This window comes from Passer montanus, unplaced genomic scaffold (genome assembly GCF_014805655.1).
Source record: "Passer montanus isolate IOZ18808 unplaced genomic scaffold, ASM1480565v1 scaffold25, whole genome shotgun sequence".
Taxonomy (NCBI): domain Eukaryota; kingdom Metazoa; phylum Chordata; class Aves; order Passeriformes; family Passeridae; genus Passer; species Passer montanus.
The window spans coordinates 10,303,424-10,587,548 of record NW_024367149.1 but is presented as its reverse complement, the minus strand read 5'-3'; the positions used below and the strand labels follow the sequence as shown (position 1 = coordinate 10,587,548).

Sequence of the window (284,125 nt, the reverse complement as noted above, 5' to 3'; positions counted from 1 at the left end):
ATGCTCAGGGCTCTTGCAGACTTTGGTTTCTGGAGGGTCTTAATAAACTCCACAGAAATGGACCCCCTGGCAAGGATTTCCTGCAGTAACACTCCAGTATTCCCCATCAGGGTTGTCAGGGGAGACCACACTGGGGCCTTTCAGTGCTGAAAGCGGCTTAGAAAAAATGAGAGTGACTTTTTACACAGGCAGACAGGGATAGGGAGAATGGCTTCGAACCAAAAGAGGAGAAATTCAGATTAGATATTAATAAATTCTCCCTGTGAGGGTGGGCAGGCCCTGTGGGCTGTGGCTGCCCCTGGATCCCTGGCAGTGCCCAAGGCCAGGCTGGACACTGGGGCTGGAGCACCTGGGACAGTGGGAAGGTGTCAGGCTTGAAACAGGATGAGCTTTAAGGTCTTTCCCTGCAAAAGCACTCTGGGATTCTCTGATTAGCTAGATGATAGGTGGTCTGCATGTTTGCAAATACTTGACTGGAATTGTCCTTCTGCCTTGGGAAATCCAGTGAGGAAGAGCTGGCTGTGTTCTGTGAAGGAGACACCTACTGTTGCTTCCCTGGAGCTGCCAGGAGGAGTGGAGAAGGCTTTTCCTGGAGCAGCATGAAGTTTGCCCTGAAGGTGGCTGTGTGTGCAGCCTGCCAGCAAGCAGGGCTGTGGGGGAGCACAGCTTCATCCTCCTCAGCTCTTCCCCTTTCCTGCTGCACAGATTTCAGACCTTTTCATGTGCAGCTGGCAGCACTGGCACTCCTTTGGTGGTTGAGATCAGCTGTAGCAGTGCCAGCCCCTGCAGGCCAGGGCCATCAGCTCTTGTGTCTTCTGGTGCCACACGAGGTCACAGCAGGTTCTGCTCCTCCAGCAGCACTGAGGTTGCTTGGGATAATGGGGTTGGGTAACCTGGGCTTTACCTGAGCTTGTCCAGCTCCTCCAGTGTGCACGTTTCACCCCATGGGTGAAATTGTGTGGCAATTTCAGGTGATTGATGCTTTGCCCAGGTAACACAGCAACAGCCCTTGGTATTTTGTTTGTCCTTGTCTGTGGGGGTCCCAGTTGTTGGTTTCTCTGGGTCTGGATTGAAGGCTCTCCAGACAGTAGTTCATGTTGTGACTCAAGTATTTATTATTTCTTATCAGTTAAACAGTCTCACTGCTGTGAGTTCTGCAGCTTTTCATTTCGTTAGAAGGCACAAAATGGCCAACAATCTCTTGTTACAAGGTCTTTTAAGACTAAACTATCCAATTAAGAACTGACACCTGGATTATTTCCCCTTTTAACCCAATAACTGATCCCACAGAGCTGCAATGTGGATTGTTCTGCCCAATTACAAAATGCCACCCAAACCCGTGACAAAGGAGGAAAACAAAGAATGAAGAAGAAACCCAGGACAACACCCTGTGCCCTCCATCCTGCTTCCATCCACAACATACTAAAAATCCCAAACCCTGAATTTCTCACCAAGTGATCCACCTACACTGCTCTCTATAATCTATTTCACACTTTTTTGGGTTCTGGTCTATCTTGAAGTCCAGGAAACTTTCTCCATGAATGGGGGTCAAAGTCAGAGCTCCCTTGGGGGTCAGGGCACCCCAGAGCAGACACAGAAATATTCCTGGTGCCCTGGACTTCCACACTTGTCCCCATCCAAGCCTTTGGAGCGATGCTGGAGCATGGAGCAGGACAGGGGAATGATTAAACCATTGACAGCAAGAGCCTTGAGAGGAGTCTGTTCACACATGGGGACATCTTTTAGGTTCATTTTCCTTTTGGTGCATTTATTCATCCTTCTTTCCTCCTCCTCCTCCTCTTTCATCACTTCTTCCCCCACAAATATCTGAAGCCTAAAATAATGTTCTTGCCTTTTATCTGCCAATAGTCTGACACCAAGTAGTTCCTCTCCATGGCCATGAATTTATGTTTGGCCTCTTCACTCAGGTGCTAGACAGTATTTCTGGCTGCACAGATGGTGAGTCTAACACAGGCCTCTGGCTTTGACTCTTATGTTTGTTTACATCTTCATGCTACAATAGTAACCCAAAGAGACAAACTGGAAAATTGGGAAGTGCAGCCTTGGGCCTAATCCTGGAATGTGTGAAGGGCTTGGAAGCCCCCAGGGTGCAGGGAGAACACTGCCTGCCTTTCTGGGTTGGCTGATTTGGAGCTGGCATGGCCCCTTCCTTCATCTCCTGTCCCACACATCCCAGTGCTCCTGTTGGACAAGGGCAATTGGAGATGTGAAATGCCAGGGATGGGGGGAGCTGCTGTGTTTTGGGCTGTGACAGCCTCACGCCCTGGGTCCTGCATGTCCCCGCGAGCTCTGCATGTTTATACATTAACTTGTATGAGGCTTCTCCTCATTTTTCTGTAATTCTGTTTGTCAGGATGAGTGGAGTGGAAAGGCTGGAAGGGATGAGGGGTAGGTTCCTGTGTGTTCAATAATCACAGGTAAATGAGTTTGTGCAGATTAAAACCCAACACTGCACAAGCAGCTCACTTCTGTAAGATCCCTCAGCTTTGGAGCTGCCGGGTCAGAAAGAGGAATAAAAGTAACTCTTAAAATGTTAGGGCTCAAAAACAGGGTCAGCTAAGCAGCTTTTTGTCATGCCATGGGCTTCCTTACCCTCTGGGAGGAGCAGCAGGGATGGAGCTGTGCCCTGGCCATGGCAGGGTGTGAGGGGATGTTCTCCCAGCCCCTCTGGACACCCCCTGCTTCTGCAGCTTCTGCCCAGGATCTCGTTACTCATTTTGGCACTTTTATCTTCATTTGCAAGGAGTTCTCCAGTGCTTTGGTTCTGAGGTTTGTCAGGGGAAGGGGTGATGTGGCACAGAGCAGTGCTGGGAGCTGGCAACCCTTGGGAACAAACAGGCACTGGAGCAATTCCTTGAGGAAAAGCTGTCACCACCCTCTGAAGGTCATAAGCTGGATCGTCACGTGGGGCACCATTAGTGTTGATTTTTTGGGGTTTTTTTTTGGTTTTTGGTTTTTGGGGGGTTGGTTTGGTTTTTTTTTTTTTTTGGTTTTTTTTTTGGTTGAGGTTGGGATTAAATTGTGAGATGATAAATTTTGCTTGGATTCAGATGTTTATTAGTTTTTATTTATATTATAGTCTCACAAAGTGTGGGTTCTATAGTACTTTTCTTTAACAAGGCAAAAATGGAGCTTTTTTTCCTATAACGTTTTTTAAGGATAAACTGTTTAATTAAGAAATTATACTTAAATTATTTTTATTTTTAATCTAATAATAAACCACTCGTGACTGGCAAGGCAGTTTTTAAATTTAATTACACAATACTACTTAAACTGATGAAGAAGGTGAAGAAGGACTAGCATTTGCTCAAAAACTTTTATCTTGTTTTATATGTATAATTATATTCTATAATTTTAAACTCTTAAGTTTTCTACTATGTGATATGACACACTTTTATGTAAACTATACACTTATAATTTTAGTTCTGGTGTTTAATTTTAGAAGGTTTTTTTATAGTGTTAGGTTAACTGTAGTGTTCTCTTGGGGGTTAGTGTTTGTTAGTACAGAAAGTTTAAAATTTTTAGTAAGCAGGGTTCCCACATCACCCCTCAGTGACATTTGTCAGGGGTCTGGTGCCAAGGGGAGCTGCTGTGCCTGTTTGTGAAGAGCAGGGCGAGGTGGTGACATCTCAGCTGTGTGTGGCAGGAGCAGTCACAGGTTCTGCTCATGCAAGTGTTGCAGTGATGAAAACAGTGAAAATGTCTGGTTTGTCTTTTCAAAACTTCTCCAAAATCTCCAAAATCACGGACTTGGAGTCCATTTCAAGAGCTCAGGATGAGCAGGGGGGAAAGGTTATGGGATTAAAGAATGATCATCATCTTCCTGTGAAAGGTGTCCCTGCCCACGGCAGAGCTGGTCTTTGGGGTCCCTTCCCACCCTTCTCTGATTCTTCTCATATTTCTTTACACAGAAATTAATTTATTTCACCTAAATTGCAGAATCAAACACCACATTTCCAGCCATCACATATTTTTTTGGTGAACCAGATTCTTACCTGGCAAGAAGTCACCTGGTCCACCTCCCTGACTTCTTGGATCACGCTGGTTTCCAAGGTTTTGCTTTGTAAGAAAATTGCAGTGTTCATTGAGGTTGGTTGTGTGAACCAGATTCTTACCTGGCAAGAAGTCACCTGGTCCGCCTCCCTGACTTCTTGGAGTCACGCTGGTTTCCAAGGTTTTGCCTTGTAAGAAAATTTCAGTATTCATTGAGGTTGGTTGGGGTAGGGAGGTTCTTTCAGTACCCTCTGTGTTAGCTGAGTCTTTTCCCTTGAATAAAAAGCTGATTAATTTCAGAACTTGTTGGCAACAGTTTGAAAACTGGAATTTGGGATTTGAATAGCAGTATTTCTGAGAAGCACATTTAAAACTGAAGTACCAAGTGTTCTTTGTAAAGTCATCTCCAACACAAGCTACAAGATAGTTCCTTGTCCCACAGAAATCATCTGGATGGCAGGAAAGGGGAAGTTAGTGGAGAAAACTGCTGAATTTGGATGTGCTTTTGTGACTCTTGTTAAAACACTCAGCCTCACTGGCATGTGCCAGGGAATTCTAGGAAATCTCTCAGTTGCTGTAGAGACAGCTTCCTCAAAACTTGTTTTTAGTGTTTCATTTTCTTAATGTCTATGTTTATGTATAGCCTCATAGCATAATGATCTCATATCAGAATATTTATATGTATTTATGTAATGGGATATGTAAAAATACAAGTTATGCAATGTGAGTATGTATCCAGTTTATGCAAAGTTTCTTCTGATGTATCTAAAAAAAGCTCAGGGTGGTGAGATCAGCACTGCCAGTGAAATCTACTGTTTTCCTGCACGTTTTCAGTCGTTCTGTGTGCTTCAGGTAAAGGCTCTGTGCCCAATAAAGATGATTTTTAAGCATCCATTTTATTGAGGGCAGTGTCCCTTCCTGGCATGGGCAGAGTCATCGTGGCACTAAAGGCTCTAATACCAGGGAGGAGAGGTGGTTAAACTTGTACCTGTGGTAGGTGAACATTGTGTTTTGTGTTCCTCAGAGAGGTGGTTTAATTCAAAATAATGTCAGTCCTCAGAGCTGTGTGGCTGCCTGAGTTCCTGGTAAATCAGGCCTTGCTCTGGGTTCTGCCTGGGGCAGGAAGGGTTCCTGCATCTTGGATCAGGATCAAGGTTCCCTTTGTGATCGCAGCCTGGTAAAAACAAATCCAGGCTCAGATAGGTGGGAAATGAAGTCCTGAGTTTGCTTTTGTTGTATTTCTTGAAAATAGATGTCACCTTTTCTGGCTGTAGTTGTGCTTTTTAGGTGGTGATGGTACAGACCAGAGAAATATGCAGAGGGAAATCAGATAAAAGATAAGACAGGAGAAGCAGCTCTGTGATGTGCGTTAACACCACTGAGGTTAACACCACCGGGGTTAATCACCTGATGTTGCATCAAATCCTGCACAGGGCAGAAGAACTGGTTTAAAAAAGAGCAGAAAAGGCGCCTGTGATTTTCCTGCTATCCTTCACCTCGGTGTAAGCCCCGCGGTGCTTTGTGTGTTCCCAGGTGCCTCTCACAGAAGCTGTGGACCCCGTGGACCTGGAGGAGTATCTCAGTGCCCACCCTCTGGCCGTGGAGTCGGGGCCCCTGCGGGACCTGCTGGAGTTCCCCCGCGATGACATCGAGGTGGTTTACACCCCCCGCGAGTGCCGCACGCTCGTGTCGGCCGTGCCCGAGGAGAGGTGGGACACGAGGTGACCTGGTGCTGCTCCAGGGAGTGAAATGTGTGTGTCAGAAATCCTCGTCATCCCTGTGATCTTTGGTGTTCATTCCTTTAACAGCGAGATGGACCCTCACGTGCGGGACTGTGTCAGGAGTTACACGGAGGACTGGGCCATCGTGAACAGAAAGTGAGTGAGAGACCCTCTGGTGCTTGTCACCTTAAGTTCATGTTTAAATTTTGGCCAAGTGCTATAAGGAGGCTCAAAAATACTGTCCTGGCTGCTGATTTCGTGTGCTCTGGGTTTTTGTTGCCTGCTCCAGCTGAGCTGATGCTTTGTGTTTGGAAAATTGGATCTGGGACCCAAAAGCCCTTGGGGCGGTTTGGAAAATCTGGTCCATTTCAGTCCATGGTTCCTCCTTTACCATGGTAGAGCAATTAGGGAATGTGGACAAGTAAAATTACTTTCAGCATTTGTTTCTTCCTTTGTTCCATCTGGTTTTAGTTCTTTTTAGAGACAAGTTGTATTAATTTTGCAGTGATTTATGAGGAGTCACCACCGTCTGATAGACAAGGTGCCCTCTGCAACTTCCTTTGATTCCTAGAGAGACTTGGGGAAAGTACATCATTCAGACAAGTAATTGTTAATATTTGAACCATCACAACATTTACCTAATGAGTTAACAGTTCAGAGGATGGGCATGCATTGATTATTCCATGCAAATTAGCAGGAAGGGTTCTGAGAGGCTTCAGTTGGAGCAGGGACTCTCTTGGATGATTGGAAGTCTGATGGCTTCAGGAGCTGTCAGGGAGTGAGTGATCCATGTGATGTGCATCACCTACAAATGACTTGGCTGCAGCTCCAGCTCTGCCCTTGTGGCAGTTGCTACAATTCACTGGTTTAATGTTGTCCTGAGAGCCACTTCAGGGGATGCTCAGGCTGTGCTTGGCACTGCTAACGTGACCTAATAAAAAAGTGTTTTGTAATCCCATACAAAAAAAAAACAAACCACAAAACAAAAAACCACCCAGAAAGGAACCCAAGAGGGAGGGAGATGTTTTATTAACTCCCAGCCTTGGCAGCAAAGTCTTGGATACACCTGGGCAGTGTGACCCAGCCAGCCACCCACTCCTGGCTTCTCAGTGACTTTCATGGGAACCTGGAATTCCTGGCCGTGATTCCTGCTCTGATGGATGAGCTTTATGTGGTGGGATTTTGTCTTCTGAGAGTCATAGCTTGGATAAAATCATGGCAGTGCACTGGGTGGAAATGGAAGAGTTACTGCTGGAGCAGGGGAAGAACCCAAAAGCTCAGCTGGGAAGGACTGAATTGTTTTTCAAGTAAGGGTGCCAACGATTTCCTCTTAATCCATCCCACTGGATGGTTCCAAGTCCTCTGGCTAGCTCCAGGGGCACAAACCCCAGCTCTTGAAGAACTGCTGAATTGACTTGTGACATTCCATTCTTTTCTTCCCCACCCCAGGGGAAATAATCTTTATGTCCATCTCTGCCTCCAGTTTTTTGCAACCAAAATGTTTTTGAGGCAGGGAGATCCACCTGCTCAGTAATTCCTTTAATGATATTGGAAAAGGTGAATAAGTTCACTGGCCTGAAAAAAAACCTCTGGCATATTCTGATTTCAAGCTTATGGCATAATTTCTGTGTGCTAGACCGAGGAAGTCAGGTGTGAAGTAGAGATAATTTGGACTTGTTGGTGGAGCTGTGATGGAAATGCAGACATCCAGGTGAGGATTGTACAGATCCTATTGTTCAGCTCTTAGGAATTACAGCCTAGCAAGGAAAATGCATTCCTCTTTTTTTTCTCTTCCCCTCCATTATTAGCTGCTAGCATTTCCATGGTTTTCCCATGTCTGGAGCATCCCTCTGTGGTAACTTTAGTGCCAGGGCATGGTAAGAACAATTAATTCTAGCTGTGATCCCAGGAACTGACTTGGAGTGAGTATTGCAGGGAGGCCATGGCTCTACCCATGTGTTTGTGTATAAATACAGACGTGGTGCCATTTGGCACCCAAAAATTTGTTAGTCAAAGAGATCTGCTCCTGTCAGCACAGCAGGCAGACTGTTGTTCACTTGTAGGAGCTCTCACACTCTGGAAGGCTCTGAGGGACCCACTTTCCTTGCATAGATGCTATGTAAAGACACTTGTTTTAGTCTGGGTTGGAAAATTGTTATCCAGAGGTGCTCAGGATTTTCCTGAGTTGCTGTTTTGGTTTTCCAGTTAATCATTTTATCTGCTCCAAGTCAGTTCCTGCTCCAGCAGAACCACTGGCCTTCAGCCCTCGTGTTCCCGGCCTGTTTTTAGCTTGGCATCACAATGGCACATTTTACAGTGACTTTAATTGGCCCTTGATAATCCTCCTTTTGACATCACCCAGAGTGGCTTTATAGATGAACAGAGTCACATTGTAGTGCTGGAATAGTGGCTGTTGGATGATGCCCCAGCTCCAGTGGAGCTGACTGGAAATTGTGTGTGCAGAGAGCAGCTCCTGCCTCGGGAGCACCCACGCTGACAATGCTGGGTTTGTTCCCAGTGCTGCTTCTGGGGTCGGGGTCAAAAGGGCTGCTGAGAACGTGTTTGAAATCCCCTGTTTGCAGATACCACAAGCTGGGGACCGGGTTCAACCCCAACACCTTGGACAAACAGAAGGAGAGGCAAAAAGGGCTCCCCAAACAGGTCTTCGAGTCCGACGAATCTCCTGATGGCAACAGCTACCAGGATGAACAAGTAATGTGCCTTTAAAACCTCACTACATAAAACCTAATTTATGGCCCTGCTTTAAAAGCGCAGTCCTTTTCCCATTAGAAGTTGCTTTTAATTTGTTGGCTCCCAGGACGACCTCAAGCGCCGCTCAATGTCGATCGACGACACGCCGCGGGGCAGCTGGGCCTGCAGCATCTTCGACCTGAAGAACTCCCTGCCCGATGCCCTGCTCCCCAACCTGCTGGACAGGACCCCAAACGAGGAGATCGACCACCACAACGAGGACCAGAGGAAGTCCAGCAGGCACAAGGAGCTTTTTGCACTACACCCAGCACCAGATGAGGTATTTTTGCATGCGTGTGGGTGAGGCTAAAAAAGTGAAGGGTATGAAGTGAAAGCTGCCAGTCTATGAGAAATTCTGTCCAAGGCGCCACATATTAGGTTCTGTTTTGTTGGGCTAGGGTTTTATGAGCCCTCAAAAGGGAACTTAATACACCCAAGGATATCTTTGGAGGCGAAGAATGAGCAGGATGGCTTCTGCTGCAGTGTTTGAAACAAAAAGGTTTAATAAAAGGCAAAATAACAAACAGAAAATCCAAGCCAGGTACAGAGGTTTGTTCCTTCTAGAAAACACATTCACAAAAGCCTCGTGGTTCTTTTGTTCTCTCCTTTTCTACCTTATGGCCCAGGCAGGACTTTTTGGCTTCTATCCAATTAGGTGACTCCAAAGTTTTAGTGAAGTCTCTGGGGCCCTGTAAGGTGGCTTTTCGCCTGATCATTAGGAGAAACTTCTGAGCTTCTTTCCTTTTTTGGGGGACAAAAGCTAGTTTGCCACTCTGTCATTAGGAGGCATTCTCCTACACTCCTACAAGTCTGCCTTAATCTTAAAGGGTGTAAGATCACCTGTGTTTAACTTGCATGAGAGCTGCTGCTATTTTGTGTTTTTCAGCATGTTGTCTTGCCCATAGATATTCCTTTCTGAAGATTGGGTTTCCCTTCTGGTTATGCAATCTCCAGTAATGTAGAAACATTAAAGGGATTTAATTTAGCATATTTATGGCTGCTGGTGAATGCATCGTGCTGGGAAGCCTCAGATTAAATTGGTGCTGTGTCTTAGAAGAAAAAAAGTGATGGATGTGTTTGCCTCCTGGTTCTGCTGGTGGTTTGTACAGGAATTGTCTCTAATTCCAGGAGGAGCCCATAGAGAGACTCAGTGTCCCTGAAGTACCCAAAGAACACTTTGGCCAAAGACTCCTGGTGAAGTGTCTGTCCCTGAAGTAAGTACCACTCCAACAGACAGAAATTCAGAATTCAAATCTGCTGCTGTATCCACGTGCCTCTGTGTCATGGTTTTCCCAAAAAACTCACTTCCTTATCAAACCAGGACACTCTGGGATAACTCCACTGCCTTTTTCATTGCCCTGGAAGGGTCACTGCATTGTTTAGTCATAGGCTTCCAGGTTCATTTTGTAAAGCTTGAATTGCACAGTTGTACCTTCAAGACTTCCTGCAGATGATGAGACAGGAAATATCCTCCTCCCTTGGCTTTTCTCCCTGTGGCTTTCCAGCTCTACCTGTTCCATGTCCCTGGCACGTGACATGAGGCTTCACCACGCTCCCCCAGGGCTCTCAAGCTGGCCACTCACTGGTGTTCCCCTCCCTAAGGAGGAAATTTGAGATTAAATTTAAAGATTAAAAATGCTCGAGCCTTAAAAACATAAAGACAGCCAAAGATTTGCCAAAGTTTAGGCTCAACAACCTTGACTGTGTCCCTTTAAGAGTGAAGACTTTATATACTTAGTAAGCATTAACTGGAGGAATAGAAACCTGTTAAACAAGTTTAATGAAGTGGAGCTCCTGAATATAGGGTTACCTGCAGCTGGTTCATTGCCTATAACTCTTCTCTAATAACACAAGGTAAAATTTTACTGTTATTCCCTTGGAGAAATAAAGTACAAAACTGATTTTCCACACTGCTGTATTCATCTTCTGTGTCCTCAGTTAGGTCAACCCTTCTTATTAGAGAGCTCCAGTTGCTGCTCATAACTGAGATATATGTGTGGGACATTTCTCCTGCTCGTAGAGTACTCCAGGACCTAATATAGCCATAGAGATGAACTGATTTTGCAGCCTTTTATGAACTGGAACAACATAATATGCAGTAGCACTGCAGCTTTCCCTCCAAAGGAGGGTGTCTTTAGCATAAATAAGTTAGATGCTGGAAATTAATGTTTTCTGCTCTTTAAGCATCTCTTGCTGACTGCAGATTTATAGGAGATCTGCCCAGCTCCATGTTTGCTTTGTGTACCTGGGAATCTCTGAGCTCTGCTCGGGGATGTGATCCAAGATTGTGCCATCTCAGTGGCACAAACAAGGACATCTTCCCCAGGGAGCAGGCTCAGATGTCCTAAGCAGGGTTATTTCCAGGTTAATCTCAGCTTTGTTGCAAAACTGGAGAGAAAACACCTGTTTGGTGGTGTTGGAAGGAGGAGTTCCAGGCTGAAGCTGAGAGCTCTCTGCAAGGGCTGGGTGTGGAGGGGACATGGATTTTGTGGGGAAGCTGTGCAGGGCAGAATGGCATTTCAGCCCCTGCTCACTGTGTGCAGGGACAGGTTTTGCATGTTTTTAAATTCCTGTAGGTGCCCAGGTGTTCTGACAATAAGTTCAGCTCTGTTTGGTGGGCCATGTTCTTGTTGGGAGTGTTGGAATTTGCATAAACACTGGATAACAGTCACTGTGAAGAGCTGGCACCTTTCTGAGGGGTTTTTTTTGTACTTTCTGACAACATTTAATTGTTGAAATTGCCAAAATAGGTGTCCCTGCTGTCCAGAGGCAGGAGCCCTCTGGCCAGGGATGCTGAGAGGAGCAGTTGCCATTTATCTGGGGAAACTCAGGGAATTGGCTTCTCCAGGGCATCAGGAGAGCTGAGTGCTCCAGTTACCCCAAATTACAACTCTGCCCCTTTGAGGAGGCTTCTGGGCTGCTTTGCTTGGCTTTCAGTGAGGTAAAATGGCTTTTGGAAGGTCCAGGGAGCACTGAGGTGGTCCTGGTGGGAGGGAGCAGGACAGGAGTGGGGTGGAAATTGGGAAAGGAGATCCCTGTGGAGCAGGAGCTGCCCTCCCCATCACCCAGGGAGGATTTGGGGACAGGGTTGGTTATTCCCTCTGACAAAATGCAAGTCAACTGATTCTGTGTTTCCTTCTTTCAAGATTTGAAATAGAAATTGAGCCCATTTTTGCAAGTTTGGCTTTGTATGATGTTAAAGAAAAGAAGAAGGTAGGTTTTTAATTACTTGAGTGTGTCATTTCCACTGAAATTCAAACGCAAAAAATGGAGGAATTAATTCTGGTGGCAAAGCTTTAAGAGGACAGTGACATAGAGGTTGGAAGAATGATGAAGGCATTTCATGAACCGTCTTGTGTGGTCTTCTTTGTAAAACAGTTGAGGTATAAAAATTTCCTAAAAATATTATCTCGTACATCATCTAATACTTTTCTAAAAATATTATCTAATATGTGAGTGCCTGAAATCAGAATATATATATATATAGATATATATACACACACACATATATATATATGCATATATATATATAGAAAATAAAAAATATCTATGTGTATATATATATATATATTTAAAAAAATATATATGTAGTCCAGTTTTGGCTTTCAAAAGTCTCTTCCCCAGAGGGAACTTAGGTAACTGAAACCTTTTATTTAGGTTAGGATTTTATGACTTTCTTAATCTCTTTTTGGTGATTCAGCATGGCATGGGTCCAACAACACTTCAATAATGCACAGAAAGTCATGCGTGCTGAAATTGCTACAATCAAAACAAAACTGAGGAGTCTCTTCAAGATCTAAGTTATAGGAAATGGAAAATACATTTATTCACCTATTTATGTTCTGTATTTAATATTTAAAGAGTCTCTTAGTTTTCCTTGTTCAAGATATTAGCAGTAGTGGAGAGAAAAATGTTAAAAATATGCATTTTGACATTTATCTCTTTAAGACTTGAATTTAATGCATTGAGATTTAAGTTATGTAGATGAGAGTATGTGGAATATTATGTGAACTTTGTTTAATATTTAAATCACATTTCATAAGCCAATTTTATCATCTCATTACTCCTTTTTTTGGCTCTAACATAGTAAGTTCTTTAGTGACCTCTGGTGTTGGTAGCCTGCTCACATCTTTTTTGGCTCTGAAGCTTTGCAGTCAAGGATTTGCTGGTTCAGGGCAGAAGGCTCAGTGTCTGTCTTTCAGGGGGTGTTAGTTTGACTTTTTCTGTTTTTTTAAAAATATTTTGGTGTTTTCAGTTCAGCTAACAATGGTAATTCCTAATCCTGTGATGGAGCTGCACACCTGAGAGGAAATTTTATTTGTGTTGTTTCCTCCATTTCCTTTCTCACTGTCCTGCCTTGGTTTTTTATCAAAAAGGCTTTTTAAATTTCTTTTTATACATGGTTTGACACAAGGAGTTTTAACATGTATTTGAAAACAATTTAAAATTGTTAATGAAGAGTTTACCAAAAAAAAGTTATAACTAACGCTTGCAACTACCCAATTTCTCCCTTAGATTTCAGAGAATTTCTACTTTGATTTAAACTCTGAGCAGATGAAGGGAATGCTTCGGCCTCATGTGCCCCCTGCTGCCATTTCCACCCTGGCCAGATCTGCCATCTTCTCTATCACCTACCCATCCCAAGATGTCTTTCTAGTAATAAAGGTAAGAAATGCCAGGGAAATTGAAATTATTGTGGTTTTTATTTAAAGTAAAACAGAAATTTTGTTCTCAGAAGTGTAAACAGTGCTGCTTTATTTCAAGTATTCTCACTTCAGTTCCTTTGTAACAACCAGTTCAGTGCACTGAAGCTGGGGAGAGCACAAAGGTTTCTTGATGATATAAATCAGTTTTCTGGGGCTTGACCTTGGTTTTCATATAAAGCAATGTGCTGACTCCTTAAAATGACAGATAAGTCAGTGATTTAAAAATATCTATTGATCTGGATCTCATTTCAAGAAGGATACACGCCCCTCAGCCAGATTTTCAGATGTATTTAGGGCAGAAATTGCCAAGAGAGTGAGATCCATAACTGAAATAAAATGCAGCATTGGTCCCTCCTGGGTTAAAGTAGACAAAAATAAAAGTTATTCTCTGTTCTCTCCTTTGGTTTCAGTGAATGCACAAATGTTGCTCGCTCAGGTGGGTGTTTGAGCCAAGATTTTTGGCTGGACTTTGGGTAAAAAATCATCCTGTGGTCAGAAGGGGAGTTCAGGACAGATTTGCAGTTCACAGGCAGTGTGAGGGGTCTGCAGAAATGCTTCTCACACAAGGACTCACCAGGCTGCAGCTCTTGTGGAAGAGTTTTCTCCTTCCTGGTGCTTGTTCAGTTTATTAATCCTTGTTCAGTTTATTAATATATGTCCTTAAAATGGTTCCTTTTCCCTTCTCAGCTGGAAAAAGTTTTACAGCAGGGAGATATTGGGGAGTGTGCAGAGCCTTACATGATTTTTAAAGAATCTGATGCAGCAAAGGTAAGGATTTCTTTGGTGTTTTGATAAAAAATTAAATGTATTTTCTTTTGCCTTGGATGGTTGATACTGTTCCTGTCTTTAAAAGGATCCATTTTTAATTAGGAATTAATCCCATTCTAAAGGCCAAAAAAGAGCCAAAGACCTTTGAGTCTTGATGCCTTTTTGGGGTGGACTAGTTAAAGGTCAGCAGATGCTGTGGCTGCCAGGGGAGATTTGTGGTTCCCATCAAACTCAGTCCTCTGTGATTCCCTGTCCCAAAGGGTCAAGGGAAGGCAGTCTTGGATGGGAATTTGCAGTAAAAAATGCAACTTTTCCACTGCTTTTGCAGCTTTAACCCCATCACTTCTGCCTGGTTCTAGAACCTCCAAAATGGTTCCTAATTTGGGGTGCAGGTGGGTTGGGCCAGGTGGAGATCAGAGGGTGATAATGAGGGCTGGGTGAAGGGCAGAGCAGAGGTTCCAGCCCTTCCTGTGGTCTCAGCCTCTCCATTTCCCAAAAATTTGGGTGATTTGTTCCTTTTAATCAACCTCTTAATAAATTATTTCCTCCCCAAAGCTCTAAAAATTCCTCTTTAACATGCAGAGCTATGGAAAAATCCTCTTTTATTCCCCTTTTTCCTTGACAAAATGAGTATGATAGTACTTATTTGAGGAGTGTTTTGAGTTTCCCACACAACTCCAGATGATCTGAGCACCTCCTGCATAAAATCACAATAGGAAAGGCCCTTTCAGCCTCCACAGGGGCAAATTCAGATTTTCTTGAAGGAACAGTGGGCAGATGAGCTCACTGGGGTTTGCCAGGCTATTCAGGAGGATAAAGAACATAAAAGACTGTTTTGACTGTCCTCTGGTGGCCTCTTTTGGGAAGCAGGAGTTGCATTTTCCCAACACTTGCTGCTCCTCCTCTGGAAGTGCTACAGAAACACAAATCATTGGGAGCTGGAAAAGACACCATCATTCCTCAGTGATTTTGCTGAATGAACCTTTGACCCTGTTCCTCTCCTTTTAACCTCCTGGACTGAATATTTTCTTCACAGAACAAGGAGAAGTTGGAAAAACTGAAGGGCCAGGCAGAGCAGTTTTGCCAAAGACTGGGGAAGTACCGGATGCCTTTTGCCTGGACAGCCATTCACCTCATGAACATTGTGAGCAGTGCTGGCAGCTTGGAAAGAGACTCCACAGAAGTTGAAGTTGGCACAGGAGGTACAGGACTTGGCATCTGCAGGAGGGAACGTGGGCAAATCCAGAGGTTTTGGTTCATATCCTGTAGCTGCTGTTGCTCCTTTTATTGCTTTCCTCCCCCTACCCTGATGGTCTGGGGTCATGGTTGAACTAAACATGAAAAGTCCATGATAACAAATGGATTTATCTTTCAAGGATTTTACTAGCAAACCATCTGTTATATTATTTAAAACCAGGCTTGTGAGACTGAGGGAGCATTACAGGCTGATGAACATTTTCCAAAGGAGTGGATTAATCTTTGCGAGCCACATAGCTCATCCGAAACTGCTCTTCAGCATCCCCAAAACTGCCAGCTTCATCATCTTTCAGAGCAAGGGAAATACATAAATCTCAGCATGATAAAGACTTCTATAACAGCAGGAAGGCACTGGGGTGAGGTGGCTGGGAGGGGAGCAGGAGTCAGCTGTGCTCCACAGCCTCCCAATGCCTGGAGTGGGAGCATCACCCCCTCTCTGTCACCTATGGCATCATTCCCTCCTGCTCTAAGGGAAGGAGTTCTTCCTTCCCCAGGAATCCTGCTTGGGACCAAAGCAGGCTCTTGGACTGTAGTTTTTCTGCTTTATTTTTAATTCCTTCTCACTGCTGTGTCTTGCAGAACGTAAAGGGTCGTGGTCGGAGCGGCGGAATTCCAGCATCGTCGGGAGGAGATCCCTGGAGAGGACCACGAGTGGGGACGAGGCCTGCAACCTGAGCAGCTTCAGGCCAGCCACGCTGACAGTGACCAACTTCTTCAAACAGGTCTGGCAGGGCAAGGGCTCACCCAGGAGTTATTTCTTGGACAGAAGGATTGGGTGGTGTGAGGTCACTGCGTGATTAATTTGGGATTAATTTGGGATTAATTTGATTTCTGCTCCCCAGTCGCAGGGAGACTTGGAGCAGCATTCAGTTTATGTCATTTATCAATTACCATGGAATAACAGACTGGTTTGGGTTGGAAGGGAGATTAAAGCCCATCCAGTGCCATCCCTGCCATGGCAGGGGCACCTCCCACTGTCCCAGGTGCTCCAGCCTGGCCTTGGGCACTGCCAGGGATCCAGGGGCAGCCACAGCTGCTCTGGGCACCTGTGCCAGGGCCTGCCCACCCTCCCAGGGAACATTTTCTCCCTAATATCAAATCTAAACCTTCTCTAAGTTATATATTACATAATATTTATATAGTATATTAATTCTGCTAGAGGTGAATGCAATTCCTCAGAGTGATTTAAGGTTGACATCAGATCCCTGGACACATCCAGGGATCCCTGAGGAGAACAAAGCATTCTGCTTGTGGTGCTGCTTTGCTGAGTGGCAGCTCCTCCTCACCAGAGCTTGGGATTTTCCTGAGCCGTGGAACACATGAATAAAGGGAACAAATTTTTTAGTTAAGCTTAGCAAAAAGTAATGAGCTGAAAATTTTCTAAAATTTGCCTAATGTCACATCTAGTTAAAGAAAAACTGGTCTCTAAGTTAGTAATGATTTACAAACGCATGTATTTATTTACTTTGTTGAGGTTATTTTTACTTTGAAGCAGCTCATTTTATTTAATTGGTTCTTTAAAAACTGCCAAACATTAATTTAAGATTTTAAATTTCATATTATTTATTATCTTCCTTTTCTCCTGTTCAGTATATTTAATTGAACACTACCCAGTATTTTTCTTATTCCATTCGCTTCTTTTTTTTTTCTTTTTTATAGTGTGATTTCTTACCTTTAAAATCAGGTGTCTTCTGCTTTTGGGTGGCAGAGTCCCATTTTCTGAAATACTTCCAAAATTGGCAAAACTCTGAGCTGTTAGAATGGGCATGAGGAAGACTGACAACAGACTCCTTGCCCTTCCTACTTTTCCTGGAAAATAAGTCTGTTCTGGGCTCATCCCAAAGGAAGGGCAGAGGAGAAGGAATGAGGATCACCTCCTGAATGACAGATTCTTTTTCTAACTATTACACTTGCTAAAAAATGGGTATTTTTGGGAAACCTTTTAGCAGCCATTTCCAGTTTGGAAAAAGATAATATTGATGGGGAGAGAAAAGGCTTTCAATTAAAAGTTCCTGCAGCTGTCAGGGTGATTAATAAGGGACGAAGGCAGGGGAAGGGATGGAGAAGTGAAGTGTAATTTAACGCGTTAATGGTAACACCTTGTCCTGGGAAGGGCCAGTTGGCTGTCAGAGGGAAGAGCCTGTGGGGTGAGAGGCTTTGTTCGCTCTGGCAGCCCTGGAGGGGAGTTTGGGTAAGCAAATGTTGCACCCTGAGCAGGAGGGGGATCGCCTGAGCGATGAGGACCTGTACAAGTTCCTGGCTGACATGAGACGTCCCTCGTCGGTGCTGCGCAGGCTCAGGCCCATCACAGGTACCAGCTGTCATTGTCTCTGCTTTCTGATGAGGGCATGGCACCACCACGGGGCTGGGAACCATTTACTGCCCACACAAACATCAGCCTCACAGGCTGGGAGGTTTTAAAGGAGCAAGCTGTTGGCCATAGCTCAAAGTAGTCACAAGTTCTTTGTTACAAGGCAATAAATAAGTTTCTAATCCAATGGCCACAAGGTGTATTTTGCTTTTCTAACCTATCACCTTTACTCACTTCTACTGCACTGAAGTACTTACTCCTACTTTTACCCAGTGGGCTACTATCTGTACACACAGATGCTTCTATTATAACTTCTCAACTCTTTGCTTTCTCTGTACAACCACACCCCTGCATTATAAACCCTTCACCATCTTATCAATACAGTTTCTTACTTAAGGCACATTCTTTCCTACAACTATAGAAACGTAAGTCCATGAATTTTCCATTTAATGTCTGTGTGTTGTAGCTTCACATCAATCCAAGCTTCTCCCAAGGCTGCAAGGACACAGAATCAAGCTGTGTCAAGGGAAATATAGGCTGGATATCAGGAAAAAGTTTTTTACAGAAAGGGTGATAAAGTTCTGGAATGGTTTGTCTGGGGAGGTGGTGGAGTCACCATCCCTGGATGTGTTTAAAAACTGACTGGATGTGGCACTGGGTGCCAGGGTTTAGCACAACTGTGCTTTTAAAAATTAATTTCCATTTATTAATGAATAAAACCCTTTTCTTCTTGCAGCTCAGTTGAAGATAGACATATCTCCAGCTCCAGAGAACCCCCACTACTGTCTAACCCCAGAGCTGCTGCAGGTCAAGCTTTACCCAGACAGCAGAGTCAGACCCACCAGAGAAATCCTGGAGTTCCCTGCCAGGGATGTCTACGTTCCAAACACCACATACAGGTCAGAGTTTGGAAATTCATTTCACTTTCCAGGGCCTGGGACTGGCAAGTGTAGAAATTCCTCCCTTATCAGCAGACTTGTTGCAAAATTTGGTTGATGGGCAGAGGTGCTGTGCCAGAGGCATGGGAAGGGCTCAGGCTGACACAGCAGGCAAGGCTCAGCTGGGGAGGGACAGACAGGTTTGCATCAAACTTGGCTGTGAATAAGAACACAGGAGAGGTTTCTCCATTTCTCCATTGTGTTAAATTATTTTCAGTTTTATGTAGGTTTTTTTCCTTTGCTAAAGTCACTATTCTCCTATTGGTTTATGTCACTTTCAATGACTTTTTTTTCTTTAAAGCAAGGGTTAGAAATATTGAAAATGCATAATCTCTTTGTTCATATTTCCATTTTGGTTTCCAGGCAATTTCTTTGTTTACAATACTTGACAAAAAATCCTCTGAATCGCTGAAAATTAGGAAATTTTTCTAAATATCTTGGGAAACAATAATCTTTCTATAACACAATCCAGGCTGGGACCAGATTTCTTTACATTATGTACCATTATTAATTTAAAGCTTTTTCACAGTATCTTTGAAGACATTACATGGCTGGGTGGAATTGTCTTCATCGGCTGAGTAATTTCACCAACTTAGCAAATCCTTTATTTAAATTTAGATACAAAACAGGTTTTTATAAATCAAAGCTTGCAAGAAGGGTTTAGTCGAGTTCCATATCCTGTATTTTGAAAAGTCTCAGCCATTTATTTGTTTGTCTATTTATTTATTGGACAGGTAATTTAACATTACAGTAAACCAGTACAAATAAGCAACACTGCATGATCTCATCTCTGTTACAAACCCATGAGAAGGAAAAGGATTTTTTTGCAGCATTTCTGTAATTGACACATTCTGTTCATGGGGTTTCACTCTGACAAATGGCAACCAAAACCATTTCCTGTGCTGAGATAAAAAACCCGCACTGTACAAGGGTTGGGGAAGATAAACAAGTCAATATGACTCAGGGAACTGCAGGACTGGGGTTTTGTCAGTCTGCACTTCCAGGCCCAGCCCAAGGCTGTCACTCCGTGTTCTGCAGCTGAAGTTCAACATGTGAGTGTCCCCAGGAGCTGGACCAGCCCTGTCCCATGGGTTGTGCCTGCTGGGTTTGTGGGGTGGCACCCTTGACCCCATTGGAGCAGCTGTTCCCTAAGTGAAAAGTGTTTTGGTGTGTGCTCACTTGGTTGTTTGTTTAATTCCTTAGCTGGTTGGACTGAAAGGTCACAAAGGCTTGGCTCTGATTCATTTCAGGTGAGGAGAGCAGATCTCTTCCTCCTTTCAGTGAAGTTTGGCTCCTCACTTGCAGTGAGCAGCCCCAGCTGTGCAGGTGCCCTGTGGGATCTGTGGGATCCCGAGGAGCAGGATCTGCTCTGCCCCCTGTGTGTGACACACCTGCAGAGCTCCACAGAGCACGGATTTGCCTCAGCTGCACTCCTGGGAAAACTGTCTGGAAATACCCAGTGCCCTAAAACGAGGAATTACCCATCTTTAATTTGCTCCTAAAACATTCCACAACAAAAACATGAACCAAACATTCAGTTAGTTACTTCAAGAAACAAAATTTCTTTTTGTTCCCCCTAAATGTTTTCCATAGGGTTTTGCCAGCCCTTTGTTACCAGAAAACACTTTTTGTTTTCCCTACTACACAACCCAGAAGGGAATGCACAGCCTGAAAACCCATTCCCCCAAACAATATTATCCAATATGTGACAGGTTGGCTTCTAGGCATTAGAATTGCCCTGTGGGGAAGGAAAAGCTCCACAAAAAGTTGCAGCATGTTGACATTGGGGCTTGAAGGAATGACAATACTCACCAGACATTTTGTAAGACCATCTCAGATGCCTCAGGTTTATGTTTTGGAGAAATTCCATGCAGGGCATGGATTGGGACATGGCATCTGTTGGTAAACACAGCATCAAGTCCTTTGGTGTGGTGAAGTTCATTGTGCTTGTTCTGAGTTAAAATGCAGCAGGTTGAGCACTCAGTCAAAGCTTTTCAAGTCTGTTGGGTGGATCATTATTTTGGTTGACTTGAGCAGGTAGTATCTTCCTTTCTTAGGCTTCCAGTACAAACCTTTTCCTCTGTCCAGCCTTCCCCTGGACCTTGGCGTGACGTAGTTCCCGTTCAGGTTGGTTTCCTCACACTCACTGTGCCACCAGCCTCCTGAGGAGAAACGTGGCCATGTCAGTCTGTGGCAGAGCAAACAGCTCCTCCTTGCAACACAGAGCTGCTTTAGACCCTAAATTCCAGCTAAACTGGCATCTACCCAGGATTCCCAAATCACTGATTTGTTTGGGTTGGGAAAGTCCTCTAAAGTCACAGAGTGCAGCCATTCCCCAGCACTGCCAAGGCCACCACTGACCCATGTCCCCAAAGGCCACACCTGTCTGGATTTTAAATCCCTCCAGGGATGGGGACTCCACCACCCTGGCAGCTGTGCCAGGGCTGGAGAACCTTTTCCATGAAGAAACTTTCCCTCTAATCAATTTAAGTCTCCTCTGGTGTCACTTGGGGCCGTTCCCTCTGCTCCTGTCCCTGTTCCCTGGAGCACAGCCCTGTCCCCTCCTGGCAGGAGCTGTGCAGAGCCACAAGGGCCCCTGAGCCTCCTTTGCTCCAGGCTCAGCCCCTTCCCAGCTCCCTCAGCTGCTCCAGACCCTTCTCAGCCCCATTCCCTTCCCTGCACATGCTCCAGCCCCTCAATATCCTTGTCCTGAGGGGCCCTTCCCTGGACATCAGATGCCCCTCTTGGCATTCTTTCAGGCATCCATAATTTTCAAGAATGTCTAGGATGATGTACAAAGTGTTTGATGCATGGAGCAGGTGGCTGGAGGACAATTTTGTATCCTGTGCTTTAATCATTTAATTGCTCCTTCAGTTGTTTGCTTTCTGCTATAAACTGGCAAACATAAAAGCTTTGTAAATCAGAGATTTACAAAGAGTTTAAGGGTTCTTAATTAAGAACCCTTTAACCAAATTATCTCCAAGGAGAAATGGCCTCAGCCTTGTATCTCTTGCTCTTTTGAGAGTGATTATATTGTGTATATATGACAAGCAGCTAAAATCTGCCTTTGAATGGAAACTCACTCATTATTAGCTTTTGGGTTGTAGCCTAAATGGAGTTAGAAGTCAGTTTGTCTTTAAATTTTTTGCAAAAAGGGATCAAACAACCCAGCCCGGGGCTGTCACACCAGGCCAGGCATCAGAGGAGGAACAGCCCTTTGCTTCAGAGTTTGGAATCTCATCCTGGGGTTATTTCAGCCTGTGCTGCCTGTTCTGTTTCTGGTGTTGGTTGTTTGCACAGGAGGGCAGGATTAGGTGGGATATTGGGAAGAAATTCTTCCCTGTGAGTGTGGTGAGGGGCTGGCAGAGGTTGTCTGGAGAGACTGTGATTCCCCATCCCTGGATGTGTCCAAGGCCAGGCTGGATGGGGCTTGGAGCAACCTGGGATAGTGGAAAATGTCAGGGTTGAAACAGAATTCACAGAATCACTCAAGATCACTCCCCTGAGACTCCTTTTCTCCCGGGGAGCACCCCAGGATGAGCTCTGAGCTCCCAGCCCTGCCCTCCAGGGTGCAGTGCGGGTGGGGCAGAGCAGCTGCCGTGCCCTGGGCCGTACCTGGGTGGCTCTGGGGACAGCTGGAGCTGCTGGCCGTGTCCCCGGTGGAGAAGCGCAGCTGGGCGTGCTCGGGCAGCGCGTTGGGAATGCTCCCCGACATCCTGGACAGCTGCAGGGTGAAGTTGGTGCTGGGGCCCCCCAGGCTGAAGCTGTACTCGATGTGCCTCCTGTTCCCTCTCCAGTCCTGCAGCTCGATCCGCAGCAGGTAATTCCCCTGCTGGGTGATGGAGTAGATCTTCTTCAGGCCCAGCCAGAATTCCTCTGCAAACGTGGAGGGAAGAGATGGTTTTAGGGATAGCCTGCAGGTAGTGTGTGTGAAAATACAGTATTTAAAAGGCTTTATTAATTGCTTTAATTAAATCAGTGATTTGAGTCTTGGGGACTGTTGATCTTTGCAGAGGTCTGCTGCTACATTCTTTTTGTTTACCTCTGCTTAATTGCACACTGATGATCAATAAAAGCAAGAGTTCTAAATGAACTGGAGCTTCCCCCTTTAAGTTTCCCACCTCGTGTGGAACTCTGAGAGGGAGCTGGAGACATTTAAGAGGTGTGTAATTGGAATGTGTGACAAATGAAGCCAGTGACATACATAAAACCTAATGGCAATTGTTGCATTTTGGGAGGAAAGAGCTGCAGAACCAAATTGGGGTTTCAACACCCTCCTGTACAAAGGGAATTTTTCTTTTGCTGGAATCTCTGATCATTAGTTTAATTGGTTTCATATATTATATTCATTAAGTAGCTTATTATCAGTGCAGGTAATTGCCACATGTACAAAGTGGGGCTGAATGTGAGTGCCAGGCACACAGCTGGCATTTAAAGCCATAGAGCACAAGATGCTTGAAGAAAATACTCCCTAATTTCCAGGTTAGGAGCTGTAACCTGGTTTATTTTATCACCTCAGAAGGTGCAGCAGAGCACGGAGGAGGACATAGCTGAGGAAAATACTCCCTAATTTCCAGGTTAGGAGCTGTAACCTGGTTTATTTTATCACCTCAGAGCACTGAGGAGGACATAGCTGAAAGCAGTGAAATTCTCTGTAAGACCCAACACTGCAAACATTTGGCTGCATCTTGGTGCAGTATTTGGGAACTGGGAGACCAATCAAGGAGCCACTAAAGCATCCAGCAGGATCAGATAAACTTCACAGCTGGAAGTCTGCCTCAGCTGGGAGCTCCTGTCCCAAAGCTGAGGAACAGCAGCTCTTTATTATAAAAGATGTGGAAATAAGTAAATATTGCTGCTCACCTTGGCAAGGTTTAGATCTGTGCTATGGTTAGAAAGTCAGACTGTTTCCCAAACAAGAGGTCACTCATCTCATACAAGAAAAACAAGAAGAAGATTCTGGATGAGGAGGCTGTTGGGCAGCACTTGGTGCTACAAATTCTTTGGAGTTGATGATTAACAGGGGAACGTGGGTGTTTCCTCACCCTATCCAGCCATGGAGGGGATTGGCCACGCTGGAGAAGCCTGAGGTGTTTGCTCTGGGGAGCACACGCAGCCTTGGGCTCTCCTGAGGCTGGAAAAATTGATGTGGTTTTAGGGGTAACAGGATTGCAGGAAGGCAGAGAAAGTAGTGACAGCAACTTTGTGAGGGTCTGCCTTTGTGTGTATTTGAAATGCTTTGGGAGATGCTTTTATAAGGAGAGAAATCGTGATGAAGTAGTGTTTAAAGCATTCTGACCTTGATTCAGTTTCTAAACATACATTTGAAGGGATGTCTTTGAGAATTTCACGAGTTATGTGTTCTAGTAAGCACTTCCTGCTATTTCCAATAAATCAGTCAGCTGCTATTTGCAGGTTTAGTCTGCTTTTCTTTCCATAAGAAGATTCAGCTTCTCAAATCAATTGATACACATAAAAAAAGGAATATTTACCATTGAGGTCACCAAAACCATTTGTGTAGGCATCCCAAGTTTGGTTGAAATCCAGCGATCCATCTACTCTCTTCTGGATAACAGTCCAGGATGTGCCTGTGAAAAGGGGAAATAAGTCACAGCTTGGCCTTGGCCTCATTCCCTGTCCCTGAGTGTGCTTTGGGCTGCTCTCATTTTGGGGTAGAATGAGTTAATTGAGGTCTTGATGAAGGGAATTCAAATGAGCCCAACTGGAGAGAGCCCAGGACCCTTCAAGTGTCCTTGGCCACACAAGGGTGGCTCCTCTCACAGAATTATTCTGTTGGGCTGCCTTAACTGGGTTTCACTTGTTTATGAGGGCTGAGAGACAGAGAAATTGATAAAGAGGAGATAAGAGGAGCCCCAGACATTGGCTCAGAGTGCTGATAGTGGCTGGCTGCTGGCACAGCTCCGGGGCAGGGCCGAGGTGCTGGGGCTGTGTCCAGGCTGCAGCTCCAGGGGGGTCTTCCCTGAGCCCAGGTCATGACACCCTCACTTCAGCTGCTCCAGCAAATGTCAGCAAAGGAGCTTTGTGCAGAGGGCAGCCCTGGGAGTTGTGTTTGCACATCCAGACACGTGAGGTGGCCCCACATGTTCCCCAGCTCTCTGAGGCATGGGAAGGGATGTGGGGCAGGCACAGAGCAGCTCTGGGGGGTGCAGAGGAACCAGGGAAGGAGGGAACGGGCTAAGCTGTGGGTGATTCCGCTGACAAAAGGAACAAATTTGGGTTCCTTAGGAAGGTGACATGGCACTTGTGTTCCTAGCTGCTGAGCCATCCAAATATGGCACAGGAATCCTGTCCCAGGACTCACTTCTCAAGGTGTTTGGCTCAGTCTAAAGTACAGCCTGTTAAAGAACAAAATTTTACTTTTGTAAAAGCAAATTGTTTGCTTTTCTTTGGGAAATGCATTCATGGTTGCCCTGTAATGGGTTTTATAATGACCATTTTCATTGCCTAGCTAAAGGGGTTTGGAATTTGGGTATCCTTAATTTATGTCACACGACTGAATGTCCTTTCCTCAGTATAAACAAGAGGGGAGTAAAGGATGAGAGCAGTGATAAGGTATTTCAGGATATGGGAAACCTGATTTAGAGCAGACAGGCCACTAAGAGAAGTCAAGAGGATACATAGATCATAAGTTTTGGTGTGCTTTGGGAGAAGACAAAGTTGTTTGCTTAGAGGAAGATATTTCTGTGAAAATTAGACTGTTGCTGGCACAACGCTTACCAAATTTCATTTCACAGTAGACATTGAAAGCTTCTGAGCCATTGGGCTGAATGGTGTAGACCCCACTGGCCTGCACCCCGCTGTGGTAGAGGGCAGTGCAGTCAGCAGCAGCAGCACCTGGGGAGCAAACAGCCTGTTAGAAATCCTGCTTGGGCTGTGCTGAGCTGAGGGCAGAGAAAAAAATGGGAATGGTCATACTGGTAATTCCATTTTGCAATAAACATCATGGCACGGGCAGACTGCTTTGGGCATAGTAGTGCAGCTGCCAAGGTGTGCATAGGTTGTATTTTTTAAGTTAGGCAGGGTTTTAGTTTGGAGCATTTTGGAAAGTTTCTAAGGCCTAAGACTAGACTCTGGCAAATGGGCTTTCCTACCCCTTGTAAAGATCCTAGTAAATACCATGCTCACTGCAACACTTCATCAGTGCTTTCAACTTCAAAGAAAGGACTCCTAAATGTTATAATTAGCCAGTGTGAAGGAAATGAGTTCTCTGTTCAGGTTCCACAAGATAGGCATGGGTGAAAGCATGGTCACAGCATGTTTACAAGAGGGGAATGGATCCTGTTACTGGGTTTTTGGACATTGTTCCTGTGTGTCACCCCAGAGACAAGTACAGCTGGAGTGGGGCTAAATAGATAATGACATTTTTTCCAAAGAAGGAAATCTAATTCCTTCCCACAGCCCAGTGTATAACATGAAAAAATTCTCCTTTTAGTCGTTGGCTCCTACAAAGCAATCCAGGGCTGTCCCAGGGGGTGGTGGGAAGGCAGCACATGCTGTGGTCACATCTCAGGGATGGGGTCTCACCATCAGCTCTGTATGTCCCAGCCGTGGGCCTGTGCACAGCAGAGGGGATGGGCTCTGCTTCCTGCTGCTCCCCCAGGAAGGAATTCTCCAGCAGCTCCAGCAGCTCGATGTGGTTTAGCTGGAAGAGCCATAATTACACTGTTAACTTCCCAAGGCTCTGGAATGATGAGTTTCATGGACCAAGACAATGTCATGCAGAGAATAATTTTTCTGGAGAGTGTAGCCCTGTGGAATACCCAATTTACCACATAAAAATAACTGCAGCTCCACGTGGGTGGATTTCAGGTGTGGGATTGCTGTGCCACTGCTCTGACAGGGGGAATTCATGAGGGGGGGAAATGACCCCTTCTCTTGTGGTGCACCTTAATGGGCAAACAGATTTAACTTATTTAATAATAATTTTTAATGGGCAAACAGGTTAGCTTATTTCCTCAGGTGACATAACTTAGACAAATAATACCAACAGCTGAGGAGGACAGAACCCACAGTTCCTTAGGCTGAAATGCATTTTCCTCTCAGAACAAATTAAACCTGATCGTGCTGGTTGTGCTGTATTACAGTGATACATGTTGGACTTCCACTCTGGAAGTGGATTTTGGAAATTAAGAAGGAGGTAGAGAGCAATGAGACTTCCAGACCAAGGGAAGAGCAATAACGTGATAGATAATAAGAGGAAAAAAAACAACCCAAATGAGCAGTCAGAAATGCAGCAGCCTGGTGTTGAGAGACAAGGTCTCAAAGCTGCACTGCAGCCTCTCCCAAAACAGGTAGCTCAGAATGGTCCCCACCTTCCTCTGCACCCCAAACTCAACAAGGGGAGCCTGCCCCCAGGGTGGGAGCCTCAGCTCCCTCAGTGTCAGGAGAGATGGAAGGATGAGCAGGGGTGGTTCCTGTACCTTGTCCTCCAGCTCCAGGATCTGGTTGTGCTGCCTGTCCAGCTGCACGTGCTGGTCCTCCACGATTCTCAGCAGCTGCTTGATGTCGTTGTCCTGCTGCTCCACAAAGGCCTGGGCACAGGGAGGGGAGGATGGAGGAGGGTTAGGAGCAGCAGAAGACCTTCTGCAGTGGTGCTGCCTCTGTAACTCTTGTCCTGGGGCCAGTTTTGAGAGGCACAAACCACTGAACGTTCCCTTCCTTTTCCAGAAAATCCTAGAATATCCCTAGCTGCAAGGGGCCCACTAGGATCATCAAAGTCCATCTCCAAGGGTTTACCTACTTTGCCTCTAAATTGAAACATTTCTTTGCTTCTGGAGCAAACACCCATTTTTTGGAGATAAACTACTGGCAGCTTTATAGACTCTTTTTAAATGGCTGTTTTCCTTCCCTTTTCACATCCAGAACAATTATGTTCTGTGGAATCGGCCCTTGATTCAAACTAGATATATGGCACTGATCAAAAAAGGGAAAAATTCCCAGCATTTAGAGTATCAGCTTGGGATTTCAGAGATCAGGATTCATCTTTTTGCTTTGACACAAACATCCAGTATTTTCCCATACAAAATGCTTAGCCTTTTTATACTTATGCAAAATACAGTTGATATTTCCTTTTCTATAGAAAGCCTTATAACCACCTAACTGCTTGCATGATTAGCATATTAATTTTATTAATACCTGTAGGGTTCTTTGGTTCTGGAGGTCCTACAGGTGCTATACATGCACCTCTCAAAGGTTTAAGCTCCTTTTTTCTACACTGAGCAGGCAGTGTAGAAAATTCCTACTGGATTGATTTGGGATAAGTTGGTGATGTCCAAACCCATGGGCTTGAGAATCTTATAATTTTCCTGATTGCAAAACTCTTTTATCATTATGATGACAAAATTCCTTACAATCGATTTGCAAATCAATACTGAAAATAATACAGAGCTTTATAATTTCACAATTTTTTCACTGATTTCTCTGGAGAATTTTACTGCAAAATTAACATTGTGTCAGAGTAAGAGAGTGATTTTTTTAAGGTTATTACAGTGATTTCTTTCTCAAGAAATCAGACTAGTACTCCAGTGAGGAGCAAGGGGAAGCATGAGCTTCTGTTGCACAATTACTGATGATGGCATTGCAGTGTATTTTGGCTCAGTGTGTCAGGGCCTTTCACAAGTCACTTACTTTGAGTGAAGAAATTTCTTTTGTCTCTTGCACCGAAGGCTGGAAAATGGCCAGTTTGGTGACCTTGTCCTCCAGTCCCCACACTTGCTCCTGCAGCTGGATTTTGTTTTGGATGAGGTCTTCAATCTTCAGGTTCATCTCCTGGGAGAGGTTCTTTATCTCCTCGTTGTTGATTTGCAGCCTGGCCGTGGTTTGCCGGAGCTGTTCTTCTTCCTCCTTGATTTCGCTGGTTTGCAGGGAGAGCTCGTAAAAGGACCTGTCAAAAATGTAGAGTTTCTGAAAGATGTCATTCATCTGCCCCTTGGTCTTGTGCACAAAGTCTTTGAGGCCGTGCCCCAGCTGGAGGAGCCCATTGGCCAAGATTCGGACATCGTCCAACATCGCAAATCTCGATTTCGTTTCGGGAGATCCGGCCGAACCCACGGAGAAAAAATCCTTGTCAGCTGCAGCTGGGAGAGCCAGGGGGGCCAGGAATAGTAAAACTGGAATGATCTTCATGTTTGCTGCTCTTGGCTCTCTTTGCTCAGGATGCAGAGGCTTTCCCCAGTGACAGCTCGTGCTCTGTGGCTGTTCTGGGTTGCAGAACTTGATCTATTTATACTCCTCTTCATTTTAGGAGAGGCAGAGCAGCGGGTTGATCATTAAGCTGTGTGTGTTTGAACGAGTGTAACCCCTCCTGAATGTAGGTTGGTACCTGGGAAGATAAAATTGAGAGACGGGCACGTTGCTGATTAAACTGGTTCTGAACTTTTCCATCTGCCAGGCCTTCTGGTGTAAGATGTTATTGATGACACGGTGTTTTTCACACAGCTCTTTTTAATAGGTTAATTGTGGGTCATAATCTTGGTGAGGGCTTAAATTGCTCCTTGTTTGTGTTGTTTGGTTCCCTTTAGTGCCTCAGGAGTGTGAAAGGATTTTACCATGTTTAAGAGTGCTGGATGTTCAGGTTGTGAAGCTCCTTGATGAGCTGTGGAAGGGCAAAATATTCCCAGATGATTCACACAACTTGATTTTCATCTCAGGCCGTTTTCTGATGTAACTCATTGTGCTGCAGTGGATTTACTTGTCATCGAGCCCAGATTAAGTGAGAAAGAGGGAATTAGGTCCAGAGATTGCCTGGATGTGATTCTGCTGTGTTAAGGTTTGTGCAGTAATTTACACCATATAAAACTTATTTTTTAAGAGCTGCTTTGCAGAGGTGGGTGAGATAAATAATAACTCACTTGCATTTCTCACCTTAGCATTCTTTTTGCTGTTTAAGATTCACACTGCATACAGAAAGGCTGCAAGTGCTCTGAAATAAATGCCCAGTTCTGCAGTGGGTCTCTGCATGGAAACATGGGGTTTTTGGTAGTGTGAGTCAAAGGTATTTCTCTTTCTGGACTCATTCATAGCAATCCAAGAAATCAAAATCAAACATTGCGCAATGTGCTTTGGAGAGTTTTCAGGTTTTTGCTAAATTCTTGTATGTTTAGAAATTCTTCCCCTGGACTTTTTGTTGTGTTGTTGATGTACATGTGCACATATGATATGAAGCATCCATAGAAAAAAATGTTTAAAAAATGAAATTTTTACCACATATGTTGAATTTTTTGTGTGCTCAGGGGTTGGTAATACACAGATAACCTTCCCATCCACAAATAAGTACTGTGAAAGTATTTTAGATCTCACATTAATTGCTGGGGAATATTTTGTGGCAGTCTGGTTGGGATGAGAGTTACTGGGAGTACCTGGAGTATGGAAAAAGAGCAGAAGCAGGGAGATGATCAGGCCCAGCTCCGGGCAGAATAGGGATTCCTTCAAAAAAACAATTTTGAATTGTTTCTCTGGCATCTGACACAGGGATTTTGGGCTGCAAAACTTGAAGAACTGGTTATAAAATTGAAAAAAAAAACAAACCCAAAACAAATGTATAGACATTCTTCAGTCCACTTCACAGTACTTAAGTGGCTCTGGTTTTATGTGGTTTCAAATGAATCATTTTCTTTTTTAACTATTTAATGCAAGAAAACTTTCTGGTTTATTTTGAATTCTTCCTAACCCCATCACCTCCCAAAAATCTTTCTTCTTGTCTTAGTCTTCAGAAAAATATAGGGAGTTACTGAAGAAATAGCAATTACCAAACAACTGGGATCAGACATTCTGCCAGGTTTCTACAGCTTATGTCCCATGTGCTGCCTGTGCTGCTCAGGCAGACACTACCTGTGGGAAAGGTTTGTTTTCCAAAGGGAAAAGGCAGCCAAAGGCCTGATGTCAAATATTAATGAAGCACTAATTAGCTGCCAAGCACGTCTCCATATTAATGCCAAGGCCATGAAGTCAGGCAGTGCTAAACTCACTACAGAGCACCCCTAGATGTCACAACAGTCCCAGAGTCCAGAAGAAAAGTGGGACACAGAAAAGCAGAGAGGAGGAAAGCTTCTGGCATGACTAAACCATAAAATTCAAGAGCTTTGGAAACCCTGAGAGGGAATCCTGCCTCTGAGAGTTGTCAGGAAAAGATGTATGGAACAAACATGATCCTGAAGATCTTTCATGCACCTGGGTGACCCTGATTATATGGGCTTTAAATGTTTTTTATAGTAGGAATAAAGCAAAGGGAAAGGTCTCTGGGTTTTACTGAAAAGGGAAATTTTCATAATAAGAAAATTCATTCATAGAATTTTGATTGTAAGAGTTAGGAGCAGCTCTTAATGTTTTAATACCTTTGTGAAGGATTTTGCAAAATGGCTGCAATGATATTATATAAATATTTAGAGGAGTGCCTGGTGCCATTATTTCCATGGCTTGGGAAGCCTTTGCTCTTTAGCAATTTATTTCATGGAAGTAGAAGTACTTTTGAGATCTGTTTGAGATAATAGGATAAGCATTGCATATATTTGGCGTGGCATTTTAATAAAAGCTCCAAACACAAGCCCTTTAAAACTCCTGCCTGAAACTTTGATTGATCAAAATCAAGACATTTATAATGTTCCTGTCATTTTTTCAGCCATCAGTCCCTTTCCATGGCTGTGTTTAGACAGGAAGATGTGAGGTTTTTAATGATGTGGGGTAGAAGAGAGGCTGGGAGAGCTGGGGATGGAGAAGAGAAGGCTTTAGGAAGAACTTAGAGCTCCTTCCAGTGCCTAAAGGGGCTCCAGGAGAGGGACTTGGGACAATGGGCTGGAGGTGATGGTTTTAACCTGAAAGAGAGTGGGTCTATATGAGATTAGATACTGGGAATAAATTAATTTCTGTGTGGGTGGTGAGGCCCTGACACAGTTTGTCCAGAGCAGCTGTGGCTGCCCCATCCCAGGAAGTGTCCAAGGACAGGTGGGACAGGATTTGGAGCAGTTTGGGACAGTGGAACGTGCCCCTGGACATGGCAGGGGGTGGAATGATGTGATCTTTACATCCCTTCCAGCCCAAACCAGGGTTCCAACCTGACTTGACCAGTGCTAAGGTCAAGCAGGATTTTTCCATTTGGGATCACATTCTGATTTGCCAGCTGGGCATTTTTTCCCCTTTTTCTATGTAAGTTTTTCACAAAGGGAAGATGCCTGTAATGGGAGGCTGCCTGAACAGGGGGAACATCCCCTGTCCCCCGTTGCAGTGGGATCTGTGCATCTCAAATCCCATAAGAGCTTCTTCCCAGTGAAATGCCCTTTAATGAGGGCTTGAAAAGCAGTGGAGAGGGAACAACCTTCCCCCTATCCTCAGCATAAATCAATCCTTTGCATAAGCCTGCCTTTAATATAGGGATCCTGTAGCCTGGCTTCACAAATACCTTAAATCTTTCTCTTAAGCACTAATAATACTTAATAAAACTTTTATGAGCAAGGTACATTTTAGAGTAAATTTTCATATCCATTTTCATTTTAAAAGAACATCAAGCAGCAAATGTATTCATGGCAGAACAAAGTAATTTAGGAGAGTCACAAAAATGGCCCTGGCCCCCTCTGAAATAGTAGGAGAGCGTTGATTTGGCAAAGTGACCAGTGGGGATGGGATTCCAAAACTTAATTCACCATGAAGGACTTGAGAGGGAAGAAATTCCCACTTGCCTGCTAAGCTTATTCCTCTGCCTGCAGGGGTGAAGCAGAGCCTGGTTCATGAGGCTGCCCCAAATGTCCCTGGAGCTGGACTGCTCCTGGGGAATTCCTTAGGATCAGCATTGGCTGTGGCTGTGTAGGTGGGACTGTTTGGGGAGCAGATGGAATTGCCATCAGAACCAAGGCCTTGGGTGGGATTCATTGGCCAAAATCTTGTCATTAGTGCCATTTCAGGCAGCCAAGGGCAGCCTCCCTCTGCAGCTGCTGCTCCAGGAGTGTGTCCCACCAGTGCAGGTGTTTTGGAAGCTCCTGGCATCTAAAAGGCACCAGGTACCTTCCCTGAGTTACTGCCCTCCTGAGAATCCAAAAAAGACTCTTTTTGATACCAACCTCCTGCTGCCAGCACTCGACAGCAGCTGTTTTATTACACCTTAAAAGTTGTCCTGCTGTGCTCCTCACTTCACTTCTGAGCCCATCTGGCATCTGTTGTCTCTGTGGGATAAGGAACAGTTGGAAACCACTCACAAATTGTGTTCAGACCCACGGAACAGTTCCCAGAGGGAAGGGAACCTCTTTTTCCTCTTGCCTCACAAGCCAGGCTGTTAGTTCTGCAGTGTTTGGGCAGAATTCAGCGTGCCAGTCCTTCATCCCTGGGAGCTGGAGGCAGCTCTTGAAGCCCTCCCTGAGCTCCCATGGAACCATCCCTGCTGGATCCCCTGGCTGGAGCTGCAGGAGCCAGGCTGGCCAAGGAGGATGGTGCTGGTGTGCTGGGCAGGGCTGTGTGGGAGGTGGAATGGGGATTTCCAGGCTGGCTTTTTAAAATATGTGTAACAATTCATACATTTAGACTTGTTTGGCAGCAAAAGAACATTCATTTCCTCTAAATAACTGAGTGTTGAGGTGGAACAGTCTGTGAGGGATGTTGCTTTTTTTTTTTTGTCTTTACAAGAACATCAAGGAGCTTTGTGTAGATCTAAATTACTTGCGCAAAGGACAGGTAGGGGTTTGTAGTGGACAGTTTTGCTGATGAAGTGTGAATCCAACTTTCACCTTGTTGGCAAGGGCCCAGCAGGGCTCGGAGGACAGAAAATACTGCAGAATTTTACATCTCTCATGGCTATTAAAGTAATCAGAGACTTGGAGAATGGGACTGGAAGGGGTTTCCAGGATGTGTCCCCTGCCCAGCGAAGGTTGAGGTTGTTTTTAAACCCAGCTGGAGAGTGTCTGCCTCACCTGTCCTGAGAAACCACCAGAAAATGGAGGTTTCACACCCTCCAAGGCAATTTGTTCTACTGCTTAAACTCTCCTTACAGCCAGAAAATTTTCCCTTGTGCCTCACCTAAATCTCCTGTGCTGCAATTTCCTCCCATTATGTCCTGCCACATTCCCTGTGGATGTGATGAGCACTGTATTACTTCAAATTTTGAAACAGTTCTTTAGCTACCTGGGAGTGTTGTCATTACCTGAAGCTACATGTATCCATTTAGTTTAATCCATTCTCAGAGCAGAAATGTAACCTGAAGTTATCCTGATGTCAGGAGATTTAAAAAAGAAAAGAAAAAAAAAGGGACAGGCCACAAGAAGGAAGGTGTTTAACAGAAACCAGCTGCTCTATGTTGAGCAAATAAAGTATATAAAGTAGAAGTAAATAAAGGTTTTCTTTCCACTTGAACTTCTCAGATTGTAGAATCATTGGGAAATTTTTAGATGGAGTTTCCAAGTACCCTTCCAAACAAGAACTGTTTCGAAATATGATGAGAGTTTAAGAATGTGTCTTGATGTCTGAAATAAGGGGTCAGTCATTACCAAAGACAAATTGTTTGTCTGGGTGTGCACTGCATCTGAGAGAAGAGAAAATGTCAACCCCTTCACTGTGATCCTTTCCACAGAGGTTTAAATAACAGCGTTAATGAAGGTGTGACCCCTCTCATCACCTGCTGCCTTTGTCTCTTGCAGGAACCTCCTTTACGTGTATCCACAGAGCCTTAACTTCGCCAACCGCCAGGGATCTGCCAGGAATATCACAGTGAAAGTGCAGTTCATGTATGGAGAGGATCCCAGCAATGCCATGCCGGTGAGGGGGGCTCCGTGGGAAGGGCAGAGCACTGCTGGCAGGCAGGAAACCCCTGCCTGAAAACCTCACTGAAATGCATTTCAAAAGAACGAGTACAGAGGAATAGAAAATGGTATTTCAGAGCAAAGAGTGCATTTGTGTAGAGTTTGTGAGGTAACAGTAGATCAGCAGGAATTTTAACGTGTGATTATTGATTGTAAGGGTGGCGAGGCCCTGGCAGAGGTTGTCCAGAGAGATTCTCCATCCTTGGAAGTGTCCAAGGCCAGGTTGGATGGGGCTTGGAGCAACCTGGGCTAGTGGAAGCTGTCCCTGTCTCATTCCTGAGATGGGATTTAAATTCCCATCCAACCCAACCCATTCTGGGATTCTGTGTTTGCAGCAGACACTGCTCATGGTTGGAATAGAAGCTTTGTTTCCATGACAAGAATGAAAGGTGACAGCTTTGCTCAGGGCCAGCAGTGATCCCCACTCAGAGAGGATCTGTGCAGGGGTGGTTCCAGGGCAGTTCTTCTGCCATGTCTGTGTCCATGTGTCACTGGAGTTGTTGAAATTGTGCCTTTTCAGTGACTGAGTGAAGTGCTGCTTGTAAGTGAAGGGGCAGGGAGCAAGCTGGAACGGGTGCACAATAAGTGGAGCTCTAAATGTTTCCGCAGGATTATGGAACAAATTCTTGGCACAGTTTTAAAGCAGTTCTGTGTTTCTTTTCCCCTTTTTGCAGGTCATCTTTGGCAAATCCAGCTGTCCTGAGTTTTCCAAGGAAGCGTACACAGCCGTGGTGTATCACAACAGGTAAAACACAGTGTGGAAGTGCAGTTACTCACCAGTGACTGATGTTAATTATTTAACAATCAGTGTCTGGACAGCACTCACAGTGACTGCAGTGCCAGTTGATGCTGTCCTTAGAGTTTTGTGACAACTGGGAGACGGAGTCTTTGTTTGCTGTGGTACAGATCAACTTTGTGTGATCCTGAGCACGTAGCCCAGCTCAGCAGATGCTCCAAGTACAGCTCCAGTCAGCAGTCATGAAGATTTACGTTCCAAACTCACAGGAGCAGGTGCCCCTGTTGTTTTCTTGGAGCCTTTTAGACATTAGGTGCAGATTGGAGCTACTTGGTCCTGAAAATAATTCCCTTGCAGCTGGGGTGAGTGGTGCTGAATCCAGCAGGAACGTTTTCCTGGCTTTGCAGCTGTGCCAGGGAGAGATGTTCCAGGGAGAGATGTTCCTGGGGAGATTCCTGTCCTGCAGGTTGGGCTTGTGGCAGTGTCCACATTGAGACAGGAGTTTATTGCTCATATGGTTCAGAGTGCCTGTGTGAGGAGAGGGCTGCTGCCCATTTTTTTGTGGATTATAAGTTTTCCCAGTCCTTTGTGATCAGAAAGTGAGCTTTAATCCTTTGGGATAGCCCATACACTCCCTTCCCTGCAGATCCTTTAACTCAAAGGGTTCACTCAAGCACAAGGTAGCAAACCACTGTGGGTGACTCAGCTGAGGCTCTGCTCTCTGCACAGATCTCCTGATTTTCACGAGGAAATCAAGATTAAGCTTCCAGCCACTTTGACAGACCACCACCACCTGCTTTTTACTTTCTACCACGTCAGTTGCCAGCAAAAACAAAACACACCCCTGGAGACTCCAGTCGGCTACACCGTGAGTGTCTTTCCATCCTTGCATTTTTCAGCACAGGATTCATTCAAATGCACTCGCTGGCTCTTTGTTTAGCATCCCTGTGAACTCACATCCCGTTGCAGACCTTGGGAAATTGGCAAAAGCTCAAAGAAAGCCTGAAGAAATGTGTGTGTTGTTGTTTTCTTCTCTTTGCAGTGGATCCCCATGCTGCAGAATGGCCGGTTAAAGACGGGTCAGTTCTGTCTCCCTGTGTCCCTGGAAAAGCCACCACAGGCTTATTCAGTGCTTTCTCCAGAGGTGAGCTGAGCCTGCCTGCTGAAAACCAGCAGAATACATGTGAGAAAAAATGAGAGGATGTATGTGTACACATCTCTGTGTGTGCATTTATTTATTTCTTAAAAACTGTTAAATTTAGACAGAGTTTTAGTGTTTGTGTGCAGCTATGTGTGTGTGATCTGACCAAAATGAATGAATTTGTAATTAGCAGAGCCTAAGTTCTGCTCTCTGTCACATCCTCTCTCATTCTTCCTCAACCTGCAGGTTCCTCTCCCTGGGATGAAGTGGGTGGACAACCACAAAGGGGTTTTCAATGTGGAAGTTGTTGCTGTGTCATCCCTCCACACTCAGGTGGGTGTCAAGAGCAGTCACTGGAATAAAATAATCTTCTGACAGTTGAAACACTGTCAGAGTTGATGCTGTGAAGGGTGTAACAATCCCTTGTAGTGAAATTACAATCTCATTTTCAGTTCTGAGCCAGCACACCTGTTTTTCCACATTCTGCTGTGAGTATATTTGAGAAGTTCTGCTTAAAAAGATGAGTGGTTTGGCCTTAATTCACAGGGGGGTGAATGGCCAACAGTGCTGTCAGCCTGTTGTGTTTGATACAACAGCTCTGACACAGCCCAGGCAAATAATGTTTTCTTGTTCTTGTTTTCTTTTTCTTGTTTTCTTGTTTTTTTGTTCTTGTTTTCTTGTTCTTCTCTTTCCCCTCCTCCTCTTTTGCTTCCTCCCTGTATTTTCCCTCTGTCTGCCTTTGATCTGAAAATAAAGATGACACTCATTTTGTTTAATCATTTCAGCTTTTGTTTTATTAATTCCCACTGTGTCATTTTGATGGGGTGTGTGTATTTGTGCTGTAAGTAGTAATGTGATTTTTGTCTGGTTTGTCTAAGAATACACAGTCTGTGGGTCTTCTAGTTTTGCCTTGGTAACTTTGAAAGTAGAATTAGAATTAAATATGGACAGATCTCTCAAAGATGTTCAGTTTCTGTTAATTTTGTGAGATTAAATGGCCAGATAGAAAAATGAGGGTGAGAACCCATCCATGAGACACAAATCCATAGAAAATGAAGATATTTTGGGGATTCTTGCTGATTATTGGCTTTTTGCTTGTTGTAGGACCCTTACCTTGACAAGTTCTTTGCACTTGTCCATGCTCTGGATGAGCACATGTTCCCTGTGCGAATAGGAGACATGAGAATTATGGAGAACAACTTGGAAAATGAACTGAAGAGCAGCATTTCAGCTTTAAATTCCTCTCAACTGGAGCCGGTAGTGCGATTTCTTCATCTCCTGCTTGACAAACTGATCCTTCTGGTAGTAAGACCTCCTGTCATTGCAGGCCAAATAGGTATTTTATTTAAGTTTTATAGAGAATTACATAGCTGAAAGTTTGACACTTCCAATTTTATCATATTTATGTAGAAGTAAAAAAGTCCATTTTTATGCTGTATTTTAGTGCCACTAATATACCAAGTGTCTCCCAAATAAAACATGCTGGCATCCAGATCTGGGGTGATATACACAGGAGCAATATTTAATATTTAATGGAAGGCTTCTAAGAAGAACTGGGAATTTGGTGTCCAAATTGAGCCACGAGAAAAGGAATCTGATTTTCCTGAATGTTCAGCATGTTATTAGCACTGGAGCTTGTTGAGGTGTCTCCATCCTGACAGAAAGTAGGGGTTTCAACCTTACTGGTCACCTTGGAAAATCTGGAAGTAGGAAAATACAGATGCTGCATGTTCCTGTTGTGGATCTGATACTGCCAGCATGAATAATCCCTTCTTTTGCTCCCTGTGAAGGGCTAAGCTCTGGCAGTACAAAAAAACTCAAGTTTAAGTCAGGATTAGATCCTTAATATTTAAAATAGCAGTTTTTGCTGGTTTTTTTTAATAGGAAACCTGAGTTTGGACATGGTGGAATATAAGGATCTAAGACTGCTTCAAAAATATTTTTGAAAGTATTTTCTTAGTTGTATAAATTATTTATTTAAACTTTATGGGAAAGAATTTAGCTGCATTTTTATTTTATATTTTAATGTTCTTTCACTCTTTGAGTGTTCTGTATTGGTTTAGTTGGTTTGTATGGAATATTATGGACATTAGTGACTGGATTTATTTAAAATAAGATTTTCATTCTCTAGCTACTATCTTCTTCATCCTTAATTTTTCTAGAATATCTCCTTCAGTCTGTGTGTAGTTTTTTGTGCTCATTTTCAGAGCAGGTTTTTTCCCTCAACAGAATGAAATTGTTCATTTGATACAGTTTGTATTTTGGCTAAGACTTAAATAGAGGAAATAATTAACTGAGAAAAGCATGATAAATATCCAAAGGGTATTATTCATCAATTAAACAAGGACTTGCTCTTGTTACCATTGCACTTGATGACCACAGTTGGGCTGGTTCCAGAAACGGAGCCTAAATGAATTAAATTTATTATTAATAAAAGTGGCAGCTGATCACTGGACCAGCTGACCTGCTCTCAGGCTGGTTCAAACACCAGGCTCAGCTTGGGATGAGAAATGCTGCTAGGCTCTGAGAAGCTCCACCATTTACCCTGTAGCAGGTGGATGAACAGCACATTTAGGATTTCCCCTGGTCCTGCTGCAGTCTAAACCAAACTCGTCCCTTTTTGCTTTCAGTGAACCTGGGCCAAGCATCTTTTGAGGCGATGGCATCGATCATAAACAGACTTCACAAGAACCTGGATGGCAACCAGGACCAGCATGGCAGGAACAGCCTGCTTGCTTCCTATATTTATTATGTTTTTCGCCTGCCCAACACCTACCCCAACTCACCATCACCAGGTAGCTCTTCTGTTTTTCATTTTATTTCAAGTTGGGTAAATGAAAGCAGAACCACTTGCTGGCAGGTGCTTCTGAGTACCAACTGTGTGGCTGCTTCCCTGCAGGGCTGTTATTAATTTGCCAGTGTAACCACTTAAAAGATGAGTTTAATTACTGTTAGTTGTGTCAGATTCAATTATTTGATTATTTTAAATAAGTGTCACTGCTGAAGGATCGTGAATTATGGGGAAAAAATGGATTTTAGGGTTTTTTCTATGAGACAGCTGTGATGCACTCCTGGACTGTCATGTTTCCCAGTCTCCTTCACAAGAACTTTTATACTTTAATCCATTTCCAGCAGAAAGTTTAAACACTGGCTGGATAGAATAGATATCCAAAGGGTATTATCCATCAATTAAACAAAGACTTGCAGTTGATGACAGAAGTTAGGCTGATTCCAGAAACAGAGCCTAAATTCATTGAATATATTATTTATATAATATTTTTACATATTTTAATGCATGTGTATATATATACACATATGTACATACATACATATATATATATACATATGTATATATAACATGTTTTTATTTTTATGTATACATATAAAATATAGACATATTTAAAGCCGGAGTGCAAAATACTAGAAACCACATGTCTGGGTGCAGGAGAGAAATAAATTAGTGCCAGCTGAGAGTGAGGGATGGGAAAGAGATGGTGTGAGTGACAGCCATGGAAAACCAGCTTTTGGAAGGAACATCCATGCACAGAGTGGGGAAGCTCTGAGAGCTGTTGGGAAGGTTTTGTACCTAAAACTGTGCCCACCTTGAGTGTGAGATCTGGAAAACATCCTGTTAGCTAAAGACAAGCCCGCAGGGAGCCTTGTGCTTCCCTGTGGATAACACAGCTTTTTGTTCCCGTGCTGGAGTGACTGGGCAGGCCTGGGTGTCCTGAGGGGCTCTGGGTGATGGAGGATGGCCAGAGTGACCAGGCAGGTGAAGCCTGGGTGTCCTGAGGGGCTCTCGGTGATGGATGGCCAGGCAGGGCTGGTTGTCCTGAGGGTGGGGAATGGCCAGACTGACCGGGCAGGGCTGGCTGTCCTGAGGGGCTCTGGGTGATAAAGGATGGCCAGAGTGACTGGGCAGGGCTGGCTGTCCTGAGGGTGAGGGGTGGCTGGACTGACCGGGCAGGAGAGGCCTGGGTGTCCTGAAGGGCTCTGGGTGATGGAGGATGGCCAGAGTGACCAGGACCAGGTTGTCCTGAGGGGATGGCTGGACTGACTGGGCAGGGCTGGCTCGCCTGGGGGGGTCTGACTGAGGGGTGACCACACTGACCGGGCAGGACTGGGTGTCCTGAGGGTGAGGGATGGCCACACTGACCCACAGCAATGGCCAGGTCGGCCGTGCGCCCCGCCAGCCTCAACCTGAACCGCTCGCGCAGCCTCAGCAACAGCAACCCCGACATCTCCGGCACCCCCACCTCGCCCGACGACGAGGTGCGCTCCATCATCGGCACCAAGGTACGTCTGTCCTGCCCTTCCTGCCCTGCCAGGGACCCCTCAGAGCCCCAGCACCTCCCGGTCCTTGCTGAGTACCAGGGAAGGGCTTGGGGGTTGTCCCAGCCCCTCCTCAGCCCTTTCCTGGCTGTTGCTGGTGGCACCACAGGAGCACCACTCCTTGGAAATGTCTCTGACTTTTGGAGCCATCCTGGAGTGCTGCTTCCACAAGTGTGGGGGCTGAGGGCAGGAGTTCTTCTGGATTTGTCTCCTCCTCACTTTTTGCACGGCCAGCAGCCAAATCCTGAACCTAGCTCTATTGTGTCTCCCCAAACCTTGCACCCTCTTACCCCACTCTTCCCTCCCAACCCCAAACTCCCTCCTTTCCTCTGCATTCAGCTGCTCAGGTTTCTCTACTCCTCGTGTCCAGAGCGGGTGTCTTGCACACAGCAGGAACATTCCTGCTCCCTGCGTGGCCCAGAGAGGATTTGGGATGCCTGGTGAGAGGCAGAGTCTGGCCAGCTGAGCACAGGGGCACTGACTCCCACATGACTGCCCAGCCCAGAAAGTGACATTCCAGTGTAGGTGCAGAGCATCCAGCATGGTTGTGCTCTGGCTCTTGAGGAAAGAGTAAATTCAGTAAATTTCAGTAAATCCATCTCCTCTGCTGACTTCTAACTGCACAGAACCACCACAGTCCCAATCTGAGCCCTTCATTTTATGCCTAAAATAGGTGGGATGAGCCAGGACAAAGCAGTGTTGGTAATTCCCTCCCTTGAGAGGGGTGCCCGAGCTGCTTTGGGGTTTCCTCTTTTCTTTATTTAAAATATTCTTCAAACTGTGATAACTTCATCGGGTTGAGACTCTTTCCCACCATGACCTTTCACTCTTCCAGCACAGGTGAATTCCTGAGCCCTTTCAGGGAGGCTGATTCATTTCCTTTTGAAGTTTAGGGAGCAAGGTTGTTACCACAGCCACCACCCTGACCAGATAGGCTTGATATGGCTGATGCTGGGTTTTATAAGAGCAAGAAAAACACAATTTGAGGAAGAGGTTCCAATTTTAAATGAATAGCAACATCATTTGCTGACCAAATAAGAGGCTGAAGAATTGTGGGTAGGCAAATAATTATTTCTTACATCAAAGTCTGGACTTAGAAGTCTTGAAATATTTTAAAGACCACTTCAGTATCTTGCTAATTAAACAAGCCTGACCTTTTGTGAAATGCCACAGGCACTGATGTGCATATGGAATTTACCCAGGCTATCAGAAGTTTAACGTGTGCTGGCTTGGTGAATAATGTCACAGTACAAAATGAAGAGAGATTTTCTTCCAGAGGTGTACTCCAGGCGTTAAAGGAAAACCTGTTCCGTGGATAATTGTTGAGGGAAAAGTTTCCTTTAGGGAAGTCTGAGCATCAGGAATTAACCTCAACCTGGCTATATACAGACTTTTGGTTGAGTATAATTATTTCTGTTTCTTAATATCAGTAGACAAAAATAATACACTTCTTGAGATGCTGACACGAGTAAAAGGCTGCAAAAATCCCTGTTGTTTCTCCAAGTAATGGCTTAAGGAATATTCCCAGATAGATTCTAATTTGAGGTTCCCAATCACAGGACGTTTTCTGCCTTAAAACAACTCAGATTTTGTTGTTTGAGGGAGGTCTTCAAAGTCCAGTCTTGTGTTATTTTTTTATTCTAATGTAAGGTATTTGGAGGTGTGGTATAAATGCTTTAAGTCTCCCTTGTCACCTTCTTACTTCATTTTGAAAACTCTTTACAGGATATGGAAGATTTCTGTTTATTGTCACAGTAGAGGAGGTCTTAGGTCTGTCACTTGTTTTGCCATCATTTGTGAATTGAAGCCATGTAAATTTTATTCCCTACTAGAGAAAATTTATTAAATGTCTAAAAAGACATATTTAAAGTGATCCTGCAATGCTGGAGATGTGTTGGGAAAAACCCAGAAAACATTGTGGGGTTTCATTGCTCTGCCAGTGGATTTTCACAGATGGGGGTTATGTTCCTGCACAGATCCAGCTGCAGGTTAAACCCCAGGGGCAGCACAGAATTTAACAACAGCTTTGTGAACTTTGGAGTGACTCTGCCAAGCAATAAGAAGCTCTCGTACTCTTTTGTTTTCTGAAGAGGAAAGAACCCTTCCCTTTCCAGATTGTTACAAAATGATTTTTGCTTTTGCAAACACAGTGTGTGTTTAATTGTTATCCTCAGAACCAGAATGACAAGATTAGGAAACCCTGAGAGAGAAATGTGAGGGGGATAAAGGCATTTTCAAAATTAGTCCTGATTTTACAAAACAAGAGCTTAGTTCAGCATTCTGCAAAGCCCTTTCGACTTTAAATCACTGTGAGCAAAATAAAGCATGTTTATGGGGCTGAGCAGGGCACAGGGCTTTGATTTATTCCTGCCAAAAAGTAATTGAGATTAAAACACTCTCCTTATGTGTTCAGTATTTTTTTTATTGGACATCTTAAGCAAAATTACAGCACTGCTGAGCTCTGCCTGGAGGAGCTCAGTGGATTAATGGTTTGAATCCCAGGTTACAGCTCTCACGCCAGGTTCAACCTTGAGGTGGATTTTAGTTTGCTGGGAGAAATAGATGGTTTGGCTTGGTGGACTTTGCAGCTGATGCTGATCATGGGGATGAAATGGGCTGCACCTTTGCTTTGTGTATTGGGAAAAAGCCCTAAGTTGGCACAGAAATGGGGATGGAAGGTCTCATTCAGGTGAGAGTTGTCAAAATCTATGTGTGGTATTTATAAGGACTTGTGTCTGTCAGAGCTCCTTCCTGGGACCCAGGGAAATCCACTCCATCCCCTGAATGTTCCTGATTTGGGAGCAGCCTGGGTGACAGCACAAGTTTGAATTTTTCCTTCTTGAGTGTCTCAAGGAGAAGAGAGCAGACAGAGGAAGGATCCACAGTGATTTTGCCAGAGTGATCCATTGCAGTAGGATTTGGAGTACAGGCTAGACTGAGCTTTTGAAAAGCAGGATGGTTTTTCAGATGTTTTGCTTGGAAAACAGGTTGGTTCCAGAAAAGGTATGTGCTCTTTCCTCCCTTTGCCACAGTGCCCAGGGGAAATGCCCGAGTGTCCATGTGAAATCCTGTCCACAGGTTATTCTGCCAGCAGTGCTGGACTTTTTTTCCATAGGCAGGGAACCCTGTGAGGATTGACAGTCAGCCTCTTCAGTTTCTCAGCATTTCTGTAAGAATTGTAGAGCTTATGAACTCCGGGCTACCCTGAAGTGCTGGAAGCCTCAGAGAGCATCCTCACATCTCACCACCAGTTTTCCTCTGTCACAGTGTAAATCTCACCTGGCTCCACGGGAATGGGTTTAAACTAAGCAAAGGACAAGTAGGATTTTTCAGGAGGAGGAGAGTTTTTGAGTGTCAAGCATTCCAGACAGGACACACCAGACCAGAGCTGTTGACAGGATTAATGTTCTGTATGTATGTGAGATATAAAATTATCCTCTGGACTCGGTGTCTCGACAGGCACCTGAGAACTCAGGTTCTAAGTGCTGATGTGTTTGCAGTGTACCCACTTTGATTGCTTGTAAGGACTGAACTTTGGCTACTGTATGGCATGCAACATGTAATATTTCTTTCCTTTCCCAACTGCTTTCTGTCACATGCCCAGGGCTTGGACCGCTCCAATTCCTGGGTAAACACTGGTGGTCCAAAAGCAGCCCCATGGGGATCCAACCCCAGCCCAAGTGCAGAGTCAACACAGGTGGTGTCTTCGGTTGAGGTTTTTCTGCCTTTGTTTTCCCTGATGTTTTCCTGTAGAATATCTTCCTTTCAGTGCATTTTCCAGTTTTGGTGGTTTCTTTTTTTTTCTGTAATTGTTTATTTGAAAACTTTTCAGTTTGATTTTATGAATTCTCATCCCTCCCCCACCCACCACACTGCATGAAAAACCTCCGATCGCGTGAACGTGTCCCCTCCTTTCATTTCAGTGGTTGCTGGTCTGTGAAATGTAAATGCTGTGACTGCTTTTGTTTTCTTTTTTTTCTCTTTCTCTCACACTAGTTTCAGCTTCAGGTGGAGCACATTTCTAAGTGGGAACATTAATCACAGCTTCATAGTTTTGTCCATGTTTGCCATTCCTTTCGATGTCGTGAACCATTTTCCATTCTCATCAAGCATTTAGTACTCATCGTCCAGTAATCCTTCATGACTTGTTTGAGTGGAGTATTGTGAACCCAAATTGATTGCCACATATGAAATTCTCTCTTAAAACATGTCAATTTGAATGCTGGAGGCAGTGATTTGCCAGGGCCAATTGTCTTGTTCTGTGTTGCAAAGTATGAAAACTTTACAGCAGCTTCAGTCAGGAAGAGTTTATTTAGCCCCCGTTGCCTGCTGCTCTCCACTGCATGGATGCCTTGAACGTACCTCTCAACTGCTCCTCCTTCCCAGTTTATCAGCCTTCCCAAAATATTTAGTCCAAGTTCACTTGATCTTATGGCAAATCATTTCCATCAGAAGCAGAACTTGAGTGATTTTCCCCCTGCCCTTGGCAGCAGCAGCGTGGCCGTGGGTACATCCCCCCACGCTTGGCCTCTGGTAGATTGAGAGGTATGGGCTGAAATTCCAAATATGACCTGTGCATGTTGATAAAATGCAACGATGGAAAAGTTTCATGCTTTGCAGCATTGTCTGTGCATCAGAACATGCAGTTCTTTGAATAACCTGTATGTCTTAAAACCAATCAGAATTGCTGTCATTTAGACCCAATCTGTAAATGCCTAAGAGATTGAGAATGCTTAAAAAGCTGTAAAAACCCTACAGTTGGAAGAGTATTTTTGTAAACGTTCATTGTCCTTGAGCTGCAAAACCCATCCACGGCAAACTTTAATGTCCTGTCATCATTCATTCATCTCCACTCCGTAGGCTACGGATCGAAGTTGTAATCGTATGTCTTCGCACACTGAGACGTCAAGTTTCTTACAAACATTAACAGGACGATTACCAACCAAAAAGGTAGATTTCAGTGGAGACAATTGATATTGTGGGGCAGGGAGGTCAAGTCATTCTGAAAACGTGATGCAATTTATTCTTTTATTTATAGCCTGATTATTTTTTTTCCTCCCCGAGGTCATTATGAACTGCTGGTGCTTAACACCTCTGAATATCCAGGCTGTAGGGAATGTGAAGTATTTGGAGTTGAATTGGGAAGAATTAAATGATCAGGAGTTGCTTGTCTGATTTAATGGCCATAGTGTTTGGGGCCAGTTTATTACTGGCTTTCAAAAAATATGAATAGCACTGTCTAGACACGTAAATGATGCATTTTGTGTGCAAAATGAAAATGTGTTGGATGGCTCGGTGTGCTGAGCTCACTTATCCAGGTGTTAATCCAGAGAGACTCCAGAAAGGGAATGGGAATCACTTTGAAAGTGAACTCCCTTACAGGAAATGAGAACCTTGTAAACAATGTCAGAAAGGCAAAATGCCAGAGCTTTTGTGTAAAGAAAATGTGGCCACTGGCACTGTCAGTCTGTGGGTTGGTCTTTTCTGAGAAAAGAAATCCAAGAGCTGTTTGAGCCCCATGTTTCTTTCTTACTGCTTTAAGTCCTTTCTCACAGTAAATATACATCTTTGTACAAATCATTTTATATGTCCACTTTTTACTCCTTTTTCCTGCGAAAATCAGACCAGGCAGAAAGGTAGACTTTTTAAACTAAACTAATTTGAGCACCAACCTTTTTTTAAATTATTATTTCTTGGGGGTGGGCGGAAAATTCTTTTGACACTTGAGATTCAATCCTGGAGCGAGATGCTGTTGAACGTTTCTCACATCACATGTCATAACCTCATCCCTCATTGTTAGCTGGGGATTTCTTTATGGGATGCCACCACTGCTGTCATGTCCTCAGTTATTTAGTTTGCTTAACTCATTGTTTGCCATACTTGCCACGGACCGTGCTGCCATTTCTCATGGGGGCTGTGTTGGGAGCTGCTCTGGAGGCCTGGGCTGACTCTGGCTTTGACTCTGTAGCTTTTCCACGAGGAGCTGGCCCTGCAGTGGGTTGTGTGCAGCGGGAGCGTGCGCGAGGCGGCCCTGCAGCAGGCCTGGTTCTTCTTCGAGCTGATGGTGAGCAAACACCTCCCTGATGTCTCCCAGCCCCTGCTCTCAAGCAGAACCAGCGACAGCTGCAAGTGGCTCTGCTGTAATTTATATCCCCATAGGTGAAGAGCATGGTGCATCATCTGTATTTTGCTGACAAACTGGATGCGCCGAGGAAGAATCGTTTCCCGGAGCGCTTCATGGATGACGTGTCTGCACTGGTCAGCACAATCGCTGGTGATATAGTCTCCCGCTTCCAGAAGGTGATGGCAAACAATTACACTGAGCCCAGCTCAGCCACCAGCCCTCCTGCCTCTTGTTTGCTTGAAAACACACAGGGTTCTTCATCTGCTTTCTGGTTTTCTCTTCCTTCTCTCCAGGACACGGAGATGGTGGAGCGGCTCAACACCAGTCTCGCATTTTTCCTCAATGATTTGTTGTCCATCATGGACAGAGGATTTGTTTTTGCTCTTATTAAGACCTGCTACAAACAGGTGAATGCAGATAAACATTGTGGCTTAACTGAGCCGTGGCAGAGCCTGTTAGATTTCTCTGGACAGACAGCAAAACACGGACACAGAATTCCGCTGTTCAGGTCTTCTTAGAGCAGGGCCTTCTCAGAGGTGATTTAGGGTTTACGCCTCTCTAATTACACTCTTAACTGTTAATTAGGAGGCACTCCCTGGAGTGAATGGACAGGCAGCAGAGAGGGAGAATTATTCCCTCTGCTCACCATATTCAGAGTAATTGAATCAAAAATTAGTGGGAGGTTCTGTGAGGGAGCTCAGACTGTCGTGGTCTCTTAAGGACACGGTGACCCTGGATGATCATATTGATCACTGAGCTCCTCTTCCATCCTTTGGGGCATGCAGGGTGTCCTTCCCCACAAGGAGGGCAGCTCTTTTGCAGTGTGACAGGGAAATCACCCTGAACCACAAAGTTTTGTTTGACTACAAACATCCATTCTGACACTGTGTACAGAGGAGATAACAAGGGATCAGTGAGAAGTGGGACTAAGCTTAGACTCATTTTCCCTGTAGAGTCTAAAACATTCTCTGTAAGGGGCAGAAGAACAGCAAGAGCATTTAAGATTTTAAGCTGCCTGCTGTATATTACATCTATTATGTGTAATTGATTATATTTTTATATATAAAAGATATATGTATAAAAACCAACCTGCATCTTGGAGCTGTTAGTGCGTCACACAGTGGTTCTCATAACTCCCTGCTGAAATCAATGGGATGTGGGAATTACAGAAACAAAGAATGGTTTGGGTTGGAAAGGACCTTAAAGATCATCTTGTTCCAATCCCCCATTGGGTGAAGCCCACAGTTCTTCATTTGGTTATTTAAATAGTACTGGTGTATAGATCTTGTATTGAGAGACATGTCTGGGATGTGTGTGGCTCCTGCACATTCACAGAACTGAATTTCTGGCACAAAAAAAAGTGCTGTGGACGTGGGTGTGACCATTTAATGGCACCAAGCTCTCCAGTTCTTGCTTTGGGAGTGATTTTGGGGAGCAGAGATGGGCAGGGGGGCTCACCTTGCAGTTACACTCTCTTTTGGTGCTGACTGCAGTGCTGTGGGCTGGATTTTCCAGGTGTCTGCAAAGGTGTATTCCTTAACAAATCCAAGCAACCTGGCCTCTCTGAAGCTGGACTTCCTGCGCATCATTTGCAGCCACGAGCACTATGTCACCTTGAATTTACCCTGCAGCTTGCTCACACCACCTGCATCTCCATCACCATCCGTGTCTTCAGCCACTTCCCAGGTACTGAGAAATTTGGGAAATACAAGTTGAGCTCGGAGCTGAAAATTAAATCCTCTGAGGGCAGTTGTATCACTGTACCTTCAGTCCCTCTCGCTAGTATTTTTTGAAGTGTTTAGTTAGAAATCAGTTTTTCCTGCCACAGAGGTTCTGATTTCTTTTGAGCTTTTATTATTGAGGAAAGAGTGCCCGTATCCCTCTCCTGGTAGTGACCACACACTGTCCTTAGGGACCTGGTCCCCTCTTGTATTGGACAGACACAAATAAGCTGTAAAGGAAAATACTTTGTCCAGTGTTACCCTATTCTGGCAACACAAGTGACTTCTGAGTTCCTGCAGCTTAGTCCTGGCCTGCTCAGAAAAGTAATTTGAACTAGTGTGTCATTCAAGTGGATTAATTAGTTCCAAAATCACATAAACTAAATCAAATTAAAGCTTTCTTCAGCTTGGATAAGAGCATCCTTGAGTTAAAAGTTTAACCAATCCACTTTTAAAGGTTATTTGGTTTAACTTTCCTAACAGGGGAAGACAGTAACAACAAACAGAATTAATGGAAGTGTTATTGAGCTGGGATGGAATTTAAGTGTAGATGTGCCTTGATCCAAACGAAAAAGGCATGAGGTTGTCTTTAATTCTGAAAACTGCTTTTTATGTATTTCCTAAGCTTTGACTCTGTTCATGATGCAGCTTCTGAAACTTGATTTTTTTCAGAGTTCTGGGTTCTCCACAAATGTCCAAGACCAGAAGATTGCAAATATGTTTGAGTTGTCTGTGCCTTTCCGCCAGCAGCATTACCTGGCCGGGCTGGTGCTCACAGAACTGGCTGTCATTCTAGATCCTGATGCAGAAGGGTAAATCTTCACAAAGTTTTGTTTTTCAAAGAGCCTTTTGTAATTCCAGGCAAATGGTGGATGCAAAGAAAGTCCTGGCATGGCCAGAATTTACATGAATTAGTAAGCTATGATAAGGAAACAGTGATTTAAGAATCTTCTTTCTTCTTGCCCCTTCTGTTTCTTCCTTATCCCAGACTCTGTAAACCTGATTTCAGTCTCATTTTTCCAGCTGAGAAGAGGTTCCTGCTGGAGCCCCCAGATGCCACAGGGGCACTGCTGGAGCTCTGAAAGGAAAATAGCTTTTCTCAAATGTAACAGGAAAATAATTTCCAACATTTAGGAAGCCTCTCTTGCTGGTGGTTTTAAATGTTACAATATATTTTGCCTGTGGGTCTCCCAGCTCTTTTTAACTGTAAATTATGCATTGATGAGGCCTCTGTGGGTTACACAAATAGACAAATAGAGTCAAGCATGCAGAGTTTGTCAGTGACTCGCCTGGCTTGTGCAGCAAATAATTTTCTGCTCTGGTCCTGACATCCAGTCTGTTCCTTGTGTTATTTAGGGCTGTTTTCTGCCTTGCCTCTTTAAAATGGGTTGCAATGGAAATTATTGATTGCTTCCACAGTCCTGAGTTCCCTCACAGACATTTTTCTCAAGGTGGACTCAGAAATATCAGTCGAGTCGACAAATGCTGATGATTCATGGTTAATTCTACCCCTTTGCCAAGAGGTCTCTGGAGTTAAACATTCATTCTGTTTCCTCTTGGAGAAGAAAGTGATGCCATAAATGGAATATTTTCCTGTATATATACATAATACACTGCAGTCCCATTTGTTTGGCCTGAAATGGAAAAAGCAGCAAATCTTTACCAATATGTGCTGTCTGCAGAAATTCTTTTTGTGCCAGAGGAGCATCCTGCTCACTGGTTAGAAATCAGGCCCTGTCTCTGAGTGTGTCTGTCCTTGTTCTTCACAAACTTTCTGTTCTCTACCTGCATACCAAGCCCTTAAGCCTGGCCCAGGATGGTAATCTCTGCACAGAGGAGCTTGCTGGTGTCCCCTGGGGAGACAACTCCTCTCTCAAACCTTGTCAAGCCAGAATAAGGCCCCTGGTACCAGTTCTGGAGATGCATTTTGATCCAAGCTCCTGAATTTGGGGCAGATGTATACCTGTAAAACATTTACTTTTTACTGTTTTTCAGAAAAAAAAAGGAGTTTCAGTTTTGTTGACTTCTCAGGTTCAAACCCTCCGCATTTCTCCTTGTAGATCTATCAGATAAAGTATACCAAGTGTGTTCAGATCTGCTCTTCCCTTGCTGTGAAGACTTTTAACAGTCATACATGATCACCAGAAGAGAGTTCACACTTGTCTTCCATAAAATATTGTGGCCACCACTGGGGAGAAAGCTGAGAATTGTTCCCAGTTCATTATCCTGCAGCAGGAGTGGAAAGGGCTGTTCATCTAGTTGCTTATTGTGTCAGAGACCTGCTTTAGGCCTTGATAGGTGATCCAGAGCCTTAAATGTGTTCTGTCCTCGCTCTTTTGCTCCATTAGCAGGATATGTTTAGTTTTAGGTCATTTTATAGGAACTCTTTGGATTGAGTTGGACAGAAAAGGAGTCAGCTCCCTGGTGCCTGGAGGTGTGTGTTGGATGCATCCCTCAGTGTGACAGGGTACAGAGTGACAGAGTACAGAGCAGCCCTGCAGAGCACCTGCAGCCTGAAAAACGGGACAAACAAAGTGTACAGGGGAAGGGATCCAGCTGAACGTGACAGTCCCAGCAGCTGGGCCCTGCACAGTTGTCTCTGCAAACACTGCAGGGGTGCTTTGGCCATCACACACAATGCCCACGCTGCCCATCTTGGCTGAGGGTGCAGGCCAGAAGTGAGAAAATCAGAACTGAGCCCTCAGAGTTCAGTGCCAGAGTCGGTTTTGCAAAAGTGTGGGTGTGTGTTGACAGAAATCCAGGCCAGGGCTGAGATAAGGGAGGGGAGGGAGGCGAGATCGATTCGCTGCCTTATCAGGCAGGAAGAGCAGGGGGCTGCATTTCTTCCTCTCCTTCAGGGATTGATCCACCACAGCGCCCACCCAGCTCTGGGAAAGTGACAAAGAAATCTGAGGATCCCTTGGTTAGAATTACACAGCCTTGCTTGGATGTTTTCCCCATCTGCAGTTTTATGGCCTGTGGAATAGTTTCCCTTGAATTTTTAAAAACACGATTTAGGTGCCACTCCTTCAAAATAATACAAAGACTTTTCTTTATCCTTAATCTGAAGGAACCAGTCACTTAAATAAGCATTTCCTTCCTAGTTGTTAAGGCTCTGACTAATTACACAAGAAAGCAATTGTAGGATCTCATTATGGCTTGATTAAAAGCCACAGGGAGGACCTGCAGCTCCAGTAGCTGATGTCCTCCCAAGCTGTACTGCTGCCTTATAGTCAACTTCAAACCCCCAAAAATCCAGTCAAAGCCTCTTTTTTTAACCAGAACTCACCTCTACTTTTCAGGTAAAATGGATACTGCCTGAAATTCAGCACTTGTTTTAATACCTCAGGTCTGAACATTGCAGCTTATGTTTTGCTACTGCCTAATGTCTGAGCTTCCTTGGCTGCTTCATGCATGGGGTAAAGTGTCTTCTTGGCTGGTTTGCCTACAGAAGCAAATAGCTGCAGAGAGAACCTGCTATTTGCTCTGGGAGAGTTTTGCCTCTGCGTGGTGGCTGAGGGGATTGGAAGGAGCAGAGTCCTTTAGAGATTCAGGGGAGATTTTGTGTTTTCAAGGAGGGTCACATGTGGTGCTGTACAGAAGGGCTCTGCCAGTGTTTGCATCTGAATAATGACAGAAGCCATTTTGGCTATTTTTCCTTCTATCCCTTCATGTCTTTGCCACTTTTTATTCTGAATTTTGGATCTGCAGTCTCCTGTTTTGGTTCAGTAATTGCATGGGGCAGGGTGGGAGGCTGAAGCAGAAACTTCCTGATCATTTGATTAAAGCAATGTTCTGGTTTAGGAGGGTTTATCTCTCTGTAAATGGTGTTAAAAAGAAACAAAAAAAGAACACAATGAATAGTTTTACTGAACCCACTGTCCTCTCAAGTTTCTCTCCCTGTTTTCCATATTCTCTAAGTTTTTCTAAGAGATTTTATTAGATTCAATGCTTCAGCATAGCAGTGGCTGGGACTTCAGGGGTTTTTAATGGAATATATGAGAGTGTTCACATTATACTGGGTGTGCATTCCATGAGATATTTTTGCCCATTTTACAAGGCACAGTGAAAAATCAGCCAACCATCTGTAAAATCCATGGGACATCAAAAAACCCATGCAGCAGCAGTTCGCGTGAAGTTAAAAATAAAAAACGGGATTTTTTTTTTTCCTTTTTGAAGCCCCTTAGTTACAAAAGAGAGTTTGCTTTGAAGATATTAACTAATGTGCATGACCCAACTGTCTTTTAACAGATTATTTGGATTGCATAAGAAGGTCATCAACATGGTACACAACCTGCTGTCCAGCCACGACTCGGACCCGCGGTACGCTGACCCCCAGGTAAAGGCCCGGGTGGCAATGCTGTATCTACCTCTGATTGGCGTGATCATGGAAACTGTGCCTCAGCTCTATGACTTCACAGGTATTTGATATTCTCTGCCTTGGCTGTCTGCTCGCCACACTTGGGTGTTTGGGTTCTGAAATTGAGTTATGAATGCCTTTGCTGTCGGATGAAGTTGTTTCTGAATTGTGATTTGATATTTTTTCGTGTTTGTTTTCACTTGTAAAATGTGCCTTCAGTTCCTGTTAGCACTCAAAAGTTGCATTTGCCCACTTATTGGCATGAAATTAAAAAAAAAAAGCAGTGCATTTTAGTTTACATCCCACTGGCTGATGTAAATGCAGAGCCAGCTTCCGTCTGTCTCTGACCTGCTTAAAAAGTCACCCCTCACACTGTACCAGAGCTCCTAAATCCAAAGGATAAGCAGAGTTCCTAAATCCAAAGGATAAGCAGAGTTCCTAAATCCAAAGGATAAGCAGAGTTCCTAAATCCAAAGGATAAGCAGAGTTCCTAATTCCAAAGGATCAGCAGAGTTCCTCTTCCTGCTATCATGTGCTCCATCAGGAGTTCATTTTCAGGGTGCTTTGCAAAGTGTCCCAAAGAGCAGCAGAAGTTATTTCCAATCAGGGCAGGGAGTCCAGTCAGGAATAGTTTGGAATTTAGAGTTCTCGTCTACATCCTCTGAGTTTCATGACACAATAAAGCTGCAAGAAGGGATTTGGAGTATTCAAAGGGAAAAAGGTCTGTTGTTAGGAGGGTTTCAGGTACTGAGGTTGTGTAGGTTGAATTTGGGAATTGCTTTCTTCGCTTTCATGCCCTCAAATCATTGTCCTGTTCTTTGCAGGACCCCTGGAGTGGGATGATTTTCAGTTTTCATTCCCAGTTCAGTGGGACTAGCACTGTGGTTGGAGTCTGGGGGGTGAAGCCTTGATTTGGGGCTTGACTAAAGTCCTGTATTTCTCTGCAGAGAGCCACAACCAGCGGGGGAGGCCGAGCTGTGTTGCCGTGGACGATTACGAGAGTGAGGGTGGCAGCATGATCAGCCAGACAGTGGCCATGGCCATTGCAGGGACTTCTGTCCCCCAGCTCACCAGGCCCAGCAGTTTCCTACTCCCTTCTTCGGTACAAGTCTATCTCTCCTCATTTCCTGACCCTCAGTCTGTGTCAACCAGCAAATATTCAGCAGGTTCTGTGGGGACCCGCATCAGTTTGTAGCTGGGTGTGCAGAGGGGCAACAAGGGGGACAAAGCACGTTTGCATGTTGCTGTGTGTGTTTCAGAGGGGCGTAAGAAAATGCCAGGGAGGGATAGGAATCAACAAACCTCAGAAAGCAGAAGAGTTCTCTTTCCTGAAAAAGAAACAATCTTATAAAAGCTCTGTGAAGTGCAGTAGTTACTATGAGCTTTAAGCTGTAAGACCAGATTCTACCCCAGGTAAATCCCACCTAGCTGAAGACAAGGGGGGCCATTTTCCCTGTTCTCTGCACAGAGAAGGAATCCTGATTCTGGCAGCAGGCAGACCCTCCCTCTTCTGACTTGCCATTACTCCAGGACCACAACCCCACCCCATTTTGCTGGTGGGATTTAGGTGCACTCTCAGTGAGACATTGATAGATGCATGAGATAACATGCAGCCCCTCTGCCTAACCCCTGAGCTGCTGAGGTTATTACAGTTATCTCAATGGCAAAACCTCATTCTGTGGTGATTGGGTTGTGAAGCCCTGTCCTGACCTGTGTTTCAGAGTGGCAGGCAGCACTCCACCTTCTCCACAGAGTCCAGCCGCAGCCTCCTCATCTGCCTGCTGTGGGTGCTGAAGAACGCGGACGAGAGCGTCCTGCAGAAGTGGTTCACTGACCTGTCAGTGCTGCAGCTCAACCGCCTGCTGGACCTGCTCTACCTCTGTGTCTCCTGCTTTGAGTACAAGGTACTGCCAAGCTGGAACCCCCTGGAGTCCCTCCTGGGCCCTGCCGAGGACCTTTACGCTCCCACCCTTTACACGACTGCAGAAAGGCATTTCCTGCTCTCTCCAAAGTATTTCCTGTATTCACAATCCCAAGGCCAGGCTTTTCCCATGTTTACTTCCCAGCCATGTGAGTGTCTGTGCCTTGTTCCACCTCTCAAGCAGTTTGTGCTGCTTGCCCCTCATCTGGGAACTGCTGCAGTGCCACTTTGAAAAGAGAGTTTTCTGTAGCAATGCTGGAACTTGAGTGTTTTATCTACCTACCAACTTAATCTGTATTCCTTTCTTTCTGCATGTCTTTAGATATTTTCAGTTAACTCTTAGCAAATATCCCAAATTGAAACAATCTTCCCTCATGGTTTTGTTTGGAACTTGCAGGGCAAGAAAGTGTTTGAAAGAATGAACAGTCTGACATTTAAGAAGTCAAAAGACATGAGAGCCAAACTTGAAGAAGCAATTTTGGGCAGCATAGGGGCAAGGCAGGAAATGGTCCGAAGAAGCAGAGGACAGCTGGGTAAGTAAAGGAGTCCTCTGTGCCACCCGTTTTTTCCAAAAGCTGCTCCTCCCATCCCCAACAATTATTTGCACCCATCTGTGGTGTGGGATATAAGAGGCCCCTAGGAAAACTTTGCAGCATCCTTGCCTGGGTCTGCAAAATCTCTACACCTTTCCTAAATTGCAGGCACTTCATTTGCTACTTGATTGCCTTTTTTAGTGAGATCACATCTCATTTATGGGGTGTTCTTGCCTTAGTTTTTTCCAGTGTAGCATCTTCTAGAGTGTCCTGGGAAACAAACTGCCTGATCTTGCTCTGACAGCTCTGAAAATGCCTGGGCATTTCTGCTGACTTAAGGAGACTTAAAATAGCTGTAGTTGGGCTAACAGGCACCTTCTGATGATTCCTACTTTTTGTAAAACCCAGTAATTTTTATGAACACCCAAAATTCAAAGGGTGACCCAGGGGACAAGAATCAGAGCTGTGTTTTTGTCTCCTGCTCTGCCACATGAGCCTGTCCTTGTGGGCTGAGGTGGATGAGTAGTTTAGAGCCATAATTAAGGAATCACTTCAGAGCTGGGAACCTTTATTTTTTTCCTAATGTGGTCAGATTACTTTCATTACTTGAAATTCCCCTGCCCTCCCAGCAATGAGAATAAAAGATTGTGAGCTGGGAAAGGGGGGTCTTGGCACCACCTTGAGAACATTCCTGGGTGCCAGTCGAGGACAGCAGTGTTGGAATGCTGAGGGCTGGCACACTCATGCTCCATGTGCAGTCCAAGGAAAGGACTCCTCTCAGCAGTGAGTGTCTCAGCTGCCTCTCTGTGTCTCGTGCCACTCAGCAGTGACAGAATTAGGCTGTGTAAACATCCTGGGTGAGTGCCACAGAGCCTCCAGCTCTAGAAAATCATCTTTGTTGCCACCTGCCACTTGTGAGCAGATCTGGAGCTGCTGCTGGTGCAGCTGAAGTGAGCATCAGCTGAGTGCTGTTGTTTTGTGTTTCCCTGCAGAGAGGAGCCCTTCTGGGAGTGCCTTTGGAAGTCAAGAGAATCTGAGGTGGAGAAAGGATATGACTCACTGGCGGCAGAACACCGAGAAGCTTGACAAGTAACTCTGCCTTATCCTTCTGCTCTACCCCTGTGCCAGGCCTGTGAGAGCAGGGTCCCCCTCCCCACAGAAGGTCACTGCCAGCAGCCACTCAGCCCTTGTGCCAGCAGGTTTGAGCCCTCAGATGCATTGGCATATGGCTGGCATTGCAAAAAAAAAGCAAATAGCTTTTACTCCAACACTGCCCTCCCAACTCTTTGCCTTTCCGCTGTCCCTTGCTTCCTTAGACTTCCAAATCAGATTTAAAGAGATTTATATAATCCATTACTGTCTTAAAACCCTGCCCTAAGCTGTAATTTAGAGGGAAGATCCATTAAGAGTTTCCACAGATAGCATTTATATCTCATGTCATATTTCCTTTATTCCATAAAAGCATTCTGGAGTTCTCAAAGCTCGCTTTCCTTTCCTGTCCTAATCCATCACTTTGATTGTTTTTCCACATGTGCTGTGCTTTTAGAAGCCACAAACCAGCCAGGTACTGTAGCATTGGTGTGCAGTTCTTACAAATTGCTATTTTGTACATCTGCAGACTCAATCATCACAGCCTTGTTTGTGATGCTTGGCAGAACTTCTCAGTGTGTGTGTGCAACTGACTGGAATGAGCTCTTTTGGCTTATTACACCCATTTCCTTGAAAATTCCCTCTCTTGGTGTGGTCTAATCCAGAGGGCTCAGGAGTTGTGTTTGAGCTTTGCTGTGCACGTTTTCTGTCTCCTCAAATTGCAACCTGCAGTCTCCATCCTCCCAGCAAAAGAATTGTTCCTTATCCTAGGGAAGCAACCTCAGCCCAAGTGAAGCTCTGAAGAAACTGAGGAATGGGATCCTCAGAGCCCACATGGAGATCAGGCCAAATTTTATCCTTGCAGACATTGACTCTTCCTGGAGTAGAAAGCAATTTTTCACAGCCTTTACTTGCTTTGTCCCACACAGAAATGTAACTTCTCTTTATGACAAGTAGTGGCTTTTTGTCCGAGGCTCCAGTCCTGTTGTGTCATTGGGAAAGCCAAGTGACCAGGGTATTTCACCCTGCTGGTGAAGTGATGTAGATATAAATTCCAGAGTCACACCAGCTCAGAATTTGGCCTGAAAGACTCAGCAGTTCACTGCCAAACTGGGTCTGAGTCCTGTCCTTCCCAGAGGGACCTCAAGTACACATTTAACATCTGTGATGGTCAAAGGATGGTGTCTCGCCTCACAAATTGAGCTGCTTAGATAAAACTCTCTAGAGCTGCTTTCTAACCCCTGCTTGCTGTGACTGGCTCTGCTGTGTCGTGTGTGTGTAGGTAGAGCCTGGCCCTTTGAAACCCCTTAAACAAGACTTTTCACTCCAAGAGCTCTGCACCGCTGTCTTTTTATGCAGATGGTATTATTTTAATATGGGATCAGGTCCCAAAACTTCCTGTCCTGGAGACGTTGGGGGTGTGAGCCAGCTCCCAGAGGATGTGGAACGTGGCAGGGAAGGGCTGCTGCAGTACAGCTCCAGGAGCCAAAGCGTTTCTCCCTCTTTCTGTCTGTTTTTCTGGGATTTTGGTCACCCTCCTGCTGGGGTTTGGCCTGGCAGGAGTCTGTCAGAGATGGCACCTGTGGCAGGGCAGGCCGGGGTTGAGCTCTGAGTACAGCCCTGGATCTGTGCCCAGTGCAGCTGGTGCCACTGGAAGGGGCTGGTTGTGCTGAATTCCTGGAGCCACAGGTGTGAGTGGGTGTCTGGACTCTGCAAGGCTTTCCAGGAAAGCGAGTGCCTGGCATGGAACAGCAAAACCTTGTCCTTCAGCTGAGAGAGGAAGTTGTGCTTCAAGGATTAAACACAGTGTAGCTTGGAGAGATAAGATTGCAGCCTGGCAGGCTGCGGTGTGCTGCTCCCAGTGGGAGTGCAGGTTCCCAGCTCGTGTAGCACCACCGTGTGTCCACAGCATAAAGCCACATGTCCTGTTCCTGGTTGTGCTGTCGCATGCCTCACGATGCTGCTGAGCCAGTTTGGAATTGGACTGGGCTTCTAAACTGTTGTTGTGTTCCTGGGAGAGTAGTGAAGTGTCAGAGAGCAGTGTGAGCTCTCCCAGCATGATGAACGTGAAGCCTCTGTAAGTCTGTACTTGTAAAAAACTGAGTTTTCCTTCCTGTCCTCTCAGGGGGTGCATTGAAATATCTTTGTGGTGTTGTCCAGTGATAAATATACAAACTGTAACTGGGAGTTTCCTGCTAGTGAGAGAACATTTTTGACTGGAAAATATGTGGGTCTGTTCCTTAATCAGGAAGTAATTTTGCTTCTCTGTTTTCTCTGATCAGGTCAAGGGCAGAGATAGAACACGAAGCACTCATCGATGGGAATCTTGCAACAGAAGCCAACCTGATAATTTTGGATACTCTAGAGATAGTTGTACAGGTGAGGCTGATAAGAAAATGGAGATGCAATGGCTTTGCAGTCACCTGGCCAGGCAGCACTTTGTTAAACAAAACTGCCTCAGTGCTGGGAGAACTGTTCAGCTGCAGCAGGAAGGGGGTGACGCCTCTCCCAGATCCCAGCCTGGAACCATCTGGTTTTACATTGCAATACCTTCCTTCAGTCTCGAAATTGAGAATTTGAAGATTCTCCTTTCCTTGTAGTATAAGAAATAGTTATTCAGGAATGAACTGTAAAAATCCCCAAATCCTGCCCTATCCCAAATACTTCCTCCAGTTCTTCCCAAGCCTGCCACAAATCACTGGGTTCCAGGTCAGTCTCCTGGACCTGTACTCACTTTGTCCCCTCATTTCTGGACAGATGAACCTGGGCACAGACTGGGAGCAGGCAGCACCATGCTTCCCAAATCCACCTCTGATCTGCAGAGAGACCCAGGAATCCCAAGGATTGTACTTGTGCCTGAATAACCCAGCTAGAGCCCAGCTATGGGATTTTCTTCTAGCAGAACAATGTCCCTAAAAGTCAGAGCCTCACTGGGGACAAAGAATCCCCAATTCCACCTGCTTTATCCATGGTTCAGGTGTTCCTTACCTGGGGGTCGCCTCAGAACGGGGCTGTTTGGCAGGCCCAGCTAAGTGAGTAATTTCCCCATGCAAAGGGCTTTTGGTCAGAGCTATTTGCTCTCTTTCACATGGACAGGCACACAGGAGGTTCATTTTTCTCATGGAATCTTGGTTTCCCATTTTCTCGTGGAATCTTGGTTTCCATTTTTCTCATGGAATCTTGGTGTCCCATTTTTCTCATGGAGTCTTGGTTTCCTTTTTCCTCATGGAGTCTTGTTTTCCCTTTTCCTCATGGAGTCTTGGTTTCCCTTTTCCTCATGGAGTCTTGGTTTCCCTTTGCAGACCGTGTCCGTGACGGAGTCCAAGGAGAGCATCCTCGGCGGGGTGCTCAAGGTGCTGCTGCACAGCATGGCCTGCAACCAAAGTGCCCTTTACCTCCAGCACTGCTTTGCCACACAGAGAGCTTTGGTCTCAAAGGTGAATCCCCTGTGGGGACAGAAATCCACCCTGAGCAGCACTGAGGGAGGAAGGCACTGTTTCTTCCTTTGTATGGGGTCACTTCCCCAAGCAATTATTATTTTGGGCAGTATGAATTTTCAGGCAGCGTAGCCTGGCCTGGTTTTCATGGGCAGTACCTGCATTTCTGCATTTTGGGCTTGGCTGCACCAGAAAGTGCAGCTCACACCGTTTCTTCCTTTGTATGGGGTCACTTCCCCAAGCAATTATTATTTTGGGCAGTATGAATTTTCAGGCAGCATAGCCTGGCCTTGTTTTCATGGGCATTTCATTTCACTTGCATTTCTGCATTTTGGGATTGGCTGCCCCAAAAGGTGCAGCTCACACACCATGGATGGGATGTGAGTTCCTGCTGGCTGCCACTGAGTAGGAAGAGGCAGTGGGGAGCTCAAGGCACAGGTGGGGTTTAAGCTGGACAAATCTCACTTTAATTTGTTTCCCAGTTTCTGTAGGTGTGCGGGGAGAAGCTCAAAGTTTTAAGCCTGAGATTTTGGGAGTGATGTAAATCAGTGTGAGGGTGTAGATGTAGGAGCAAGCTGGAGGGGAAGGTAAAATGGGTTCCCTTCCAGTGCTGCCAGTTTTGCCTTACTGTAAAGTGATTGAAGGGAACATCATTCCCCTCAAAAGAGAGGGGTTGGGCTCCCTCTCATTGCAGTGCACCCTCACTGCTGCCTCTTTGTCTGGGTGCTCATTCCTGCCTGTCCAAGCACCGATTCCTCCCCTGCTGTTTTCCAGTTCCCTGAGCTGCTGTTTGAGGAGGAGACAGAGCAGTGTGCAGACTTGTGCCTGAGGCTCCTGAGGCACTGCAGCAGCAGCATTGGCCCCATCAGGTCCCACGCCAGTGCCTCCCTGTACCTCCTGATGAGGCAGAACTTCGAGATTGGCAACGTGAGTCCTGCTGCTCTCACTGGGTTATTGCAGATAACAGGGCTGGGGCTGCTGGCTGGGGTGCAGTCCCCCACAGAACTGGGGACACCCTGGTTCTGGGCCAGGGGCTGTGATTGACAGCAGAGATAATGGGGTTCCAGTTTTTAGGCTTGGCCAAACCAAAGCCAGCCGGGATCAAGGATGTTTCATGAGAGCATCATCCTGTTCAGGGTGTGTGAGGGGAGACCATGTGCAAACAGACAACATGAATATTTTTGCAGGAGAACCTTTATCTGGAGCTAAATAATCATCAGATGATGAAGTTTGGCAGCACCAGGTTTATTCTAATCACTGCTCTGAGACAGCCTTTCTTGCAAAACTTCAGTTTTATTTTCTCTGTCGGGTCAGGGGGAGGGTGCCATGACCAAAGCACTGTCTCCACGCTGCTGAAATACCATAACAACATCTCTGTTGCAGAACTTTGCCAGAGTGAAGATGCAGGTGACCATGTCCCTCTCATCCCTGGTGGGAACATCCCAGAATTTCAATGAAGAATTTCTGCGGCGATCCCTTAAGACTATTCTGACATATGCTGAAGAAGATCTGGAACTTAGGGAGACAACATTTCCTGACCAGGTAAAAGACATAAACCACAATATGTAATCCATTAACAGGCTGTGCCTAAACCTCCATCTAGAACTGGAATTTGCAGGCACTCCCTGGAAAGGGTTTGGGGTTTGGTTTTTTTAATCATCTAATCACATAAAACTCAGGTCTTTGATTAGTTCTGACAAGATGCAAACACACAAAGATTGAGAGTGACTGTGTTCCTCACATAACAATGTGTAGCTCAATTCCCGTTGCCAGTTCTTTACAACAGCTTATTTTTCACAGGTCCAGGATTTAGTGTTCAACCTCCATATGATCCTGTCAGACACAGTTAAAATGAAGGAGCACCAGGAAGATCCAGAGATGCTGATTGACCTGATGTACAGGTAGAGTTGGCACTGTAGGGACAGGAGATGCCAGTGCTCCATGTGGGTTAGGGCACAGATGCTGCACATTTGGGCACTTACAGGACTTGATTGTGGAGCAGTTTTGGGTCTCACTGCTCACAGACCAATCTATGCCTGTCTGCTGTGTTTGAATGTGGTGCTGAGAGGTTTTGTTTGGCATTTAGGCAGCTTATCTTGGATAAAAGTAGTTTTCATTCCCCAGCCATCCCTGGAAATCTCATCTTCCACCTGAGAAGGGAACTCTCCCTGCTTGCTTCAGGGAAAGCTTGGGGGTCTTCCAGCACCTGCTTGCCCAAAAGGCTTTTTGGTGGTACATGCAATGGTGTCCATATGCAAAAGATATTCCAGAGCCAAGTTAAGCTCCCAAGTGCCAAATTTTATGGTGCTGTCTGCACAAATAGCCCTGAGGGCTTTTAGTGGTCAGCAGAGGTTTGGTTGTAGGGAGCCAGGCAGGTGTGCTCTGACTGTGCCACACCTTTGGATTGCCACCAGTCTCAGGTGAAACATGGGCTTTGGTCAGGAGCTTCAGCATCACCCACTGCTCACCCACCACTAAATGGCTCAAAAATCTGTAGTTCAGGGTGATTTCCCATCTCTACAGCTTCTTGTCTCAGGGATTTCCAGACAGCACCAAGGGGGTTTGGTGTTTAAGCAGAAGTGACTAAATACAGTGTGGAAAAGCCATGCTGAAGGGCTGTGCTGGTTCAGAAGGAAAGGGCGTGGAAGCACAGAGGTTTTCTCTCCCTTTAGGATTGCCAAGGGCTACCAGAATTCCCCTGACCTGCGGCTGACGTGGCTGCAGAACATGGCAGGGAAGCATTCCGAGAGGAGCAACCACGCCGAGTCTGCCCAGTGCCTGGTGCACTCTGCAGCCCTGGTGGCCGAGTACCTGAGCATGCTGGAGGACAGGAAATACCTCCCTGTGGGCTGTGTGACATTCCAGGTGGGCATCATCCTCCCTAAGGGGTTTCTGGGCTTTGCTGCTGAGCTGTAAAACGTTTCCATGTGCTGGGAGTTCTGTGCCTTCGTCCTCAAGCTGTGCTCGCTGTTTGTTGCATGAATGAGATGCTGCTCTGTGAGAAGAGAAATGTGTATTTTATACAGATGCTCTACAAAAATAGAAGCATTTTATATATACACTACAAATATGGCAATATTTTACATATATACTCTACAAAAATAGATATATTTTTGTATGCACTACAAAAATGGCAATATTTTACATATATACTCTATAAAAATAGAAAGCCATATTTTACGTATATAGTCCACAAAAATAGAAAGCTATATTTTATATATATATACTTAACAAAAATAGAATGCCACCTCTACAGAAATTCCAGGATTTGACTGCAAATCAGCTGCCTTTCAATGTACTGAAAGTGTTGAGTGTTGTTTGAATTGAGTAAATGTATTTTTATCTCTTGTATCTCCCCAGAACATATCTTCCAATGTTTTGGAAGAGTCAGCAGTTTCTGATGATGTTGTGTCCCCAGATGAAGAAGGAATCTGTTCTGGGAAGTATTTTACAGAAGCTGGTCTGGTGGGATTGCTGGAACAGGCTGCAGCATCTTTCTCTATGGTAGAAGACTTTCATTTCTTTACCTCTCTTCTCCAGCAACCTCACACTGCTGGGCAGTAGGAAGGAAAATGTTTTCTCTCTGAGTGTATAATTCTATTGTAAATGCTTAATTTGCACAGAACAATTGGAGTTTTAATTAAGACAGCCTGGTTTGCCCTCTGCAGTAAACCGAGGAAAAGGAATGAATTAATTCCCAAGACACAACATGAAGTGTCATTCATTGGGCTTATAAGCACAAGTAGCAATAAATCCTGAGCAAAAACCTGGAATTCCTGCTCAGCCCCTCTGTGCAGTGGCTGCCCACGATGGGCTGGACCCACTCCATGAGAGAGATCCTGGGGATCTTCCCAAGTCCATCTCTCCTGGGGTGCCAGAAGTGGATGCAGAAGTCACCCAGGCTGAAGATGTACTGAACAGAAAAAGCTGAAATGTGCATTTGAGCTTTTCCATATTTAGGATCCTGTTTAGACTGTTTTGCTCTTGTGCCTGTGTCCATCCAAAATATCCCAGGATTGGTTATGTTAATGATCCTAATTACTGGCAGCATGATGTAATGTACCAGGCTCTTGATTTCAGGGGTAACTGAGGATTTTACTCCATTTATCTCTGGGTACATTTCAAGAAATGATGTGATTATCCCACAGCCACCTTTTCATTTTGCAGTTTTATCATTTAAATGCTGTGTGTGTAATTCTGGCTGTTGAATTGATGGAGCAATCTGATGGGCCTTATTTTTGTAGGCTGGCATGTATGAAGCAGTTAATGAGGTTTACAAAGTCCTTATTCCTATTCATGAAGCCAACAGAGATGCCAAGAAGTTGTCTACTATTCATGGTAAACTGCAGGAAGCATTCAGCAAGATTGTTCACCAGGTAATGGTTTGAATTTTCAGCTGCAGGGTGAATTGTGAAGAAACTTCAAATGCTCAGTGCAAGGAAAATGAAAAACCATTATTCTCAGATTCCAGGAGAATTGTTAAATGATGATCCACAGTAAATACAAGGATCATTAACAGGTTTTTTTCTGGAGTTTAATATGAGAGAGCATCACAAACCAAGATTTGTTGTAACTTCAAAACTATCCAAGACTTAAAAATCCCAGGTTACCCTTTGAGATGTTCTTTTAAACTGTGTTTTGCATGCTGGGAAAATCACTGTACCTTGCCTTTAGCCTGGTAGGTAACATCCAGAAGTGCTGGGGGGTTTATTTGTTTGTTCATGTGGTGGTTAAAGAATTGAAGGAACCTTTCCAAACTTGGATGGTGCAAAAGCCGCCAGGTTAATTAAGGGTTGTGAGGGGCCTGGCTGTGCTGGGCCAGAGGAGGCTGCTTTGGATGCATGATGACTTAGAACCATTGAAACCATTGCAGGCTTATTGCTGGTCATGTTTTGGCCTTTGAAACTCTTTTTTTTTTGGTTTCTGTGACATGCCCTTTTTACTTTTTATCACACAGAGTACTGGCTGGGAGGTAGGTAACTCCATCTTAGTTAGCAAAGAACACTAATTGAGTTTCCAGATGACTCACGCCAACGCTTGCCCACATGTGCTAGTTGTGGGTGTTTCTGTTGCTGTCTGCTGTTTAAAACAATTCATTAACCAAAGAAATCCCAATAAACCATGGTTGTAGAAGGAATTTCTTCATAAGCAGCTGTAGGTAGTGCATGGATGCTGACGTGTTCCACTAATGAGGTTCTTTGGTGAATGAGCCACTGTATCATCACTAGTTTGTTTTTATAATTTGTTTATATTTCTTTCCATCAGCATTGACACAGAAAATCATCCCTCCATACCATATTTTCACCCCACCCACAGGGGTCGATTTAAGCACCAATGCTCAGAGGTACCAAACACAAACCTGGTTTGCTGCAGGTGCACCTTTGATCTCAGGGGAGAAACTGCTTCCTTTTGTTCTCAATCAATTTATGTAGGGGTTTATCTGACAGTAAAAGGGCTCAGGTGTGTTAACTGGGGCCAGTTTTGCTGCCTGGGTTTTTGAGGAGGCTGTGTGCTCACAGTTCTGCAACACACACCACGAGAACCACGCTTTTGGGTTAAAAATGGACAAAGAAATTGATTCATCTGCAGGGCCACTTTGACTCCAGCCCTAGTCCAGTTGGCACAGTGGGTGCATGAGCATGAAGAAGTCTCAGAAAGCACTAAAAAGCTCTGTGAATATGGTATTCTTTGTTTAGGCTTCATCTTTCCAGTTTATTTTTGCTTTTCTATGGATCAGGCAGCTCATTTTGGGCCACCTCCCTCCAGGTTTCCACCACACATTTACTGAACCGAGGCTGAGACAAAAAAACCTTTGGTGTTGTGGGACATAATTAAGGCTGGTGATGTCTGAATGTCAGTTTCAATTCCAGCCTGGCAAAAAATGGAAATTGAGCAGCTTAAAATAAACCCTGACACTTGAGGGCTGGCCCTGGAAGTCATCCCCTTGTCCCCATGGAAGGTCCAGGCAGACACAGCCCAACAGAAAACCTGTGCTAGGTGTGGAAATGATGTTAATGTGTTCAAGCCAACAAGGCCTGTGAGCATCTGTTTTATTATTCTGCCCCTAAATCGACCCCTGGAGAGACTCCTGCCATTGGTTATGATTCTAACACCACTTGGTCATGTTTTACTGCATGGTAAAAGACACCGTGGGTTCAGCTCTCCTCTGTCATTGTGCTCCTTCATTGCCACACTTTTTCTGACCTTTGTGCTTTGTAGCTTTCAGGTTTGTTGCATGTTTTGCCCTTTTTTCCCCTCCCCTTATTTTAAATATTTTAATGGATGCCTGCTCCCATTTTTTTTAATTTTAAAATTTATTTGCTGCCAATTTGCTGCTTGTTTGTTTTATGGAATTTCCCTAATTAAATACTTTCTGTTTTCTCCTCTATCGCCCTGGTTGCTGACCCTCCTCCCCACTCTTACTATTGTCTGTTGTGGTAAGTTCCTACTTGTGGAATTTTTTTTCCCTTTCTCTGCCCCTTTTCCCCCACCTCCCCTTTTTGGTTTTGGTTTGGTTTTTCTTTTTTGTTTTACACTGTGGAACCCCCAATTTCATTTTAGCAAAGAGCTATGCCAACAGCAGCACCCCCCTCATGGCACAAGGAATGTGGTGTTGCCAACTACAATCATTGCAGTGTCCTGGGTCTGGCACCAGAGCATTCCTGAGCTCTCCTTAAACACACCAGCTGATGGGCTTTGTGTGCTTATTCATGGAATAAATGTTGAATTCATTCTGTTTGTTTGCTTTTTAGTTAGGAAAATTAAGTAAAAATCTTTTCATGCTGTGCCACAAGAATTCAAAAACTTTTTAAAGCTGTGTATGAGGAGGTTGCCAGTGGATAACAAGGCTCCAGGAGCTGATTCTTTCCCAAAAAATCAATATTGGAAGACTCGTAGTAGTTGGCAACACTGCAGAGGACCTTGGGTTAAAATTGAGCAGGAAAATAACAGTGCTGAGTTTGGTAAAGATGAGTTGGATTCTGCACTTTGAAGGAGTTGCTTTTGTTCCTGCACCCTTCAGGCAGCTGCTGCTGTCCTGGTGGAGGAAGCAATGATCCCTCTTGCACCTGATTTATCCTTTTTTCCCCCCAAATCTTGTTGGCAAAGCTTTTTGTGTGCGTGCAAGAGATAACCCCAAAACTTTGTTCCCAGCAATTTGGAAAGGTATTTACCATGCATAATAACAAATCATGAACCTTCATAAGTCATGGTGGCTGTTACCTGCTCTGCCAGTTGTGTGATGGCTATTCAGTGTTCACCTTCATTCTCTTCTCCTCCCCAAAATCCTATTATTTTTTGATAAAATAATAGGAGATACAATGCTTTTAATAATTCCTTCCTCATATCTGCATTTTTAGCTCTTGCCAGAAACAAGACCACAGAGCATTAAATTGTTTGTTCAGTTTTCCCTGCTGTGGCTGGGAAGTGGTTTGGTGTTGGCTGAGTTTGAGATCCCAGTACAGAGCCATCCCCTCTCCCTGGTGCCAGGCATGGAGCTGATCCCAGGGAAGTGGCAGCTCCTGAATATCTCTGGGAGGCCTGGAGTGGTCTGCAAGTGTTTCCCCCAAAGGGGTTTGCTCCCATTCCCTTGCCTCCAGGCACAGATTTCCAGCATGAATCACATCAGGGGCTGACAGTGCTCCTCACTGCTGCCTCTGGGATCCCTTTAACTGGGATTCAGCATCTGGATTTACCAGAGAGAGCCAGAGCAGCATGGGGATGAGCTGGGAGCTGACCTCACACAGGGACAGGGAATCTCACCAGACTTCCCTGGAGATCTGCCACTCCTGGAGCTCTCCAGTGCCCCAAAACTCTTATTTTATGCATTTAGTAAATGCCAGCAGGACTCCTCAGTGATTTTTTACTCATCAACAGACAGCATTCTCTTCCTCCTTTATCATTTTTACCCTGCCTGTAACAAGGGGCTGCAGGTGTCCATGGCAAAAATTCACTGTAGAGATTTGGTTCTGCAAATGCTGGAAACCCCTGGCCCAGGAGGAAGGAAAAAACTCATTAATTAGAAATCAGTGTGTCCTCAACCTCCCAGTGCCAGGGTTGGGGCAGGATCCCACAAACTTGCCCATGGAGCATGGCCAAGCCTTGTGCTGGCCCTGGGGAGCTGATCCGTGTGGCAGACATGGAGCCATGGAATGGTTTGGGTTGGAAAGGACCTTAAAGAGATCAGGTTCCAACCCCACCTCCCCCCAGGTGCTGCCTTGGGAAGGACTTTGAGAAAGGAGCCCTGGAGTCAGGGCCTTCTGTCTGTGACAGGTGGAAGCTGGAAATGCTGAGTGTTGAGGGATTTTAGTGTGGATAATGTTACCCAAAACTGAAAAGGTAGTGATGAGGAAAAAAGGATTCAGTAGCTCAATCCTGCATTAATCCAGAGGGATGGGCACTGGACAAAGACAGGGAGTGCAGGGAAATGGCAACATCCAGTGAAACAGCAGCAGCTCTGCAGCTGGAGTTCCACCCTGGGAGGGCTGCTGGGATCCTGTGGTGTGCTGAAAGCCCTGGAGAAGAGCTGCAGCAGCATTCCCAGAGGGACAGGCTCTAGAGCAGGGTCCAGGGAGCCTGGGCACAGCCAGCTGTTGCTTTTTTGGGATGAGGGCTGCTACTCACCCCAGGTGCTTCAGGAGGGCAGAGTCAGCTCTGAAGTGGAAGTTTTTGGCCCTCAGGCACCTCCAGGGGGATGCTCCAGTTTCCTCCAGCCAGGGGAAAGCAGTGGAGTTTTTGTAGTCTGGAGTTTGCCTGAAGGGTTTTCTTTAATTTTAGTTTGGCTTATTTATCCTCTTTGCCTTCCGTAGATCGTGTTCACCATCACCACAAGAGATCAGTTTTGCCATAGCAAAATACTAAAATAAAACCTGGCAGCCAGGACACCTGTAAGGGCTGTTTGAAGCCAAAACCTAACCCAGCTCAGGGACACTGAGTGTCCTTTACTGCATCACACTTTGTCACGAGAGTAAAGGTGAACATTTTGGAGTTTCTTGCTGAAAGGCATCCCTGGTTTGTGCATGCAGCGTGAGTTCTTTAACACAAGCAAGGTGTGTTTAATTTTTAAAGCATTTTTCTTCTCTCTCTCTCTCTCTTAATCAGATTTTCTCCGTTGCCTTTCCAGCAAAAAGTCTTTCTTGTTTCTCTCCTTTTGTTGCGTTTCGGGGCCAAATTCACCACTGGCTCCCCTGGAAGCAGGTACATGGCACAGGATTGCATCTGCTTTCACCAGGAGTGACTTTGGCCCTCTCTCCTAGACAGTTCCTAGAGAGTGTAACACCTCCCAGCTGGAATGCTGGTTCAAGAGCACTTGTGTGTGTGTGTGAGTGAGTGAACTGGACATTGACTTGGGCCCAACCCTGCAATTCCTGGAGGGTGGGTTTGGGGTGATTCCAGGGTGTCTGACCCCTGCAGGGTCTCTGCACAGGCTTTGGAGAGCCTCAGATAATGATCCCAACAAAGGGATTTGCCTTTGGCAGCCTCTCAGAGATATCTGATGCTTCTTAAGCTGAAAGAGAATAGATATAGGTGGATATTGGGAAGGAATTGTTCCCTGTGAGGGTGATGAGTCTCAAGTTCCCAGAGAAGCTGGGGCTGCCCCTGGATCCCTGGAAATGTCCCAGGCCGGGTTGGACAGGGCTTGGAGCACCCTGGGACAGTGGGATATGTCCCTGCCATGGCAGGGGTGGCATTGGATGGGCTTTGAGGTCCCTTCCAACCCAAACCATTCCAGAATTCCATGATGGCACCTCCAGGCTCCTCCTGGGTTGGGAGAAGTCATTGCAGGGTTGGGCTGATGGTCGTAACTGATCCATAGAATTCCATGTTAGTTTATAATTCCATTGTGGTGTTTGCTGCTAAATGCATCCATGCTGAGTTCCAGGTGTGTTTTTTTTCTTTCCCTTCTTTCTTTCTAATTTTTTTCTCTTGTTTTTAAATTTCTTTTCATTTTTGCATAAATTCAGGAGCCTGCCTGCAGCCGTGCTTGGGGGTGTGCGTGTCTCCACCCTGAAATAACCTCTTGTTTCTCCATCCCTAGGATGGAAAGAGGATGTTTGGCACCTACTTCCGAGTTGGTTTTTATGGAACTAAATTTGGAGACCTGGATGAGCAAGAGTTTGTTTACAAGGAGCCTGCAATAACCAAGTTGGCTGAAATCTCCCATCGGCTGGAGGTGAGAGGGTTTCACTGGAAGTTTGACTTCATCATCAGTTGTTTCACAGGAGCAGCCCCTGTTTGGGTGTCTGAGAGCTGGGGCTGGTGTCCCCTGCCCTCCTGCAGGTGCCAGCTCTGTGGAAGGAGAGAGGAATTCCCTGATCAGAGGCTCTCCCTGAAAATTTGTGATGTTCCCATTATCTTTCTCCTCCAGTAGGATCTTCCCAAGGCAGAGACTGAGTCTTTGCTAGTCTCTTCTTTATCTTCTTGTTTCTCCAAGATGTTCTTGTGGTCCATAAATTCTGCATTCCAGATGTCCAGCCTCAACAGTCCATCTCAGGCTTTGTTCACTGAAGCACAGCAGAGTTGGTTTATCAAAACTTACAGCTTCATTAATTTCCCCAGGCTGTGCTCCCACAAAAGTAGGTTATGACAACGTTGCTAAATGCTGGCTAAGAGTAATTTAGGAATATCACAGTATTTATAATTAATATATATATAGGTTTTGATTAAAACAGTTAATTTAAATGTTAATTAAAATCATTAAATAAAATTTAAACATTCTATCATTTCCAACACCAGTGGATCCCAAAGTTACCGTTTTAGTTGCACACCAACACAAAACAAACCCAATGCCTCGTTCAGAACCAGGCACTGCTGGAAGGCTCTCCTGCTTTCCAGGGTTTGTTTTTTCCCATTGCTCCTGGAAAGTGACTGTTGGAATTCTCCTGGGTTCAGCAGGTCACATTCTGTCAAAGGCTTCTGGAGCTTCACCTCCCCTGGATGTGCCTCTGCCCCCAGCCCCCATCATGCATTTGATGTTTTTTTCCTTTCTCCTTGGTTGTAGGGATTTTATGGAGAACGGTTTGGGGAAGATGTGCTGGAAGTGATCAAGGACTCAAACCCTGTGGACAAATGTAAACTTGATCCCAACAAGGTAAGGGCACAAAGTGCAGGTTTGGAGATAGAACAGGTCCTGAATGGGTGAAATTACAGTGGGACAATTTCTGCCCTGAATTTCACCACATGGACAACAAAATCCATGTGCTGAGCATGTTGTGGCTGCTTGGGAGGAGAGTTTGGGAAAATAATTCCAGCAAGGGATGCAGAATTGGCCATTCCCTTCCCTGGCCTGGCAGTGGTGGGTGGGAAGGGAGGAGGTGAAAGGACAGAGGCTGTGCTGGCCTTGCTCTGCTGGGTGCAAGGAAGGAGGGGCTGTGCCATTCCCTGGCTTTTGTGCAGCTGCAGCATTTTGTCACCTTTGTGCCACGTCCTTCAAGAGTAGCAGAAAGAGCAGGAGCAGGCCTGGGAAACAGCAGAAAGAGCAGGAGCAGGACTGTGGCACAGGGCAGGGCAAGGAAGGGTTTAGATTGGATATTGGGGAGAAATTCATTGTGGAGTGCCCAGAGAAGCTGTGGCTGCCCCTGGATCCCTGGAAGTGCCCAAGGCCAGGTTGGAGCACCCTGCTTTAGGGGAAGGTGTCCTGCCTGTGGGAGGGGTGGGCTGGATGGGCTTTAAGCTCCCTCCCACACGAAGCATTGCATGATTCCATGATGTGAAAGGCATGGGAAGGGAAGGACAGTGAGCTGTGCTTTACCCAGCCCCCAAACCAGCAGCAGCACCTCGGTCCCTCCGGTGTGAGCGGGATTTTTGAAGGCAAAGCCCAGCCCTGGTTTTGCAGTGGTGTTGGGGGGACAGCACAGCTGAGAGCCCATTCCCTGCTGCAGGCCTACATCCAGATCACCTACGTGGAGCCCTACTTCGACACGTACGAGATGAAGGACAGGATCACCTACTTTGACAAGAACTACAACCTGCGGCGCTTCATGTACTGCACGCCCTTCACGCTGGACGGCCGCGCCCACGGCGACCTGCACGAGCAGTTCAAGCGCAAGACCATCCTCACCACCTCCCACGCCTTCCCCTACATCAAAACCAGGATCAACGTCATCCACAAGGAGGAGGTGAGGCTGCAGCTGGGTGGGAAATGGTGCCTGGTGGTGCAGGAGGCACTTTGTCCCATTCCAGCTTGCCTTAGGAGCTTGGGACTTCTCCCTGGTGCCATTGGAGCCAAACTGAGCCCAGACTGATTTGGGGATGTGCCTGCCCCACCAGCTCCAGACCTGTAGGGGCACTCTGCAGGTTGAGCTGTGTTGGTGTTGGAGCAGCCTGGTCCAGGGAAGGTGTCCTGCCCATGGTGGAGGTGGAATGGGATGAGCTTTAAGGTCCCTTCCCACACAGCCATTCCGTGATTCGGTGACAATGGAGGTTTGGGAATTTTCCAGGGGTGGGCAGGATCAGATGTGGTCACTGGGACGCTGTGAGCAGTGACCCAAAGGGGCACGAGGGAAACATCTCACACAGCTCTGGGGTGCCCAGAAACACATCTAAAAACCAAACCTTTTCTTGGTGTCACTAAACCAAGGTGATGCATTTCTGAGGTCCTGTTGGTGTCCTCCACCCCTTAGTGGTGCCACCCTGTGGATTTCTTTTTTTTTTTTGGTAAGGCTGGGATTAAATGTATGAGATGGTATTTTTTATGTTTGGATTTAGTTGTTTATTCGTTTTTAATTTATATTATAATTTTATAAATTGTGAGTTTTATAGTATTTTAAAAAATTTAAAATGGAGTTCTATTTTTTAATAAAGTTTTTAAAGGATAAATTGTTTCAATAAGAAATTATATTTAAATTATTTTTATTTTAAATTTAATAATTAATTATTTGTGGTTTGTAATGTGGATTTTTTCTTTAAATAATATTATTTAAATTTATGAAGAAGATTAAGAAGCAGATTTAGTTTTTGTTTTATATATATTATTTATATATATAACAAAATTTTCTATGTATTGTTTTCTATATATTATTATATTTTAAATCTTAAAGTTTTTTATTATGTGAAATTATATACTTTTGTCTAAATTATATATTTATGTATAATTAGTTATTATTATTGGTTTTATAGTTTTATTATTTAGTTTTGGAAGCTTTTTTTATGGTGTTAGGTTAAATGCAGTGTTCCCTTGGGGGTTAGTGCCTGTCAGCACACAAAGTCTGAAGTTCTCAGTAACCAGGGTTCCAGCACCACCCCACTGAGACCTGGGTGTTCCTCAAGGCCTGTGCCTGGTTGCCAAGCTCAGCCTTAACAAAAATCCTGTTCTGGCTCCTTGCTCAGATCATTTTGACGCCCATCGAGGTCGCCATCGAGGACATGCAGAAGAAAACCCAGGAATTGGCTTTTGCCACCCACCAGGACCCTGCAGACCCCAAGATGCTGCAGATGGTGCTGCAGGGATCAGTAGGTACCACAGTGAACCAGGTGAGCATCACTGTCCCAGCTGCTCTCTGGGGCTGCACAGCCTTGGGCCTTGTTTCTCAATTCCCCTGGAGTTTTTTCCCTGTTCAGTCTGTGGGATGTGTTTAAGGTCATTTAGGGAAGGTCTAGGCCAGCTGTGATTTTGCTATTTGAGTAAGAGTCTTGAAAATGTGGAAAGAAACTGGAAAAAACATCCCTCCCTCAGTTACTGCTCCTTCCTGGCACTTGCAGTTGTTTCTGCCTGCTCCTCTTCCCTAAACTTTCCCTTTGTTAGCCAGGCTCTGCAGGATTGTGTCCTGCTGTGGATTTTCAACAAAATGGAAAGCAGTGGAGATAAACTGAGGAAAAGCTGAAAGAGCCTGAGTAAAGCACAGTGCACAAGCTGGAAAAAAATCAGCTGGAGTTCTGAGTGCTGGGTTGAGTTTGCAGTGCTGGCAAACACTCCCTGGCTTCCATCTGCATTGTTTAAACTTTGCCTCAGTTGTGAGCTGATCAAACTTGGTCAGGAGTCCTTATAAAGGAAAACAAATGGAGAATCTGTGCAGTTTCTCACACTGTTTTCCAAAAGCAGAGTTTTAAATAAAACAAAGCAAGGCTTAAAGGCGACTCAGTTGTCACTGAGGTTGGTGATTTACACCAGATTTCCCAGCTGTAGCTCTTCAGGATGCTTTGTGTAAGGAAATGTTGTGTTCTGTGCATGTTTTCTATGGGGCTGAGCTTTCTGCAGTGGTTGGATATGACAGACAGTTCCCAGAAACTCACTGTGCCCCTTCTTCTCCTAAAGGGACCATTAGAAGTTGCACAAGTTTTCTTGTCTGAAATCCCCAACGATCCAAAGCTCTTCAGACACCACAACAAACTCCGCCTGTGCTTCAAGGACTTCACCAAAAGGTATGGCAAGAGTCCCCAGGGCACCTGCCAGCTGCAGTGGCTGCTGCCACCCCAGCAGGGCCACGTGCAGTGACCCAGAGCTGTCCTGGTGTCCTTCACCTGCCCAGGTTCCACGTGCAGCTCCTTCCTCGCCTGCCCAGCCCTTCCCTGTTGCTGCTCCCTGGCTTCATGGCCCGTGCTGTTATCAGGGAGGAATTGATCCCAGCTCAGTGTCCCAGAAATCACAACAGGCCAGAGCTCCCAGCCTGGCAGGGTCAGGAGAAGCTGCTGGACTGGCCAGGAGATGAAATTTCCTTCTGAAGTGTATTTCTCCAAGCAGAGTGGAGGGATGCTGGCACAATTCCCTGGAGAAATGTGCTGGCTGCTCTACTTTCCTTGAGTCATGCAAACTGCAGGCTCAGTCCAGCATCTTCTACAGCACCAAGAAATTTTAAAAACCACCAAAGTAATTGAAATGAAAAAGCTGTGAGCAAATAGATCCAGTGGAAGCGTAGCTTTCCCTTGTGAAATAAATGGTTTTGCTGAAAACAACTGATACAGTTGTTTTCCTACCCTTTATTTAAATTACATTTTTGCAAGCAGAAAAGTTCTTGATGAACATCCCAGGCTGCTCTTTATTAATCTCTCCTGATTTATCCATCTTTAAATCCTCTGGGACTGCAAGTGGCTCTGTGGAAATTAGCCTTTCATTTCTCTTCAGAGAGGATAAATGTAACTGGAGGGTAAATGACAATAAAAAAGGAGTTGTCACTCTGGAAACTGGAGATGTGACATCCTCTCCTTGCCCCCTGGACACGAGGTGGTTCAGCTGAGCCTTGATGACCAAAAGGCAGGACAAAGGCTATTCCCTGTGATCCCAGAGGGCCAGAGTGGCTGCTTTTGGACTGTTGGATGAGCACACCTGTGGCAAGGGGCTCCTCCTGCGTGCCCAGCTCTCAGAGGGTTTGTGTTGCAGGTGTGAGGATGCCCTGAGGAAGAACAAGAGCCTGATCGGGCCGGACCAGAAGGAATATCAGCGGGAGCTGGAGCGCAACTACCACCGGCTCAAGGAGGCTCTGCAGCCCCTCATCAACAGGAAGATCCCACAGCTCTACAAGGCAGTGCTGCCTGTCACGTGCCACAGGTGCATATTTGGGGTTCCTCTTGGGGCACAGGGTGTGAAACAGGGCTCTGAGCTTCCCGGGATCCTGCGCCATCTGTTTGTTTTCGATCCTGGCTGTCCTGGCTGAGCCTGTCCCTTTTCCCTTCTGTCCCTCCTGAGAGCACGTTCCCTTCCCAGCAGCTGTGGTAGGTGGTGTTTGCAACTTTCCTTTTGTTCCTCAGCTAGGACAGTCGGTTTTTGGTTTGTTTCCATCCTGCATCCCATTCCTTTTAGATGCAAAACCACCCTCAGCATGGCAGGACTTTATTCCCAACGAAAATGGGATCAGGTGCTCCACTGGGGGGAAATTGTTGGTGCTGGAAGACCAGGAAGCTGGAGATTGGGTTTGTGTGAGACAGGACATAAAAATCCCAGTGGGAATCACAGACGGGTTTGGGTTGGAAAGATCTTAAATACATCCAGTCCCACCCCCTGCCATGGGCACCTTCTGCCAGAGCAGGCTGCTCCTACCTGGTCTGGAAAAATTCCAGGGTGACCAAGACCTCCACGTCAGGTCATGGATGAGCAGGGGGATTTGGGGTACAGCCACTTTCCAGCCAGGCTGTGGCTCCCAGATCAGGGCCAGGAGTGGTTCCCAGCAGCAATCTGGGACCCCTGTGGAGTTCCCTGGCAGCAGGGCAAGGCTGGATGTTCCTGGAGCTGAACTCAGGGGGTTTCTGGCTGCAGGAAGGTCCCTTCCCTCCCTGCCCAGCTTTGGAATGCTGGAGCTCTCCCCAGCTCTGTGTCCCAGCTGTTCCCTGGCAAATTTTCCTGGCTGGCATGGTGGGAATAGCAGAGCTTCCCTCCCCACCCAGCCAGGAACACTGCAAATGCTTTTGGTGTGGTAATTATTATCTGATCAGATAATCAGCCTAATACAGGTATGACATTAAATACCCTGAAAATCACTGAACATCCTGAGTTGGAAGGATCCCACAAGGATCACTGAGTCCAACTCCAAGTATTCCTGGCAAATTCCACTTCAGGGATGTGTTTGAAAGATTTAAATAAGGTTTCAGTTGTGCAGGTGTTTGTGCTGCTTCTCTGTGTACACAGGAATTAAACTTTCTGTCAGTGTTTTGGATGATCCCAGGTCCAAACCCAAACCCAATTCCTTGGAAAAGCAACGAGTTTTAATGCCAGTGGACTTCTAATTTTTGTTGTAACCAGCTCTAGAAAATACTGGAAATCAGTTCAGAGTCATTCATCTGGTGAGGCTTCTTATTTCACCATGGAAAATCTGAGCTCATCATTGTATTTTCTCTCCCTCAGAGACTCCTTCAGCAGGATGAGCCTTCGCAAAATGGAAATCTAAACGAGTTAAAACCAAAATAAAAAAAAAAAGCACTTAAAAAATTAAGGTTTTGAAAAGAAAAAGAGCCTTGTTATCAGCGCTGGGAATCAAAGAAGTTTTATTGTGAAATAAAACTTGGACTTCATCCTGGACATCCCACACACCTCTTCCTCCATCAAAGTGTTCAGTGGCCAAAAAAATCATTCTGAATTGTCAAATGTAGACTTCTCAATGTTTGAAAAGAAAAAAACCATCATGGCAGTGGTATCCAGAGTATTGGTGATGAGCTGTAAACTTACCTGTTTTTTAAGGCATTTTTATGACTCAAAGGTACACTAAAAGCATTTACCTTTATTTATAGCATTACCTAATGTTAAATTTATTTTACTTTTAGTTCCTATATTTAATTTATATTAGGACCATACGCAAATGCATTTTGGAAGTTTTTAATGTAGTGATGATGCTGATGGTTATTTTGATGGTACTATTAAATATGTGAATGTTTACACTTTAATTCCCTGTGCATTGGACTTCAGGGCTCAGCATCCTTGGGGAAAAAGTTCAGAGCAAGGTAAGTCCTGGTAACATTAATTAACAGAGTGCTGATTGTTTATTATCCCTGTTCTTTTGCTGCAAACAAAACAAAACAAACACCTCCTTCAGTCCATCAGGGGAAAGTTTCAGCTTCACTTCTGTGTGTTCCTGGGCATCTCCACCAGCTGGGAGGTCCCAGCATCTCCTCACCCCTGGAATTAGCAGTGTCCATGGAACTGAACTCATTTTGTGTCCATTCTTTAATTTATAACCTCATTTCACAGGGCAGAAGAACCTAAAATGGTATCACAGTTTAAAAGGGTACAAAGCATTCTTTGCATTGCTGTTTATGTGAAGAAAGATGTTTTATAGAGCAGATATTTTGGGGTCTAACACTGCACTTTGAGGAAACATCAGATTTGGAGCTGAGTCCACAATTCCTAAATCTTGTCTTTAATATTTTTCCTCTCTGTGGTGAACAAAGTCCCCTGGAAGAGGTGGTGTGTGATTAAACACATTTATTCTCTCTCCATAAATACCTAAGTATGCATTAAAAAAACCAGATATACACACAAAATCTGAATTTGATAAACATACTCTTTATATATATATATATCAAAAAATAGAAGGAAAATGGGTTTCTACATGAAGTGCCCCCTTCTGCAGCAGCACTGAAGGTTTAGGGTGGGGAGGGTCTTTTTTTCCCTTCCTGATACTTATTTTAGGTTATTGGAGACTTCTCCCATGCTCTGTTACCCAGCAGCTGCACAGTTGGTGCTTTGTGTGCCAGGCTCTGCAGGGTTCCCTGGAACAGAATAATCCTGAATTGGTTCTGTGTCACACCTGGGTGGAATTCCCTGCAGAAGGAGAATTCCAACCTTTTCATGGATATTCCAAGGCTCTTGCATAGCCCAGGGCTGCTGACAAGGCCTTTGAGGTGCTGCAGGAGTCAGGGAATCTCAGAATGGAAAATATTAAGGAAGGAGGGAAGGGCTTTGGAAGAGATTTACAGGAAGAAGCATTAAAAATATTTACACAGTGCAAACAAATCCCAGGAGCCATGAAAGGATGAAACTTTAATTTACAGCAGTCCTGCTCCAGGACAGGAGTTACAAGCAACAAGTTCAGGGGGGTGGCAAGTGGTGCTTGGATGAATATCCCAAAAATCCACCCCCAGTCCCTCTCCTGTGCCAGAGGAGGGGTTTTCATTCAGCATCTTCCAGCTGAGGCTGTTTTCTCTTCAGCTGCCACAAAAGAATCTCCTCCCAAGCTGTACTGGGATGATGGAAGGCAGCTGGGTCTTCCTGACATCCTGTTTTGGTGTAAATAATGGTATTTTGTTTCCTTGGAACATTCCTGATGCTGCAGTTGAATGAAAAAGATAAAGTCTTGCGCCAGGTGTGGAAAAATAAACTTTCATTTGCAGGCTGAAATTCAGCAAAGCCTAAAAAATTGCATTCTGTAATGGGATTGGGCTGCCCTTGCAAGGTAAGATTACTGATATTTTTGTAATGTAGCTTTTTCTTGGTTTAGACTCTGAAATTATTTATTATTATGGTGCTATGCTTTGGAAAAGGGAAAGTGTATTTTGTCCTTGCAGATTTTCTATGCAAAATCAAGGCCTGTACAACAGTCAGAGGTCAAACCTAACATGGAAAATGCACTAAAAGAGATTTTTCCTGACTTACCTCCATGTTTATACAACAGTATAATAAAAGACAGTGAAAATTAAGTACTGCAGAATTAACTAGGCAGAGGTTTTTAGGGGTTTTTCTGTAAATAAATTAATTTGTAGTGGAAAAAGGTGAAATACATCCAGGGCATACTCAAAGCCTGCGGTGACACTTGATGTCATTCCATCCATCCTGGGACAGACTGAACAATCCCCCTTTTCTGAGTCATATTTGTTAGGATTTTACTTATCAGTTTATAGGAGTCACCTTCAATTCTCTGACAGACAATTTGGGATTTTCATCTCTAGTGTTTAGTACAAATGTTTTTGGTTTTGCAATGTTTCCCCTTAAACTCACAATTGTAGTCAAAAAGTACCTTCAAATTAGGAGGTACTGCCCAAGAACCCTAAAACCCACAGCATGTATTCTAGAAGCACTTTAATTCTGTAAGCTAATTTCCAGCCTTTTTGTAGCTGTTCCCAAAGCCCTTTCCCTCTCTGCTTTCCCCTCTCCAAACACAACAGGCTGATCTGCTTGTCTCAGATGTGGATCATAACTTTTTTATTTATATGTACATTCTTAACAAAGCATCAAACCCAAATGCTTTCCTTTTCCCCCACGTTTCAGTGAGCTCCAGGTACAAATGAACTTCAGTTAGAAGGTCAGCACTAAGTTCCCAACCACCCCAAACAGAGATGCAGATTTGAGGGCTTCACTCTTCAAAGTACAAAATTATTTTAATTACACTACACTCTGCCCCTGGTTTGAAGTATTAATCACACCTATTTACACTTTGCTCATTAACACCTATGTACCAAGATGCAAATTAGACCAGTCAAACACTTCCATGAATTCAGTTCCCTCCAATGCTCTGGACAAGGTTCCCAGACCCTTTTTCTTGTGCTTCAAGTTGGAAGGAGCAGGAAAGAACTGGAGCAGGAGAATAAACCACGTCCATTACCCAAAGACTAAATATGAAGTGTTACTTCCCAAGTTACAAAAATACACAACTTCTGATGAAATTTGCTAGTTAATATACATTTACTCCAGGGTATGAATACAAATAACTTTTATTAAAAAAAAAACAAACAAAACAAAAAAACCAAACAAACCAAAAAAACAAAACCAACAGAAAAAATAAAAAGGAAAAAACTGGAAAAAAATGGGCAAAAAAGGAAAAAAAAGAAAAACAACAGAAAAAAAAAAAGGAAAAAATTGGGGAAAAAATGGGCAAAAAAGGAAAAAAAAAAGCTAATAATACAACAGGCATGTCTGAGACCTAGAGCTGCATTAAAACCACTACTGGGTGCTGTAGGCATCGTTTAGAATCTATACAAACTGGTATTTCTAAAAGGTCAGAGCACTATTCTGCAGCAGAAAAGTTACGGTGTGAGTCAAGTCCTATGTCATGTTTTGTTAATTCAAGTCGAGCCACTTGACACTGAAGGAAAAAAAAGACCAGAAAGATGAAGAATCAGTAGCTTCAAAAAACAAACAGCCGTTGCTTCCAGGTAGTTTGGATGCAAATCAGAGCCAGAGGTGTACGCAAATCCCAAATATTTACAGTCCAAGTACAGCATCACTCTACAATTTTCTTATAAAACAGTAGATAAGGAGTCGATGTAGATGACGATGTGGGAGAAAGAGAATTCAGAAAGTCCTTTTCCTCTGTGACCTTCACTTCGGAATCATCGAAGAGCAGCCACTTGCCCTCGTACTCCTTGAGGCTCTGGAGCACGCAGAGAGCTTTGTTCTCCAGTCCGTTGGCTCCCAGCGCCGGGGGCTCGCCCTGCTCCGCCCTGGGCTCGGCGCGGGGCTCACTGCGGGGCTCGGGAGCCACGCTCACGAGCTTCTCGGGGTTGGGCTGTTTGCTGGCACACAGCTCACAGTCAGCCTTGCTCTTCTGCCCCCCGAGCAGCCCCACGGCCTCCATGTTCTTCTTGCTGAGCACCTTGCCCGGCGGCGCGGCGCCGTTGAGCCTGAAGGAGACCTCGCCGTCGTCGTAGTCCTCGGCCACGGCCCGCGCCTCCTCCTCGGTCAGCGGCTCCGGCTTGAGCGCGCCGTAGGCGGGAAGGAAGTTGCCCCTGTCCAGCTCGGGGAGGAAGTTGCCCCCGTCCAGCTCCAGGCTCTGCAGGTCTGTGACCTTCACCGAGGCCGTGTAGTGGCCGCTGCTGATGGTGATGCCGCTGTGCATGACCACGGCGAAGAGCCCGTAGGTGTCGTTGGTGGGCCGCGTGCTCCACTCCTCCAGGGACAGCCTGAGCGGCGTCAGCAGCGGCGTGTTGATCTTGGACAGGCCCCCGTAGCAGTCAAACCTGCCAAAGGACACACAGCTTACACCTCGTGCCACAGCACCGCCCAAAAACCGCTTCCGGTGGCCCAGAGGTGCAGCCATACCCTTTCTTCAAAGATATGGATGGTGGGAACTGCTCCCTGCTGCCCTGGCCCAGCATCCCAAGCACCCCCAGTCAGGAAAGGCATTTTTATGAGTGTAATGTTAAATCTTACAGCCCAGAAACTGAAAATTTGAACTATTTCTGAGATCCCATTTTTCTAAAGGTAATTTTTAAATAGTGATGATAAAGGTTCAGCTGATTGTTATCACTCCTGCTCCTATTTCTGCACAAACACCCCCTTCTCTCTCTCACCATCCTGTTCAAAAACAAACCAAAAACCTCTTCAACAGCCAAGGCTGAATCAAGCAGGGTTGGGTTTGTTTTTTTCTCCTCCTGAAAGAGTCATTTACTAAATAAAGCATTACTTATTTTACTTTCAAGCAGCTTTAATATCACTCAGATTGTGACTAATTTTCCTCAGCTCCCCTCAGTGCACTGTAGCTGTGGTGCTCACCTGAGATTTTCACTAGCTGTCCTTTGGCATTCTAATTTTTTAAACAATTCTGTAGCTAATTTGCTTTGGAAAAACCTCTAGTGTTCCATAAATATTCAGTATTTTGTTCACAGTACACAAATTTACCAGGAGGGGAAAAATTCCTATCATTATAAGGATCTTCTACAGGGTTTGAAGAGAAAGTCAGTGTTGGGATTTCATTGTGCATCAGCCTCCTTGAATGATTCTGCTCTTGATGACTTACACATTGCATCAGCCCAGATCAATTAATCCCTTTATTTAACAATAGGTTGTGATGTCCTAATAAATTCCAGGGATGACTCAGTCTTACTCAACTGTGAGGGTGTTGCAGGGAAAAATACTGGGGAGTACAGACAAGCCCTGTAAAACTGAGGTTTCCAAGAGCTCACTGCTCTTATCATAGGAAAAAATAACTTAAATCCAAGGAAACTGCAGCCATGGCACATCTGCAGTTATGATTATTGTTTTCCTGGATTTAATTTTGGTTGTGCTTCACTCCTGTTCAGAGCCATGAACCCTGAGACACAGAAATAAACAGTGACATACACAATCCTCAGTCACTTCAGACCTCTCTCACCATACACTTTTCACTCCAGCAAAAGGAACACAGAAGAGCACAGAATTAGAAAAAATAAACCTTCTGAATATCTCTATTTCTGGTTGCTGATAATAGGGATTTTCAGAAGAGAGTCCAGAAACACAGAACTGCTGGCTGATACACTGGATTACAAATCCAGTTCCACTCAAGCACACTGGGACAATCATATTCACAGAAAACAGGAAAAAGCAGGCTCTACCTTTCTTCTCAATGACATCCAGCATCAGAAAGATTTGGAGAGGAGGAAATAAGAGAGGAAATCTTTTCCTATTAGCTTTTTGTTCTTCTTAATGATAAGAATCTGAAGACAGAAAAATTGCATGCCAAGTACTCTGCCTGCTCTGACTGATGCACTTCAAACACATCAAACCTGATTTTTGCAGCCACATCTTTTGAGACCATAAATTAGTGACATTTTACCCACTGCACTGAATTTCACAAGACAAAAAGCTGATTTTCTCACAGATTGTTACATTTCTATAGTGGAAATGCTTAATTACATGTTACCAGTTAACAAATTCCTCCTAAACAGCTTCACAGCCTGCTCACACATGGCCTGGCATATTTCCCCACACACACACTTGCCAAAGAGAATGACTCCTCCCCAGACAAGGAGATTTTCACACTGGCTGCTTTATTTTAAAACAAAACACTTTGCAAAGCAGCATCTAGAAAAGATGAATAAAATCCCTATTAACTGCAAATATTTACAGTACTCTTCACTTCTCATTTATTTATAACTCAGTCACCAGAGAACTCAGTAGAGCACAACTGAGCAGACAAGATTCCCAAGTTTTTGTGGGAGATAAAAGTTGTCTGAAGATTCTTATCTTAAAAAAAAATTTTTAAAGCCAGTAGAAGAATTTGTTACTACTTTTAGCAGGGTTTTGCCTGCCCAAGAGAAAACATCCAACCCAAAAATCAAGAAACTCTTCTGAAGAGTTTCAGCTTCATCACAGGTTTCTGTGTCAGGTTTTCCACTCTGACTTCCTTCATCTCTGACTGGCAGCCCTTGGCAGAAAATTTATGGAATGACTGAGAGGACAGATGAGGAAAACCACAAGAGCCTGGATTCACTCTGACCTGGAAATTGGTCTGAGTGTTTTGGAGCAAGGTCCTGAAGCTGGCCAGGACAGAAGAGGTGAGTGAGGCAGGACAGGATTGAGTAACTGCAGGTCCTTCCTCACGGAAACAAGAAAATAGGAAATACAGGAGCAAATGGAAGATAATTTTCATGTTTCCCACTCAACTGCAATGATTTTTAAGTGTGCAGCTCTAAGTCAGTATATACAAATCAGTATTTAAGTAAGTATTGTGGAGAGCAATGAAAAGACAATTTTGTGTGTTATGATTCTGGACTTGTATGGAAAGACAGTGCAGAGACAGAGGAAATTTCCTTTCTGCTTTGTCAGAAACCTGGATATTCCTGTACAGTGCTGTAGGGATGGATTTTTCTTTGTTTCCTCTCATCCCAAAGAAAATCCCTAAATTCTTAAGTATAAAAAATAAATTACACTCCCACAACTTCTTTCAAAATATAAGGATTGCTACAATTACAGTACCAAACTGATCATTCTGTAATTTAATATCAATAATGCTGATACTATTGTGTTTTTAAAGTAATTGTTTTTGGTTTTTTTTAATATTAGCTCTTTAAAATGTTTATCTGATTTTTTTTCCCCCAAAATTTCAGTGTTCACATTCAGGTTGAGACCAAAGTCTGTTTACAGGAATTGGTCAGTTCTGGGGTAATGACTGTTGGCTCTTTAAAGTGTGTTAACTCCTGATTATTTTTTTTCCCCCACTCACATTCATCTTTTTAGTACTCACATTCAGGCAGAGACAATATCAGACCATAAAATGCAGATTTGTTCTCATTACTTGTTCTGGTAAAGCACTTAAAGCTGCCTCTGAACTCAGTTTATTTACTTTAAACTTAAATATCCCCGTAAATAAGGGGATATTTAAAGTAAAGAATGTTTTAAGAAATATCAGGTTGTTCTAAGAGTACAGCTAAAAAATTTTTTGTTAAAGGAGTCTCCTAAAGTCAATTTTCCTGGAAGTAATTTCTGCCACTACCTGGAACAACTCAAAGCCTTTATGGCATTGGGGGCTTCATCCCAGCAATTTAATTCCAATCTGGGAATCTTCTGGAAACACGCTAAAGCATTTCCAGCTCTTGGGATAAGACTTCCCTGGCTGCAGGACCCTGTTGGTAAGACAGGCAATGCATACTCACTCCAGGCCACTGGCAGCAAAGCACTTCAAGTGAATTGTGATCACTTCGGGCATTTTATCGAACAGGAGGCTGCGCTCGGCTTCCGTGTAGTGGTGGCAGTTCTCACAGAAGTACTTGTCCTCTCCCACAATCCTCTCCACTGAGGCAAACTGGGAAATTGCCCATTTCAGAGTCTTCATTTCTGTTTTTGGCTCTGGAGAAACTAGAAAAGAAATCACCGCATTCATGGATATGCCAATATTTACATTTCCAACGCATCCTGCCAGAAGAGCAACAGAACAAAATATGTGAAGCTCAGACCACTGCAAACCTGCAGCACTGCAAAGAACACTCAGTATGTGTGAAATATGTGATGTACTCCAGTCTTTGGAGCATTTCAGGAAGGGATGAAAACATCACTTAATGGATGTCATTGCTCAAAATTAGGATTTTCCCAAAGCTCCTTTCAGATCACACAATTTTGTTGCCATGTCTGGAAATGGAGAGCTTGTATGAAACCAGAATTACACTTATTAAGGCAAACCCCCAAAATAACCAGAAAGTTCCCTCTCACTTCTTGCATTTTGCCTCCCCTGCCACCCTCACACTGCTGACAGGATCACCCGCTGCTGGCAGCACTTCACATACGAACACCACCCCACACATTTTCCTTTGAATCCTTCAGCAAAATGGGGAGCAAAAGCAGGAAAAGCTGCTCCTAATTAAGTCAGTGGCATCTAAAATTAATTCCTTTAAAATTCTCAATTTCAAGATGTGTTTTTGGCACACTTCCTTTTGAAAATAGCTAAAAAACTGCATATAGATCAATAAAATTTGTGAAAGAGACCACATGACTAACATTTACAAACATAATACAAATGTTATTAAAATAACAATCTAAAATACTACATTTTTTTTGAGTAACTAAGAAAAAAAGCTGGATTCTCGTTTCTTTTATTTCTAAGAAAAAATGTAAATATTTCTTACAAAAAGAAAAAGCAAAATTTCTTATCCAGGAAGAAAAAAGAAGACTCAAAGGAAATACCTACTCAAAAGCAGGAAAACAGGTGCCTAAGTGACAGATCGTAGGCAGTCCATGCTATGTGTTAAGATCTGGAACAATTTGAATATTATCTGGATCTGCCAACATTATCAGCACCGTGTTTCCAAAGTCTAAAGTTAATCAGGACAGGAGATAACAGCCTCTAATTTTAGCCAGCACAAACAGGAGCCGTGTTCCTTCCTAACTGCAGCACTGTCCTTCCCCACGGCTGGCTGAGGCAGGGACACACCTCACACCCCTTTTTTGGGGGGAATTACTTACTTTCGGAACTCTCTTCACTTTTAGAAAGTTCATCTTCTTGCACTGGGACACTGATGTCCTGAAAATCCTCCCTCCTTTCCGTGAAGCACTCGCACTCCAAGCACCTCGTCCTCAGCACTAACTGGCCCTGGAAGAGTTTCTCCACCAGCTCGAAGACAGCCAGCTCTGTACCTGGAGAGAGCACATGGCACATCCCTGAGCAAGGGCACTTCATCCCGAGACCCTTCAGCACCTGGTTATCTCACCAAATCACTGCCACACCACGGCCTTTAGGGAGCTCAGACAGGAATTAAAAAGAAAACAAATCACATGCAGTTTTGATGGTATCATCTGCTTGTAAGGAAATAAGGACCCTCTGCTTCTTGGGCCTCAAACTTTAATTTCTGTTCTAAGATTGGGTTCTTGTTTTGTACTTGAAGTGTGACAGTGTCACATGCTCTGACTCCTTAGCACGGGCTGCTGACCTCCTCAAGGAGCACCACACCGTGGGTTTGCCTGGTTTCTGTTCATTCTCAGTCCTCTCCTCCTTCCTAAATTTATTGGCCAGTTGTGGCCAAATCTGCAGAAGAAATGCAGAACTCAAAAAGACTCTTCATTCCTTCAATTTTTTATAAAAAATTGGTGGTGCAAAAGTCCAAATTAGTAAGTACTGGATTCATACTGAGGCCTTTCCCTCAATATGTATCTTGCTCGTTTCATTGACATAAACAAAATCCAGACCTGCCAGCCAATTAGCATTTCTAATAGGTATCTATTAGATCTAAATAGATTAGATCTTTAATACATCCTGAGTCCATCCTGGTTCATGGGAAGGTTGGGAATATGGAAAGATTAGGGAACTGGAAGGGAAAAAGAGGATACTGTTTGTAAAACCATAGCTACTGGGGCTTGGTTCTGTTTGCTCCTACCAGAAATATCCCTTTACACCTCAAATCATTTTGCTCTTTCAAAAATTAGTGGTAAATACAAACCTGGTAATATTCAGCTTTTTTTTATACATATTGTACAATGATTACAGAACGTTTAGAGAAATGCCTCAAGATCTAAGCTAAACAGGTCAAGTTCTAAAAGAAAAAAATTACAAACACGTATAAAAATAAATTCTCTTTCCTAAAAATCATCTTCAATTCCTGAAAAATCTAATTTTGTGTTTAGAGCTCTGCAGGCTGTGCAGTCTGAAGGCTGACTTCCCACGCATTGTACTTTCTTAATCCTACTAATTTTAAGCCCATCCACTTGTGCACCAACCTTCCTTTTTTGGTTCTTTTTCAGTTCCTTTTCCATGATGGCTTTCCACGGGAGACGCTGGTTCATGATATTCTTCTTTACTGTCACCATTTTCACACTTGACAGCTGACTCTTCGAACTCACAGTCATATTCTTTCCCTGGCTCTTTGGATCCCAAGTTTGTAGTTAACTTTCCTAGACTGTAAAATTTGGACAGAATACTGGGCTGTTTGCAGGAAGATTTTAACCAGTTTAACCTAAGGCGCGACTTTTTCTGCGTGGGCTTGGCGCTCTCGCTCTCCCCGGAACACCTGGCAATGGCATCCGTTTGGTTTTCCATCTTTTCTGCCGTGGCTTTCCTCTTGGACCTGGTTTGTCTTTGATTTTCTTCTGCTGCAATTTGCTCTTTTGATACTTTGGATTTTTTCTTGGCGTTGCCGCCCTCGGCGTCGCTTTTCCTTTTCCCGTTTCCCTTGAGCAGCTTCTCCTTGGCCGCGTCCCCGCCGAGGCTGCCCAGGCTGGGATCCTCCTCCTCCGCAGGGCTCACAGACCCATTGCTCTCAGAGCTTTGGTTGGGTTTTTCCTCCAGTTTAGCTGCAGGCTCTTCCACAGGCAGTTTGTTCAGCTCTTCCTTCTTCAGCAGCTGGCAGGTTTCCTGGATGTTCCCCAGGATGCACTGCAGGACCTCCTGGGCATCGTGCTGCAGGTACCCCTCGTACATGGGGTTCAGCTCTCTGGGCAAAGAAAGGAGAAAAAATGAGGGCCTGGCAGCCTTTGATAACTGAGGAATGTGATTTGAGACTGCAATCAGGGATTCAGAAGCCATGGAGGATCATGTCCTCTCTGTCACAGAGGTGGGGGAAGCTCTGCCTCAAGGATTTGCACACCCCAGCAGTGGAGCTCCTCAGCTCCAAGGGAATCCTTCCCATCCCTGGAAGTGGCCAAGGCCAGGCTGGACAGGGCTTGGAGCAACCTGGGATTGTGGCAAGCGTCCCTGCCCATGGCAGGGGTGGGACTGGACCAGCTTTAAGGTCCCTTCCAACCCAAACCTCTGTAATTTAATAACACTTCTCTACCTAAGCACTGTTTTAAACCCCTACAGTCTTACAATTTATTTTCAAATTTCCAACACCATGATGCCAACAATAAGCACAAAAATCTTGCTGCCTGTAAGGCCACCCCGAATTTAAGGCCATCTACCTTGCACCAGCCTCTAAGGCTGGGCAATGTCACAGCCTGGAAAAGCCAGGACAGAATTCTGCCAGCACTTAAGGGGATTTGTACCTGAGGGTGTTGAGCAGCCTCCGGGGCTGAGTGGCCAATTCATCCGTGTACTTCTCTGGGTTTAGGAGAAAACTGGCCTGAAGCTGCTCAACTGAGAGGATCAAGGAGTGCAAACTGCAGATGAGCTCGTAACTTGCCAGGGGATCTTCTTTACAGCTTCCCTGCAAAGACAATGTGAAAGGAATAAAAACACTTGCAACAGGTACATCGGTCACAAATTAACATTTGTCTCTGCTCCCCTCCCTTGGTTTTCTGTATTTGGCTGATTTTTTTGTCTGCTATGGGAGCAGGTGGGTTTCAGACACTATTTTGGTTTTTTTTCAAGTAGGAAACAAATGTAAAAGCCCAATTAACCATTGGTTTAAAATCCCAAACCATCCTTGCCCAAACTCCCATTTCCACCAGCTCCAGGCACTGTTTCATAATTATCTTTGTGCCAGAGCATGGTCAGGTATCTTCCCCAAATTTCTTCTGTTAGACTTTAAAACTTGTGCTAAAGTTCAGAACAACTCAAATACATCTTCACCTGAAGTAACAGATCAGAAAACAATGCTGAAAAGCTCCAGAAATCAGTTAAATTTTCCCTGTATTCAGGACAGCCTCGCTTGCAAGGTTACAAATAAAGAACATGTGGGGATTTGTTACCTTTTCTGCCTTTTGCTCTCCTTCATCCTTTGAAGATTCTCTCTTCTTTGAAATAATGTTATATAAATGTTTTACTCCAGTTTTAAAACCAGGACAAAAATATAATACCTGCAAGCAACAGTTGAAAACACAAGAATAAGTGAGTAAGAAGCTATTCCACACATAAATGCACATCTATAACCCACACAGCTCTGCACCTCCCCAGGCACACAAAGATCCAGGATTTTTCACAGCAGGGAGCAGCCCTGAGTATGGAAAGTGAAGAATTTCCCAATCAGGACAACCACAGGGCACACATTTCCTGCAGCAGCACCTTCATTTCCCGGCTGTACTGAGATGCCCTTTGCAGGCAGAATAAACTGATTTCAGCCACTCGTGCTGGACCAAAGCCTCCCCTCTGGAGCCCCTGGACGTGGCCTCACCTGCAGGACACTGTTCAGGTAGCAGGTGTTGCCCAGGTTGTTCAGGCCCACAAAAGGCAGCATGTTGTCTTTTTTCTCACAGCTGACAAGGGAGGGGGGCTGAGCTGCAGGAACCACCTGGTCACTGGGAAACAGAGAAAGGGGTAAGGGACACTCTGGAAAAAGCACTCCTTCCTCTCTCCCCAGCTCAGGGAATTCAGCACTGAGAAATGCAGATCTAAGCCCTGCACAAGTGTGTCTGAATTCACTCTGAGTCCTCAGCAACCCACCCAGAACCACACAGGAGGAAATCCTGCTCTAAGCTCCACCACATCAAATAGCAGGAGACTGATTTAAGGGAGCAAAACTTTCATATTTAGATACTTTTGTATGCTCTTTCTTCTTTCATAAGGCAGAAAATATGTGCCTAGAATGTATTTTTACATTGTCCCCTGCTCCAGTCACATCATTTCTGGATCCAAAGCCAAAGCATAAAATCAGAAAAAAAATCTAAAAAAAGAAACCAATAAACCTGACACTCTGTACAGTGATTATCATTATTATTAATCACTGCTAAAAGTTATGAACACACTGTAATGACACAACAGAACCAAATTTTAAAGTCTCCAACTATTTCTAACTGACCACAATTTTCTTTTTCCCACTTAAATCCCCTCCCCAATGAAATCCAGAAATTCCCAATCCAGTGAAACAGATTTGCTCAGGGCCCGAAAAGCCCCAGTGAATGACAGGCAACCCCACAACTAAACATCCTACTTATTTCCAGTAAAGCTAACCTTGCAGAAAATTAAATTTTAACATAAATAATTCAGTGACACAATAACTACTTATATTAACTTGAAGCAAAGCAACTTTTTCGACTGATCCCAAAGTTTGTGCCAACTAAACACCAGAAGAAAAAAACCTAAAATATCAAAAGAGCGAATTGCAGCAGAAAAAAAAAAAAAAGAAAAAAAACACAAAAAAACCACCAAAAAACACCAAAAAACACCAAAACTTGTTTGCTTAAAAAAAGTTATTAGAAGTTGGTCACAGTGATTAAACAGGTTTTAAAAACTAACTTCAGCACGCGACCCCGAAGTTTGTGCCGACTGAACATCCCCGGTGCGGCAAAACCAGAAGCTGGTTTCTGTTTTTTAGCACAGAAATGGGTTACGGCAGCGAGCCCGCTCAGCCCCACGGAGCCGCCCCGGCGGTTAATTTAACGTAAGAACGCGTTAATTTAATTGAAGCGCACGTTAATTGCACGGAGCGCGTTCTGTGTGCGGGGAGGCGAAAGCGAAAGGAGCGGGGGAGGAAGGCAGGATGGAAGGAAGGCAGGCAGGATGGACCAAGGGAAGGATGGAAGGAAGGATCAGGGGAAGGAAGGATGGGAGGATGGAGCGCCTCGCAACTTCTCCCGCGCGGCACTCACATCTCGGCGCCGCGGAACTCCGCGCCCTTCGGCTCATTTTCCTGCGCCTCGATGAAATCCAGCACTCGCTTCGCCTCCTTCTTCTGAAAGAGCTTCAGCGACAGCCGGTTCTTCTTGGAGGGGCTGGCCCTGGCGCTGTCGCCGGGCAGCACGCCGGGCATGGCTCCTGCGGGGCGCGGCCGGGGCGCTCACACCTGGCGCGCACACACACACACACGCGCACACCAGGCGCCATTTACTCCCCGAGGGGGCCGAGCGCGGCCCCGCCGCCCCCCGCCCCGGGCTCGGGCCGCCCCCCCGCGCCCCCCGCATGTTCCCCGCGGCCGGCGGGGCCCGGGCCCGCGGTGCGGCCGCTCCCCCTCACTCACCGCTACATGCCGGCCCCGCTCCCGCTCGCCGTTGCCATGGAGACCGCGGGGACACCCTCACACAACTTGGCGCGTTTTTTTCCGCGCGCCGGCGAGGACCCCCCCCGCCCCGCGCGCGCGCCCCGCCTCGCGCCGCAACCCCCCCCTTCCACGCCCCGCCGGAGGCCGCCCCGAGAGAACGCCGGGAAACACAGCGCGCCCCGGCGGGGCGGGACGGCGGGTAAAAGGCATGGCGAGCGGCGGCGGGGCGTCTGCCGGGAGGCGGCGGACAGAGCGGCGGAGGCCGGGCGCCGGAGCTATGCCGCCGGCGGCCCCGCAAGGCCGCCGCCGCATCAGGCAGCGCGGTGGGCAGCCCGCTGTGGGTCCTGCCTGGGCGCGCGCGGGCGCTGGTAACGGCCCGGCCAAAGGGCTCGAGTTCGGGCTGTACCATTTGCGTGGGGAGAGCCCTCTACCACCCCCGCCGGCGGGAGGGGGATTGGTCCCGCTGTGACCACGCCCCGCGTGCGGCTCGGCCAATCAGAGGCGGCGGCTCCGTTCCCCACCCCCCCCCGCCGTGAGGGCCCGGCGCGGCCGCGGAGCCTTCCCGCGCTTTTCCATAAAAACCGAACATTCCAGCGGGAATTGCCGCCGCAGCCCCGCCCAGAGGCCGCGCCGGCACACCCCGCAGCGAACTGGCCTTATCACTGGGGCTCTTAGGGCTGTTTAGGGGTCCGGAATGAGGGAAAATGCTGGGAATGTCCGCGTTCTGCTCTTTGAACTGCCCCCTCCAGGCTGCACATAAAGGACGCACATTGCTTACACATAAAGGTTTTCTACCAGGGAGGTTTATTCACGTAAGGTATTTTGTAGGTTTAATTACATAAGTGACTCTGGGCAATACCCAGATCTGAGTTTTGGGGTGAATTACCCCAAATTTGAGCACTCAAAAGCTGAAGTTCCCCAGGACCAGCTGCTGCTGCCTCCCCCGACTGTGACACTCCTGTTATGCACCAAAGCAAACTGAACTCCACAAAAATCACCTTTCTTTTTTTTTTCATTTTTTTTTTTTTCAGTTTTTCAATATTTTTCAGATTTTTTTTTTTTTTTTTTTTGCTGCTGCATAAATTAATTATTACAGCAGGTCGATATCCCTAAATACTTCTATGAATTATGGAAGGAATTGTGTGTATTCCAATAGTCACGGCCATGCTCCTGCACAGGTTTTGGTTTCTCTTGCAGGTAGAATTTCCCCGTGTGCCTGCAATGCAGGGCTCAGATTCCCGAGGTGGATATAATGATTTATTTCCTTTCCCTGTGGGATCCCCAGAGCTCAGGAGCTGCTGGGATCCTGCGTTCCCACAGAGCATGGATGGCTGGATTTCCCCCGCAGCTCTGCCTGTGAACTTTAGCTCCACTCAACAAACACTGCCCGGGGTCCCTGCAGTTAATAGACACTCAGCACTACAGAGGCTCTTTTGTGTGAGAGCGGAGCCTTATCCAGGTGGGTGGTGCCCCAGAGGTCCTGGAAGTGCTCGGCTGATTAATAAAGTGATTAATTAAGCCAGTGTAACGCTGCTGGGGATGCCTTGTGCAGGCTGCTCTGGAGCAGAGCTCCAGAACAAAGCAGGGATTGATTCCAAGGATCTCCTCCATGGATCCACCTCGGGCAGCAGCAGAGCCCAGCCAGGGCTGCCCCCAGGATGAACCCAAATGGCCCCAAAATGCACGAGCGCTGCCGGGGTCTCTCCCTGGGCTCAGCTCTGCTCCATGTGCACATTGCAGTGCAGTGTCCAATCCCACTGCAGCCCCTGCAGTCCCACCCTGCTTGTTTTTCTCTCTGCAGCCCACGGGCTTTGTGCTCCTGGGCTGGGATTGGGATCATTTGTCCTTGGTGCCCAGCTGGAGCAGGAATTGTTTTGTGTCCCTGCTCTGTGCAGAGCTCCCCATCCCCTCGTGTGAAGCCCAGCCCCACACACTAAAGCAGCTCAGAGTCTGGAAATAGAAAACCCAAAACCTGAGGCATTGCCTGAGGAGTCGCTTCAGTGGCAGCTGGAAGGTGCTGGGCAGTCAAACCCAGGGCTGTAAAGGGAAAATCTGGGAGTGTTTGGGCCTTGTGGCTGGATTCCAGGCTGGAATGCCCTCGGAGGGCAGGGCTGCTGTGACACAGAGGTGCCGTGCCCTGGCTGCTCACCTCAGCTCAGGTCTGCCCTGCCCAGGCCTGCTGGGCACTCTGCTGCAGCAAACAGGGGGGAAGGCTGTTTATACCCAAGGGTTACAGACTGAGTCTAAACCCACGTTAGGTAATTCCTCATTTCATGTGCCAGCTGAACTCCAGGGTGCTCGTGCCTAGGAATGCCATCAGTGATGTCAGAAGGTCGAGATTTGGGGGTAAAGTCAGGCTGGGGACATTGCCAGGCTCAAGGTTTGGCTTTTTGGGGCAGCAGCTGAGGGAAGGAGGGAAAGGAGATGTTTGCAGAGCAAATGTGGGGGACTGGAAATGCACACAGCATTCCCCATGGTGGTGATGGGGCTTTGGTCTGTGTGTTACCTTTTTTTTTTTTTTTTGGCTAATGAAGCAGCAGCTCAGTTTCTATAGGTATAATCATTATTTTAGTGCACAAATGCATCTGCCACACAAGCAGTATGTAAGTGAGCCCAACACCTCTCAAAATACTCACTCAGCACTCGTTTGGAACAGCTTTACCTGCTCTTCCCACAGTGTGGGGACAATTCCCAAGTTCTCCCTTTAAAGAGGTCTGTGCTGAGCTGTTGTGCAGCCCAGCAGGGCTCAGGGTCTGGTCTGCTTCCTGGATTTTTTAAAATTAAAATGAAAACTTCCTGTTTTACTTTTTCTGCTGGTAATTTCATCTGATTACATATAACCCTCGGCCTGCTGTAAATAATTTCTCTCCCTTAATATACTCACAAATTGCTCCCTAATTCCCCATGATCATTATTTTGACCAAACCATGCATATGTCATTTTTAATTTCCACTCTAAATTAGTTCTCTCTGGCTGTGAGAGACAAAGCCAATATAATTGTGAGACATTCTGAGTGATATTTAAGCTTCCCCTCTGCCACCTGGATGGAAAACTGGGGTGAAATCTTAGCTGCAGGTCTGCCACTTGATTGATTTTTTTTAATTAGGCAACACAGTCACACTTCTGCCTCTCCTTTCTTCCCTCTCACCTTTCACTGTCGAGTTCATCAGCTGTAATCCCAGTCCAGGTTGTTGTTGTACCCAAAAGCTTGGGGCACAGGGAGGAATCCAGGCAGTGCCAGCCCCTGGATGCCCAGGGCAGCCTGCTTTGCTGATTCATTACAAAATGCACCTGAAGCCTTGATTTATTTTCGGGCAGCAGGAGCTGCCCTGCTTGGGAAGAAGCTTCACCCACCAGCCTGACATGGAGCTGTGCTGCCTCAGAGACACCCACACAGCTCCATCTCAAAGCTCCATCCTGCAGCTCCTTCCCACCCAGGAAAAACCCTCAGCTCCCTCAAGTCTCCTCTTCACCAGCCTCTCACCCTCTCAGGTTTTTATGCCCTCTCTTAAAATATGGCTCCCTGTCAGTGCTTAATGTGGGGAAATTTTTCCAGCAGGAAAAGGTTGTGTTTAATTGTAAGGAAATGGGGATTATTTTTTTCTGTATCTCTCCAAACCCACAGTTACACCTAATTAAATATTTATGGCAGCTTAGCACGCTCCATAAAGGAACTGTTGTCTAGAAGGCTCTGGAGCTTCACTCCATACAGTAAAGGAGTGTTTCAGGCACAGGCCAAAGAAGGAGCAGGTGCAGGAGGCAGTGATTCCTTACGTAGGGCCCAATGTGCAAAATCAAATTATGTCCAATACTATGGACTTCACAGCCACGTGTTACAAAAATAGCTGTGCTGGGAGACCAGAAATCTTCACAGGCACAGCCAAAAATAACTACATGAAATGCCTGGAAGGAGCAGATTCCCCAGAGATGGGATTTCTGGAGTCCTGGAGGCAGCCTCCAGTACACAGCACGATTCCTAGCAGGGGAAAACCTCCCAACCTTTAGCTGTTGCTGCATCATATAAATCAATTTCCAGAGCCTGCAGCCATATCAGTGATAGGTCTATAAATCTGTCAGGGCCCTGGTATTGTTAGAATTATTCTGTGAATTTTGGTGCAAATTGTGTGCAGACAATGTGCTCTTTCAGCAGGCTTGGATCACACGGGGACCTCGGGGTGGGAAGTTCTGCAGCCCACACTGGGTAAAACCCATTTCATTGCTGAGGAACAGGACTGTTGGTCAAATTCCCCACACAGAAAAGGTAAGAAAGGGTTCAGACTAATAAGAATACTGGCTATAAAAAGTCAGGACAGGACTGGCTTCAGGCACAAGGAAGAGAAATGAATATTTAGGGATTTTATTGTTTGGTGATCCCCACGGTTCATGCAGACTCTGTGCCCTTTCACAGCCAGAAACAGGAACAAATTGTCTGCCTTGCTTTACTCCACAGGAAAGGAAATCTGACTCTTCCCACAGCAAGCAGCCTGGGAATGTCTCAAACCCTGAATTATCCCTGCTTGACGAGCTACATCTGCTTCCAGAGCATCTCCAACCATTTCATAACCCTTCCTTTCACCTCGGTGCTGCTGCTGCTGCCTCGGGCACGTGGGAACAACTTGGCCACTGCAGAACTGCAGTCCCTGTGAGAGCAGCACCTCTGCAGGGCTGTGCCTGGCTCTGGCACCCAAACAGGATGAGTTTGGGCAATGTCAGACAGGGGGTGAGGCAGCAACAGAGCCACTGTCTCCTGTCAGGGGCGAGATCCTGGTTTGGGCCACAGAGCAACTCATTCCCACCTGGGGACTCACAGCAGCTTCAGCCTCTGCCAAGGAAAGCCTGGCCCAAAACCTTGACCTCTGTGGCCAGCTGTTTTCTGGCATCCATAAAGATACAGATTTTAGGGGAGGCAGGAAAGAATAAATCAGACATTGCTACAGTTCTGTAAACTCCACTGAAAGCCTGCATGGAGCTCCTTTAATTTCAGCTGCAGAAGGCAAATGTCAGCTTGGAGTCCTCAGCCACAAGCCATGAGCTTGTCTAAGCACAAACCATAACAAGTTCCTCCATGTGGGAGTGTTTATAAGTTTGGAGGTCAAGGTATTTAGCCACTGATAGCGCAGCCTTGGCTCTGGTTTATCTCCCTCCTAGGACAAAACACAGTTGGATGTGATCTGTGAACTTCCTAGAGCTACATATGCATGCATGATATCTCAGAAAACAGCAATAATTGCATCCATAATGTAGAGATAAAGTAGATTAATTAGTTCATAACGATATAAACGTGTGGTTCTGAAAATTTGCCAAGGGCAAGAGGGTTCTGTGGCCAGGTCTGAAACAGAACATTTCTCCTCAGATCTCTCTGAAAGCAAAGCTGCAGAAAAAAAAGGGGATGTTCTGCATGTGGTGCTGTGGCATCCTGAGGGCGTTTTCCCCAGTTTTTGCCTGGCTGTGCATATTTTCTTCCACAGCTCACAGCCTGCTCCTCTGTTTGATATAAATACAGATAAAAACTGCTTCTCTGGTAGCAGAAGCAGTTTGCTACTAGGGGCTGGGGTTCACATCAGAAGGCAGGTGCTACATTGCAAACCATATCCAAAATAAATTGCACACAAAATTCCTCCCCATCTCTGCTCTCAGGTCGGAATAACATCACACAGAGCTGTAACTGACTCCTGGAAGCAGAGGAAGGAAGAAGCCCGACCTGCACATGCTTGCACCATCTGCTGGCAGCATCTCCACTGACAGACATTCCTAGAAGGGATTCTGGAATTCCTCATCCACACCTAGCGACACGAGGCCACTGTTATAAAGGTTTAAGATTCAGGTGAATGTTGGAGCCCTGGGTGCTGAGAATTTCAGAGTTTCTGTGCTGGCAGGCACTGAGCCCCAGGAGAGCACTGCATTGACCTGAGGCTGTGGAGAAGGATTCCAGAATGGAACGACAGAACTGGGATTGTGGGTGTGCAGTTTCAATAGAAGTGTGTGATAGCACATGGTGGAAAATTTAGAATTTAAGGATTTAGAATATAGTAATAGATATAAAGCAAGATAGAGGTTTTGCTGGCTGGTCCTTCTTCTCCTGCTTCTCCATGGGTTTGGGTGGTTTTGTGTAATTGGGTAAAAAAGTCCCCATTGTGGGCATGGGTGGTTGGTTATTGGGTAAAAAGTAAAAATAATTCAGGTGTCATTTCTTAATTGGCCATTTTATCCTTAAAAGGCCGTGTAGAGATGGAGATGGGGCTCCATTTGTAGTTTGTTAGAGTGAAGGGCTGTGGGACTCAGGGTTTGTGAGGCTGTGACAGAGATAAGAACTAACAAACATCTGAGTCCCAACAAGAAATTCCATCTTGTGCATTTAATCCCCACCTGGGCAGGAGAAAAAAAAAGCAAAAGAATCAACAGGTGAGTACTTGTTTTTCTCCATAGCAGAGCCATTTCTGCCAGGTTTTAAGGAATTTCACAGCACAGTGACCCCAACACAGCCACCTCAAGTGGGGAACTGCAGAGCCTGTGCTGGCCTCATCCAGAACTGTGCCAGGTCCTGTGCCCACCACAGAGCCATCCCCTTGTGAATTTCTGAACTCCCTGCTGGAATCCCAGCTGAAGAACGGGATCCTGTCAGATTCCTTGTCTATCCCAAAGACTGGATATATATACAAATTAAACAGCTCTTTGTTGCAGCCACAAACATCACCATGTGAGTGAATGAATGGCTCCAGTGAAAGCAAAACTGATGAAAGCATTTGTGCTGTTGAGGTGTGCAGGGGTAGATCAGTTCCTCCTTCTGCCCCCCACCTTACAAGAAGAGGCTGTAAGTGGGTCACAGGAGCAAGGTGTCCAGGAAAACCAGCTTCTCCTGCAGTCTGTGGAGTTCACAGCACCAAGAACATCACTAGATGCTCTTGCTTGGCTTTTAAAGGGAATTGGCAGTTTTCTACAGGTAACATCTTCATCCCTGAGAAGCCAACAGGTCACATTTGACCCTTCAGCCTGGAGGTTGAACTGGAGGGAACTCTAAGGCTTCTCCAGGTGCAGCTCCTGGGGAGGATTACTGAGAAGCTGGCCCCTGAGTCACCAGGCACTAAACCACTGCTGGAGGGCAGGAACTCCAGCCTGGTGACTCAGTGTAATCAGACCGTGGAGCAGGGGGACAAGTGACACATGAGTAAAAATCCAGGAAACCACAGCTAAAGAGAGAACCACTTTACAAGGGACAACTGAGCCAAGAAATTCCCTTTGAGTAGATTTGCAGTCTGTCAATGGATGTGTGAATTGCAGCTGGGCTGTGCCAGGGCCACCTGAGCTATGAGCAACAGCATTTCTTGTTCATTGCAGAATCCCAGACTGGTTTGGGTTGGAAGGGACCTTAAAGCTCATCCCATTGCACTCCTTGCCATGGGCAGGGACAGCTCCCACTATTGCAGGCTCCTCCAAGCCCTGTCCAGCCTGGCCTTGGGCACTTCCAGGGATCCAGGGGCAGCCACAACTTCCCTAGGCAACCCAAATACTTGCAAGGACATAGCAATTTCTTTTGGGGAACACAACTACAGCAAATTTATTTGCCAGGCAAGCCCACGTGGTTTGATGTGAACATCACAAGGGCGATCTGTGTGCCATAAGCAAATGAAGTCTTTTCCATATCACTTTGGGGATCACAGGATGTGGCACAGGGCTGAATGAGCAGCAGGTTGGTTCCTGGAGGCTGTTTCTCCTCCTAGACACAGAGGTTGTATCTACACTCCACAATTTTTCCTGTCTGCATCCAGCTGGCTGGGATGTGTAGGGAAGCACTGGGTTTGGGGTGTGAAAGGGGATGCATAGTCAACTTTCATGATAATCATGACTTGATCCATAAAACCCTCCCAAATGGAACTGCTTTGTTGGGTTGATATTTTATTCCTGCAGCACCCAGATACTGGCAGAAGCATTTTGCCCCGTTCATGCTGCCAGCCAAAAGTGGAAGGCCACAGGCCTGGCAGGTGGATGGGGCAGGCTTGTGGCATTCCCATACAAGGCAGCTCTGTGAGCACAGCAGAAGCTTGCAGAGAATCTACAAAAATGGATGTTGGTACAAACGTGACATTCTATAGAACAGTAGTGATTCTGTACTGCCTTTCCAAAGGGGCTTCATCACATCAGCCCCTGCCCTGGCACAGAGAATCTACAAAAATGGATGTTGGTACAAACGTGACATTCTATAGAACAGTAGTGATTCTGTACTTTCCAAAGGGGCTCCATCACATCAGCCCCTGCCCTGGCAGTGCAGGCTCTGGACACAACATCAACTCTGTTTTCCTCCTTGCACAGGGCAGGAGCCTCTCCCTGCTCCTGTCTGGCTGCCCTTGGCAGCTGCAGGGCCTCCAGGAGGGTCTAATCCCACCCCTGTAGGGTGGGATTTTCTTCCCCAGGGAGTCCCTTCCCCATCCAAACCACCATCCACCCTCCGAGGCACTAGAGCCAGCCAGCAAAGCCCAGTGCCTCTCTTAAAAAACACACATAAAAGCTAAATCAGGTGGTGAGAGGCTGTAGGAAACCACATTCTTCTTGTTGTTCTTTTCCCCTCTCGTATTGACCTTTGAAAAGGAGCCCTTGGGCGGATCTGGCGCACAGCGCTCCGGGCTGACCTCCCGCCGTGGAATTTCACCTAGTAATTTCTGTGGCACACAGAAATCCTTGGAGGGGCTGGTCTGGCTTCAGAAGTAAATCTAAGTGCCTGTGGCTTGACAAATAAACAATCTGAAAGCGCTTAATGACTCACAACCTCGCCTAAGAATAGCTGAACTCTGCAAGATGGAAACTCAGCGCGGGGAACGCGGCCCCCGACGCTGCCCGAGCGGGGAGCTGGAGGACACAGAGGGAGATGATGGGCAGGGAGAGGCTGTGGCTGCATTCCTGTGTCCCCTCCCAGCTCCTGGCAAGCGGCATCTCGGAGGATTCTTGGATATTCGTGTGTATCAGGCACGTTGGAGCGCTCCCCAAATTCACCTAATCCTCTTCAAAACAAATCATTGGGTTTCGTTTGTGCAGACAGCAAAGTTCTCCTTGTTTATCCCGGATTGTTTGAAAGCACCGTTTATTCTCTGCAGTTAAAGAGGGTCACACAAGAATTCCACATCTCTGTATACATTTCCAAGCACCTACAGCTCATGGAAAAATCTCTTTTTCCTCCAGCTATTGAGCAAGCAGAACTTCAGTGACTGAAAAGGGGAAATGGGTTTGGCTGTTTCCTCAAGAATGGGGTTTTGGTAGTTGGTGCTTTTCTGAGGCACACTTACAGAAATGTGTGCTGTGAGCTGCCACCACAGCTTCTTACCCACACACACACACCTTTGAGCACTTTAATCTAACCCCAGGGAAAAAAGAACAGAAACAAGCTCAGCTGAATATCTGCAACCACAAGAGCTTCCTGTTGGTACCCAAAGTTCCTGCTGCAAAAATCTCGTTGTTGTCAGTGGGGCTCAGGGATCATCATGGCTTTGGCATGAGCACTAGGGATGGGTAATGGATGAGGTGCAGCAGGAGCAGCAGCAGAGGTGCTGTGTCTCCAAGGTCACAGCTGCACATCAAAGTTGGGTTGTTGATCAGGATCAAGAGAAGAAAATTATGTCAGAATCACCCCCCACACCCACCAGCAAAAATAAAAAAAAAAAAAAAAATCCCAGTACTGTGATCCCTCTCTTTTAGGCACTGCCAGACTACCCCGAGCAGCAGGAGCAGGGGCTGTCCTGGGAAGCCTGAAGGATCCCACTCTTTCTTTCCCCTTAGTTCTCTGATCTGTTGTTTGACTCCTCAGGAAATGTGTTCCTCCCACTCAGCACCTGAGCCCCTCACATGGAAATGAGGGCAGAGCCCTGGTCACTCCTGAACTGGATAATGGGATATTTTATTCCTCCCTGTTTACCAGGAGCCTGGGCACTGCCAGGAGGACTCTGGAATTGCTGGGTGGTTGAGCAGCAGCCAGAGCCCAACCCTCAGATCTGCCCCTGTGACGTTCCCAGTCAGAGTTTAAAGGTCTTTGGGTTCCACTGGAGGGAAGGGGGGATCCCAGTGGGCCACATCCATCCCCACTGGATGCTGAGTTCCTGGCCCAGATGGAGACCATGTGCTGCCCCAGCATCCCTGGAGCTGCTGCTCTCCCACGCTCTGAACAGCTGGAGCAGGGCTGGGATTTGCCCCTGTGTCTCAAAGACAAGGAAAATCAAAAGCTTTACCTAGTGCTGAAGGAATTATTTGGCATCACTAAACTGATTTCTGCCTGTCCTCACTTGGTGCAGCTGGACGAGCACATGGGGTTGGGCACATGGGGAAGCTCAAAGCCTAAACCCCAAATTTCCTTTTCTTAGCACTTTCCATGTGATTGCACTGAGGAACAAGGGCCCGAAGTGAACCGGGCGGGGCTGAAGGGCCGAGCCAGAGAACAGCTGGTGCAAAAACATTTCAACTTCTGCATCCCGAGCCCATCCCCGCAGATTTCCCTTCCTTCCCACCGCTCTGGATCCGCATCTGTGCAAACAGGATGAGCTACAAAAGTATAAATAAAGCGCTCAATACAGCGGGCACGAGGGAAACTTTAATACAACCATCCCGAGCGGCAGCGTTCCGGCCTCCCGCAGCCGCTGTCCCGCCCGCAGCCCCTTCGGGCCGCCCCCGGCCCGGCTGCCCGGGGGAGGGCACCGGGTCCCGCCCCGCCCCGGGCCCGCCCTGGCTCCTCGCGGAGCGGAGAGCGGAGCGCCGCGCTGGCTCTGCCCGCAGGTACGGCCGGGGCTGGGCACCGGGGCTGGGGCAGGCACTGGGCACCCGGGGAGCTCCGCACCGGGGCTGGGCACCAGCGTGCTTTGGTTCGGGTTGTGTGCCCGGGGTGCTGTGGGTCGGGCTCGGTGCCCGGGGTGCTGTGGGTCGGGCTCGGTGCCCGGGGGTATCGAGGGAAGCGCTGGGGCATGCTCGGGGTGAGCTGGGAGTGCCTCCGGGGTGTGCTGGAGGATGTTCAGAGGGATGTTTGGGAAGTGCTCAGGGATGCTCCAGGGTGCTCAGGGAGTGTGTGGGAGCGCTTTGGAGGCTGCTCAGGGGGTTTTCTTTGGGTCTGCTCCAGGGGTGCTCCTGGGTTTGCTCCAGGGATGCTCTGAGACTGCTCGAGGGGTGCTCCAAGCGTGCTCCGGGGGTGCCCCAAGGGTGCTCCTGGGTTTGCTCCAGGGATGCTTTGAGACTGCTCGCGGGGTGCTCCTGGGTCTGCTCCGGGGGTGCTCCGGGGGTGCTCTGGGACTGCTCCGGGACTGCTCGGGAGGTGCTCCGGGGATGCTCCGGGGGTGCTCGGGGCTCTTGGCCCCTGGCGTGAGCATCAGCCGTGGCTCACCCGGGTCGGGAGCGTTTCCAGAGCACGCCTGGCTCCGGGATGGGGGCACTGAGCCTGGCTGGGCAGCTGGGAGAGGGCAGGAAAGCTCTGAGCCCTGCTGGGACCCCCAGAGGTCCCAGGCCCTGGGCATTGCGGTGGAAGTCCCCAGAGCTGTGTTTAGCCTCAAAGCCGATCCATAAAACCCTGCCTAGCCTGGCCGGGATGCTCCGGGTGTGATGTTCACCGTGCAGGGCTGGAAGTGGGTCTGGGCTCTGCAGGGATATCTCATTCTCCTCACAGCTCTGGGATGTGACACCAGCAGGAAGGGCTTCCCTTGTCCACCCCAGATATGAAATATAACAGCTGTGTTGCCCAAATGAAATTGGTGAAGACCCAAAAACATTGCTCATGTAGGGTAAGGGTAGCAACAACAGCAATGTGAAAAAAATCAGCTTTTGCCTTTGGATGTGTTTTGCAGTCTTCCAGGTGGTTTGTGTTTGATTTTGGATGGGCTAAATGGGAAAAGCTGATCTCTTAAATGATACCTGAGATGGCAAAGGAGGAGGGGAAACCTGTAACCTCACGTTAATCATTGGTTATTTGTTGCTTTGCTTGTAATATTAAAAAAATAAATATATCTGCTGAAATGACAGCCTGATGAGCAGGGACCTGGCTGGGGAATCTGTGGTTGAGGAGGGATCAGGGAATGGATTCATTAAAACAGCCCTGGAGCTGGAAGATGAGGTGTCAGGGAGCCTGTTGCTGCTGTGGGCTGTGTCAGACTCCTGGTGCAGTTTCCTGGGAGTAAGAAAACCATGGTCACGTACTGCTCCTCTCCAGAAAGTCCTGTTGTGAGCAGGTTTTACCTCCCAGGTATCATCCCCCATGCAGAGCTGGGTCTGTCCCACTCCCACATATTTCTTTGCCATCAGGCAGGAATATGATATTGCTTCCCATCAGAGAACCTCTGGCATGGGAACTTTTGGGAGGGAGAGGTTTGCTCTCAAAGCATTCCTTGAATCAGGAGCGGTGTTGAGATCCTGGGACACGGCTGCTGGGTGAACACAGGCTCATTCACCAGCTCGGTGCCAGTTCAGGTCCCTCCCTTGGTGGTTTTACAGCTGCCAAATATTTTAAAAGTCGCATTTTCATCGCTGTGTGTTGCAGCCTAACTCTTGGGTCTTTTTAAGGAAGTTTTGGGAGCAGCCACATGAGCGTGGCCCCATTGATGAGGGGAAAAAGGTCAATATGGAAAGTTATTGTATTTTTCATTTGGTGCCCCACTTGACAGGGGTTCTGTGACTCTGCCTGGCTCCAGAGCAGTGGGATGCAGATTTTGGTCAACAAAACCCTGAGCCCAACTCCAGGGGTGTGAAGGAGCCCATTGCTCAGGGCAGAAATCCTCACAGTGGCAATGCCAGGGGGGATCAGTGGGGAGGAACTGGCTGCAGGGAGCTTCAATCCTCTTTATTTTAAACCTCAAGGGAATTCTTGTTTTGGGAAGCCTCGAGTCCTGCCCATCCCAGGGTTTAAACAGAACTTGAAAAAGAAGGTGGTGTCATTATTAAGAAAATACCAAATGTCCACCCAAATGGACAATTTGAGGGAGTCAGAAATGTGAAATATGGTGAAAAACCTACCCAGACACGGAGGTCTCCATCTTCAAAGTGAGAATATCCCAATTCATCTTTGCAGCCAGTTCCTCTGCCCATCAGGGTTGAATGTGGTGTAAGTGAGAAAGCTGAAACTGCACCAGCAATATGTGGTGTAGGGCTGAGGCTTGGTCAAAAACCTGGAGGAAAATCCCCATTTCCTAAGTGGGTGAGAGATGGGAAGTGCTGCTCCGGGGCTCCCAGCTCCCATTATCCACACAGGAATCACCAGCAGAGGAGGAAGGTGGCACATCCTCCCTCTCTGCAGCCCCAGTCAATGAGGAGAGTGGTTTCAGGTGTCCTGAAAAAGAAATGTTCCTGTGTGAAGAGGTTTTTGAACTTGTCAGGAGTGTGATCAATGCGAGTCTCGTTGGCTGGGGTCAGAAATCGATGGGAGATGGCTCCGTGTCTCCCTGGGGGATTGTGGTGCTTGCCCAGGGAGGAGGAGAGAAATGCAGACAGTAGGGTTTTCCTAAAAGCACCTAAAATTTCCCACTTTGCCCACGTGGGAGTTATTCAGTATCAGTGGCAGCAAAGCTTGACTTGTCCCAAGGTCAGGGAAACCAGCAGCTTGGAAGAGACCAGAAGCCATAGCAGGGAATCATTGCTTTCCCTCAAAACTTGTGGGATTGAGGCAAAGAGAGTAAACATTAGAAACGAGCCACCTCAGATTTTTGTCTGCCTTCTGACTGTGGAGCACTTTTGTTTCGGGGCTTTGGGAGAGAAGACTTTAGGGAAAACGCCACAGTTTTCAAGGCACGGGATAAAATCACAAGAATCGACCAAGGCTTTTGTGAGTCTGTGGCTGGAATGAGCTGAAGGTCAGTCAGAAAAGAGGTTATCAGAGGAGGGGGTGAATGTGATCGTTTTCCCCTCCTGGTAAGCCAGAAAAGAGGGAGAGAGTTTGGATATCTGATACCTCCAGGTCTGACCCGTCTCTAATGGAAATGCTGGCAGGAAGCTCATAACATTTATTAGACAGCAACGAGCAGCTTTAATAAAATCAGAATCCGCACAGCTTTATTACAGACACTGGGAAGGAGAGGGGCCTGAAATGGCTGTTTAAGTACCAAGGGTTGCACACCCGGGGGCTGCTGAAAGAGATCCCCTCCTTTATGGTTTGGTGCTGGGTTCATTATTCAGCTTCCTTGTGAAGGCTCTGGTTCAACCCCCGGGGAGGCCCCACACGCCTCCAGGATGTTTTCCATGTGCACAGCCCCCAGCTCCAGCCCCAGCCGCTCCTCCTCTGCTGCTTTTTGTGCAGGGAGGGTGGGAGGCCAGCCTGGACCTCTCCATCATCAGCCACGAGCTGATGGGTTGCAGAGAGAGCTCGTCCCTCTCCAGCACTCCCAAATTGCTTCCAGCTCCCAGCTCTGCTCTGGAGGTGCCCCGGGCAGGGAGCAGCAGAGGGAGGTTCCTCCTGGGGTGCAGAAAGGTCCTGTTGTCATCAGCCATGTGCTGAAACCTGCTCTCAGGATGAAGGCTCTTCCCATAAGTAACAGGTTTTGCATCCTAAATCCAGTCCTGCTCTGCCTCAGCACGTGTGGTGTGGCTGCAGGCTGGGATACATCCAGCTTGGGAACGTTCCCTCCTGGGTGCTCTTGGGTTTGTGGCAGTGGCTCAGGCATTCTCTGGTCTCCCCACTTTAATTCTGGGTCTGCTCAGCTGCCTTCTGCCCCCTCAAGCTGTGGTTCCAAGGGATGCTGTGGGGCACAGGACCAGTGGCAGTGGTGATTTTGTGATGCCAGACACACGTGGGAAGGTGGCTGGTGTCATCCAGCAGCAACCCTGTTTGCTCTCACTTTGGGAAACCTCATGACAACTCCTTGCAGTGCAAACCAGAACTTTAAACTGCTTTTATTTAGCTAGGTATTTATTTAATCCCGCAAAGTTTTCAAACCCCTTTTTCTTTCTCCTGGAGGGAAACTCCTTCCTGCAGCTGTGCCAGTGGGCAGAGGATCACAGCAGAGATCCCACCCGTGTGCATGTCCCCAGCAGACTGGAAGTGGGTTATTTTTCTTCCTTTGCAGTGAAAACAGAATTAAAAAATCCCTACAACAAATATTCCCCGAGAGGCCATTTTTATTCCTGGTATGTCCATTTGCAGCCGGGTTGTTGTGCAATCCAGACCGCCTGGATGGAGCAGGTTTGGGTGTAACCCTTTGGGTGCCGAGGGCCAGCTCTGTCTGTGGGGCACCCTGAGGTGATGCTGCCTCTCTGCTCAGCCCTGTGAGGCACATCTGGAGTGCTGTGGGCTCCTCAGGACGAGAGGGACATGGAGCTCCTGGGGTGGAGGCTGTGGAGATGAGGAAGGGCCTGGAGGCTCAGAGAGCTGGACCTGCTCAGTCTCAAGAAGAGATGACTGAGGAGGGACCCCATCCATGGGTATAAGTGTCCAAAGGGAGGTGTCAGATGGACAAGGATGGACCAGGCTCTGCTCAGCGGTGCCCAGCAATTCCAAAGGGAGGTGTCAGATGGACCAGGCTCTGCTCAGCAGTGCCCAGCAAAGGCACAGGAGGAATGGGCAGAAAATGATGCCCAGGAATTTCCACCTGGATGTGAGGCATGGACAGTGACCGAGCCCTCGGCAGATTGTCCAGAGAGGCTGTGGAGTCTCCCTCACTGGAGATATTCCAGATCTGTCTGGACATATTCCTGAGTAGGATGCTCTGGGATGACCCTGCTGGAGCGGGGAGGTGGCCCTGGATGATCTCAGTTGTCCCTTCCAACCTGAATGGATCCGTGGTGGAGAGGAGCGGGGCTGAAGCGCAAAGCTGCCATCCCCCAGGGATTCCCTGTGGGAAGGGGAGGGCAGCAGCCCTGCCAGCACCCAGGGAGGCAGCAGTGGTGGCCAGAGGGGTGGATGGGATGGCTCTGGAGCTGCCTCAGAGCCGTCTGGTTCCTCTCACCCACGGCAGCAGAGCAAACCCCGCCGGCAGCTGCGGTGCCTGATGTGAAGCAGCAGCAGCTCCAGGCCGTGACCTCAGTTCTCGTGCTTGGGGGACAGCCTTGGTGAGCCCCTTCCCCACCTCCCACCCTGCACAACCCCCTTGGGCAAAGCTATCAGAGGCTGGGTGTAAATCCATCAAGCGCCAGCCCGTAATTAATTAATTTGTGTGTTTTGACTCCTTCCCTTTGTAGCTCCCGATTAAAAGCTTATTTAAGGGGTCGCAGACTTCTTCAGTTCCAGAGGGATTAAATGTGGGAACAACTGTAGGTCGTATGTGGGTAATTGCAATGAGGAAATGCTCCAAATTAAAGCTTCCTGCTAGGTCTGTCCAGTGGGAAAACCGAACAATTCTTTCAGAACAACTTTAAAATCAGAAATACATACATGTATAGAAATATATGTACAGAAATACGTGTTATTTTTCCTGTTGTGCTGCTTTGCCTGGAGAACACAAGTGGCAGAGTGTGCTCAGAAGAGACACACGAGCGTAGCTAAAGCAGAGGAATTCAGCAGAAAAAGGAGCCAGCGTGCTCTGGAGTTGGTTTTGAACCTCAGGCTCAGCAATTGCTTGTGAAAGCAGAAAGCCACGGAGCCGAGCGTGGTGTGGGACGGAGCCGCGTGGGAAAGGGCCTTTGGGAAAGGCAGCCTTTGGGAAAGGCGGCTCTGGGATGATTTTTCATTCCTCGGGTAGGAAGTTTAACCCATCCGTGCCTCGGGGAGGGCTGGCAGAGGGACAAATGCTGGTTCTCTCTGCGTCCCGATACTCTGCTTCCTGCGAAGGCAGAACTTGTCTGCTTTTCCTCAAAGTTAATGTGTTAAAGTCCCGTTTGGGGGTTGCAGGGAGCTGGAGCAGCGCCAGCAGCTCTGCTCTCACACAAGATGTGGTTTTCCTCCCCAGCGTGAGGCTGGGGTCGTGCTGCTCCTTGGGCCATGGGAAAGGTGCTGGCGCTGCTCTGCGAGGGGAGTCCCTGGTGAGAGCCCCCAGCAGAGCCCCCGGCTCCCCGGGGACGCCTCCACTTCCCAGGATTTTCTTTCCCAGCCCTGGAAGAGTTTTGCAGCCCTGAAGCCCTCGGCCTTTGGAAGCTTGAGGCTGCTGCAAGTTCAGTGCAGAGAGTGAGGGATTTGTCCCTGCTGCCAGCCTGGAGGGGCAGCAATCCAGGATGCCCGAGGGGAATGCCAATGCAGGAGCTCAGGACAGGCACTCTGCCCATCTCCGAGCCACCCTGCCCAAAATCACAGAATCCCAGCTGGTTTGGGTTGGGAAGGACCTTAAAGCTCGTTCAGTTCCACCCCTTGCCATGGGCAGGGACACTTCCCACTATCCCAGAGTGCTCCAAGCCCCATCCAACTTGGCTTTGGCCACTTCCAGGGATCCAGGGGCAGGCACAGCTTCTCCAGGCAGCCCGCTCCAGTGTCTGCTGTGCCAGCTGCCCGCTGCCAGCTGGAAGTCCGGATGGATAACCCCAGAGCCGAGGGCTGGAGAGTTTGATACGGAGAGTGCCACTGTCCCCCCGGGAATCCCGGGACAGCCCCTGCCCATCCCGTCCGGCATCTCCCGGCGGGCTGCGGGTGGATGGGCACGGGACAAGGGGCTGTGCCCGCTCCACGCGTGGGAACGCGGCTCTGCCGGAGGATTTGGGGACACTGAGCCCTTCCGCAGCTTCCCGAGCGGCGGCAGCCGGCTGCGTTTCCTCGGGAGAGCGCTGGTGGAATTGCTAATGCTCCAGCCCGAGGTGCAGCATGCGGAGGGCTGCAGCTGCAGCATCAGGTACAGCAGCAACGCCGCCGTTAATTATTGACTCTCTCTTCAATTATCAGCCCTGATAAGGCAGCACCCCCCTCGACAGCCCGGGCAGCGCTTGGTGCTCCGTGTTTTCTGGGAAAAAAGAACTGTTCCGTGGAAAAGTAACTCGTTTTGTGCACCGGGATTGAACTGTCCTCGCAAAGGTCATCCGAGAGCCGTGGGCTGCTCTGCTGGAAAATCAATCCCTCTTTTGTGCTTCTTGGTTTGAACTTGTATTTGCTTTCTGAGCAAGGTCACAGCTCAGCTGACCAAGTTGGTGGCTGCTGGAGCAGGCTGGGCTCCAGCCACGCCGCGGCCGCTGCTCCGAGCCCTGCGCTGGGAGAAGATGCTTTGGAGGGAGGCAAGAGCTGCTGCTGCTGCCCGGGGGGTTTGTGGGTGCCAGCGTGAGCAGGTAACCTGACAAAACGCTTTGCTAACCAGTTTTTCCTTTCATCACAAAGTGCTGGAGCTGCTGCTGCAGTGCAGGAGGGCAGACAGGCAGAGCTCAGATCATGCTGTGTTACAGCTAACAAGACTGTGCTAAATGCTGGTGGGTTATCTTGTTATTTATAGGCTCAGGGTTAACTATTTCCCAGTTAAAATAACTAGCAAGACACTCTGGGAGAATGGATTTTGTGGGTATTGGTGGTACGTGGTTGAGTTGATTTGTTATTTAAATGTTTGGGGGTGTCATGGTGCTCTCCTTTCTGCTGGCTGGGGTGGATGGGGGAGCTGCTCACATTGCCTGGCAAGTGGGATGGAGTGAAAGAGGGGTTAAATGTGAGTGTAAAGAGCCAGTGCTTGAGTCCAGGCTGGTTAAAAAGACAGTGCATTGTCCCTGCAAACGGGCTGCCCCCGGGAATAAAGCCACTTCACTCTGTTGCCTTCTCACATATTTGGCTTCTCCGTTTCCATTTCTGTATGTATTTATTCCTGCCTTGAGAAAAACTTTCTAATTCCAATCTGGATTAATCCTCCCTGTTCAGCAAAGGTAAGAATCAGCAATGCATGGGGAGAAAAAGAAATGTTCTTCAATTTTATTTAATAGAGAAAACTCAGCAAGTATAGAACCTGGCAGAGGGTCAGGCTAACAGGTTTTAGCAGGATGCAGAGGCACCTAAAACTGTTACCCTGCCTCAAATGATGGACCCTGGCTGTAGGGGTCTGCTACTTCTGGCAGATTACTTCATATTTTAATCTCATTTTTCTTAGGGACAGGCATGGGAGAGCAGCTGTGGGGTCCAAAGAGGCACATGTTTGGCTCTAAGCCATCTTCTCCATGCCTGAGCTGCCCCGGAGGGGACAGGAGAACATCAGCAAGCTGGTTGGGAACATTCAGCATCCTTTTACGAGGCGATTTTGAAGTAGATTGGTCAAAGGAGAGCAGTCGTAGTATCAATTTGGGCTGCAGAGTTGGGACCCAGCCAGCTCATAAATGATCCAAATGTAATTATCTAGATATTAAAGCCCTTCCTATTCACTGGCTTTCCCCCCCACTTTCTGAATAAATGACCTAGAAGAGTGGAGTGTAGCTGGTCAGGCTGGAATTGGCTACAGTCGGAAAATTAAGGGAAAGAAACAACATTTGAGAAAGAGGTTGGTGTTTGTTTTGGCACGTGCTGTTCACTGGCAGGAGGAGACAGAAGGAGTTGTCCTTTGTAGAAAGAGTGTGGTTGATTGGAGAGCACTTGAGGAGCTTTCCAGGAGCTCACAAGGTGCTGGGTGGGCATCAACGTGACCCTGCTGGAGCTTTGGAGAGCTTGGATGTTCTCCTTGGGCTGGGACCTTACTGACTTCTCATCAAGGCTCTGCATTGACCATAAACATGCCCACGTGATTGACAAGTGATGGTTTCTATAAAAGGTTTTGATCTTTCAAAGTATTTGTCATAGAATCATAGAATGGCTTGGATTGGAAGGGACCTTGAAGATCATCTCATTCCATGGGCAGGGACACCTTCCACCATCCCAGGCTGCTCAGAGCCCTGTCCAAGCTGGCCTTGGACACTTCCAGGGATGTGGCAATGTCCTGTGGTAACAATACAGCAGGATTTGACTCCATTTTTTAGCTGGTCTTTGGTAAAGGTCAGCTGGAGCCCCTTCCTGGGGAGCTCTGGAACTGTGGTCAGGCGCTAAAGCCCTCGCCGAGGCAAAGCTCTGCACGCAGAAAATGAGTTCAGACTCTGGTGTTTTGGTCCATGAGATGGGTGTGAGCTGGGGCTGGCTCAGCACAGGCTGTGCTCTGCTTGGTCCTGCCCTGAGAACATTGCACAGCTCAGGGATGCACTGGAGGAGCAGGGATGGACTTCCAAGCAGCCTCTGGCCAGGAACCAAACTAGATACTGTAAGGAGAATCATAAACAAACAACCTACTGTTCAGGAAACTCCCACGTCATCCTCTGTAGCAGAAATTAAAACCAGACCTTCTCACTTGGAGCGTTGTTGTTCTTCTCACACGAGCCAGGGAGCCTCCACTGTGATGTCCAACCTCCTTCACCCTTCCCTGCTCCTCCCTGTGCCTTCCTAAAGGATCCAGAGGTGAGAAGTTTCACCCAGGACCTTTCTTGGTCGTTCCCAGCCTTAATTTCTCATGCTCCAGGAGGGTCTCATCCATGCCCACGTGATGGGAAGGAGCTGGAAATGTGTTACAATTTCTGGCAACACAGCGCAGAAATGATGTGAAGATCTCAGTGTTGGCTGTGGTAGATCTCCACCTGAAGTTGTTCCCCGAGCCAAAAGCAATTTGTCTGTGGTTCAGTGCAATTTGGTGAAGGTTCTTTTTAACAGCAGGGACGTGCTCTGAAGTAATGGCTGTCATTTGAATGAGATTCAACATAAATTTTGAATCTTTGCTTGTTATGGATTTTAAAAAAAGGCAAGCCAGTCATTTCTGTGTAGTTTATATCCCTGTTGTCAGGGAGCTTTTATCATGCTGGATACCTCAGCTCACAGGAGTCAGTGGAGAGTCCCTGTGCCATCGATCCCAAGTCATCCCAAATGTCTGTCTGTCCTCGCTGGCAGTCAAGCCCTCTGTAATGCAGGGAGTGTTTTACAAGGACCAGCTCCCCGGGATGTGTCTGTCAAGCACAAGCTGTTGCCTCTGGAAAAGGAGCTATTGATTTTAGCAGCTTCAAAGCCCTTGGACACCACTGGGCTGCAGAAGATGGGAAGTGGGAGGGGGGTGGCCTTTGAAGGCTTGTAAGGTTTTAAGGAGAGATGAAGTTCACATGGCTAAGTGTGTTATTTTATTAAATTAGAAGTATCCATTTCTTTTTTTTAAGGGTGAAGCGACTCCTCAGCCCTTGTCAGAAGATGCTTAAGTGACAGCCCAGTTAGACCCCCGCCATGGAGAAGACAGAAGGTATGGAGCCTCCAGGATGGTTTTTTTTTTTCATTTATTCCTTGAAAAAAACCCAACCAAGCCTGGAGTAATTTCCTTACAGAAATGCTGTAAATAACCTGTTCTCTGTAGATGTGGGGCCAAGAGGTGAAAAATGCATCGCTCATTATCACGCTGATTTCTTAGAAACCACAGCAAAGCAGGTCCCAGCTCTAGATCAGCACATATTTGCCCTCCCATGCTCTGTGACAGATCCCTGCTCCCACCCTGCAGCTGTGCTCCTGTGCCCTGGGATGACCCCAGTGGTGTCTTCCCTCTGTCCTTCCTCTGACTTCCACATGCTGCTTCCCACCCAGGCAGCACCTCAGCAACTCGTTTGCTCAGAGGTGCAGAGCAGCCCAAACCTCTGTGGTTTCAGGGACTTGGTGCATAAAGGGAAGTGCAGAAATTTAACTATTACCCCTCAAGGTGGAAATCTGGGGGCTGTGAATGTTTGCAGGCTGGAGATGGCCGTGTTAAAGCGGGAGGCTCTGCGGGAGAGCTGTTTGCCTGTGCTGGCTGGGTGGGCCAACACAGTGACACCCATTTAGTGGTGATTTGCCTCAATTAGGAGCTGTGCTGGGAGCTGAGCCGGTCACCTTGGGATGTGTGCTCTGCATGGCTGCAGCTCTGAGCAGCAGCCTCTGCCCACATCTGTCATTTTCAAGGAATAATTTGTGACCTGGTGGTTGCAGGTGAAGCGAAGCAATGATTTTCCTGCCTTGTGTGCACTGCTTATGCCACTGAAAAGTTCGAACCAAACCAAAAGCCTTGAAGAATGTCATTGTCACAGACTGATCCCACGCTCTGTTATTGAGCTGGATTTATTATCCACCAGGCAGCTCTCTGTACCTACACAGACACGTAGCTCTGCCTGCAAAACCTGCTGTTTGCTTAATTGCCAATTAGAGCCATGATTTCAGGAAATTTTTGGCTTCCTTAGTGCAACAATTACCTGATGCGCCAGATCAGAGCTTGGTGCGTGTCACTGTGTGTCTGCACAGCTTCACCACGATAATGAGCTGCAGCCCCTGCCTGCCCAAAACTGAGATGAAAGGAGAAAAACATCTCCCCCCTGCTCTAAACATTTTTTTTTTCTAAAATTCGATCATTTATTCTTTTTTTGGGGGGGGTGTTCCAGCAGATGGCCAGCCACCCAAACCCGACGGGGACAGGGAGCAGCCCCGCAGCCTCCCCTACTCCCTGGAGACACCCTACGGCTTCCACCTGGACCTGGACTTCCTGAAGTACGTGGACGACATCGAGAAAGGCCACACCATCAGGAGGGTGCACATCCACCGCAGGGCCAAGCAGCCCAAATTCAGCACCCTGCCCCGAAACTTCAGCCTGCCCGAGAACGGCTCCCGCGCCTGCTCCGGCGCCGCTCCCAGCAAGAGCTGGACCTCCACCTGCTCCTTCCCTCAGCGAAAGGCGTCCCTGGGGGAAGAGCCGCCCCGGGCCCTGCTGCCGGCCGAGGCGGCTGCCGAGGAGCCGAGCTACCGGAGGAAGGCGCTGCTGTTGGAGACGCGGCGGCAGGCGGAGCTGGGCGCGCTGAGGGCGAGGCCGCAGCTGCTGCGAGCCTCCAGCATGCCCGAGGCGCTGCCCCCCGGCCAGAGCCCCCCGCCGCTCCGCAGCCCTCCGCAGCACGGGCACGGCTCCGAAAGCGCCTCCCTTCCCGGCTCGGACAGCCTCAGCCCGCCGCGGGAGATGGAGCCCCGCGGGGCCGTGCCGGGGCTGGGCCCGCCGCAGCCCGCCTGGCAGAGCCAGCAGCTGCAGGTGGTGGTGGAGAGCCGCGCTGAGGAGGGCGATGCCGCCGATGGCTCCGGCGTGGCCCTGCGGCTGGCAGAGGAGAACGGGAACGCTGCGGAAAGGGGGCTAAGCGTGAGTGAGGTGGATGTGAACGTGCTGAAGGAAGGTGAGGAGAGGAATGTCCGAGACAGCGGTGTTCCCCAGGCTCCTGACCATGGAGAGCCCGGCGGGGTCACGGCGCTGAAGCAGCAGGTCGCTGACCTGGAGGAGCAGCTGGCCAGGAAGAAAGAGGAGCTCGAGCAGGTCAGGGCAGTGCTGGAGCAGCAGGATCATGAGATCCAGGAGAAGGAGAAAAGCATTAAGCTGCTGGCCAGCTCCAGAGCTCAGCTGGAAGAGCAGCTGTGGCAGGAGAAGTCCAGAGAGGCTGAGCTGCGGAGGCGGCGCGGCAGCGGGGCCTTGCAGCGCCTGGACGCCGCGGTGAACACCGAGCTCTCCCAGGGGACAGCGCCCAGGCAGGCCCAGGACAAAGGCATCAACGTCAATATCCCGCTCTCCACCAGATCCGTCGGCTGCGGCTCCCACCGGGAAGAGAACAGCAGCGCGCAGGCCGTGGAGGCGTGCAGGGAGCCAGGGCTGGCAGGTGCTCGAGCACAGGGACGTTCTGGTGAGGCCAGCATGGAGGCTGGGCCTCCTGCCCCGGGCTTCACCCCGCTGCAGATCCACGAGCACCCCGGCGACGACAACCAGAACCACCAGGACTCCCCTGGGCCAAACGCAGCCCAAAGCAAGGCGGGCTTTGGAGAAGATAACCCTCGGGAAGGGCTGCAAGAGGAAGGTGCCCCTGGCCACGAGGACCTGCCGGCTGTTGACCCCATCGGCCAATATGTAAAAAAGATCCAGGAGCTCCTGCAGGAGCAGTGGCTGTGCTTGGAGCACGGGTACCCCGAGCTGGCCAGCGCTATCAAGCAGCCGGCCTCCAAGCTCAGCTCCATCCAGAACCAATTAGTTAATTCCCTAAACTCCCTGCTCTCTGCCTACTCCTCGCAAGGGCCCGTGGATAAGGAGAATTCCAACACGCACTATCAACAGTTGGGTAAATAATATTGGCATAGGCTTCGATGTGTCCGGGCCAAATCTTTTCCCATTTATTCCAGCGTGGAGCAGGGGGATGTGGTGGAACGGTTGTTGTCAGTCAGATCAGGAATAGTCTCGACAAAGCATGATGAGAAAGGCAAATGTCTGCACTGCACAAGTTATGGATCTGACGTGGGAAAAAGCAAACAAAATGATGTAGGAGCTCATAAAGCAGTGGCTCATTTATATGCAGGATCAGCTTCCAAAAGCTGCCACACTGGTGGCTGTTCCATCAAATAAACATTCTTTTTATTCGGATTGGACATCTCAGTTTGCAAGAATATGAGACTGGTGCTCATCTGGGGTAAATCAATTTGGAGTTCTCCAGAACCCAAACCAGTCAAACTAACTGAGCAACCAGGCTGGGAAAAGACTGTCCCCACTCACAGACCTTCATCTAAAATAATTTTAGCTTATATGAAGATGGGAATCCAATGCCTGTTCTCTGGGGGAGGGAAGGGACTTGCAAATAGATGAGTGACTTATTCCTTAATATATATACACTATTCAAATTCCAATGGAAAAACTCATCCATGTAGTGTTATAGCAGATTTATATAGGAATTTTCCAATACATTGCTAGTGGGGAAAAACACCCCAAAAACCGAAACAGTATTACAAAAGTAAAATCTACTTATATTCATAGGACAAATACATAATTTCCAGTCACTTCCTTTATATTCCCAGTCACCTGGAGATGTTTGAGACATTATTAAAGGTGGCAGGGCAGGTTCAGGTTGTGGCCAGCTGCATCTGTAATTTTGCAAGACATCAAAAGACTGATGAAGTAAGGTGCTTACAATTATGATTTGTAGCTTGTTGCTAGAGGTTGGGAATAATTATTGCTAATTATGGCACATCTGCTTAATTAATCTATTATTTTGTATTTTGGTAGAAAACTCTCCAACCACAAGTCTTAAATCCATCATGAAAAAGAAAGGTTATGGTTTCCATGCAGGAGGCAATGGGACCAAAAAGAATCTCCAGTTTGTTGGGGTAAATGGTGGGTAAGCATCCATTCAGAAGACAAAAACTGCCTTTTAACGTGGAATGTCCTCTGTATGGCTGGAGAAGTCATTCTTTCTCCCCCTCTTTTCCCCTCCTGATTAAAAGGCCAGTTGAAGTAGAGCCTCTTTTCTCCCTTCTTTAACCCAGCACTGATAACCCGTGAGTAACCCTCTTGGGGAAGGGCTGTGGCGTGCTCAGAGCAGAGGGCACACGCTGGGCACTGACACTCTCTGCACACCCTTCTCCTGGGGCTTCTTCCAAAACCCAGCTGGGGATATTCCATGGGAAGACTCCCTGGGAAGATTCCCACTGACCTTGGTGGGTTTTGGAGGAGGCCAGCCCTGCCTGGGTCAGCACGCTGCCACTAACCTGCCCCCACGCTCCAGCAAAGCCAACAGCACTTGGTTCAGGGGCTGGGAAGACACTTTTTTGGTAAATAAGGGATTACCTTGGGGTGAAGGAGACTTTGGGTTGTGCTCCCCATTCCAGGTGTGTCCACTATCCAACACTCCTTGGCCTGTGAGCTAGGCAGAGGCAGCACCTCCTGCTGAGGTGGACGTGTGCTGGCATGAAGAGTGCAGGACACGTGTCACTGTCCCTGGGCTGGGCAGACAGCTGGGTGTGCCAGCCTGGGTGCTGCTTTCTGCTCACATCCTGCTCCCCTGGCTTCCCAGCTGCTGGGTTCTGCCAAATGGGTACAACTTGTAGGGACTGGAGGAGTCGTGGTTACTTTGAGGAAAGTTCTGGGGTCCCCATCAGAGTGAACGTTTTCTGTTTTGTGGAAGACATTATTAATATTAATGCTTTTAGAGAACCAGAGGAGAGATCTCCATCAGGGCTGCTGGAATGGTGGATTCAGCCCAAAAGACTTCAGCCCACAAGCTGTGCAGACACAGCTTTTGTCTCGTGCTCCTCGAGGCTGCTGATGCCACCAGTCCCTCCTTGCCACAGGGGCCATGCTGCTGTCACCCTGCCACCGTGCCAGCAGCTGCCAGCAGGGAGGCAGCTCCCAGCCCCTGCCCGGGCTGTGTGTGATGGACATCCCTCCAAACCCTGAAGTAACCTTGCCTGCTGCTCATTAACTGCTTCTGTCACACGCCTGCTGCTTAAGGAGCCAAACAAAGACTAACCCCGACTTCGGCCGTGGCTCAGACCTTTTAACTTGCTGCTTGTCACTCTGGGCTTCACCCAAGGCCCATTGGGGGCAATGAGCCTTGGTCAGGCCCCGTGGCTGCGGCTGGGGAAGGAGGGAGTAACCTCTGGTGTCCTCAAATAGCTACGAGACAACGTCAAGTGAAGAAGACACCAGCTGTGAGGACAGCGCGTCGGATGGTGACACCGAGACCGAGGCCGAGGGCAGAGCCGGGGACACGGAGCCCGAGCAGGCTGGAAGGGAAAGCAGAGGGGCTTCCTCAGGGGAGAAGCGTGAGGATGATGATGATGGTGATGAGCAGGAGGCATCAGCAGGAGCAGCACCCTGCTCTCAGCACCAGGCTCACAGGTAACCAGGACACAGTGATGACCAAGCCACAGTGGTCACAGGACACGGTGCTGCAGGGCTGGGTCAGGGCTTCTGGTGACCTCTGCAGGAAAGGGAAAAGGCTTTAAAGAGCTAAATATTTTCTGAGTTGCTACGGAATCTAATGGGGATTGATTCAAGCCCTACACTGAGTCATGTCTGGTGAGTTAGCTCATTTCTTCCCTCTCATGGAAAGTTTTTTGGTAAAATTCTTTGCAGGTTCAGGAATAAGATTCCCCCCCCCCCACCTTAAGGATTTTTGTAATAGATGAGATTGACCACATAAATCTGTGGCTCTGGGCTTAAACCTCTGCTTAAGTGCTTAGCTTTGTACCTAAAATCTTTGTCAAGTCAATGGGACAACTTGTGTCCAATAATTTAAACACTTAAATGTGTTGAACATATTCCAACCTAATCTCTCTGTGTTCTCCTACTTGGTTCAGTATCTCTTGCAAGTCCATGGTGGATTTACAGAAGTCTTTTCCCTTCAGATGCAAACCCTCTGAAGATTTCCTTGCTGCCTGCCAGCTCCTCAGTGAACACCTCCCAGAAATCAGGAGCAGAAGCAACAAGCATCTGGTACAGATATTTCCCACTCCCGTTTCAGACACGGTTCATGCTCTCTGTTCACTTTAATGGATGAGATTATCCCTGTGGCACATTGCAGGCTGTGCTCTGGACAGCTTTGTGGGGAGAGGGGGTGAGGTGACATCTGAGTCAGTTTTACACGGCCAAAAAGAAAGGAAGGGGGGTGGTGGTGGGGAAAGGAAGATGAAGGCTTTGTCTGGTTACTCATCCAAGTCACCACAGGAAATTCCTTTCCCCCTCAAGTTGTAGCAGCAATCACAAAGCCACAAGCTGAGTGCTGGCTGGGTGGGGCCAGGAGCTGGGGCAGCCGCTGCTCCGCAGGGACAGTGACAGTGACAGTGACCCGTTGGTGTTTGCAGCAGCACGTCCTCGGCTCCATCTCCCAGGAGTGGTTCCAGGTGTCCAGCCACAAGGCTTCCAGGCCGGAGGTGGTGGCAGCGTACCTGGAGGCGCTGGGGGACATCCAGCCCCAGCTCCTGGAGACCGTGGTGAACCTGCCTGACAGGAATGGCAACACAGCTCTCCACTACAGCGTGTCCCACTCCAACTTCCAGGTTGCAAAGCTCCTGCTGGACACGGGTAGGAATGGTCACTCTGCTCAGCCAGGGGTTCTGCTGGGCTGGGGTGGCAATGGCTCTTGCCGTGGGGTTGTGGTCCCATGAGGGGTGGCTGCACAGGGAATGGGGGGACATGGACAGTCCCAGACATGGCAAACCCTGAAGGAGGTGCAGGGTCCTCCCAGGAGCTGAAGGAGGTGGGACAGAGGTGGGGCTGAGGGCCAACAGCCACCTACCTGCAAGGGCCCCATCCAGGAGACACCCATGGAGGCAAGGTCCATCCAGGAGAAAAACGGGCCCCAAGATCCATCCAAAGTACCAGGATAGGGCTGCGGTCCATCCAGGAGACCTGGCTGACCTCAACACCAGCATCCTCCCCCATAGCTCAGCTCTGGGCCCATGGATGTAGCCGGGGGTCCCAGCTGGGGCTCCTCAGGGACATGAAGGCTCATTAGTGCCCTCACACATTTGGGGCCTTTGCAGCCTGACTTTGGGATGGCTCAGGGTTGCTGGATCCAAAGGGATGTCCCTCATGGCCGCAGTCCAGGTGGCTCCCCAGCTTCTTGCAGCAGCCAAAGCCACATCATGGCTTGGGGCAGGAGGATCAGACCCCTGAGAGCGTAAGAAACCCCCAGCACTGCAGAAAAACTCCCATGTTAAACTATTGAACTTCCAGCTTGTGTTGCAATGAAAGAACAAAAATCTCAGCTGAGCTAGTACAGGGCAAAAATGTGCTCGTGCTCCGAGAGAACAGAGGCACTTTGGCCTTTTGTCATGGGCTGGACAATCCATGAAATGTTTGGGAAATGGCAGATTACCATACACATCTATAACCCGATTGTTGCCGCAGAGGCGCGGGGAGGGAAGGGTTTGAGGCAGCTGCTTCCTCAGGGCCAGGCTGGACCCGAGCCCTCACCCTCAGACACGGCTCATTCCTCGTGGAGGAGCTGGAAATGGGCTCTTTGAAGTGAAAAATGAGTGAAACGGGGCCAGGATGTTTTCCAAACCCGTTGGGTGATGGGCGTCTCTCTGCTGCTCCCTTGCCACGGGAGCCAAAGCAAACAGCCCACAGCTCCAACCAGCATGTGCTTGAGGCATTAATTATCCCCCTTTAATTTCTATTTGTTGTGGTCTTCAAAGTTAATTGAGTTGACCTCAACAGTTGTAATTAACTGTAGCACCAGGGGCCGTTTAATGCTGCGAGCCCGGATATTCAAAACAGATAAATCCCCGTCCTGTATCATTATGGAATCGCTCCTTTTCCTGGAAATATAAGATGCCACACGTTGTATGACTCCCTCTTTCCTTTCTGCTCCCTCTGGGTGATCCACCACGGGCTGGATCCACCCCCTGCAGGCAAGTGCTGCCTGGACCTGCAGAACCGTGCTGGCTACACGGCCGTGATGCTGACGCCGCTGGCGGCCCCCGAAACCCGCCAGGACATGGAGGTGGTGATGAGGCTGCTGAAGGAGGGGGATGTCAACCTGAGAGCTGCCCAGGTGTGTGACAGCAACCAGCTGGGGCACTAATTCGGGTTCTTTATCTTCTGTGGCAGTGCCAGGCTGGGGCTCGGCAGCAGGTGTGGGGTGGGAGCTGCTGCTTCCCAAATGTTCCCAAAGAAACCTCAGCTGAGTTGCAGTGTGGCCACCCAGCAGCTCCCTGGGAAGGGGTGTGACAGCTGGGGCAAATGGAGAAACCAAAAAAAGGCTGGACATTTTTCAAACGAGTGTTTCTGAGGTAAAAATCAGAAGTGCTGCCAGGGAGGAGCAGCAAGGGGTGAACCCCAGGGCGTGGGAGCTACATCAGAGTCACACATTTTGGTTCAGGGATGAGAGTGCCCTCACCCATCTCTGCTCCCAAACTGCTGTGAAAGTTAGTCCAGAGCTGAATAAACTGCCCAGGAGGATTTGGGGAACCCATGTTTGGGGGCAGCTGGGCAGTTTGCAAGGACCTTCCACAAGTGAGCAGGTGCCTCTCACAACACCCACTGAGGAGCCCCAGGGTAATTTAATAACATGCAATAGGTGATAATGACATGCAATAGGATGCAATATTAATATGATTTATTATCATGTATGTACGGTGCAATAATAATAGACAGTGTTGTAATTTGTGGTTATGGGATGTGGGTTAGTGGTGGGCTTGGCAGTGCTGGGTTAATGGTTGGAATTGGTGGTCTTAGAGAGCTTTGCCAATTTAAATGATTCAATTATTCTATACGTGCTATAATAATAATAATAATAATAATAATAATAATAATAATAATAATAATAATAAACAATTATAAAAATAATAATTCTAGATTGATAACTATAATTAGACATTATACAACTATTATAATAATTATTATTATACTTATTATATAATATTATACTATTATAAATACTATAATAGTATACATTATTATATATACCATTATATTAAAAATAATAATAATAATCTATTATACTATTATTATATTATTGAAAATATTATCAGATAATTACTATAGTATATATATTATATATAACATATTGTATAACATAATTATAATTATAGTTATAATAACAATACTACTACTACTAGGATCATTATACTATTATTATATTATAATATTATTATATTATTGAAAACATCAGATAATTACTATAAACACATATATAATATTTAACATATAACATATGATATATATGTCATATATATAATATGTTATATATAATATATAATATATTCTTCGTCTTCTTCGTCTTCTTCTTCTTCTTCCTCTGTTGTTGTTGTTATTATTATTACTATTAATGTTAATAATAATTTATTATTCTAATTATCATTATTACTGTTACTCTTCCCCCGTCAGCGTGGGCGGGCAGGGCAGTGGGAGGCGGCGGGCAGGGGTTTCTCAGCCTGTGCTGTGCCCTGCAGGGCGGCCAGACCGCGCTGATGCTGGGGGTCAGCCACGACCGGGACGACATGGTGCGGGCGCTGCTGGCCTGCCAGGCCGACGTCAACCTGCAGGACGAGCAGGGCAGCACGGCGCTGATGGTGGCCTGTCGCCAGGGCAACGCCGACATCGTCCGGCTGCTGCTGGCGCAGCCCGGCTGCCTGGTGACGCTGACAGACAAGGTGCGGCTCCACAGCATCCCCGGGCTGGGGACACCCAGCTGGGATCGTGGCCTTGAAGGGAAGGGGTGCTGGTTTGAGTCCATTTTCTGGAAGCCAACCCCCTGGCTTTGGTGCTGCTGGGCCATGGATGGGGTGGCTGTGACAGCCATAGGCTGGGCAGGAGCATTGGTGTAACCCTAAACCATCCCAGATGGAATCCCGGGCACGTGGAGTCAGCACAGCTTCAGCTCCAAGAAATGAGCAGCAATTAACTGCTGAGAATGGAGCCTCTCCGTGGGGATGTGTGGGATGGGAGCGGGTGGAAATTCCTCCTGCCGGGCCACAGGGCTGGGTTTGGAATTACGGAACTATTTTCTAATTAAACTATAATTTTATCTGAGACGTGCAGGAGGGCACCGGGGCTGGGCAGAGGCACAGCTGGGCTGGGTTTGGTGTGGCTGGGGCCCAGAGGGGGGTTTGGGATGGTGACTCACTGTAAGGCAGGGAAGAACAGAGGGAGGGGAGCCTTGGGGCTTGGCTCTGACACCTCTGTGTCCTGCAGGGCGGGAACTCGGCGCTGTCACTGGCCCGCGGGGACATCGCCGCGCTGCTGCGAGCCCACATCGAGCTCAGCCCGTCCCTCCCGGTGTGAGCCGCAGCCAGCTCTCCTCCCTGGGGCAGGGCCACAGGGCAGCAGCCTCCCTGCACACCGAGTCGTGCTCCCCGTGCCGAATTCTCCTCATTCCTCCACTCACAGCCCTGATCTGTGCCACAAACAACTCCAGACTCTCCTCTCCGCTCCTCCCGGGTAGATTTGGCAGGTGAGCACCCGAAAAAACTGAGGAAAGCACATTAGAGCAGCAATACTTAGTCTTTTGTAACCTGAGGTTATGGGTGTCCTTTTAATCGACTACTTAACTGTATCTCATTTAACTTGTAAGTTTGTGTCCTAATATTTATTATCAGCTCTTCTGTAAGTAGTGGCAGGCAGCGATTACTCAGTGTATGTAACAACAAACACAAGCTGGATGGATTATGGAAAGCATAAAATCCTATTTATGTTTGCTTGTGCGGGTCTGATGTAAGAATTAAAAATTAATGCTCTAGGAAAATATTTGAGCGTGCCAGACCCAAACACGCAGACATTGTTTTGCCTGGGTTTGGAGTTACCATATGGCTGTTATTTTTCCCTAATTAAGTTTGAGCTAACGGGGAAGTGCAGCCCATGGACAGGCTCTGCATCATGGTGGGGTGGGGCGGGGCATTCCAAGCACTGGGAGATCCCAGCAGATTCCCATCCCAGGGTGTGGTGATGTTGTCCAAGAGCTCTGTGCAGTGGCTTTGCTGGCAGATGCCTTTTGGAGGAGCAGTGCTTGCTCCTTGCTTTGCCTCTGCTCAATTTTAATATTCCCAAACTCCTCCTGTAAAGCCAAGATGTGATTTAGGTGCTGGAACTGGGTCTCCCCCACCATGGAGCACCCCCAGGGTCCAGCATCACCAAAAATCTGGGTTTTTTCTTAAATCCCTCTGCTGACAGAGGCTCAGGCCCCACTTTTCCAAGCATCCTTGTTCTGCTGCATCAGGACCCACTGGGTCTCCCTTGGTTTTGGTGGAGCACACCCAGATCTCCCTGAATAGGTAATTACTCTTTTTTTTTTTTTTTTTTTTTTTTTTTTTTTTTTTTTTGTAAGCAGAAGTCAATTCTGGACCACTCTGGTTGTTGTTCAGTCAGTTCACCTCCTGACAAAATGTTTCTTGAGCTGCCTTGTGCCCCCATCCTTGCAGGGAGGGGAGAACAGCCCTGACCTCTGTTTTCCATGGAAATCTGCCATCTGCTCAATTTTCTTTCCTTTCTTCACATTTTCAGTCCAGAGCATTCACTATCTCAAACTCCTTATCTGCCTTTTTTTTTTTTAATCTATAACCCAAAATGCCTCCTTTATGTACAAATAAAATGAATTAAACCTTTCCCTGTGTGTGTCCCTGTGGCTGTAGCTTTTCTGGAGTGATTTCACAGCACCAAACCAGCCATTTTTGAGTTTTTTCTTCAGGTCAGTGACACCCCCCACATCCCCAGAGGGGTCCCTGCACAGATATGACAAGGTGGGATATTTTTTGCAGGAATTCCCCCGATTTGTGTACAAAAGCCACCATGGGCATCTCTGCCAGTCCCAGCTGCAAACAAAAAAGAGCCAGAACACAATTTTTTGACAGTTTTCACTGAGTTTTTTTCCTGACAGCTCTGGATCCACACTTGCAGAGAGGAATTTTCCTGCTGCTTCCCTGAGGAAGGTGGAATTTCCAGCTTCAGCAGAATAAATGTGAGAGATTTTCTGCTAACCATCAGGGTGGCTTTGGGAGGTGCCTGCCTCCTCGATTTGGGGCCAGGGAAGCTCTTTTTGGGGTTTGCTGCAGCTCTGCAGGGAGGCACCACAGAGTTTGCTGCCTTCCCCTGCCCCCTGCAATGCCCCTTTCCCTCGTGTTCCCATCCCTGCAGGCTGGTCAATGCATCCCCAGGGTGTTGGTTTTCATTCCTGTGCCTCATAATTCCTCTCTGCCCTTCAAATCATCTCCCCAGGGAGGAGCAGCTCCCCCAGGATGAGCCCCTGGAGCAGCTCCTCTGCTCATGTGGACCCTGAGGGATCGTGGATTGATTGATGGGCATCTCCCAGTGCCCAAAATTCCTGCTGTCAAAGTACCAGACTGCACAGAAAACCATCTGTGGGATCTCAGTGCCACAAAGAGCCTGAGCCAGCCTTAATTTATATATTCCAATATCACTGTAGAGATCAAACTAAATATAGGCAAGGAGAAACACACCCCCAGTGCGAGCACTGCGCAGGACAAATGGAGACAATTAAGTCACAGCAAGGAAAGGAATTAATCTAATGATCTTTACAGGCTCAGCATCCAGCAGCCCATCAGCTCTGAGGGGAAAGGATGACGAGGAGCTCGGTTGAACACGATTTTTCCACTCTCCTTATGGGCATTTCCAGTGTGTCCCTTTCCCTTGCTGCAGGGAGAGGAGAGGGGACTCTGAGGGTCTCATCTGGAGCACCTCAGTGCTCAGGCAAAACCACTTTGCTCAGCCTTGACAGGGTGAGAGGGCTGAGCATGGAGAAAGCTTCAGAGAGACCTCGGAGCTCCTCCCAGTGCCTAAAGGGGCTCCAGGAGAGCTGGAGCGGGACCGGGGACAAGGGACAGGACACAGGGAATGGCTTCCCACTGCCAGAGGGCAGGGATGGATCAGAGATCAGGGATAAATTCTCTGTGAGGGTGGGCAGGCCCTGGCACAGGGTGCCCAGAGAAGCTGTGGCTGCCCCTGGATCCCTGGAAATGTCCCAGGCCAGGCTGGAACAACCTGGGACAGTAGAAAGTGTCCCTGCCATGGCAGGGGGATGGAACTGGATGATCTTATAAGGTCCCTTCCAGCCCAAACCATTCCAGGATCCATCCAAAGAGAAAAATCTCCTCTTGAGATGATTATCAGCCAGAACCTGCCCCACGAGCAGCTTGGGCAGTGCCAGTGCAGCAGCTCTCAGCAGAATTTAACGTTCTTAGAAGAAACAAAACTCAGCAGCAAAGGCAGATTTCTGTCTGCAGGGGCAGTTTATTGACTGCTGCTCTGCTCTGGGGTCTGTGGGGCCAAGCTGGGCCCTGTCCTGTTCCCACAGCTCGGTGTGCAAGGGCCAGTTTGCCCTGGTTTTGCCAGGATGGAATGCATTTATCAGCAGGGGTGAGCCAGGCCATGTTTCCTTTCCTAGAAACCTCCTGTCACTGTGCCCAGGTGTGTCCCCTTTGCAGCACCCCTGGTCACAGGGAAAGAGCCAGCTCACAGTTTGGGAGTTTGTCTTTCCTGGGAAGATGAGAAGATGCTCAGAGCAGCCCTGGGGGCAGCTCCTCTGACTGGGCCTCCAGCCCTGCAAGAAGGCTGCAGAAATGCAATATTTTGTCAACTGCTCCACCTAGTGCCATTTCAGCAGAAAAAGCAGGCAGAGCACAGCGCTCAGAGCCGCGCTGGGGCCTGGGCAGCTTTCCCTGCCTGGCTCTGGAGTGGGTCCATGAGGATGTGCCAGCAGCCAGCCCTGCTCCTGTGCTTACCTTGCAGAACCAGGAATCTTTACCCTGATTTTCTCATCCTTCTCAAAAGGGGACTATAAACTCATATTTGGAAATATCTGCCCTGGAAAACATAACACTTCTCATGAGCTCTTTAACTGCTCAGGAATCCCTTGGGTTGGATCAGGCTTGGAGCAACCTGGGGCAGTGGAAAGTGTCTCTGGCTGGGGTGGAATGGGATGAGCTTTAAGGTCAGTCCCAACCCAAACTATTCTGGGATTCTGTGATCCGAAATACAGGGAATAAAGAGTTTATGCTACCACTGCATTTTTCCCCTTTTTGTGCAGGAATTGGGAGTAAACTCTGCTGGGATTATTTACAGGGAATTTAGGGGCATTACAATGATTCCTCATTGCAGGACAATGAGGTGGAATCCCTCACCCCTCCAGGCTGACCTGCTGGCCCCACCAGCCCAGCCACCACCACCACATCATAACCTGGCCAAGAAATGCCCTGAGATGGCTCCTGGTGCTGTCACTGCCCAGAGCAGGTAGTTCCAGGGCTCTCCAGGTGAGGAAGCTGATGGAAGGCCTGTGAACAGCACATGGCCCTTCTAAAATAAAGGCTGTGCCCCCCAAGTCCTCAAACCAGGGCAGGAGAACCCTTAGGACAAGAGGAAACAGAGGAAAAGTTTTGCCAGAGGAAGTTTAAACTGGATATCAGGGCATGCAACAGCTTTGAACACTGACTTAAATTAAAATACAGAATAAAACAAATGCACAACTACTTATGCAACCGAGCTTTATTTAGAACCTTTGAAGTCATAAAACGTCTCATTTTACTGATCTACATAAACATACAATCAGGAGGTTTAATTGCTTTTTCCCTTGCGCAGAAATTAAGTTTTAAACAAACCAGAACACCCACCCCCACCCAGACAAGCGTGGTGCAAACTGAATTCTCTGCCTTGGCCCTGCACGTGGAGCATGGTCACTGGCTTATTAATTAGTTGCAATATAATTCTTTTTTTTGGCAGTAATATATTCGAACACACAAAGTGCAAATTACAAGAAGCAGAAAATGTTCTCTCTCCTTCTGTGCAAGGAGAAGTGCAAAATGCCTCAGCCCATAAATTCTATTATTGATGTCTATGAACTGCGTGTGCATCACAGGCTGATAAATAGCCGTGTACAACTTCATTGATTAAATGTGGCAACGTCTCAGGGTGGGTACAAAAACACAGGACAGAAGAATCTTTCCCTTTGGTTGATAAATTCCACACACTGCTGCTGAGGGCACCTCCTCACAGCCCACCCTGAACTCCTGCACGCCTCGGGTACTTGTGCAACCAGAGCAGTTTGTTCAGAATTCTCCAGATTTCTACTTCTGGAGACATTCCTGTGCGTCTGCAATCAGCATTCCACTCACACCTCACCTGGCAAATCCAACAGGACACTGGGAACCCACTGAAAATGAGAAGTCTCTTCCAGGCACTATTAAGGGAATACCCACCAATGGTTCCAGCAGGCTAAATGCACTTTGTGATTACCTAAAGTTATGGAAAACTTCCCAAGCAAAAAGGAAAACCCTTTTCCATGAAAACTTATCACAGCATTCCAGTCTCAATGTAGTTCACCTCGCTTCAGGACTGGTTCCTGTATGTAAAATGGGGAAAATTCCATTAAATTACACAGAACAGCTGTACCTTTAACACCTCCCTGCACTGCTCAGTTATCATGCTGCAGATTTTCAACCTTCTTTCCACTTAACTCCTGGAATTTTTCACACAAAATGAGCAGCCAATTCTGACCCCAGCCCCCTTTCATCTCTCCTGGCTACATCAGCATTACAAATTATGCCAAATAGCTCCAAATCAGACTGGGCTGCTTCCTCCAAACCCCCTCCTGCTCCTCTGGACAGGAAGATTAACCCACAACGCCTTGCACTGCCAGGAATCTGCCTGCCAAATTCATCTGCTAAATCACCAAGGCCACACTCACATCACCACTGCTCCAGGGCTGGGACATGGAATGAAGCTGGGAACTTCTGGCTGAACGTTCCTGCACCCCACCTCCAGAGTGGGACCAGCCTTGGGAAGGCTCCTCGTGGGCTTCAGACCCCAAAAATCTGCCTGGGGGATTCAACTGAGCTGGAAGGGGTGGAGGAACTCATCCCAACTGCTGCACCTGGCTGTGGGAGATCATCCCAGCCCTGCCTGGCAGTGCCTGGTGTTACCCAAAAATTACTCTGGCAGCCCCAGGAGAGGAGCATCCTCCAGGATCCACGAAAGCCTCTTCCTGCACTGCCAGATCCTGGGGGGACTCTTGGAAATGTCCATCAGTTTGGTGGTTAGGATGAACTCCATCGAGCTGGAGGGTCTGCTCACCGTCGTTCCTAGACTTACAGGATCACATTCCCAAAGCAAAGTTTTTGTCTTCGTTAAAGTTTCAGGATGAACAATTATGCTGCAGCTTGGCACGACAACAACTGCCTTTGTATGCGACATGCCTAGCATATATCAGCACATTTCTTCTTAAAAAATAGAATTAGAATAGAATGAGCTACGCTGTTGTTGTTCATGCTGCCTAAATACCTGAAAAGGCTCAAACATTTTAAAAGCCTAAAAAAATAAATTTCCCTCTCCCCTCGTTTATTTTTCATGCTAAAGGCTGCAAATTGACACATCACAGTAATTACCTCTGACTGACTTCCACAGACCTACCCAAAGAGATAAACATGAGAAGTTCACATTTGACTATCAGACTTACTGTGCCGAGCACAAATAATTTCCCAGAGGAGAATTTGATATTTCATCATTTGGAACAGTGGTAATTTAATTACATTGCTAATGTTTTCTGGCATACTTGAAAGAACAATTAGCATAAGTAAATCATGAGTGAGATGACAAGTCACTCTGCATTTATTTCTGCTCCTCAGATGGGATCAGCCGATGATCTGAATTCTCTTTTGTGTGCGAACTGATTCCAGGTTCAGCAGTCGCGACCGGGGCTCAGAGCAGCGGGGACAAACCGACGCGTTAAATAAAGCACAACGAGTCTTGCCCTTTGAAGTTCCTTAATTAAAACTTGTCCAGAGAAGCCTCCGAAGCCACCAGGAGTCGTGGAGGGCGGGGAGGAAGGCTGAAGAAACGTGGGAGGCTGAATGAAGCGGGAGACGCGCGCTGCCGCGCCTGGCAGCGGCGCGAGCGCTGACCCAGGCTCTGCTGGGGGCTGGGCAGTGTCGGACAGCTCTGCTGATGGCCTAAAATAGCTCAGTTTGTCTCAGGACAGCACTGTCAGGGTCACTGTGCCCCTCTGGCGCTTCAGGATGGCCACGGCCTGGTCGTGGGTGACGCCTTCCAGGGCCTCCCCGTTGACGGCCACGATCTGGTCCCCGCGCTTCAGCCGTCCGTCGTCGGCCGCCGCGCCCTGCAATGGCAAACCGGGGCTCAGCGTGGCACCCCCGGGCTCCTGGAGCCTGGAATGCTGCCTGGAATGGGGCATGGAGCTCTGGGAATCCCTCACGGCCGGGAGAAATGGCAGCACTGAGCTCCCCCTGAGCCGCCGCCCATCGCTCCCCACCCTGCCAGGGTACGCGCCCAGGAGACAGAGCTGGCTCTTCCCTGAAAAAAGGCCTGGGTAGGGATTGGCTGTGGATTTTATGATCATGGAGAGGCTTGTTAAAGCAGCATTTAAATGTGCTCCATGCCTCACGGCTGAGAAACAGCTAAAAAAGTGGGGAGGGAAAAGGAACCAACCTGGGCACTGCCCCCAGCCCCAGCCGAGATGAAGAAATGGCCTCGGGTTGTTTAGGCTGAGCATCAGGATAATTTTGTTCACCAAAAGGTGCCAAATATTGGAGTAGACTGTCCAGTGGAGTTCCCATCCTTGGAGGGATTAAAAAGCCATGTGGATGTGGCACTTGGGGACATTGGTTGGCAGTGCTGGGGGAACGGCTGGACTCCGTGATCTCAGAGGGTTTTTCCAGCCTGAAAAGTTCTGTGACGGTCCTGAAAGCTTCCACAGAGCTTTAGAAATGGCTCTTCTCCTCCAGACATCTCAGGGAAGTTCTTTTACCTAAATCCCAAGCCCTGCCTGCCCAGAGGCTGGCTCACAGTGTCTCTGCCCCACTTGCAGGAACTTCAGGTTCCATTTAGGATTTCTCAGTCATGCTCGCATCTAGAAACTTGTAGCCCTAAGCACCAGTTAAAAGGCACAATATTTTAATAATTTCAAACTGTAAAAATACCAGATATTTGTGGTTTGAGCCCCAGAGTAGCAGGAGATATGGCTCCTACTTTACCTTCAGACAAAGTTTTCCCAACCACATCACCTGCTCTGGCACAAGGGACACCAAGCAGGCACAGGGCAAGCAGCTGCATGTGACAGACTTCACAATTATTTTATGGCAAGTATCCCTAATTCCCACTGGTTTTCTTCCCTCCCCTTCCATTTCCAGAACTCCCCTCGTGTGGCCATGCCTGACAAGTCTTGCTGGCTCATTTTTAGCAGGGGATGGGTGGGAAAAGGGGCAAATCTCCCTCCTATAATATAATGTATTTTGATTCTTCCCCAGGCTCAGAGGCTGGAGCTCTCTGAGCTCTCTGTACCTGGCAGGGTCCCCAATCCCCCCAGACACTCAGGGCTGGGATCAGAGATGGGCTAATTCCTGCTTTTTCATCAGGATACAGCATCTCTGCAATCTCCTCACTTCTGCACAGTGGGGATAAAAGATGCCTTCAATACCTCCTGGAAATCTCTTGGAGATTTACAGATAGAAAGCTGCCTTATAAATATTTTAATGTACAAACTCAAGTTTCCCAAGTACACAGAGCAATTTTGCTGAGACAAAGTGTCTTGTTTCAGCCATCAGTAATATGAAATATAAACTGAGAAGCCAGCTATGAGTTCTGGGTCCACTAACTCACAGCAACCTACTCAGACAGTACATTTTGCTTTCTGCTACATAATATATTATCCAAGCCCAATCTTAGGTTTATTTTTAAAGATAATACAGAAAAAAGGGAAGAAAGCAAAAAAAAAAAAAAAGATACCTTGGCAAATATAGTCTTGACATAAATGGGCAGGTCTCCATGGGGACTTCCATACCCCCCTACAATACTAAATCCCAGTCCATCAGAGCCTTTCTCCAAAGTAATAATCTTAGGCTGAGGTGCTCTGAAAACACAACAAATATCACTTAGATAAGCAGTGTCTGTCTCTGGGACTTTATGCAGAAGGAACACTCACACAGACATTTATCTACCACGAGGTTTTTTTCACACAGTCACAAACCATGACCCTTGCACTGGAACATTCCTGCAAAGCCCAGAGTTCAAAGGCTGCTCCGTGTGCTCCAGCTCCTCACTTGGAAAAAATTATTTTTAAGTTTTTTATTATACCCACATGCCTGTGCTCATAACTCCAGAGCTCATTAGCTGGAGCCTGAACTCTTCAGGGGTTTTCTCTGCCTACACTGAGCAAAGGAAGATTTTTTTTTTTTTGGTGGAATTTAGACCATTCATATGAATTTATCCATCTCAAATTTGAAATGAGTAACTTCTACCTGTGTAGAAAGAACTGCTGTGGACAGAAAGTGGCCAGGCATTGGCACAGTGGAGTGCCCAGCCCTGTGTGGATGTGACACTTGGGGCATGGGTCAGTGGTAGCTTTAGCAGTTGTGCACTCAATGATCTGAGAGAGCTTTTCCAGCCTAAACCATTCCATGATTCCATGGAATCCACTTGGCATCTTCCACCCTTCTAAAGGTGCAGCCCAAGCTGAGTAATATCTATGCATTTTTAGGACATACCTAATTCTTCATATTTTCTCCTCCAAATTTCCCTGCTGCTTTGATATGAAAAAAGATTACAAATCCTTTTGTAGAGCAAGCAGTTCTCCTTTGGGAGCAGCAATAAAACCAGCATCTCACATTTTAAGACCACAGAATGCAGCACAAAGAGCTCAACTTTTACACTCAACCCTCCTGAGGCAGGACAGCAACTTCTTAAAATAAATAGAATGAACCACAGAATGAAAATGGAGAACATAATGAAAATGATGAGCTGAAATGGAGAATAAATGAATTTCAAAATGGTAACTGGGATGCTACAGTGAGAAAAGCACACGATGGAGAACGATGCATGGCAGGGCTGGACCTCCAACTTCCATCACCACACACAAGTGCTGCAAGCAGGGATGACTTTAATTGGAATTTTTTTGGCTCATAAACCTATAAAGATTGAAAATACAAAGTCCTGGGACGTGTTTTGTAAGGTGTTTTTAACACCTCTGGCATCAGTCTGCCAATACCAAATTATTTCAAATTGCTGTGATCAGAACTCCTTCCAGATGAGGAAGCCAATGGACAAGGGCAGAAATACCATGTCAGCACAACATTAAGGAAGAAAAGGGATACTTTTTCCTTGAAAAACACCCAGAAATGGTGCTTGGAAACCCATTTTGTGCTTATTTACTCAAGTAATTTCTGTCAGCAGGCGAAGACAGACACGAGCCCACCATCAACTTGGGGAAGGTCACAGAGCTTTCATTTTAAAGGTGATGGAAAAGTAGAGAGAAGCAGTGGGAGAGACCTCCTTGCTCCCCTTCCCTAGCCCAGGAACCCCCCCCAGCTCTGCAGGAGAGCAGGAACTCACTCAGGGTCCTCGGCGGGATGCTCGGAGGGCAGGCTCAGGCTGCAGCCCGTGGACATGCTCTCCAGCTGGCTGGCAATGGCACTGATGTTGGTGTCAGCCACCACCTGGGCAACAGGGATGCAAGGAAATACAGTTTGGAAAATCAGCTGTTGGCTTTTTTCCCCTAGCAAGCTTTAAAACCAAGTCCTGCTCTCTTAAATCTCCACTGGTTCCACACTTTCAGGTAAGAGCAGCCACTTTTCTGGGGTTCAGTGCAAATTTTGCTCTGAAGCTTTGCCTGGCCCTCACAAGATCACCACTCAGGCTCTGAGCAAAGGGGAAGAGTCTGGGTAATCCAGACAAAAAGGCTGCTTTTCCAAGGAAAGAGTTAACACAAAGGGCCCAGGACTGGCCTTGAAAGAAACCACCACAACCTTTAAGAGAACACCAAGATCCAAGGGATCATTGGGCAAAACCCCTGAAATGCCTCAGACTGGTTTGTCTGATGAGCAGGGAACAAATTAATCCTTGGTTTTGACTTCTCTGAATTTTTAGCCTGAAAACAAACTGGATTGTTCAACTTCTCAATTCTGGGTCCTCTATTATTCTGACAACATCCTGAAGGATGCTCTGAGGGCCAGAGCACCTTTCTGTGGAAAAGGTTTCTATGGAAAGGTTTCTTTCTCCAGGCTGGGAGAGCTGGGGGGGTTCACCTGGAGAAGAGGAGGTTCCAAGGAGAGCTCAGAGCCCCTTCCAGAGCCCAAAGGGGCTCCAGGAGAGCTGGAGAGGGACTGGGGACAAGGGATGGAGGGACAGGACACAGGGAATGGCTCCCACTGCCAGAGGGCAGCCATGGATGGGAGATTGGGAAGGAATTCCTTCTGTGAGAATAGTGAGGGCCCTGCAATTAACTTTATTTTTAATTCATTGATGCTGATTTTTTATGTACTTTTTTTTAAAGGACAATTTTCAAAGAAACCACCACAAAGGGGTTTGATTCCTTCTGTGAGAATAGTGAGGGCCCTGCAATTAACTTTATTTTAAATTCATTGATGCTGTTTTTTTATGTACTTTTTTTTTAAAGGAAAATTTTCAAAGAAACCACCACAAAATAGTTTTGATTTGAAGCATTTACAGCTGAAAGGACATCAATTTCCCAACAAGTGCATTCTGTGGTTATCCCCTAACTCCATCTCCCTCTGAGGAGATATTCTTCTCTGCCTGACATTTACTGCAGCACAGGAGTTCACCTCAGACACAGTGAAGAACAGCCAGGAAGCACAATTCCAATATTTCCTCTAGCTATGGCCTTATTTTATCAAAGTGAGCAGGTACTTCTTCCACTCGTTGCTGTGAGCTTGGCTTTAAGGAAAACTTCCCTTTTCAAAGTAAGAAATTTGTTCTATAAATCTGTTTTAAATGAGTGCTCACAATTCTTCCACAGCAACATTTCCCTCTTCCCCAACCCTCTGGAGCCAAGAGGGTGATGGAGCCAGGAGGTTTCCATGCAAATTCTGCATCCCAGGCCTTGGGTTCCAGGATGCCCCAAAGGAAGGGGCTCCAGCAGGTGACAACAGCACCTGGCTCAGCCAGCAGAGACCCCACCAAGGTTCCCTTCCTCTGGCATCACAGTAAGGAATTCCAGCCAGCATTTGTCATGTTTTTTTTTTTTTTTTGTTGTAGTTCGATAAAAACGAGGGTAAAAACAAATCTATATTCAAAAATCTTCAGCTGGCAGCAAGAACACACCAGAGTTCAACAACCTTGTAAAAAAGCTCCCCCTTATCTCATTACTACACCTGCAGAAAAGAAATTAAATTAAACCAAGGCATCAAAACAGCTGAGAGGGATGATTGTTCCCCTGAGACCTTAATCTCCCATTTGCAAAGAGCATTTGCAAACTCCTTCCCAGGACGTTCCCATAATAAGCCTTTCCACCCCACTGAACACAATTATCTGACCTTTCAGAGCAGCCTGCCACAAAGTGGTCCACCCTGATAATAAACAGAATTACTCAATGGCACATCACTCATGATGATCACAGCGATAGGATTGTTCCTTTTGGAGTGTTTTGGGGGAAAAAAAAGAGGAGTTTGATGGGGGAGAGGTACCCGTGCTTGGTGGGGAAGGGAACCACCACCACGCTTTGACACCACTCCAGGTGTTAAAACACAACAGCCCACCTTCCTAGAGCAGATTTTTACCAGAGGAAAACAGCCTCTACTCTGTCCCAATAAACCTCTATCATCTGTGAACAGCATCAAGCTCATTTTAATGAGACAGAATGCTCAGAAGAAGAAAAACAGCCAACTGACAGACCCAAGGGCACTTCCAGAAGAAGCTCTTTAACCCAGTGGCATTTCTAGAAGAAGCTCTTTCTTTGTGTGAGCGACCCAGTGCCAGAGTGCCCCATCAGGAATATTTTTAAATCCATCATGGTGTGCAATATTGAGCTGTATTACAGCTTTCAAGATGAGCAATTTTGGGTTCTGCAGCAAGCTTTCATTTTCTATTCAGGGAACACTGTTGACATGAAAAGTGAAATTACTCAACGTTAGTAACAATATGATAACTATAATTTAACAGAGAATCCTCAGCTGGTGTGAATCTGTGTGTTTCCTCTGACTTCAATGGAACTACACAAAACACCATCTGCTCTGGAACTGGCTCATCACTTACTGGGTCAGCAGTTCATGGACAGACAAAACAAAGAATGAGCAAGTCTCAAACTAAGTTTATTATCATTTCATTGCCTCTTTTTCCTTCCCCTCCCCCATTTTTTATAGCCACATTTGTGTCACAATACAAGCAAGAAGCTTGCAAAAGTCCCTCAGGATGAGTCCAATCCAAAATGCTGTCATGATAAAGGGAGTTAAGAATAGATTTTAGTGGTGCCTTCAGCTTGTTTTCCAATTGTTGCAATAATTCTGCAAAGGAGTAGAATTTTGAATTCTAACTGGCAAGTATTTTCCCCATTTCTTTGTGTAAACATAAAAATAAATTATGGATCAACACAGTGGCAGGCAGCAATCAGGAGCAATGTGGCAGAAGATGTCCCTTTTAGCTACCAGAGAAACACAGCAGTCACAGCACTGTTTTCTCTCTTCACTGTTTTTATCCTTTACCTGGTGAACAATCAGTTCCAGGCAGCTCTGTCTTGGTGATGATGCCATCATTTGTCCTAAATTCTGCTAGAATTTCTTTCAAGGACAAGGGAACTACCCTGTGGGTCCCTGTCTCATTACATCACAAGCACACACACACATTTTCTTGTTCCTAGTTAACTTCCAATTAAAAAAAAAAACAACCACAACTTGGAAGCTTGTTGATTTATCACATGTGGCAACAAGTTATTTTGTTCCCTTTGTTATGCTTTTATAGAACCACGCTCACAGCCTGTGTGAATGGCAATAAAGAATTTTTGAATGGAAATGATTTCTTGCTCTCCTCCTGTGTAATTCCCACCAGCAAAGCACCCTGCAATTCTGTGCTGCCTCGTGCCAGGGATGCTCAGGGTTTTTTTTTTTTCCCCTTCCTGAATGCCATTTATCTACCCTGCTGCAGCTGCATGTTCAATTTATCACCATACCTGCAGGATAATGCTCCCATAAGCATTCTTTAGTAGATTAACTGCATCTGCATGAGACAGCCCATCCAAAGGTTGCCCATTAATGCTGACAATCCGATCTCCAACCTGAAAGTACAACAGTAATGGAAAATTACCAGCATTAGGGAAAATTAAAATTAAGAATGCTTAAAATTCCTCATGAACTTGGCACTGCACAGTCATGCTTCTCTTTTGCAGGATCCCTTTTGTGAGGATTCTGCACTGCCAGTGATCATTTCCCATTCTTTTTTTAACACTAACAATAATGATCAGAGAAAACAAAGATGGGTTGTATTTTGCTCCTTCTATTTGCAAGCAGAGAGGGAGGGAGATTCTCACTGCTGCCCTCCCATCCAGAAAGGATTCATTTGTGCCTGAATGTGCAGACAAGTTCATATTCTTCCAGATCGTGTAAGCACATGCTGAATGTTGTATGGGGGAGAAGGAACTTCTGATATTAATCCAATTAACCTGGATGATTTCTTCTTCCTACACACAAAAATGATCTCGACCTGCCACTGTTTAATTCCACCAGAGACAAGGCATGAGTGTAGCAGCATGTCCTAATGAATCTCATGGGCCAAAGCATGTGGATCTGCATAATAAATTCTTCTCAATCCTCATGATTCCTTGAAACTCTCTCCAGAACTGGAAGTGTTCACCATGGCCATGCCTGGAAACCCAACATGCTGTGGGTCTGACACAAGTGCCTTATTTTGCTGTTTATTTATAGGGGCCTTAAGATCAATCAATCCATTTCTGCCTGGTTTGAGCTCTAAAGGATGCCCAGTCTGGAGTTCCCAAAATACCTGAGGTTTCCAGAGGGCCACTTGCTGCCCTCTTGTCTGAATGAACACAGACATTCCACAACAACTACAATTCATTTAAGCTCTTTCTCTTAATGTCACATTTCCAATATGGGCAGCAAGGGCAGGTTTGTTTTCTGGGGTGGTGTTTTTTTTTTTTCTTTTTGTTTTGTTTTGTTTTGCTTTTATACAAATAGAGGCAGGGCAGTCTGTGAGAGACCATCAGTGACAGCAGATGCAGAAGTTTTTGAGGCATCAAGGGACAGGTGGGAGATGAAACAGGAACACTGAGGGCCCCTGTACTCACTCTGAGCCTTTGTGTCCGAGCAGCCACTCCGCTGGCCTGGATCATGGCGATGAAGATGGGAATGTCCCCCAGGGGACTGCCCTTCCCTCCTGCTATGCTGACACCCAGGGCATCATACGGGCCCTGGAACACAGCAAAACCAAACATCTGCACAGGGGGCAACTGGCAGAGTGCAGGGCATGGCAACAGCTGACTGCTTTGGTTGGTGGCACAGCAGAAAATGGGTTTGACACACACATCTCCTCACCCAGAGCACAGGCACACATCCAGCCCCCAGTGCAAACACAAATGATGCAGCTGGACTCGAGAGAAATGCTGCAAAAATGAACGACTTCAGTGGAAGGAGCTGGCTTTATGAATAGGTAGAAAACAACTCACTGACCCTTGTTATCTCCACAGTCCTCGGGCCCATATCGGCTCCTACTAATAAAGAAACAAACAATTAGCTTCTGTAATTAAGAAATAATATAATTAAGAGATAACACTGTCAGGTGACAACGGTCCCTTGCTGCCTAGGCAGAGTTATCACCAGGCAGGAGTGGAGGCTTCCTGTGCCAAGGCAGGCAGTGAGGAGGAGGAGGAGGAGGAGGAAGGATGAATGAGGTGCAATCCCTCTGGCTCCCGGTGTCACTGTGACTCCCACTGTAGCCCAGGCACAATCTGTGGAACTGCAGCACTCTGCCAGCCTGGAGAACAGCCCTATTGTGCCTTCACTCAATTAAAGACAGGATTATTATTCCTAAATCACAGTGCCCTTGCACAAAGGGCTCTGGGAATGGTGCAGTTCCAGGGATCTCCTCTTCCCCTTTGTGCTGTGTGGGTAAAAAAAGGGCAGGCAGGAAGTCAGGATGGTGTGCATCCAGTGAAAAGGTGTGGAAAAGTACTCAAAATGCTAGAAAAGGGGAGGGAAAGGGAAAGAAAAGGGGAAGGAAAAGAGGAAAGAAAAGAGGAAAGAAAAGGGGAAGAAAAAGGGAAAAGGGGAGGGAAAAGGGGAACAAGAAAGGGAAAGAAAAGGGGAAGAAAAAGGGAAAAGAAAAGAGAAAGAAAAAGGGGAAAGAAAAGGGGAAGGAAAAGGGGAAGGGAATAAAGGTGAGAGGGAAAGGAAAGGGCGAAGAAGAAAGGAAAAGGGGAAATGGAAAAAAGGAACTAGGAAAAGAGAAGAGGTAAAGTGGGAAAGGGGGAAGGCAGGAGAGGAGAAGAGAATGGAAAGCAAAGGAAAAAGGCAAAGAGAGACTTCAGAGTTCAGCTCAAACGAATTTTTTCAGCCCAACAAGCTGATGGTGTAGTCAGGTCCTGAGCTCTGCTACACCCACCCCTAATTGTATCAGCTGTAATGAAACTAGAAAGCTGGCAGAATAAATCTCTTCCAAAATTCCATGATTCCTACCCCCCAGACCAGCACTGCCCACATCCATGAAGGTGTGTCTGGGCAGGGACAGCTGAGGTCTGTGGCACTGGGAAGCCCAGCCCTGGGGACCCCAAATCAGGGTCAGGAAGTGCCCAGTGCTGCAGGGCCTGCCCAGACAGCACAGAGAAGGATGCCCAAAAGGCACCAGGCTCCTGCAGTGCCTGCAAACCAGCAGAAGAAATGTCTTCTCCTCTTGCCCATGGTCAGATATGAGCAAGGATTCCCACATCCTGGAGCCACTCTCCCCAGGCTGCTGCAGGTTGTGGATTTTTAAAGCTCTCTAAACCTGCAAACTGGGCGTTGTGACTTTCTCATTACAAAACACCCCTTTATGCACTCAAGAGCAACAAAGATATAAATGAAGTGGTGGCAGCTTTATTCCCTGAGAAAACCATTCCTAATGTGAGAACCATGCCTGTGCTAAGTCTCTGACAAGGGGAATAGCAGGGCACAGGAATTCTGCACTTAAAATAGAGGGGCCACTCCTGCTCCAGCAGACATAAAAATAAAGTCATCTTCTGGGAAGTGTTTGGTTCTTAAAAACATCCGTGGGGCGTCTTCGGGGAGGCTGTGCAGGAAAGCCAGATTTGAGTGCTCAGTTTGGCTTTCAAAGCAGCAGGGTACAAAGCAAATCACACTCAGCTGTTCTGGCAGCTGCCCAGTTTGTACCTGAGCTTCTCTGGGACGTGTCTGCTGAGGATCTTTTCGTGCTGACAAAGTTCTGCAAGGTGGAGAGCACGGGAGCGAGCGCGGGGTGGAAGTGGCTGTGGACACTCTGCTGGCTTGCCTGAGGGTAAAAATCAAGGGAAAAAAAGTGAGTAAAACCCAAAAGTGAACTTTAAACCAGGCCTTGTGACAGATGGGTGCAGCTGTGCTCTGTGCCAGCCACACTGGAAATGCCACATTGGCCACGCAAGTGCAAACCCCTCTGGGAGGGGAAACAGACCAAAATTTCCCCATGGAGGTGAAGTCACCACCCCTGGGGGGATTTAACAGATGTGTGGACGTGGCACTCAGGACAGGGGTTAGTGCTGAGCTTGGCAGTGCTGGGGAATGGTTGGATTTGATGGTCTCAGCGGGGTTTTCCAACCTCAGTGATCCTGTGGTGCTGCTCACAGAACTACAGATCCTTATTCCACACTTATGTGATGCTCAGGTCAGCTTTAGGTGTTCCTCCCTCTCAGCTGCTCCCAGTGTGTCTCCACACCTCAGGAGAAGGGGAAATGATGGGCACCTTCCCTGTGGTGCCCCTACGAGCACCCAGGAGGACAAACAGCTGCTCTCTCAGATGAGGGGGGATAACAGGGACACCCATCCTGTCACCTGGCAGGAATCTTTGTTGTTTTAGCTGAATACACTGCAATTGCCCCTGCTCCTTCTACCTGCCCAGGAACCTCCTCTCATTTCCAGAAGAACATGGGAGCTGACACAGGAGAGCCTCCAAAGGGAGAAACTCTCTCTGCTGCCTTTTCCCTCTCCCTTTTTCTGGCTTTTATCTTTGATCCCTTGTGCAGGCTGCTCTGGAGCAGAGGCTGGGCAGAGTTCCAGAATAAAGCAGGGATTGATTCCAAGGATCTCCTGCATGGATCCACCTCGGGCAGCACCAGAGCCCAGCCAGGGCTGCCCCCAGGATGAACCCAAATGGCCCCAAAATGCACGAGCACTCACAGGGTCTGTCCCTGGGCTCAGCTCTGCTCCATGTGCACATTGCAGTGCAGTGTCCAATCCCACTGCAGCCCCTGCAGTCCCACCCTGCTTGTTTTTCTCTCTGCAGCCCACGGGCTTTGTGCTCCTGGGCTGGGATTGGGATCATTTGTCCTTGGTGCCCAGCTGGAGCAGGAATTGTTTTGTGTCCCTGCTCTGTGCAGAGCTCCCCATCCCCTCATGTGAAGCCCAGCCCCACACACTAAAGCAGCTCAGAGTCTGAAAAATATAAAAGCCAAAACCTGAGGCATCATCTTCAGGCTCTGCCCCTTGAGGAAACCCAACCATTGATTTAGGAAATGCATCTGAACAGGTTCCACAAAGGGCCAAACATTTCCATCTGGGCTGCCTTGTCCAAAACAAAGATCTGCTCCATCCTCGTCCATGCACAGCAGAGATTTCTCCCCAAAAATTCATCAGTTGGTGACTCAAAAGCCCTGACACATTTATCCCACTGGCCAGTGTGCAGCTGTCAGTGACAAACACCAGGCACAGCACAGTTTCCACCCCTGGGTGCCAATTCATGGCCCAGTTAACAACATTTGCAATGCATGTGAAAGAAAGCCCTGCTTCGATTTCCACTGCTCAAGGGATGCAGTGGACCCAGAAAAAAGCCAAGTGAGGACAAAAGGTCTGGATGCTCTTGGCCAGCACCTTCTACAGCAGTGCTTGCAGTTGTGCAAATCACTCATGCTGGTTTGCTGCATCATCTGCCAAGATTTTTATAACTCTTGGAAGGGTTTTGGTGAGAAACATTTATTCAGCTTTCAGAATCACCAAGTCACTTTGGAGCAGGGAGATGAAGGCTCTCAAACGACTCTGCATCAAGGAGATTAGGATTTCTTGTATTAAAAGAAAGGATTTACCAGGTTCCTGCAAAAGCCTCTTATGCTACAAAAAAAGGGAGATGATGTCATTGGATCTGAATTTTTACCTAGACCCACGTTAGATATTATGGCATTTTGTTTCCCTTTCAGCTTGAGCTTTACATGTAAAACCAGGTGGGTAATTTTTAGCTGTCACTTTTTGATTACCTTGTTCTTGCTAAGGCTTCATGTTGATACAATGGCCAAAACAAAATCTAATACCTGACTGCTGACTTAATGCAATCAGTGCAATTTCCCTCTGTTACTTCACCTCTCCTTGCCTGCTCCATGCACTGCAGATGTTTCTCCAAAGCCAGTATTTTTAAAGCTGGGCTTAGCCCAGCTGTTCCCACCTGGCTTTAGCCCCTCCTGGTACCTCACCACCTCCAGCCAGCCAGGGCCACTGCTGCCCTTCAGGAAGTGAAGAAATCACACCATGCTGTGATAATTTTGGCACCTTTTTTGGGGCTGTTCACGGACAGACCCCTTACAGACCTCCTTAAAAACATTCCTGCTTTAACTCACATCTCCCCTCAGCCTCCTATGGCTCCTCCTCTCTGCTTCCAAAAAACAAACCCTTCTTTTAGCAGTGCTGGATCCCCTCATGTGCAGCTTCCCCACGGCAGAAAGGGGCCAAAGCCCCCCACAGCCTCAGCCTGCTGTGATCCCCTCTTTCAGAGACATTGGCACCTTAAATAGAGTGGCAAAGAAGTCGATTTTCAGAAGGAAAACCCATTAAGAGGAAGTTTTCTAAGTCACTGTGCCCTGTTTCTCTCCCCTGCAATCCTCCAGGTTTAACACCAGGAATTGGTGTCTGAGCAGACTGGGGGGCACAGGGAGAGGGGAAAGGCCCTGCTCTGATTGAAAAATGAATTGTTGTCCTCGCTTCAGGTAAAAAGCAAGTGAAGCAGGAAATTGCTCTGTGTTTTCTTGGAGGGGAAAGCAGCTCTCCTGTGGCTCTGCTGGAAGATAGGCAGAGATACAGTTTGGTTTCATTAGCTCCTTTTGATAGACAAAACAGCTGCAGAAAATACATTCAAGCAGTTTTTGCAAGTCTTCAAACCAAACATTTCTGGGCATCATCACTTGAGAAAAATATTACAGATTTCTGGTGTGTCTTGGGAAGACACTCCTTCAGCAATAAATACATTAACGAGCTCTTCTGCTCAATCAGCATTTCAGCTGTGGTTCAGCACGGAAAATTATGGGGATAAAATATTTTGTTCCCCACCCTCAGCAGTGTCTGTGGAAGGATGAGATCCATGTGCACATCTGTGCACCATCCCCATGCTCTGCCCTGCACAGCTCCAGCTTAAACAGAGGAATTTGTCACTAACCTGACTGTTTTGGGATGTTTTCCGTGATGACAGCCATGACCCAGCTCGCAATCTCCCAAGCTCAAGATGCACCAGGCCTTGGGCACACTTGGAGAAGAAAAAAAAACAAAACAAAAACAACCCACAATGTACAATTTAAGTAGACATATAATATTTCACGCTCTCCTGGAGAGAATTATGTTTATATTCAGCACCACAAGTCCATGAAGAAAGCCACAAGGAATGTTCAGAACATGAACACTTGTATTTAGACAATACAAAAAGTGGATTTAGGCTAGTCCTGAAGGTTCCTCCTGATTGCTGAATTTAGTATGAATGTCCCCCTTGCAAACTGATGGCAAATTTACTCAGGAAGAAGAAACAAAAAGCCCCAAACTCTTTAGCAGACATTTGAAAAACCCTTCAGAGGCAAAATGCTGCAGAAAAGGGTGAATTTATCCCATATGGATCCAACTTAACAAAATACCCTCGCACCACCGGTTCCCAATTCTTAAATAGGTAAACTTTTGGCAAGGCACCAACCCTGAATGGAAAAAGCAAGGAAATAATTAGCCTTTCCCCTGAAGAATGAAAGAAATCATGTGCAGAAACAGTGGTGGGGATGGCAGGGGGAAAGCCCTGGGAGCAGATGCAGCTTGGAATAGAAATGGGTCTTCAGCATCCACTGATGGCACTCGTGGCCATCCCACCCCTGCCCTCTCCCCCAGCCCGTGGAAAAAGGAATGGAAAAAGGCAACTTGTCCCAGAATTTCAGAGTAAAATCACTCCTGGAGGATGGAAAGCTGTGCAGGAACAGATTTAAGCTGTTATTTTATCCCTGCAGGTCAGTACAGCAAAGCCAAAGATTTATTTCAGTTCTGGTGTGTGTTGCCTCTGTTTCCAAGTCTTTTTCTAACACATGAGATGCACAGTTGCATTTTCAAATAAATGCCTAAACACTAAATGTGCCTTTGTGTTCCTGCTTCGTATCATCCAACTCCTAGAAACACACAGAGAAGTGACTTTAAAACAACCTCCCAGTTATTTCCACTGGAATTCTTGTCTGGGTAATCAGCTGGAGCTGTCCTGTGTATGGTAAATAGCACTTCAGGATAATTACCTTGCACAGTGTCAGTAACTGCAATTCAATATCTCAGAATGTATTCTGTACTCACCTTAAGTATAGTGGCAACAGTCTCCTGTGAGGCATTTCTCATATCCTCCCCATTTACAGACAAAATCTGATCTCCTTGAATTAATCTTCCATCTAGGTCTGCAGCTCCTCCTTTAACAATGTCAGAGATAAACACTCCACTTCCATTTCTAACAATGCAAGAAGCATATGGCTAATTACACAATCCAATATTCTTTGGGAGACCAATTTACATTACTTGCATTTAAGAGACATTAAAAGAAACCTGTGAGCAGAGGAAGAACCAGTTTTACACCTCATCCAGCTGTGTAAAAAAATCAATGAGTTTTAAAACCACAGCATGTTTTGCTAATATTTAATGCTGTCTTTCCCTTTGAACTGCTAGTTCTGACTGTAGAATACATAAAGATTTATGGAAAACACCATTTATAGGAATAGAAGTCTGAGGTTTGGCCTGTAATGGAGTTAAACTATCTCCTGATGGGATGTGGTGGACCTGGCAGGGTTGGGTTAAAGGTTGGACTCAATGGTCTTGGTGGGCTTTTTCACCCTAAATGATTCTGTAATTTCTGGTGTGAGCTGGTGCCAGCTGCAATGCCAAGATATGGCATTTTTTTTTAATCCTTCACCTGAAGGACACACCACTTCCCACCCTGAATTATACCTGGGTATTGTTTAACACACTTCAGCAATTGGGATCCTTCTAAGGAGGGGATCCCCACTCTGAAGGATTCAGGAGTAGCACAGGAAGTTCAGCCCAGAAGCAAAGGGATGAAAGCTGGAGACTGTGATTACCATCTGCAGGGTAATTTACATAATCTAAATTAATTACCCACCCCACAATCTGCTCACAACACCTGGGTTAAACACTGCCACCCAAAAACTGCTGCAGAAACTCTGCTGACCATAGGCAGTCAGGATAATGACATGGTGCTTTGTAATTGCAAAAGTAAATTATTTTTGGCAATGCAGGATGGCAACTCCAACACTGAACAAGTGTCATGCCATAAATCTCTTTTAGCAAAGGAAGATTAAAACTATCAGTGCTCTGGTTTGAGTGATCTAATAGCAGTGGTTTAGAGATGTATCAAGAAAAAGTCACATTTTATTAGGCTGCTGCTTCTTCCCACTGTATTCCTCTCCACAACTCCCTGACACGAGGGTGGAGCCAGGACAGGACAAGAGGAAACAGCCTCAGGGGAGGTGTGGGTTGGACATCAGGAAGAATTCATGCAAAGGGTGGTCAGACATTGGCAGGGGCTGCCCAGGGAGGTTTGGTGTCCCCATCCCTGCAGGTGTCCGGGGCAGGACAGGAGGTGGCACTCAGAGCTCTGGGTGGGTGACATGGGTAAAGTTTGGACTCCATGACCTTGGAGGGCTTTTCCAGTCTCAGTGGCTCTGTATCTCAGGTTGTGCTCTGCAGACTGCTCTCTGCAGTGTGGAACTGAACTGCTCAGGGCTTGGGTCTAACCCAGCCCCTCACCCTCCACTGGCCTCGGTCCCTTTGAACCCATCATGAGATCAATCTAACTCACAGACCCTTCTGCAAAGAGCTAGGGTAGGTTTATGCCCCAATTTAGAAACCAGAAGAGCCATGGTTAGGGCCTCCAAAGCCCTGAGACACAGCTACCCTGATGCCACAGAAGAGTGAGCCCCCAGTTCTGCATGGGATTTCCTCTCTGCGCCCGGAGCATCCCTGGGCAGCAACAGCCTCCACTTCTCAGCTCTGTTCTGACACAGGAGCCAGAACCACAGCCCCATTCCAGCCTGGAAGATATTTACATATAAAATTCTGCTCCTTATGGAGTATTTCACATTCCATTTATTTGCCACAGTTGTTCACACACCAAAATCCCAAATATTCCCCATTGGAAGCGCTGTCAGATCAGAGGTGCTCTTACCGTTTCCCAGCTATGCTGAGCCCCAGTCCCCTGCCCGTTTTCTTTTGGATGTCTACAGAGAAAATCTCCAAGTTTTCCTCATCCTTGTAGTGTGCCTCATTCCTGTAAACCACCAGCTGCACCTTCTGTGGTGTCTGCCGGAGCGCAGTGATGGCTTCCTCGTGGCTGGCGCTGCGCAGATCGATCCCGTTCACCTGGAACAATCAGTGTTTGCTCTCCAAATGGCACGGACAAATGATCTTTTCATCACACCCTGCCCCTGGGTGACAGCACACATTTGTCAATTTGACACCCCTTGGTGCTCTAATTGAGGGTTCCCATTCCCAGGGGGAGATCCTGGGCTTCCTATGGAGTGTGAGCTCGGAGCTTTGTGCCACTGCCTGCAGTAAATCCCAACAATCAGAACATTTGGGCTGGGAAGTTTTGGGTGCTCTTCCCTTTTTTTTAATCTCAAGCCTTTGGAACCTCAAGCAATGCTTCTTTCTCCAGCTACACAAAGTGGGATGTGCTCCTTTGAGCTCCCTGTGTACCTCAGTACTCAGATCCCCTTTTCCCCCAGCTCCGTAACATGATCAAGATGAAAACAGGGAATCAGAAACACCAGCAAATAAATGGCCACAGAGAGTCCCAGCAAATAAATGGCCTCAGAGAATCCCAGCAAATAAATGGCCTCAGAGAATCCCAGGCAGGGTGTATTCAATGGTGATTTTCCTTTTTTCCCAATAGATGGCACACCAGACCGCTGCTGGAGCAGCTGCACTTCTCTTACCAAAACCTGAGGGGGTTTCTTCAGAACAAGAAGTTCTGCTTAAATGTTCCTTTAAAAAAACCCCTATTGGAACGTGAAACTTAATCTAATTTTGCCAAGCCTGATCCACAAGTGCCCTTTAAGGTGTTTGCCAATATTCTGTCAACTAAATCATCTTTTATTTCTTCATACCAAAACATATCAATACTTAGACATTTTTGAAGTCTCTTTAGGAAGCAGCATGAACTGCAACAGAATAACCACAAATGTTAATCTACTTCCATGAGTTTTAAGGCTATGAAAATATTTCTCAGAATTTCTAGATATGCAACACTACAATAATATCTAATTTTACATTAAGATAATTAAGGCTAATCTTTATTCTCTATATTCTTTTGTACCAACTCTGCACACATTTGTTTATAAGTGTGTATTTTCCTTGACACGGGCATCTATGTGTGCTTTATCACACTAATCTGAAACCAATTCAGTCATCTTTTTGATTAATACAGCTTTTAAAAGCTGAAATAATAACAATATTATGGCTCACAAACATTAGCACTTTCCTGTTTGGCCAGAGAAGAATTAATTAACCTGCTCCATTCTTACCCCCTAATTATTGTGCTCTGTTAATACCCCACTATTTATAAAACCAAAACAACATTCGGCCTCAACGCTAACAAAAATATTTGCAGTGCAAGAGCTGTAAAGACAACTCCCCAAGTACCCCGTGCTATTTTCCTAACCCTACACACCGAGGCCTTAATGGCCATGCTGGGAATTTGTCCTGAGCTGACAGCAGAGCTGCAAAGCAGCTGCACTGAACCCCTGCCTGACGCAAGTTTCATTTGCAGACCAACACTTCTCTCTTAACCCTTTCCCTCCACCTTTTCCCTGCTTGTCTGGGGGAAAAACACCACATTTACTCACAGCAGCCATTCCCCAGCTGAGTGAAGTGTGGCCTGGGCGAGCTGGGAGGGATGCAGGGAGAGATGCTCACAGGGATGCTGTGGGGTAATGCTAACAGGGATACTGGAAGGGATGCTGGCAGGGATGCCACAGCCACCTTCTCCTGCTCACCCCATGTTGTCCCAGCTCAATATTTGGATTTCAGGCAGAGCAGAGATAAGGAAGTGGTGCTGGAAGCGCAGGCCTCCAAATGAAAGATTAAAGAGATGAATAATACCAAGCTATTGGACATGACAGCTGAACTATGTAATTCAAGAACTGCCTTGCTCAATTAAATTTAATGTATTCTCAATTTGTACCTTCAGTTTATATGAATATATAAGGAAATATGAATTTTTCAGGACGTTCTTAGTGACAGAAGGGAAGCCTCGAGAATGGATCCTATTAAACTTTCAAGGGACCTCTGCTGAACTGAAAACAATTCTCCACAACCAAACACAGACACAGAGAACATCATTTACCTCTAGAATCTGATCACCAGCCCAAAGTCTGCCATCTCGGGCTGCTGCCCCTTCTTCATAAACTTCATGGATCACTATGGCGTCCTGTGGGAAGAAGGCAGAGACATGAACCCTGCTTCCCAAACACCCCCAAACTGGCCACCATGACCCACCCCACACTCCCCACCAGCTCCACAGTCTAAAACACAACACTCCAAGTCAGGAGAAGCACGACTGTAACACAGATTTTTCAAATTTTCAGTATTTTGGGATAAGAAAGTGACTCCTGTAATCAAAAGCTGGTATAAAGGTACAAAGGATTTTGTTCCCCACTTCAGGGTAGTCTTGACTAGAGCTTCTTCCATCATTTTTATGCATTGGCATCAGCAGCACGTGAACTCAGTGTGAACTGTAGTATTAATATAGTCTACTTTTAATGATATTATTTAAAACCAGATTCTTTGGAGCTATGAATATTTTTAGGGACTTGGCATAGACCTCAGCTTTAAGCAAGAGCTGAATGCCTTGTGGTAAATAGCACTGGTTAAATCTGTAAGAAATGAAATCCAGAAGAAAGGAACAATGGCAAATGTTAGTTTATTACTGAGGTTGGAAAATGTAGGCAGTGGCAGATGTAGCTTCAGGGAAGGTTTCAGTGATTTAATCTTACTGCCAGCAATAGATGTCCCCAAAGAAAAAGCATTACAAAGAACATACTGTTCTCTTGCTGGTGCTTTCCCTTTGCATTGTTCTGGTTTGTTTGTTTCTTTTTTTTTTTTTCTTTTTTCCTTAAAAAATATATAGGTGAGCATCCTTTTACAGTGCTTCCTCTTGCAGGATGGGATGCTCCTTTTTGTGTGCCAAACCTGCTCCTCTCCTCAGCCTCAGAGCTGAGCCTCCAGCGCTGGCTCTGGGCAAACATGTGGTGATTTTTATTTAATTCCACACGTAGGTCCTGGATAACCCATTCTCAAATACCTCTTGCTGTTGTGGAGCCCCTCACCAACAGGAACAAGCCAAAGAGGAGCTTTCCCACAGAGCTCCCAAGAAAAGCTGGTGAGGTTGGAGCACGGGAACCCTGCTGTGGGATGGAGCAGGGGCAGGGAATTGCTGCTGGGTGGGAAAAGCTTGGAGTTTCCAAGTTTGGAGAACACTCTTAGGTACATCTCTCATCACCAATTCACCCCCTGCCCGTGCTGCTCCATGATCCTTTCCCAGCACAGAAACAAAAAACAAAACTCCAATGCCCTTCAGGTAATGCTCAGATCACAACACTCAGATCACAATTCCCTTTCATTCCCACTACAGCTTATTTAATGATGGGGACTTGCTGGAGCACAGCACCACTGCCACAGGTTCCCTCTGATCCATGGACACCAGTCCCTGATAAAAACCTGAGGGATTGCAACCACAAATGGATTACAGCTGATACAAGAGTTCCAGATGGGGGGAAAAGAGATTTCAATCTGCATAAATGAAGGGGAAACACTATGAGCTGTGTACCAAGTAATTAAGAAAATCAAAAGAGTGGTTTGATTAAAAAATAAAATAAAATATAGATATATATATACACCTCTGGCAACTGCAGGGTTTTTTTGCAATAACTGAAGCAACAAATACTAACAGAATAGAGCAACACAGGCATGTCCATCTTCTCCCTGAGGTTTGGGTTGTTGTGGGGTTGTGGTTGGTTGGTTTGGGGTTGAGGTATTTTTCACCTTTGCTTTACAAATGATGGTGTTACTCCAGAGCAATGCAAGAGACTTCAGCCTGGGAGAAGTGGCCAATGAGAGAACACAAAATATTGACCAGTTTGTTAAGGGACATCTTTCACCTGGGACACACCAGGGCCGTGGATGACCAGGAGCTTAGTAGAAAACAGGCAGTATGACCATGGAATAGCACACATTGGGCATGTACACAGGATGGTCAAATTAAACCTTTTCAGACTGGATTTAATCTCATATTTCCTAACCTCTGAGCAAGGACCTTTCAATCACTTTTCTCTAAGTTTGTTTTCCATCTGCGGTTGCTTTTAAAACATCCACCAACCTGGAGTTAGCAGCTTTTCCCAGCACTGCTTTATTAAATGTAAAACTGCACATACCGAAGGCTCAGACCCAGGAACCACCGAGTGTTATCAGTTTGGATAATCTGCATCATCTATTTCAAAAGGCAACACTTCAGTGCTACACTGTGGTTCCTGCATGTGTGAGAAGCCAGACCCAAGACTAAAAATACACATGGCATGAAAAGGTACATTCCTGCTCACTCTGTGCCTACCCTGCAGAAGGAAACATCTCGTTGATCTGCCAAAACACTGTTTTTCTTAAGCAGGTTTTTTTTTTAAAGTAGTGTAGCTGAACCAGGCTTATCAAATCGATTAAAAACAGAACAGAGCTACGTGTCCATGATGCACTGTAAAGATTTCTAAATAGTCCATAGGCATAAATGTCAGTTTTAGTTTTCCTTAGCTTATGAAGCATGGCAAACATCTCTTTCCTCTGATACTCCTGGGATCAGCTCAAAGCACTTAACCCAGAAGTAATTTTTTTTTTCCACTGGATCTAGTGGGATCTGGATAAGACTCTGTTAGTTTTGACCATCCATGACAAATTGCTAAAAACCAAACTACTGATGTGAGTGAACATTTTTAATCATATCAATATTTTAAAGGAGTTTATGCATTTATTAGATGTCATACTCCAGCCATCTAACCAAACCCCAAACTGTAATGAGTCTATCAACAAGAATGGATTGAAGCTGGAACACTCCTCTCAGTCCCTCAGAAAAAACCCAGAATCATAATAGACTAAAACAATACATTTATTTAAAGGATAGCTTTTGGTTTCTGGACATCTGCAGCTCCTATTCAAATTAAATGTGTGCTTGATACCAAAGCCTACGTAGTTCAAAATCAATCAATCAAGAGGGATGAAGAGAAAGTGGTGTCAATGTTCAGCTAGAGGTTGTGAATTCATGGTGACTCTGGACAGATTTTCCCATCCCTCCCCACCTCCTTTCACCACCAGTTTCATACAGATTATGGCTCTCCATGGTGGAGCTTGGCAGAGTCACAAAAACTGTTCGTGCAGGAGGGGAAATAAAAACACTCCCCTATCAAGAACACACTTGTTTAAAAAAAGATACCCAGCTGCTGAAAGCACATACTTCATAAAGTTTACAAATCCATTCAACAAACTGGGGCTTTAATCTTTGTATATTTTGACAGAGAACAGTCTGGGAGCATTACACAAATGGGGAATTAATGCAGAGCTGAGCAGTTCTTGCCCGGGACGGAAGGATGCGGAATATGAGCTGGGCCATGCAAACTGTGCTTCTCCATGCTAAACAAAGTCCATGCTGGCAGGTGTAAACTGAGACTGTCCAACCATGAAAACACTGAAAAAAGGACAGATGTGAAGGGAATTTCCCTGCTACTGCTGAGATTACCATCCTGGGCTCAAAAATGTTGGTGCTGAAGGGCCTACAGCCCAAGGAAATGAACTGGATGCACTGACACAGCCCTGCACAGCCACAAAAATCCCTGCAAGCCAGAATGGATCCCAAATATTGCACAAGCACAGCTGGTTGGGATATGATGTGCCCCAAACCTGGTAAGAAGCAGCAATGGTCACCAGACCTGTCACAAAGAAAAGGTATTTAGTAGGGTTCAGGCTGAAGATGTGGGACAGGTACAGCCCTTACCAGCAGAGTATTGCTGTGACTGAGATTATCACTGTGCCTGAACAGCTGGGGAGCAAAAGGAAGGCACAGCAGGGAGAAAAATGAGGATTTGGCTGTAGAAGTAAAGGCAGAGAAGCAGGAGAAGCTCATAGAGCCTCTTGGTCAATACCTCCAAGGGCAAAGTTGGTGCAGAGTGAACAATAAACAGTGAGGGCAAGGTGCCTGACAGAAATTAGCACCCACCTCTGGAAAATAAAGCTGGTACCACGTGCACAGCATGGTCTGCACTGCACTGCCCTTCATCTGAGGAGGGGAAGAACCCTGAACTCCCAGGGAGTTGGACCTCAACTCCTCCCCCAGGCTGTGGATATTTTTCTGCTTGATTTGTAACGATGCAGAGACCCGTGAGGGGAAGAACATCACACTCAGCCCTCAGCAAAGGGCACAAACAGACATGTTAACTCTGAGCATTTAATTCAGCCAGACTGACAGCTTAATCTTTGTATCTTAAATGTCAAGAACTGGTATGGGAGAGACCCCAGGCAAGGACCACAGAGCACTGTCCTGACCGAGCCTTTGGGAGGAAGGTGGTGAAGTCAGCATCCCATTCAGGAAAATCACTGACCAAGTGATCCTCAAAAGCCTGCAGGAGCACAAACCACGGTGAGAAAGCCTCACAAGCTGCTGGCTTTAGGCTTGGGCTGCTCACACGTTTCCTGGAAGTTTGCAGCTCCTCAGCCAGTCTGTCCAGAGCTTCTTTTCTGCTGTGCAGCTGCTCTTCAGCAGGACAAGAAGCAGCTTTCAGCTGAAGAGCCACTGAAAAACAGCCCCCAGGCTGTCCCTGGGAATGCTGGGAATACAGGGTGAGGGAGGAACAGGACACAAGACATGCAGGAGGCACAGATATTAAGTGCCAAGGGTATTTTGATGAAATTGCATCCTGTGATAAAAGTGGATCAGGGTGCAAAAGGGCTGATTTCAAAAGAAGTGGAGCAGAGAAATCTCCACATTCCTGGTGTTGGCTGGATTTGACAAGGAAGAAGGTCCAGATTGTGGTAAAGAGAGACCTGCACAGCCCTGAACATCTGCAAGTCCTGCTGCTTGAACTGAGCTGAACTTTGGGCTTGTCTTTGCTGAGCTGTTTCAGCCCACGAGCTCCAGCCATGACCTGGGCAGGATCAAAGGCACCTGAGAGAAGGGAGGTGAGCCACTGAGAACTGAAATAATCAGCACAGAACTCCTGGGAATGAACCTACCACCAGCCATAACCACATATTTGGTCTAGGGAATGGAGCTTTCTGCACTTTTCCTCAGGAAGATAGAAAGTAAACTACATATAAAGCCACGCTCTGGAAAAGATGTTTTTCTGATTTAGTTGACAAGTTGTGTTTTCCCAAGCTAACATTACACATTTCCAACTGATTTCCTACAGAGCTACAAATGTTACACTAAATTAGCATTATTAAGGGTAATAACACTGCAAGGGGTTTTTTGCTGAGTGCAGGATCAGGGATTGATATTTATCTCTTTCTGAGGACAAGCACAACACTGTCAGTTATTTCCTTTTCAACTTCTTCAATGCTTTGTCCAAGCAGTAAAAGTGTAAAATTTCATTTTTTTACAGGCTGGTTCCCAGATAAAAGCAGAAATCAACTGGTTGCACAGTCAGTTTCACTGGAGAATTAACCCCACGCAGGAACCTCTCAGTAGTTAAAATAAACTCAGCTGCTGGTTACTTGCAGGCAGAGGAAATGACAGCAGTTGTGTTATGATCTCTGATCTTCCATTTGCAGACCCAAATGGAATCTCCAAGATAACTTTGCAGCAAGGGAGGGTGAAGGTCAAGCCCAAGCAAATCACTTGACATCTCAGAGGGGTTTATCTCATGCAAATGCCTCCTTCTGGCACCGCGGGGTTTTGCCACTGCTGGCGTGCACAAACCATTAGCAGGCACCCCAAATCCTAAGGCAAACACTGCTGCAGTAAAACAGGCTGCAGAATGTAAAAAGGTATTACTGTGTTAATGCAGAAATGCTTCACGTTGCACGAGACCCAGAGACTGCCCTGCTCAAGGTCAAAACAAAGGGTCTGTTTCCCATTTAAGAACAAGCCCCTGCAAGAGGTGCTGTTCACTTGCCAACTTTCATAAAAAAGATTAATCCACAATATCAATATGAATATAATTTTTCATACTAAAATACAGATTTATTTTAAGGAAGTGGATAGTATTTGTATTACATTTTATAGGCCCCTATAGTTACATCTGGTCCTTATTTATTTAAATTTTATTCAGCTTGCATAATATTTTTGCTTACAGTTATATTCTCTAAGATCAGAAAAGCTAAAACCTGAAAATTCAATGGCACTATTCATTAACATTCCTTCGCTCTGCAGTCATAGACATTTGCAAGCTCTCCTTTGATTCTGAAATAATAAAACTAAGGTAATAAGATGTTTAGTGTAAAAATATATGACTTAAGTCAGAATGATAGAAAGAGCTATGTTCCTGTGAATCACATGCCAAAGCAAACCAAAGTTTTTCAAAAAGTATACATGCTCATTTTAGAGGGAATAATAAAACACAGAATGACATATTAAAACCTTAACTCTCTCACTCTCATTATTTTATTAAGTTACCAAAAAAAGGAGAGTTTGCAGTGTACAGAGCATAGCACAGGTTATAAAGAATGCATGAGGTGCTGGATGTGTGTGACACAGGGAGCCAAAAGCCAGGGGTTCCAGCCAGCAGCAGCCAGGATCCTCCTGAAGCCCATCCTGACAGGTCCTGCTGCTTTTGTATATTGTTAGCCTCAATTTTATGGTTGATTTACATTCCTGGAAGAATGTAAATCTTCCAGCAGCTCCTTCAAGCAAGGCCCTGCTACGCAAGCGAGCCCTACCATCAGCTAAACCCTTGCCAAAGACCCATCAAAGACATGATTTGCAAAACTTACTGCCCTAATTCCCTTTTGTGACAACTCCTGTACAAGCAGCTTGGGTTTGTCATGCTCCCGCGAGCCAGCGTCCTCCTGGAATGATGATGAATCCACCAACCCCACTCCAGCTTTATCCAAGCAGGAGTCAAAGCCATGCCTCACAATCTCAAGCTAACTGCATTGACCACCCTGTCATTAAGCTGCCTTCTGGTTTATGAACGTGGGCAAAGGTTTAGGGGTTTAGGAGGGATTGCATTTTTGCCTCTCCCAACCACAGGCTCTCCCTCTGGATACTCAAACCACGATTAAACACTCAGGGCTGCCATTCCCCTTTCTCATCCCATAGTTCCAATCATTGTGTGGGGGATTTAACAGCAGCAGCATCTTACAGCCCACATATTGCTGGAGCCTCCCCAGAGGCCAATATCCCCCTTCTCATTTGTAGTTACAAGGTGAGCACATTTCACCAGAGCACTCTCAGTCCTGGCTGCACTGCATGTCTGAGCAATCACTCAGATGCTGTCTGACTGTACCTGATAAAGACATTTTTGCCTGGATTTCAACACAACTGAAGTGGGGAGGGTGGGATGAAGGCTCAGCCGAGGGAGAGCCTGCTCAGTGACACAGGAGCCCCAGAGCCCTCGAGCTCAGGTAGGTCCCCACTGCTGCCAACTGCAGCAGGGCACAAAGCTGAGCTCTAGGCTTGGCTTTGTAGCAGGAACAGCCTGGTTTTGGCAGCACGGAGCCCTCACAGGGTAATTAGCCCTCACAGGGTAATTATCCCTCGCAGCTCCAGGGGCAAACACAGGGGCTTGAACAGCTGCAGCTTCAAGTCAGAGTTTTCCTGATTATTCCCTTGCCCTTCCTCAACAGATGGGGTTTATTCAAGGGATGACTCACCTGGACTGACAGAATGAGTCTAAATATTCTTCTGTCAAACTGCATCCCACCCTCAGGAAGCTCCCAGAAAAGCCTCTGGGCTAATCCAGGTAATCAGGGAAGATTTTTGCTCCCCAGCTCTCACCAACTCCTGTTAGCTGAGCACAGGAATATTCTGGTATTTTTCATGTTCCACTTCCCTGCCTTTGTGGATCACTTTATTTTACAGATGGAGTACCTTAAAGTTTGTTAATTGCCTTAAAAATGCTTTTTATTAAAGTCAGCTGAAAGCAAAAGTACAAGAAGAAAATTTACCACATTCAAAGCAGACAACCCAGTATAAAAAATCCTGCATAAGAGGTTTGATGTTGTTTACAACAAAAACCACACAGCATAAAGCATATTTTTCTTCCTTTCTGTGTAAGGCTGAGATAATGACCACCCCCTACTCCACCTCCAGAGAGCCCTAAGTTACAGACCCTGAAATAATCTTTTATACCTCTTCAGCAATTACTTGAAGTGATTTCCAGCCCCAGCTGAGCCTCTGAGCCCTCCTCCCTCACAGGTTCTCTAACCTTGCCTGGAGGAACATCCCCAAACCAGCCTTGAAACTGCTGAATGCCCTCTGGCATGTCTGAGTGTCTCACTCACCCAGGCAGCAAAGCCAGAGTCAATAACCACCACTAATCAACTCGACCATCACTAAATTATTCAGCTGGCAGCAGAGCTGTGCCCCCACCCTGCAGAGAAAATGTTTCTATCTTAGAGCAGCGCCTCTTCCATGTGCTGCCAGGAATCAAATCCCTGAAAATTCACTATCCTGGATTACAGAAAATCATTGCAAGTTGTTAAGTGGGCAGCATTCACCCACTCTGGGGTGATAATGGGCTGGGATTTCAGAGAATGGTGGGATGGTTTGGGTTGGGAGGCACCTCAGAGTCCATCTCCTGCCATGGGACACCCTCCACTAGGCCAGGCTGATCTAAGCCCTGCTCAACACCCACAGCCTCTCTGGACAAAGCCCTCATCCCACCTGGATGAGAACAATCCAAAACAATTCCTCGATGCCCTGCTCTCTGAGGATTTAGGATGAAAACCTCATGGGTGTCCTCGGGAGCCTCAAACCTCATTTTGGGGATGTTTCTGAAAACACTTCTTTTTTTTCCCCCCCTGTTTTAAATTCCCACTCTGAGGTTACTTTTACAAGTTTGATTGGACTAAAACCAAAAAAAAAAAAAAGAAAAAAAATCAAAAACTGAGAGCCCTGTGCTTCAGCCAGCTCCACTCTGCACTTTAATTGCTTTAAAGCAGAGGCCATGTGTTGTGCTCTCTCAGGGGTACGTGGGAAGGTGAAATGAAAGTGAGTGAAGAAAAAAAATACCTTATAAAAAATCAGCACTTGGAGGGAAATGAAATAGAGCTGCTCCAGAGCAGTCTGAAGATCAACAGCATGAAGACAACTCCCAAGGACAACCCTTCCTTGGGCATGCCTTTCCTGCAAGCACATCCTTCCAGCTCCCCAGGCACAGAGCCCCAGCCCTGGTCTATAATACATCACTGGAAAGGGTTTGCAGTTTAAGGGGATGGACATCTCCTCACCAAAAAACATTTCACAGGGGTTAAGACATCACTCTCCAACCTCCTGAACAAATTAACCTCCCTACTCACAGGCTGTATTTTTCAAGTCTCTACTTGGTGATTCCTGATGAGATTCCTGAGGTTATGACTTAAAAGTTGCACTCTATATTTCATTTTGAAGCAGCCTGTCCCTGGCTGCCAGATTTATTATTCTAAAAGCTGGGCCTGTACATCTTGTGCTCAAGGAAGATATAAAATATTCTGAGAGAGCTTTCCCATCCCATGTGAGCTGCTGTCGAGCACCCTCAGCTCAGCATTTTTAGATCAAGAAGGTTTTAGTACAACATGGGTGAGGCCCTTACAGGCTTGCCATGTTCTGAGCAGCATTCCTGGCTTCCCCCAAGCTGATAAATTCCTTCTGAGATCCCAGGAGCTGGGGTTCATGTCCTTCAGGGCTTTGTGGGCACTTCTGCTGAAGCCAATTACAGGTCATCCTCATTTCTCTGCACTGCACCAAACAGTGCATCTTGGACACACAATTTCTGCCACACGAGACCTCCAGGAGTGATGAGCTCCTTTGATCTTGCCTTTTTTAAAACACAGAAGCTGTCCATGTGTGCAAATGAGTTAAAACCAAATTGACAGAGAGCAAGACTCCATCCATCCATCCATCCATCCATCCATCTATCCATCCATCCATCCATCCCTCAGCTCCACGGAGCTGTTTTGCTCTATTTCTCTCTAAGCCATGAAACTCAGAAAGACAGAAACTTTCCAACAGCCCTGAGCAGTATTTGCTTTTACTTCTCATTATGTCATGTGAACTTCATTTCAACTCTTTACAAAAGGTTTTCTGACTCCAGGGCAACAACAACAAAAAAAAAAGGTATCAAAGTAATTTGGAGAAGATCAGAAGACAGAAATAATGGGAGGTTCCCTGCAAGTGGAGGATCTTTAAGGTTTCCAACCCAAACTCTTCCAGGATTCTGGGATCCCACCAGCTGTGGCCACAGCTCTGAGCTCCTGCCTTGAGGAGAAGGGGCTGATTTGGAGCAGGGAGTTATGGAGAATCCCAGAGAGGCTCTGTGCACATGGCAAATGATCAGGTTAGGCTGTGGTTTCCCAAAAGCACCTTGTTTCCTATGAAACACCATTTCTTGCCTTTCAATGAGCAGATTCAGAATTATGAGAAGAAACAGGGACTTATTTTGGGTAAGTCCTGTAAGCTGAGGATCTGAAAAGTGGGGAGTTGGACCTCCCTCCCTTCATGCACAGACTTTTAAAATCAACTCCTGGGAGGACACTTTAATGAATAAACTAATGAAAGCATAATACTTAACCAAAACCATTTACTCAATTTAAAGACTAAAACCCTTTGCATTTTTCTCATCTGCTCTGTAAAGCAGTTATTTACAATTTTCATTTATTTATATTAAAATCTCATTAAAGACACACAGAATATTGCATCTGACAGACTGCCATGTATTATTTCCAAATTCCAGTTAAATGAAAAAGCAGGGAGATGACTAACATCGAGCAACTTATTTGAATTTACTCAACACTGAGGAGCTTGACAAAAAAAAGGGGACTGGGGGCAAAGCTGTGCATGGCTGGAAAGAGTGAAAACTAACCCAGCTCCATCTCCATGGGAAACAAAGGAATTCAACCCAGCTCTACAAAACTGGAGACTGGGATAAATGGGGCCAAAACCTGAATTTTTTCCAATTTTAGCTTTAATGCTGTAAAAGATCTAGCCCACACTCTGGAAAAGAAAATTTTCTTTTTCCTTTTGTTTTCCTTTCTTCTTTCCTTTCAATTTTTTTTACTTTTTTTTTTTTTTTTACCCTAGAAGAAGACTGCTACATTGCAACTGTCTGTACCTGCTGACACTTTGATGCTTAATGATGCACCACTGTGATATTTTGGGCAAAAACTGCAATTACCAGAGCAGTTTCACTGCCTGAAGAGTCTCAGTGTCAGGGAATTCAGGAGAACCCAGCAAAGACACCTCTGCAACAGAGACTTGTTGACTGAAAGAACTGAATTTGACATTTTAAAAAACCCAATCTGGCTTCTCTTACACTGCAGCAAAGCATCTCTCAAATGGGAAGTGGAGAGGAGGCAGCCAGAGCAGAGGCAGAGAGGGGTTTATGGGGTTTAGCATCACTAATTTGCTGAGCTCACGCTTGAACTGATACATTTTAATTCATCTGAAGATAATTTTTTAAAAAACCAGCATATCAAGGAGGCAGATTAAGCCAAAAGACACAGAAAGCAATAAAAGATTACTTTTGGTTTACCTCTGTTCTGCAAGGGCTTTTGCTGGCAGGCAGATAAATCACAGTTTGTTTAAACAGCTACTGAGCATTTCTGCTCTCAAGACAGAGGTGTTATCCTTGCTGAGACAGCTCTACCACTGCAACATTAATTTCTAGTCCAGCCATTCCAACTCCTGATTCACAACGGTTAAATAAAATAAAACACATTTGCAACCTCTGACAACAGCAGAAAAACTACTGAAACACAAACAACTTAAACAGGAGCATCACCTGATCTGACACAAGGCAAAATCACCGATTTTTTATTGGAGGTTATAGTTGGCTTGTCCTCCCTGTTTTTCACAATTTATTAGAGCAATTACCTATGAAGGGCATTATTATTTTCCATGTTTTCTCTGTCTCTGCCTGCAGCAAAAACAGCATTATTTCAACAGAAACTCACCAGGGGAGTGTCTTTGCCCCCAACAATGCTGAGCCCGAGGCCTGAGCGACCCTTGGAGATCTCTATGGTCATCTCCTGCCCTGGAACTATGGGACAAGTGGCTGGATCCACAGGCAGTGGAGGTGGGAAGACACCTGGGAACATCACAAGGGCAAGAATTAAGTCACACAAGACAATAAGAAAATGAGAACCACCAAAGGAATGGTGTGACAACAGCTAATTTAGCTTTTTTTCTTGCTCTTCACCTTCATAAAATTGAACTAGAGGGCCACTCTGAGTCACTTCTGAAGTCTCTAAACCAGAGTGACTTCAGTTCTGGGAATAAATGCTGCCAGTAAAAGCGTGGGGGACACCTAATTCAGTTTTCACCTCTGCAATTCAGAGCATGATGGAAAGGGGTATTACTTTCAGGCAAGGTAAAGACATATTCCAGCACCACGGAATGAACAACATGTCCCAAATTGTCTATTTCAATCAAAACCAAGATCATCTTCATATGTAAAAGTCAAGAAAAACAAGTGAAGACACCTCACGCTCTCAAAAATTGTGACAGGAGAGAAAAATACAAACACGTTATAAACTAACTGAGAATAGGTCAGTGGATGTTCAAAGGAACAAAACTTCAGCAAAAGTTATCTGGAAAACAAAATGAAAACACCCATTTTGGGTTAGGATAGTAAAAATACACAATATTGTGGCAAAATCACTGGTTCCTACCACGGCTGGTGACTTCTGGCTCAGGAGAAAGGTGAGGAGGGGCTGGCTCCAGGGGCACCTCCTGGGAGCTCCCTGGGGCTGTTGTGGAAGATTTGGGCTGCTTGATCTGGCTGAGGACCTGAAAGCAAGGCAGAAGCAAGAGAGATCAGTTTTCAGTCACCATGGTGTGGTGAGGTCACTGTGCCTCACTAAATTCTCCAAATCAACAGGAGGAAAACAACCAATTCCCACACATTTAAAGAGGAGCAGTCATTTTTTATGATTCCACCAATAAAATTATTTTGATGTCTCCCCAGTTAATCCCTTCCCCCCAAGAATCACTCAATCTTTAACCAAATCAAGCCCTCAGAACTCTCCCTTGCTGGTTAACATGAAGACACAAGATTTTCCCGAACACACATACATTTTCTGGGAGCTGCTCCTCTGTCTCCTGCTCATCTGCCACCACTGGTGTGTCAGCTTTACATTTCACATCCTAAAAAGTCAAAAAACAAAACAAGATGTACTGAAAATGTCTCATTAGCTTCAATAAAATACCCTCCAAAACTCAGAATGATGATTGCAGGGAAATCCAGTGATGTTTTGGAGGGACAGGACACAGGGAATGGCTTCCAGAGGGCAGGGATGGATGGGATATTGGGAAGGAATTCCTGGCTGGGCTGGAATTCCCAGAAAAGCTGTGGCTGCCCCATTCCTGCCACTGTTCAAGGCCAGCCTGGAGCAGCCTGGGGCAGTGGAAGGTGTCCCTGCCATGGCAGGGGTGGCACTGGATGGGATTTAAGGGCCCTCCCAACCCAAACCAGTCTGGGATTCCAGGATTTCTCCATGTAAATCCATTTGTACCACCAAGCAAAGCTGAAGCCCAAGCCTTAAACGAGGCAAAGCTGCTGTGAGCACAGGGAGTACCAGGAGTTATTAAAATATCAGGAGTTATTAACATCACACCCCTCAGCTCTGAGGGCATGCAGGGCACAGCAGGGATTTTTGGGGAGGACATTATCACAGATTTCTCTGGAGTGACTGGGACAGCAATTCCCAAGCTGTCTGTAGGAACCCCTCAGTGCCCACAGCAGGAAGGAGCTCCAAGTCATTTGCTCTCTCCTCCCCCTCTTTTTTTGGCTCTCCTAAATGCATCCTCCAGCCGCATTAAAAAGATCTCCAGCAATGGTGCTTCAATCACTGGCTCCACTCATAGCCCAATTTATTTCTCTACCTTTGCAATACACAAAAATATATTTTAATATCCTACTTTTACAACTGCTTCCAGACAGGTACAGTGCCCTCCCTTGTCAGCTCTTCACTAAACCTGGGCCACTTTGATCCAAGTAATAGTTATTTTTCTTATCCCATATTAAAATCCCCTGATCAATGGCCTAGTTTGCAGAAAAACTAAGTACCAACTTCCCAAGATTGCCTCAAAACTTTTTCAAACATTCAAAAGTTACTCTGCATCTCAGCAAGAATTTCTAATTAAGATGACAATTTCTACATTAAAAAAAAAGTAAACAGAATTGTAGGTAACTCAGCTTGCAAGTACTGGCCTTGTTTGCTGGAGTTTCATTATGTTAAAAGATCCCAACCCCCACAGGATCATTTTTTTCCCCCTTGAATTTTTCTCCAAGCTTGCTGTAACTCTACAACTGTAACTATTATCCAAAAGGATAACAGGAAAAAAAGATAAAGGGGTGATCTCATTGTATTATCAGAGGTGTCACGGGAGGAATGGAAGACTGCTCTGTCATTTTCTGAGAGATTGTTTTAATGAGCAATGAAAAATTACTTCATGCTTCCCTTTTTCATTCTGATGTGTGACTAAAATCTGAAGCTTCATCTTGCAGCACAAGCAAGCATCAGGCAGCATCTCTACATCTCCATGATCTTTTAGCTGTGCTAGAGGTACCTGAACAAAATGAGCACCAAATACACCCAGCATTTGTCAAAAGCCTGCAGCCCCACTGGTTTAACCAAATTCAACTCCATCCAAAAGCACTTTCACACAGCCCCTCCTCTTTGCCAGTGTTTCAAGGATTTGTTTTTGTGGTGAAGACAGATTATTGTTCCAAGTTCAAACCTTTAAAGGCAAATGAATCCATTCTCACATACCATTTTCACTTTGTCAGGTTAAATCTTCCAAGAGCATCTCAAAGCCCCTTCCACCAATTCTTTTCCAAGCACACCTTATAGAAAATCAGATTTCTTCAATCTAGGACCTTCCAGGAGGCCAGCTCAAACCTCAGCTAACAAACACACAGACTTTGCCTAACACTTCCACTGGCTCCAGTTCAGAAACAAAGTTGTTTTCCTTCCCCCTTCTTATCATCCCAGCCTACAATGATGTCCATTATACAACTTTATAGCTTTTAAAGTGATGAAGTGACAACAAAGAGAATGTTGTGAGAGACTGACAAATTTATCAGCAACAGATGAGCAGAGAACGATGTGAATTTTTTAACTTTCCTTTTATTACAGCTGTCTCTTGGTGAGACATCCTGCCCATGCTTTGAGCTGTACATACTTGTGGAAGATCTCTGCTGATAAGCACATACTTTTTATTTACTCAGTGAACTTGATCTTACTTGTTGACTTTCACATTCCTGATTTCTCCTGACATGTGACTGAGAAATTCAGTAACAATGGTGAGGTAGCACTGAGGCTCTGGTGGCAACATCATGCTGTGAAAAACAAGGCACTGTTTTCTTTTGCTTCACTAGAACACTGCAAGACAAATCTCCCTTCCCAAAACCACTAATTTCTGTCGTGCTGCACTGCAGTCAAAGTCTTAATGCCAGTTAAGAAAAAATCCTCTCCCTTGGGGCCAGAACCACCAGCACACTCCCAAAACTCAGATCCACTTCCTCACGTAGTTTTAAAATCCTGACTGAAAGAACACTCTGAAATTATCAAACTGGCTTTTGCCATTATTTTTTCATCCATTTATTCCCCTAAACCAAGGGCTGGCTCAACTGAAGGCATTATGGAATGAGCAGTTGGGTCTACAGGAATTGCAATTCTAAGTGCAGGCCTTTGCCTTCTCTTACCTCTCTGCCATTGCTCTGTTTGGGACAACTCTTTTTCTTTCTTTTTACCTTTCAGCAGTTCCCTTTTTTCTTGCTGCCAATATATTCTGGGTTTCCTGTGGATCCAGAGGCATCTTCCCTCCACACCTACCTTGGATTGCTGCAATTTCTTTCTCCCATTAAATTCACCCCTCCTCCAACACCACTCGAGCTTCCCAGCACCACAGCCTACATCAAAAGTTCACTTTTGTGTAACATAGTTTATGTGTTTTTATCTGCTTCAGTCTTTGAGTAATTTCTCCTATTACCTTGCAATCCCTCTAAAATTTCTTGCCAAGTTGAGCAAGAACTGCAATAAAACCAGGTGAGTGACACCTGCAAATACATACAGGGAAAATGTGACTCCTTCATATTCCAGCCCATCAGAGGAATCTGCACTGGGCTACCAAACAGCAATAACTCAACCTCTTAGTAATCCATTAGGGACATAAATCAATCCATGGCTGATTAATTCTGATGCTTGAATAGCACATAACACTTCCTAACTCTTGGAATTTGCAGACTCATTAGTTAAACACTTACTAGCTGCAGAGCATTATGTATATTCAATTTATACTTGCAAACCCCAAGACACTCCTTGCAGGAGACATGATGGAGCAGGAAGAAGACATCTAAGAGGAAAAATATCCAGAAATGTCAGGTTTCCTTAGCTGAGGACACACAGCAAGTCCTGCACGCCTTGAAACTGGAGCAGGCAGCAAAAAGACTCTCTCAGCAAATTCTGATGTACCTCCAGCTTAGGCATGTTTAGTGTTTTCCATTTTAAATTTTTAACACAGTGTCCAAAAAGAAGAAATCAGAGCTGCACCCTGAAGGACTTTCAGATTCCTGATAATGCATGATCCTGACCTATCAAACAACAAAAATCTCCATCTGTGTCAATGAGAAGTTCAGTATTTATTACAGTGCACACTGACAGAACCACATTAAAGCACAAGTTATGGCCTTAATGCAGAAATCACTGAGAGCAACTCTATAGCTGTGCTATTCAGGAGGCAAGACTAGATTATGATAATAGACATCTTGGCCTTAGAATTTATGAAGCTATGAATATAAATGAGAATATGATTTACAGACCAGGCTTCTTCTAAAGTTTGTCACACATGGATGGCAGGAGTGGAAACACAATCCCCTCACTCACAAAGAACCCAAGAGAGGGTCAAAATGCTATATGAAAACTCTTATCTTGGTATTTTAACAAGTTTTACTGAGTGCTCAGTTCATGAAAACATGGGTTCATGGCTCAGTTCATGGGTATGGAAAGCTGAGTTTCATTCTGCTTTTACATGTACTGGAGATTATCTGACCAAAGTGCTGCATCACTCCAACAAAAAGGCAGAGAAAACCAATCAAGCCCAGTGATTCTAAACTCTAATCAACATGAAATATTGCCTCAAGTCACTCACAGCTTTGCTGGATTCCTCATCAGTCAAGCTTTTCATGACAACTTCCAGACTCGGGTCTTCCTCAGCTCCGGCAGGTTCGGGGCCACCGTGCTCCTGGGAGAAAGGATGGACAACAGCTTTTAAACAGAGCTCTGGGCTCCCATAGCAGCTAAACAGAAAAATTGGACAGTTTTACCCTTTTCTGTTGTATTTTTTAGAGAAGGGGCAGCATGACAAGGTGGAAAGATCCACAATTAAAGCCTCCCAGTGTCAGGGGGTGAGCGAGGGATGTAACTCTGGGAAAGCAGACCTTGGTCCCCACTTGGCTGACAAAAAACACCACAAGATATTCCCAACATTGCACTTAGAGGACCACCACTTGAGAGGACAAAGCACCTCTGTTCACTGTTGCAAAAAAATGCCTCATTCTGAGCCTTTCTGGTGATTGAAACTTCTAAAACCAGATTTTACAGCAATTAATATTTAATACACTCAGATTCTGGTGGCTTGCCCACAGTATCACACCACAACACAAGACCCTGATTTAAGGTGCATTTTCTGTTTATCACTTCTCATATAACAAAGATAAAGAGATAAGCTGCAGATAAAGAGATAAGATAAAGATCAAGAGATGAGCTGAAGAAAACTAACACAGTAATCCATGATAACTGTGGCACCCTGATAGCCCATTCCACCAGCCAGGCTGTTTAATGTGATCTGACAAGTAACATGTAGGGTGCATGTAACACACAATGTTAAATATTTATGTGGTATTTCAAAGATATTTGAAGATATAATTTCAAGATATAAGGCAATTTTTTCTTTATTTAAAGAGAGGAAGAGCTGCCAAAGAAAGCAATGTAAACTTCTGTATAACATCACTATATTTGGTTATGTTGATTTTATGGAATAAAAAGATACCAGCTAGAAGTAAAAACCTGTATTTACTTATAAAACAAACATAATGTAAATAGTCAGAACTTGCCATTAATGCATGAAACTCAACCCACAAGCATCTACCTCTAAAGGCAAACACAGACACACTTGGGTAGAGTTTAATTACAGCCAGTTGACCAGAGGACAGAATGTGCCTAAACAAAGCTTTGTGCTTCCTCCTCAAGGCACGAATATTAAACAAATGCAGGTATTAAAGATAAAATTAACTCTGTGAACTGTCAAGTAATTTATAAAACACCAGCTGCACCTGGGACGTGCTACTGGTGTGGAGGAGAGAAGGAAAAGCCAAAGCCCTGTCCACAAATGACTGAGATCCAAACAAAACATGAGCAGTTCTTGCTCTGTGCAGCACCAGGCCTGCAAGGAGCAGCCATCAGAGGTAGGAGAATCTGGAAAACAGCAGCAAGAGTGCAAACAGGAGATGCATCCAGCCTCACCTCCCGTGGCCCCGTGCTGAGGGATCCCAGCCACGCTCATGGAAATACCAGGAGTTCAATGCACATGGATTTATTGAGGCAAGACCAATCCCCAATTGAATTACAAAACATCTTTTGCTTTATTAGCTCAGATAGAAATAGAATTAAAAAGCAGCAGCGAGGCTAAGCGTGTAGTTTATCTAGAAAATTTAGTTACACCATATTGAGATGTCAAAATGATAACGAGTGTGGTGGCTGCAGGGATTCCTGGTGCACAGGGGAGCAATCAGTCTGCACTGGGGCTGAGGTAGCAACAAAAAACACAGAAAACACTGGCAACATCACCACACTGAGATTGTTTTTGTATTTAGGATTACTCCAGGCAGAACTGCCTCAGCACAACCAGCTGAAAGAGGAGCAGGACAAGGTTTAAATTTGGAGGAGGTGGCAAGGTTTTAGTTTGGAGCCTCCTCTTCCTCCTGTGCAGCAGTGCCCTGGTTGATACCTGTTCTTAATGCCATGCAGGTCTGTCAGGAACAACCAGATCAATAAAAAAGAGACAGGGCAAAATAAGTCTATTAGGCCAAGTCTCTACCCAACACATTTTATGACCCCGGGCTTAATTAGACAAGGTGCTCAAACTTATCATGAGCTGCTAATTATGATTAATCTATCCAATTTAGCAGTCTCTAATTAAAAACAGCAGCCCACAAACCTTACCTCAATGGCAGAGTGGGAGGCTGAAGGCAGTGGGAAAGGAGTGACAGCCATCTGGTTGACTGCATCTTCACTTCTGCACAACAAAACAAAACACCACGTTACACACCAAACCAGGGTGGGCAAACTTCTCCTTGGACTTGGTTCTGCCCATTAAAAAAACACCCTCAACAGCATGACAACTGTTTTTTATCAGAGTTATAGTTCAGAAAATCACTTCATTTTTGCTCTGGTTCCTTGCTCCCCAGCAGATCCCATCCCTCCATGGGAGCAGAGGGGGCTCATCTGGGACACACTGACATCATGCCCTTTGGAAATCTAATTTTGTGGGGATTATCAGAGGATGCAGTTGGAGTTTATGGTCCCTACATAGATGTGCTCACACTTAGTTAGACTCTTTTAATGGTTTCTACATCTACTATAAACTGCTTGTTTATAGTTTCACATTCACATTACTGAAATACAATACCTGTTTTAATGTAACAGATTGCTTTTTCTTTTTTTGTTCCTTTTTCCTGCCGTCTTTTCTAAAAGAGTCAATATCAAAACTTGGAAGAGATTTTATAAAATGCAGGGAGAAGAGGAGATGAACACTGATTCTCCCTCCATATAAAGTGAATTATTTTTCCAAAATGCTTATGATATATGGCATCTTTTTCTCTCTCTTTAAAATGCCTCTGAAGTTGACATCTGATTGCTTTGGTTTTTTTTTTTTATTTAACAGCATTCTGCCTTGCTGATGATTTTCCTCGACTGCCATTTAAAATGATTTGTTTTCTGGAATTACCTCTGTGGTTTTTTTGCCTCTGTAAAATGAAACCAGGTAACAGATGACTTCGGTGATATATTTAAGGCAAATCATCGCAGAATCACAGAATTGTTTAGGTGGGAAGGAATCTTAAAACCCACCCAGTGCCACTCCTGCCACGGCAGGGACACCTCCCACTGTCCCAGGCTGCTCCAGCCTGGCCTTGGGCACTGCCAGGGATCCAGGGCAGCCACAGCTGCTCTGGGCACCCTGTGCCAGGGCCTGCCCACACTCCCAGGGAGGAATTGATTCCCAAAATCCAACCTAATTCTACCCCAGCCAGCTTACAGCCATTCCCCCCTGTCCTATCACTTCATGCCTTTTCACAAAGTCCCTTCTCCAGCCTTTCTGCAGGAGAATTCTGTGATGCTGCTGCTTCACAGGTACAGTTCTCAGATGAAGGGAAGTGACTTCTCCTGGCTCTTCCAGGTTTGATTTTCTCTCTACTACACTCCATGTTACTGTGACATGAGCAGAATCTTTTCCTCTTTAATTTCTGGAATAAACTGTTAGACTATTATGTGTTTTACACAATTTTTATGGAAGTGCATCAAAGAAAAAAGTCTCATTTTCCTCCTGAAGGGTTAAAAGACATGGAGCTAGCACGTTCTGATCCCTGAGAAATAAGTCTGTGAATCAACAGCTCCCAGCACAGCAGCAAATGGGAGTCACAGGCATCTGAAATGATAAATCCTGCAGGCCAGGGTTGGTGAATTCATTTACTTATCTCCAAGCACACAGCCACACCACAGAAAGGAGCTGGCTGGGAGCTGCGCAGAGCTGTCCTGGCTCCCAGCCTCTCCTGCTGCACACACAGGGCAGGACAGGCACCAGCCCCTCAATTTCAGCATTGCACAATTCCCAAGCGCATTTCACCCCACAGGGCATATTGGGCAAGGATGTTTTCCCTGCTCTTATCTTGGTGAGACATCGGATCTCCTCATGGTTGGTGCTTTTCTAACCTACAGGAATAAATCACCCAGTGATTTTGTGATTCTGCCTTGACTGCAGAGGTTTTCCTGACAATAGTTTATGTGGAGTACAATCAGCATGAAAAGCAACCCCACAATGCAGGCTGCATGCTGTGCAATTAGGAGCAAACATGGAAATAAAGATATATTTATATATACAGATATAGATATATATAGATATTTAAAATATATATATACACCATAAAATATATAAATATAAAATATAGAAATACATAACATATAAAATACATCTAAATAAATTATATAAAATATAATATATAAAATATGTTATAGAAAATATATATAATATATAAAAATATATAAAATAAAGATAATACATTACAAATATAAAAATATATAATATATAAAACTATATAAAGATATATAAATATGTGTATATATATGTGAAACATATGTATAAATAAAGGATATATAAAGAATATATATACATAAGCTTTATGTATATAAATACCCTATAATAAGAAATACCCTAAAAAATGCTAGACAGAAGCTTCCTGACAAACTGGGGTGTAATTAATTATCCAAACTTGTTTTCACTTCATCCACAAACACCTTCGTATTTTTTTACACCAGTGGGAAAAAAAATCTTTATCTTTTAAATGGATGGCCATTTTTATTCCAAGCAATAAAAAAACACTTACGGTAATTCCCCCAGGGGGAAAAAAAAAAAAGCAAAAATATAAAAACCCCCAAGGTTACACAGTGTCACAACTTGTAATCTCCCCCTGCTTGGACTCGTACATATTTAAATACTTTAATGCTGCTTCAAAGGAGAATGCTTCAAAGCAGAATCAAAGTGGGAATATATTTTAAAGTGACAGATCTAATAATAAATTGCTGTTTCTGCTCTCCACTTCCACAAGTGTCCTCAACTAAAATGTGAATTTATTTACGACTAAAAGGAGCAATCATTTTCTTTTGATGCAGGGGCAGACATCTTAGAAGTCTGATCATCATATTCAAATTACAGTGACTGCAGATGAGCATTCCACATATTTGCCAATAGTTGCTCCAGAACCACCTCCAAAAAAGCAGTTCCCAGTTGCTGGTGCTCAATCCTGCTTGGGGTTAAGGTGTTTAAACCTTCACACTCAAGACAAAGCTTCATTCCTTACTACAATTTACTTCTTTCTAGTCTGAACAGGGCCCCTGGACATTCCCCATGCTGTCTTGTAGACCAAAAAACATTAAACTCCTGATGTTCTGCTCCATCTGCACTCTGCAGCTTAAGCAAAGGGAAATACATTTATTACTGACTTAAATCCCATGAAAACTTGGTACAAGAGAAGCCTAAAGAGAGCCACACACAAAGAGAAATCCAAAGGGAGCCCCCAGGAACGTGCAGGAAAGAATGAAGGGAAGATGAAGTTGGGTGCTGAAAGGCAAAACCAAGAGAAATCCCAAACCAGACCCACTTGGAGGGGCAACCCTTGGAGATTTAATTCCCCACAGCACACACTGAATTGCTCTCTGGGGGCTCTGGCAGCTTCTGACTCACCACAGACCTCCAGATGTCCTCTGCAGGTCTAAACCAAGGGAGAAGAACCTCCTGCCAAAATATCTGCAGCCACCAACACCTGGAGAGCATCTGACAAGAGCTTTGCAAGGGGCTGTGGATGCTTTTTGTGGGAGTACATCGAGAATCAGAAGGAAAACCCAATAGCTTGTGTGAAGTGACACAAAAATCTGAGCTAGAACACAGCTGTGGAATGAGGGAATAAATGTTTCCTCTGCAAGGTACACCAGGACAAAAAGTCCTGCAGATTATTGAAAGTTTATAAATGTATATGTAAATAAATGTAATAATATGGTAAATAAATGTAGAATAAGGGAATAAATGTTTCCTCTGCAAGGTGACACCAGGACATAACGTCTTGCAGATTATTGAAAGTTTATAAATGTATATGTACATAATAGTGTAAATAAATGTAGAACAGAGGAATAAATGTTTCCTCCATAAGGTGACATCAGGACATAAATTCTTGCAGATTGCTGAGAGCTCATAAATGTATATGTAAATAGTAGTGCAAATAAATGCAATAATAGTGTAAATAAATGTAGAACAGGGGAATAAATGTTTTCCTCTGTAAGGTGACACCAGGACATAAAGAATGGCAGATTATTGAAAGCTTATAAATGTATATGGAAATAATAGTGTAAATAAATGCAATAGTAGTGTAAATAAATGTAGAACAAGGGAATAAATGCTTCCTCTGTGTAATAAATGTTTCCACCTCACAAGGTGACACCAGGACATAAAGAACAGCAGATTATCAAAAGCTTATATTGTCCACATCCTGCTTGTTAAGTTAAAATTAAAAAAAAACCAAATCAAGATCCTGTATTTTCTCATCTTTGTCTTCCCTCTGGAAGCTCCTCTGGAAAAGAGGAGCTGCAGGAAAGCTGCACACTGAGCAGGCACACTGGGTTTCTCCTCCAAGGCAGGACCTTTGTGCATCTTCCTGAAAAATCTCTCCCCCAACAGCAAGAACAGTCTTGCTCTGCACTTCCTCTCCTTCCACCCCAATTACAGGGGAGCCACAGGCACACAGGGATTTTAAATGAACAACTAATGTTCCTATAAACTGCAGCTTAGGTCATCAAAGGTTTTGCAGGAGCCCAAATTGCTGAACTTCCTGAGCCATTCCTGAGCCTGTTCCCACACGTGTATGACAGAGAGGAGGAAACAGCTCTGGAGAAAACAGGAAAAGTTCAAACTTGCACACACACAGGGCCTGGCAAGGGCTTAGTTTTAAAGCTTTCCCACATGAAAGAAACTCAGCAATCAAAGCAAGTAAAAACAGGAGTTTATGCCCTTAAAATATGGCCAATTATGTAGGTTTGAACAAACGTAAAAATAATGTCTAATTCTAATTATTTCTAATTATGATAGAAATAATTTTTAATAATTTTCTAATTATTATAGAAATATTTTCTAATAATTTCCTAATTATTATAGAAATATTTCCTAATAATTTCCTAATTATTATAGAAATAATTTCTAAAGCATGGCAGTGTTTGAGAGTGGCACTAAACATCAAATGTCACTTCTAGAGGCTCTGAAAGAAGAGTCAAAGCCACAGCAGTGGGGAGTGTTGAACAACCCAGACACTCCCCAGTCCTTGGAGCAGAAGGATCTCTCTCTCCTCTGCACATCACCATAAATAACAGGAGATTACACCTGGAAGTGGAAGGAGGGGTTGGGTGACAGATTTGTGGGCTTCACAATCCCACCAGCAGGAAGCAACAATATCAGAGCAGCGACTGCAGTGTGGGAAGGCTCAGGACAGATGACAGATGGAATTTAAATCAGAAAAAACACCTCACAATTAAAGCATTTCTCATGGTTCATCACAGCACAAGGCAATTTTCTTTTAAGGGATAAAGGTAGACCAAGGAGTGACTCACAGGACTGAACACAATGGGAGGATGGTTTGAAATCAGTGGAATTCACTTTGGTTCAAGCACTCAGCTATATTTGATCTGCTCATTACACCAACACACTGAAGCACCAAACCAGATTAAAAGCAGTTAATTGAGCATGGAAAAAGCACTGAATTTGCTGAATCACAAAATTCTCACTGTAAAAGAGCATTCTGATGTAAACTGGATTTCCTACTCCAGATGTAAAATTTAATTAAATTGTTTCATTATGCATGGTACAGGGATGGACTTACAACACATGACCAAAACCCACAACAGGTAGAAACACATCCTATTTTGGGAACTGGGGCACAGACACTCCTAAAGGAAGCAAGTCCTCTCTCATATTATTATCTGGCTAATTCCTCTTGGAGAATCAGAGCAAGAATTTCAAAAGGCAACTGAGCTATTACATCCTTATTGCCCCTGAAAAAAGGAAAGTGACACTCTAACTGCAAATCTTTTAGATGCTCTTAGAAGCTCAAGTAATTAATGAGACCACTGGGAAACAGGGCTGTGTTAAGACTTATGTTTTGGAATCGGGCCAAAATCAACTGTTTTAAATAATCATCGTCAACTTAATTGAGGAAAAGATGCTCATAAAGCAGAGTGAGAAGCCTTCCAACATAAGGGGGTGTCTGTGATTCTCACAGCAGCTACTGAGCTGTGTCTCATCAGCAAAAAATTCCAGGAAAGGGTGGGAATGCAATTGTAACCCTACCTGGGTGTAAAAAAGTGTGAACAGACTTTTATAGCACACGTGGTAAGTCAGGATTTTAGCAAAAAGTCAAAAAGGCTGAGGATACCTTTTATCCTTTATCTTTGCCTAGAAAAAGAAATAAATTTGGGGCTGGAGCTGGATAATCTTTAAGGTCCCTTCCAACCCAAACCATTCTGTGATTCTCTGAAGTTATTTAATGATAGTTATTACAGCTCTCACAGAAAGGCTCTTCTGTGCCCAGGAATTTCTGGGCTTCTTTCACAACTGATTAAGGAGTTTATGGAAACATCCCCCTGCCCTGCAGATGAACCAAAACACCAGGAATAGGAAAACCTGGATGCTGTTTCCTGCTTCCAAGGGGAAAGCAGCATGCTTATCACTCAGCATCCTGCATCTCAGGGAAAAAAGGCCTCAGGGTATCAGAGAGGGCACTTGGAACAGCCCAAAAATTCCACCAGCTTGGCTTTTATCCCCTGAATCAGCTCAGTCAGGACCTTTTCAGGCTCTGGATTGATGTGTTTCTACAAATTTATAATCTGCTCAGGGTTTTCACTGGTGAAATGAGAATATTCATATTTTGATGAACATGAAGACCAAATTAATTTGTCTCAGAGCTCCTCCAGTCCGTGTCATTTTGCTGTGGTGTAACGTAGCCAAAACTCATCCAGAGGGACAAAAAGGCCACAGCTCATGTTTTCACTCAGCAGCATCCACTGGGTTTGTGGTCTGAGCTGAGGAATGGGAAACACCAAGACAGACTGGGCTCATGGAACAGGGTTTGCATGAGAAAAGCAAATAATTCTTGTTTGTCCTTAAAATTCAAGAGAGACAGTCTAATTTGTCTTTGCTAGAACTCGAGCACACATCAAAAACCAAGGGACATTGGTTTTCTCCCCACATTTGGGGCAATGCTCCAGTTATTGAGGACATCCTCTCAGTGGAGAATTCCCTTTTATTGCTGTTCCAGTCCTGCCTGGGCTGAGCAGACAAACCCATCAGCTGTCAGTGCCAGGCCAAGAGCAGCGACAAGACATTGTGCTCTTGGGAAGATGGAAGTTTATACCCTCAGCAGCAGCATTCAAAAGCAGAAATTGGGTTTTTTAAAAAATCTCTGAGATGGAAACAAGAATCACCCAGTGGTATTTCCAGTATCTATTTCTAGTATCTCTTGAGTATTTGAGATGAATTTTTGCCTTGAAGATCACAATCAGAAAAGGAGAATTTTAGCTAAGAACCTACATAGCCTTTGTGTCTCAAAGGGCAAAAAACACACCAAGGATCCCAAAGAAACACAAAGGATCCCAAAGCCACACCAAGAAGCCCAAAGCCACACCAAGGAGCCCAAAGCCACACCAAGGACCTGCAGCCCATGGAAGTGGCTCTGCCAGGGCCCATTCCCTGGAGTTCTGCTTGGAGCACCAGGGCAGGCTGCAAGGAGCCCCCACTCTTGGCCTGGGCTCCCACAAGTTGTGGTTTTGCCTCTGGAACTTCCAACCAGCCCCATTTTCCCCAGGCAATTAAATAATGGTGAGTGAGTGAGTTGTGGGACGTGACGTTGAATTTTCAATGGCTGGGGAAAGTAACACAGGAGCTGCAGGCAAGAGCATTAATCTCCTCCAGATCCTCTGAGCTGCCAAGGATAGCAACTCATTCCTCACGGTGCTAATGCTGCTCTTCCATCATTTCTGGGCACGCTGCACCAGGCAGAGCCGTGGCAGTAAATGTACACATTTATATGCATTCACCCACAGATTATTACATTGTTCACAGGGAGGCTGTGGATGAGCCAGGAATATAAAACAATATCAAGTATGATGTATGTGTTGGTGGGAAGAGCACCTTATAAAATGGCATGGGGGTGAAGTGCCCAACGAAAGTCACAGCTGGAATTTATTCATAAATGCACATCTATGAAATTCCAGCCTGTTAAAGCATGTTTGAGTCCTGGGAAAGAGGCAGCTTTTTCCCAGACCTCCTGCCCAGGGTCAGAAGAGCAGCACTTCCTGAACTACTGAGGGAATGCACGCAGGTGTCTTTAATTCATGTACAAAGAGGATAAATTTTCGTGCTTGGAGCGAAAGAAAAATGCCCACATGTAATTTTTATGCAGATGAAAGGGTGTTTTAGCATATTCCCTCCCACACAATCCATCCCAGCACTCCTTGGCAAAGCCAGGCTTCCCCTCTGTACAAACAAGCCCCTGCTCACTTCCAAAATCCTCTTTTGATGCCCACACAAAGGTATCCGTCAGACTTCCAGCCAGCCTGTGCTCCTTGTGCTTCATCCCTGCTCCTCTCCAGCAATCCCAAGCCTCTGCACCATCTCCACTCCCTCCTGGCTGGATGAACAAGCTGCCCTCACCAACCTGTGCTGAACCATCCCAAAGCACTTTAGGAAGTTGTGGGAGAAGCAGCTCCCAAGCCCAAGAGGAACAGCTCAAGTTTTCAGCAGACACTCCTAAAACAAGCATTCATTTCCATTAGATTCCTTTTTTTTTTTTTTTAAAATATTATTATGGAGAACTCTTGAACTGTTCCAAGAAGAATAGTCATGGAAAAGGTTTATTCAGCTTCAAAGAGAACTGGGAAAGTTCAGCATGTGCAAAGCAGGCTAAATATGTAAATAAGTAATGGAATAGGCTAAAGTGCAACAAATGTTTTGATGAGAATGGTTCTTACCGTATGAAAACCAGCTTGACCTTTGATGGGGCAGTTTTAATGATTGCAGAGGCATTCTGGTGGCTTCTTCCATACAATATCTGATTGTTTATCTGTTAAAAGAAAATGTTTTCATGTAAGTGGAGGAGTACACCTTGTTCTAATTTATACCACCAAGACTTCCAAGTTTACTGTGGGATAAGGAGATAAGACTCAAAGAAAATGTGGTCTCCAAATCTTGATCTATATAAAACAGGAACCAATGCAGAGCTAATTTACTGTTATTAGTAAACCACAAAGGAGAGATTTTTTTTTTCCACAGATCTCTTGAATGGGTTTAAGGATTATTCCCAGATTTTTGGAAAGCAACTTGATCTTAGGAGAATCATATAAATGTGACAACAGCACAGATGTTTAGATGGTGAGACTCCTGCACTTTGCCTGCAGGCTCTGGCCATTTAGGAGAACTGGCTGCTAAGACTGTGCTGACTCCTCAGCTCTGCTGAAGGAAGCAGGAGTGGGAGTCAGGGGGATGAAGGACAATGGAAGGACGAGCTGCTGCATCACTTTGGCTGGGATGGACCCACACCTGAGCACAGCAGCAGACACCAAGCCCTGCTCTGGCACAGGGAATGGGAAATGCTGCAGCTGCCAGGGGAAAACAGCCTGGCCACACATGACCCGGGTGGGCAGCAAGGCCATGGCCCCTGCCCTGCTCAGCAGTGGGGTGGCCACAGCAGCAGGGCAGTGACCAACCCCTGTGCTGGCACTGCTGAAGCACCTCCAGCCCTGGGGACACTCCTGGAGTCCCCAGCCAAAAAAACAGGACTGGAGGGGCTGGGGCATGTGCAGGGCAGGGAATGGAGCTGGGGAGGGGGCTGGAGCACCAGGAGAGGCTGAGGGAGCTGGGAAGGGGCTCAGCCTGGAGCAAAGGAGGCTCAGGGGCCCTTGTGGCTCTGCACAGCTCCTGCCAGGAGGGGACAGCCAGGGGGTCGGGCTGTGCTCCAGGGAACAGGGACAGGAGCAGAGGGAACAGCCCCAAGTGACACCAGAGGAGACTTTGATTGGTATTTGGGATAATTTCTTCATGGAAAGGGTTCTCCAGCTCTGGCACAGCTGCCCAGGGCAGTCCCCATCCCTGGAGAGATTGTAAAGCCCTGTAGATGTGGCACTTGGGGACATGGGGCAGTGGTGGCCTTGCCAGTGCTGGGGAAATGGTTGGACTCTGTGTCCTAGAGGACTTTTCCAACCTAAACAATCCTATGCTTCAATACTGCAGTTTTTTCCTCCCACTCTAAATTTACAACATAATATTTACATTCACATTTGATATACCAATGCTGCTAAAAACAATAAGGACAACGGAGCCCAGGAACAATTCAGTGGTGATTACAGAAGGAATTTTTGTTACTGCAGATGTTTGTATTGGATTCTGGGTTTGTGATCTTAGAAGGATTTTTTTTTCATTCAAACAAGAAGTAACAGGCCAAGTCTTCCAGCCTGGTGTGATATGGGCTAGTCAGACACATTAGGAATACTCACAAATCTTATTTTCAGTGGCTCAAAACATGATGCAAGTTCATCAGTTAAATAAGGACAATGCAAGGACAAGACTAAACCCCCTAACACTTGGTTACTGTCTGGGATTGAAGTGCAAAACTTTCACCTACCAAATCTTTTATTGTGCAAAGAGGGACCCAAGCAAAGTCTAAAAGGAAATATCACTTTCCCAAAGAGTTAATACAGTTCTGTCTGCAGCTGCCATGTAAAAGGCAGGGTGAGAAGCAACATCCTGGGCCATGCTTCATCAAGCAAACATCAATTTAAAAATCCAGTGGCAAAAATGAACGAATGCTCAGCTGCATTCTGGCTTCAAGCTCAACTTGAAATTTTCAGTGAGTTTGTTGACTTCATTTCTCTAAGTCTGAGAATAAATTGTTCACTGGGAATACTGTATGCTTTACAAATTGTTTGGATTTAGTTAAATTACCATCAATTTTCCTAAACAGCAGAGTTCTTAGATTAAAATTTATAGTCTTTACTCTGGCTAAATTAATCCTATTCACTGCATGTATCAAATAGTCCAAAATTTAATTAGCTGTGAGCTGGATCTCTAAGTTATAATTATTTAATTACTCCAAAATGAAAACATAATCAAAGCAATATATCTCCACAAGGTTTTGGACTGTCCTGCAAAATTATTACACCCAGTATTAATTTTTCTTTTTGAAGTATACTTTGTTTTGCGAAATAAATTAATGCTCCATTAGCTGCAGACACCACAGTGATGAGCAAAACACCAAAGCCCACCTAAATAAAACAAAACAGAGAACATCTGGGATTTCAGAAGAAACACCACTTTAAATATTTCAAATTAAATAAAGTAACACGTCAGATTAACCAAATAGTACTCTGGGAGTCAAAGCCTATAAATCTGTGCTTTACTTTTTGCATTAGAGATTAGAAAAGAAAAAGAAAGCCTGGACTAAGCAAAAGAAATAAACAGATCTAAATCAACCTCAACTCTTCTTGAAATGTCTCTTTCCATAACTCCTTGGAAAGTCAGCAGAGCTCGGAGAAAGATAAAACCTTGCTGCAGGTATGAGGTCAGGTCAGCCCACAAGTTCAGCCTTTAAAGAAATCACACATTGCTTTATGGCAGATTTAATCACAGATCCCAAATGTCCTGTTGCCTTCACCTACAGAAGTTTTGGTTTACAGTTTCATGCACTGAAGTAGCAGAAAGTACAAACTCACTGAAATCTGAGCTCCCGGGTTCAGGGGAAAAAATCTCCAGGATTGTTTGCTTCTCAAACTTTAATTTGCAGAAGAGAAACATTAGATATGGATATTAAAAAAAAACCCCAACCCACACTGTTTTTACTACGTGGCAGTAATGGAAATCCATAAAATTAGTATCATCTGATTTTTATGAAAATCAAGTTAAATGATACCCCAAAGCTAGTAAAAATACTGGCTTAGCTTTCTGTAATAATTATTTCTTTATACAATGCACTGGGTTCCTTCTTACCACAGGAATTGTAGCATTTCGAGACACAACCAGACTCTCTGAAACAATGGGGAAAGTTTCAAAGCCTTTTTTTATCAAAGTCATTTTATATACTGAAACCCCATAAAGTACAACGAGCTCCCAAAGCTTGAGGGAAAAAACTGGAGAGAAAAACTAATTAGAATGTGAATTTCCCTCACCAAAATTCTTGCTGGGCACATGTTTAAACATGTGCATCATCTAAAGTGATCAACAGAGCATAAAATCTGTAAGGACAGAAAATATCCTGCTCTGAGCTGGCAGCTGATCCCTGTGGCTCCCCACCTGGGGAGTGTGGAGAAAGGACATTGGGAACCACAGATCCCTGAGCCCTCCTGCCCAGCAACCTCCCCCTGCCAGCCTCACCTGCTGCCAGCTTGGAAATCACCACCCAAACCCAGCCTGCACACAAAGCACACCAGAAAAAGACCTGCATCCTCTTTGAAAAGGACACTGGAGCAGTTTGTCCAGAGAAACTCCATCCCTGGAGTGTCCCAGGCCAGGCTGGACAGGGCTTGGAGCAGCCTGGGATGGTGGAAGGGGTCCCTGCACAAGGAATGAGATGAACTTTAAGGTCTCTCCCAACCCAAACCATTCTGTGATTCTGTTCCGAGATTCCACAGCAAATAAACTGAGAATTAAATGCCAATCCCCCACGTCTTAGAACAGAAATGGCTTTGTGAGTTTGGCTGGGGAGCTCATTTACTTGGGCAAAACACTGCTGTATCTATTATATTATTACAGCACAACTTCTATTTATCTAAGCACCTTAAAATAAAATAGCAATAAAAATGCATTTAGCACAAAAGCTCTCTGGCTTTGAGCTATGGCAAAAATGGCATAAAGAAATAAAATGTAATAATTGTCACCCGGGCAACAGTCCAGAATGGACAACAGGCAAACTTCTACAGTGATTTTTGTCTGAAGAGTCAAAAAAAAAGAGCTTTTACTCTTTCAAGAGGTGCTGTGTCCTCACAGAATGAAACACAGAAAGGGTTGGGCAGGAAAGGACCTTAAAGCTCAGCTCATTCCTCATGGGCAGGGAAAACTCCACATCCAAAGGAGCAGTTTCTGTCCAAACCCTGCCCCATCCTCAGCAAGAGAAGGGGAGATGGCAGAACATCCCAACATCAGTAATTCAGCATAAGAGGGCTCTAACAGCCTGGCTTATTAATGGAACTCAGCTGACTCTCCCCTGGGGAGATGATGATGATAAATAGTAGTAACAATAATAATAATAATAATAATAATAATAATAATAATAATAATAATAATAATAATAATGGCAATGGCAAGGTGGATTGTTCAGTGTGAACAGGAGCTTCTGTTCAGGCCCATGAAGAGCTGGGAGCAGCAGGACTCGAGGCACAGGTACAGCTCCAGGTGACCCTGCTGAGGGCCATGCTGGGCACAAACAGCCCCAGCACTAAGCCCAGCCTAACCAGACACGAAGCAGGGCAGACACCTGCACTAAACCAGCATGACAGCGAGGCAGGAGCACCACAGATGGCTCCTTAGCTTGGAAAAAGAACAGAAAAGCAGGACTTGTGTGCTGTAAAAACAGTACTTTTCTGTGCATGGACCACATTCTGACCCAAGTAGTTTTGCCATATGTATAAAAGTAGGATGAAAGCACCTTCTTCCCCCAAAAAGCTGTTTTCTCCAGCCACACAGCCATCCAAAATACATCACTGAAGAGGTATTAAAAAATAACGATCACATGAAGGTTTTTTATGTGACCTGCATTTCTCTCAATGTCAGGTTGTGAAAACAAGCCATGATGATCATGCCCCCAGAAGGCTACTGTTGTTTGCAGAAGCTAAAAGCGAGCTGGTATTTCATTAATTCAGCAACAAAAGATTTCATGAATAAGGAGCTGGGGCAGCCTGGCAGCATCCCACATCCTTCAGCTGAATCCAATCAAACCCCAGTTCAAAAGAATAATGAACAGGGAGTATTTATCTGTCTAAATGGCCATTCCATTGACCTAACTCCAGCAAAAGGCACAGGGAATAATTTGCACACCCTGCAGTGGTATCCTGTGCTAGCATGGAGCAGGACTGTCCAAATGGGCCCAGGACAGCCCAGAAATGCCAGAGGCTTCCCAAGATGTGAATCCCTTCTCTTGCTGAGGCATTCCAGTACTGAAAACTGAGCTGTAATTAAAGGTGCAGATGCAAATGTACCTTAAACCTGCAGTTAGGTGAGAACCAGATGGGAGTTCTGTCATCTCACTGCACGTGGCTAATGCAGAACCCAGCCCTTGGTAATGCAGGGTGTTTGAATTTATCCTTTCCAGATAGAGAACTGCACTCCTGCCCACTGGTGGCACATCTTAAACTGGATGGCAAGGATAAACAAGGTAGTTACTAAAGTCTCCTTGAATTTTTATTTGAATCTGGGCATTTTTGAGATGGAGGATCTCACTTTCCTTCTACTGAAGGGAAAAAAACCCCCATTTTATTTCCAGCTTAACAGGGAGAGGAACGAAGGCAACACCATCACTTTGGGAAATGCTCCTTATAATGTGGCTCATCCATGCAAAACCCAGCCTTGTGATTAATCCCAGATGGTGCCTCTCTCAAGCACTTAACTTTAGATCCTCTGCTCTACCAGGAACTACCTGTGATATGCAGAGAACAGTGCCATGAGTTCTTTCAACACACCCAAAATGCAACAATTCCCCTTTCTTTTTTTTTTTACCATTAAAATTCAGTGTCAGGGACAGAACAAACACTATTCTGAAGGAGAAAGCAATTTTCCTACCCTACTCCATTATGGTCCAGACCTTCATACCTTTTCTCACACTTAAAATGAAATCAACTTCAGATGATGGTGTTTTTATATAACCAAAAAAAAAGGCCTTTCTTGTACTATGTGTACTGAAACCCCCTAATTACAGAACTGTTAGACAATGACAAATGCTTGGACAATTCTGGCTATTCCCAGGGTACCCCCAGGCAGCCAAACTGCTCTTTCTCAAGTCAAGAAATGTGAAAAAAGAGGTGGTTTTCTGATTGCACACAGAGCTGCTGAAAGTTCAAAGCATCACCACCCACAGAGAGCAGCAGGTCAGCAAATCCCTGCTCCTCAGTGAGAGCCTCTCTCCAAGGGGAAGATCCCCAGGGATGGATGATTTTTTTAAACCACTGAAGCAATCACCACATGGGGAATCACTGCAGGTACAGCAGCAAAATGTCATTTTGCAACATCCCAAAAGCCAGATGAAGTGAAGGAAAAGCTGTGTTTGCAGGCTGAAGGTGAAGCAAGGAGACTGGAGAAAAAGTGAAGACAAAATACTCCACTTGCTAACGAGCTCTCTTGCCTCGTGGGTGAACTCGTGCCAGACACAACTAGAGAAAATAAGTATTTTAAGTTGCAACAGATCAAAACAGATTACAGCATGAAATTTATTTTCAGGATGGGGAATATCCCTGTCATCTGTAAAAACACATATGGCGACGTTGAGGGGGCTTTGGCTTTTTTTTTAACGAAAAGTGTGAATTTCCCTGTAAAGCACACATGCACTCCAAGGATTGATTTACTGTCCCCTTCCTGCCTTTCAACAGCCCCTCCCCACGCAGAGCTTGTGAACATGCTGAGAGCACAGACTTTGCTGACAAGACATTGCTTTTCACAGGCCAGTGATTTTTGTTTCGCTGCAAACACATTTACCTGCCAAAGGCCAAGTTCTCAGTTGGCATAAATCAGCACAGCTCCTTGCTCAGCCACCTAATTCCACTTCCAGGCTTTATTTAAAGATTCAAGATGCCTCTCCCTCCCTGCACACGCTAAAGGGAACAATTACCTCGAGGAACTCATCCCCCAAGTGCATCCAGGGCAGAGTTTTACCTAGAGGAACCCATCCCCAAAGTGCATCCAGAGAAGAATTTTACTTTGAGGAGCTCATCCCCAAAGTGCACCCAAGGCAGAGTTTTACCTCCAGGAGCTCATCCCCAGAGAGCATTCAGGGAAGAGTTTTACCCAGAGGAACTCATCCCCCAAGTGCATCCAGGGATGAGTTTTACCTCCAGGATTTCACCCCTGATGAGCATCCAGGGAAAAGTTTTACCTCCAGAATTTCATCCCCAAAGAGCATCCAGGGAAGAGTTTTACCTCCAGGAGCTCATTCCCAAAGAGTACCCAGGGAAGAGTTTTACCTCAAGGAACTCATCCCCAAAGAGCATCCAGGGCAGAGTTTTACCCAGAGGATTTCATTCCCAAATTGCATCCAGGGATGAGTTTTACCTCCAGGAGCTCATCCCCCATCCCCAAAGTGCATTCAGGGATGAGTTTTCCCCAGAGAAGCTCATCCCCAAAGTGCACACAGGGAAGAGTTTTACCTAGAGGAACTAATCCCCCAAGTGCATCCAGGGAAGAGTTTTACTTTGAGAAGCTCATCCCCCAAGTGCATCCAGGGAAGAGTTTCACCTGCAGGAGCTCATCCCCAAAATGCATCCAGGGCAGAGTTTTACCTAGAAGAACCCATTCCTAAAGAGCACCCAGGGCAGAGTTTTACCTCCAGGAGTTCATCCCCAAAATGCATCCAGGGAAGAGTTTTCCCCAGAGGAACTCATCCCCAAAGTGCACCCAGGGCAGAGTTTTACCTAGAAGAACCCATTCCTAAAGAGCACCCAGGGCAGAGTTTTACCTCCAGGTGCTCATTCCCCATCCCCAAAGTGATTCAGGGATGAGTTTTCCCCAGAGAATTTCATCCCCAAAGTGCACCCAGGGCAGGGTTTTACCTCCAGGAACCCATCCCTAAAGGCACCCAGGGCAGAGTTTTACCTCCAGGTGCTCATTCCCCATCCCCAAAGTGATTCAGGGATGAGTTTTCCCCAGAGAATTTCATCCCCAAAGTGCGCCCAGGGCAGGGTTTTCCCTCCAGGAACCCATCCCCAAAGGCACCCAGGGCAGAGTTTTACCTCCAGGAACCCATCCCCAAAGGCACCCAGGGCAGAGTTTTACCTCCAGGAGCTCATCCCCGATGAGCATCCGCCCGTCCCGTCCCGCGGGGCCGTCGGGATTGATCCCAACCACGAAGATGCTCATCCTGGAGCGGTCCTTGTTGCCAGCCAGGCTGAGCCCCAGCCCATTCTTGTCTTTCTCCAGCTCAATAATGTGCAACTCTCCCGGGAGATCTGCATATCTCTGCCTGATTTTTTCTGGGAAGGTCAAAACATAAAGGGAGTTAGAACATAAAGTGAGTTATGTGCAGATGTTCAACAACAGGCACAAATATGCCAGAAATTTATGGCTTCTCAGCAAATAAGTGCTTTTAACAGAGGTCTTTTCAGCACAGACTCTAAAATATCATTTGCTCTGTGTGTATCAGTCACACAGCAAAATTCAGCATCAGCTGTAAACCGTGTTTTTTCACACAAAACCCACACTATTTTTAATTATTTGCACAACAGCCTGGTTCCAAACCAAAACTTTTCTGAAAGGAGGGTAAACAAGGAAATTCCAGAGGCACCTTTACCTTACAAAACCTATCAAATTCAGGAAACTCTCGTAAAGTTCAAGCTGGTTAATTAACCACTGCGGGAAAGTGAAGCCCTTAATGGCACAAACATTACTGCAAGCTCACATCTCAAGGTAAAACCTTCTGCTTCCTCCTGGTGACTCAGGAATCTTCCCAGCACGCTCCGCTTAACTCCACGGGCTGATTAGGCAGAGCAGATGTCAGGGATGATGCAGATGAGTGATTGCATTTTTAAATGCAGCCTCACCTGATATTAAGGTAGCTATTTGTCTTTCATCTGCATTTCAAGCATTCCTGTGACAGAGCTCGATATATTTGCAGAGTTATTGGGAGCACACAGCGTGGCTGGGGATGCTGACAGGTTAATCTCAGTGTCTTTTCACCACTGGCATACAAACATCTATCAGCACTGCTGGGGAGGGCAGCTCTTCCCTGTCTGCTCTCCCTTTGTAGATTTGAAAGCCAGTTTAAAGCAGCACCTGCACCCTTCAGCTGGGCCACACGTTTGAGAGAGCAAGTCAAAGTACACCCCTATGGCTGGGTGTCACCTTTAGCACAGAGCCCAAGGTGAGAGAAACTGCTGCATTATGCATGAAAAGGAGAAATAAGGGATATTATATGTTCAACCATATCCCTGAGTCAGCAGCAGGAGCTAGATCAATATTAGCTACTACCACCCTCCTGGGGAAGCATATTTTAATAGTATGATTTAACTGCTGTAGTGAATGTTCCCATGACAACAAGAAAGAGGGAAAAGGGGAAGGTGAGAGGGAGGCAACCGAAAGTGAATAAAAACTGCTGAGGAGAAAGAAGATGAGGTAGAGATGTTCCTCTCACAGCCCCTGTGCTGTCAGGGTGATTCAGCTGAACGTGGGATGTTCCCAGTGGCTCTTCTCTCCAAGGGTCCTTCCTGAGTAATTGTTCCAGCTGCAGCAGCCCCTTGTGCCTTGGCAGAGCCCACTGGGACATGGAGAGCAGCTTCCCATCTCCAGCCCCAGCTGCACCCAAGAGAATTACCCACTGAGAGCAACCAGCCTTCCCCTTGCTGTATTTCCAGGCTGACATTTTCCTGCCACGCTCAAAACCCCCAGTGCCCGAGCCCAAAATCCCCAGGGTGTACAGCCAGGGTGAGATGTTATCCCTGGAAAGCTGCTAAAGCCCTACAGAGCTCTGCACAAAATCACAGTATCACAAAAAAAAATTAGAAAGCTCATTTGCTACTATTAGATGCCCCCAAAAATTCATGTAACTGCGTTAAATAAATGGCAATCCATGTAGCTGCATGGCTCTTTAATGTATTTCTTAACTAATGGGGTCAACTTGTAATTAGAGGATGGATTTGGAAACTGTTTTGTCTTCCTAGTAACAGAACAGCAAGACAGGAAGGGTCTCAAAAATGGAGTTGCTGAAAGCAAAGGAGATGCAGCCCCACACAGCCACACCTGGTTTGGTCACAGCACTGAGGTTTAATTTCTTTGCCCAGCAGGCCAAGTCCAGACCTGCAGAGCTCTAGGGCATTTGCTGCCCACCACAATTAGACAAATAACTCATTACAGCACAGCAAAGAGCTGCAGCACACCCACAACTGGGCACACAGCAGAAAATGTTTTTTCTTATTGCTTGCATTTTTGTGGCTAAAAACCAAGAATTGGAGCTGGAGGGCTGCTGTCCATCACCTTCTGCACAGCTCCCTGCACTGCTGGCTGTACATGGGTAACACATCTCACTGCTGTTTGCCAGGAGCAAGGAACATGTTCAAGCATCACTTGAACAACTCACAGCCGGGTGCACAGACAGGAGCTGAAGGAGCAGGAACACACACACACACACACACACACGTTTAAATGAAGTGCAGATGAAGCTGTACATCTTCAGAGACTGCCTCAAAACTCATTCCTGGCTCGTCAGTACAATTCCCCAGCAGGAGCAGCCCTGTGACACTGAAACACACATTGCTCCAGCCTCTGCCTGCAGACAGAGTCCCTCTGTGAATAAGTCTGTAATTCCACGGTGCTTCCTCCCCAAAATGAGTTTTCTCACATGGGAGAAATGTTGGCAGTCCAGAAGCACATGTGTATTCATTTCCGAGCTGGGCTGGAACTAAAAGTGAGCTTTAGTCCTTCAAAAACCAGTGGTTAGGCAATTGCCTGGGATGGGACAAAGCCCCACTAAAATTCCTGCATTGGGCCAGGTCTGGAAACCTGGTGATTGAACCCCAGCTCTGTGCTCCAGCCCTGCCAAAATGCCCCACTGTGGGAACAAATCTTGGGGTAAAGAAAAAACCCATCTGGGCAAAAAGCAGAGACCAACTGCAGGGCTGGTTGCTTTATTTGTTAAGGAGCTGGGTTGGTGTTTTTTGTTTTTTCATTACCTGTTGGAAGAAATCCTTACTTACAACAGAAGGAAGCCTCTGTGTGGACTCAGCCCTTGCTTCTAAATCATCACATTCATTTCCAAAGCAACTCTTCCGTGGTTTGAGATGGCTGAGGTGACTAACAGGTAAAACAGAGGGAGGGAGGCAGGAGGATGCTCTGAGCCAGCCCCATTTCCATCCTGGCAGGAGGCACTGCTGTCCTGGAGAAGGGACAAGTAGAGGCACCCCTGCTTTTAAAACCAAGCCTGTCCTAGCACAGGCTGCCTCCTGCCTGGCCAGCAGAAGGTTCTGGCTCTCCCCAGTCCCTGGAAGGGCTGTCCTGGCCAGGCAATAAATGACAACAAATTCCCAGCGGTGCTGCCTCGCTCATCCAATCTGCATACAAACATCCTCTGGGCATCCAGCTGACTCCCTACAGCACTGTCAGGGTAGGCTCAGCTTGCCTCTCAATAATGATCCCACAAAATCATTTTAAACAAGTATTTACTGCTTAAACAAACCTGCATCTAAGGCATCTTCCCTTCAATGCCCTTTTCAGCTGTTTTCTCTCCCCTCCAGCTGGTATCAGTTTTCAGCTGGCTGCCTAGGGTTGGGGAGCCAGTTAGCATCTGCTTTTGCAAAGAATTCCATTATCTGCCTTCATTACCAGATACTTTACACGAGGCAATTGTAATTCTGTTGTCGCTGCATCACACATGGGACTCGGTGTCTCTTGTTTTGGCACTGCTCGGGGCTGTTTCCACATTCGTTTCCACATTCGGTGACAATATGCCCATCACAACTTCTGCAAACACATCTCACCAAGGATATTTCACCAGCTAATACTGCAGCCAGCTTCTCTTAAAAAACACCACACAGATGTAGCAGGAGCCAAAAGCACGAGTAAACGCTTTAGTGATCACTCCTGCAATGATATTTCCCTGTTATATTAGCAGGCAATTACATTTCAAAGGGAAGCCCTGGAAATGGAAGACAATTGCTCCCAAACAATCCACTATTATGCGGCTGCATATGTTTCCCTGCCTCAGCCACTATTCCTATTATATTAAACAGAGAGATAAAAGAAATAAATGGGGACAATATGGTCAGGATATTGGAGTTTGCACGATCTAGTACTGCAACAAACACACAATTTATCTGCAACGCCAGACCCAGCCACCACTTCTCAGGAAGGCTCTTTAAATGACAGATATATAAAAGCAGTTGCTGAAGAGCCTGCTTCCCAAACCTGCTGAAACCTCCAGGTAAATGAGCTGAAAGGGAAGAGGTGTTGCTTTGGAAAACAGTGTCTCTGTGTGATGAGAGTCCATCCAGAAAAGGTAAAATAGGGAAGAAAAGGCTCTGGGTGACTCAGCAAGGTGATGTGGTTCAGTACCAAATGCTCAATATTAAATATGTCAAGGCAAAACATAAAGAAAAGGGGAAAAAGACCACAAAGACAGACAAGAGCTGATATCTGAATACAGAAGGTGATGGTGGGGATTTTCCATCCCTCTTGTGTCACCTCAGATCTCTGTCAGCAGCATATGCTGGCTTTTGGAGATGCCATTTATCAGCCCGTGCTGGTTCTAATGCATTTATCTCCCATTTTTACCCCACAGCACAAAACCTGGTTCCATCCTGGCCCTCCCCAGCACGGCTCAGGCAGCGCTGCAGCAGCACTGCTCCTCACTGGGCAGTGACAGACATCAGCATGCAGGCAGCATCCCCTGCACACAGCCAGCCCTGCATATCAAGCAACCAATTCCCTTCCTGATTTCACTACAAACATTAAAAAAAATTAATGTAGGAAGTCCCTTGAAAGCTAACCCTAGAGCTGTGAGGGCAGCCCGTCTAATTTACTGATTACAATTTACAAGAACCTAAATAAGCATATTGAAGGGACCATAATTGAACAAATGGGGTTTAGAATTCTCCCACTACTAATAATATAATAAGCTTATTGTTTTAATCTTCCCACTAGCCCTCTATTCAGCTCCAAGGAGGCAGACAGTTCTTCAAACCTTATCTCAAATGCGATGCACTCATCTGTTTTCATAAGCTTTCATGAAAAAATAAGAGTATTTTTGTAATGCTTTTCTAAATTCCATTAAATCATTGCAATTCTTCTCTCAGTGATCAGCAAGCATGAGAAAAATAGGGCATTTGTACTCGAATATCTAAATGGAAGGGCCAGAGATGCTGTTCTCAGCAGTCCCCCTCCCTCAGGTGATGAGAGGTACATCCTTGTGAGTGCTGTTATCTCCAAACCTGGGGGCAGAGAGAGCTTCCCACCTGGCCCAGAGACTCAGCATCCCCTCCAATCTCCCTGTGACATCCCTTTGGCAGCACTTTGCTCTGCCTACACCATTTGGAAATCATTTCCCAAACCTGAAGCGATGATTTGCAGAGAAAAACAAAACTCAGCATTCCTATTTTCCCTTTGGCAGACTTCAATTAATTCCTCCAGTCAAGAAGAAGAGCTCCATGGCCCCTTCTTCCCCAAAATACTGCCAGCCAGAATACTCTAACATTACTTTAAATCCCTTGAGGGAGAGAGCATGCACCAGGTGCCACAAACAGCCCAGGGTGGGCTGCACACCCTGACAAATATGACAAATACAGCTCACCCAATACAGACCTCAAGTGCAAACAAGCAGGCATTAAACTCTCCTGAGACAATATTCTTACCCTCAGCTGAAGGTTCCTTCTTTTCCTCTTGTTTTGTGTGAAAGATCTGGGCTCTTATTTGGGATCTCCAAGTTTCTTTTTGCTGCTCCCTCCAGCTCAGGCTCCAGTTGTGTTTTGCTCCTCTCATTCTCAGCTCACAGAAGGAAACTTTCCTTCTCTCCTTAAATCCCACCTGTCCCTCACATCACTTTTTACAGCAGGAAGTGGAAATTTCTGCTGATGCTTGTTAACCCATCCAGGAAGAAGGGGATAATGAGAGCCTCCACAATCTGATTCAAGTACCATTTCAGCCTTTAGAAACTGTTAACCATTAATTACTTCTTCCTATAATCAAGGGAACTATCACACCCCCAAAGACAACAGCGGGGAGAAAAGTGACTGAAAACCAGGGAAACTGTGGTCCATAACACCAGAGAGCATCTCCAGTGCTTGCACCATTTCACAACAACATTCTGCACAAACTGAGTTTTTACCCAGAATTTTTTTCCTTATTCAGGCCCAAAGCTTCATTCTGAGGCTGCACTTCCATTACACAACATGTAAGTCCTCTGAGGAAGAGATATTGCATATTTTCCTTTTTTTAATTAGATGAGAAGGCCATGACGAGTCTATTCATACCCGTGTTTATCTTTTAAAAGGAGATTTAAGTGGAAGTGTGGTAAATAGAGCATCCCATGCTAATAATTGGTGATTATAAGGGAATCTTCCTTCCCCTGCACACAATCCTTCCACTCATTTGCCTTTCCAATGATGCATGAACCCCCAAGAAAGCACTTGGTTTCCTCAGAAGTGACCTCCTCTGGGTGCTGTGGCAATCACTGGAGCTGAGCTGGGAATGCCTCTGCTCCAGCTGCTGCTCCCGAGGTCCTGCAGGCTCTGCAGCAAAGCACTGGCAGCTCTGGGACCCTGGCTTCCTCCAGACAGGAGACACCCTCCTGGAGCATCACACTGCCACTGCTTGATGAAACACAACCAAAGAGCAACAAAACTTTGGATAAAATCCACTGTGAGGATACAAATGGTAATGTGTAAAAATAAATCATGTTGTGGTTATGCCAGAAGAAGGCATTTCTGAAGTAATTAAATCCTTAAATGTAAGGTGGGCTGCAATGACAGCTGCTGTAGATACCTTTTTTAAGAGAAAAATCCCAGAGAAACACTCTGATGTAAATATCCCAGTGCATTTTGTGGCACTGTGCAGCTGAAGTTACTCAAAGCCAACACCCTGCACTCCCCAGAGCTCCCCAGCTCGGGAGCATCCTGGAGATAAGGCTCAGTTATCTCTGCTCCCCGAGGAAAAGAGCCCTGCTGCTGCCTCCCACAGCTCTCAGGGAAGGCTGGGTGTGAGAACAGGGCAGGAACATCAGGAAAGACTGCAAAGTCCCAGGGAAATTCCAGCTGTGCAACAGGGATCCTTAAGGATGTACCAGCACCACACTCCAGCTGCTTTAAGGACCCCTTTCCCACCTCAGTTTTGGAGAATCTCCCAACTGGGGCAGAAATGTCTTTCCTAAACTACTCTCACATAACCACAGGATCCCAGGAGGTGGGAGTGACCCACAAGGCTCATGCAGCTCCTGGCAGGATCAGGTTTTCTGCCCTGCTCCTGCTCACTTTGCCCTGGTAGAATCTATGACCTGTTCCCTACATTTGGATTTGCGAGCTGCTCCTTCATTTGATGATCCTAAATGTTGGGAATTCTAATCCATTGCCTTCTCCACTTGGTCTCAATGCAGACAAACGAATATTGTGAACATTTAAATTCTTCCTGCCCTGACAGGAACAATGTAAGCTGATCCTGACAGTGTTTTATCTCTAATAATAATGTTCCCACAAAGCAATGGGCACAGCCATTATCTTGGAATCTTTCTGCATGGAGTCTAATTAAAGAGAACCACATCAGACTCTTGTCAGAAACTGAGGGTTTGTTATCTAATGAAGATTTTTAGGGGGCCAATGGTAAGTAACTTCAAGAGGCAGCACAGACAACACCTCCCAGAAGTCAAGGTGAGGAGACATTTCTCACTTAGTGATTCATTTAATTCCATTAATTTAAGAACCTGCAGTAAGTAAAGCCTGAACCTTCTCCCTCTAGAGTGGGACTAGCGAAATTTGGACTTAATAATAAAGACTTTTTGAGCAGCAAACCCAGCCTGTGCTGATGAGTCCAAAGATCTACACAACATCCTCCAAGGAAGGTCTCCAGGGGAACCGCCAGGCGCTGTGAAATGTAGGAAAGAACTCCAACAATGTAAAACTTCACATAAAACCAGAACAGCAGCACTAACAAGCCATAAAAATAAAAAAAAGACTAAGGAGCTGGTTGTGGAAGAGCAGGTGAAGAGGAGGAAATGACACTGGGATAAGAGGTGGTGGAGAGTCCCAACCTCTCTCTGCTGTGGCAGCAGAGCCCTGAGACACAACTAAGCCACCTCACAGGGACTTGACAATGACTACATGAAACTTTTGGATTAAAAACCCCCACCCCAGAAGTCCTACATTTGCTGGCACAGCAGTTTTTAAATGTGCTGTGACAGTGATTGAACAGATTTAGAGCTGGATGAATCACTGGGAGTGTAAAACCCAGGAAAATGCCCACGGAGCTGGGCTGGGAATTACAGAGAGAGCCTCAACAGCAAGAAGCCCCACAGAAGATTGATCATGACCAGCTACTTCAGCTGTGAATTAATTCAATGGCAATCTTAATGATAAATTTTAATTCTCTTCTCTATTTTTAGGTTTTAGTTGTTTTGCTGAAGATTGATTGTAACTGTCAAGCTAGGTACTGCAAAAATAGAGTTACTTGCACCAAAATATTGTATTAACATTGCACGTTCCTTTTTTAGGCCTACTATGGGAATCTAAGTATTTTAAGTATATAGAGAAGGTATATAAACATTTAAGGAAATATAAAATTTATGATACATTTGGTTAATTAATTAATTACATCAGATATTGTGAAGAGCTCTCCTTCTATACTTTATATTTTTCCTAACAACATATACTGTTTGCATTTGGAGAGACATGAGAATGTAATTAAAATACAAACAACAGCTTAGTAATTAAAACCCTGCACACAAACACACCAGTTAAAATTAATACAAGAAAAAAATGCCCTTACTGCCACGTTTTCCTTTAAAACTGGGATATTTAACAGAAGCATTGTTATTCTCCTGGCAGATAATGGCGGGTCTGTGGTGATCAAACCTGTTTTTAATAGCCTCATTTCCACTTTGCCAAGGGTTCTGTCTCTGGGTTTCACACACAGCTCGTTGTGCAGTGACCTCAGAGGAGGCTCTGCCACCCCACAAACACTTCCACAATTCTCCAGCTGACAACTCTCAGCTTCACACTCCCAGCTTTTATTCGCAGGCCAGCAAAGAAAAATATCCTCTCTCAGCCCCTAACAAGTTGCTCAGGTTTGATAAGCTGTTTCCATTCCCTCTGAAGGGGTTGTGGAGAGAAAAGCTCTTTGTTTCAGGCTGCTGGGGAAAAAGGCAAAAGCTGGATTTTTACTACGGTCAGTGCTGGGTCCAGATTCCTCTCAATTCTCTGGGTGCACACATACTTTAAATGAAAAAAGCTATTCAGGAAAATTATGCTAATGGGTCAGAGTATGCTCAGATCTCTATGCAGATTGCCTTTTAAAACTTCCAGTGCGTGTTAAAAGCAGAAAGTGTTCAATTTATATGAAATGCAAAGCCAATTTAAATTAAAAAGCAGCTAAATATTAAAAAGCCGCATATCTAGCTTTTAGAGGACAGGAGGTGACAGTGAGTTCACTCATGGAAAAGACCTGACCAGCCCCACAATGCTACTCAGATGGTTTATCTCATTTTTTTCAAATTTAGGCAGTATTTATTACATCAGTATTACTATCATTAATTTTCATATGTTATATTATTATTTTAATATATTTTATCAGTATTATTTATTTTATCAGTATTTTGTTAGGTTCATACTCTGCTGTCTTCCATCAAACCAACTGCAGCTCCTCAAACATTTACAAACTACCTGACCACTTTTGAGTATCAAACTGTACTTGAGTCACCAGGCTCTGTTTAGGTACAAACCTGAGTTTCCCAATGTCACAACTTGCCTCTGATTGCTGAGGTAAAATGAAACATGAGTGAAAAATGACTGCGACACCTGGCACTGCTGCAGATTTCTGCACCTTGGAACAAAACAAATGCACCCCTACAATTCCACTGTGAGGCCCCTTCTGCTCATAAATACACAATAATAATTCTTTTTTGCTAGGTATTTCCATTTATTCAGCTCTCACGACCCAATTTCTGGTGTCTGATGTGTCAATCACAGCCCAGCACTCTGATTTCAGATCCTGTTTTAGCCCAGGAGAAGTGGAGATGAAGGAGAAGGTCCTTCCTCCCTCCTCTGCCCAAGTCAGCTCTCGTGCCCGACTCCTCCAAATCCATTCCTCCTTCCTGGAGGAGGTTTTCATTAGAGAGGATGACCAAGTGAACACTTCTTGTGTAGATAGACTCCTAAAATACAAACTTCCAGGCTGAAAACACACTGCTGGGCTATGGCTGGTATTCCAAAAGAGAAAGGCACCAACTAAACAAAGAATTCATTCAAAGGTCTCTCCTAAAATGAGACAGCAAGAGTTTTAGGAAGAATTTTCAACTGTCTCAAGTGAAATAAATTGAAATTGAAAATCAGTGGGTGCCCAGTGCTAATGAGAACAGAGATCTTTTTCCAGTGTTAGTCAGGCAGCAACCTCTGCATTTACAGCTGCCAAATTCCTGTCCCATCAGGTGGGGCAGGGGAACCCCAACAGAGGGAGGGATAACAATTCCTCTCCACACAAATCCCCCACTGAATAATCCTGTGAGATCACGAAGCAGTTGCATGCTCTCCCTAAATAAGCCATAAACCTTATTTAATCAGCTGTCCTGAGAGTCTACTGGAGAAGTTAATCAGGTTTGTGCTGCACTTATGACATCATAACACTTGATAGATTTGATTAAACAAAACAATATTTTGTATTGGAAATTCTATTCTGATTATTTTTAAGCTCTCCAAAGGACAGAGCTTGGCAGATCTGTTTTCTCTTCCACAAAAGAGTAAATTAAAAGTGCCAGGGTCAGACACCTTTCCTTCAAATAAGAGGTGCTAAGCAAGGCATTCATTTTTCTGCAGGAGAAAAATTGTATCACAAAGAAGTGAACAGAGTATTTGAAGAGATGATTTCTTTTTTTTTTTCAGTACCAAAATATGTTATTATACAACAAATAGCTTCTTTTCTAATGTATTTAACAAAATAAAGATATTAATGCATTAAGCTTTGGGCATTTTTGAAATGAAACAAATTATAATCAGGAAATTGATGATGTATGTGAGCACAGACTTGCAATATGTCAAGCTCTCTCTCTTCTTCCTTCTGGCAAAAGAAATCCATCTCCAAGGATTAATCCAGGAGGAAGAGCTAAATGGATAAACTTTACTATATTAAATACTCACTTTTTCCACTCTGACTGGAGGAGCAAATCAACTAAGAGAAAGTTAAAAAATAAACACCTGAGGGAAAAGTAAGAGTGGGGTATGGTAATTTTTACTGTAATTCTTTTTGGCTGGATATTAAATTGATTTTTTTCCCTCTTATGGAATTTAGCCATCAAATAAGATGATTCAGATGCATCCACAACTTACTCCTCAGTAATAAACACTGTCTTTAGGGTAAGCTGGAGCTCTAAGGATCCTGCTTTCTATTTTATTTTATTTTTAAATTTACAGGGCCACCTGCCCTCTGGGAACTGTGGTGTGGAGCTCCACAGGTCTCAAGATGCTTCGTGTCTCTTATGACAGATGGCCAAGCAAGACATCCAACAGATGGCAACCCACCAAAGAGATGCCAGGTCCTCCCAATGGCAGTCCAGGGGTCATGCTCCAGTGTTTATTAATTATATTTCAGTCTCTTAGTAGAAATGAAGCTTAGGTCTAATAGGGTAGCTAATTTTATTCTGTTTTTCTACAGGAACACAGCATGTGCAATCCAAGCTCCTGCGCCCAAACCTCTGGACTGGCAAAAAATCTCGTGGTGGAGCAGGGATCCCAAAGGTGCTGTAAAAAGTTCATGAAAACAGGCAGGAGAGAAATCTGATAAATACCCTGACTGGGGGAAAGGCTTCGGTGTGAGCTCACACTTTAATAAAGCCAGAGAATTCCCCCAAGGGAAGGCCTCAGGAAGGCTCCAGCCACAGGAAAAGCTCAAAGTGGAGCTCACACCTTCCTGCACACCCAGGCCAGGTGAATTTCCCACAGAAATCTGTAGGAATCCAATTTCATCCAATTTCAATCCAATTTTCAATGCAGTACTCATTGAAGCCCTCACAACATTCCCCATCCCCGTGTCCGTGTGCAAGGCCTGTCCATGCCCATCCCCATCATCCCTCCTGCACACACAAATCCTTCAGGCCCCAAAAGGCTCTGCTGAGCTCCCCATTCCCCACAAAATCCCTTCCCACCTCTTTCCCAGCCCTCACTCACAAGCTGCCCGTGCTCATCCTTGCACAGAGCTCTCCTGGCTCCCTCAATCCACCATATGATGCCTCAGGTTTTGGGTTTTCAGACTCTGAGCTGCTTCAGTGTGTGGGGCTGGGCTTCACATGAGGGGATGGGGAGCTCTGCACAGAGCAGGGACACAAAACAATTCCTGCTCCAGCTGGGCACCAAGGACAAATGATCCAAATCACTTCCACCATCCCAGGCTGCTCCAAGCCCTGTCCAACCTGGCCATGGACACTTCCAGGGATCCAGGGGCAACTTCAGAATATAACATTTCCTCCAAAAACTTTTTGGGGAAGCAGGGAGAGGGAAGCACAAGCCACGGTCTCCAAGCACTGATGAAGAAAACAGACATGCACATCACCACACTGATTATAAAAGGCTCATTATTGCTTCTGGGGCAGCAGAAAGAACCACCTGCCCTTCAGCCAGCTGCCACCTCTCCCCTAAAGCCAATATGGCCAAAGTGTTCTGAATTTGAAAATAGAGATGCTCATCTAATGCAGCCAGCACACACACACAAATATATCTACATATAGATTTCCTTCCTAATGTCTTTAGCTTGCAATCAGTTTTCAATACACACGTGGCCATTACAAGGCATAAAGAAAATTTTCACTGGTCACAGAGAAAATTCACAGCCACAGTGCACTGCAGCCAGCACACCTAGAGATAAATACTCTGGATTGCTCTTTAAATGCCACCTACCCTGATAAAGAGCAATTACACACCTGCTCAAAGTGATGACACGACAGGGAATAAGGAAGAATCAAGTCTTTAGACTGAGAAGCAAAAAATTATTTCAACTTTCTCCTGACAGTTCAAGAAGTGATTCTGGACAGCTGCCTCAATTGCTGCAATACCATGCAAAACTAGGTAATGTCTGTAAAGAATAAAATTATTGTCATTTAGCATTTTTTATATTTCCCTTCTGTTAGAGCCTTACTTCCACTAGGTATTGGGAGAGCTACTGCTTAAACCAAGCAGATCATTTTGTTACAGAGCTATTATGCAAATAATCTGCTCTGTATTCTAACTAGAAGCAATGCTGTGCTAGTCTGGGCAAGACATGAGGCACTGTGGAGTTTTCTTTTTAATTTTTTTTTTCTCTGTGCACTGGAGCAACATCATTTACGGTGGCAATGATGAAAGATATCTTCCCATCTAAAAATCAAGTTATTAGTCAAGAATATAAACACATAACCACCTTTTACGAGCCGGTGTCTGCCTTTCATTTACCTATTTAAATATTTACATCCTTTTAACATATTTTTGGTTGCAAGTCATTGCAGTGATATTAAAGAGTACTTTGGTGAGAGCAATACATAAAGACCTACTTGGATCATCCTCTCTTAGCAAGTTTGTGCCTGTGTTTACAGATTTACACCACAGACATTATCTTCTATCTGAAATTACTTATCTGTAGCACCGGAGCGAGATCAAAGATCCCAAACAACATCAGCCACCTGCACCAAGCCCCAGACAATGTAATAACCTTCTAACATCAAATCAGGGTATTTCATGCCCAGCATCTCACTGCTATTCTCTGGGTACCTGGCTGGTGTTGGAAGAAAAGATCTTACCTAAGAACAAATGCAATCTCAGGCAATATTTAAAGATTAGATTATCCTTCATTGCAAATAGCTCATTTGTTTACTATCACATTGCTTTATTCTTGCTTTGCCTCCTTCAGCCACGAAAATGCTGAATATTCAGTTTAGATTCCCAGCAGCTTTTTATTTTAGTCTAAAAACATTTACCTAACACATTCTTAACAAGCAAAGTGAAGAAAATTCAGCCATCTGTCTCTGCATTACAATAACAGTTATGGAAGAGTAGATTATTCTATACAGCAAGAAATTTAATGCTACGAATTCTTATACTTTAAGCACTGTGTGCTCCAGTCAGTTTTGTATACAAGAATGTTAAGCACTGGCACATACAGAAGCAATGATTTATAAGCAAACACAAGAGAAAATATTTTAAAGATGTTAAATGCATTCAATATTCCAATCATGCTATATGTCCATGCTTCAAACTGAAGGAAAAAAAAAAAGATCTCTGCTATTATTTTCTTTCTCCAGCACTTCGCTAGTTCTAAATTATCACTAAAAATGGTTAAAAAATGACTTGCTGGAAACAAACACGACATAGAGACAGACGTGAATCCTTACCTGGGAAACCCCCTTGTACCATTGCTGTACCAGCATGTACTCAGGAAATCTGCATTCCTGACAAACATTCAGGGCTGTAAGCAGCTCAAATCCTCATCACACACAGGCTCAGGGCTTGTCTTTCTTCTGACGACCTTGGGCCTATTTTGCTGAGATTTTTCTCTCCTTAAGGGCAAACCGTCTGTCTGTTTCTATTACGAGATGCCATCAATTATATTAATTTCAGGCTGCCCACAAGCTCCCAGTCACATCTGCCAGCAGAGGAGAGCTGCCTGTGGAAGCACGCAGGGAGCAGCAGATCCCTGGATTCCCACATCTGACCCACGGATGCTCCCAGCTGCTGTTTGTGCTCTGCCAGCATCCGAATGACATCTCCATCCCCAAACACCAGTCACCCCCAGCGTGGCTGTGTGGCTGGCAGCTGCAGGTGCCTTCCTGCTTAATGACCCACTGCATGGCAAAGGAGCAGTTAATAATCTTATTTATCTGAGCATCCTTCTTCCTGCGAGCTACAGGGGTTAAAAATTAATTTCTCTCCCACAAACGGCTTCATTAAATCCGTTGTTCTCCGATGCTGCAGTTTCCCAACACTGGTATGTGCTTGTGGCACAGGGTTTGCTTGTTTTGTTTTGGTTTTTTTTTTAATGTCAGAAAACAAAACCAATCTGTCATTATAAGCATAAAAAGGCTCAAACTTCATCATAACTTGTGTTTTGTTGAAACCCCAAACAAGCAATATTAGTTTTGCTGCAATGAATGCTGAACTGAAATGCTGAAAAGACTCAAAATCCTTAATTTAGTAATTAAAAAAAAAAGCAAAGATAAAAATCTCTCTCTGAATTTATAAACATACTTAGTTATTTTGGGAAGTCCTACTAATTCTCTTTTCCAAAAGCTACATTTAAAACAACTCAGAATACTCAGTTATTTCGTTAATATCATTAATTTGTTCGTTTTTAAAGTTCATTGTCCTTCCTTTAGAATATGTCTCACAGCACACACACAGCCATCTGTTCAGTGCATTATGTCAAGCACACAGTAAAAAACCACAAGAAGTCCAAGCTGCAATTTTACTATTACTTCATCAAAAATGTAATTTCCTCTTGCAATACTTCATCAGATGATAACTGTGCGTGTGACTCACAAAGAGAGTGAAGAAACCAGCCCAACAACAAAACCCCAAAGGAGCCCACAGCCTCAAAGTGCAGTGCCAGCACCTCCCTCACCCATCCCAGTGTGGCAGGGCAGCTCTGTGGCTCTGCCCAGCACGTTCTGGATCTGATCTCAGGGCTGCTTACAAACCCCATGTATTTGAGCTAATTATGGGTCAGAAGAAGAATGGGAAAAGAAGATTAGCAGCACAGAGTCACATTAAATAGAGATTAACACAGAGCTGAAAAATGAAAGTCTCTGCTCTGTCTGTCTAATCCTGGCTCTTGCCTGATCTAAGGAAATCCACTGTATTAAACACACTTGGTACTATATTTAAGAACATTAAATCTTGCACAATTACTACTTTTGCAATGTTTTATTTTCAAAAAGCTTGAAGCTTTTTTCCAAGCTACATCTTCCCCTGTGAGCATCATCTCTGTTTGCTGTTGATTGCAGTGACATCTATTGGAGAGGCAGTGCCTGGCTGCACGAGCTGCCTCCACTGGAGATCAACACTTTCAGCTGATCCCCCCCAAAATTAAAAGTTAGGATTGCTTTTCCTCTGTTTCAGCACAGCTTTGCACACACCAGACTCCAAACAGTGAGATTCCCAGGAATTATGAGTGGGTTGGCTTTTATTTAGTCATCTGTTAACAATCCTGGCATTTTCCCAAAGTGCTGATCCTCACGTTGCCATCCTTGCCCACAGCAGTGCACAGACACTTCCAGAGATCCTGCTCCTGCCCACCCCACCAACCTGGCCATACCTTCCTCAGAGTCTCAGCTGACCTGGATTCCTTTTTTCCCATCTTTTATTCTTCTGCTCTTATTCATCAGAGACCTCACTGGCACCTGGATGCTGCCAAAATCCTCAGGTATGTTAAGAGCTGCCCAATCCCAACCCAACCCTCCTGCACCCACAGATTTACCACAACTGGGGATCACAGAACCATGGAATGGTTTGGGTTGAATGGAGCCTTAAAGCTCACCCAACCTGGCTTTGGACACTTCCAGGGATGGGGAATCCACATCTTCTCCATGCCAGGGCCTCCCCACCCTGTGAGTCAAGAATGCAAAGTCCAAATACCAGAGAAGTTTTAAAATCTTTTGCTTTAGCAGAGAAATCACTGTTCCTCAAAAAGGCATCTTAGGAAGATAAATCATTATGCTTTCTTAGAGCTTCATTGATTTCCACATTATCTAGAGACAAAATAAGAGGAAGGGGGCATTATTATCCCCTTATTAGATACAGTTAAATATCCTTGCAGACAGGAAGTCTGAGCACTGCAGTAGCTTAGTCCATTATCCAAGCCACCTTCCACAAAGTTTTTATTACCATCTATTTTTATTATTTTGGACTTTTTTGAAACCAACCAGATCGATCTCAGTCAACTAACTGACAAAGGATTCCACTAAAGACAGAACAGCAATTGAAATGAAGTATTTCAAGTTCTTTCAACAGTTGTCCTTTCAGTAATTCTAGAATGCTTTTTCAGCTCTCTCCTGTCTAATTTACCTTTGCTGCAACTCAGTTACAAAAGCATATCCAAATTGTACAGCCAGGAATTCCCCCAAGGAAAACCTCACCAAAAATTCCATTACAAAGTGCTCTGCCCATCCATTTCCTCTGCTTCTTTTTACTACCAAGCCCTCATTATGGCAATAAGCCACCACGGGGTGCACACAAGTCCATTAGCAGGTTCTTGGAGCACACCTCCAGCCATCCCCACCCCAGGAAAACACTCCAGTACCTACTGATGCCTGCAGCACAGCTGCTCACAAGCACAAACAGCTTCTTTGTGTGCCTTCCCCTCCTTTTTTTTTGTTTTGATTTAAAAAAAATAAAAATAAAAAAAACCAACATTCACAATCCGGTGTTTTTCAGATTTGGGGAGGCTAAATGAAACTTCTTTCTCCTAAACAGGCTCTGCCACAGGCAAGCATGGGAAGGGAAAACTCCAAAATGTTTCAGCCTGGAGGATGAAGCATTTTGAAAGCTGCTTTTGCAGCAGGATGGACACGCTGCAAGTTGTGCAGAACTGCTTCCATGCACAAACTGAAAGCCTTGAAAGAGCAACCTCAAAGCAAAGAGAAAACACAACCCACACACAGCGTTAGAGCTGGGCACAGATAAAGATTTGGCAGTGCCACCAGAAGAAGGAATAAAACAAGAGGAAATACAACTTTCAACTTGCCTTCAAAATCAAGGAAAAGCCACCTAAGAACTTGGGAAATGATGCTGGAAGTACTGGGGGCGTGAAACAAAGGAGAAGCAGACCTGAAACTAAAAGGTCTTGGGTGCAAGAGTCACATCTGAAAAAAAAAACAAACCCAAACAACAAAACACCTGGAACTTTAAACTTCTTAAACCACAGAAACATAGAGGACATGTCTGGAGTTTCTAAACCAAAAACTACCTCACAGCTCTATTCCCAACAAGGATTTTCCCTCTTTGGATCAGAACCAACTCTTGGAAAGAAAAGGGGGAACATGTACAAGAAATGACTGCTTGCTCCAAACAGGAATTCAGGTTCCAGGTCAGCAATGGGAAACAGTTTCAGCAGTGGGAAAGCAGAAATAAAAGGGAGCATTGCCAAAAGGCAAGTGGGTTTAGACTTTAGGGGAAATTAAATCAACACCAAAAGGTTATTTAGCCACTGTAAGGGGAAAACAGACAAAACATGGAGACTCTGAGGCCATATGGATGGGACAGAAAGGAAAGAAAAATTCTCAAATATGGCAGGAAGACTAACAATGCTCTGCTTTCTCAGTCTGGGGAATGATGGAGGATGTGGAGACAAAAGATGAGAGGGAGGGTTGAGAGAATTGATAAGCAAGGACAAAAAATGTCAAGCAGAGCAAATAAAGTATTTCTGGAGTTTGAAAGAAATTGATGAGCAGGTTCCTGACACTGCAGCTGTGTTAATAAGAATGCTAAAAAATGAAGTAAAATCTATCAGGAGCAAAACAAGAGGAGAGGTTTAACAGCTGTCCCACCTCAAAATGCCCTCCAAAGCTTTCCATGCTGTGACAGAGATTGAGAACTCCAGGAAGCAAATAAAGGAGAGGTTATGATGTGAATTTACCTGGGCTGACACCACATCTTCCTTTTGGAAGGAACTTTATCTTCTAAATAAGGAAGACAATAAATCCAGCTTACCTGTTGATGTATTTTTAGTTAAGTTCCAAACCCAGCAGAATGGGTTGGATAAGTGGGTAAGGGACAATATGAACACACAAATGGGCAGCTCAGAAAGACAAGTTCTTGTCTGGGTTGGGATTTCTGGGAAAGGTGCTCAAGAACCAGGACAGAAGTTGTGAGCATCAAGCAATTCAAAGAAACAACACTGTGCTGGAATTTGCAGAGAAAACTTTGTTTTTCAAGTGATCACAGAACAGGGACTCAGTAAAAGGCCATTCCACAGCTGCCAAGATGCTTAATGTCATTAAGTACACTTGGATCATTTCTAACACGCTTTTTACTGCAAGGGCTGAGGCACAAACTTAGTTTAAGCTTCCTTGGCCTGTTCTTAATTTTTAAAGGAACAGAATGAGGTGAGGAAGAATATATCTCTGTTTCCCAAGATTCATGGAAAAGATGGCTACAGCAAAACATTCAACTTCAGTCAGCAGAAAGGAAAGAGAGGAGATTCCCCTGAACAGATCTGTGTGCTGCTGCCAAGTCTGGTAGGATTGATGAATTTAATATCAGCAGCAGCTTTACCTTTTCAGCTTCCAGCCTCAGCCAGCAATATCATTAGGGATGGCAGGAGAGCTAAAAAATGACCAAGTCCATGAATAAGGAATTACTTCTGTGCAAAGTATTAACTTAGGCCCAGCAAGCACTTGGATTGAGGCATATCCTAATTAGATAACTCAGGTGTCAGCCTACTTATCACCCCTATCCTTTAACTGGGAATTAGAACTTCAATAACGAGCTGGAATGAGTTTGTTACAATTGGAGCTTTACCCAGTCTGTTTGAGAGCTCAAGATGATGAGAAAAATCACTGTAGCAAAAAAAACCTCAACAAACCAAACTAAACCCCAACAAAAGCCCACACAGAATCACAGAATGTTACAGGGATGGATGGGACATTAAAGATCATCTCATTCCACGGGCAGGGGCATTTTCCACTAGACCAGGTTGGTCAAGGCCTCATCTCACCTTATGCAGATTTGGTACAAAGAAACATAAAGATTTTAAAAAAAAAAGTAACTGATTTTAGAAAGCAATTTAGGATGCCTAATTGCAAGTTCAGTATGCCTAAATATTTTATTGCAAGATAAGCTATGGATAATAATATTCCATTTAACCAAAGTTGTAATTAACCAAAGTTGTGATTCAAAAGCAGCTGGAATCTAAATCATGCTGCCAGGAGCTCTCCACTTGCACTGCTTCCCACTCCTCAGTCCCTGCCCTTCCACAGAGTGAGCATCACCACAAACCACTGCCAAACCCAAAATGGGACAACTGCAAATGAAAACAAAAAAAACCAACAAAACATGCAGAGTGCTTCAAAACCAGGGAATCCCTTCTTCAGCAGAGCACCAAAACAACAAATCAGCAGAATTCTCTTTTTAAAGGAACTTATCTTGCTTGAACAGCACTGCCTGGGATCAGCTCAGGATTTCTGGTTTTTTGCACCAGTGGTCCTCAACCTACAACTGCTGGACTACCACTGAAATCAGAGCAGTAAAACAGAACATCCCCAGGCACTGCTGACACCTCTGCCCAAGCAACTCCTCCAGACACAGCCTGGATGTTCTGGGGCTGAAAATAAACTCAGCCCCTCCTGTATCTCCTCAGGAGAGCCGAGCTCTGGGGCCTGCCTGGGGAGAAGAACCATCTAAGTTACAAACCAGGCTGAGGATTGATGCTGAGCACCACTTCCCACTGGCAATAAAAGGTTTATCAGCAGCTGATTGCGTCCCACAAACGTGATCCGGTGCAATGATTGGAGCAGTACTCACCCTCTGCACAAGCATCCTCATCCTCCTCTTCATCCAGAGCAGCCTCCTCTGCGTGGTGCCTTTCGAGGGCTCTGTAAGGAGGTGGCAGCTTCATGGGAGGTGGAGCCCCATATTTTCTCTGATGGATTCAAAGACAACGAGTTACATGTTTTGTAACCTCTGAGAACATTAAAAAATCCCACTGTGTGTGGCACTGCATGTGCACAGACACAGCACTTAATTACAATGCTAAATTCTGCAGCAAAGGTTTTTTGTGCAAGAAAGCAGAGCAAGAAGTGACACTGAACATCAAGAAAAAGAAACTAAAATACTTAAAATTGTGCATGCACATTTACTTGTTGATAAAATACTTGTGTATTGCCAAAAACATCAAAGTGTGAACATTAACAAGGGGTTAAAAGCAAACATTGAGTTATACCCAGTTTCTTATAAGCCTCCATAACAAAACTGTCTGGTGCTGATAAACATCAATTTTTAAAAATATATATAAAATAAGAACTCAGTCCTCTTAGTCCATCCATGAATATTTAAACATCACAGCCCGTCCGTGTTTTGGCGTAAATTTAATAAAGGTTTTGAATTATATCTCCCAATAAAATTCTATTACCTCACATAAATACAGGCAGCTCCTATAATGATGCATATAGCGGCGCATGGCAGGAATACAGAGCAGGCTCTGAGGCTGGAGAGGCTCTGGCTCAGCTCAGCAATTGTTTCACAGATCCAAGGAACTGGGTCCTGCCTTGCTTTGCTCCACTAAATGATGCTCAGCTGCATCCCCTGCAAGCCCACTGCTAATCCCCATCCCTAATAGCAGGATGCACTTTAGAGAGGGAACACCAGGGAGCAGATGCCATTAGAGCACCCAGAATTCCTGTAATTAATTCCTCCTGTGGCTGGGAAATATGACACAACACCCAAACACATCAAGCCCAGGATAATATTTCATTTTTTTTCACTGTGCGCAATGTAAGCTGAACCTGCGTATTGATTTTTAAATTCCTGAAGCTGAATTTGTGTAGAATGGTGCAAGTAGTGAGCTGCAATATGTGGAAAATTTGGAGAGGTAAAAATATCTGTCATCTCATCCATTTAACAGGAAAGCACTGCACTGAACACAGAAGACAACAATAAATGGAATTAATTCAATCCACCAGTAGCAGAAGAGTGCAGTGAGAGCACTTGGAAGCACAACAGCTGTTTTCCAAAAGGCTGTAACACACTTAATGGTGCCTCCTACTTTTTTCTTGAAGCCAGCACAGACAGAAGTGTGCAAAATCCAGATGATCCAGGAACCAAGGGAGGGCTTGGGTTCTGCTTTCCTGAGCAGGTAAAGATGGAAAATCTGCAGCCTCACTCTCAGCTGCCTATGACAAATGAGCCACTTTATTATTGCTGTAATTTAGTAATAACTTACAGTCTAAATGTTGACCCTTTGGCTTTTTAAGACCTTAAACTTTTGTTAGAAAGTCTGTGTGAAATTACACGAGGCACCCAGGCTTACCCAGCAGTTTTCTATGGCTCAGAGGGACAAATATCTCTTCTCTCTCCTGTCCCACTGAAAATCCAGACAAGAAAATTGTGCCTGGCTCCTCCACTGCACCACGCTTTTGTAGCAACACAGAGGCAGAAGCACAGTTTACACAGCCAACCAGCAAAATAATGCCAACATCTGGCTCGTCCACTATTGTTTTAAGTGGTTTTATAGAAATTAAAGTGCTCATTTTGAAACAAACAGATCAATAGAGGAGGATAAACGCCAACAAATCAGAGAAAAAACCCCAGCATTTGAAAAGATACAGGAAAAGGCAGGTTTTCCAGCTGGATGTGGCTGCTTTTAAACTCTTTTGTGAGTGTCTGAAGACTGGACTAGAAATATCAGTGATTCCCCATAGGGATGTGGACTAATAATCCACTAATAGCAACTCTTTCCAACTCCGAGACGGCCCCACAGAAGTGCACTACCACTGCTTTGTGAGCCCATGTTCAAAGCCAAAAAGGAGCTACATATTTATGCACTGGAGCTCTTCTATATTCCACCCACCAGTTTATAGCAGCAATAGATGAAAAAGGTCTGAAAAAGATTAGGCTCCCTCTTTAACCTCGGAACGCCGCAGAACGCGACACACCGGAGTGCTGCAGATTAAAGGCAGCACGTTGCCAGAGGATGAGAGCTTTTGAGATGAGAAATATAGATAAAAAACACACACAAGAAAAGGGGATTGTAAGTGCTTCATTGGAACTATTATCCTCTGGCATGAAAGCATGTCTTCCAACACCTTTTCTGATAACTGAGCCTCGCTGCTCCCTGTCCCTGACAGGATCTGAAAGGAGCCTTACAAAAAGTTTTGGAGGTAAAAGGGTCCTCTCAAGTACCCAACAAACACCAGAGTGCTGAGTAGGATCAAATGGAAACTTCATCCTATTTGTAGTTAAACTGCACCAGGCAAAACTTATTGTCTGCATCAATTCTGTCTCTGCTCCTGCTGCTCTCACACCCTCAAAGCACCTGAACTACACTGCTCAGTCAGGACAAATCCCACAGGAAAACACCAAGGCCATGATGGTGATACAGCTGAAAATGCAAAATTAGATTTTTCCCTTATTCCCTTATTAACACAAATTCCCTGTTTTCTACCAAACAGAGTTTTTTCTCTTTTAAAAGAGAAACTTCTCTGCTGTGCAGTAACTGCCTCACAATTAGCTGAGCAGCCACAGACCCCTGGGTCATTTCCTCATTTTGCACAGCTGTGGGAAATGCAGGAGACTCTGTGGATTTCATCATCCCTCAAGGTGATTTCACTGGATTCCAGGCAGCCTCACACTGAGGATATTATTTGTGTACATGTTGCCACTGCTCTGTTTCTGCTGAACAAAGGGAATCAATTTGCCTCCACACGGAGCAAACCAGGTACTTCAGACAGATGACAGTGAGGAGCTGTGCTAAGTACAGGGTTTCAGCACCCAGCAGACACCCACAGAATAAATGTCAGAATATTTGGCAGGAATTTGGCAAAAAGTCGTAGAATCAAAGATATTTCAACAAAACACTTCAAATTTAATTTCAGACTTGGGAGGAAGCTTATCACAGAGTTAGAATACATGCTATTATACCATCTGATTTAGTAAAACCTGGGTACAGCACTGAATGGAATAAATACCTTATCACTCTTATTTTCTTTGTCTGCATCCTGATCTTTGCTGACTTTGATTCCCTTAGTCTGGGCAGGAGAAACCACCTGAAAACCAATGTAACATTGCCCACATTAGAGAGAGAATTGTATCTGCAAAACAAACATCCAAAATCAGCTCCTGACAACAACAAAGCTCCCCTCTGCACTCTGCCCAGTGTGAAAGGGCACTGCAGTGCAGTCTATAAATTACACTTTTTCAGTGGATTTACTGAAGTACATTCTTACATCAAAAGTCTGGAGTTTCTGTGTGTACTTCAGGCAGGTAGAATTGTGTATTTGCTCTTACTAAGACTTAAAAAAGTTTCTTGCCTTGGCCTCAAAGATGAGGAGATGCCTCAAATCTCCTGGAAATTAACTTGCTCCCAGGTAACTGTTTCAGGTCCCTCTGGTGACACACTCCACAAGGAGCTGCTGGTGTGAATCTGACTAATTTTAATTCCAGCTTTGCTCCTCTGGATAACAGAGTTTATTTCTAGATTATGAAATATGGGCAAATTAAAATGCACAGGGCCAGACTCTTACTACACAGGTGGGAGAGTTGAATTAACACCTAGTCAACAGATTTATATCTACTCCATGTAAATTAGACAAATGAGGTTTCCAATTAGACCAGAGAAGTAATCAATCGATCAATTGGTCTGTAACTGACTGAAAGGATCCATCCTTGGACACAAAAGTTGATAGAACTGGCTGAAAGGAGTTTAGCCAAGTTTAAAATAAGATGCATGTTATGCATTTACTAAGTTTTGGAACAAAAATAGAAATAAACTTACTTTTGGTACATTAGCCAGGCTCTGGACTACAAACACCACAGGATTTCCTGCATTCTTGATGGCATCTACTGCTTCCTTGTGGGTGGCATTTTGTAGGTCCACCCCAGAAACCTGACAAACAGTGTTTATTTTTATTAGGTACAGAGTCATTACAAGGCATCACACACACTTGCAGGAGATTAGTGTATCTGAGGAAGGCATCAAAAACAGTCAAGAGTAATTATTTGTAAAGTATGTTTCGATGATGGCTTAAAGAAAAGTGTATTACTTGGTATTCATAATTAAAAGATGGCCATATGTTGCCCAAACCAATTCTTCTAGATAAAAACATAAGGAATAAGATTGTTAGAGTGTTACATAACATTAGATCTAACTCTTTCAGTTTTACCTGTTTGTAAACTAAACCTGAACAGCACTATCAGCTTGGCACCCCAGATTCTGAAGTATTAATTTGGAGAAAAATGAGTAAAAAAAATCAACCAGAGGTGAGAGGCAAGAATGACATTTTCGCCCACAGCACCTGCCAGAATCAGGGATTTATCCCAAACAGTGGTTATCAGTTAACCACTCTAAATCCACACACGCACAAAATAACAGCCCATAATTCAGTATGAACACTCTGTGTCCTTGTATATATTTAATTTATGCCCACAGATATGCTGTAACTTATTCCTCATTTGTACAGGAGGAGGACACTCCCATTTTTTTCACTTCCCCCTCAGACACCAGGACACATCTTTTCTTAAATACAGAGGAGAAAGTTAAAAGAGCTCCATAGTCAGACCTTAAAAGAAAAAGAAACACCACCAGAACTTTCCTTTGGTTTTCAAAACAAAGTGTGGTCAATACCTCATGAAGTGGTGGCAGTATTTTGTTCCTCTCTCCACCCAAAGCTGTTTGAGACAATTTTTGTTTCTTAGACTAAAAAGGAAGGTTTATCTGCATTTACCTCAAGTATTTTATCTCCAGTTTTTAAAGCCCTTGTTCTTCCTGCTGGGCTGTCTTCCAAAACTTGTTTGATAAAGATCCCTTTAAGTTCTTCTCCATTCTTCAGGCGCTTTATGACAGTTTGTCCACCAACAATGCTGATTCCAAGAGACACCTCAGGGTCTCTGAAGATCTCAACACTGAAAAAAACATGTGGTAGTTTCAAGAGCTTCAAACAATTTTTTTTTTTAAAACTACAAATGCAAAGCCTTAAATAAATGTAAGCTCCTGGTCTTTCAAGAAGATTTAACAGAGTAAAGGGATAAAGTCAGAAGCCTGAGAATGCTCTCAACAGAGCTGACTTTGCACCCTGAGCAGATCTCACCCCACAAAAAGACCAAATTCTGCTGCCAGTCCATGCCCACTGGGCAGAGGCTTTTATTTCAGAGAAAGTCAGATATTCAAGTAAATACTCATCCCCTTTCAGCTTGAGCAAAGTGCCTGGGAATGGGAAGCCCTGCAAGAGGCACGTTAGACAAATAATGAAGTATTTCATACCACTTTCTGAACACTGACTTCAGTGCACATTCATCAGCTCAAGCAGGAACTTTCTCATCATATTTTACTCGGGACCATAAAAACAGCTCACCTAAAAATGTTAACAATACAACAAGGATGTGGCTAAAAAGGTTGGCTTGGCAATTTGGAATGCTGCCATGGGGGTTTAGCAGGGAACCCCTGGAAAGGGAGACAGCCCAGCACTGTGTGCATTTATAATGGTTATTAAATGAGCAAGAACTTGTAGGTCATCCACAACCTAAACCAGCCAAGCTCTCCCAAGTCAGCTGTATAAATAGAAGGCAGAATTCTGCTGAACATCTGTTAAAAATTCCCTGTCTTCAGGAAAGCCCAAGGTACACAGGTACCCTAAAGTTATGGGCAGAGGAGGAGAGGAAAAAAAAACACCCAAGAAGAACTAATGTGGCTCACAGAAAAAAAGACATGAGGTAAATGGGAAGGAAAAATAAGATTATATGAACATACATCCGTGGTGGTCCCCAGTGGCTGAAGTTTGGAGTTTCTTCTCCTTCTCCTTCTTCTCTCTCGGGTAATTCACTAATTTGGGGCACAGGGGAGGGGAGGAATAAAAAATAAAAGAGGCATCACCCATGCCAGGTCACAATTCCTCACATATTTTGTATCTGGCAATGAGACAGCAACACCTTCTCACACTGCCCAGTTTAAAGCAAATGTACAGAGTCAACAGACCAGACAGGAATTTTTGTATTTAGGTTTAAATGTACTTAAGGAATGCTCCAGAAATAAACATGATGGGCAGACCAAATTTATAAGCTGCTCTGTGATACACAAATCTGCACTGCATTTACTCATTGGAAATGATTATTTAGGCAATTAACATTTACTTTCTGATAAATATGCTGTGATGCTTGGAGAGGGATATAAACATGCCAAAACCAGTAAGCAGATCATGATCCAAGTGGGAGAACAGATCCTGTGTGTTCCATTAAACCCTACAGAACAATCCTCTCACCTTATTGTTGAGCTGCTTGCCCTCTGAGAGAGGATTTTAGATGAAATTAGGGGAGTACTGAGGACTGGAATCAACAGGCCCCAAAAGCTCCACTACCCACTGACCCCAAACTGGTGGGGGAAGACTGGGACAGATAAAGCAAGTATCCACAGCAATGCCAGCTCAAGGTTCCTCAGCACCACTAAAGTTTCTTGCAGAGGTCTGAGAGCCCTGAGTGAATTCTGTTCTTCCCAAAAGGAAGAACAAAGGGGAGGGAGAACCAGGAGGAGAGCTCCTTAAGGAGCCATGAGTAAAGGCTACATCCCTCTCCTCCAGGCCACCTCCACACTCCCCTCACTGCAGTGCTGGCAGAGCCACTTGCACACTTCTGTCCCAATATTCAAGGGAGGAAACATGGGAAGTGTTCAGGTTTTAACCCAAACTGCCTCTCCTGTGAAAGCTACAGGCCTCTGTCTCTGTCTGAGCATTCCACACAGCCTTTAATCATGATTCAGCTGAGTAAAGCAAGGGCACTGTTAAGATTATTAAATCAATGTCTTTCAAAACCTGAAATCTTCCTCCATACCTGCCTGATGCTGCTCTAGGCTGAGCTAAGGTGGTTACTCTCCCAGATTCCTGGCTCTTGGGAAGAACAGAATTCTCCTCTTTCCCTGCTTCCTTTCCAACTGCTTCTGGATCAGCAGCAAGCTCAGGTCCCTTGGAGTCACTCTGAAGCTTTGTCCCTGAAGAAAAAAAGGGGGAAGATGTGAAAAAGGGGGAAGATGTGAACTTTTGCTTTTTCTGTCCAGGCACCCAGCAATTATTTCACCCTTGGAATTAAACCCTTTATCCCACCTGGCTCCAACTCTTGGAGTCACTCTGAAGCTTTGTCCCTGAAGAAAAAAAGGGGGAAGATGTGAAAAAGGGGGAAGATGTGAACTTTTGCTTTTTCTGTCCAGGCACCCAGCAATTATTTCACCCTTGGAATTAAACCCTTTATCCCACCTGTCTCCAACTGTGTTCAAGGCCAGGCTGAACAGGGCTTGGAGCTCCTTCCTCAAAAAAGGGGGAAGATGTGAAAAAGGGGGAAGATGTGAACTTTTGCTTTTTCTGTCCAGGCACCCAGCAATTATTTCACCCTTGGAATTAAACCCTTTATCCCACCTGGCTCCAACTGTGTTCAAGGCCAGGCTGGACAGGGCTTGGAGCTCCTTCCAACCAAGCAGGGAGTGCCACTTCAGGCAGGTTGATAAATTTATTTCTCTGATGAGTCCACCAAATCCTAACCATCCATCTGTGGCCATCTGACAAGGAAAAATCTGAGCACAGATCCAAAACCCAGGATATGGGGCAATTTTCTACCACACAGATCACTTGGAAATTTCTGGTTGTGCTGCAGTCACCTCCAGAGCCTGACACTTTATTTCTGTATTTATTTATCACTGGTCAGATTTGGAGGAGGAAGCAAGATTATAAAGCTGAAACTCATTTAAAGCCAGACTGCCTTGAGCCTGCAGAACCCTTGATTTGAATATTTTCTCATTTGAAAATATTCTTGTTTTGGTAAAAAACTGAAATTTGTAAATACGAAATTATGAGATAAGGAGAAACCTTCTCACAAACCTGAATTCATCTCAGTTTTCACTTCTGCCTGGGTAGTTTCAGTATCAAATATGTCTTTTTGGTAGCTGCTGGGAGCTGTGGTTCCAGAAACGTGTGACCTTACAGCAGCATTCTCTTCACACTTCACAGAGGAGAAAAGAAGTAATTAAAGTTAGAAAGCAATGGTATTAACTTACACAGGGGTATTTGACAGGAACATTAATTTTTACAGCAAACATACACATTTCCTCAGCTACATTCATATTTATTCAGGTAACTATGAAATACTAACTGCTCATTTAAATACTAACTGCTCATTTATGCACTGCATTAAGAAGAGGCATGAGAAATGTTATATACAATTGAAATATAAAGTAACTGTATCTTTCTCCTCACCTGTAATTCAGACAAAAATTTCTTTACTCTTGCTCATTTGTTTTTTATAAGTAACAAACAAATAAATTTAATATTGTGCACTCTGGTATAAAACTGCCAGTAGAAACTTCTTTTTATCTGTTTATACACATACTGCTTAAGGGGACAAGCCAAACAAAACCTGAAATTCTCTGTGGCTGTGATGTCAAATCCTCTTCCTCCATTTTTTTAATGTAAAAAGCACACATGTCTCAGAAGCTGGTGCATGGGAGGCTGATAATATCAGCTTTTTGTTTGGTGAGGGACTCAGAAGGAGAAAATAATTCTCAGTACTTGAGAAAGATGTATAAGTAAGAGTTTTGCATTTTACTTGAACCTGTCTCCTGCTCCTTAATCCACCACTATCCTTGCCACAATCCCTTCCACCATATCATTTTTTACTCAACTACACAATCTGGCTGAAGGAACTGATTTGGATTTAAAAAAAATAAGGAAAACAGAGAGTTCCTTTCACTGAAGCCTCTGGACTCTCAAACCCATGATGTGACATTCTGCTGTTACTGACATGCCCCATATCAGCACAGCTTCCAAAAAAGAAAACCAAAACCCCAAACCCACCAGTTTTTGGGTAAAAAGACAATTTCAGGATACCTGTAAATACACCAACCACATATTTCACTGCAGCAGGTAAATATACAGACAATAAGTTCCTAAAAACCTTCCAAAATGTACAGAAGGATAGACTGGTGTCTGCTAGAGGTACACAAGTCAATAAATCAAATGTGTAAGTTTAATAAATTAAATTCTAGTAATTAAACAAAATTTAATAAATTACATTCTAGTAGTTAAAACCCTAGAGATAGTCCTGAGGGCTTGGTTTTGGAGTCTCCCTGAGGGATCTATGCTCAGCACAGCATTCCTTACCATTTGATCTTTCCTGAATGGATATTCCAGGCACTCTTTGGCACTCAGGTTAACACTGGCTCTTAAATCTTGCATTTCAGCAGCCTCCAGTTGCTTTGCCCATCGTTCTGTGTCCAGGTTCCTGTCTGAGGTTGTCTTCTCTCCACCTGATGCATCATCACCCTTCAGGAAGTCTGAATCCTCCTCATACTCCTCATCCACCAACATTTCCCGTTCCTCCTCCACGTCCTCTGCTCTGGCTTTCAGAAACTCACACATCTCCCAGGACTCCTTCCCATACTCATCATCCTTCTGAGAAAGCTGAAATGACCTTCCCAAGTCCAAGTGGGGCTCATCAACCAGTTCTTCTTTAAAAGGTACCTCGTCTCTGAAACCCTGCAAAGGTCATTAAAGGAATATGGATTTTACACCATGTTTCCACTCCACTCTTTTAAAGCTATCCTTGATTTTTTGCCCGCATTAAAAGTACATCCTGATTTTTAAAATCTTCTACCTTTTGCATTTTCTAAAAGAAAACAGACTCTCTGACTTATTATTTTAGCACCAAAAGCAGACAGTGCAATTATTTTTTTTCAGCATAAAGAAATTTAAGTCGCACAGCTTAGATACTGCTGCAGCCATTTAGAAAAACCAATCTGGACTGAAGTTAGGGAATGAAATTATTAATTAACACTAAAACAGCCATAGGAAAAAGTACATATAAATCTAGTTAAAGTATCTTTGTGCTTCAGACATATCTGCTGTTGCTTTATGAATGCATGAACATTTCTTAAAATGCCATCAGCTAAATAAACAGCCCAAGAGTTTGCTTATGCAACAGTGTCAGCAACTTAAAACCCCCCAAAAAACCCCAAATAAAAGCCATACTGTCTTGCCCCTACCTTGGATATTCCATACAACTTTTAACCTGGGGCAGAGGGGAAATGGAAGACCCACATACCCCAAAAAAAAAAAAAAGATATAAATGACTGTTCATTACCTTCCTGTTTTAAGGAGAACAGTGCTCAAACCACAGAGCAACCAACCAAAAAAACAGCAAAACGGAGGGAAAAGGTACTAAAACCCACTCTGAAAGATCTCACTCAACAGTTCTTTTTCTGGGATTTGTCACGTGCTCCCCCAGCTTCCATCAACTCCTGTTTCTCCCAAATGGAATGGGGTGCTGTTCGTTGGCTCACAGTGGGGCTGCACAGGCAGCTGGGATTTTATGCCCTGCACTTATCCCAGAATTTTGCCACACACTGAGAGCTTTCCCCTTTTTTCCTTCACGCCACCAAGTCTCTGTGGCCCAAAGAACCCCCAAACCCAACTTCAACACCCCGAGCCCCCAGACTCCGAAACCAATGGACAGATTCAGGACTCCTTCCTCAAAATGTTTTTGTTTCTGCTTCCTGCCCTTCCCAGACTCCCCACGGCACTGCTCCACTCCTGACCTTCGGTGTCAGGATCCTGTTTTGTTACATTTGTACAAATACAGAAGGAAAGCCCCAGACACTGCCAAGATGTTTGTATAACTCAAGTGAGAGGCAGGAGAGAAAACAGGAGAGAGGCAGGAGCATAAGGAAACAAAGCAGCCAATAGCTGGCACGAGAGCAGAACACCACCAACCCAGAAATTAGCCCATTTTATTAATTTAACTAGCATTAAATGTCCCTTTAATCCATTTGATCTGTGTACCTCAATCTCACAAAACACCCAGGCTGAAGAGATCCTGATTCTCTCCATTTTCACCTCCTTTCCCTTGGCTCCTGCAGCGTCGTTCTCCCAACACTTCCCCAAGCCCAGGGCACATAAATCAGCTTTCTCTGCCCACAACCACACAGGGTTTGTGTCCCTGACCCAGCAGTTTGCTCTGCATCCTCCCTGACTGCTGCACTGCAGCACCAGACACCACCAACACTACAGGGAATGCTGCAAACACGACACTGAAGCAAATAAAACCCTCAAATTCCATCATTTTGGGGCTGAAATTCTGGTTGCCAGTGTCTCAGAGTGGGAGCCAGCAGGACACACCACTCCTGGCTACCCGTGTGAGCAGGTAAGATAATAAAAAATAATTTTAGCTACTACCAAAGCTGTCACAAATGAGGCAAAACAAAATGCAAGTAAATTCCCCTGCGGGTGTTTTGTCCAAATTGATCGTTCCAGTTTCAGGACTTTAAGATAAAATATTTTCTTTAAAAATACTTAATGACATTGTTTTTATTTAGGAAGTAGAAAACCCATCTAAGCTGGCAGAGGATAAATTCTCTGCAACCCCTCCAACAACAAATGCCATTTTACATTGTGAAAACCAGTAAATATAATTTATCATTATCCAGGCTAATTTCTTCACAGTATACCCACATCTACCCTACAATACTTCTCCTTTTGATGCTCTAATCTACCATTTCAGCATTAAAAACAGCTTTGCACCCAGAGACAGGTACACATGCTCAGCTCCATGAAAATCTGGAATTTATTTTTCTTCCTGTGTTGCAGTTCTGCATGATCCTTTATGTGTTGTATTTTCTGGTGCAAAAATAATACATTTACCAGCATGAATTTTGCAAAGCACTTGAGAACAGATGAAAGTTACAAGATATCCACATCTCTCTTGCTCTGCACCGGTGAGAACTGCAATATTATTGCCTATTACCCTGGTATCTGAGTTTCTCACTATCTATAATGCCACATCTTCCCACAGTAAACAGAATTATTTCTCAGATAGTAAGGATGAGGAGAGTTGAGGCAAGAGTAAAGAAATCACTACAGAGAACATTAGAAGGCTATGAAGAAGAAAGTATTTCAGGAGTGCCTTATACTCTGAACTACTTTCTTGTTTTGCTTCATGATAATTAAAAGCATTCTGCCTCCATACTTTACCTTCTGTGCAAAGCTGAGCCCACCACTTCTGATTACAATAACAACACAGCATTCCTATTTCATATCCAAGGTAACCCAAGGTATTTTAATGACATAATAAATTTGATAAGGCAGTCTGGGAGCTGCATTGGTAAGTGCTCCCAATGCACTTGGCACAGTTTGCTGTTAGAGGGAATCCAATACTTTCAGTCTTATCTGAAAAACATACTGTATTTTTTACTTAAAACATCATTTCCTGTCTGTATAAACTGGAGTTGTACCAAAAAAGTAACCAAATACCTGTGGTGCTTCAAGTATTACTGAGAAATTTGTGTTATCTGTTGGTTCTGGAGACCCAGGGCTGCTTTTGATGCTGCTGGTATCCACACCGTGCATTGTCTCCTCCTCTCTGCCTTCTCCCTAAAAAAGGTAATCCAAACAATGAGTCAGGAAAACAACAACAACAACAAAAAAATCCCAAATCTTTCAATAAATTAAAAGGGAGAAGGAGAACCAGCCATTGGAAAAGAATTATAAAAATAGGAAGTCAAAAACTGAGAAGTCAACAGCTTTTATTCTTTGAACATATTGGTTCAGATGCACTAAGACCTAAAGAGATGTGTAGGAAGGGAAGACAAACACAAGGTTATAAACAATGAAATACCAATTTTTAGAAAAGGAAATAATATATTTATCAGCTTTCCTACACTCCTACCTCACAACTCCTCTACCACTTTGAATTACAAGCCCTTTCTGTTAACTGGGGCTTTAATTAATTTTGCCTGGGTGCCCTTGATGAACAATACTGCAGCATTCCCCAGTAAACTACTGTTCCAAAGCCTTGATTCCAGAAAAAGGAAATTCTGCTTGAATTTACAGTCTGACTTCAAACAGAGTAGCTTTCTTTGATGTCAATGGAGCTCAAGCAAGCCCTCAGCAGTGTCTGAGACAGAAATGGGCTCCAGCACACGTTTAACTGGGCTGCTGAGGTGCTGGAGCCTGTGCACAGTGCTCATGGGTCTGCCCAGGCTCATCTCCCAGTTGAAGGAGGAACTTGAGGATGCTGGTTTTGGACACTGAGCTGCCCATTTGCCAGGACTTTTGGCCCTCTCAAGGCACAGCAGCTCAGCTGTTCCCCAAAAGCACACGTGCTGAATTCTCCCCACAAACCCCATCTAGAAATGCTGTGGGATGAAATACAAAAAAAAAAATAAATTAAAACCAGTTCTTACCACTAAAGGCTTGCAGATCCCAAGGGAAACTGTCCCTGGGGGCACGGATTTCAGCACTTCCACTGCCTCTGCCAAGGTGGCACCATCCAAGTGCTTCTCGTTGACGAACACCAAGCGGTCGCCCGGCAAAATCTGCCCGCCGCGCTCGGCCACGCCGCCGGCCACCAGGGAGCTGATCACAATGGCTGTGCCTGCTGGATCCAAGGGGTCCTGGGGGGGAAATGACAAAAAACACCCCCAAGTGAAGGCCTTGAAAGCTGGTGTTGGTTTGGGGTGTGTATGGAGCACTCAAGCACGTTCATCCTCTGATGCTACGGGACTGAAGCCTGCTGAGACGTTCAAAAAGAGCTGTCTGCCAACAGTGCCAAGGTTCAGATTGTGCAAAAAGGAAGATACTCCATCACTTGCCTAATCCATTAAGAAATGCTAAGATCTGAAAGGTGACCGATACCCTGCCTGCCCTCTCCTTACACACACACAGACACAGCCAGGCCAAGCTGCAAACAGAACAACAACACTGGCAGCCTTCCACCAGCCTCCATCCAGCCCGGGACGTGCTAATGTCACAGAAAATAACCGCTCTGCACGTCACCCAGGGGCTTCAGAGCAGCAGAAATGATGGCAAAAGGAACCACTGCAGCGTCAGAAATGTAATTCAAAAGATGAAGTCCAAAAGGAAGCCCCAAATACTGAAGAAATAGCAGCTGATGTGGGGTGTGTGACCGCAGCGTTTCTGCTCTGTCGACTCCACGTGACAACCTGGAAGTGACATTTTCTCCACCTTAACAGGGAACAGGAGACAGCAACAGAGGAGTAACTAAGATTATTACTAAAGGCAAGGAACACTGTAGTGGTGGGTACAGAGAGTGTCAAGCACAAAATATTACACTCATTGTAAACTGATGCAAAGATATCCACTTCACTTACTATTTTATCCTGTATTAGCCTTTGCTTTGTGTCCTGTACCATTTCTATCATGCCTTCACTCATTAAAAAAATTATTCTCAATCCAATAAAATTGTAAATTATTATATACTGGCAGAAAGATATAAAAAACCCCAAACATATGGGGTTTAAATTTTTTAAATATATTTTTGTTTCCTGATTTGTTTTTTTAAGATTGCAATTATAGCCTTTCTCCCCCTTGCTAAGGGCTCATAAAGTTCAGAAATGCTCTTTGCATGCACTGGGTCTCCAAATACACAATAATGGGCTATTTTTCCCTCAGGACTTGCATCTTATTCAGGGCATGGGAGGGATAAAAAAAGGGCAAAATTCAAATCACAAAGACCACCATGAATTCAGCACCTCAGTGTTAATTTGAAAACAGGAATGCTTTTTAAGCTCTTTATTTTTATATGACTGTACACTGCTTTCCAAGGGCACATGTTTTTTAAGGTATGTGCAAACATATGAGGCAATGCCTGTAATATCTGTAAAAGGCTGAAATTAGAGCAGTGAAATTAGAGTTCAGCAGGAAGAGCCACGCAGGAGCTGGATTCAAGTTAATAAAGATCAGCAACAATTCTCTCCTGTTCTGCTGCTCGATGCTGCCCTTTTACAATTTTATAATTTTACAATTTATCCGCAGTGCACACAAGAAGTTTCCTCCTGAGTGTCACGTCCTGGCAGCCAAGCCCAGCAGGCTCCCTGTGCTCACCTCCTGTGCCAAGGTGCTCGAGCTGCCCGAGCTGTCTGTGCCCAAACCTGCTGCACCTGGTGCCGAGGGAGGATTCCCTGAGCTTCCAACAGCATCCCCTCAGGAGGTTTCCAGGGATGAACCAAAGCCCAGCAAGTTCAGAAGAGGAATCCACAGGGATTCCAAAACATGAAGGAAAAACAAGAGATTTGCTTTAAGTGTTGGATGCAGAAAATGGAAGCTACTGCTGCCCTTTGTTCTTGCCAGCAAACCCCAACCACCCTGGAACCAGCACAGACTTCTAAATTGGTTTTAATCTGGGGGTTCGCTCCACTGCAAATCAGAAAAAAACCTTCTGGACATCTCTGCAGACCCAGGATCCAGAGAGCCCTTTCCCAGCAAGCAAGGCACTGTTCACATTAGGCAGGCTTTGCTGGAGAACTAAACCAGCAAGTTTTCCTACCATGGGCTCGTCTTGCCATGGCCAGGGAGGTTTATGCTGGCTCCCTGAATGGGTGAATGCTCTCTCAGCAAAACAACACCTTTGCTGACACAACAGCTTTTATAATATGACTTTTGCTGGCTTAGCTATATTGATAAAAAACGAAGGAAACAAACCCAGCATTCACTCCTCCCTCACACATGCAGATAAGCTGACAAAATTCTGTGAGAGAAGGACTGGCCCAGTAATTATGGTGCTGGCTGAGGATGGGGCAGAACCAGATCCAAACCCCTGCTCTGTCTGATCTAAATCAGTTCTTTTTTGGGTTCTGGATCAGAACCACTTGAGCAGGACATGGGAATCTCACCATCAGCTGTTTCTGTGCAGGGTCAGTGGCCCAACTACCACATCTCTGATGTTTCAGTCCTGTTTCAACTCACCACTGAAATAAAAACAGTTTTGCTTAATAAAACATGATGTTTTGGTAAGTGATAATTTAGCTGAAAGAAGTGTTCCACAAGGAAGAGAGATCCTGCAAAGAAGTGTTCCAAAAGGAAGAGAGATCCTGCAAAGAAGCAGCTCGAGGCAGAGAGGTTTTGAGGACAATGTGGTTATTTTCCCTGCTTCACAACACACACGAGCACAAGCCATGCACTGGAATTGCTCCATGAAGAGCAGCAGAAGTCTTACAAAAGGGGGCCCATGTTAAAAACTGTTGTGCAGGCAAGTAGGAAACAATTCCACTGCTGATTTCAAGCAGAGGGAGCTATTGCACAGGGAGAGAAGAGCGGGATGAGCTGCACAGGGAGAGCTCAGCAGCAGCACCAGCAGTGCTCAGAACCTCAGGGCTCACCAGTGCCTGAATCACGATGGGATTGCCACGAGGAATGCAACAAAAACTGCACAAGACCCACTGAACCTCAAGGTGCAATCATGTATATCCATATTCTCTCTGTAATTTAATATTCTACCACAACGGTGGATTGCGCTGTGCTTTCCTTATCTAAACCAAAGGAACACTGGGATTTTTTTGGAAACCTTGCCTTATGATTTACCCTCGACCCCGAGCACACCCTAAAGAGCCACCTGCTAAAACAAGACAGCAAACACCAAATTCACATTTTCTAAATGGTGAGTGCAACTGAGCCATGAGGGCTGTTGTCTTGTTTTTGAAAGAAAGCAGTGCTTGCAACGGGATGAAAAGCAGATCCTTTCCTTCTATACTAAGTGCAAAAGGTACAGTTTGTATATAGTTAGTATAGTTAAAAGGCAAGTTCACCCCCACAGTGGGATTTCAGGGCTGCCTCCATGTTAACAGAGCAGCTAGAACCATTCCAAGTTACCAAAGAGCACCAGAGTGACTGCACACCTACCCTGAGGCTCTACACTCATTTTACTTGGCTCGAAGTGACTTTTAGTCACCAGCAGGCAGGAGCAGATTTCAGCCTCAGCTTTAAAGTGAAGGCTCGTTTACTGGGATGGAGTTTGCAACTCTGTCCCCAAATCCAGAAGTGATACATTTTCAATATTTCAATAAATTATCACATGGCTTTGTATCAGAGCACAAGGGGAATGCAATGGACAATCCCAGGCAAACTAGCCATGTTAAAAGGAGCACGAATCATACTGGAAAAGACCTCCAAAATCGTCATGAACAGCCTTGGCACATTTAAAGAGGAACTTCTGCCTTTCCTGAAGGATTCCTTTACACCAGTGAATAATGATCCACGTGAGCAACGAGGAAAAGAATCGGACTGCAAAGCAGCGAGGAGACAAACCCCCTGAAGTCAAAAGCTCATTTTTTAAGAGAAGGAACGTTTTTTTGGAACGTTTGCCAGTTGTGTAAACCTGAGAGCTGCCCCCTGCCATGCAGCAGCAGCCCAGGACAGTGGCCCCCAGGTAACCCTTTGAGGAGCTCCTGTGCTGTAGCTGCTGTCCTCCCCCCTGTGCCATGGGTTCTAGGAACTTGTTTAAAATAGCCACAGTTTATTCATACTTAGCACACCATATATTTAACTATGCTGAACCATAGGTTTTCCCTTCTCCCCCCCACTCCCCTCCTCATCAAAACCCACAAATGTTTGCCAGAGTCCAGGTGTCAAATTTTCCTCCTTATTTTCAGAGCCCCGTTTGTTCTGGATTCATTTAGCAGTGGAGAGTCAGGCAGGGGCCACTGCAGTTGCTGCCTCTGGGATGCCTGGGTTTGGGGCAGTATGAAATCTCTTTAAAAAAACTGAGCTCTGCTGAAATGTTAAGAGCCCCATGAGTTCAGAGAGTCCTGCATGCAGCCCTGGAGCTGCAGCTTTATTGTGGCTTTGATTACCAAATGGGCACCAAACACCCACACTCAGAACACATTGGGAAGCAAACCTGGGGCAGAACCAGTGCAGCCCATCCTGCTGGGACAGAAAAGTGATAAACCAGGCTGGCTGTTCCCTTCTCCCTCCCAAAAGGTGAGGTGTGCAGCAGCCAAGAGAGGGCACTCCAGGCCAGCCCAGCTCCCACCACCGCAGGCATTCCCTGCTCATCCTCATCCCTCCAGCCAGCCCCTCCCCGGGCTGAGGATGAGGAGCACTGAAACTTCAGCTCCACTGGATGGGAGCAGCTCCCACGTTTGCCGGGGTTCTGTTTGTGTTTTGCTTTTTTTACAGGCTCCTATGAAAATGTAAGACAAAGCTGCGGGTGACTGACATTCCCTGTGCAAAGTCACTCTCACTTAGTTACAGGCTATATTAGTTTTGGCATCACTTGAGATCTAAATCCAGCTAGCCCGACTTCCTAGAATATTTCAGCTTTCTTCAAGCAACAAACTGCCTGCTGCCACAAAAACACACATCCAAAATAGCATGGCCAAGGATCCCAAAAGAAACAGTTTGAAACTTTTTTCCCCCCCGTGCCATTTTTTGATTTATCTGAACATTTTTACAAGTGCCAATTTGTATACTGCAGGTTTCTGTGAGGGAGCCAAAACAAACGCCTTGGAGCTCAGAGGTCAGAGCAGCCCAGCTTCATTACATTTTGCATGGGACCACTTCCAGGTCTAACACACATATATCCATATTTAAAACTCTTCAGTGAATAAGATACTAGGCTGGAAGTCTCTTAGACACAACACTTTTGATGCTGAACAAGGAAAAGACACTTGTCAACAGTGAAAAGAAGCAGAGGCATTTTATGTTTGTCTCGTTATTATGCAGAAAAAAAGGTAGAAGTGCACATGTAATGTACCTGCATGCTCAGCATTGTGAAATTACTCAAAATACTCATCCATCCTCTCATTTTGTGAACTGCCTCTGCAGAGCCACCCTCCATGGTGACCCCAACAATGCCAATGGGATGTAAGAGCCAAGACTGACAAGAACCCTTTTTTGTGCCTTTTCAAAGTATAAAGTGCCTCCAACAGACAGGCAAGAGAGGGAGAGCCAGCTGTGAGTGAGGTCTGATTCCCTCCTTAAGGTGGCCTCACTTTAGGGGTGAGACTCAAGGTCCAAACCTTCTGTTCACTCAGTCCAACATGTTTACAGCAGTTGGCCCTAAGAACTGCCAGAGGCACTCTAAGGCCTGGAAAAACATCCCTGAGGAAGTGCTCCACTGCTTTTCCTTAGATCTATTGCATCTGAGTGAAATTTGAAGCATTTCAGACCTGTTTCTGCCTCTTCCACTCGGGTTGCAGTCAGCAGGGCTGCTTAGGAAGGAGATTACACAATGCACAGCCCCTGGCTGTACCAGGGAAACAAACTGCAGGCTGATGTGCTGAAGCAACACAAACTCAAACACAGAGCAGTGTTCAAGGAGGAACGCTGAACTTTGCTGTGATGTAAGGCAAAGCACTGGAAATAAAACATTACTATTTATTGATCTGCAGTGAGGGAATAAAGCAATGAATTTCAGAAGCTCTGGTGTGCAGCCGGCATTAATCAAAACTTCTGTGGTGGGAAATGTCAGCAAAGAAACAGGAATTCGCAGGGAAAGGGGGAAAAAAACAGCAACAAACCACAGAGAGCCCCACCCAAAGGAGGAGAGGGAACAGCAAAATAAAGAGGAGGAGGTGGCACAATGGGTTTCCCACACCAGGCTTTCATCATGTGGGAGCTGAAATCCTATCAGCCTTCCCCAGCAAGAACCAACACGGTGGCCACGGTGACTCAGCCCCGTGGGTCTGGCAGGGCTGGAGAGCTCAGCACACTCCCCACCCTCTGCTGTGGACCAGGGACCCCAAGGGAAAAGACCTCACACACTACTGCTCTTCCCAAACAAAAAGATCCAAGATAGGAACAGGCTCTGGGCGCTCTCAGTGTCACCGTGCAGTGGACTCAGGTGCCTGTCTCTATCTTTTAATTTATCAAACTTCTCAATCCATCTAAGGTTTTATCCGCCTTTCATATTTGCTCTCGACAGGGCTAAAGTCTCAGGGATTACATTCATTAGACTCTCTTAATATCTGAGACTTTCAGACTTTCCAGCTCCAGAAAAAACACACTGAGTGCTGACTACAGGGAAAAGCCACAGAGATAAGGCAAAAAAAAAAAAAACCTCATAAGGAAGTGGAGGAAAGCCACTGTGTGATGAGATAAAGAAGGGATAGAGATGTGTGGGAAAGAAGAATAAAACACCAACAAGCCAAGGGAAAAAAGTATAAATGGTATCACCTACACAGCCTGTGCTCAGTGGGCCTTAACACAGGTTGTGGGTTTGATCAGCTCTCAGATTCAAAGAATTCCTGAGCTCAAATCCAAGCAGAGAGCCCAGCAGCACTTGCACCAGCGAGGTGAGCCAGGCTCAGCATTGGTAAGTCTGTGCAAGTGCAGGATGTGTTTTTACACAAACCAGAGCTCTCCTCTGCATGAAAACCTTGCTTCACAAACAGCAAACACATGAATTATGGAAGACTTGCTGCAGAAAAAGCTGCAAAATAGAAGTGGGGACAGAGGACAGGCTAGGTTTTATGCAAAAAGGATCTGCAAACTGCGATTTGGCCCAAAGAATCACAGAATCCCAGACTGGGTTGGATTGAAAGGGAGCTTAAAGCTCATCTCATTCCAGCCCCTGCCATGGGCAGGGACACCTTCCACTCTCCCAGGGTCTCAGAATGCCATCCAGCCTGGCCTTGGACACCTCCAGGGATGAGGAACAGGGTGGGCAAGGGAGCAGACAGAAGGGTTGGCACAAAGGTTGCAGAGAATTTTCAGGCTACAGTGAATCACATTGAGAACAGAGAGAAAACTCCAAGTGCAAAAGGACTCCTGGATTTGGGGAGCAGCATCTTCCAGCAGGGTGAGGTACTAAGAAAACAGAACACCTCATAAGTTCCATGAGTCTTCAGGATGCTTCATGCTTATCCATCAGCACCACCATATAGCTCAAATCTCATCATTTCTGAACAAATTCTGAGCTGTCTGGGCTGAGCTGTTCCACACCCACTGCTCCATCATCCCCACATGCCCACTCTAGCACAGTTTCCTCCAGCCTCTTCCACATTATCCCAGCTTGGCTGAGATTTACCAAGTGGTTAACAGAAAATCCAGCTACAGTTTTGTCCCTTTAAATTCTCGCCTTCTCTCGCAGGCAGAAGACATCTGTGGAATAATAATGAATTTCTTTGGTTTGGGGTTTTTTGTTTTTATTAAAAGCTATTCTTTCTAGCAGGAAATGAAAAAGAACAACCAGATTGGAGAATTTGGGGGAAGAAGGGAAAACATTTCTAAAGGTTAATAGTAATAATACTGCTCAGCATTTATTTCATGGATATGTGACAAAGCAAAGAAAAACAGATGTTTTCAGTAATGCTCCAGTTTCTCTGCAAACTCAGGTATTGTCCAGAGCTGCTGCAGCTCACAGGGACAGGAGGGATGCTCCTACAATTTGCTCTACAAGGCAGCAGAAGGAGGGATAAGGAAGATCTCCGTCCTTTACTGAATGCAGGACAATCTGGGGATCAGCAGAGCTTTGTCAAAGGCAGGTCCTGCTCAGCCAAAATCTGCTGCCCTGGGTCTGGCTGGGGTAACCCGTGGCTGAGAGAAGAACACCTCAATAACTGAATAAAGCCAAAGATAATAGCAGTGCTAATACTAATAAATATAATGAAAAGGACATAACAAAATGAGAGAGAGGAATAAAACCTGAGGAAAACGAGTGGTGCACAAATCCTGATGCCCAGCCTGTTCCTGAGCAGTGATGCACCCCTCCTGCCCAACTCCCCCCATTTACAGATCACATAAATCATATATGATGAGCATGATATTCTATGGAATATCCCTCTGGCTGGTTCAGATCACCTCTCCTGGCTTCTGGTGCTCCTCCTCACTGGCAGAGCATGGGAAACTGAGAAGTCCTTGACTCAGAGTAATCGCTACTTAGCAACAACTAAAACATTACCCTGTTATCAACATTGTTCTCATGCTAAATCCAAAACACAGCTCTGCACCAGCTACTCAGGAGGGAAATTAACTCCATCCCAGCCAAAACCTCAATACCTGCTTAGGGTGGATGGGGGAAAGGCTGTGGAAGTGTCTACCTGGAATTCTGTGAAGCCTTTGATGCTGTTTCCCACAGGATTCTCCTAGAAAACCTGGCTGTGCATGGCTTGGATGGCCAAAAATGCCAATGGTACCTGGCTTTTGTCAGCACTGGTGTGGCAGCAGGACCAGGGGACAGTGCTGGGCACTGCTGAGGTACCTGGAGTTCTGAGGTCACAAAAAGAAGGACACTGAGGGGCTGGAGCATGTCCAGGGAAGGGAATGGGGCTGAGAAGGGTCTGGAGCAGCTGAGGGAGCTGGGAAGGGGCTGGAGAATCCCTGGGGGAGCTGGGAAGGGGCTCAGCCGGGAGCAAAGGAGGCTCAGGGGCCCTTGTGGCTCTGCACAGCTCCTGCCAGGAGGGGACAGCCGGGGGGTCGGGCTGTGCTCCAGGGACAGGGACAGGAGCAGAGGGAATGACCAAATTACACCAGGGGAGGTTCAGGTTGGATACAAAGAAAAATTCCTTCCCCAAAAAGGCTGTCCAGCCCTGGCACAGCTACCCAGGGCAGCGGGATTGAAAAGCCCTGTGGATGTGGCACTTGGGGACAAGGGGCAGTGGTGGCCTTGGCAGTGCTGATGGGAACAGTTGGACTGAAAGCTCTCAGGCCAGGTTGGACTTTCCCGACCTGAATAATTCCATGAGATTCCTCCCTGACTTCTCATTTAGAGTCCTACTGATGGCCCCCTCCAGCCCAGTGTCAGGAACACCCAGCCCATAAAGTGCCTTCCTGCCTCCAGGTTCTCCAGATCTCTTCCTGTGGGTCTGTCTGTATCTTCATGTGAGACACACAGAGATTTCTTTGATTTCTTATTGAAGTGGTCTCTGCTCTCCCAAGGCATTAGTACTGCAGGTTTTGGAATCCACTAATCGTGAACACCTCAGAAACTTCTCCAGGAATGTGCTCAACTGCATTCACCCGCTCTGAGGTCCTGGAAAGTAGTTTTTAAGCTGAACTCCAAGAGAATTTTTCAAAAAGCTACACTGAATTCAATTCATGACACACTATTAAGAATTATTTTACACATGAAGCAGCTTAATATGATTTAAAGGATGTAGAACTTTCCCATAGGGGGAGAGAAGCAAATCCTCCGTGAGATGAGTACCAACACAGCTGGTACTGAGGCTTACAGAACTTTGATGTTAATGAATGTGGATGGGTTGTAGAGATGGGAGAAAAGCTGCCTTTATCAGTTTTCCCAGTACCAAGCTGATAGCCATTGTAAAACTGCTTTTTAATACAGCTGTGCAGCTTTTGCCAGTAAGCCACAGGTTTCCATCACATGATCAGGTGAAAATGTGTTTAACAAAGACATGAATATGCCTCTTTGTTCATAACAAACTTATCACAAGAATAGACAAAGCTCAAATTATCACAAGAGGGCAAACGTTTAGCCAGCAACTTGTCAAAGCATTCCAGCCTGCATCTCACTGCTGAACAGACCAAGAAAGTAAAAAAAAAAAGAAAAAAAATAATCTACATGAATACCACCTTCTACAAATAAGAAGTCAGTTTGCTTTTTTTTTTTTTTAACTCTACATCTGGAGCCTGTTTGGGGCATAAAGAAAAGAGGAAAGATATTTGGAGACACTTAAATTGCTTCACTTCCTGCCGTGAATGACTATGCAGTGATTTTGTTAGAAAAGAGAAAACAATTGTTTCCCATGCTCCCTGGGAGAAGGACAAAACACAACCTGCTGAATGTGCAGCAAAAGAGACTTCAGCTCTACAGCACGAAAAACTGCTACTAATAATGAAGGGAAGGCAGGAATAAGGCAGCTGTGGGGTCCCTGTTGCTAGAGCACAGGAAAATCCCTGGAGCACTGAGCCAGGCAGGCACAACTCACCCTGCTCCTCCAGCCCAGGGTAACCTGAGGCTCCTGAGTGCTGAAATGCCTCTTTCTGCTCCCGTGGATCACTTGGAGCAGGTGAGTCCATGAGTTCCTGCAGCCAGCCAGCTCTCCAGGGCAGCTGGAGTGTGCCAAAGCAAGCAGGCACTGGGGACTTAGCACAGACAGGGAGAAACTGCATCTCAGAGTCCTTCCCAAGAGTTGTGTAAAATGTCAAACCTCCCCACTGCACCCCTCACCCTCTCCAGTTTCATGCACTCTCAAACAGCTGCTTTAAAAAGACTCTGACTTCAAAGCACAGTAAATTAAGCTCCACATAAAGTCCATTCAGCTTTTTGTTTAATTTGATAAAAGCTCATCAGACCATTCAAGTTACCTTCTGGTCAATACTGCCTCAAGAAATCTGCAATTCAGCTACCTGTGGTTTTTTCCAATATTTCTGTGAAACATTACTGACAGAGCCTGTTGGCCTGCAATGCATCAGGTCTTTGCTAAACACTGTTCCAGGGCTCAAAGAACCTTCTGTCCTGCTGGGATCTCTTCATTTCCCCTATAAGTCTTTTGGGATTTTTCTTTCCTCTTGCTCTAATGCCCTGGGGTCGCAGTTGTTTTTAGACAGCATCTCTTCTCTGTTTTAACCTCATAATGTATCTTTCAATTTCTTTCTAAGGAAAAGGCATTGGTCTCAAAAACAATGGATTAGCTGTGCCAGGAGGCTGGATGGGGCTTGGAGCAACCAAGGGTCTGGTGGAAGGTGCAGGGTTTGGAACTGGAAGAGGGTTAAGATCCCTTCCAACCCAAACCATTCTGGGATTCTGTGATCAGTTCCAGGCCAGACAGATTTACTGTTAAGCTGGATACTTTCAGGTCCGCTGACAGAACACGAAATGCACTGACTGCAGCCCCTTTCCACCCCAGGGCATCCCAAACCACCCCAGCAGCAGGTCCTGGGTTCCTCCCTCCCCAGCAGAGCTCACTTGGCACTCCCTGTGCCAGCAGCACCACATCAGGGTTAGTGAAGAGGTGAAAGGCAGAGCAACCTCTCCAGTGAAAGGAGAAGGAAATGAAGGGAGGCAGAGTGTGCTGCTCCATGGAGGAGCTGGCCAGGAGGCTGAGCAGCACAGCTTTTAATGGCCAGGAGAGCTCTGCAGCCTTCCCACCACAGCACCATCAAGCAAAAGCAGTGCCTGGCCTGGGAGCTTTCACCAGGTCACAACACAGTGATGACAAGAGAAAAAACCACAGAAGATTTCATTTTAAGACGTCTTCAGTGTTTCTCATTTAAATGAAAGAAAAAAAAATCCAGTGAAATCCATAATTTCAGGAATCCACAGGATCAGCTTCCCATCCACCTCCCCTCTCGCCAAGTACTGACCTTGCTGCCAGCAGAGCAGTACTCTCAAAAATTTTACATTTCCTACAACATAATTACAAATTACAACATTCAAAGGGGAAAAAGTTGTTTTTGTTTTTTTTTTAAATACACAGAGACCACAGGAAAATGAAGACTATCCTATATAAATTCTACCCTGGAAGATAAAGAATATCCTATATAAATACTATCCTGTCACAGCAAAAGGGGTAACTCTACCCCAAAGTTTTATGAACCTCATTAAAATAAGTAAGTTTTAAGCTCTGTTTTAAGCCCTTAAATCCCTAAAGGCAATCAAAAGAAAACACAGGACAAAGTAGAAATACTATTGATTATGCATAATTGGTATAATTAATTTGTAATTAGTTCATTAAAATATATAGGCATTGGAATTATGCTTGTACATTTCTGGGAATATCCTGCAAGTCACTTGGGATGTGCTTATCATTTATTTGATAGATGAAACATTATTAGAAAGACAGCCCATTAAAAATTAATATGCCAGAGTAATAATTTTCTCGATCTCAGCATTCCGTTTTCCACGTACTCAGACTCCTATTCTGCCTCACAAAGAATTTTTATTAATTCTGTTTTCCAGAGCATGACTTGGGAAGTGCAGCATTTTGGACAACTGAGGCACAGCATCCTTTATGCTGACCATGCAGCCAGTTTTGAGGAACAAAATGGCAAATATTATACATTATAGAACACGGGGGTGTTCAGCACAAGATCTAATTCTACAACTTAATTTAAGATGGAAAGGTAAAAAGCTTTGTGCTTGAAAGCAAGCAGGAAGAAACTTCCAGAGCACAAGGAGCAGCCTGGTCTGTAACTGCTGAGCATTCTTGTGCTTCTGCAGCGTGTCTGGCATCTCTCAGTGTCAGGAATGGATGAGCAGAACTCCAGAGCTTCCTAAACACTGCAGGGAACAGCCCCAGTCCCACCCTGGGGCTGGGATCCACTGGGATCCACCATTTCAAGGGTGCTGCTCCACTTTTGTGTGGGGCACAGTCAGGTGGGGCAATAGAGCATCACTGCTTTTTAAACCTGATGTAATTCCCCGTTCCCACTGAGCTTCCTGAAGTCCCCCCAGAATTTCTGAAGTGTCATTTCAGCCAACAGCCACAGAAATAGGTGGATCTTAAAAAACCCAGGATGGCCACATCACCTCCTCCGAGCTGGGAATGCAACACCAAACGTCCCTTGAATTTCTGTAATGCACAGAGCCAGTCCTTGTGTGTTAATTACCAACAAAATCTCCCCTTCATTTTCCTCCCCTCCCGACCTCCATCAGCACTGTGGCAGCCTAGAAAGGCTGGTCAGTCACTGATGATGAAGATGGGCCATGGCATCTTCATTGAAAAACACCTAAAAAAAATCCGACCTCCATCAGCACTGTGGTAGCCTAGAAAGGCTGGTCAGTCACTGATGATGAAGATGGGCCATGGCAAGACCCATCTTCATTGAAAAACACCTAAAAAAAAATTAAAACTTGTATTCTTCAAATGGAGAAAAATCAGCAGTGGATACACAGCACAAGCAGCATCATTTGCCATTATAAAGCTTGAATTTTCCCTTGTAAAACAAAGAGTATGTGCCTACAAAAACACCTTTCATGTTCTAAAGAAGGGTCTCCAGGTCCTTTAAGGCACAATTAAACACTGCTGTAATTCTGTGCTTCCCAGAAAATCTGTGTTAAGAATTCCAAACACTCTCCCAGGAACCACACACAGTTTTTTGGTGTTGTTTTTTTTTTTTTCCCTTGCCTCCACTGTAGCACAGACAATTATTTATTTTCTTTGCCTTGCACTCAAGGATGTGATGGATGTATTTACATAAACACACACACAGCCACAGATATCTCTCTATAAAAATTAATCTGCAGATGATGAAAAGTGTAAAAGATCTAAGAGGCAAATCCCAAACAAAAGAACACACTTTATACACTTTATACATAAATATCTTGAAATTATAAAGATCTGAGATTAAGTGGTTTACCACTCATTTAGAATTGATTAGAATGTATTTAAATTTAGCTGAAAGTACCACAACATTGCTCATGTATTTGCATCTGCGAATAAGTAAATAAAAAGCCTGCTATTAAAGCCTTCATTAATTCTGATTATATGAGAACTTAAAAGCAAATCTGTGTATTACTGCTCTGTAAAGACTCCCAGCAACTCTAGAGTAGAGCTGGCACTGCAACACAACATGTGTCAGCTAAAATGACTAACAGGATCTATTTTCAGTAATCTTAAATCGCACTGCTAAAATATAGAATTAATGGGTTTGCATAATACTTCAAATATTTTTTTCCTTCTAATTCATTCCCAATCCCTGCCTTATTGTATCAGAAAGTGAATTTTATATCACTTGACATTTATGTACAACAGTTGAACACATTTCATTAAACTACAATGTTTAGGCAGCACTCAGATGTGATGTGTATATTATTATAAAGAGTGATCCAGCTATTTTATTTCCTTATAAATATGATGACTGGAGGTTTAAAAAAATATATCATGTTGACTGGAAACATGAAGAACATTTCATTCTGACTACAGATTTTGAGAGTTTCTACATATTTAATTGAAGACAGGGTTTCCGAAAGAAGGATTCATTAATTTTAGCAGCATTTCCCTACAACTTAAGGCTTGTCTGTTAATTTCTAAGGAGTTTAACAATTAAGAATATAATAATCTCCAACTAATACCCAAGAACCATCACTTACCACTCTCACAGCTGAAAAGCCGTTCTAAGTTAGAACAAAATACAACCAAAAAAAAACCAACCTTGCCCAACATTTAGTCATTAAACTCAGAGTTATGGGGTGCAGCTTGATTAAAGATTTTGCACTTTATCATGTCCAATAATCAGAGATTTAGAACACTCCATACTTTACAGAGTTGGCCCCAAAATACATTGCTTTTCCCTACAGTTCCTAGGCCCAAGTGTCAAGTCCATTACTCAGTAATCAACATCACAAAACATTCTAAGGCACCGTGCAACACAAGGTATCAAAGGGATTTCTACTGTTTAGTTATACAGGAAAATATACCTGATAGTCCAAAATGCTGAATCCTAAACCATTTCTGTCTTTCTCCAGCTCAATAACCTTCACATCAGGAGACCATAATGCCAATTCCCCTTCCTCCTCCTCAGGATTAAAGTCTTCCTCGGGTTTCACCTGGAAAAGAAAAGTTCTGGTTCAAATACCATTCTCTCAGTTCTTTACAAACACTATTATTTCAATATTTTGATTATTAATGGTGCATACATGCCCTAAAACGTGACCTTTTATGGAATTAAAACTTCACTGAGCATTATGAATAGAGTTTTCTCCAGCCTGCTGCCTTGAGTACTCCCCTGGGCACGGGCCTACATGTTTTGAGCATCAGAGCCCAACCTGGCACACAAATACCTGTGTATTAGTCTAATTAATTGTTAGAATATTACTAACCTGTTACACGTTGATGAACTTCAGCTGTCCCATTAGATGCATAAAGGAAAAATAAACAGCATAAAAGATTTAACCACAGACAGCTAACAGAAAGGCCAGGCAATCAGAAAAGATAAGAAGCCAAGCTGTAAATACTTTTGCAAACAGGAGCAACCACAAGTGTCAGGCTTTACTTTGAGACTTCAAAGCTCCTGCGACAGAAAGAAACTTCTAAGTTTCGATTTTTATTTTTTTTTTCTCCCTCAGTTCTATAAAAACCTACTCAGAACACGGAAGCAATCAGCTAATGGTGGCAAGGACGTGATTTAGTGTAACTCAGAGCTCTCACTCACCTATTAAGTGTGGGGATGATGAATGGGATGTGCAGTCAGCAAAGCGGCGCGGTGATTTACCCACCTTGTCTTCCCAGGACAATGAACTTCCTCCAGACCAACCCGTGTAAACCCAGAAACACGGGGATTTTTCCACAAAATTTACCGTCCTTTTGCACACGTTGGGGACAGGAGAAGTGTTACCTTCTGCTCTGCAGGGGACACTGCCACGGGGGGCTCGTCCACCCAGGACTTGGTGCCGTCGCCGAAGAGCCGCCGGCAGCACACCAGGGTGAACGGGGGTGGCACCTCCTTCAGGAAGGTGACAGCCTCACGCCGGGATCTTCCATACAGCTGCACCCCGTTGACCTGCACAATGGGGCCACACAAAGTTTGATTTTTTTTTTTTGGTGTTTTTTTGGGGTTTTTTTTGTTTTCGCGTACATTTTTCCCCACCCGAGCCTGAAAGTCTGATCTGATTTTACCTGGGGGTTCTGGCACAGCTTGCATGATTTTATTAACATATGCTTCTGAAGAATACATACATTACTGTAAAACTTCATCTCCAAGATCTTGTGACTACTGACTGCTGCATCATCTCTCTAGCTTCCCCTAACTTCTTTTCTGCTCATCGCTTTTCCAAGCCTAAACCTTTCCTAGAATTCTTATTTCTTTCTCACCTGTTTCTTTGTTGGGGATCTTTTTTCAGTGTTACGTTTGTGTGTTTGTAATTAAAAAGATAAAAAATTTAATTTTTCCACAATATTTTAAGCAAACACAGGTTCTGGGGTTTGATCAAAAAGCTGAAGTCAGAACTATCACAACTAGTTTAAAGGTTTGGGTCAATGACCAAATTTTTGGTCAAAACCATCAATCATTAAGGTGTTTTCTAACCTAACGATTCTCTGATTCTAACTTTGCCAGTTTAAAATGTGACAAAATAACAAAAAGTGATTCAAACTATAACAGATCCTACAGAAAACAGGTGAGAATGTTTGTACAGTCAGAAAGCAACCAATTACAGTAAGCAATTAAGCAGAAAGGCCTGACGAGGGTCGAAGCCTACCATACCATAAACCCAAGATTGTGAGTGATAACAGATCCTTGTTAATGGATGTCCTAAATCACAGACTTTGAAAAAGAAAAAAAAAGAGATAGATTAGACAGATAGATAGATAGAGAGAGAGAGAGACAGACAGATAATAGTGCTTTAAAAATAGGATCCTGCAGTTGGATTTTTTTTTTTGTAAGAGATAGATTAGACAGATAGATAGATAGATAGATAGATAGAGAGACAGATAATAGTGCTTTAAAAATGGGATCCTGCAGTTGGATTTTTTTTTTTTTTTGTAGCTGTCCCACCCATGGCAATGCCCAAGGCCAGGCTGGACAGGGCTTGGAGCAATCTGGGATAGTGGAAGGTTTTCCAGGGGTGGAACTTGATGGGCTTTAATGTCCCTTCTAAACCCAAACCATTCTGTCATTCTGTGATTCTATTTCTGCAGGAAAACAAAGAGGGATTCATCCTCTTTTACATGTTTTATAATCTTTATATCCTTTTTACCTATTTTATAACTTTTATATCCCACGGGTTCCTCTGTGCACTGCAGGGTGTCCCTAAATAAGAGGACAGCAGGTGTCATAAATCACCTGTGTTAGCCAGCACTGCAGCCCCAAAAGAGCAGGGCTTTAACCCAGTAACTGCTGTGGACTCAATCCCAACACTTCATGTTGTCCAGAGATTTCTTTTAGGCTGCCTCAAGTCCCTGTCTCAACCAAATGTCCACAGTGCTGGAGTGCAGCCATGGGTTTGGGAACCCAGCACCTCATCCAAGCCACTCCACAGCAAGTGGGGATAACTGAGGATTACCTTCAGCCCTTCCCTCCATGCCCACACTGCAAAGGAACCCACACATGACCCAAGAAATCAGCATGGAAACGTTCACCAGACATGGACACACCTTTGCACAGGTGCACTTGAGGCAGAGCCTCTCCACAAACCTCCCGGATCTCCCTTCAATCTTATTCAAGGCTCCACAGCAATCCCACTTTAGCCAACATCTGCTTCCTGACCACTTCTATTTTTTCCCCCCACTTTGTGCTTTTTGCAGTGTAAATATAGTTTGGGCTTCTGGGAAACACAGAGCTCCTCTCACTCTCTACATCCCAGCCAAGCAGGAAAATTGAGAGTGGTGGAACTGGCCCCCACCAGGGCAAGACAAACTGCCCTGGGCTTCTTCTGCAAGAATTACAGCAAGTGCTGAGCTATCAGCCTCGTCCATTAGTTAATTATTTAAGCAGAAGGATCCACACGTAAGGATTTTTTAATGCTTGGAGAGTGGCAGCGTGGTGGAAAGCTCCCAGCACTTCTCAGCATCCCGTGATGGATGGGGAAGAGCTGCTGAGCACCCCCCAGCAGACCTGGGGACTCCCATTTCTCCTCCTGCAGCTGCCAGAAATCAGCCTCTGAGCAGGCAAGGTGCCCTACACCCACCCATTCAGCACATCAGCCAGGCAGCCCTCAAACAGCAGGGAAATGCTACAACAAAAGGGCACAAAAAAGCAATTTACTCCTGAAAAAGAACACAGTGGAATTAGCTGAAATGAAGGGCAGGGGAGGGGTATGGTGCTGTCTGTCATAATTCAAACACATCATTAAAAATAATCAACATTCAAACTCACTGTATATTGAAAAAAAAAAAAAAATCCTTGCTGATCATATTTCAATCCCAAATGTATCAGGCCCAGGTAAGGCTGCTTGTTTGGGGAATGGGGCTCTCACTTTTTCCACTGCAAACCCCTATTTAAAGGGATTTATAACTTGGCTGCAAAAACACAGTCTGGGCTAAACCTGGCACTTGCAGCTTTAGCCCCGGAGCACATTTTTATTTTGTTGGGGTTTTTTCCCCCAACTACAGAGCAGCAAAAAATTTACACTCACTAGGTCTGGGCATACCTGTGAACTTAATTCTGAGTACAGAGTAATACATAAAACTGTTAAATATGCACAATTAAAGTTTCCTGAGTTACTCTACAGCACTGCATTATTGCTTTTTCTATAAATTTTTTTGTTTAGTGGCCAAGCAACTTAAATGACACTTCCAGCATTCCATTAATCCCTTCCTTCAGGAATCAAGGTTTCCTCCATTAAGCAATAAGAAAATGTTTTAGGTCTTAGTGATACCAGTATGAATGTTTGATGTTAGGGGGTGAAGAAGTAAAAGCAGAATAGCTGTACACCTAACAAATCAATCTTTCAGAATGCCTAATTCTGTTTCCATTAAATGTTCTTTGCATCCACTAAAAAAAGGCTCCAATATCAAAATATTCCACAAGGAGTAAGCATGCAATTAGAAATTAATGTCTCTTCACTAGCAGGCTGATATACCAATGGACACATGTATACACACACACAGACACAAATAGGAATTATTTTAATTTTATCAAATCATTATTTTTCATGAGAAAATAGGTCTGGTGTGACTCTGATAACACCAAAGCTGCCCCAATACCTCTTTACACACATTTAAACAAACTGATGTCTTTGCTCATACACACAAATATCTTTCAACACTCCACAAAAAAGTTTTATTGTGTAACTGAAACCACTGTTCCTAAGACTGCTGTAAATGTTTTAGGGGTGACAAATATTCAGAAAGATTATCCACCACAAAAGCTAAATTGTGCAAAAGACTGAGCCACAGGACTACAAATAATTCAACACAAATATTATCTCTGCCTTTGTAACTCTTGATGCTCATGTTAAAACATTTCAGAAAAATACCCATGAAGTCACTGAGAGGTCACAAGAATTTGACATTTTCTCCATAAATGTGGAAGGGAACAGTGAAGAAAATGAATGTGAATTCCAAAGCACAACTCTGCTTTCACAACTAATCTGCAATGATTCTATTGCATACAAGCAGCCAAGCTAGAACTGAAGAGAAGAATTTTAAGAAGGCCAAAAAAAGAGGAAATAGATAATTTTTATTTTCTGTTTTATTTTTTTACCTCCAGAAGTTCATCCTCCAGTTGCAGAAGACCAAGTGCTGCAGCTGGGCCATCTGCAGCAATGGATGATATATAATGATGTCCATCAAAAGTGTCCAGCTCAACTCCTAATCTCAGAGTGTGGATGGGCAACAGCTGCCAAAAGATAAAGATAAATATGTATTTAAGTCTAAATCTTTATCTACCAGGATAAAAACAGATTTAGGATTCAGTAGCTCACCAAATGGAACCAAACCCACAGGAAGATGATTAAATGTTCACAGTGACCTCACCTGTGCTACAGCACAAGTGTCTATAACTTTTCTTTACAAACTGTTTGCACAAATAAAAACAACCAGTCTTATCCCTGGGGGGAAAGGCAATTTGAACTGTATTCTCAAATAATTAATGGGAAAAATACAGAGAGAAGTACCAACCCAAAAGGTGAGCTGACAGAAAATCACAGAATGGTTTGGGTTGGAAGGGACCTTAAACATCATCCAGTTCCAAGACCTCTTCCATGAGAAGGGAAACAACATTTAAATAACTAGAAATAAATAAAGGAATAAAAAAAAGTTCCATAATTGCCCTAAAATCTCACCACAAGATCAGCTGTCTTACTCCTTTGGGAGCTACACTACTTCGAAGCACAAAAAATATCCACGAAGTGTCCTCTGTAAGCGGTTACTAAAACTGACATCCTTTTTTCTGCAAGGGGAGATCACTGATTTTGTGTCAGCCTTTTCCCACTGGGACTCCCTAATTTGGATTTTTTCTCTAGGGAAACTCCAACCCTCAGTGCCTTAAGTCTGCTAATATCAGGAAAAGTAGAATAAGGGTGTCCAGAAAAGGCAGAAGAAATCATGGCAACCTGGGGAGAAGAGATGATCAGCAGTGGCTGCTCCCTCAGTTTGGACATATTCTGGCTTTTTATTACTGGAGTTCAAACACTGACTGATTGTCCTGCTTCCCAAATTATTCTGGATGTTCAAATAAAAGGAGCAATCCACTGATCCACAGCATTCCTTCAGAGCATGCCTGATTCATGACTTTATGGCCCTTCCCCACTGAGGTGTCCCCACAAATATATAAATGCATCACCTCAAAAAATCTCTCTTCTACAATATTAACACAGGTATCTTGAAAATCTCCTGGAAGTGAAATTAATTTAAGATCTGACAACTGAAATGAATTACACATCCCTTTGCCTGAGCCAGGATCACTACAGCAAAATCCTCTGTGGGACAAAAAAGTTGTTCAGCAGAGCTTCAACCTCTGCTCCATTCTGTGTAATTAAATACCCCAAAATTAAGGGTTTGAGGGTGGGTTTTTTTTGTTGTTTGGGCATTTGGTAATGAACTGTTAAAAGGTTCATTTTCCTGTGCTATGAAAAGGTATTGGATCAGTCCAGGAGATAAGCAGAATATTGGCAGCCTTTTTTTGGAAAATACAGAGCCACAAAACCACTGAATTCCTGAACCACATCTGGAATTGTGTCTTGCCCTCCCAGGATTACTCTGCCAACATACACCAGGAAGGAAACCACCATGTAAGCCTTACCTTTGAGTACTTCTGGAGCTCTGAATCGTCTTTAAAGGGCATATCCACATTCACAACCTAAAAATTGGACATCAGAACACTTTTCAACAGTGGGACAATAAAGACTTTACCAGAACGATGAAATTCTGGCTAAAAAACCTCAACTCATGAGCAAAATAAACCGTACTTAAACAATGTCACATTGATGCAAAATAATTTTAAACAAATGTTAGAAAAATCTTTCAGGCACAGAACATTTACAAGTAGGAATGTGGTGATTATGCACCATTAGCAGACTCCAATATTATCCTATTCCCGGAGCCCAAATGCCAATTTTAGTCAAGTTCAGTAATCCTGTGTAAGCACAAAATGCCATTATGTTTGACACAAATACCCACACGGACTTGCCAGTCAGAATTTGAAAGTATGACAGCTTAAGTTGTTACCTCAGGCTATAGTGCAGCCATCTCCATCCAGACTAACCCACCAACTTCTGGCTTGAAATATATAACTTTAATTACCAGATGGGAATGCAAAGTGGGTTATTTAAACCAGGGACAGGAAATCCTTTCGGTGTCTTTTTTAAAGATTAATAAAATAACTCTGCTCACCACCAGTTTTCTTGTTTTGTCCCTTCTTAACATAACAGATTTATCTGTAATATTAGAAGGTTATTTACTTCAATTTTAAATGTAATTAAGACAAAATCATAGAATGGTTTGGGTTGGAAGAGACCTTAAAGATCATTTAGTTCCAATCTACGGCCCAGGGTTGGAATCTGGGACACTGAAGTTGATTGTTTAAAGGAAAGCTACACTGGGACCTGAAAAAACCAATCAGGAAACTTTTCTTTGAAAACTTCTAGTTTAATAAAGATTAGACTTTTCTTTTTGATAATTTTAAACAGTGCTCATAGCATGTTGCTTTGCAGTACTCAGGGTGCTTTTTCCTGACAGACTGAACCCATTTCATGTCCATGTAACTAAGTGGATTTATGACTGGCAGCTCCTCAGCCTGACACCACACAGTCCCTGCTCAGGAACCTCAGCTCCTTCCACTGGCACCAAGAAGGACCAGAAGCCACCAGGGCCACCAACCCCTCTATTAAAGCACTATTTCCTCCCAAGGTAAATACTCCTGAGAGAACCCTGCAGGCACCTTTGGGGTGAGTTCAGGGGGCTGAACTGTGATGGTGTGACACAGTGATGGGGTGTCACATTGCTCCTGAACACAGCAGGGAGGCACAGGCAACCAGAAGCAGAAAATGACTTTCAGAATGGGATGCCAGGGGAGAGCTCCCTTCTATCATTCAAGAGGCCCCATGGTTAACATTTCCACCGCTGACATTTCACCGGCGGCGGCTGAAGGAGGATTTGGAATGGTTGGATTCACCAGCTAAGCAGGATTTCATCCTCTGTGGGAAGTGTGATAGTGCTCAGGGAGGTAATATCAGCCCCTGGAAATGTAAGGGTGGGAATAGCAAGCAACTGAAGTGGGCAGCCAAACAGATTTATTGCATCATGTACATAATCTCACACGAGCTCCAGATCTTAAAGGAGTGCTAATGGAAAGAGGGGAAGCGAGTTTCTCAAGGCAATTCTTAAAGCTACTCTAAATCTCCCAGCGAGTGACTGGAACGATGGCTACTCCAAGTAGTAAAAATAAGTGTCTCTAAATCAACTGGACAAGCATTGCAAAGACAAACAGGGCATTTTCTTGGTGGTGGTGAGAATTTTTTAAGGCTTTGGGAAGAACGCTGTCCCGAGTCTTTTATCTGTACTAGCTGGCTCACCCAGCACTGAAAAGCACAAGGGAATTACAATTTCCATCAACTCCTCGTGACAATTCATCAAAACAATCTTTTGCTAGGCAATTATTTAATACGAAGTGAAGAAATATCTACTAGACACTGGCACCACAAAGTTACACTATTGAGAATTACTTTGTATTTTCCCAGCACGTTTGAAAATCATTCTTTCATTCTTCAGATAAAATGGTAAGATTCTTCTGAAAACGGGAGCTCTATCCTGAGCCCTTTTTTTATTCAGTGCCCAGAAAAACAAATAGATCATGAATGAAATAATAAAAATGCCATATATTTTAAGTGGCTCCTATGATGCAGATTTAACAGGACAGCTGATTTCCTTAAATCACTGTTCCTGTCTCGTATTGTGTAACAATAGTATCTATATAAACAGAATAAAATAAAAGGGCAGCAAATCCCCCAACTCATTATAACATACATTTCAGCCCTGATGTTACAGGAAAGAAAATCTGATGTTACTGATCTGTTCCAAACAGTGAACTGTTCTATAAACAGCCTGTGATGCTAAGCTCACAGATCTGCAATTTAAAGAAATAACATTCATGAATGTAGTTTATTGAAATAAAACATACCATAACTTCGTATTCTGGTCCCAGCAGGTTTTCCCATTTGGATTTTAGCTCATGTGCTGGAAGGAGTGGGACTCTTCCTAAGTATGAAAGTGAATATTAAATTTACAAGCATATTGTACATCCAGAAGTACATTTACTTCTAATACTCCAATAAAAATTCAGTGTAAATAAAAGATTAGAGGGAATAATCCCCAAAAGGGAAGTGCATTAAGCTGAGTCTATCAAACAGCACAAATCAAAAACGTCTTTCTTAGGAAAACAATGCAAAATGTCAGCTCCTGTAAAAGTGTGATTTATTCAGCTGAGAGGCAGAAGAGGTGATGCTTGGTGATGAGATGCGAGTTCTGTACCATGCAGTACTGTAAATAAATCATTCTTTCAGGCTGCAAAACAAATTTCACACAACTTCATCATTTGTTGCCGCAAAAACGCTTCCCACTCCAGGGAAACATCATCTCCCACCCAAATGAGCCCCCTTAAGAAGGAAAACACCTGACAAGATATTGCTGTTATCGAGGGGCTGTGTCAGCACAATGCAGGCACAGACTTTATTTATACATTTGGCAGGTATAAAGCCTTGTCTGCTTTAATTAGGCCAGTAAGTAACATGAGCTTTAATATAAGCTCCAGTTCTAAACCAGTCTTCCGTGGGAACTTGGCTATCTTGACATTTATATCTTTTCAGCTTTCTTACTTATGCAACCAAGGCAGTTGGTTACAGTCCTGTAAGACAATTTGACAGAGCTAGACAGCAGAAAATGACTGGCTGCCCTGTGTTTGACCTCAGCCAGAAGCTCAGCTCACATATAAAGTTCCAAGCTGGAGCAATGTGTAACTGGTAAGAATCAAGCTCTACAGCAAATTCCATCCAGCAGCGACAGCAGCAGCATCTGGGGGCTGAATTACCAAAAACTAGGGTTGTTTTTTTTTTCCCCCTTGAATGGCTTCAGTAGTTTGTCAGATGTCTAGACAAGGCACAGACCACTCAGTGCTGCTGCTGCATCACCCTGAAATTCAGAATGAAAAGCACAAGTTCAGGTTCTGCACAAAACCAGTGAGTAAAATACCTGGGGAGGGGGGATTGTGAGGACATCACGAGGAGCTCAGAGCCCACCAAGAGCAAAGCCCTGCACAAATGGCATTGTCAGGCTGCCTCTGCTTTCAGCACCTTCGCAGACTGCAGAGATAAAGCTCTGCAATACAATCCTCATTACACACTTCTGTAACTTTGAAGTTTTCCACTCAATAAAAACAAAGATTGGAGTTTAATTCTATGACAGCAGCCCACCCCTGCTCTCTCTAGCTCGCTTTTAGCCATGCCAGACAGGCAAATTCTGTCTGATCTGCCCTGAGAAACCACACTGCTCAGAGCCCAGCAACTGAGGTGTCACTTAGAAATATCCAGAGGATTTTCAACCTGCAGGCTCAAGCAGACACAGATATCTGAGAATTCCAGCAATCCTGATAGCGATTTTCTGCTAAAACAACACCCCACCAAGATTAAAAACTTGGGATTGTAAATACAGCCCACAGTTGTCTCTAAATAAATTGTCTCCTTAAAAAATAATGGGAATACCAATTGTCCTGAAATTCTCAACTGCTAGTTTAAGTTTTTTAACTTCACTGGAAATTAAAGTTTCGAATGTGTAACTTATGATTAAGCACAGGCTCATCACTGTCTTCACTTGTGAACTGTATCAAAACCAGAACACCAGTGCATTCTTCTGCTCCTTCCATCTGCAGAGAAACAGAGGGGCAGAAATTCCTGAGTCTCTTTTTCTGCTATTACAGAGTTACAACAGTGTGAACACACAGGACCTAAGCACCTGAAATCCACTGTGCAGCCAAATATAGATTTCAAGGTTCACCAGGAGTAATGAATTTCAGGGTCAAGCTCAAAGTTCAGTTCAGCAACCGTAAGCTGTGTTCAGCTGGCTGAATACAGATTTTTTTGTCACTTCCAAAACACATTACCAAAATCTACAAGTTGTTCAGAGCAGGTGCTGATGCACGTCTCCATTTGAAGTTTTCCCCTTTCTTTCTTTCAAATACACTTTGAAGTCTCAGCTTGTGACTTCCTTACAACTGTGGAAATGTGGGCTGAAGGGATTTGGATTGAATATATTCAATTCCAGTGGCATCACTCAATTCCCTTACAATGTTCCTTTTTCCCCCCAACAGCTTTTTCCACATGGCAGCTAATAGGAAATTTCTTTCTAGTCTCTCATCCAGCTGAATTCCTCATGACCTAACATATGTACCATGTCTTCTATAATGTGCAAGGCCTCAGAAATGAAAACACTTCCAGGGACAGCTTTCATTAGCAACAACTTTTCAGCATATTTAGCCTGTCCTTCTGCCTGCGCTTCCAGGCAGTTTTTCATTTCTAATTAGCAAGCATAAAGCAGAAACCACAAATCTATTGTAAAAATCATCTTTTCTGGTCAAAATTGTCAGCTTCTTCAAAGCTGGTATCTTTTTTTTTCTCGCTGCTTCCTCCTGCTCTCACAAAGTTACTACACAAGGCTGCTCTTCATTAAAGCCCTTCCTTTACCTGCCCTACTGCTGGGGCTTTTTCCCCAGACATCTCTCAAGCTCCCCACTCCCAGCATTGTCCCTCTGGGCTCTGAGTCCTCCTGCAAGGCAGGATGGAGCAGTTCTGCCCAGCCTGCAGGCTTGCAGAGGCTGCAGCTGTTAAATTCATTGCCTGCACTCTGCTAGCTCCGAGTTTCAGTCCTCGTGCACATTGCAGCCCAAGCCCTGCTGCCTTTGTACCAGAACTGCTTAAGCGTGGCTTTGCCTGGCCAGAATTAGTATTTAATACCTCCCCAGGAAACGATTTAATAAGAATTTCACACAACTGGACTTAAAGGGAAGTCATACACGTTTTATAAAACATACCTTTTACATTAAACTTCTAAAAGCATTTCCAGAGTTTAGTCAGAGCCTTAAATTAGCAGTATTTACTTTAGCACCATTATAATGAAGTGCCCATCACCACATCCAAAATAAGCACCTATCTTTGGAATTCAAACTTGGCCATTAAATTCTGTTCCAAGGTGAAATCTCATACATCGTATTTCTGCAGGAGTAAAATATGCATACAAGTCCCACAGTAAAAAAAACCAAAACTGGGTAAGTGACACAGGACAGACAAAGTGCTGCTCTTTTCCAGCCTCTGTCATAGCAAAACAATGCTTTGAGAACCTCAACTCTCAGCTACTCAACCACCTCTGTTCTGCCTTCCTATTTCTGGGAACATGCAAAAGTCACAACAAAGGATGTCTGGTTACAAGGCTTGGACAGAAAAGTAAAACAGAATGGAATATAGGAACTGCTACATTTCTCTCGTTTCCAGGTTGTCTTTAATACTGACAGATCTTCAACAATCACAGCAGAATTGCTATTCATTGACAGCCGTAATTTAGAATGCTCTATTACATCTACATGTCTTAGAAACTACAAGGCATAAGGATAATTTATGCTGACTTTAACACAAGCTGTATAAATTCACCCAGAATTCCTGTAGAGGAGCCCAGAAATCTGTGGGGGAAATGAAGGTTCTGGAAAGACCTCCAGCCTTGGTTCCAAAGTCAGCTAAAACCCAGAGCAGCCCATGCCTTTGTGACCTCCCCTGTGCCTGAATGCCATTTGTTAAAAAAATGCATTTTCTGAACTCCAGCTATTGGGTCTTTACACCCAAGACATGAGTTCTGATGAGGTTACTGCAGTGCCAAGAGAGGAAACTGCAGCACGTTCAGAGATGATGGAAACCAGAAGAATATTATGAAAATACTCTGCAGGAGTCTTAAGATGTGTCAGGGCAAGAAGATCACAGAATCACTAAGTAAGGAAAAGATCTCTCAGATTATTGAGTCCAGCCATGAAGGTGGGTGTGACTGAGGTAACACTGAGCAGGAAATAAATATGAATTCCCTGGCAGGGCCCTGGCAGCAGTGGAGGAAGATAAATAAAGTCTCTCCCAGGAGAAAACTGCACACCTCAGGTCATCAGTGCAGGACCAGGACCACAAAGAGGAATCAGTGAGCTGGAGGCTTTGAGCTCTCCAGAGTTAATGAGAGTCACTCCTGACCACCAAAAGAGCTGCACCTCCACTGACTGTAGCCTTAAAAAATCCCTCCCCAGACAAAGGGGACCACTGCTGCCTGGAAAAGGGCAAATTTTTTGCAAGAAAGAAGACCCAGAGAATTAAAAACCCTGAGATATCTCAGAACCCATTCTCAGCAGACCTGTGGACTGTGGAAAGAGCTGGTCAGATCCAAGAGGCAGAGCTTTCCTTCAGAAAGCATTGCAGGGCAAAAGCTAAAGATGTTTTAAGCCAACCCATCAGTGCTGAAAATGGATTAAAGATGGTAGATTTTAACCAGACCCAGAAGAGGCACTGCAAGGTACCCCATCTACCTGCTTGATGCAGACTCTGCTGCTTTTCATTGTGAAGATTATCCTTCTGCTCTTGCCTTCCCTCATTCTTAGTGGCCACACTAATTTCAGGCCCTACAGCTCCAGGGGACACAAAGATTGGAACAGTTGGCTGCACTGTAAAAACAGATTAAAAAACCCCAAATCATATGCTGCAAAATAAAGGACGTAGTAACACCACCTCACTAATTCCTTCTCTTTTTTTTTGATTTTGCACTGAATTTTCCTGAATCTCTCACTTTAGTTTCTCTCCATTCCTCCTTTAAGCATCTTCAATTTCTACACTGCACCATTAAAAAACCTGAGGATCATGTGGTATCCACTCCTGAACTGTTAAATGAGGTAACTGTAAATTGAGTGAAAAATAAAATCAGTTGCTAGAAAAAGAGAATTACCTCTCCCTGAAGGTGTTTCTGAGGAAATGGCAAAGGAAGGTTTCCTTCTAAGCAAGGTGAGACGTACAGTCTGCCCCGTGTTTCGCAGTGCCTCCACCACTTCTTGGTTGGTAAAGCCCTGTATGTTGATTCCATCAACCTAAAACAAGAAAATTGTAGCAAATAACAGTAATTGTGCTGCGTTCTCAGGCTATGCTGTGGAGTATCACAGCCTGTAAGCAACAGCCACGTTATTTAGTGCAGGAATTACAGGGTTATTCTCCCAAGACAGCAATATTTGCAAAACAATCTCATTAAATCTGTTACATTTCACTGATGAGAATTTATTTCCAAAATGCATTTTAAAAGGAAACACAACAGTAATTTCTTCTTTCTGTTTTCATGGGGACAACCACAAAACAGAATTTACTAATCTGATACAAGTATGCACAGATTTTTCTTTTTTTTTTTTTTGCTTACCAAAACCAGCTTGACAAGGACTGTGGGTGAAGGTTCCAAGCAGAGTATCCAACCTGGAACTCTGTTCAGTTCATTATCACTGCTGGTTTTCTCATGGATTTCTAACATGCCCCACACAAGCCTCTACAAACAACTGTTTGTATAATCCACCCTAAACAGCCCAATTCTTACATTATCAGATATTTTAATTTACACCCAAAATACTCTGTTGACCTCACTGTCAGATCATGCACCAACAGGGCCTTTCCTGCAGATGAAAGGTTATATTAATTTTTGCTCTCACAGAGGAGAAGCTGACTTTGGAAGGTCTGGCATGGCATGCATTTTTAAAGTAATTTAAAATCATATCTCTATAAATATTATCTCTTAAAACAAAAAGACTGTGGAATTCATTCCTGCTTGTGCTGTGAATGCAAAATTGGCTATTATTCAATTCACTGTTATTCAATGGTTTTTCCATTTTTCTCCACATAAAGCTTGGGCTTTTAAACCTAAATTGTGACCATTACCATTTTGATTGTATCCACTCTCCAGAGCCATTAAGGAACACAAACAATGTGCCACATCTTGCAGAATCTTAACAATCCTCGAGTCCCATTCAATTCAAGTAGAAGTTAATGCTGCTCATCTTTACTGCAGGCCAAAAGCCAAGATTCTCCACTCTGAAACACTTTAATCCAAATGCTTGCCTCTTTCACAGTTAACTACTATTTACTATTTCTTTGAATATAAAATAATACTTTAACCACAGCAAGCCAAAGCTCATTTCTGTCACAAGTCTACCTAAACAAACACGAACCTCCAAATTATTTCTTCTGCAAAGCAGAGGAGGTTTAATTAATTTTAGAAAGTCTTTACTATGTTGTTCTTTTAACAGAGATGTGAAATGTATTAGCTCTACAGCAATATATAAGCAGAGTATTGTACTTACAGCAACAATTTTGTCATGAACGTGAATTTGGCCATTGTGGTCAGCAGCACTCCCAGGAATTATACTTTTCACAAAAATCCCTGAAGGTTCTGTTGGGGAGGGAGGAGAAATAAGTCACTGCATTAACCTAATTTGCTTCTTTTCTTATTAAGATTTTTAATTCCAGCCTTTTTCACACACTTCCTTCTGCCCATAAAGTGATGATTCTGTAAACCATCACCATCTGCACGTTACCACTCCCACAGCCTGACACAAAACTGAGATCTCTGGTGGAAAAAAAACCCAGCACTGACACAACCACCTGTACACTGACCTCAAATATTTTCCTTAAAATGGCTCACAAAAGGCCACCTCCTCCATGGATTCATCCTTGTGCTTACCCAGGCTTTAAACCACAATCACTTAAATCCATGCTGCGTTTGATTTCAATAGGACTAACTAAGCTAAAAGTAAAGTATGTGCTTAAGGACTTTGATCAGGACTTCAATCATCTTACAGCTAAAGAATTTAGTACTTTAAATCTTAATGAAAAAGGATTTTTCTTTAAAAAAAAAGAAAAGAGAAGAGAAACATGGAAATCAGAAAAGCTGTCCTTTGTCATGTTTGCAGTTTGATTATTAAGTCTAACTCCCAATGAGAAAAAGGAAATGAAAACAAAGAACAAAAATAAACAAAAAAACAACCCTGCAACACTAACACTTCCCTTTCACAAACTCCCACTAAATATGAGATGATGATCTGTAATTCCAGTGAATTTCATGTCTCCATATCCTAACACAGGTAGGAGCCATTCATTTTCCCCATGGTCAGTAAAGGGCATTTGAGAAGCCCCTGTCCAACATTTTCCTAAATCCTGAACAACTCACCTAAATCACATGTGCCAGCATATCCAACAATTGTTATTCCCAGGCTTTGCCCATTCTTTTTTATAAGTTCAACATCATAGGTGTCAAAAAAGTTGTCATTATCCTATAAATAAAGCACAAGACAATGTGTAAAAAAATTCTCATGATTTCCCAGTGCTATTACAATACTGCAGGTTAATTAAGAGCTTCAGAAGTGAGAAGTGATTTTGTTTAAATGCAATGTAAATTCATTTGTGAAGTCCCTACAGAGCTGGCCCTGGGATGTCTGTGCAACTCTCCTCTGAGCAGTAAAAATCAGAACTGCAAGGCAAGAGTTCAAACAGGGAACAGTAAAGACACTGGTGAGACCAAAAGAGAAAAACAATCAAGCACATAAATCTGGGATTGCAAGGGATAAATTGAAATACATAGAGTTGTTTTCTTTCTGTAATCAGATACAGAGCAATGAGATCAAAAAGAAGATGATGAGAGTAAGGTCTGTTAAAGTGATGAAATCAAGAGGGATCCTGTCACTGCCAACAGCAAAAAAAAAGGACTGGGAAAATGGAAAACATTTCATAAGGGAGTGAAAAAAGAGAAGTTCAATCAAATGCTTGCCAAGCATCAGCTTTGGAAGGACCAGAGCTGCAGCCATACAAACTGAACGATTATTCCACTTCTCAATGGAAGGAAATCGATGGGCACTGTCTCCTTATCACACACACCTCCCTCCACCAGCAAAGTCATTAAGCTCATTAAATGCCTTCCAACTCCCTTGCTCCATAAGAGGCTGATGGAGATGAAGATAAGTTTGGATGCTGTCACTTATCTACAGTAAACAAGCCCACAGCAGCACCTGGAATGGAGCTGTGGCCTTGAGAGCCCGGCTGTTTCCATAATCAAAAAGCTCCTCAGAGTCAGTGCTCTGGCTACAAACATTTCTCTCCAAGTGACACTCCTGCTAGGATGCAAAATAATTGAAATGAAGTCCAGAAAAATCAGAGTGCAAAGTCCTAAATACAGTCAGCACAAGCAGGCTGCACACTGCTGTGACTGTCTTGGGCAGTACAGATAATAAGATTGTTTTCTTGTGCCCACACACAGAAGGAGTTTCAGTTATTCTCTACCACAGGAAATTCAAAGAAAATTAAGCATTAATATAAAACTGAAAATAACTAACTGCCTATTAAAAATGTCTTTCTGCTGGTTTGCAAAAAAGAGAAAAGGAAAATATTTTCCACTTCAAAGCTCACAGCTAGTGAAAATACTCAGAAACCAGAGAAAAACTAGATTATAGGGATAAGTTCCATTATGAATCTGACACAAATTGAGCAGTGGATCATTGAAATCATCACTAAATTAATAAATACATTCAGATTAACAACTAATCTTCCCTTTTCAATTTTTTTCCTGGCACCAGGAAGAGGAGTTTCTTCAGATCTACACATGAAGGCACTATTTAGTTCAGTAAATTATTTTTCCCCCTCTAAACTGCATAGCAGGAACATGAAGGACACTGAAAAGACACTGAGAAGGAATCACATTTTAGAAAGGCTGCAGCATTTACAGTGCTCAGGGCTGATCAGTGGCAACAGGAAGAGAGAAAAACAGTATTTTGTAGAGGAAACAAAACTAGAACCACTGAAAAAAAAAATTTATTTTGCCCCTAATATGGGCCCTGGAAAATATGATCCAGTCAGGAAAGAAGGGCCTCATAACAATGCTGATTCCCTTGCAGAGCCTCTTGTCAAATATTGGACAAGCCCAGTGTCCAGACTCCAGCCTTAGGGATGCAGATCTGCCCTCCCATCTCCTGGACACTGCATTTCCTGCTGCACTGATCCCTCCTGGGGAACCCCGGGGGGGAAAGGAGCTCGAGAACGACCCAAAATCCTTGACTGGGACAGACACAGCATTTTCCCAGGGGTGTAAAACACAAAGCTGCCTTTGCCCAGTGAGCAAAGGGGTGAGGTTGGAGCAAACTGACTTCTACTCTGACCTTTAAAAAACAGTGCTTCAAAAACAAAACAAAACAAAAAAAATCAAAAAAACAACCCAGCTCTCTTCACTCATATTCAAGAAAAAACAAGAAAGAAAAGGCTACTCAGATTCTACACCTAAATCTAAGCAGCACAGTAGTAGCAGATGGTACACAAGCACAGCTTTGTTTATGTTTCGAGACCTACTGTACACTTAGTGTAGCATTTGTTGATTTTAATTACTCAAAACTGAAAAGAATGACTTCAAAAACAAGAGACTTTGATATGACCATGATAAGATTTGCTAAAACAAGTTTCAAAATTTTTAGATATATTTCCTATCACAGGCAGTAGCGTAGACTATGAAAACATTACACTTATGTTTCATAAAAAGATGATTGTGCTGAATAATTCTGGTGTGGCCGTGGCTCTCTGGATTTCAGACTTAGGGAAATTCAGAGTCCAGTTTTAAATCCACTTACAAATGATTGATTAGGAAAAATGTAACGAGCTAAGAAGAAGAACTAAAAGTACCACTTATCGATAATGTTTATGGTCTTGGTAATTAAATCAGCCACTCTGAAATAAATTCTGTAAAGCTGGTCATTCCAATCCCAAGATTATAGGTATTAATAAGATAGAGGAAAAGGGGGAAAATTATAGAAGGCAGGGCTGTAATAATGACCACTTAAACACAAGCATATATCTGGAAACTCAAGAGAGGAGAAGCACTTTAGGGCTCAAGAACTCTCTGTTCTCTCCTTCCTTTCTGATCACAAGCCACAAACACACTTAAAAATGTCCCAAGGAAGCAGCAGGTACTCACATTTCCATTTGCAAGGGAAGGTAATGTGCTGACTGGCCAGCTCAGGGGAGCTGGTGGAGCCTCCATGAATTCACACTTGGGGTCCCTTGCCACGATCATCCTGACGGAATTCCCACAGTTCCTCAGCACCTGGGCAACCTGCTCACTGCTCATCCCTTGCACGTTGGTCCCTCCAATCTGCAAGATGTGGTCTCCTGTCTGCAGCCTCCCGTCCTTCAAACGCAAATAAAATGGCAAAAAGTGTTTCCAGTCCATCCAGAAAGTATCTGTTCCATCACAAAACTGAAACTGTGTAGGGGCATCTTCATGGCCATGAGAACCGATGTGAGAAAATAAAAATTACCACCACGGCAACATTTTAAATAACTCAAGGACTCGTTTGCACAGTTATGTGCTGTTTTTCCCACTGTTTTGCTCATTTAGGAGAAAACAGGCAGCAACAATGTTTTATAATCTCACAGATTGTTGTGTGTTCTGTTGCACAGAATATTCCTCATCAGGTAGGAGTTACAATATTAAGCACAGCATTTTGTTTAGGAGTTTTTACAGAGTTCTTCCCTCATGCTTCTATATTAGCCTGGCAATTCTTTTTCTCATGTGACCAGCTCCAAATTCAGTGAGCAAATCCACTGAAGGTAACAAGACTCCACACGATCCATTTTTTACCTGATAATGATGATTCATGACCTACATCATGATTCCCATCACAAGCAGGAACTTCTAGCACCAAATTCTCAGCTGGTATTGATCAGCACAGCTCCACCACCTTTGGTGCACTGATTTATACAGCAATCACAGAGTTCTTCCCAGGCCCAACTCAAACTCATTTACAAACTCATCCAATTTTAACATGTACATGCCTCATTATTTCACATGTTCTTAATGATCTCTCATTCAGCTGAGAATGATGTGGTGAGTTCTTAGCTTACATGCTTCATTGGTAGCCAAAACACTTTATTCCTTACAGCAAAACAGGTGCTAGACAAAAATTAAAATATACTCATTTATACACGGCAGGTTCAGAGGGAGACAGCTGAGAAAAAGCCAACATTTTCCAGTAAAGCTCTCCAAATTCCCAGCTTTTATTCCATCCTGTACTAGAGGGAGTACTTTTGCCTCTCTCTTTTGTCTGCAGGGGTTCTGGTCCTCAGATATTTTAACTTATCAGGACCAAATTTGCTTGAAAGATCTGAATCTGTTTTGTTACTGCAAGTGTTCTGGTCCTGAGATGCAGCAACACTCAGCACTGAGTCTGTAAAACAGAGGTGCAAACTGTGCCTGGGCAACTTCAAAAGGCTTTGCACCAAACCTAAGTGTCTCCTTGAACTGCTCAGGCTGCAAGGCAGGGATCAAACCCCCCTCCACTGAAACACACTGAAAATAGGAATTTGTCAATCTCTAAACTCAATCTTGCATTGCAGTGACTTTGGGAGGGAAGATTTTCTTGCCTGACAATTCGCTTGGAGAGTTTGACCCCATGGGTGTTGCAAAATGTGCCAAATTCTACAGAGTATTTGTCCTGCCCCAGACAGGCCGAAAATACCAAATATCAGGCAACTTTTCAGAATTTTTGCTTGTTCAACAATGTTACAAAAACCAAATCTGGTCTGAGGAACAACTTAATTTATATCAGGTGCTGACTTTTTCCTCAATCTTACCTTCAAGATTTATTTATTTATAAAGCACGTGTTGGCATTCAGACTTTGATGCTTCCTTTTGTTTAAGTATATTAGTTTATTTTAAGACTGTCAAAAGCGGTTAATTATACTTTGCAATCAAACAAGAAGTGACATAATATAACAAATTACCCGATCTGCTAATCCCCCAGGAACAATTGTTCTTACAACCACTCCACTCGACTTTCCTCCTACAATTCCAAAGCCTAATCCTGAACCATCGTTAATCAGCTCAACGTCTTCAACGTGGCCCCAGTGAATCTGCAATTAATAAAAACAGGAGATTTTAATTTCGGACCATCATTAGTTTCTCACTTTCACGTGCAGCAGGAAGGAGGAGAATCAATCAGAGCAATTTTCTGTCTCCACCCCACATGCTGGAGATCTGTGGGATTTTGTTCGCTCAGCTCCATTTCCTCATAAACACGCAGTGGGATTTCTCATCTGTTTTTAAACACACATTTCTGTCCTCCGCTCTCAGGGTAACGGGATACTAGGGAAAAATTGACTAAGAAAAAGCAATTTTAAGGTTTTCCTGCCAAAATGAAAAGCATCCTTTTAGTTTTTCATAAACCCAGAGTACTGCAAACAAGAGGGAAAAACAGAGGCAAGGAGCTTGCACTGGCCCAGTTTTCACTCAGCCTTGCCCAAATTCTTATTTCTGTTATTTCACTTACACACTCTGAACACCCCCATTCAGCACTGAATTAATAGCACAGCACAATATTCTGCCATACTGGATTGGAAGCAAATTTCTAAGCTACACTCTACCATGACCTTATGTTCTACAAGACAGTCTGAAAATAACAAAGCTGTTAAGCAACCCAAACCCAGCCAATGTTTCTGTCAGATTAATATCTCATACAGGCCCAAATGGAGCAAAGTAGGCAGATTTAAGTCTTCTGCGAATAAAGGATTTATTAGCATACTGAAAATCTTTGCCAAAGCCAGTTAAATATCATAAAAGAAGTTTAAAGACCCCCTGCAGAGATATATATTTGTATTTTATTTTGTTAGTCTGCTCAGTGCAGATCTTTCAATGAAAAAGCAGTTAAATTTTAATTCTTTAAAATTTTCAGTGCAATAAACAATATTGATTATCCACTAAAACCTTCAGATTTCACTACCTCTGTAATAATCATGAGGGAAATAATTGCTAAGAATAAGAAAAAAACACTGCTTTTTCACAGATTTTCATCAGAATCTACTAGCATAATAAATTCAGATTCGAATATTGCAATTCCTGGATTTAGGTGTGCAGTTTGTCCGAATTCAGGGAAGCTACCTGGACCATATGGGTGGAACACAGATGGAAGTCCAGCCCTGGCTTATTACATGTCCCAGTGACAAGCTCTCCTTTGTCACAAAAACAAAAGGCTTCCCAATCACTGAAATTTGCAGATGGAAAAACAAAAAACACCAAAAACCAAGCTGATAAACAAACAGGGACTGAGAGGTTCTTTAACAGATAAATTGTGTTTGTTTTTTAAAACAGAGACAAGGCTTTTTGGTGTGAGCAGTGCCAGTTCAAATTGGTTGGGCTGTTCCAAGCAGTGCTCATGGCAGGTTATGTTTACTCTCTTTTAAGAGGTAATCAGAGCATCTTTAATTGCTGAGCACAAGTAGGTTTCAGCTGGGTATTGTCATAAAATGCTTCATCCAGCCTGTGCTGAACAGACCCTGCTGATAAGAATATGGTGATCTACTAAAGCTTCTGCTATCCCACCAAAACCCAGGATCTGTTTTATAACAACTCCACCACGCAGCTTTGCAGTGGAAGCTCTGTGCTTACTGCACGGTGAGCCTAAATGAAATGTCATCACATATAAAATCTGATTAAAGGAAAAAACCCCTCTATGTAAAACTTGCTAACACAAACACTTCAGAGCCACGGGGAAAAAAAAAAACCAACCCAGCCCAGCTCAAAATCTGATTTTGACAGTATTACAACAACTCACAGTCTCAGGTGGATTTACATCACTTAATAAGGCAGTTCTGCTGTTCCCTTGAAGTGGCTCCCGAGCCACCACCAGATGCAGGGATCCTGTGGATTGCTGGAGGAGGGCAATGGCGTGCTGATGGGAAATGTTCTGATCCAATGGCGTGCAATTAATGGCCAGTATGTGGTCATTTTCCCTCAGTCTTTGATCCCTTAACAAAACATTGAAAGCAATTTTTTTAATGCAGCACAGTGACTTCACATCAGGCTCCTGTAACTGAAATGTGAACAGGGAAAACAGGCAGTTGTGCAGGGTTAAATGTTTATGTGCTTTAAAAATCTGCTTATTAGGGTGCCTTCACCAGCTCACACACTCCATTCCATCCACACTGCTCCAAACTGCCCAGCCACATTTTGCTCCAGCTTTGTCACGGTACAGAAATTTGTTCACTTCTTTACTTTGCTTCTAGGCAAAATTTAATTGCAATTCCCTTACACTTTCTTGTTTATATTGAACTACTAAGCAGAAAGAAGTATTTTTGTAGTTACACAATGAACTAGGAACTATTCTTCATTATGTTTAGCACTACACAATGCCATCTCTAAGAACCCACAACTCAGGCTTTGATGCTGTTTTGTATCACTATTTACTCTAAAGATTGATGTGCTGCATATTTGTATTTTACTTAAAATTTATAGTATCAAGCTTCAGACGTGAAACTTTCCTGGAGCAACACGCAGTTCAGTTGCTACCTTGAGATAATATAAATTTCACAGTTAATTCACCCCAGTGATGAATTTAGATTTGTGACAAGAGAGAAACCATCACTCATCTCCTTTGTTAAATATTCATTCTGAGCACGAGACCAAACTGTTACATAGACAGACACTGCCTTCAAAGCTCTGTAGGAATCCAAAAAAGTCTCCAGGAGATCTTGTCTCAGAAGCAAAATGGGAAGCATGCTGGGGAAATTTATAAACTCCGAAACAATATAACTGCACATCTTAACTAAGGCATTTAAGACTTCCCTTTTATCGTGCCATGTTTAAGATGTTTCCCAGAAATCACTTTCTTCGAGCACTAACCATATTTCAGATTCTCTCATCAAAGAAAGTGAGCAGCAGGTCATCAAATCCTAAAGTGAGATATTCACCCTCCTTTGACATCCGGATCAGTCCATCTGTCTCCACTTTGAAAGAGCCTTAATATGCTTTTCTTTAAGTGTTCTCTGGTGTGTTCTCTGCGGGCCCATCGCCATTATCATTCCAACCTCTCCCCACTCTTTTTGTCATCCTGTGTTGGCACTTCCTGACATGTGTTATTTAAAAAGTGACACCAGTGACTTGAAATCTAGACACGTTTTTTTCTTGAGACATAATTCCAAGCACTGCGTTTGTCTCATGCCAACTCTTGTGGTTTTACAATCGCGTTTTATTTTTAAAGGATTGCTCTGTCTTTTGTTGTTGGGTGAAAACCCACAGACAATACAGGAAGAAACTGCCTGAAGCCTCGATTCTATGATGACATCTGTGCAGGGATCTGTTGGGAGGAGTGGATCTAAGTTTACACAGGAAACAAACACTAAAACCAACTATAAATAGGGCATTGTCAGAGGCACATAAATAAAGGAAAAAAAAATCTTTCAGGGACACAATGCATAAAAATTAAAACGGAATCTAATTTTATTTTCTTTGTATTCTTTTCTGAGTTTACTTTTGTTTTTTTAATCAGGACTCAAGATTCTCTAAAGTGAGTCATGATTTCTGGAAATTCCATTTATGAATGGCTCGGATATTTAAAACTCATCTGAAAACCTGATCCTCAAAACATGAGTCCCTTTCAGCTGAAAAGCCAGAATTCAAGATACCACCACCAAAATATCCCACCAGATAACCCAGACAAACATGTTATTCTGATTGAGTTTTCAACGTGAAGGTCACGACTTTTCCCTCCACGGAAAATACAATTTTCCAACACAGTTATGAAGATCTCACCTGTCAGCTATGCTTCCTGGCTGGACTTCCTTGACAAAGATACCAACTTCTCCCAGGCTGGGATTTTTAAGGGCAACCACACTAAATCCCAGGCCTCCAACAGAAGGTTTATCAATCGTTATTGATTCTATTTGTCTTCCCTAATAAAACAGAAGATAAAATGATTTACTAATTTTCAATGCAACAGAATGAGTTAGTTGAAAATTTATGAACACTGGGAGAATTATTCTCCTCCTAAGACTAAACAAAGGCAAAATACTGAATATGTTATTTCTATAAAAGCTCCTCCATTTATTATTTTTAATATGGCAATGTATTGGATATGCAAGCACTCTGAGGTTCTGAAACCTCAGGGAATTTAAGAGCTGCTTTCACACTTCATTCACATTATGAGATGAATTCCAAACTGGATGAAAACTATGAACGAAGTGCTGTCTAGAGCAATATATTTGGGATTTCTGGAAATGCTGTACAGCTAAACTAAATTACTTGTCTTTTGGCTCCCTTTGCTTTTAATGCTGATTTTTAGGTGTGCATTCAAAAGACTGTAGCTTTTAAATAAAGAAATTAATTTCCTCCCCCTCCCTGCAGCTTCACACTTAATGCTAAAAAAAGTTTGCTTTTGCAACTGCCTGTTTTTTAGTAGTAATACAAAATTGCTGGGGTTGTTTACTGGGAAATATTACTGGGAGAATGCACTGCTATCACAGCTCTTTTATTCCAAATAATGTGCAGCCTTTACTGCTAAATCTTATCTCTGATGAGTTAATGACACACTAATGAGAAGAGTAATGCTCAAAATATTACAGCTACATTAAGGTAGTCAATTAGCAACAGTTACTTAATATAGAAAGGCATGACTAAGCAATTAAATTAGTGGTTCAAAATAACACAGAACAATACATTTGTGGTATAAATGGCAATCCCACGTGGGTGGATGTCTGCACCTGCACAAATTCTTAGGGAATTTGGAACATCTGCATCTGCCTGGCAAAGTTAAGACATACTAAATAAAGAGTTAAATAAAATATAACATGCTATTTTTTTAAATCCTTTGCACTGTTCAAAAAGTTGGTAGATTTCCAATTTAAAATGTATTTGATAAACAAGTGGCTCCATCAAAACAACTTTCTGCTGAAATTGTTCATTTTCAATTAAGTGTCATCAAATACCAAAATGTTTTCTGGCAGCTGAAACCTCCTTACTACACTGGTGTGTTTGGTAGAAAGTAAAACAGAAAATTGGCAATGGAAGTTAAAAAAAACAAAACAAGCCACCAAGCCACTTCCTATTGCTGACATTATCTTCCAGAGGGAAAAGCTCTCAACACTTCTACTCTCTCCTGGTCAGGAGGCACCACCCTTCCAGCCACACAACAAAAAAAGCAGTGTGGAACGCTCCAAAATGAAAAAACATTTGGTTCACTAAACCTTAGAGCCCTACCTTTGCCATTTGCTGGATGATCATGTTAAATTCATTAACTGGCAGGTTTGGAGTGAAGGCTGATGCTCTGGGTCCAGGTGACTTGCAAGGTGTCCCAGCAGTGACTGATTTGTCAGCAAACACCAGCAGCCCCCTCTTGGTAAAATCAAAATCCACCGAGCGGTCAGGAGGCATGTAACTGAGCTGTTAAAAATGAACAGAGGTGTGGAAAAGCTACTGAAAACAAAAGAAGGGTTTTCCATAAATACCATTTTATGTGCAGGCTGCCCAAGAAACAAAAAACCTGTGTTCATGTATGCCCATTCACACAAATATACTCACCTGTATAAATCAGGCAGTGTTGATATATGATCTATAACCAAGCTACCATATCAAATTTAAACTGTTTTTCAGGAGTTCCCTGTGTTTCAGGAGTTTCAGCTGTTTCTGCTCCACTCATTTTTCTCTGTTTCTTTCATGCTTCTCCCCTGCTCATGCTCCTCACCCTCTTTTCACCCTGGTATTCCAGAAACAACACATGCAAAAGCACCAAACACTAAGGAGGTTCTCAAGCACTGCCGCAACTGTTAGGGAAACCTATATAGAATTTTGGCACAAAACTTCAAGTATTTTGAGTCATTCAGGAGCCTGAGGCCTGCTTTGTATTATCCCCTCCCCAAGGAGAGCCTAGGGTACAAACTACCACTGAACATGTTATCTCTGCTGGAACTTGCACTTCTAGTCCTCAGTGATAATGATGAAAAATATTCCCAGTATGACAAAAACTGGAAAATCCCATCCTGAATGAAGCTGCCTATGCCTGAATGGAATTTCAAGAAAACCTCAATTTTCTAGATACAAGAATTCTGAACATCCTGAGTTACAAACTCCACCATGTCACTTCCTAGATACATTTGCATTTTCATACAAGCCTAAATGGAATTTCAAGAAAACCTCAATTTTCTAGATACAAGAATTCTGAACATTCTGAGTTACAAACTCCACCATGTCGCAGTCACTTCCAAGATACATTTGCATTTTCATACAATTTTTTAACAGCCTGCAGACGTGCATCCAAGCCTTGGAAGGAAGGGATGCAGCACCTGTGGGAACTTGGGAAGGAGGGATAATGAACGGCACAGCCACCACCAGGCCAGCCAGGCAGGAACACCTGCAATATACCTGGCAAGGGACAGCCTTGTCCCCCTGACACCCACCCTGCTGGTCACTGCCTGGTTTTCAGTTTGCTGATGATTTTAACTCAGCTGCAGGGTGAGACCATGTCCATGCCCATGTCCACAAAATCAAGTGTCACTTGGCTTTACAAACCAAACCACAGAAGTTCCAACCTCTGCTGAAGCCAAGTCATTTTAAAACTCGCTTGGGTACAGCTGCATCAGAGCTTGGCAAATCTTCAGGCTGGGCTTCCTACACTACACTTTACTTGCCAAAGCAGGTTAAGCATTCTTGTAAAAATTAGCAGGAACTAAGTGATGCTGTCTTTTAGGGAGGAAAAAATGCTGCAAGTGAGCTGATAAACAGCACTTAGCTCCAGTGAAAAACAAAGGATCCCAGTTCCAACACTGTTCAGGGCTGCAAACACTGGAGCTGATGTCTTTTCCAGATGTTTTTTCCAACACAACCCTGCCTGTCTTGCATCCCTTTCAAAGCACATTGCCCCACGACCTCTTGGTTGCAAAACCACTTCTAATTTCAGCAGTGCCTCTGCAGACACCAGCTCCACAGAAGAAAAAAGAAAGGGCCCAACACTCACTAGCACCACGTTACAGCTTATTAACGAGAGCGCCCTCGTTAACACACGCCTACACATGCTGATCCAAGTTCCACAGGCCCAGAGTCACCATCACACCAGCAGCAGTAATTTCACACTCACTTGTTCCTTCAGCTGCTTGATGGATTGCTGGAGAGTCAGGATCTGGTTGAACAAGGGGCTCCTGAGGGTGTTCCGTAGCACAGCCAGGTTTTCCTGGTGCTGGGAATCTTTTCTCTCCTGCAGCTTCGCCTGCAGCCGATCCAGGATCTGCAGCACCTGCTGCTTATCTGCACCACAAACCAGGCCAGGTTAGCAATGGAGCTGCTTTGCTCAGAGCTCAGCAAAAGGAAGCATTTTCAGACCACCTACCTGCTGCTGGATTTTCGGGCATGTTGAGGGGTGGTTTTGGAATTGATCAGAATAATCTGGCTGAGATTTTAAAAAAACCAAACAAATTAATTAATGATAGATCTAAACAGATCAGTAACATTTAATAAATGCAATACTACTAACTATAAGAAATTTAATAAAAAAATACTACTACCCCTGTTGTTTACCCCAAGTATTTAACAAAGCTCTCTACACAGCCTCAGCACCTCAGCACATCCAAAATTTTTTCCTTATTCCACATGCTTTTCTTTCACACACAGGAAGGAATATGAACAACTCTTCCAAACATGAATAAAAATGCAGGTTATGAAAAAAAAACAACCTGAAAACGAAAACTGAGACAGGCATGTTCAACCAAATTATTTTGAATATTGTCATTAAAGTTGTGATCTTCACAAATATATACAGAGCTAAGATCTGCCTATTATTTATAAGATATTTTCCACCTGATCATTGTAGACAGTATTCTTCAGATCATTTACAGACAGTATTCCAACATTGTGGACGGCAATATAGGTGAAACTTTGTGTTTTCCCATAAAACAGTGAAGTTCACTCATGGCACAGCACAGAATGAAAGCCCAAAATTTGGCATATTAATCCCTGTTCCAATACATTCCTGAGGAAGGTCTGGTCTAATCACAGCCTGATTTACAACAGGCGAAGGAAGCCTGTTCTCTTCTCCTGCAGGTGTTTGCCTTTCTCTTTTCTACATACATGAACAGCAAAATATCCTTTATTAAGCTTTTAAGGAGCAGAATATCCTTTATCAAGCTCCTCCACAGTGCCAAACAGAACAGGTCTCCAACAGGGGCTGAAGCCTAGATGGCAGTATAAAAACAACAGACTTGCAATTAGCAGAGATGATAAATTTGTACCCTTGCTTGCATGTTATTAAGTTGATGTGGAGCCTGTCATTCTGACATCTATCAAGGCAGCTCTACCAAACAAGTTTCCTTCACTTAGTACAAGGTCCTCTGAAAAAAGTCAGCCATTTAACAGCAGAATTTACATAATTTTAATTCTATCCAGTATGTGTGTAATTTCAAAATAATATATTTGGAATTATTTTGGAACAAGACTAGCCATATCCCTCTCTTTATAAAAAAGCTTTTCATTTATTTTTCAGCCTTGCAGTTCAAGAGGAGCAAGGGTCATATGGTGAACGTGACACCAGGGTAAGCACATTCCAGGGGCTCTCTCCCAGCAGGACCTCTGATCCTTTCAGCCCTGCCTCTGACGCTCTCTCTGCTCACACTGAAAACATCTGGAATTCTGGGAGGATATTGTAATATTTACCAAAATATTAATTATGCAGGTGAGTAGCATTCCTTCTCCTGCAGAGTCAGGTTAAGTTGATTTACCTAATTGGAAAAAAGAAGTGGATGGAGGCGTGTCACAAACCACAATCTCAGATTTATGCACTCTTTCCTGTGCATATCCCAGCAGCTCTGGCTCCTGCAGGAATTCCTGCAGAGCTCAGTGGCTTTGTGTGGTTTCCACCCAGGGCCAGGCAGAACGAGTCTCTTTGCAAGACTCCTAACAGATTTAGGCCATTTTAAATCAAACTTATAGCAAGAGTTGAAGCAGCAAAGCCATACAACCCCCTGAAAGATTTTCAGGAATGCATCTGCACTTTTGGAAGTGCTGCAGCTTTATTTTCTTTTCCATTCGAAGTAAAACACTTCTAAGAGCACAGCAGCCTTTGATTCTGTGCTGAGAGCTGATTCTGAAGAGCAGATGAAAACACCATTTCCTTACACACTCCTGAGTCTTCATCAAACCCAGAAGACAAAACTTAACCTCCTTGACTGAAAATACAGCATGAACCTTAACAAATCAGGACAAAGAATATGGAAATTTGTTCTTTCTTCCCAGTTTAACTTCCCTCCATTCGCTTTCCTCCTCTGTTTTTCTACCTCTCATCAACAGTTAAAAGAGGAAAGTGAGCAAACCAAAAGGAGAAAGGCATGGAAAATAAAACCTGTGAGGAAGAGTGGCTTGAAATACCTTTAAACCAGCAGTGGGGAGAGGAAGAGATTAAACCCAGAGAAGAAATCCAGCATGGCAGGAAATAATGACGACTTGACAGCACCATGCCCACCCAAGAGCCAAAGCCAAGAGGCTCCCCAGCCCTCTTTTGTGCATTTATTCTTCCCTTTCCATTTTCCATCTGATCCCACAGCGAGCTGGAACAGGGAGCTGAACACTCAGAAAGAATCCTTAGTGTTTTGGTGGGGTGAGCTTTGTGCCCAGTCAGCTCTAAGCCCATCCCCAATCCAAAACAGCCTCCAAGTGCTGAGCTAACCATCCCCAAAATATTTTTTTTTCCTTTGCTGAGGGTGTAACAACAGCAATTACCCAACGGGGACTGACCCGAGAAAATTGGAGATTTAAATTTAAGGAGAAGAATTAGAGGTAATAGATCTTGGCTCCATCGAGGCAGAAGTTCCCTGGAGAAGGAGGTACAAAACAGGAGGGGAAAAAAAAAAATAAAGAAAGTTTCAGCTTCTTGCCTGAGCTGCTCCAAGTGTCCCTAAGAGCCACTTGTGCCCGTGGATGCCCAAGTGGATCTCAGGTGGTTGAATAACAGTTCAAGTTTACACAGCACTTTGGGGTTCCTCGTGATCAGAGCTGGCCTCCAGACAGCTTGCCATCTTTTTTAGTGATTTTTTAATTTCTTTATTCTCATTTCTTCCATAAGAGAGTGGAGAAGAAAAAATTAAAGCAAACAGCTCCTTCTGGTGTGAAGAGATCCCTGAAAATACAAACTAATTTAGAGTTTTCAAGTAATGGATAATTGAGGACTGGTCCCTAAGACCTACTTTTGGGCACCAGAGAAACTCACAGCTCCACGTATTATTGATCTCCATGTTTAAGAGCCCAAACAATTTATCATTAAACACTTTCCAAACACACTCTAAGTCCAGGCAGAGTGTCAGCAAACAGTTGATATATTAGAAAGTCCATTCCTAGGCATTAATTCTGTAGAATGATCCAGAACACTTTGGTTTGTCCTGTTAAAATCAGTTCATGCATTCCATATCCCAGCTCAAGTCTCCAACTCCTATGGACGCTTATTTATCTTATTGGAAACCTCAGTTCAACATTTACGTCACAATTTCCAACATAACCATAAAGTCAATGAGAAAATGATGAATTTCAGGAGGTTGAGTGTTTTGTAACCCCAGGACAGCATCCAACTGGGGTTCCACTGTCTTCACTTCTGAGAGCTGAACCCAACGCACCCGAGGGAGTGGGAAACCTTCGGGTTTTCTGTGAAATCCCAGGACTTGGATCTTCTTCAAAAGCAGCAGAAGGAAAAAGGAATTCCCCCATGCTGGTGCCAGCAGAGGGTCATCAGAAGAGCTGAAAGGTTTAAGTCTTCCCCTGCCATCACCCCCCTGCCACTGACACGGAGCACTCAGTCCCGGCACATCCCAGAGCCAGAGGGGAGCACAGCATCCCAACATCCCATCAGCAGCCTTGGCAAACAGCTGCCCTCCACAAAGGGCTGCTGGAAGCTGGAAATGGAGGGCTTTGCTGCTGGAGTTCAGCCAGCAGAGATTCTTCTGCCCGTTTTCCACAACCACCTCTGCCCCACGTCCTTCAACCCGGCTTCCAAAAACCTGCTTCCCTCCAGGAAAAGTCCAGTCTTATGGGATGTTCTCCCCACTCAGCCTGGCTGGAACCTTTGGGGATATTAAAACCCACAGGTGCCTAACCAACTCTTTCTGTTTCTCAAAGGCTTCTAACACAAGCAGCCTCAGCAGCCAAAGGGCTCATCCCGATCCAAAGTCACCTTTCTGCACTAATGCAGCTGGAATTTTTCCTGGCCCTGTTATAATGAGTGACTAATACAGTGCATATCATCCTCCTCAACACAGAGACCTCTGACTTGGAAAATTTCTGTTTAAAAGTTGATAAGAGCAAAAGCAAGGGAAAACAGCATTTGTTAGTGTGATCTTAATCCTAAATTGTCCTAACATGCCATCAGCTGAACTTCAGATAGCCAAAATTTTATAGTTTATGTGCCATCAAGTGACTCCATACTGTGAAAACCCACTATTCTACCACGTGTTTTGCTAAGTTTTACTTATACTGTACAGAAAAATTCAGTCAGACCAAGCATAGCACATACACACCTTTCCTCTGAAACCACCTCTGCTCTGTGCAATGCTGCAGGATTTACAAAAATGCTGTTGAGCATACACTGACTGCTCCAGGCACTTGAAAGAAGGAAAAAATTTGAATACTTCTGCGAGTACCTGAACGCTGATACACCACACATCTCCAAGGTGCAGTAATTATTGTATCATTATCAGTAAGGTGCAGCTAAATATTGTTAAAAATAAAGAAAATACTGCGTGGGCAGGCTGAGTTTTACACATGATTAGTGACTACAGGAGGAGGAAAGTGAAGAAAACACAGCACTCTGCACCTGTGATCACCAGTTACGGTGCAGATCAAGAGGAGCCTCACTCACTCTCCAGGCATGGTAACTTCAGCAAGCAGAACCTAAATTCCTGTGGACTTCAGCCTCCAGGGAAATGCCAGTGTGGGTTCTCTGACAGAAGCTACAGCTCATGCCAAAGCTGCTGCTCTCCACCAAGCAAAATCATGGTCTCAGAAGCCTGTTCTCATGGAAAACTCGTTTCCAGTATCTAAATACTGTCATTCTCAATGAATCCAAGGGACTTTGATGACAGTGTACACAACTAACAAATCACTTCACGGGGAACAGAGCTGTTAGACCTGGAACTACGCTGAACTTCCAAGGGTCACAAATCAAAAAGGAATGCGGAAGAACTGTTTTCCCATTAACCACCCGTAAACAAAGTCAAAACCTGCTCTGCTAAGAATCTCTGGACTGACAGGCACTTGATGGGAAGTGTTGCAACAGGTGTGTTACTTCCCTCCTCACCCTGAGCCAGCCTCTCCTAGCAATGGAAACTGCACAACAACACAACACCAGGATGACTCCAGTGCCATGGAGAGCCCTTGGCTGCCATCGGGAATCACTCAGCTCTGCCCTGTCTTTACTGGCATGTCAGGGACTTGTCGAGGTCCCTGGGGCCAGAAAGGCTTTCACAGGGGGGTCTGTGATGAGTGCAGGCTGGTACCCTGGCCATGGCTAGACTGGTCAAGCTGCTGTTCACAGGTCTGGCTCTGGAAGCAGGAGATGGTTGGAAACTCTTTGAGAATTCCAAGATGGGTCAGGTTGGAAGGAAACACAGTTGGGTCATCTGGTCCAACCTCCCTGCTCAAACAGGGCCACCTCTGAGTGGACTGAATCCAGATGGTTGTGGAATGCCCCCAGTGAGGGAAACTCCACATCCTCTCTGGACAGTCAATTCCAGTGCTCTGTCACCCGCACAGGGAAGAAGTTCATCCTCATATCCAGGCGGAACTTCCTGGGCATCAGTTTCTACCCGCTGCCTCTTGTACTATTGCTTGGCACCAGCAGGCAGAGCCCACCTCCATCCTCTTGGCCGGCAGGTTTCTCTCCCCTTTATGTTTTCCGCACACATTTCACCCGCTGATCCACACGGCCGTGTCCGAGGGGGAATCCACTCCTGCAGCGCTCCGTGCGCCCCTCCCGCCTCACCCACCCCACCCGTGCCATGCCCGGGGCGGACGCGGTACCTGCGGGCTGCGGGCAGCTCGGGATGCCGGCAGCAGCGGCGGGATGGCCGCCGGCGCTCACCTGGGCGGAAGCGGGAAGCGAGGGGCGATCCCGGCTCACCTGCGGCGCAGGAAGCCGGGGCGGCGCGGCGGGAGAGCCGCCTCCCGAGGGACGGCCGCGCCGGCCCCTCCCGGCGCCGCGGGGCTCCGGCCGCCGCGGGAAGTGCAGCGCCGGCCCAGCGCCGCCGAAATTAACTTTTGAGTCTGTTTCCAGGTGGGCCAGACCCGCCGTAGGGTGGATGTGCCGCGTGGAGTCCAGGCTGCCCAGGGAAGGCAAGCCGCGCGTGTGAATATTGTAGGAAAGGTTGTTTTTCACTTATTTGCAGCACATCGGTGTCCAGAGTCAGTGATACTCTGTGGTTCTGTGTTTTGAACTCCCTACAGAGGGGCACGTAGAGCCGGCTTGGTGCGAGGGCTGTGTTTCCTTTGATCCTCGGGTGAAGTGTGTACAATACTATGGGTATAACAATATTTTTATAACAATATGCTCTGCTCAGCCTCAGCAGCCCCCACCACTTCTCAGAAGGGAATGGCAAAAAAACATAGGAAAACTCGGATGGAGTAAAGGGGGTTGCAAGGCTTCCCGCACAGCACCCCAGAACACACAATGTCACTGTGGCTTCCAATGTCACTGTGGCTTCCAAGACACAGAACGTTGCCCAGGATGGCAATAGAAACAAAATCCTTCTCCTGCTAGTCACAAAATAGTGAGCAGGCACCATTGTATTTGAAATTAACTGTGTGAACTGCGCGTGTTTTCTGAAACCTGTGCATTAGTCTGTTTTCTGACTTCCTAAAATTGTACGTACACACATAAAATAGTCAAATTAAAGTCGATAAATACAATTTTTATTCTGCTACACAGTTTCACAAGCCCATCTGCTGACCTTACACGGCCCCGTTGGTTGAACGTGGCAACAAGAGGTTTGGAAATCAATTTCTCACGAGTTCAGATTGATTTCCCCTCGTTCTGGCACCCGTTTGGTTTCACTGAGCGGCAGCAGTCGCCCCGGAGCTCACGACACGCTAAGAACACACCACTCCATCCCCCTTCCCAAGGATTCCGAGCGCTCGGCTCCCCGGCCCCAACTCTCACTTCTAATTAATGTGGCGCTCGTGAGAAGTGACAATTTTCCTGACAGTGATGAACAGCGAGTGGTGTATTTATCCACGCCAGGGACGCGCCGCAGACAGGAGAGCCGGGCACTTTTCCCATCAGTGCACCTCCGTCTCCATCTCCGAGGGCTGAGTTCACCCCGGAGCGCGCTCCGGCCCTGCCCCTTCGCTTCCAGCCGCCGAGAGGAGTATCAATTTTCATTTGCATGCTTTGCCCGCTGAACTCCAGGCTGCCAATTCAGTTTATGCAAAATCTCCCCCAAAAGCTGTTAGATGGCAATATTTCACGTCGCTGGCTGAGCTCTTTGTCAGCCATCCACACGTTTTAAATCCACGTTTCCAGGGATTCTTGGAATATCTGGTGCTCTCTTTGGTACTGACAGGCTCCAGACAAGTCACCATGCATCAAAAAAATGCCCAGGAAACGCAAAAGGCTTCCAGAAGGGATGGGTAGTGATGATGTTCTCCTCAGTACTATGTCAGAGTTGCTTTTCCAGCTTTTTAGGTTTGCTTTTCTAGTTTTTAGGCCCCTACTTGTTTTTCAGGAAACGCTTCTTGAGCAGATGTAAACTTGGGACAGTAGTGTTGCTTTTCCTGGATGTGTTTAATCCAAAGGACTTCTCCATCTCCTGTAAACACTGCAGGATCCCTTAGCAGTTCATAAGTGGAAAACTGATGCCTTCAAAAACCAGAGAAACCTCAAATAACTACAACAGAAAAACAATAAATAACTGTCATGTTAGTGAGAATAGGGAAAGGTTTGTAATTGTCACAAAATACCTTGTGAAGAGCAAATGCTGATGAAAAGCTTGCCTGCTCCAGGAATTCAGTATCCATTTAAAAATTGAAATAAAGAGCATTTTTAACAATACAGTTTTATGTGAAAATAGGGCAAGATTTTCAAAGTATTTCTTTAATCTGACTGCTGTGGGTGTGCTGGATGCAGTGTCAGCACACCAGGCCCACCTGGATGACACGGGATGCACCAATCTGGGTTTGGCAGGTCACACCTTTAACTTCTGCTGGCCTTTTTCAACACATTTTTCAAGTCCCCAGCAAACTCTAGACACCAGCGGGGACACCCGGAGGTGCGATGTCGCCGGGTGGGCCAATGCTATACTGTGGGTGTTTGGAAGAGCGGGGAGGGTTCACCTCACCCGGCCCCGCCGCTCGGTTCAGGGCGAGTCCTGCCCGCGGTGCCAGCACCCGGAGCGGCCCCAGCCCCTCTGCGGGAGCCGCCTCAGGGCTCCTCAGGGGTCCCCACCATCCATCCCCACACCGCTGGGGCGCGGGCCCTCACACCCGACATTTTAAGTGCGGGCAGGCGCAGGCCGGTGCCGGCGGCGGGCGGGCGCCGCCATCTTTACTCGGGGCGCCGCCCCGCCCGTCCCAGCGCCGGGTCCTGCGAGCGCCATCTTGAGTGAGGGCGCACTCTGCCCTCAGCGCGGCCTCGCCCGCCATATTTAATAAGGTCACCACCAACCACTCAAAAAAACCCTTTAAGCCCTCCGAAAAGCCTAACCCGTACCCTCAGCAAGCCACGAACGCCTCGGGACTCCCCTCCGTTCCTCCCCGCAGCCAGCGCGGGCTCTCCCCGCGGCGGGGCCGCTCCGCTCCTCCCCGGGTCAGCTGACGGCGGCGGCGGTCCCGTCATGGCCGCCCGGAGCGGCGCGGCTGAGGCGCTGCTCCTGCTTCTCTTCTGGTTCGCAGCCCTGGAGGGAGCAGCGGGCTCGGAGCCGCCGCTCAAGTGCGAGGAGCTGCGGCTGGGGCAATATCCTGAGCGGGGCCGGGGTCGGATGGGGGGCGGTTGTTGTGGCGGTGGGCCCGGTGTGAGGGGAGGCAGCGCTTGTGGGGAGGGGAAGGGGCGGTGGGGACCGTGAGGTGCCGGGCAGGGCGGGGGGATCGGGGAAAGACTCAGGTTGGCAGCCCCGAGGGGGTCTCGGCTGGCAGGAGCGGGACAGGGCTCCTCAGGGTGTGGGAATTGAGGACACGGCCTCAAGCTGCGCCAGGGGATTGTTCAGATTGGACATCAGGGGGGGATTTCTTTCCCAAAAAGCTGATTAGGCATTGGAAGGGGCTGCCCAGGGATCCCTGGAGGTGTCCAAGGAAGGACTGGCTGTGGCACTCAGTGCCCTGATGTGGGTGACACGGAGAGCATCAGTCACAGGTTGGACTCGATGGTCTCAGAGGGCTTTTCCAACCTAATTAATTTTGTGATTTCTGGCGTGTGCCCCAGTGCATGCTTGGGATGTCCTTCAAAGAGATTGCCATGGGATGAGAGAGCCTGCTCTGCCACCACTCTGCCTTATTTATTGTGTGCAGGAGCGAGACGTGGAGACTTTGCCATTTTTTCAGGAAATAATGTGTTTCTGTGCCCTGCACAGCTCAGAGGAGCAGGAGGTGTGAGGCTCCTGGCTCTCTGAGGCACCTCTTGCCCTCCCCAGAACATGTTGGTTGATGGCAGCTGACAGTTTTTGATGATCAAAAGTGTCAGGAAAGCAAATCTTGGAAAAGCTTGCTTCATCTCCTGCTTTACTTGGCTGTGGGAGTTGAGACCTCTGGAAGTCAGTTCCTTCTCAGTTTGTTCCTGCACCAAATTCCTGGCGCTTTCAGATGCTCATTTTTACGCGTTCGTTGAATTTTTGTGTTCCCGCATATTAAATTTCCTCAACCAAATGCCTCAATTTCAAGGCACTGTGGTATTCAAATGAGGGAACAAGACCAGATGAGGCGTGTGCTACCTTGTTGCCTCCAAATACAGAGGCTGTGACTGATAAATATTGTAGTTCCTTTAGGTAGTGCTGACTGCAGCACTAATTAAACGTGGGGCTTATGCGATATATTGGTGTATTAAATTGGATTAGCAGATTTGCTGCATGGTAATGTGCTGCTCCTCTTTTGGGGGATGGGTAGGCACCAACATCAAGGTGCATCTTAAATCCTGGGGGTTTAAAGAGGGTGGAATAAATTACTGTTAAACCTGTTGTAGTGTTTGATATGAGAACTGTTTTCCTCAATTACCTGAACATATATGTGTGATGAGCCTAAAATAGACAATAGCACACAAGAACCAATGAATTGCACAAATCACACAGCATATGGTAAGGATTTCTAACTTATATATTGATTAACAGTGTTTTTTTTTCCGAGGAAGTGTTCAATTTGCCCATTTGTGTATCTACTTGATGAGCTTTATAAAAGATGGGATTAGTAATATCATTAGTCTGAAAGCCCAAAACACTTGTGTGGATTGGGTGCTTTACTAAACAGGAATAAATGCACTGTCTGTGATTGGTACTTTTGTAAGTGAGGTTTCTGGTAAATCTCTTCAGTGTATGTTACACCCTTTAGGCTCTGTCCTGCACCACTGTGATTAAAACAAACCATCCCTGTCATACTGATTTTGCATATAATTATTAAAAGAATTGACATGTGGCAGAACAGCCTTCAAAATCTTCTAATTTTTAGTTTGGTTTTTTTTTTTTTTGCCTTAAGGCAACGTAGTGCCTTCCATCATCTCCAGGTTTTGGGAGGCTCTGTTTTGAAAGCACATTTATTTGATGTTCAGTTCTGACATACTTCAGAGCACAACAGAAAAATTCATAACTTGATTACTTATTTTCCTACCTGTGCTTAACTTTGATGTTCCCAGGCCTTGAAATAAATGGTCTGTGTTTGATAGCACAGCAAGTTCTCTTTTTGTGCACCCCTGATTTAAAATCATGGAATTACAGAAGAGTTTGTGTTGGAAGGGACCTTGAACCTCACCCAGTGCCACCCCTGCCATGGGCAGGGACAACTTCCACTATCCCAGGCTGCTCCAAGCCCTGTCCAACCTGGCCTGGGACACTGCCAGGGATGGGGAGTCCACAAAATTCATGTGTGTTCATGTTTTGCTTCCTATAAGTGCTGAATGACTTTCTTCTGGAATAGTGAAGGTTTTCCAAATCATTTCAGACACTGGATGTAAATACTTTGCACAATGGATCCTTTAAATAAAGTTCTTTTTCAGTTCTTTCCATCGTTTTAACATTGTGTCCCTGACTATAAATGGGCAGTCAGAGACCAGAAAAAATACTACACAGTTTGAGATTGATCATAACTCAAGATTATCAGTTGTTTAACTAATTACCATGTGATTGTATAAATACACTGCACTTTTGAGCAGGAGATAAGCTTCAGAGTAGAACAAGTTGCTGAATTAATTAACACTGTTTCTTTGTGTAGCATTTTTACACACACACACACACACACACACACACACCCACTAGTGTTTAGACTGTCCTCACAGTATTTGAATTGCTTATTTTCAGTATTACCTAAGTAATAAAAAGTTAATTTCTGGATCATACTTGGAGCACTACAATTTCTGATCACTTTCTGTGATCCCTCACCCAGACAAACAGGGATTTAACTCAAAGCAGCAAAGTGATGTCATTGAGTGGAAGGTTTGGAGTCTTTGGAGTGACACTGAGAAGAAAACTGTGGCCTTTCCTGTATTAATATAATTTAACTGTGCTGGGTTTATTCTAATAATGGAAAAAACTTCCTTTCTTAATTTACTGTACAATAAATACTGTTTATTTTTGTAATTACCTTAGATTAGGCACATTGATCAGTGGCATCAGGAATGGTTTGGGTTGGAAGGGACTTTAAAGATCATCTCATTCCACCCTCTGCCATGGGCAGGGACAGCTTCCACTATCCCAGGCTGCTCCAAGCCCTGTTTAACCTGGCCCTGGACACTTCCAGGGATGGGGTATAAAATCCATGTAAGATTTTATAGCAGTTAAGTCCACACATAACTCAATTTTTTTTTTTTAATTTTTTGGCCCTATGCAATATGGATAGGCATTAAAAAAATAAAAATCTCTTGTCTGTGTGCATTACTGGAAAATCTGGAAGGAATGTTAAACCTGGCTTGCAGTTTTGTTGGAATTAACCAACAGGACTCACAAGTACTGAAAGCTGAGAAAAAGTGGGTAAAAACAGATTTTTTTTTCATTTAAAACAACAGACTGCAGCATTGGAGAGTAACTAATATTCTGGTAATATATTGCAAACTTTAGCAGGTGTGACTTTCTGCTGTTATTTCCACTTTGATTCCCCTAAAAGTCAAGAAAAATGGAATAATTTGGGTAGAAAGAGCCTTCAGGAAGTTGCATAGTCCAGCCTCCTGCTCCAAGCAGTGTTGGCACTGAATTCCAGCCAGGTTGCTCAGGGCTTTGTGCAGTGAGACCTTGAAAACCTCCAGGGATGGTGATGGCATGACTTCTCCGGACAACTGGTTCCAGCATTTGACTGTTCTCATGTGAAAATGTTTTCTGTATGTCAGCTTCAGATTTCTCATTGACTCATATTGAAGCCAGAGTGGAAATTACCACAGAATTGGGGCAGCAATTACGTTTGTATATTTTGCTTAAAATGTAGCAAAGAAAAACTACAAGTTAGTGGTAGGACTGGATTAAAAAAATACTTTAAACAAGTAATTGTGTGTGAACTGTGCTTTGTATCAAGACTGTTGCACAGTAGAACTTAATTTGTTTCACTTGTGTGTAGCCAGAAAACTGCTCTGAGTGTTAGTTACTGCTTAATATCAAATCATTTCTTGTCCTCAGTTCAATGCCTGCCAGCACCAAATATTACTTGCAAAGATCACCTTGGCATAGAGAAAGTCTTTACGGGACATGAAGTTGGATTTTACAAGCCCATTGAGTGTCGCAATGTGTGAGTACTCTTTGGTTCTGAAAAACTGAAGTTTGTCCAAAATTGTATCATGTGTTGGCAGAAGGAAAATACAAGTGAGACAGAACCATGCACATTTTGCCCAGTAGTTAATCCTCTAATAAACACTACAAGGGTAGTGCAACACAGGGTCATGGCAAGGGTTGGGTTGGGAGGGACCTTAAGGCCCATCTCATTCCATCCCCCTGCCATGGTGTGGGACACCTTCCTCTAGACCAGGATGCTCTAAATGTGCACAGGGAATGTGCATTTTCATAGGGAAATCTGTCTGCCTGTACATATTCTTTGTTGTTTAGTTATGTCTGTGTCTTTGCTTTACTTTATTCTTTTACCTTTGCTTTACTTCTTACTTCAGCTTGCCAAAATTTTGCTCCAAATGCTGAGGCCACGTTTCACGTGTGCTTAAAATCAGCACAGTTGCTGGAAGGAGCTTGTGGGGACACCCTCCATCCCCTTCCCTGACAGACCCCAGGACACCAGGGAGCTGCCCTGGGTCTGAGCTGCCTTGGATCAGTTCCCCAGTTCGAGTCACAGTACAGTGGCTTTGAGTGCTCCTGCCAGCACAGGGATGAGGGTGACTCAAGGATAAAACAGAGAGGACAAAGGAGGGCTGGACAGGGCTGTGCTGCTCACTGCTTCATGCCAGTTTAAAGTGTGCCTGTAGCTGCAGCTGAAGTTCTGTGATGCATGAATTTTAGGGGAGCTTCAGGATCTCTGCAGTTCTCCCCAAAATCTATACCAGAAACTGTTGTCTATTTTGAAACAACTTTTGTCTTTAATCCATTCCACCGTGTCTTTTAAGAGCCTGTTTCTGGTACATGAATGATGGACCTTCTTTTTGTAAAGCACATTGTGAGTGATGGAGAGCTCTGGATACCAATAAACATTCCAACTGGCCAGTGCTAATGATCAGCCAGCACCTGTCACTACCATTTGTTTCCTATTTTTCTGGGATTCATGCTGGAACCTTTCTTTTTTCTCCTACTGGAATCTTTGGGAATTAAAACTCCAGTAATACTGGATATCTCCCTATCACTCTAGTGGGCAGATAACTCTGATGTGCTACTTGCTGCTCAGTAATTTGCCTAACTCAGAAGTACAGCTCTGCCTCCTAGTTTCATAAATATTTTCTCTGTATTTAGTCTTCTCAGCAGTCAAAGCTCAGCAAACTGAAGAAAACATATTATTACATCTAATCAGATTTAAATGCCAGCAAAGTAGACGTCAGTCACATTTTTGTCCAGAAACAATTGTGTTTCAGTCCCATCTGTGATGGGGGTTGAGGAGAAGATGAGCTATACTAGTTTAGTGAAATTGCCTCCTCTTTAGATTAAATGGTAATTCCTATGTTTGGAGGTTTTTTGCGTGCTTATATTTTTGGTTTAGTATATTTTCTAGAAACATTTTTTAAAGGTAGCTTTTCTTTATGTTTATTTATTAAAATCCAGGTCTGTAGGCAGAGAAATATCTTCCTTCTTACAGTATTTATTACTTATCATGACTGTTATTTATAATGAATAATCAATGGTTACACTGCCAATAGAACTTGTTGTGACTTTTCCAGTCTCACAACTGCTGGTATGGCAGAAAGAGAAGAGAACCCATTTTGGACTGAAAATTCCAATAAAATACAACTGTGAACATAGATAGAGTTATACAAGGATGTCCTTCATAATGTCCTAAAACCAGTAAAAAATGGCAGCAAGATTAATGTCACCATCCTTCATCTGTACACTTATTTAAAAAGTGGTCTAGTCACTGACAGACCTTTTATGAGGCACTTTGAATGTTACCTAAGTGTTAGAAATATTGTTTGAAGCAGGAATCTCCAGCTTACTATTACAACAATTGCCCTGCCTTTTCTACTGGCTTTTGGAGATTTTTCAGCATCGTACTGAGTTTTGGTAGGAACTGTAACTGTAGAAATAACTGCACATCATTTAGCCAGAAAATTAGTTTGAGAAGGCATCTTCCCATGGCAGGATTGTCCCAGCACAGGGACAGCAGGTGAATCTCTATCCCCAGCTTTTGTGAAGGACTCATCAGCAAGTTGTCCTTAGCCAAAACTGTAATTTAGTTTTGTGTAAATTGTGGGGTCCATTTATTTTAGAGCAAGACCAGGAGATGTTCCATGTTTGTGTGAGTGGATGTATTAAAAGTTTAGGTACCCTAGTAATAATTCAAGGAAAAGCTTGTAAGGTTGCTCCAACAAAGAAGTACTGGGAGTCAAGATTGCTTAGGTTTGGCTTTAATCTGATGTTTTGGAGGAAGATCTTATTTTTTGGCCAAATTCTAGAATCCCCCAGGTTGGCATTATCATATATTTTACTTAATATGTGCAGGCCCTGCTGCTGCAGAGTTGAAATGTCCGTTGTTCAAGTGTTGCCATTCCAGGGAAGGAGGCCACGGGATGATTCTTTGTGAAATTCACAGAGTTCTGAGTGGACAGGTCTTTGATCAGGGCCAAGAGACCCTGAAAGAGCAACCTACAGCAGCACCTGCTCTTGTCAACTGCTGTGGAAGAGCTGGGAGGAAAAGTTTTCAACGTGGCAGCTGGAAGAAATGCATGCAGAAAAAATAAAGGTTGGATGAGGCTGAGAAGCAAGAGAAAATCAAAAGAGGAACGGACAAGAAATTGCGTCTTTTTACCCAATTGTAGAAATTCCTTCAGATGCCCAGGATGTGTCATTTTCCTACTCACTGGTTTACTCTTTGTGCATGTTTTTGGCTGAAGGAGTAAGGCAAAGGAAACACCAGAGTGGATGCAGCCTTGTTTGTTACAGTGCTCTCATGCTTCCCCTTCATACTGGATTTCTTCTGCCCGTCAGTTTGATGTTGATGAGGTTGCAGAAACTGTTGTGCTTTCAGAAGCATCTCAGTGCACAGGCAAGGGCTCAGTTTATTACTAGCTGTGATCAGGAGCAAAATTAAACCGTGTTCCCATTTTTTATGTAACAACTCTTTTTATGCTTTAGTGTCCTTGGAGGGCTGTTGACACTTTGTAGTTGATAAACAATTTCCAACAAGTTTTAAATGAACCCATTAGTGTTCTTTACAGTGGAAACAAGACAGTTCTAAAGATGATAATTTACGTTACATTAGGTTCCAGGAATGCCCTGTGTGTTCTGGGTTGCTAATAAACACCAAGTAACAAATACTGAGGTAAAAGTCATGGTTTAATCACTTAATGTTGCCATTAGGTTTTAAAGTCAGCAAATTTAGATAATAAGCAAAAAAGGTATGTCTCTACTTGGCATTGAAAATGCTTAATAAAAGTGCTTGGACTTTTGTCAGCTACTGTCTTTTTGAGACTGTTTTATTCAACTGTCAACCAAGAGTTTAATTTGGGCCTATTAAATAATTGCTGGCACGTAGTGGTGCACGTATCAAAACAGTGAATTACTGAATATTTTTCAGTTCTAATTACATTTGGGTTTGCTGCTCAGGAGCTCTCTGTTCACCGAGGCAGCAGTTCCAGCACTGAGTGTGATATGTTTTTAGCTCCCTTATTAGTGCAAGGTTCTCCAGCAGGGACTGCCCTAACAGGTGGTTTGGTGGCTGCATCGCTCCAGCTGTTGGCAAGAATGGTTCCAATTAGGATAAGTCTGAAAAAGTCTGTTCTATCTGTTTATTTTGTATGACTAACCATGGGAAGCTTAACTTGAGAGTGCCTCTCTGCCCCCCGTGCATCTTTGTGCTGTCAACAGTTCTTTTCATTGTGACTTTGTGCCATTTACAGTGTAATGAGTGAATCCAAGACTTACTCTTTTTGTTGAATCCTTCCTGCAGCTTCTTCAGCCGGTGGCCATGGTTCATTTCTCCTTCAGATCTCGTGGCAATTACTGTCTCTGCTGACATCTCACCTGCCTGTCCTGTTCCTCTCCATTTGGCTGCGTGTGAGACTAATGCCTGCAGACAGGATTCACACACCTCCTGCCTTCCTGGGCTTGTCTCAGTGGGGCTGAACTGTTAGGAGCTGCTCTGTGAGGCTGGGGACGGATCAGCAACTGAATTATGTCTTGACAAGAAATCATCATTTAGTTTCAGAATAATCTGTATTCTGCAAGAGTACAGTTGAGTTGCAGCAGCTGAGGTTCCTTTATGGAGGATGCTTTCCCAGTTTGAAAGCTTAACATTATCAATTCCATGGCTGTTAATTGAAGATAAATAACAAGTCTGTTGTTTTTGGTTTGTTTTTTTTTTTTTTTTTTTAACCAGAGCAGCAGGAAAATGAGTCACTACTTTAACAGTCAAAAGTATGAGTGGATATATTTTGCAGTCATTATCTACATTGCTTGTTTCTTTTGGCAGAAATGGATACTCCTACAAAGTAGCAGTGGCTCTGTCCTTATTTCTTGGATGGTTGGGAGCAGATAGATTTTATCTAGGATATCCTGCATTAGGTAAGTTTATTCCTTATTTTTTTTCTTTGAGGTAAGTCTCATTCTTATGACTGACTTGTATGTGTATACTCATATTTTGAGCAATGAAGGCTGACAGTCACAGTTTTAATATTTAAAACTAGAATCCTTACTTCATGGTCAAGTGAGACAAAGTGCTGCATTATCCTCAGCCTGCTCTTCTGTTGGAGTGGTGACAAATGGAGATGTGGTGTCCAGCAGATAAAATCCTAATAAGCAAATGTGGTTATTGCTACTCAAAGTTTTGCTTTGTATTGATGTTTTATCACAGCATTTTTGTGAGGCACTGGAGCAGAAGTGGCTTTGCCACCCTTAAATGAGACTTGACTTCACCAGGAAAAAAGTGGACAGATTTTACAGTAAACCTGGTGTTTTGGGAGATGGAATTTATTCTGGCAAATGCACACCTTCAAGATAACTCATGTATTAATAACAATTCTGCAGAAGCTGGGATTTCTAGTAAAACCTCTCTCTGGTTTTTAGGACCTCATTCCCAGGATGATGGTGCCACTGGCTTTTAAGTAGTGGAAATACCTTATTATGACAGAACTGCCCTCACTGGCCTTGTTTCTGAGCTGGACAAAGGGAGTGAATTTAAGTATAGATAGGATGGAGCAATGATGTGGAAAAAGCTGTATATGTTGCTGTCACTTCAGCCAGAAATTTTGAGTTTCTGCCCATTAAATGCCAACTCTTTTTAATGACATTATCTGTCCTTTTTTATAATCTTGATTAACACCCATGTCTTTTTATTCCTGGGATTCTATAATTAGCACTTTGTCCATCTGTGTAAATGAAAAGATACATTTTTTAAAGCAGTCAATAAGGTGCATTATTTATTTGTACCATTGGATTTGGAAAAATAATTTGCAGTCATTATTTTTAATATATTGTGTTAATATAGATTAATAAATCCTTAATTCTTTTGTAGGAGTTCTTTATGGCTAATGCTTTAACCCTACTGGATTATACTGTAGCCAGTAGCCAGAGTTAATATTTAAAATTAAACTCTTCCAAAGCCAGATTTTCAGTCTTTTGAAAAGCAAATAGGTAAGAGCAGAAAAGAATAAAGATCAACCCAATGGGTTCCTTTACAGTGGGTGATTAGGGATTTCTTAGGTCATCTGTGCCTCAGCAAAAAATGGTTAAGAAAGGTTAATGGCATTGAAATCTTTTTTGCAAGTGTAACGAAGACTGTAAATGCTCTTTGGTTTATTTTTTTCCCTTCTCTTTTGTTTAAAGAGCACACAAATACAAACAAGCTATTGAGTATAAAGAAATCAGGAAGGCAACCTCTTCCTCTCCCACACACTGTGAACCAAACCAGGAGTTATTACTGTAGAACAACACTATTTTTTCCCTCTCTGCTTTAGAGCAGTTTATTTTCTCAGTGTGATCTGCTTGTAGGGAGTGAAGGGAAGAGGAAGAAAAAAAGCCAACTTTACCCTGCACTCCAGAAATAAATGCCAGGTTCAGAAACAGTTCTCCTCCATCCATTCCTTAAGTGGAGTGGAGCTGCAGCAGTGGTAAGAAATCTGCTGGGTTCCTGAAATCCCAGGTGGCACGTTCCAGGGACAGGGACACCTTCCCTGGATCAGCTTGTGCAGAGCTCCATCCAACCTGGACCCTTCCAGGGATCCAGCCACAGCTTCTCTGGGCACCTGTGCCAGGCCTCACATGGGAGGATGCACATGGACTTCTCTTCCATGGCAGACAAATCCAGGCTCTGGGATGCTCTTCCTGCAGGGGATGCAGCTCCTCCCCTCCTCTGCCCCCTGTGCAGCCCCATGAACACCCTGGGGGAGAGGAGCTGCTTTGTGGGACACGCTGCTGCTTTGGAGAGAGGGGATTAATCTAGATCTTCCCCTGGAATAATACTCATAAATATATAGTTCTCTCTGGATTACATTCATTGTACAGGAAACTATCAATATGAAAAATAAATAAAATTAAGGCAGCCTCTTTTTTCTGAAGGCATTTTCCAAATGAAGTCTGCCTTGCAGGACAACTTCCAATAAAACATTCATCTGTCGGTTGCTATTCCCACATATTTTCCAGTAATCTTTCATTTATTTGTATAAAACCAAACGTTTTTGAATACCAGTTAAAAAGTGTTTATATATTTTTAATATATATTCAAAAGAAATTCATATTTCAGCAAAAATAGAAAAAATTATACAAAGGATTGTTTTCCAAAGTTGCATGTTCTGAAAATCAAATCAGTATGTGCTGCAACTCATGAGGTGGTAGAAAGTCTCTTTCTATTCAGAAGTAAATTTTTCAGCTTAAATTGGGATTTTTTTGTCTGTGCCTCAGTGAAAGGAATATTTCAGTAACCTGATTATCAACAATTGCCTTTCCTTGTTTAAGAATATTTAGATGTTAAAAAAAATTGTTAATATTTAAAATCTTTAAAGTGTGTTCAGGATGTAGAAATATGAGTATGTGGTTTATTTTTTCCCTAATAATTAAAGAAGTTTAACTTTAGGTCTGCTTCTGGATAGATGTATATATAAACACATACATTTTGTGGGGTGAGGGGAGAGTTTGGATGTAATTGCCACCAGTGATGAAATTCCAGGGATTGCTTAAAGCTACATTAAATTTTACTTTTCTTTTTTAGGTTTGTTAAAGTTCTGCACTGTAGGGTTTTGTGGAATTGGGAGCCTAATTGATTTCATTCTTATTTCAATGCAGGTAAGTCAGGGCTTTCAAAACAAGATACAGATCTGTGTTTTTTAAAGCTTTGATTTGATTACTAACAGTTTGTCAGCATTTTGGCCTTAAGAACCACTGGATATTGAACAATCAAGGCATTTATTTTGTCTCTGTTTGTAGATTGGTGCTGTAGAATATAGACACAAAATATCAATATATTTGCTGTTGCAATTAAAACTTAGATTAGCCATCTCTAAATACTGACAATGAATAGCTTGGAAGCCATAGCACCATAAATTCAGGTGGTCAGAACCTCTTCATGTGAGACAGAGTGTTGGACTCAGCGTGGGATGTCCTGCTGCTCCCAGAACCCTCAAGTTCTGTGTTTGCCTGTGCTTTATGCTGATGAAAGAAGACACTGCCACTTCCATTTTCCACCTCTCCTGCAGCTTCAAGTCCCTCATCAGCAGAGAGCTGTGGCTGAGGGATTCACGAGGGTTAAATCCCCAGCTGGGGTGGCATCTTGTGACATCATGAAATTGCCAAATTGTTTTATTCAGCAGTGCAGCCATTTAGCATGAATTACAAATCGGCTGTGATAACTCAAAATCCATTGTGGGTATGGGAGTTGTTTCTGTGGGTTTGTAGGAAAATATTTTAAAAGTGTGCACTTTGGATCTGTCTTTTGTGTGCATTCTCAAACTCCTTTCTCTGCTCTTGTGGTGATCCTGCCTCAGAGCACTTAACAGATCCAGTTGAGAGTATCTTTCATCTCTCCTTGTTGATCTCCCTGGTGACTCCACATCAATTTAGCACTTCCAGAACAAAAACTCCATGATCTTTCCTCCTCCTCTTCATTCCTTACCTGTTCAGTATTTCAAAGACACTTGTCATCAGCCTAATTCTCTGCTGCCGACCCTCCTGTGTTCAGGAAAAGTGGTTTGGAGCCCACTCATTTGTTAGGCTGGTTTTGTGCCTCAAATCCTCCTTGGATTAGCCGAGTCCCAGTGCCTGGCTGTGTAATTTGGTTGATTAGAAGCCCAGGGGAAATGTTCCTTCTGAGACAGCGCTCGCTAAAACAGTTAAACTGCAGCATAACTTCAAAATAAATCTAGTTTCTGTTTGACTAATTAAGCATGACTAATTTTATGATGGGAAAATTAGCAGTAATTGAGACATTAGCACAAAGTATATATTTCACTTCACATTGAAAAGTCTTGGTTCTTTTTTCCTGTTGCAGATCGTTGGCCCCTCCGACGGCTCCAGTTACATCATCGATTATTACGGGGCCAGGCTGACCCGGCTCAGCATCACCAATGCAACCTTCAGGAAAATGCAGACCTATCCCTAAAATCCCTCACTCTGGCAGGGAGTGGCACAAATCCACAGGTGCAGCTTGTTTTTACAGCTGGGCCCAGTGGTCCACTGGAATTGCTGAGGATTTACTGATCACCCCTCGTCAGAATGGAATATTAAATGCACGGTGAACGAAGATGATAAAATGTGAGAGTTCCTCACGTGGACAAGTTTACCTCAGAGGTGGAACTTTGGGGCTGCTCTGTTTCTGGGAGCAGAGGGTTTGTTACTGAGTTACATCATCTGTGAAACGTGCAGACTGTTGCAATTTGCACTGATGTTGTGTCTGTATCATTTAGAGTGTTACAGAGAGCTGCAGAGAGAGTTGTTCATAATAAATATGCAGATATTTATTCCATTGAAATGTATAAGAGCTTTAGCATGGATAGATTACACCTGGGGGTCTGTCCATGTGGCAGTTTGGAAATCAACTTAAATATCCCCAACCACACAAACTGCCTTTTTTCCCATCCTATTAAAACCCAAAGAGCCCAAAATCTTAGGCTGGTGTAGCCCGTGAAATTGTGTTAATTGAAACAATTATTTCTTTAAATTTTAGTCAAGTTGCAAAATTTGGTCAAGTGGTGTTCAGCAGTAGAAATATGGGTATGTAAAAAATAGAACTGTAGATGACATATCACAAAAAAAGGAGGGTGGATGTTGGGGTCCCCTGAGGTTAGAAAAATAAATAATTGTTCTGCTTATTCTGATTTTTTTTCTTTTCTCTCTTGCAACCAACCATAGTGAAATAAAGACCTTTTTTTCTCCTGAAAATAAATTGGTGTGTGTGTGTTTTACTGCTACTGAGTGTCCAAAGAGTGAATTCTTCATACTACTAAAGCCCTTAAAAGGCTCTTATTTTGGGTCAGTTGTGTTTCAGTGCAATAAATTCAGTATCTTTCAAAGCTGTTTGACCAAAGTCTTTTGGACAACCAGGATTTCACTGGATGTTCCTTTCAGGAAAAGTATGTACACACAGACAGAAAACATGTCAACAAAATCTTCATGCTATTTGACCAATTTTAAGCATTCTCTTCACCTTCTAATGAAAACTGGCACTAACTGAGGGAGAAACCCACACCATAGAAACTTCAGTGTATTTTTTTTTTCTAAAAGTGTGGGCTTTGTTTTTTTTGTTTTTCAGGTGAAACTTTCAACCTGTCACTAATATACCCACAAACCGTATTTTTAAGGGAATTCCCAAGAATGAGATTCCTAAGTGGATTTATGAAAGCACAATTTGTGGGGTTTAGGCTCTTTTTAACCCACATTAAGCCCAGTGCACAGAGAGCTTTGTAAAGAAATCCTGTTTTTAACCCAAATCAGCATAACCTGACATGTCACGTAATGAGAATAAACCACAAGGAATACTTTGTGCTTAACGTTAATTCTTCCCTTCACGCAAGAAAGATGTGGTTTTGGAATCCTTCCTGCCATGCATTTTCCTTGTGGGTTCAAAGAGACAGGAACACTCTGTCAGCTCCATTCCCTTGCCTGATATTTGTTCTGTCTCCCTTTGCTCCCTCTCTCACTGAATGCTCTTTGTGCTCATCAGTTTTGTTCCCTGAAATACTTTGAAAAACAGACAGGAAGCGGATGGAAAATGGATGTTTGAATCAAGCAAAATCTCCTGCCTAAGATCATCCTGTGACTTGTCTGCTTTTTGTTTTTCCAACCCTGAAGCTGATAATGAAGCTGTGAAAATAGAAGATGTCATGGATGTTATAATAAAAAAATAGCCTTGGGCGACTTATCACACAGGATTCCATTCTAAAATGTGTCTCCAGGTGTTCAAGTAGCAGAGGGCTTGACTTGGTGATTTCAGCAACACAGGTTGTGCTTCGTTACCTGTAAAAAAATTCCAGGAGCTGCTTTGTGTGAATCAGTTGAAAATAAGATTTTAGTTCCAAGGTCCATGAGATTCTAATCCCAGAAGCCAAACAGGCAGCAGAGAGAAAGAGCTGCTGGTCCTGGCTGCAGTGGTTGTGTAGGAAGAGAAGATGTGTCAGCCAGGAAATCAGAGCTGCTGTGGGATCCTTTCCTGCCATGGGATCCTTCCCGGCTGTGGGATCTTTCCCTGCCATGGGATCCTTCTCTGCTGTGGGATCCTTCCCTGCTGGGGCCAGGGTTGGGATCCAGGGCTGCTCACACTGGGGTTGTCCCCACAGCCAGGACACAGCCATGGGTGACATCTCTTCCCTTCAGAAGGCATTCCCCTTGATCCTCTGCCTTGTCCTGAGAGGTTCCCACCTCAGCCCCAATCCTCTCCCAAGTTTTAGGAGTGAGTGTCACAGATTGCTTAACCTTTGGGAATTTTATGGGCGGCTGCTGGCGTTGTGTTGTCTATATGAACACGCAATAAATGTTAATATATGTATAATATGTTTCTATCTGCTCCTTTAGCTGCACAGCTGAAGTGGAGAGAGGGTTAACTGAGCAAGCAGATAAAGCTGCAGGGCCAGGAGACAGTTAGTGAGGTCTTTGTTTTCATCTTGTAATTGTCAGATATGGCATGTTTACCATAAGGGCTGTGAAAAGTGTGATGCAAGATGTAAAGCTGTCCCACTGTGTTAATAATAAATTGGCTGCAGTAATATTTATCAAAATGTCTGTCCAATGATGATTTTTTGTGTTGCTGCCTGCTTTAGCCTTCTCCTGTCAATCAAGTTGTCCATCCCAGTCTTTCTGTAGTTCTGATTGCACTGCAATAATCTTCTCTCGGGGTTGTTTTCCCCAAAACAGTTGCAAAGCAATGAAAACAATTAGACAATGTAGTATGTCGTCCTCCTGCCTCGTTCCCAGATAAAATGATATCTGCTGGCCTTGCAGATAGTCAGGAATCCTTTCAACATTCCAACTAGGCAGAGAAGTATTATTCTGTATCTATAAAAATAAAGAACATAAAAAGTAAAGACCAGTGTTTAAAACAAGAGTTTGAGGTGCCCAGCCTTAAAAAACTCAGATAAAACTGTTCACTGAAGATGCTGCAGATCCTGGCCAGGCATTAAACCCAAATCTTCCCAAACTACCAGTGCAAGTCAGTCATTTCAAAAATGACTCTACAAGCTGTCCTATTTCCCCCTTTATTTTAATGACCAATTTGAGATTTTCTGCAGTGTGTTTAACTGTGACCTGTAGGAGCTGTAGCTGGGAGAAACAACCAGCTTTGGGCACTCCCCACCTGCTCCCACAGTGCCAAAGTGGTGGCACTTCAGTGTGCTGACTGCACCAATAAATGACTCTGGGTTGCTTTCCTTCAGCTGGGTTAACCTGTGCGTCTCTCACTTGTGTCTAGAGCTTCTTTTCATGGAGTTTTTTTTACAACAAAGTGGTTATTCCTCCTGGGATTTAAACCACAACTCCGCCACAGCAACTTCCTGTGACAGCATTT

General features: G+C 44.8%; 6 protein-coding genes and 1 long non-coding RNA gene across 21 annotated transcripts in view; 3 read left to right on the top strand and 4 right to left on the bottom strand.

Annotated features, from left to right (window-relative positions):
• The window catches only part of DOCK7 (dedicator of cytokinesis 7), a 91,783-nt gene extending 12,006 nt beyond the window's left edge, over positions 1–79,777 (top strand). The window contains exons 3-51 of the mRNA XM_039711825.1: positions 5,548–5,723; positions 5,823–5,891; positions 8,318–8,447; positions 8,554–8,766; positions 9,615–9,700; positions 11,633–11,699; positions 13,002–13,151; positions 13,880–13,960; positions 14,997–15,162; positions 15,797–15,939; positions 17,435–17,528; positions 18,265–18,427; positions 34,102–34,219; positions 34,938–35,008; positions 35,729–35,867; positions 36,042–36,143; positions 36,387–36,473; positions 37,245–37,476; positions 38,771–38,935; positions 40,294–40,436; positions 44,077–44,169; positions 45,333–45,422; positions 46,441–46,536; positions 46,632–46,772; positions 46,890–47,003; positions 48,112–48,282; positions 48,990–49,129; positions 52,569–52,738; positions 53,625–53,779; positions 54,399–54,581; positions 54,996–55,131; positions 56,124–56,220; positions 56,678–56,695; positions 58,503–58,599; positions 59,523–59,657; positions 60,432–60,584; positions 61,041–61,199; positions 61,458–61,558; positions 62,330–62,522; positions 63,018–63,161; positions 63,902–64,033; positions 64,615–64,629; positions 69,694–69,828; positions 70,657–70,746; positions 71,537–71,773; positions 72,984–73,127; positions 73,909–74,015; positions 74,971–75,138; positions 76,429–79,777. Of these exons, the coding sequence (XP_039567759.1) occupies positions 5,548–5,723; positions 5,823–5,891; positions 8,318–8,447; positions 8,554–8,766; positions 9,615–9,700; positions 11,633–11,699; positions 13,002–13,151; positions 13,880–13,960; positions 14,997–15,162; positions 15,797–15,939; positions 17,435–17,528; positions 18,265–18,427; positions 34,102–34,219; positions 34,938–35,008; positions 35,729–35,867; positions 36,042–36,143; positions 36,387–36,473; positions 37,245–37,476; positions 38,771–38,935; positions 40,294–40,436; positions 44,077–44,169; positions 45,333–45,422; positions 46,441–46,536; positions 46,632–46,772; positions 46,890–47,003; positions 48,112–48,282; positions 48,990–49,129; positions 52,569–52,738; positions 53,625–53,779; positions 54,399–54,581; positions 54,996–55,131; positions 56,124–56,220; positions 56,678–56,695; positions 58,503–58,599; positions 59,523–59,657; positions 60,432–60,584; positions 61,041–61,199; positions 61,458–61,558; positions 62,330–62,522; positions 63,018–63,161; positions 63,902–64,033; positions 64,615–64,629; positions 69,694–69,828; positions 70,657–70,746; positions 71,537–71,773; positions 72,984–73,127; positions 73,909–74,015; positions 74,971–75,138; positions 76,429–76,471 (6,252 nt within the window). The 3' untranslated portion in view covers positions 76,472–79,777. The remainder of the gene's footprint in view (positions 1–5,547; positions 5,724–5,822; positions 5,892–8,317; positions 8,448–8,553; positions 8,767–9,614; positions 9,701–11,632; positions 11,700–13,001; positions 13,152–13,879; positions 13,961–14,996; positions 15,163–15,796; positions 15,940–17,434; positions 17,529–18,264; positions 18,428–34,101; positions 34,220–34,937; positions 35,009–35,728; positions 35,868–36,041; positions 36,144–36,386; positions 36,474–37,244; positions 37,477–38,770; positions 38,936–40,293; positions 40,437–44,076; positions 44,170–45,332; positions 45,423–46,440; positions 46,537–46,631; positions 46,773–46,889; positions 47,004–48,111; positions 48,283–48,989; positions 49,130–52,568; positions 52,739–53,624; positions 53,780–54,398; positions 54,582–54,995; positions 55,132–56,123; positions 56,221–56,677; positions 56,696–58,502; positions 58,600–59,522; positions 59,658–60,431; positions 60,585–61,040; positions 61,200–61,457; positions 61,559–62,329; positions 62,523–63,017; positions 63,162–63,901; positions 64,034–64,614; positions 64,630–69,693; positions 69,829–70,656; positions 70,747–71,536; positions 71,774–72,983; positions 73,128–73,908; positions 74,016–74,970; positions 75,139–76,428) is intronic.
• ANGPTL3 (angiopoietin like 3) lies at positions 19,173–28,679 on the bottom strand. Its single transcript, XM_039711388.1, has 7 exons — positions 28,115–28,679; positions 26,908–27,018; positions 26,012–26,129; positions 25,205–25,321; positions 23,959–24,054; positions 22,082–22,342; positions 19,173–20,628 (listed from the first exon to the last, which is right to left on the bottom strand). The coding sequence occupies exons 1-7, from the start codon at positions 28,610–28,612 to the stop codon at positions 20,447–20,449; spliced, it is 1,383 nt and encodes a 460-aa protein (XP_039567322.1). The 5' UTR covers positions 28,613–28,679; the 3' UTR covers positions 19,173–20,446.
• Positions 79,778–79,844: 67 nt separating the features above from the next.
• On the bottom strand, positions 79,845–91,176 carry USP1 (ubiquitin specific peptidase 1). 3 transcript variants are annotated; one of them, XM_039711619.1, is made up of 9 exons: positions 91,029–91,176; positions 90,661–90,854; positions 89,247–89,370; positions 88,825–88,932; positions 88,180–88,340; positions 86,917–87,629; positions 85,669–85,839; positions 84,366–84,567; positions 79,845–80,972 (listed from the first exon to the last, which is right to left on the bottom strand). In XM_039711619.1, the coding sequence occupies exons 2-9, from the start codon at positions 90,819–90,821 to the stop codon at positions 80,237–80,239; spliced, it is 2,376 nt and encodes a 791-aa protein (XP_039567553.1). In that variant the 5' UTR covers positions 90,822–90,854; positions 91,029–91,176; the 3' UTR covers positions 79,845–80,236. The 3 variants fall into 3 exon arrangements, with proteins under 3 accessions (XP_039567553.1, XP_039567554.1, XP_039567556.1); XM_039711620.1 differs by having other exon boundaries at positions 90,661–90,826; positions 91,029–91,162; XM_039711622.1 differs by lacking the exon at positions 90,661–90,854 and having other exon boundaries at positions 91,029–91,147.
• Positions 91,177–101,696: 10,520 nt separating this feature from the next.
• On the top strand, positions 101,697–123,753 carry KANK4 (KN motif and ankyrin repeat domains 4). 8 transcript variants are annotated; one of them, XR_005627704.1, is made up of 11 exons: positions 108,374–109,175; positions 112,044–112,123; positions 113,283–114,983; positions 115,919–116,030; positions 117,308–117,532; positions 118,042–118,129; positions 118,498–118,717; positions 120,052–120,194; positions 121,594–121,794; positions 122,336–122,594; positions 123,468–123,753. XR_005627704.1 is itself a non-coding variant. In XM_039711730.1 (11 exons), the coding sequence occupies exons 3-11, from the start codon at positions 112,108–112,110 to the stop codon at positions 122,423–122,425; spliced, it is 2,796 nt and encodes a 931-aa protein (XP_039567664.1). In that variant the 5' UTR covers positions 108,374–109,175; positions 109,750–109,754; positions 112,044–112,107; the 3' UTR covers positions 122,426–123,437. The 8 variants fall into 8 exon arrangements, 7 of the variants coding, with proteins under 7 accessions (XP_039567667.1, XP_039567663.1, XP_039567668.1 ...); XM_039711730.1 differs by lacking the exon at positions 123,468–123,753 and adding an exon at positions 109,750–109,754 and having other exon boundaries at positions 122,336–123,437; XM_039711733.1 differs by lacking the exons at positions 108,374–109,175; positions 123,468–123,753 and adding an exon at positions 101,697–101,801 and having other exon boundaries at positions 113,286–114,983; positions 122,336–123,437.
• A 2,863-nt stretch (positions 123,754–126,616) lies between these two features.
• Positions 126,617–265,540, bottom strand: PATJ (PATJ crumbs cell polarity complex component). 6 transcript variants are annotated; one of them, XM_039711657.1, is made up of 45 exons: positions 265,461–265,540; positions 259,734–259,793; positions 259,485–259,651; positions 257,612–257,794; positions 256,169–256,308; positions 254,193–254,385; positions 252,367–252,495; positions 250,559–250,771; positions 247,775–247,877; positions 246,909–246,997; positions 245,519–245,657; positions 245,106–245,240; positions 240,684–240,760; positions 238,308–238,364; positions 236,769–236,903; positions 232,962–233,126; positions 232,045–232,173; positions 217,169–217,378; positions 216,237–216,356; positions 213,093–213,467; positions 211,815–211,935; positions 210,778–210,934; positions 209,705–209,776; positions 208,683–208,860; positions 207,734–207,844; positions 206,928–207,005; positions 203,767–203,884; positions 183,380–183,576; positions 175,384–175,475; positions 166,765–166,837; positions 164,693–164,785; positions 160,613–160,684; positions 160,210–160,327; positions 159,493–159,626; positions 147,713–147,796; positions 145,535–145,728; positions 143,656–143,803; positions 142,502–142,588; positions 139,264–139,381; positions 137,569–137,609; positions 137,187–137,309; positions 136,056–136,160; positions 132,488–132,591; positions 130,886–131,009; positions 126,617–129,260 (listed from the first exon to the last, which is right to left on the bottom strand). In XM_039711657.1, the coding sequence occupies exons 2-45, from the start codon at positions 259,753–259,755 to the stop codon at positions 129,114–129,116; spliced, it is 5,670 nt and encodes a 1,889-aa protein (XP_039567591.1). In that variant the 5' UTR covers positions 259,756–259,793; positions 265,461–265,540; the 3' UTR covers positions 126,617–129,113. The 6 variants fall into 6 exon arrangements, 5 of the variants coding, with proteins under 5 accessions (XP_039567591.1, XP_039567593.1, XP_039567590.1 ...); XM_039711659.1 differs by having other exon boundaries at positions 137,569–137,606; positions 265,400–265,503; XM_039711656.1 differs by having other exon boundaries at positions 265,400–265,502.
• A 725-nt stretch (positions 265,541–266,265) lies between these two features.
• On the bottom strand, positions 266,266–268,192 carry LOC120503255. The gene is made up of 2 exons (XR_005627697.1): positions 268,083–268,192; positions 266,266–267,261 (listed from the first exon to the last, which is right to left on the bottom strand). It is a non-coding gene; the product is annotated as an uncharacterized LOC120503255 (long non-coding RNA).
• Positions 268,025–281,512, top strand: TM2D1 (TM2 domain containing 1). Its single transcript, XM_039711586.1, has 6 exons — positions 268,025–268,325; positions 269,582–269,655; positions 272,173–272,281; positions 276,611–276,702; positions 279,344–279,417; positions 280,619–281,512. The coding sequence occupies exons 1-6, from the start codon at positions 268,207–268,209 to the stop codon at positions 280,727–280,729; spliced, it is 579 nt and encodes a 192-aa protein (XP_039567520.1). The 5' UTR covers positions 268,025–268,206; the 3' UTR covers positions 280,730–281,512.
• The last annotated feature ends 2,613 nt before the right edge of the window (positions 281,513–284,125 follow it).

Bases quoted from the DNA above. Each gene is read 5' to 3' on its own strand.
- TM2D1 (XM_039711586.1), top strand. From the start codon at position 268,207: ATGGCCGCCCGGAGCGGCGCGGCTGAGGCGCTGCTCCTGCTTCTCTTC. The intron at 268,326-269,581 runs ATATCCTGAGCG...AATTACCTGAAC, and splicing joins GAGGAGCTGCGGCTGGGGCA to ATATATGTGTGATGAGCCTA. The intron at 279,418-280,618 runs GTAAGTCAGGGC...TTCCTGTTGCAG, and splicing joins TCATTCTTATTTCAATGCAG to ATCGTTGGCCCCTCCGACGG.
- ANGPTL3 (XM_039711388.1), bottom strand. From the start codon at position 28,612: ATGAAGATCATTCCAGTTTTACTATTCCTGGCCCCCCTGGCTCTCCCA. The intron at 27,019-28,114 runs GTAAGTGACTTG...CCCTGTGCCCAG, and splicing joins AAGAAATTTCTTCACTCAAA to GCCTTTGTGGAGCAGCAGGA. The intron at 22,343-23,958 runs GTAAATATTCCT...CCACGTTTGCAG, and splicing joins TGGTTTTGGTGACCTCAATG to AGGAATTCTGGCTGGGCCTG.
- USP1 (XM_039711619.1), bottom strand. From the start codon at position 90,821: ATGCCCGGCGTGCTGCCCGGCGACAGCGCCAGGGCCAGCCCCTCCAAG. The intron at 84,568-85,668 runs GTAAGTAATTCC...TTTCTTTTCTAG, and splicing joins AAGTGAAGAGAGTTCCGAAA to TTTCTCCAGAGCCAAAAACA. The intron at 80,973-84,365 runs GTGAGTATGCAT...GTCCTTTGGCAG, and splicing joins TTTGCTGCCAGTGGCCTGGA to GTTTGACTGCTACGGGGGCC.
- KANK4 (XM_039711729.1), top strand. The intron at 118,718-120,051 runs GTAGGAATGGTC...CACCCCCTGCAG, and splicing joins AAAGCTCCTGCTGGACACGG to GCAAGTGCTGCCTGGACCTG. The intron at 121,795-122,335 runs GTGCGGCTCCAC...TGTGTCCTGCAG, and splicing joins TGGTGACGCTGACAGACAAG to GGCGGGAACTCGGCGCTGTC.
- PATJ (XM_039711657.1), bottom strand. From the start codon at position 259,755: ATGCCCGAAAATCCAGCAGCAG. The intron at 210,935-211,814 runs GTTTGTGAGAAG...TTTTTTCTTCAG, and splicing joins GAAAACTGAGATGAATTCAG to GGACAAAGCTTCAGAGTGAC. The intron at 175,476-183,379 runs GTAAAACTCTGC...TTCTTTTAACAG, and splicing joins TCGGGGATGAGCTCCTGGAG to ATAAACAATCAGATATTGTA.